Source organism: Euwallacea similis, chromosome 31 (assembly GCF_039881205.1).
Source record: "Euwallacea similis isolate ESF13 chromosome 31, ESF131.1, whole genome shotgun sequence".
Taxonomy (NCBI): domain Eukaryota; kingdom Metazoa; phylum Arthropoda; class Insecta; order Coleoptera; family Curculionidae; genus Euwallacea; species Euwallacea similis.
The window spans coordinates 489,902-778,259 of record NC_089639.1 but is presented as its reverse complement, the minus strand read 5'-3'; the positions used below and the strand labels follow the sequence as shown (position 1 = coordinate 778,259).

Here is a 288,358-nt window from a genome sequence, read left to right as displayed (position 1 = left end):
CATTTTAATAGTGCAACATGTCTTGGTACCGCATATTCGGCCAACATTACCACACTTTCGAAACACTTTCATAATTTTTGGGCGCCCGACGTGTTTTACCGGAAGCTTGCAAAAAAATCTTGATTTCTTCAGCCGTATCGGTCTAGTTTGAATCGAATACGAGCAATTAAGATTACTAACATGTATTTAACAAGACACCATGCTTAAGTGGTGCTAATTACAATTATTGATCCATTCTCAGGAGTGTCATTCTTCGAATTGGGGCAGATTAGTGTTTGGATAAGTCTTAGTTTTAAAAAATGCGCGAACAGAGAAAAACATACGTTTCTGGAAATTTTTCCCAACATTATTAGTAAAAAATAAAAGATTTGTCATTGAAAGAACGGCCAGTGGCACACTAGAAGATAGTTTAGAGTCTTGCAACTCTCTCTTGCAAGTCTTGCAAATTCGCACAATTAACGGACGAATTTTCATTGAACAATACTAAAACATTTTTTTGGGTTATTTTGTTGGCTCTAAGTAAAAAGGTGTACATATATGGAACCATCCTTTTATGTAATAACATTATGTCCGTATTCGAGGGCTCCAATAGCTAGAAACATCCGTTAAGTTTTCATCAGTCAATGATGAGTAATCGGTGAAAGAAGCTGTGGGATTCAAACTGAAATTGATTGATCTTGATCTTGAAATCTTGAATTTGATATTAAAACGATTTATCAAATTTATACAATGTCACTTCTTGTTTCACTATGTGGTTTTATCTAAGCTGACATTCGATTGTCGCATAATTCATGCTTGGGTGGAAAGTTGCTTAGATGTTTGTTTTTGTAATATACAAGTAATTAAATGTCGTAATCCGTTTAAAATTACAGTATTTTATTGTAAATTATTGATTGATTCACCAATATACTACTGGTACTGAAGTTTGAGATGCTGCCAGTACACAGTATCAGTCAGTTTCAATGCTTTGGATTGCCTATAACTCTGAAGAATGCATTTTTTTTTGAATCATTTAAAAATTGGGGTAGTTTAATAGTAAATCATTTAACAATGGGACAATTGAAAACTCGAGATACTGCACATCAAATAGTGACGATTTGAGAAAATATGCTTTATTAGAAAGTTGATAGTTTGGAATATAAATACAAGGTGTCTCTGAACATAGTACTATAATTTCAACACGTATTGTAGGTCCCAAAATATGACGAAAACTTTATATAAACATATATCAAAACATGCTTCGTTTTCGATACGTAAGGTGTGAAAAGTTGATTCCTGAGAATAGTTTTTTTATTAATATTTTCGAACAGTTTCACAATAAATTAATGAAATGTTTTATTATAAATTTTTATGTTCTTTTTGAGTTACTATGAAAAAATTACTACATTTTTCCAGGAGCAGGTAATACAGGGAGGTAGTGCCTAAAAAGTACCTAAACTTTTTTGTATTTAACTTATTGGTGATGTTATAAGAAAAATATTAAACTTCAAAATTTTTACATGAAAAAAATACTCTTGTAGAAAGTCGAAATCTCTAACAGTTTTCAAGAAACTTGAGATTTAACAAATCAGTGAATACTGTGTTTATACATCAGTAAAATAAACATGAGATTTAAAACTTAGTTGACCTTAAAATGAAAAAAAAAAGACTTTTTCGTATATGACAGCGTTTATCACTAAAGTCTAGTAATTTTTCGTTGTTATTAGAACAGTATTTAATTGTAATTATTGTTGAAAAAAAATAATTAATTTGATGTTTATTTAATAAAACATAGTATCCACCGATTTATTAAATTTCAATTTCCTCGAAAAAAACTCTTGAAGATTTTGACTTTCAATAAGAGTACAATTTTCTGTAAAAACTTTCAAATTTAATATTCTTCCTATAAAATGGTCAATAAAGTTAAGTATAAAAAAGTTTAGGTACAATACTTTTTAAATGCTACACCCAATGTATTACCCACCCCTGGAAAAAGTGTGGCAATTTTTTATAAAGGAAGAGCACAAAAGTTATAATAAAGTATAAAATGTCATTAATTTATCTTGAAATATGTTGAAAATATGAATAAAAAAAAACATCCTCAAGAAATAATCGTTCACACCGTGATTACTGAAAATGAGGCGCCTTTCCATATATATAGAAATGAAACAGGAATACATAGTTACTAGAAAAATGATTGCTCTTTCTGATTTTAAATCAAATTTCATGTTAGACATACAGGGTAAAAAGTTATTAATTGCATATTCTATAAAATTCACTGTACGTGGCGCCCTTTATTAGCAACGTAGAAATTGTAAAACGTGTCTTATTCGTCACATAAAAAACATAATTTTACAAATTTTCAAGTGCCTCACCTAGATATTTTCAGAATAATGGCAAAAAATTGAATTCAAATTTTAACTTCCAGCACTCTGTATACGTACAAGAATTTAATTTTAAGTATCTCACCCAGGTTACAAGTTTCCTATTTAGAAATGTAATGAAACAAGTATTCGGTCCATAGTAAAGCGTCGAGAACACGAATATGCTATTATAATTTTTCTTAACACTCAAGTTTGGCTGCCACCGCGCCATATTAATTTTTCTTAAATGGTAATATGCACTTTCATCCACCGTTCGATAAAGTTCAACGAGTTTTGTTCAAAACTGTAATATGTCATTTCACTGGTCTCGATTGGATTACAACTTTATGTTGTAATATAAATTTGAATTAAACAAGTCTGAAGTCCCTAGTAAAACTCCGAATCAGGCTAAATTAATATTGAAACTAACTGAATGTTAAACAATTGTGGAAAGTACACAAAGGAGAAATTTCAACTATATTACATTGTCCTTTTGTTAATTAAGTATTATTTTACCTCAATGAGTTTCCGTGCTTTAAGTACCTCTATTATATAACCTGAACTAACCTTTTTTTCAGAGGTTGGGGGGAAATGCATTTACGCACACAAAATCATTGTTGGTACGATCTTATTCGGTCTGGTAGTGCGGGACTCCTTGCGTTAGGCAACTGCCGAGTACCCACTAAAACCCCCTCTCCTCTCTTCACCCCGGTGTCCCCCAGGGACCGCCACTGGGCATTTCTTCAGGGGGGGGCATCTTTTCGGGGGAACCTGAACTAACCTGTAAGGTAGTACAAGGCTAGTTTGAATGAAAAAAAATCCAATATTGCAAATTTTAGTTCATGCTTGCATTGGTAGGACTTTCAAACTTCAAACGAAACGAATTTGCGGAATAATCCTTGTGGAAATGTCGTTATCATTCATGTTAGTAATAAGTACGCCTATTTTCCAACACAGCAAGCGAGAACATACGCACTATCAAATTGTCATTTTACAACTCATTTATTCCAATTCTATAAGGCGAAAAATTATTATCAAATGAATAGTAACATATCTAATAGGAAAGCCCGCCATGGACGCTAAGCGATAATATAATGTACATACTAATATTTTAGGTGTGCACTGTGCAGTGATATACAGAGCGTTTCCAAAAATGTGGGCAATATTTTGGAAATGAAAATTTTTTGACAAAAGATTATACTTATGCTTATAAATTGTTTTCCGAAAACTTACCCTTAAGGATTTGATTCTCTTCAAAATTTGATAGTGAAAATTGTATTTTCTAAATACTTTTCTTCCAGTGGATGAAATTTAATGAATTTATTCAAAGTAATAAATTTATTTTTAACAATTTTAACACAAAAATGTTGTTAATTTTAATATTTAGGCAACAGGGTAAAAAATACACGTAAAATTACGTTACTTTTGTGAAATATACCCTTTAACAAAATAACGTTTTTTCTGGAAAACGGTTCGGTTTAAGAATATCAACCAAGAGCACGTTTTTTTCTTAGGAACGCTGGAAATCTAATAAACTACATAATGGTTAAAAAAATCTAAGTCCTTAAAAATTTAGGGATAAAGAAGTAGAGAGTAGCCTTCCCTCTTCCCTGAAGATGCAGAGAGAAGTGTTAGGATTCTATCTTATTAACCTTAGCATGATACACGAATGACCCAAAATTCATTAAACTTCATCAACTGGAAGAAAGACTACTTAGAAAATATCATTTTCGCTATCAAATTCTAAAAAGCTATATTTCAGGAAAGTTAAGTGTTTTGACAAGAATTTTTCATTTCCGGCATATTGCCAATATTTTTGGAAAGACCCTATATAACATAAAATTATATAATATTACACTTGCAACTGACTTAAAACATAAATTTTAATACATTTTAAATGCATTGTAGCAAAACATGGCTAAAGATGATATACAAGGTGTTAAAAATTCGATGTATTAGCATTGCAATCTCGGCATCTGTAAGTGATGGAGAGTTAATAAAATGGAGACAAAGTTGCGCATTTTGTTGCTGAATACTTTATTAAAAAGAAATGTAAAATTATTCGATTACTTCCGGAAATATTCGGAAAAAAACAAAAAAACAAAATTTCTTTTTTATTTTTTCATTTTACTGTTGATTATTTTAAAAAATCAAGAGCGTTTCCTCAAAACATTTTCTTACCCTCTTGAAGAAACTGCTGAAACTTGCCGATTATTTAAAAAACCGAGAACATTTTCTTAAGGCACTTTTGACGCCCTTCACGAAACGAATTTTCTTTTTCAGTTACCACGTTTCGTTTTTGAAATACCGCCATCAACTTAATTTTTTTAAACGCGTACCCGGATTTTTTATTTCATCAATCAATAGATTTTGACTTGCCAAAAGTAATGATGTATCATATCTACCAGAAAATTAAATGCTTTTGGAAATATTTGAAGCTTTTTAAAAATGTAATAATGGACATTGGCGTTGAATCATAACAAAGCATAGGTACTTGTCTTTGGTAGTACACAACATTGTTGCTTGTATATGACGTGACTTAGATTCCCGTTTCAAAATGTACTTTTCAAACCAAAAAAAATCGTGATATTCATAATATTTATTACTTGTGTCAATTAAATAATAGAAATGTATTGGAAATATACCTTCAACAATATTTTGAACTTAACAATGTTCTCAAAATTAGATAGACGGTTAAAAGAGAATGGTACATTCTAGAAAAAATGAATCAAATATGGAAGTAGAATTCGAAAGCAAGACAGAAAACGAGTATTAAATGAGATTTAAAAAAATAGTATAAATAAATAATTAAAATTGCATAACAATATAATATTCTTAACAAAATAAATTTTAAACAAACAAAAATTTTAGGTAAATAATAACTATGTACCTATTCGATAAATAACACAACATTTGAATAAACCAATGATATATCATGTAAAAGCATGGAGGATATTAAAAAGTAATGACTACAAACCTTTTAAAATCCATGTATCACGGAAATTGCTTCTTGGTCATTCGGAAAGAAGATTAAATTACTGTTTGTGGTTAAGAAGGCAAATTGATAGAGACAGAGATTTTTTCAAAAACATTTTGTGGTCTGATGAATGTAAATTAACTAATTGAGGCCTTTGCAATCGAAAAAATAAGTATGTTTGGAGGGATGAAAATTCCAAGGTCATTAGGAAAAGAAGGAAACAAGTCCGATTTAGTGTTAATGTATGGACTAGAATTTATGGTGATAATGTTATTGGTTTCTTTCTGTTTGAAGAGAATTTAAATGGTAATAGATATTTGGAATGTTTAAACACGGAGTCTATCCAGAGGAATATTGCTTAAATATTCCTCAGAATAAATTCCTAGATTGCTTAAATATTCCTATGGATAGACTACGTCAAATCTGGTTCCAGCAATATGTGGCACATCCCATAATACAAAGGCCGTTCGAAGTTGCTTGAATCAAGAATTTCCCTAAGATGGATTGGAAATGGTGGTTTCATAGCTTGGCCAGTGAGACCGCCCGACCTTTCCGTGTTAGACTTTTATTTGTGGGAAACGCTGAAAATACCATCTACAAAACGAAAGTAAACACTTTAGAAAAAGAAAGAACAGTAAATAAAATAACTAAATAAATCGACAAGTGCATTCAAAGTTAACGGTAATCTTTTTGAACATTTAGATAATTAAAGTAATTTTTGTCAGTTTTTAAATAGCGTTACAAATAAAGTTTAAGTTGTTACAGTAAAATCCAGGTCCGTGTTTAAAAAGAGTTCACTTGGATGTCTAAAAACGTTGCAATTTAAAAAAAAACATATTCCTAAACCTTAATTTTCTGGCAAGTGTGATGCTTTGGAAGATAAAAATTTATTAATTGATGAAATAAAAAATTCAGATCCGTATTCAAAAAATAAAGTTGATGATGGTATTTAAAAATCGAAACGTGGTAGCTGAAAAATAAAATTAGTTTCTTGAAACGCGTCAAAAGTGCCTCAATCAAATGTTCTCGGTTTTTTTAAATAATCAGCAATGTATAAAGCAAAAAAAAACACAGCAAAGTTGTGAAAAAATTAGTTTTTTCGTTTTTTTTTCAGATATTGTTTTGTAGTAATTGGATAATTTTACGTTTCTTTTGAACAAAGTATTCTTCAGTAAAACACACAACTTTGCCTCCATTTAACTAATTCTTTATCACATATAGATACCAAGATCGCAATGCTAATACATTGAATTTTTAACACCCTATATAGTCCAAATATAAGTACACCTTTCGCGTTAAAGTTAACGCACCATTAAAATATTGCTCGATTTGAGTTCGATTAGTTTCCTCGCAACCCAGTGATTCGATTTTAATTTTGTTTTTATTGAAAAATTTATGTTTGTATACATGGATATACAGGGTGTATAGGAGACTGTTTGGTACTCCATTTTTGACTCATTGTTTAAAAGACTACCGATACACCTGCAGGTGCCGAACTGCGTAAAACTGTGTAAATGTATCTTAATGTTTTCTCAGCATTTCTTAAAATAATTTATTTTAACAAATAACAAAGGTGATATACTGATGCCCTACAAAATCTTAGCGATTTGCAATCGTATGGTGCATGGTTAAAAAATAAAATGACGTCAAATGGGCCGCTCGATTCGCTGTCGTTGTGAACGTAAGCGTAATCAAATGTGATCACATAAGCTGTAATAATTTTAAATATATTTTATTACGGAATAACAAAGAAGAAATTTGTGGCGCGATCACTATGTGAGGCTAGTGACGTTGATCCGGGAAGAATTGAGCTACTGGCTTATTTTTGTTCCACTCTACGCTAGAAACGCATGACGGCACAAAATTGATTTAAAACTGCTGCAACTCATCAAGAATGATAGTGATATTGAGGCTCATCTTTATTGATATGATAAAGGTGACGGGATGTAACCTGTGTCATGTGAATTGGTAGAGCATGATAATAAATTTTGTATGTAATTTTATAATGTAGATAAAAAGTTAGAAAAAAACGAAATGCACATAAAAGAAAAGGTTACATTCTGATTGACATAGACACCTCCCGGCGCTTCTAAAATCTGCTATACATATATACAAAATGTCTGTTTTTTAATCTTAGCTATAACGATTTCAGTAACCATAAGAGATACGAGATCGGTTAAATTAGACTAATGTTTAGCAATTTTAAGTTTAAAAATATGCCATACTAAAAAAGTCCCGATTACTTACAGAGTTATTCGACAAAAAATTAAATTTTGTAAAAACATTTTAATTTTCTCCTCAGCTTATTTGACGAAATAATTAAAAATTATTAACATCTTATTATTGCACATTTTCTTCTTCTGCAAAATGGCGATACCGATTGTAAAATCCGACATTTCGATTTTTGACAACCTTTATTAATTTTATTTTTTCTAATAGCCACCATCTTAGATTTTCAAATTGCTTACTTCACCTTTTTTTTATTACATCGATGTATGCACGTTAAAGGTCAGTATTACACTGTGATGGATATATAAAAATATCTTGGTTTTTGGAAAAAATGTTTTTGAAATAATATCAATAATTTTTTTCGATAAAGATATTTTTGAGAGCTCGACTAAATTCCGTTCAATGTCACCTACAGTTGCAAAATTACTAAAAAATTATTAATGAAATGCCTTTTTCAAGTGAAAACCGATATGCTAGAAATTTATTACGTTTTGTATCGAAGCATATCGCATCGAAATGTACACATTATTTTAAAAACACATCTAGAGCGATATCTAGAAAGACAATAACTAGCTCAAAATTACTTTCTATCCTTTCATAAAAATTTAGCAGAGTTTGACGCATTTACTAATTTCTAATACGTTGGCCGGCACATTTCCTAGATATTTCTCCATTAGACTATTTTTATGGGGAATTATGAGAGACCTCATTTATAAATGTGTACTTACTGACAATAATGAACTGCCAAGGAAAATCGTCACAACTTTAAGGACAAAAATAAGAAAAAGGGACGTTTTAAGATTAATGCAGAATTTAAGAAGACGCATAGAGGTGTTCTTGTAGGGGGAGGGTGGGTACCTTTTATATTTTTTTTATTCATTTGTTCCTTATTTTTTTATTTTCAAAACACTCTTTGCAAAAACAAAGTTTCAGTTTTTTTAATATTTTTTAAAGTCAGAGGAATTATTCAAATTTTAATTATATTATTCCACTATTTTTAACTCCAAACTACACAACTTTAACCCAATTTAATCAGCCTCACATGTTTTATGCTTACCAAGGTGCTTATTGTTAATTTCTAGAAACGGATACCATACTGCTATATACCGTACGGCTCTAAATTTTCCGTCTAAACATCTAACGCGATAGGGCAAAATCATCAATTTTTTAAAATTGTAGCATGAGTCAACAAATATTTCAAATTAAAAGTGTTTTAAAATTACATTTAATGGTGACTGTGATTTAAAATCGATCGATTAGTTTTTGAGAAAAAGAGTTATAAATAGAAAAAAAATGAAAAAGATGCAATACAAATTCAGCTTCACAGCACATAAATAATTTTATTATTTATTTATTTATTTTTTATTTACAAACATGTTTTTTTACTGTTTATGTACTATGAAACTGAATTTAAAACATATTTTTTACATTTATTTTTTTTTATTTATAGCTCTTTTTTCAAAAACTACTAGATTGATTTTAAAACGCGTTACGCCATTCAATGTAATTTTAAAATACCTTTAATTTGAGGTGTCACTCGACCCATACTTCAATTTTAAAAAATCGTACATTTTGCCCTATCGATGAAGTAAACAACATTTAGTGAAGTGAATAAATATGAAAAGATAATATTTTTTGTCCTATTTACTGCTGTTTTTTAATAAAAAATAATAATACTTTGTTAAAAAATTAACGGGGGGGGGGTTAAATTTAGAGCCACACGGTATATACAGGGTATCAATTTGAATAATTTTCATCACTACTACTTCGAAACGTGACAAATTTTTAAAAAATCGTTGGAACACGTCGATTTCGTTATCGAGAAAGAATAATTTTTACGTACAATTTTATAGAATGCCCTACGTCTTTTTTAACCCTCTACTTTGTCTCTCATATTATGTGGTAGATGTGGTAGAGGGCTAAGTGATAGATAATTTTAAAAAGCTTTTCATTCTATGCATTTTGGTACCTTATTTGTTAGATTTAACCATTGCGTTATAAAGTATAGCGTCCTTGATCATTCTAAATTAATTTTTGTTTCATTCAAACATGTCTTATGATTAGGAAATTATTGTAGTAAACTTCTGCATAGTCATTTTAAATTATAAAACAAATATTTTTCTTATTATTGGTCTTTAAAAAAAAACATTTTCAAAATTGGAATTCCTATTTTTAACACTTTTACTTTATTAAATGTTCGAAAAGTTTTCTATTATTTTCCTAACAATAATAAAGCATAGTTGTAAACTATTCCTTGACATTTTCAAATACCGCTTCTGTAATAGCCCTGCTTGCCTCTATGATTCTTCTTTTCAAGCTCTCAATATTATGAAGCTGGGTTTTGAAAACAGCCGATTTTATATGTTCCTACAAAAAAAATAATCTAACGGCCATAAGCCTGGTGATCTTGCAGGCCATTCTATAGGTTCCTTTCTACCAATCTATTTGTCGGGAAATCAGTCATCCAACCATTCTCGCACTAGGCGAAAATAATGCAGTGTAGATGTATCTTGCTGAAAATGTGTGTGATCTTCTTACAAGATGTTTCCACCAACTTAATCTTCAAAATGAGTTGTTATTAAAGGATCTATTACGTTTTCAAGGAAAATTAAGTACAGCTCTCCAGTTAAATTTTTCTCTATAAAGAAAGGTATTATAACGGCATTTCCGAGAATACCAGTTCAAACATAAATTACTTCTGGCCACTGAGTAGCACTCTTTCTAGAAATATGAGGATTTTCGTCACTCCCGTATCAGCAGTTCTGTTTATTGACAGGACCATCAAGAAAAAATGTGTACTCCTTACTGAAGTAAATGTTTATTAAAAAAAATTGGTTATTATAAATTAAGTTGGACATGGTTTTGCAAAACTCGATTTTTCAATTAAAATTGTCGTCGTAAAGCTCCTGTAGAATTTGCATTTTGTGGAGATAAAATTTCTTTAATTTTAGTGCCTTTCTTACAGTTCCATGTGGCATTCCAATTTGACCTCTGACCGTACGTAATGAGTTCCTGGCTCCTGCAAAACAGGTTCTCAGAATCTCTATTTGAGCAGATTCATTTAAAGCACGTCGAATAACCTTTGTTTCTTTGCAATTGAATCCGTGTCAGTATTTTTTTAAAAATTGAGTCCAAAACGTAAATGTGACTAACATTAAAATTAGGATTTCTAGCATTAAAACATTCCGTTGTTCTTTTAGCACATCTTCTTTGCTTCCCATAAATAAAAATAATTTCAGTTTTTTGATGAATTACGTATTCCATTTTTAAAATTACTTACAATAACACAGGAATTATCGTAATAAATTTTAACTAATTTGAATACCTAGTAACATCGACCAGTACCGCAGGTAAGTAAATAATATTTTCCATGCAAAATAATATTAAAATTGATTGAAACTGTGTTCCATTACAAACAAAAATTTACAAAAAAAAGTTCATATTCTTCATATTCTCGATGTTTTTTTTTTGGAGGAAAAAGGGAAATTTTTAGATTGATAAGCATGTGCTTCGGTGATTAAGGTATTTTTTCTTTTGGTGGTCATTTCAATAAACAATAAGTCAATAGGTTAATAAATTGATTTATTACAACAATTTCTTGATTATAAGATATATTTGAATAAAAAAACTTTAGTTTCAACCCTATCAAAACAAAAAATTTACAAAGTGAACTACTAAACTGGCCTTTAAACGAACATTCACAATTTTAAATATTTGTTTAATCAATTTTATTAATGTATATATATATATATATATATATATGTTCATAATTTTCGTAAATGATATCTTCCACGTGAAATTTAACACAACAGTAAAATTTCGTTTATTACTTGCAACAGAAGAAGGAACTGTAACTTTTGTTGAAAGGTTCCTTTTCGAAGTTAAAAATATTTTATGACATAATAAAGAACTCGACAGTTCTCAATAATGATCAGATGTTGAATATATTTGTATAATACAAAATGTAATTTCTAAGTACGTTTGTTTTCAAAAAAAACTAATAGTTTCGTGTTAAAAAAGTATGCTGCATTGGCATTCAAAGTTTTAACATTATTGAGAACTAATAAGTTCTTTTTTGTATGTTAATGTATTACTTTTTTACAATATTTTTTTATCTGTGGGTGACACATCATTAGAAAAGCAATGTTCTTCTTTACTATGATATACAAATCCAATATGGCGTCTGTAAGAAAAATCAAGATTGACGGTCAGTGTGAAAAATGTTAAATTTACATAAAAAATCTGGCAACGTCATCACAAAAAATATCAGGGTCCTAAACTTCATCAGATGGATTTGTGTTATTAACAATTTAAGTGCAATATTTTTTCGTAATTTAATCACCATTCCAACAATCAACCTTTCGACATAGGTTTAAATGTTGTGAAAAAAAAATTGTAAATATGGAAAAAATGTGCGAGAAACGCATCGATATCATATTGTTTGGTGAAAGTTTCATGGCCAAAATCGATAAAAACATCAACTTTGATAATTTCCGACATCTATTCTGCAGAAAATATTAATGTACCAATAATTACATACCTTCGAATTCTACTTACTTAATGCATAAAAAATGCATGTTTTCTAAAAATTCAATAAAACATATGACAAACTGTAGAAAAAAATGTTTTTTCGTCATTATCACTTTGTTTGAAGGGTATTTTTAAATAATATTTTGGTCTCTGTTCCGTCCTCGGTGACACACTCTGTACATTTTGAGATAAAGAAATCCTCGACGAAGAGTTTTTGCTGTCCAGTAATAAAAGGTGCCTACATAATAACGCTCTTTAAAAAACCATTGATGTTGATCTATTGATATCCGTGGCAACTGAAGTCTGCAATTTGACATAATAATAGTGTGCAAAATGCAATTTGGTTTGGTCTTGATCTTAACGGTTACACTACTCGGTTCGACGGATCTAATGTCTTTATGTCTATCTTAAATCTCAGAGGTATGGGCTGATGTGTTGCCGCAACAAAGCTGTTTTTTCAAACCGGAATATATAAGCATTACTCTGCTATAAGTAAAAGACATTTTACGCATTAAAATTTGCAAGAAAAGTCGAACAAAAAGTCAACGTTTTTAACATGCTTACAAGTTAAAATGGTACATAATCGTTAAATCACACAGTGGGCCAAATTAAAGGGCCTTGCTTGCAGCAAAATTTCTAAAGTGCCTGATTAACCAAATATTTACTAATTCTTATACTGCTGTTCGATGTAAATTATATAAAGTAGAGACATAAGCTATATGACATTTAAAAGCGTTCTTGTAAATAAGTTATAAGTGGTAGTAAGTGTAAAATCCTCGAAAGAGCTTAAATGTCGTATTTGTAGGCAGTTAATTTGACTCTTTGCACGAATCAAAGTGTAGTTTGCGTCATGAGAAAATTGGAAATGTGGATTGCTCGTTTAATAATATCAAACCTTGAACTATTAACATGATTCTTTGAAATTGGTTGTGTGGGTCTAATGACATGCAAAACTTAGGTAAAGAAAATGTGATATTGAAAGCTTTAATGTACATACAAACAGTAATGGCCATAAATACAGGGTGATTCCAAAGTTGGAATTATCCTTTCACCAGTGAATAGGGCTTCAAAAGATAAGATTTTTTTCCTTTGACTCTTTTTCGAAATATCAACATCTACGGAGATACAGGGCGTCAAAATTTTGTTTAAAAAATTAACATTCATCAATAATTGTCAAACCACTTGAGATAATTAAACAAAATTTTATAGGTGTTAGTGATAGTCAAATTGTATTGGAACTATCACTTCGATGATTTTTACCAGAAAACAAGTTTGAACAATTTTTTAGTTTTGGCTAAATTTCTAAATAACAACTGAATTTACTTTTAAAAAGTATGAAAATCGAAATTAAAATTTAATTTAACTTAAATAATGTTTTCAAAATAAACTTCATTTTATTCTACGCATAATTGAACACGATGCATCCATTGATCGGTCACCGTTCGAGGTAGAGAAATTGGCTTTCCTCTAATAGTCGTTGCAGCCTCTTCTATCCGCCGAATTAACTTCTCCATAGTTTCTACAAGGGTTCTAAAAACTAGTGCCTAAAAAGAGCTTTTCTTTTTAGAATTGAACAAAGAATTCAATAATACTTTGCATTTTTAGAAAAATCAGTGACAACCCCTTTTTTTTCAAAAATATTAAATAACTTTTTTATACGCGCGCCACTAGTAAAACCAAAAATAATTTTATTTATTAAAAAATTTCTCTCCCACGTAGCTATTGACACCTACAAAATTTTGTTTAATTATCTCAAGTGGTTTGATAATTAATAAATTATATTTTAAAAAAATAAAACTTTGACATCCTGTATCTCCGTTGATGTTGATATTTTGGAAAAACACCAAAAAACCAAAGAAAAAAAATCTTATTTTCTAAAACCTTATTCACTGGTAAAAGGATAACTCCAACTTTGGAATTACCCAGTATAGCAACTTTTTATTTTTATATATATATTTTTTTATAACAACCAATTAATCTTTTTACATCACTTTACTATTTCCAGACTATTTCTTCATATTTATTAGAATAGATATTAATAACAAAGCTGAACTTTTTCATTGGTTAAATTCCATGAAATGGAATTTAAATAATTTTTTTTCAATCGTTGACTGGTTAAAAAGACAGCAACTTCTACTCGTTCAACATTATATTTTACTTTAGTCGTAAAATTTGGTATAACTAGTGTTGCAAACGATTTAGTTGCATCGTACAATAGTTGTTAAAACAATTTCAGAAGATTTAAGGAAGATTGTAATTGAGCGATTCAATAATGGTAAAAAATATATCGAAATTAGTCGAAATTTGGGCAAAAAAAATCGATTATTTCTCAAATTATTGCACAATATAAAAGTATCACTCACTAGCTCCTGGGAGACCTAAAGTTACCTCAGAAAAAACCGATCGCTTAATTGTTAGAACTGTAAAACAGAATTAATTTCTGTTATCACTTAAAATACTTGGCCAAAAAATTGAAATAGGGGCAAAAGATGTTAGTACAGGAACTGTGCGAAAAAGATTAGTGGATGTAGGACTATTTAGTAGGAGGTCAGCTCAAAAACCACTTTTATTCAAGAAGAATGTAATGGCCCGATTGCATTTTGCTAAACAGTACATTGAGTGGACTCCTGAGCAATGGAGAAGAGTGCTTTTTACTGATGAAATGAAGTTCTACATGTTCAGAAGTGACAGTATAAATCAAGTTAGACATCCTGTGGGAAAAAGACTAAACAAAAAGTACATTGCACCAATAGTTAAACATGGCGGCGAATCGGTAATTCTGTGAGGATGTTTCTCTGGTTATGGAATGGGTCCCCTTCAGAGAATTGTGGGAAAGATGAATAAATTTATATAGTATAGAGACATTTTAAGAGAACATCTACTACTATATATGGATGAAAAAATGTCCCTGGAATCGTATTTTCAGCAAGACAATGTTCTCAAGCATTCGTTGAAGTTTGTCAAGAAATGGTTAGAAGATGAAAAAATTGCTGTTTTGCCTTGGCCATCTCAAAGCCCAGATCTAAATCCTATAGAGAACATTTGGGAGTTTGTTGACTCGAAGATTCGTGGCAAAAATTATACAAAAGTAGATTATTTATTCCTTGCATTAGAAAACGCTTGGGGACAAATTAGTGAAAACTATATTAATAAATTAATTCTGTTAATGCCCAAGAGATGTGAGGCTATAATTAAACAAAAGGGTTATTATACCAAATATTAACTAAATATGGATTTACTTTTTTTATTTAGAATTGGTTTTACTTCGTACAATTCGTGTTATAGAAAATCTACAAAAATGTAAAAGTTGCTATCTTTTTGACCAGCTAAAAATCAAATAAATTTTTTAATTAATTTTTTTATTATGTGTTCTTTCAGTATTTTAAACAAAATGTTAAAGAATTATTGAAAAAAATACATAATGAGTTCTCGAAATGGTATTTCCAGTTTTATTTCAGTTTTTTAAAAGTTGCTATATTTATGGCCAATACTGTATATCTGTACACTCTCTAATTATTATCTCTTATATCCATGCAGGATACGGGTCAAAAATCTATCCATGATAACAAGTAATGTAACATCTAACATTAGATAATTGTCCACTGCGCAACGGGTATCGATGTTGCAAACATTGAAATAAATTGTTCATCAGCCCAAAAAGGTCAAGATATTTTTTTAAGTAATTTTTAGTCTTATAATTTCAAAATGGATTTTACTACGTCTTGCGCTGTTTTGTAGCCTATTTAAATATATTGTTGCTGAAATATTGAGCTATAACAGTCTTTTGCAGTTGTGTTATACAGGGTGAGAAAGAAACACGCGCAAAAAAAAACTCTAGTTATTAAGTTCGGCAACACTTTTTTTTGGTTTTTTCTCACATGAAAATTATAGAGAGGTCAACATCTCGAGATGTTTTTGTCTGTTTTTTGAATGGCGGTCAATAGATGAAAAAATAGATGTTAATCTGACAATATCAGTTTTTCCAATTTCCAACATTTATGAAGCCATGAGAGCTAATCTGTATTTGAAATCCCGAGGCCTTTATTTATCTATTATTATTTGTTATAGGATAGTAGCAAGTTTCATGATTAGTAATATTATACAGGGAATAAAATTATTATAAAATGTTAAAATTCTAATTTTGACAATTGACGTGACAATTTCTGTCATTAAAATCTGTTAATCAACTGGTTTGATTTTGTAACCAGTTAATACATTATCATCACATTAATTATCTTCATAGAATACTCAGTTAACAAATAGACCAGCGAAGCAAGAGTTGCTCTACAGCAATCAATCCTACAGATACAGGAGACACCTTAAATATGTTCATGTTTATTCCATTTTAGTCATTTATTTGTCGAACTATCTATATGTTGTGGCTTATTTTAATTTTCCTAAAATGTTACATCTCATGACATAATTACAAAAACATTTAACCGGGAATATCTAAATACTTCAAATATTAGGCATTCCATAAAGAAATGTTTAGTATCAAACTCTAATCACTTTGAGAGGGAAATGTAGTGGTGTTAAAGTTGATTCCCCTCCACACCCGTACGGACGGAATAAGGGTTGACTTTTTAATTTCAAATGGCAATCCCCATTTTTTTACAAATTAGGATAATACGACTAAAAATAAGAAACATTTGCATGAAATATTTTTTCGATTCATGCTAGAAAACACTGTAATTAACAAAATTCAATTTTTCTTTCACTTATGATTTACCGAAAGGTTTGACGATATCTGTTTTAGAATTAATGAAAACGTTAATTTTTGTATAGTTTTTATTTAAAGCAAATATTCAAAATGGAGTCCTCCAATTGCAATGCACTTATTTATCCGTGTTTTAAAGGACTGTTCACATCTACAAAGTGTGTTTTCTGAAATATTGGCACAAGTGTTTATAAATTCGCAGAAGCATATCCTCACGTGCCGTTGTTATTTCTCTATACACCTGATGTTCGAGATATCCTCACAAAAAGAAATCTGATGAAGTAAAATTTGGAGATCTAGTAGGCCAATTCATAGAATTTAATCTGCCGATACATCGATCCTTTAAAATTACGATTAAGGACTTCCTGTGTTACCCCAGAGTAGTGAGCCGGAAAACCGTCATTTTGAAACCATATGTTCTGACGCACTTCACACAAGTTAAAGTCCTAAAGTAATATGGGCAGCTTGTTTTCCAAAATATTTCGGTACATTTCCATTCAAGTTGTCTTCAATTATGTGGGGACCTATAAGTTTACTACCAACGATTCCAAACCATAATTTAACGATCCAAGGATGCTGATTCTCAACTTATCGAAGCCAATGCGGATTTTCTACACTTCAGTAATGCATGTTGTGTCTATTAACTGTACTATGATTTACAAACGATGACTCGTCAGAGAATAACACTTGCTCATTCACAAAAGTCTAAACGATTTTAAAAATCTTCTTTATGGACCTCTTGATGTAAAAAAATATGATAAGGATGAAACTTGTGGATCCTTAGCAATGTCCACACACTCATATAGGAAATTCCTGATCATCCTGATATTTCTCTTGTGCACACTGGGGATTAAAAGCCACAGCACTTAGTACTGTAATTTGATTATTTTCTCCACACACAGTAGCTAGGCGAGTTCTTTTCTTTTGATTTACAATCCCTTCATTAATAAATTTTTTAATCGCATGATAGAAGACCAAGATCGTGATTTTTCAGGAAAACGCTGAGCGTAGAGATTGACCGCATTAACTAAATGCCTACCAGCTTCTCCATACACCAAAACCATTTCAATTTTCTCTTCTACGGTCAAATACTCCATCGTGAAGCCATCCATTAACAACAGAATATTTAAAAGTCGGTGTTTTATTTGTTTACGTTATTGTTTATTTATCACATTTTATTACCATAGATTTTTTTTTAATGGAGGTTGCCCTTTAAGATATAAATTCAATTTCTTTAATTACAGTGTTTTCTAGCATGAATCGAAAACATGTTTCAGATAGATTTTTTTCATTTTTAGCAGTATTATCTGAGTCTGTTAAAAAAATGGGGGTGTATAGCATGGTTTTTAAAAAGTTAGAGTTTTTCTGGTATATGCCCTGCAGTCATAAATAAAACTCCATTCTTAGATTTTGATTTTCAGCTTCAAGTGTATGAAGAAATTTTGGTTTAATTAAAAGGTTTTTTAACATTTTTTTTAACATTTCCAAGTATGATTTTTATAAATGTTTAAATTCCTGCTAGCATCCCTCAGATTTAAATGCGGATTAACATTAAAGTAATCTAAAATTACTTGGTTTGCTTGCGATTACGTTGTTGGCTCGGTAGTTTTATAACTATCCCACAATGATCAAAATATCTGTTAATACTTGCAACGGTTACATGGCTAATATTGCACTGTAGGTGTCATCGATTGAATTCTTTTGCTGCTTTACGAAAAGTACGCGTCCTATCACCAACTAATCTTATGATTTCAATTTTTTTTACTGAGAATACGGCATTTTTTCAACTTTTTACTTCTATCAGACGATGTGGCGAACTGCAAACCAACAATTAATACCTGACAGCTGACAGCCATAACTTTTTGTTTTCACAGCACACTTAACTCATAATTACGGCATTATTACGTATTACAGATTATAAGAAAAAAGAAAGTAAAATTATGAATTCAAATTATTTGTTTAATATTTAAAACAATTTGTCATAATTGAAAGAACAAAATTGAAGGGATTCTCCAACAACTTATATTCTAGAACAAAGAAAATCTCTCAAATAAATTTTATTCTTAAAATAATTTTTGTGCCAATTTTGAAACTTGTTTACATAAAAAATATGTTTTATCAATTTTCTTGAATAATTCGTATAGGAGAAAAATGAATGTATAGGTGGGTTTGAGATAATTCTAATTGAAAATTTACCTTCATCTTTACCCTAAAAAAGCCCTAATAGTACTTTTTGAAATTTGATCTCATAAAAATGCACATACTTGGCCACGAGTATGAGTGAAGAGTCATCGTACCCACTAGACAAATGCACATTTTGAATATCTAATTTAAAAAAAAAAACATTAAAATTGGTAAAAAAATAGAGATTTTACAAAGGTGGTAAGGCCTTAAAGCGGACACACTGTAGATTCAACATAACCCAATCTTCTAACAGTTAAAAACTTTCTATCGTTCTACCAAACACATATACATATACTTATATATTTATAGATTTTTTTTTGTTATTATGCCACTACTCTTCAATATCTACAGAGTTGTTCCTTATGTATCGACAATACAAGTGAAACAATGCTGAAATGTCTTCTTTTAATAAATTTCCCTCCGACTCTGATTCTGAGGAAACTACACTCCTTGACAAAATTAAAGGATCAGTTCAATATTTTCGATTATTTTTGCCTCGTGATATTATCGTTTATAGATTGTCAGATTAAATTTAAAATGTATAAACACCAACTTTTTCTATTTAAGACCAAAGAATCCTACAAAAAGCAAAAAAAGCCAAAAATCGCAGAACTACATTTTCGCAACAAAAACGCATAATAAATTTCAAAATTAATAGCTGGTGTTTCCTCTCATAACATTAATGACAATTTCCATTCTTCGGCGTATTCCCGCTATTAAATATCTAATTTCTTCTCGAATGGTTTCTCACTCTTCAAGCAAACAGTTTCTCAATTACTCCAGTATTTGTGGTTGCGTACTCTTACTCATTTTCCAAGCATGGCCCACATATGTTCTCTTAGATTCATGTTAGGTCTTGTTACATACCAGCTCATAGTTTCAATTTCAACTTCATAAAGATATTCTTAAACAACTCCAGCGACATGGGGTCGTGCATTATCGTGCATTAATAAAGACCAAGGACCTGCAAATGGCGCAAAAGGCATCACAAAAGGTGCAAGGCTATCTGTGATATACCTAGCAGCAGTCAAAGAACCACGATCGATCACCGCTACTTCCCTAGGGGCATTTAGATTGATGCCACCCCAAACCATCACGGAATTTCACACCAAAATTTATTTTTGATGAAAAATTGCAGAATGTAACCCGTTCGCCTGGCCACTTCCATACCTTTTTACGTCCATCGGGAGCTTTTAAGCAAAATCTGGATTCATCTGAGAATAATACGCGCGCCTAATCGGCATTAGTTCAATTTAGATGTTCTCAAGTAAATCTTAATCTCGGTGTTCTTAACACGCGATTAAGATTTACACAGAAAACATCGTTCTTAACACAGTGTTCTCTGCTCACCAGAGAGAACACCGTCTTAAGAACGATGTTCTCTGGTGAGCAGCGGTCCAGTAGCTGAGGGGTGAGATATCAATCCATACTCATTAAGCTTTCCTTTTACTATTCGCTCAAAAAACTCGAACTTTTTTAAGTTTTGTAAAAGAACATTCAAATTTAGTTAATTCAGTTAGAATCAGTAGCGTGTTAATCCCAAAGAGCATGTAACCGCAAAAACGGTCCTCTCTTGCAAAAGTTGCCCACGGGCGGCCTTGTGCTCTCCTGCGAGAATAACTACCAGTTTGTTGGTAGCGATTCGCCACTCTTGACACCACTGATTGCGAACGTTGTAGTCTATTTGAATTTTTTTTTTTGGTTAAACCCCTTTTTCATCAGAGTTATCGCTCTAATTGCTTCTTCATCAATTAACTGTCTTCTCTGCGCCATGGTACAGTTACAAAATTTTTGTGAGAACTGCCACAATACCCTGATATTGAAAGAAGTAAATTTCATATTTTTTTTAAAAAGGATTCATTATCATTTGAAAGGCAAATAAACAACAATATGTACTGATGTAAAAATATTCTTTTTTATTTCATTTTAAAAAACGAAAACTATGTTCAACAGTAATTTTTAATATTCTTGATTACTATTACAAACAACAAAATAACTTTTTTCGGTTTCCCATATTAGAGGAAAAAAATTGGAAATATCAAAGTGATCCTTCAAGTCTATATTAATTATTAATTTTTTAAAAATCGTAAAATACTCGTAATAATAAGTTCAACCCGTCAAAAAATAAAATATAAGGTGTGACATTCGAAGAAAGTGAATTATCATTTATGGAGAGTTAAATAAGAGTTGGTCCATGAATTAGATCTGCAAAATTATTTAAAATGCAGAATTTAGATATTCCTTTAATTATTTGCAAATTCCTCGAAAAAAATATAGATGAAATCTTATCACCAAAGTACTTAAATTGTAAATGTTATTCAAAATATTGAAAATCTCGGGTAGCCATTAGATACAGATGTTTTTGCTCCTGTATCAATAACGAGCAATGACAGTGTCAATATCTAACATATTGTACATACTTACATGGAATATGCTGAATTTCTGAGTGTTTGACTGAACGAGTGAGGTTAGACATTTTACATATGTCTGTTTGACATATGTAATAAATTTTGACATATTTTTCTACTTCATTCATTTAATAAATTCGTCCACTTCCATTTATGGTTATGCAGTAGCAAAATAATTATTTTTTGTGATCCCATCCGATTTTTTATAAGGTTAAATAACATGTAACAGCAAAATTTACCAACCAAATACAGTATGGAGTAGTATTTTAAAAATAAAAATGATGCAGACTTGAACATTTTTTTTTAAATTTCAACTGTTGGCAGTACTCGAATTACTAGCTAATCGCTTCCAATAAATTTAACAAATTTGTATTTAAAACACCCGGAATGAACAATTGAATTTGCACGTTAAACAAAAAATACTGTTTTTAAATTAACCGATTTTTCAGTATTTTAAAATTTAGAATTATTACCTTTTTGGATCTTTATGTACAGGGTGTCCATTTAATAGTCCTTCAAAATCTTATGAGTTTACTTGTAATTTCATAAAAAAATAAATTTTGAAGATGTATGTAATGCTAATGAAGGTGAATTTTAAAATTAGTGAGAACCCTACAAGATATCCCAAAAAAGGGCAGCGTCATAAAGTATAATTTTTTTAAATGAGACCACGTGCATTTCTTCAACGTGATAGAATCCTCTCTTAAGCCTGTATTAGTTCCTAAATTTTTATTACCCCGGTATACATTGACTCGAAGCTATGACGTTTTAAAAGAAATTTTAGACATTTGTACCTCATAAAAAATTAATACCAAAGTTAGCTTAAGTTAGATTTTGATGATTTTAGGATGGATTCTCAGGTAAGATCCCTTTAGCAGGCATGAATACTCATTTAGCCAAAAATACCTACAAGGTATTCACAATAGCAACTTTAATTTTCATCTTTTCAACTTTAATTTTCTTGATTTTTTCAAACCGGATGGTGTTTTTTATAACGTAGGACGAAAGAAAATTCAGTTCTATTTGTTTTAGTATAAAATAATGTCACATTTATCTTAAATGTTAATGGAATTATTAATGATTTCAGAAAAACCTGTATTCGTGGCTAAGTGCCTGAGAGTGTACCATGCGTTGCCATGGTTTCAATGTTGTTTATTTTGATAGCTCATTGACCTCTTGACTAATTTCTCTCACGCTGATGTTTGGATTTTCTACTACTGATAAAGCGATGCCCAGTTCATTTTCTTCTAGTAAGACCCTCTTCTTTCACCTTTTCGTTTCATAATTAGCATTTCTTACCCATTCAAAATGCTCCTCTGTAAGGAAATCCTTGTGCGTAAACCCGAGATGTTATGAAACAATTTTCACCAATTACATAAATCATACTGAAAAGTTTTTATTTAGTATACTTCATTTTGATGGCCAGTTTTAAAATAAACAGATTTCAAAGACACAGAAAACTGGAAAAGAGCTGTCAAAATCGAACACAAGCATCGACACATGGCAATGTATGCTAAACATTCAGGGATATGGCCACTAATTATTGTCCTGAAACAGTAAATCCATTAACGTTTAAGACAAATATGAAATTATTTTATACCAAAATGAAGAAAAATAAATTGTTTTCCGTCGTAAAAAATAAACCGTCGAAAAAGTTAAGAAAATTGAAGTAGAAAAGGTGAAAATGAAAGTTGTTATTGTCAACACCCTGTATGTATTTTTGGCTAAATGAATATTCGTGCCTGCTAAAGGAATTTTACATGAGAATCCATCCTAAAATTATCAAAACCTAATTTAAGCCAATTGCGATATTAATTTTTTATAAATATAAATTTCTTTTAAAACGTCGTAGCTTCAAGTCAATACATTCCAGGGTAAAGAAAATTTAGGAACTAACATAGCCTCAAGAGAGGATTCTATCGCACGGAAAAAAATACAGGCGGTCCCATTTTAAAAAAATTACACTTTATGACGCCTCATTTTTTTAGGATACCCTATAAGGTTATCACTAATTTTATAATTCACCTTTATTAGCCTCATATACATCCCTGTAATTATTTTTTATGAAATCAGAAATAACCTCTTAAGGGTCTGAAGGGCTGTTAAATGGACATAATGCACTGTTCAAAAGTAGGCACCAAAACATCCAAATATAATAATTAATATTTACCTAAGAACTGGAGGATTAAACATTCAATGACGTCGAGGAAATCACATACTCCCAACAGAAATTCAATCAATACAATAAAGGTTTACTGGTACAGTTAGAAAATCGTGCACCAAGCTGCGAAGCATCATGAAAAATTACCTGTTAAAAGACGATTTTCTTTCTACTGAAATAACACTCTAATGTTACTAGCAGTAACAATATCCAAGAATATCGAAACAAATCGATTTCCGATGGCGCCTCAAAGGTTGAAATGTTAAGGGGCCAACATAGAAGTTGAAAGTAATGTGGTAAGATCTAAATATAAACGAATGATTTAGAGTGAGACACGGTTTAAGAACTTCATAGGCATTTATTTAAATGCCTCACCGAATACAATGATGTTAACGAATTTTATAAATTGAGTTAGTTGTAAGGAATACATTGACATTTTGAAAAATTGGAAAAAAGGCACAACAAAAATTTTAATTTAATTTTGTTACGGAAAACTAAAAAAAATTAAGCCTGTTAAAATTGCTTTTAATCGTAGGTATAAGCTGATACCGCAATAATAAATCCGAAAACATTGTATTTATACAAGACTACCAGTTCGCTTAAAATTATGAAAGAGCCTTTAAACACCTCGATTAGGCAATCGTAGATAAACTGAGACTTATTCAAGCATTTTCGAATAGGTACTGTGTTTAAGAAGGAAATACAAAAGATATATTACTGACCTAAACGTTATCAGTTTTGTAAATCCCACAATTCAACAGCTGCCATGGGCAAAGGGACGAAAATACAAAAGAAGCTTTAAATTACGTTAAGCTGTGTAACATCGCAAACCACAAATAACAACCTTTGAACGGGTACCAATTTGCGAGTACCAATTTTCGAACAATCAGACAAATGGCGCACCGGGAAATAAAAAAAATGGAGTAGGCGAAGATCGCTGCAGGCACCAACTAGCGAATGGTATCGAGCGGTCGAATATGCAACCATGTGCAACCCATTTTTTTGAACCCTCCACCGTAATTGTTATACATTTTACTATTCGGGCCGAAGTATGGCCCCCCGATTGCCCAGATTTAGTATATAAGCGCATGGTACACCTCTCCAAAGCATCACTTCTTGCAGTTTGGTCGGTTAATCAACACACACAAACACATCCGCCATGAAAGTTTTGGTGAGTGCAAAACTAATTTATTTTTGTGTTTTTTTAGTGATTTGTGAACAGTGACTTAAGGTGCTTATAATGAGGGCGATGAGTGCTTTGCACCCCTCACACCGCCCGTTCGTCAAAGTCTTGTGTTAACCATATTATATTCTCTATGTAGATGTAGTTTATTGGGGTTGTTATGATATTGTTAACACTGAGAGTGACTTTGACGGGCTTGCCTTACCTTTAGATTGGTTTCAAAGTTTTTAAAGGGCTGCAGGACCTTTATGGTTTATAGTTTGCCAACAAAATATGCAATTAAATAGTATAAGCACCTTATACTTTCACTTTTAAGTTTCTAAAATTCCCTACGGCCATTAGTTTTTAAAAGCTGCCGGATCCTAAGTTTTGGAGAGCACTAGGGATAAGTATTAACGGATTGGAGGAAAATGTTTTTGAAGTTATAGGGAATTCCCAAAATTACCTCTTCTTGCATATTAAAGAGGGTAATTCGGATTATCAAAAGATAAATTTGCTTAAAATGTATTTATTAAGATAAATTAATGTAAAGTCAATTTCCTAAATATTTTATTTCTAATTGAATCAGATCGTTGCAAGAGCTAAAAGTTTCCTCCTATGTCTTACGCAATAATTTTAAGCAATTTTACATGTAATTGTTGCCCCAGTCTGTAGATACCGGGATATGTTGCAAACGGTACATTTTGCTAATAAGCTTTTAAAATAAAAAGCCAAATCAAGGTTTCATATTCAGATCCATCAAATCACCGAATCCTAACAGACTTTCTATTTATTAATAATGCCTCAAAGAGAGTTTCAGTTGGAGTCGCTCTATAGTTCTAATATAGACACTTCAATGGATACAGAGATATAACGGGATCTGCCCATGTCGTTATCAAAAAATGCACCTGAGATGTTTTAGAACGCCCTGTATCGAGGGCTTGTAAACTGGAAATGTACTGATCCGCAACAAAATGTAACTAATTTAACAATTCCTAACAAGTTTCTGGTTTTATAACTAAATTCTGAATTGAATACGTTTTGAATTTTCAAACTGCTTGATCTTCGTAGATTTGTGAAGTGTCAGTTTTGACTCGAAATTCATGAATTCAAAAATTTTAGTAAAATTTTTCATCCAGTTCAGTCCGAGCCTACAAGTCATTCAAAGTGACCGACATTAGTTGAAATTTCAGAGAAGCTTAGTACCAAACAATACTCATAATAACTTTATTATTCGTTTCATTTAAGACTTATGGCACCACTCTGTAGTATGCGATGCATCTTCACACAGAGGATCACAGTGGCCTAACCCTCATTGCTTCAGGTCAAAGTTACAGTTATACATTGTTAACATCGGATCTAAAAAGTTATAAAATTAAAGCATAGACATGAAAATGTTCGCATTTTCGCAGGCCACTGAGGTTCAAGTAAATCAACATGGCAATGTTAAGTTTGTTGTTACTGATAATGAGATTCATGAATATATTTCCAAGCAATAAACTCAATAAGAGCAATTGCTAAGTAGGCAAATTTGTAATTAAATTCCGAAGGCAACAAAAACTATTGCATTTGGATTAATATTTCATTAACTTGTTGATCAATGCCTATGTCATATTGTTGTGTTTAATGCCAACCGCTAATAAATTAATCATTAAGTTAGATCTAATCTAGCTGTAGGCAGGTAATGAGTATACAGACAGATTACAGCAGCTTTTCGTAAGCTTAAGTAAGGTCATATTTAGGAGGTAATTTAGCTTCAAATCCTTGTCATAATTAGCAACTCATTAACAGCGTTTTTAATTTTCAGGCCGTAACTGTCCTAGCCGCTGTAGCTACCCTTAGCTCAGCTTACCCCTACCCAGGCGGTCACCATGGTGGCATTCTGATTGGCGGTTATGGTAAGTGCCATGTAAGGTCCATTCGGGAAGTTACATAAAGTGTCATTCAATAGCCATCATCATGTCCAAATCGCATAAAAAGAGAAAACAGCCTGCAATCAGCGAATCGACACTAAAAAATGCACTTCCATGTAATTTTGAAAGCAAATTATTTAAAACTGAAAATACGTAACAGTGCTTCATTGTAGCTTTTCTACCATTATTATTGTTCAATTTCTTATGAAAACTCGTCGTTTTACCCATATTTTAGCCATATGCGAGATGTTATACGTGAAGTGTCGCAATCTCCATTTCTGTTCTAGTTGCTCCTTTAATAGCAGCGTGTGTTTCTCAGCAATTTTGTCAAAGCTGGTTTAATTAAACGAATATACACTAATGAGTCACGATACTATCCATCGGTTGGTGCTTCTTGCTTAACATCTGTCGGGTATATTGCAAATAGTCATTAGTCCGCATACAGGAAATGCCCAGTACTGCATCCTTAAAAGTCCTCTAGGTATTTGATTTTACCTGCTAAAGAGGATGCAATCAAATACTGCATAGTTAATACTGATCGTGTGCAATAAAATATTAGAAATTTTAATATTACTGATTACTGGTGCATTCATTAACAAACACGATCGTATCTCCTGATAAATCAAAATCGGTAGAAAGTTGGCGTGTTCAGACGGTCCGTGAGGCAAATCGGCTATAAATTTAATACAGTGCTAGGTCAAACCACTTGTGGGAAAATCGAAGCAACTCTGAATAAATCTCCTTTTTTTCATTAGAAGGAGGTTGTGATGATGGCCATGGAGGTGGTCTCGGTGGAGCCGGAGGTTGCGGTGGAGGACTCGGTGGTGGATTAGGCGGAGGCATTGGCTTCGCTGTTGGTGGAAATGGCGGTGGTTACTACGGAAGCGAAGCTGCCGGTCCCACCTACGTTCAAGTAAGATATTACCCTTTAGGGTGTTTACGAGATTTTAAATCCAATTTGTTAGGGTCCCGCTGCTGGAGGTAAGACCCTTCTTGGACCCGCTGAAGGACCCAACAACATTCAAGGAGCTTCCCAAGGACCAACCAACCTTGCTGGACCCCAACAAGGACCAGCCGCCATCGTAGGACCCAGCCAAGGTATCAACATCTTTACTTATTCCGCATTGACATTTTTTGCAACACAATCATCACTAAAAACCTGTTCTTCCATTGAGAGCATTCAATTAGCTGCCCCTTTTGGAACACTTCTATGATAGCCCATTACACGGACTTACATGGTCTTTCAGGAATTTTTCAACTTTCAATTTCACTCTCCTTTATTTTCTATACTCGACATTATCGATATTCATCGAATTCTGTCTGATACATGGTGCTTCATTGAAAATTTTAGGAACTGCCAGCGTAATTGGACCCACCAATGGAGGAGCCCATATTGTTGGAGCCGCTCAAGCACCCATCACTTATTCTGAAGGAATCGCTGTATCCACCGGAGGATTGGGAGGAGGATTAGGAGGTAAATACCTGTTGAATATTGTTATAGTTGCATGTTTTAATACTCCATTGGCCTGAGTCCAACTCTGTGGCATGTTTCACATGTAAGACTGACCTAATCTATTTCAGGTGGACTCGGCGGTGGACACGGAGGTGCTGGACTCGGTGGTGGATACGGAGGTCATGGAGGATACTCCATTGGAGGTGGATACGGAGGTAAAAAGTACTAGGTTCGTTCATTTCATCATATGTTTTTATTATTCGGTGTGGGAACAGAGATTACAGATAAATACTGCTGCTTCCACATACCACCAAACGTGAATTAAACGTTGCTACATTGATTAAGATTTAAAATTTAATGTAACTGATAGAACTCCATACCAAAAGTAAAAACTCCATCATTCACCCATTACTAACATAGCCTTAAGCACTTATACTAATAACATGTTCATTCTTTTCTGAAGTCCATTCAGATTAAATCTTACAATGCTTTACAATGCTTCACAATGCTTCACAATCTCTCTCAGTGATTAGAGGATTGCATTTAACAAATTTTAGGTTCATCAGCTGGCCACATTAGCTACGATGGAGGAGTACTTAAAGGACCCGTTACCGTACCAGTAGTCATCAAAGGATCATCCGGTAAAATCGTAGCTGACGGGCTTTACGGACTCCCCGATGGACATTATTAAACCGACCATAGGCAAACCAATTCTTTCAGTATTACGACTTTACTATACCGTTGTTAGCCTTTTCGTAGCCTTATTACCTACCTAAGATCGTCACAACACACATTTTATTTCATCATCATTTCTTCAGTTTCATTTCATGTTTCGTGTTCACAAAGACAGGTTTGTAGGCCCTCGCTGTTTTAGAGCTTGGGCAGTTCAAACTGAGTACTTTTTGAGCATTACCTGTGATTTTTTCATTATATACGAGCTTGGTGTTAATTCATCGTGTTATTTAATATTGTATAGTTTTTATGTTTTTTATTATTTTACTTGTACAAATGTATATGCGTTAATAAATGACTCTTTTTAAAAAAGGACAAGTTTTTCCTTTGTTCCAATCAATTATTGTAAAGGGTGTTCAAATAAAAAAGTCTCTAGAGCGCTTTTTAGAACTCGTTTTTTCATGTGTTTTAGATGCAAAACTTAAGGAGGTGAAAGTAGAACCAAAAACAGTAAAAGAAGTTCCTACGAACATTGGTCCTACAGAGCACCGTTACTGAGATATAACCCTCAAAATGATAAGAACTCTTTGAAGGGTCCTAAAGAAATCCTCCAAAGGGGTCCTATCATTTGGATATTTGTTAAAATAACTTTCTTTCTGATTAAGATAATAGAATGAAAATTGTAGCTAATAATCATACCATAAGGATCTCTTTTTTTTTCATCAAAATCGATTATAGATAAGGATAGTTTTTTAATTAACCTTAACAGATTTTTTTATTCCTTTGAATTATCAAACAACTAATATTATTTTTTAATGAAGAAAAAATGTCTGCATTTTTTCGAATTTTGTATAGTTTAGTCAGAAATAATTATTTTTTAAATAACGTATGGCTCAGAACAATAACGTTTTTTAAACATTTTCATGCAGTAAACCTCTTTTATGGGAGGGCAAGCACTTTGGATCCCAGCTGAAGATCATCATAAAATGAAATTTTAGACGCCTACTAAGAAAAATTTCTTTAGAATATTTTGTCGCTTAGATATGAATACCATGAACAGACATTCCTACTCGCCGATGCTAAAGATATGTTTTAGGTTAATTCAGGTTAGCTCAATTAATAACTAATGACTGATCTCTCAGTTATTAGCTATTTGTTGAGTTATTTACTACTGAGCATTCTCATGTTCAGTAATAAATATACAGGACTCTGTAAATGTATCGTTTCGATAATAGGCAATAGATGTTGCTGCACAAATCGTCCCATTGAAGATTTTAACCCTGGCAGGGATTCCCAGAGAAGATCGCCCACAAAAAATGCTGAAAATAATTTTTAATTCTCTTATTCTACTGCTAGAGAAAGATACGCAAATTCATGTCCAATATTAAATAAAGCAATTATCTCCAAGAATTTTTTAATACTAACAATTGTAGTCTCTTAAGGAATCTTCAATATTCTCGCTATTTAAAACATTTCTGTGTTCAAATAAAATGATGGAGAAAGGTACAATGTTCGAATACAAGAATTTTAATTGGTTTCCAGTACTTTGACCCTTTTTGATGAACAACATCGCACTCGAAAGAGAATACTTTCAACGTGGTATACATTGGCAACTTAATGGTAACCATCAGTGGAAGGTGTTTCAATCAGCTGTCTCTACTACAATTATTAGATCATTTTTAAGTTCAATCTAAAAAAGGCTTCACCTACCAGTTAGCTTTTAACTGATAGCTAACAGTTTCTTGAAATATCATAAGAGAAAAATATAATAAATTTGAATATTAGTCAATTAAGTAAACAATATGAAGAACCTATCTAACTCTTGACAACTACTTTAAATGCCATGATAATCAGCTTATTTGAGTTTTTATAGTCTACATACAAAAATTAAATGTTTTTTAATTGCTTAACTTTTTGACATTAAAAATGGCCTCAAAGATCTTTAAAAGTTATAAGCCATCCCATATAAAAAAATCCATGAGCATATACCATCCGGATTTATCGAATGTTATGTATTTCGACGAAATTTGAGGTATACTAAATCAATTATTTTTTTTATATACAAGGGCATTCAATGAAAACTTAACCCAGCTTATTCTTGAAAAATAAGTACTTTTCGGAAAATTCCTAAAATACATAACAAGAGTTTTTGAGGGAGACGAATTTTTATACAAAATTCAACCCTCAAATTTCACCCTTATACGAGCCACAGCAGCCCTTTTAAACATTTTAAATGGAATGAGGGATTATGTGACACGTCAAATTAAAGATATGTTTTGTCCTGTAAACAAATGTAGTTTTATTTTGATGCCCTGAGAAATGTACAAGAATAAAATTAATTTCAAATAAGAATGATAATATTCATTTTAGTTTCAAACTAATCATAAAAAAATCATAATTAAACGAATAAAATCACGTTTTTTTTTTGTATTTGTTTAATGATAACAAAAGCAAGAAAAACCAATTGGTTGATAGCCCTTGAAGAATAAAGATTTTATAGTTATTGTCGTTGGTAGCAGAATGGAATTTACCTGTTAAAAGCAAGAACCAAAAATCAATTTTATTTCTTTTTAAAACACAATATATTTACTGCAGTTTTTCATTTGTGACCACCAAATTGTTAGTAGCTTCTTCTTAAAAGTGTTTTGAAAATAGTCTATTGTATCAAAGAAAGAGTAGAAATTGTTGCATTGTGGTATCGAAATTATAATTATAGTTTTGCTAGAACCACAGCATGAATTTTCAATGCAGTTCATCTGAAAAGAAATGTAAGCCATCAGTATGTTAAGCAACTGACGGATAAGTTTGTTCTAACGGATTTACTTCTAAACAATTGCTCAAAGCAGTGTTTCGAGCTTATGATGTATCTGTTTCCAGTATTCAGCAAACTTTGAAAAAACACAAGTTTCATCCCTTTAAGACGACTCTAGTGCAGGAAATAAATGAATATAATTTGGATAGTCAAATTCAATACCGTAAGTGTTTTTCCGAGTGATTCCGTCAGAATCAAAATTTCCTTTACATTTGTTTTTTTGGACAAATGTACATTTATGCTGAATGGTGCAGTAAATAGTCGCAATTGTCGGTATTGAAGTGATACTAATCCCCATTTAATCAGAGAATTTCATACATAGATTCCTTAAAAAGCGAAAGTTTAGGCCAGAATTGTAGGCAATAATCTTGTTAGACCATTTTTTATTCAAGGTAATCTCGATAGAAACATTTTTTGGAATAGTTAAAAGACATGATTCATCCTATGATAACGAAAATTTAAGAAAATGAATCAACTTTTCAACACGATGGTATACTCCCTGACTATGCTGTTGCTTTGTGACGATTTTTAGATGAACATTTTCCTGGACGTTGGATTAGTATGCGAGGTCTAGTCGAGTGACCACCCAGATCACCTGATCTAACTCTTTTAGACTTTTTCCTGTAGGTCATATAAAATCGCGATTGTATGCTATGCAACCTCAGTCATTAGAAATATTGCGCCAGAGAATTGCAGAAGAATGCCAATTAATAACACATGAAGTCTTCACTAATTTCAGAATAACATTTCACGATAGATTTTATTATTGTTTGCAAAGTTAATGGGGGATATTTTGAACTTCTCATTAAGTAAAACGAGATTTTGTTTAACATCAGCATTTTTATTTCAAATGGATTTTTATGGTGGATTTCTCAGAGAATCAAAATAAAATCTGTAGTTGTTTACAGGATAAAAATACCTACAATGTGGTATGTCGCATGACCTCTCGTACCATATAAAATTGTTAAGGGGGTTGTTGTGACGCGCATAAAGGTGAAATTTGGAGGTTGAATTTTGTATAAAAATTCATCCCCTTCAAAAACAGTTTTGACGTACTTGGACAATTTTTTGAGAAGTCCTTGTTTTTCGAGATTAAGCGAGAAGTGAAGTTTTCCTTAGATGACCCTGTAGAACTGAGTTATCAAAATTAAACATGTCGACTTCAATGGTCATTTTTCATGCGTCATAAATCCCAACAACGCTACAGTGAGCTTGGGTTGAAGAAATCAAAGAATATCGACTGTTCAGTGTTCTATATTATAATAGCAAAGTGAATAGGAAGGTCAGCTATATAGGGTATTTCTCCATTTTGCATAATAATTGAGACTTAGTCTTGAAAATTATCAGTCGGTGTTAGTACATTCTAATCCACCGCCTTTTGCAGTGCACATTGAAAATGATACGACTATTATTGGTAAGAACGTTTTATTACTTAGTTACATAATATTTGGCCCTACTTGGTACAAATCTTGGCGTATGAACATTTGAAATTGATAGAAGACTGTATTGGTTTAGGTGTCTATTTAAATTATGTCCCGTATGGTATTCCTATTTGCTCTTAAAGTAACACGCATTTACATACATATCTCCCACCCATTTTATTTACTTTTCTCCGCTTGACCTTAACTATTAAAGTTATATAGATAAACAAAATCTCTGCTATAGTGTAACGTATTTTATTAATGCATTAAACTATAGTAGGGGTCTTTTAAGAATAATAATATGGTCATAATAAAACCACTAGCAGTGCGCTAAAGTAGTCATAACCGTGCCAGATTAGAGAGGAAAATCCTTAAGATAAGATTAAGAAGATTTAAATCACTCATAGGCGACATTCTCCATTTTGGCCTGCACTGTAGCGGTCCCTGCAAATCGATGGCCTAACCTTGGGCCCTCACAGGAGGACGTAATTCACATTAGGCCTACTTCTGAACATCGTAAGTTTCGCACCATCGCATTATATCAACTATTGTACATTAGAAAAAATATATGCTCAATCAGGTCCTCCTGACAGCCTCATTCCCGCGAAAGGCGATACTTATCACTCAACTTACTCAGCTCTAGGGCAGTTGTATCCCCCCGGGGCAGTTGAACACAAGCCAGCGCCGTCCCTCTTTGAGCCCTCAGGCAAACACTTCGCGTACCCAGCTGAAGAGCACCACAAAAAGATTCAGTTCGATGAGGCGACAATACGGAAACACTATAACGCTATGCTTGACAAAAACGTAAAGAAGAAGACTCACTTTATCCAGAAAGCTGTGGAAAAAACTATAGATGTGACTGCAAAGTTAGCCAAAACGGCTGTAGATTTCATCAATAAGGTGGCCATAGAGACTGCGGCGAAGTTGGCCAAAACGGGGGCTAAGAACATTATCCATAAGAAAGCAGAGGAGAAGTTTAAACTTAATGATCATCACTACTGAACCATACACTGAAAACCATTTCTTTGTACAAGCATAAATTTGCTTAATTTTATTAAAGTTTATTAGTTTAGAGCAATCACCTGTAACGTGATGCGAATTAGAGTTTGGTTTCAATTGCATATTTTTGTGAAGATAATCTTCTAGTTATTCTTTTCATTAATGATTTTGCGCATAGACTTCATCAGAGACTGCTCAAATAAGCTCCTAACAACCTTCACGAATCAGCGATTACAGAAAATAAATTGGAATGTGCAATCATTGTGTAAATTTGTTCATAAAAAAAACTTTTTCAAAGGTTTTCATAAATAATAATAATTTTTTTTTTTAATTTCTACTTTATGTCTAGTCATTGTGCTTTTTTAATTTCTTTGTTCAGAGACCCAGAATAAAGTATTTTTTACCCGTATGAGACAGTTTATTATTTAACTTAGTTAGTCATTGTTGCGAACTATTATTCTGTTGAGAACTTTCACCTCACCTGTTAAATGACATTTACCTATTGAAAACTCACACGATGAAATAAAATGAAAAATGTTAGTCTTATTCCGTTCGTTAAGGAATATCAGGCCTGACGAAAGCCATTTTGAAAATTTTTCCTGATTCGGAATCATCACTAGTTCCCGAGTTATATATGGCAACTTCATAAATTCTTGTAAATGCCATATTGTTTTTTTTTCATTTTCGGAAAGGGTTTAAGAAACCCTTTTCAGCGATAGAGATGATTCTTAATTCAGTTATTATCAGAATTTTAAGGTGTAAAATGGAACTCTTTAACTGCAAATGTTTTCAAACCCTTTCTGAAAATTTAAAAAAAAACAATAAAAATTGATGAATTTACCACACATAACTTGTAAACAAACGGCGGTAGATTATTTCTTGATAGGTCATTACATTCTACGGAAAGACATAATCTAATAATGTTTTGTTTTCAAAATCATTTCCCACTTGGTTTAATTTAAAAATATGTGTGTGTTCTCATTTTTCAAAGAATTTTTCGATGTTTCTGTGGAACGGTAAAAATTGTTTTTTAACCAAATATAAGTGTTTTTACAAAATTCTCTAAAATCTTAGCCATTTAAATGGCTCTAAATTTCTTACAGATTTCAAGATGCTAAGACATACATCACGAATTTAAAGCACACTGTAAAATTATAATTCTATGATTTGAAGGTAGATTTCACAATTTTGTTAAAAATATGCAAACATATTTAATATAAACAAAACAAGTATGTAAATAAAACAAGTACGAGAGATTATTCGACATCACACACAAAACGACACACAAAAAATCACACGTCGAGCCAGCGCTGCAATAAATCCTTTTTTCCTCAGTTTTTACTTGCATCGGTCGCTTGCCCTAACAGTATAATTTATAACATTAATGGCACATATAAAATTTAGGAAAATATTGACTAAAAAAAAAATAAAAATGAGAAACAGCGATTTATATTAACCAGTCATCTCTTTTCTATCGTATCAACTGACCCAATTTTTTACAACACAATCCACTTACTTGTTAAATCTTTTCAAATGACGCATCACACAGTTCCGTTTCTATTCAAATTTTCTTTAAAAAAAACTCGTCCGTCTACAATCTTGAATGATAACAATATCAAATTAATGTCAGAAAATAGAAAATTTGACTTTGTTGATGCATGCCAAATTTGAGGAAAAAAGGTTGAATTCGGATTTATAGTCTCGACGTTGGATTTAAATTTAGCATTGATTTTGGCACTGAAAGGTAAAATACCAATAAATTTAATCACTTCATTTATACAGAATATTTGATAGAGAGATAAAAAATTTTCAATGGGAGATATGTAAAGTCAATGAGGTTATTTTGAATCTATGTATACGAGATATGTTCATAAAAAAACGGAAATTATAAATTTTTGGAAAAAAATTTATTTACTTGACTACATTAATTTTATTCAAAATAGTCCTCGTTAGTTAAGATACACCTATGCCAGCGCGTCTTCCAATCCCTGAGACACTTCTGAAACTAAAACTTTGGAATAATGTTTAACTGTCAGCGACGCGCATTTAATCTCGTTTATGCTTGCAAAACGACGACATTTTAAAGTTTTTTTTATTTTTGGGCACAAAAAAAAGTCGCAAGGAACCATATCTGGCGAATATGGAGCTTGCGGTATCATTACAGTATTGTTTTTGGCCAAAAATTCACGAATAAGCAATGAAGTGTGAGCGGAGACATTATTGTGGTGCAAAAGTCATGAAATCCGGGCATTTTTTTCGAATTGCTTCACGCAAACGACGTTGAACTTGTAGGTGATATTCTTTGTTGATCGCTTGACTGTAGTAAAAAATCATGGTGTACTATGCCCTTAAAATGGAAAAACCGCTGTGAGTATTACCTTCACATTCGATCGCACTTGTCGAGCTTTTTTTGAGCTTGACAATCCAGAATGCCTCCATTGGAATGATCGAGTCAATTAGTCCCAACGCCATGACCATAAACCCATGCTTCGTCACCTGTTGTGATACGTTTCAATAGTTCTGGATCGTTGTCAATTTAGCGACTCTTGAGAAACTTCAATTCGTCGCTGTTTTTGTGCGAACTTCAGCAATTTTGGAACAAACTTTGCAGTCCCATGTTTCATACCCTAAACATGTGAAACAATTTCATGGCATGAGTTAACTGATACGCTAACATCTTCAGTGACCTCCCTCATTGTAATTCGACAATCTTTCATAACCATTTCTTCCACCTCTTCTACGTTTTTATCCGGTTTTGAGGTGCCAGGTCGTCCAGTGCGCTCGTCATCTTCATCTTCACGGCCTTCTTGAAAACTCTTGTACCACTTGAAAACCTTTGTTTTACTCATAGTGGACTCATCAAACGCTACGTTTAATAATTCTAAAACCTGGCTGCACTTTATTCTATTTTTGTAACAAAACTTAATGCCAGTTCTTTGATACATTTTTTAAAGATCGCCGCTCGCGTCGAACACAATGTAATCTTCTTGACAGTTGTCAACAGACTAAACGTCGAATATACGAAGCATCGCACCTCACCCCTCACGTCGCCGTAAAATGAGGAACAAAATATTTTGTTTTCCAGCGGCGAGGTGCTTGAAACTCGCTCTGTGATTGGTTCTTTTTTCCTCCCGTTCCCCCCATTCGGCAACACTGCACGTTGCGTTGTCAGCAGTACTCCGTATGTTCGGTCCGATGGAAGGACCAAATGGACGTTCAGGGTAGAAAAGCGGAATGTGTGGTGCTGTTTCAGGAACCAGATCAAACTTAACATAAACAAAGCATAATTGATAATTTTTTCTGGTTAGCTGAGCTTGAAATAAAGGTGTGTGATCTCAGTCTAGACTAAACCGAAACGTAAATAAAACTAATCTTAAAAAAGAGTGACTCTGACTACGTATATTTAAAGGATATTGATTACGAGACTACAGTGACTACAAAAAGTATTCATACACACATTGACTAATGAATAGTAAATATTTTATTTTCCTTGAAATAAGTATTTGAAAATGTGTTTTATAAAGTTATCCGTTCTAATTATTGTTATAGTAAAATTTCATATCAAGACCATATTTGAAATTTTACTAAGTTTATTTATAATAACATTTTTTTTTAATGAATACCAAAAATACTCGTCAAAAAAGTATTCGTACACTAAGATAAAATACAAATACTTGCCATTTTTCACTAGCTTGAAATGTTGGATTTCTGCATTAACCCTGCAGCGGTAGCACCCTATAGCTTGACGTAAATAGTGGCGCTGGGTCTGGTAAACCCAGGATAATTTTTATATACGGGGTGGCCATTTAGTGTGAGGAAGTCCAATATCTCAGCAAATGTGTAATTTAGAAGAAAAAGTTTCATAAAATAGTTTTAAGTACGTAAAAGGTCCGTATTTTAAAATTATTTCCAAGTCTACAGGGTCCGCGTAAACGAGGAGCAATAAAAAAATCAATTTTTTCAAATGGACTCCCCATAATTTTTTGCCATTTTATGATTTCTCGTTAAATTTTAAGGTCAGTTTATATAAGGTACTCTATCTTTAAAATTTACCATTTCCGAATTATTCAGGAAAATTTGAAAATTTTGACAGCTGCAAGGTCCCACGAAAATTGATGCTGTGCCCTAACCGTTGAGAATTTCGAAATCGATCTTCTGGAGCTCCAAAAGGACTTAATATTCAACATTAACAACTGAAGAAGTCATAGATTTTTGAATACTGAACACTGTGAATTTTGTACAGAATATTCTCAACAGAAAGTTGTTGACGTCACCGATGCGACTATCAAAACATCTAGAAGCCAAAAGAGGACAATTTTCGGGAACTCAAAAACGGCTGAGTTTAGGGATAGGATAATGTTAACAAAATTTGTAGATTTTTTAATTCTGAACAGGATGCCGTTGAGAAAATTTGGGCATTCCATTTAAAATAAGCAAGTTATTGACGTTTTAAATAATGCAATTTCGGAGGAATATTTCGATGATTGTGGAAGAACTTTTCTCAAATTAAAATACGCAAAACATAGCTTATTGAGTCTTTTTGGGGCTCCAGAAGATAGATTTCGAAATTCTCAACGGTTAGGACACAACATCTATTTTCGTAGGACCTTGCAGCTGCCAAAATTTTCAAAATTTCCTGGATAGTTTGGAAACGGTAAATTTTAAAGATAAAGTACCTTATATAAACTGACCTTAAAATTTAACGAGAAATCATAAAATGGCAAAAAATTAGGGGAATTCCATTTTTTTTAAAATAAATTTTTATTACCCCTCGTTTATAGCGGTCCCTGTAGGCTTCAAAATCATTTTAAAATACGGACCTTTTACGTACTCAAAACTTTTGCATTCTAAATTACATATTTGCTGAGATATTGTACTTCCTCACACTTTGTATGTATAAATTAATAAAAACACTTTTATTTTTCAGTAGTACAAGATTTTTATAAATGTCTTTAATAAAAATATAGAGATTTAGGTTTGTCTTATTTTTTAACGAAGTTTAACTAAATCTTATAATTCTTAACATCATCATGCTTAAATTAGTAAATAAAAAAAATGTTTAAAAAAAAGTATTTATTTTGGCAAATTAATAATAAATTAAAACTTATGCCTTATTTGACGACTCAGTGACACATCTTTCACAGATGAATTTACCGTGAAATAAACATAGGAATTTTCTACACTTTTTACAACGATACCTCGTTTTATTGTCCATTATATCATGATGCCTTAAGAGTATACATGAGCACTTCAACCTGTAGGTTCTCACGGTCAAACCAGAACAACCCTTAAATTGAGCAATTTATGAATTTTTGACTTTTAGCTATCTATTATATTATAGATCCAAAAGTAAATAGGACGTGGTTAATTGAATGGATATCCAACAAATAATTGAAAAGAAAAGTAAGCTCCCATTTTTTTTCAGATCTCACTTTTTGTTTTACCTGGATTTGTAAAAAAAAATTAAACCTCAATGAACTTTACAATTAATAGCACAACTAGTGGCGCCTGGTCTATTTGACCCAAATAGACTAATTTTCGGTTACTAAGAAATAAAATTAATTGACGACAGGATCACGTACTAATTCACCTAAAGCTAGGAAGATACTATGACCCGCAGAGTCTTCTGCAATATTGTTGCAACAGGAGAGCAATTGATGACGTAGCGCCACCACCGTACCAAGGTTAATAGTCTGTTGCTAGTGAGTTCTACATGCTAAATAATTTAGCTTTAGTACCAACTGTAAATATGTCGCGAAAAGTGTCTGAATTAAGTCTTGATATGCGTAATCTGATTGTTGACCTCCATAAAGAAGGAAAACCGTTACGTCAACTTACTAAAAGTGTAAAGAAAACTCATAGCACCGTTCAGTACGTTATAAACAACTTTACGTATACAGGAAATGTCTTATCAAGTGTCCGTACAGGAAAACCAAGAAAGATAAAGAATCGGCATCGCAATTTTATTATCCATAAAGTAAAAGAAAACCTTTCAATTAGTGCTGCTAAACTCGCATCGGATCTTGAAAAGGCTCCAAAGTATCTGCCCAAATTGTTAGAAATGTTTTGAAAAAAGTTGGATTCCATGGTAGAGTAGCCAGAAAAAAAACCTTGGATTAACAAAATCAATCGCAAGGAGAGAGTTCAATTTGCAAAAGAGCACCTGAATAAGTGAATGGATTTCTGGTGCAGAGTATTTTTTTCCGATGAATCAAAATTTAATATTTTTGAATCAGACGGACGGCTGTACGAGTGGAGAAAATCAGGAGAAGCTCTAAAAAAACAGCATCTAAAACCCACTGTGAAACATGGTGATGGGAGTCAAATGGTTTGGGGTTGAATGTCTCTAGAAGGTGTTGGAAACCTTCATTTTATTGACGGAACCATGGACAGGTTTATGTACCGAAATATTATAAATGAAAATCTGGAGCAGAGTGCCATTAAATTGAGAATTCACGACGCTTATTGGTTCCAACAAGACAACGACCCCAAGCATTTCCCTAGACTTATCCAAGAATGGCTACTATACAGGGTGTTTCCTAATGTTAGGCAAAAATTTAGGGAGCTATTCTCTAAATAATTTTAAGCATTTTTTAACCTTCGATGATTTTTGGAAAAATGCTTTGTTTCCTAGATACAAGGTGATAAATATTTTTCATGAAATTTATTAAAAGCTACAATAATTGTTCAAAATGACTGCCGCCAGCTTGGATACATGCTTCTAATCATGTCCTCATTGACAGATGAACTCTTTCAAAAATACCAGGACTATTTTTTATTGAATTACACCCATCAATTATGTGATTTCTCAAATCTTCCAAGTTTCCCATTGGATTAGTGTAAACTAATGATTTTAAATGACCCTATAGAAAATAGTTCAGAGAGTTCGAGTCTGGGGATCTAGCTGGCCATAAGTGAGGTCCACCATGACCAATCCAGCGATATCCATATGTTTCCATTAAAAATTCGCGAGCAATTTTACTAAAATGCCCTAACAAAAAATTTAGTTAATAAACTAAATATACAGGATGTCCCATTTAACTTGACAAACTGAAATATCTGAACAAATGCCCATCGAATTAAAAAAGGTTCAAATGAAATTTATTAGTCTCAAAAGGAGACATTCGATGACACCAAACACCATCCCCCACCCACATCCCCGTGAGTGGGGGCGGGGGTAACTTTGGAATCATAAATGGAAAACTATATTTTTTATAGCAGATTCGGATTCTGTGACTCAAAATACACGAAATTTGTCTAAAAATTTTTTTCGATTCGCGATTGATGGCGCAGTAATCGGATAATTAATTTTTCACGAAAAAAAGATACACGTAAAATTAAATGTAAATATTGACATTATTTATTTATGTTTACATCTTTTTTTTTTATTTGTTATATTATTCGTTTTAAGCGTAATAAAGGAAAATTATTAAGCTATTCGAAATGGAATATTTAAGTCTAAGTGAAAAAATTGAAATGGTCTTCATTTATGGCGAAAGTGGAAGAAATTTCGACATCGCGGTTAATCTTTATGCTGAACGTTTTCCAAATAAAGTACGATCACGGTCCTTTTTTGTTCGCGCAATTAAAAAAATTTTCACTGACGGGAGAGTAGAGCAGAAAAAAGAACGGAACCATATACTATTTCTGGACAATATAATCAAATAGCAGTGTTAGCTGCCGTGGCTCTTAATTCACATTATAGCACACGCAAAATATCTCTTCAGTCAGGGATTTCTCGCATGAGTGTTTGGAGAATGTTGAAGCTACATAAATTCCACCCCTATCATATATCTTTACATCAAAAATTATATGGTGATGATTTCCAACATCGATTGACATTTTCTTAATGAGCAGTTCAACAAATAGAAATCAATCCGAATTTCTTTGCATGTGTGCTGTTCTCAAATGAGTCGACATTTACGAATCACGGTGCAGTTAATCATCATAATATGCGTGTAAGAAAAATATTTCCTTTTCAGGAAAATAAAACAGCACAAGTTTACATAGAATCTCTTTGTTCGCCAAAGGTCGGGAGTATATAAAAATATATAAAATTTATGGCCTTGTTTCTAGGGAACAAAACATTTTTCCTAAAATCATCAAAAGACAAAAAATTCTTAAAATTACTCAGAGAATAGCCCTCTAAATGTATGCCTAATATTTAGGAAACGCCCTGTATACCATCCCTCATATATTAAAAACGCCTCCACAGTCCCTAGAACTCAATCCTATTGAACACTTGTGCTCATACTTAAAGAAACAAATTAGAAAACATGAATTAAGGTTCTGTGTTTGTGTTTGATGCAACTGGCAAAATAATACACTCAGGAAATACTCACAAAACGTTGATGTTGTATTGTTTAGTCAAATATCCAAATTACGTTTAGAAAAGAAACTTAATACTAACGTGACAATTCAAATTGGTGAGCGATAAAGCGGTCTATTTTGGGAGTGCCAGATTGTCAGAACATTAATGTCCCTTTTGTCAAAATTCTCAGTCCTTAAATATTAAAAGTGAGGGTTGAGGCTTATTGGCGTACCCTCCCTAGGAGACAATTAGCTGTGTCTAAGCTGCCTATCGTTTTAAGGCGTAGCACGTAAATTGTAAGGTTAAGCTTTTGTGAGAACTTTAGCTCTAAAATAATTATATCCCAATAAAAATTCTGACAGAGAATATGACTGGGAATTTCCAATATAAAATGCCCCTTATCCAAAGATAATGAGTGGAAATACCCAATCCTTGCTGAGAACACCGTTACAATTACTGATTAACATAGGCGTATCATACAGTAACTTATGTAAAAAAATAATAATATGGAGAGTATAGAATACGTGGAATAGGTCCCGTATACGGCTACATAACTTATGACATAACGAGTAAAGAAGCTATGCAAAGAGTTCTTCTGCAAGAAAGATTCTTAGTTCCTTAGGAAGTTACTGAAAATTTGGTCTCTTTAATGCCATGACGGTTGCAGAGTGTTATCGATTCTAAATGGTATCCAACAAAGCATTAATAGATGTATTCTTATTTGTTGCTACAGCAGTAGTCGCTTTTCCTATAATAGTAGATGTACGTATAGTGTGCCGGGTTGGAATAACTATACGCGAGTCAAAAATATAACACTTTATTAACTTCTCGATAATTCAAGAGAGGAAGCAAGAAGCAAAGACCCTTTGGTGTAAGTGTAAGTGTCTGAGAAGACGTGTTGGGAACGTTTCTACTGGTTCTACCCTCTGTGTGTGAACCTCCCATATTTATATGTGATACACATATGGACTTCGTTAAAGTACATTGATAAGGGTAGTTTGAACTTTAAACAATACTGAGACCTTCGGCGTTAGTTAATTACAATTTGACGGTTTAGCTATGTCAGACAAAGAAATTGTGTTTCTAAATAAATGTACATTCTACTTATGTAGTAACATTGCCCTTAGGTTCCCATGTAAGAGGAAAACGCATAGGCGTAACCGGAGGTACATTACATACGAATACTTTTTTGGCTTTAGATTTTGGCTTTCCAACAAATTTTTATGTAATGCTAAAATGCCTATTGTTTTTCCTGTGTCACATTTCAACATTCTAGTAAGGAAACGTTCTGGCAACCTTAATAAAGTATTCAATTAAATTAACTTTATCATTAAGATTTGTTATATCAATTTTACTGATAAAACTCAAATTGTACGAATACTTTTTGTAGCCACTGTAAATCTATATAGGTTTATGCACAAACAAATCAATAGAACAAAAAGGAACGGTCATCGATGGATTCATCGAGCAGTAGCAACAGTCCTAGCACACCGTATTTCTCAAGGGATAATTATATCCTTGCTTTGAAGAAAAGTAAACCTGACTAACAGATATAAAATAAATCTTATACAGTGCTAAATATTTGTTAGTCAGATTTTCTTTTTTTTTCAGTTAGTTTTAATTCCAGTTTATTAATACTATTATTGTGATACTGTTACACCTACATATGTAGAAATAATGCATTCTACTTTAAAATATCATAATTAGTTTTTTAAAGTGGGAATACTCTTAGTTAGAGTTTACTTAAGATGACCTGCCTTTAGGTTATATGACTCACAAAAAATAAGGATACATTAATTGGTGAAGTGTTTCGAAAGCCTGAGATTTGAGACCAACAACACAAATCGCGTCCCAACAGATATGCTCTGGACGAAAGTTGGAATGCGGATCCTGGTAAATGTGGGATTACAGGTAATTATACTTGATTAGTTATTAATAGTATATAATACCGTTATAAGGCTGCCTTACTTTTTTCTATTTATATTTCACTTCCCTTATAAGGGCTGATGATGCAGTAAGGCGAAACATGCTCCGCAACACATTAATTATTTACACTATAATTAATTATTACTAGAGACTGGACTTGAAGGCTTTAAAAAAATATAAATATTGAATCTCTTCGAGATAATAAATGGATATATTTAAATTTATATATACGTACAGTCTGATTTTTGAAGCAGATCAGCGCGCCATAGATTTTAGAAAAGCACGATTGCTGTTATTGAAAAAAGTACAAAAGTACATATACATGTTAGGGAATAGTGGTAAAATAACTCTTTTTTTTTAATATTTAATTTCCATAAGATTATTAGGGGGTAAAACAAGGCTTGCGGTCGACACGGCGTCTCAAGAGCAAGTGTGTCCATTCTTTTCTTAAAAACCCCTTTTTCACCCAAACTCCAAAAGTGCCCGACAACGTCTGTTATCTGACTCCTTAACAGTTCACAAATTTAGCAATCCAAAAATGAAAGTGTCGCTTCAGCTCATAAATTAGATAAGTTCGACATGCCTGCAATTATAAGCTACACAAAACAGAACACTATTATTAATATTTAATCCTAAGAAAAAGGGGCTCTTGTCCTTGTCGCCGGGTACGGTGTCGAAATATGAAGGGAACGCTCACATGCAACTATCAATCATTAAAACTATCAACTGAACTACATTCAAAGTCGGAATCACTAGAATCATTTAATTCGATCACAATTGGCTCGAGATCCCTTGTATCCAAAACTTTTTCTTTTTCCCACCATTCATGTTTAATATTTTCAGAATATTTAATGCTATTTTTTCACATATCTGCAGGCACATGATTTAAAACTTCGTCCGATATTTCTGCAGCTTTAGTACTTCCTAAATCAAAAAATATAATTATTATTTAAATTTCGCCACTAACCAAAATGTAAACAAAGCGCAACTCTTTGACCCACATTTTCTCATGAGTCGCACGAATCGACCAGAATATCTTTCGATAGGCCTATAAGCCACAATGGTAAATTTTTGATAACCTTCGATACGTTGCTCCTCTACGAATTATGAAGCGCTGATCTGTTTCATTAATCAGACTATAGTGGGATAGTTGGAATTACTATACGCGATTTTGAAAATACAGCACTTTATTAACTTCTCAATAACACAAGAACAGAAAAATAAGGCGCAAAAGACCTTTTTGGTGCAAGCGTCTTCGAAGACGTGTCGAGAGTGTTCCACTCGTTCTACCTAACCCTGTCAAGTCCTCCTCTTTTTATATATATGTGGGTTTCTTCAAATACATTGATAAGGGTAGTTTTAACATTAAACAACACCATTTCGGGAAGTCACGCGTCGAGGGAAACCAATAGAAATTCTTACCGTGTGAGCCTCATCTGACAACATCACCACTACATCTTTATCCTTTAAAATTTTTAACATGTTCCTTGACCTCCACGTTCCCCCGACTTGACCCCTGTGATTTCTTTCTTTGGGGCTACTTGAAGTTTAAAGTGTATGTCAACAAACCAAGAACCATCCAAGAATTAAAAGAAGCCATCAGAAAGAAAATCACGACGATTCCGATCGATGTAGTGCAAAGAGTAATGAGAAATTTCATCGACCGCGTGGAAGAAAGCATTGCAACCGAGGGTCGCCATTTAAATGAGATTATTTTTAAAACGTAATGTGTTTTCGATTTTGTCCTTTTGGCAATAAAATTTCCTGAGTTTCTCTACACACTGAGTTCATGTTCAATCCTGTACGATCAAAATTATAATTTTGACAGGATTTTAAAATCCGTCTGTTTTGGTTTAACCACTCTGTATTCGAGCGCCCAAGCACAGATAAGGTCATCATTGATTCTGATAGATTTTGTTGACATTAACGGTAGTGTTTTTTCCTCGATCATCATCATGATTTCCGTGCCGGCATCCACGTATAAAATAGTACCTGATGTCAGAACATTTTTCCTGAAGACTCCAACACTTTTATCGTTTTCTCATGCTTATCTCAAAAGAAATCTGCAACCAACCCCTGTATCATTTTCAGATAATATTGCTTAATGGTCTTAACATAAGTAAGGAATGCTCACTATACGTACTTAAGCATCATAAATTAAAGTAATAAAATCCATTCACTTCTATGTTCAAAAAATATTCTTTAAACGTATCTCTTAATGCAGCAACTTCCATTGTGACACGGTTGTTTCTTCGAAATGGCTCAATGTCATTAAGTACGGCATCAATTTTTGCTGTGTCACTCGCAATATCATTTAATATATTTTCTTTACCAATTATTATGGAGGATACAAATGGTTTTAATAATCATATCAGCTGTATCATGATTTGTTTCAATAGGTTTATACAATATTCTCCACTTCTTAGTCAACATTTCAAAAGTGCATTCAAACGTTTTGCGTGCTCGAGGCAATTTGGTATTGAACAGCTCATTTGCATTGTTGAGATTGCTTCTGACGTAAAACTTCAGTAATTTTTTAGATAAAAGGTAAGCTTTATCGCCTGTAAATACAAAAGGTGCTTTAATATTTGAATCCGGACGGGTATCTTCATCGGAGATATTCAATATTTACGTTCCCATTAACTTGTATAGCTGTGAATGACGAAATATACTACAGTCTCACTCTGTTTTCCATATGCACCAACTTCAGTGCAAATAAATTTGCAATTAGCCTTACTTGCTTGTAACATAATTGAAAAATCATTTCTTGTGGACGAAATAGACAACAAACTACCCAACAATAAGTAACAATGACTTGTGATACATCATATGTAAGTATGCAATCAGTAGAATTTAATTATCTTTAATATACAAGGATAGTTCTTTAAATACCCAATCTACCACTTAAAGAAAAAAAAATGAAAAATATATTATTTCTCAACATGGTCTCTTTTGAGATTGACACACCTTTTCCAGCGGTGTTCGATGGCTTCTATACCATACTTCTATTAAACTTCGAAAGCTGCAAAATAGGTACTAACCGCGAGTTCCACCTTTTCATTATTGTTAAATCTCTTTCCACCGAGTCATTTTTTCAAGTTTCGAAATAGAAAATAATCTGAGAGGGGTAAATCTGGTGAATAGGGTGGGTGAGGAAAAAATTTGTTTATTGATTTTGGCTCTCGTGATGACAGGAATGTGGACCGGTGCATTGCCTTAATAAAACAAAACTTTTCACCAAATGCGGCAGCTTTTTCGTAAGTTCTTCGCTCAAACGCTGCAATAAATTTGTATAATATTCTCCGTTTATTATTTTACTCTTAGAAAGGTAGTGAATAAAAATTATCTCACGTGCATCCCAACAATTGATGTCATTATCTTTCCTACAAATGAAACGGTTTTCGCTTTCTTGAACCCATTGTTTTGACTGCTCTTTTGTCTCAGGTATGAAATGATGGATCCATGTTTCATTCATGGTTATGAATCGACACAAAAACTCAGCTTTATTGCTGCGAAACTTTGCCAAACACTCCTTTAAAACATCCTCAGGGCGTTGTTTTTGTTCAAATGTGAGTAATTGCGGCACTCATCTTGCACACAGCTTTCTCATATCTGATTGGTCAAAATGCGATGTACAGTACTTTTTAAAATGTCTATCATGTCTACTAACTCACGCAATTTTAGCCGACAGTCTTCGAGTATAGTTTTGTGGATTTTTACCACAATTTTTGGAGTGGTCACCTCATTGGATCAACCACTGTAGAGTTCGTCTTGGCAGCTCGTACAACCATATTTAAACTCCGTCACCCAATATTTTACAGTTGTTAACGAAGAACCAGATTCCTCCAGAATAGAATCTAATTCCGCTTTGATATTTGATAGGCTAAGACCTTTTAAATTAAAGTATTGAATCATGTATCGGTGACTAATTTTTTCCGTGTTCGCAAAATCTCTAAAAATGTTCACTAAAAACGGCCCCAAAACGAACACAAACCAACGCAGCACCCTCAAACTTTAAACATAAGCTTTTTAAGGTTATGTTTCTGTAATATAGGAAAATGTTTAACAAAAAACCGCCATCTGCAGGTTAGGCAGGGTATTTCTGGGATTATCCTCGTATGTACGTAGATAAAATTAACAAAAAAAACTGTGTTTTTCTTTGCTACCTGAGTGTTACTACTAATTTTTTTCCGCATTGATGGGCAGCTTATGCAAATTTACTATATTGACGTCCTTCGTTTCTTGGTTCATTAAGCTGCAAGATATATCAAATTGTAACATATACTCCGTCCGATAACTTGTCATGACTTGTTGAACGCGCCTTGCGGCAAAATTATACACGTATCGTGGGGGATAACTATACTACGTGACAAAGAAAGGTAAACACCCATTAAAAACCATTTTATTTTGATAATTTTTTGCATGTTGACTTATCTTAAAAAAAGAAAGAAATGATCAAAATTTCAAGTTTATCTGTTCATTTTTTTTTTAGTTTCCATGGGTCGTTCCTTAAAAAAATAAAATTTTGTTTAAACATTTTTGTTCACATTTGCATCGCAACTTTTGTGAAGTGTGTTGCAATCAGTCATAATTTTTACTCATTATGCCTAGAGTGCGTAGAATTGAACAGATCCGTCAGTTTAGTGACTTTGAGAGGGGGCGGATTGTTGGGTTGCGCGAAGCAGGTCTGTCGGTCAGAGAAGTGTCTAGAAGAACTAACAGATCCTTAGGAACCATAGTGCGGTGTTACCAGGCGCGGGCACAGAGCCAGAGGCACTGGGCGACTCAGAGGAACCACAGAGCGCGAAGATCGTCGATTGCGACTTTTGGCTCTTAGAGACCGATTTAACAGCAGTCGAGCTATTGCAAATCAGTGGTTTGAAGAACATGGGAACAGGGTTGGTATGCGTACAGTATATCGCCGAATACGAAGTTTTGCCTTTTGTCCTATCGTCCGCATTGGGTGCTGTCTCTCACTCGCGAACATCGATCTAACCGCTTACAATGGTGTAGAGAGAGGATTCAGTGGGACCAAGAATGGACTCAGGTGATCTTTAGTGATGAATCCCGCTTCTGTCTGGGGATGAACGACGGTCGGGCAAGGGTGAGAAGGCGACGGGGTGAAAGGCGAGATCCACAATTTGACAAAGAGCATCATGTCCACCGTACTGTAGGCGTTATGGTATGGGGTGCTATCGCATATGGTAGCAGGTCACCTCTAGTTTTCATTAGAGGCAACATGACTGCCCAACGCTATATCCAAGAATTGTTGGAGCCACATGTGATTCCATATTTTCGAACTATCCCGAACGCTATTTTCCAGCAAGACAATGCTATGTTGTTGCTAGGCAAACAATAACATTCATGGATCAACATCAAATCAACCGTTTACCCTGGCCACCTCGATCGCCGGATCTGTCTCCTATTGAACATGTTTGGGACATGATTGGCCGCAGACTGTTGAATTTACAGCACCCTCCACAGACTTTAGCAGCCCTTACTCATGAAGTTCAGATTGCCTGGAATGAGATACCTCAAGAAGACATTGACAATCTTATTAGATCCGAGCCCAGGCGTATCAATGAGTGTATAAGGAACCGTGGATGCTCAACACACTATTGAAAAAAAAATGAAGTTCTTCCTCTGATCTTGCTGAAAATGTAATCATTGAATAAGTGTGTGGTACTGAACACGTACAAAAAAAATTATCAAAATAAAATTATCTTTAATGGGTGTTTACCTTTCTTTGTCACGCAGTATATATACAGTCAGTCAAAGTGAAACTCGTACACCTAAAAATTTTTATTAAAACAAAAGTGTTCAAATTAGGTGGTTTCAATTAAAAAAATGGAATGTATGTGATGAACAATTTATAAATAAACATAACAATTCAAAAAATTTAGAAAATAAAAAAAAATTACAATGTTATTTGGCAAAATTCTCACTATATGCTTTTATTGGTAGTTAAAGTTAAACTCGCACACTAACAAAATGAACATAAATTTCAATGAACGCCCATCTATTTAATATTTTGTGGGAAAGCCTTTGTTTCTTCTTACTTCCTTTAATCTATTCGGCATCGATTTGACTAATTTTTTGCAAAATTCAGGTGTTATTTTGGTCCATTCTTCCTTGAGTGCCGTTTTTAAATGTTCTTCATTAGAAATCTTATGAGTTCTTATGCCAACTTTTAGTTGACTCCGTAAGTTTTCTATGACATTCAAGTCAGGACTCTGAGGAGGTGTTTCTATAACTTTAGGACAATTATATAAAAGCCAGGTCCGAATTTTGTGAGCTTTATGTTTCGGATCATTATCTTGGTAGAAATGATATGTCCTGTTAATCTATAACTTTTCGGCACTTTGCTTAATATTTGTGAATACATAATTTGGTCCATTCATCATAAAATCCATCATGAAATCCAACATCGATGAAATGTAAATAGCCAGGTCCATTTGTTGACATGCAGCCCCAAACCGTGATTGATTCGCCTCCATACTTAATTTTTTTGTTGTAAGGCTTCGTTTGGTTTTAGCCACACCCTGTTTTGCCCATCAGACCCGAAGATATTAAATTTGCTTTCACCGGTGAAAAGCACATTTTTCCAAAAGGAAAAATCTTTATTTTCATAGTCTTTAACAAATGCTAATCGTACGGTACGATTTTTTTTACTAACCCATGGTTTTTTTCTGGGCATTCATTCTACCATGCATATTATGTTTAATTAAAAGATTTCGCACTGTTTAGGGGTTCACACTCTTGTATAAATACTTTTGTATCAATTTCTTTAACTTCGGAGCAGATATTTTAGGGTTTTCAGTAACTTTACGTAAAATCCACCTCTCATCATAGTCATTAAACATTTTTTGGGACTTTTGCGGGCTTTATTTTGTATTCTGTGTTCGTATAAAAAACGATCGACGATACTTTGAACAATTGAGTGAGATCTATTCACAATTTTTTTGTATTTGGCGATATGATTTTCTCGCATGCAAGTGATGAATTATCAATTCCCTTTCAGCGACACTTACTTGCCCGCGTTAGCGACCCATTTTTGTATAATTTAGATTCTAAATAGATAAAGCGGACTTAGAAAAGATTATTAAGTTTATTAAAATACTCACAAACTTAAATTTTTATTCTGGGACCTGCCAGAAGAACACAATAAACACTGTACGAGTTTAACTTTGACTCTCAAGGAAAGCCAATTCGAAAAATTTTGTAAAATAACATCATAAATGTTTGCTTTTTATAAAATTTCTTAAATTATTGTATTTATTGATATATTCTTTATCAAATACAATCGATTTTTTTATTGTTCGTTTTGAACATAGTCTTGCAGTTATAGAATAAAAATTTATAGATGTACGAGTTTCACTTTCACTGATTGTATGATTTGATTCTACGCAGTATCTGCAGTACGTTTACATATTTTTAAAACTTTACCCTGCTCCGATTTGTTTTTGGTGCTACGTTAAACATAAAAGTAATCAAAGAACACATACAACATGTTATTCTTTACGAATTTAAAAAAAGGAAATAACGCAGGCGAAACGGCTAGAAATATTCAGAGAGAAATAATGTTTTAACTGATCAAATGACTCGACGATGGTTTGAAAAATTTAGAAACGGAGATTTCAGTTTAAAAGGTGATCGTACGGGGAGACCTTTTGAATTTGATGTAGAGGCTTTAAAAACCCTTATTGAAAATAATCCTACATTAACCGTGCGAGAGATAGGGCACGAATTAGGCGTTATTTATATGACTATGTACATCGTCATCCAAAACATTCGGGAAAAGTCTTACGATTTGGAAAGTGTGTACCGCATGACCTGACGGTGGCACAACAAAAGAACCAAATCACTATGTATATGCCGTTCGTTGCATTCTCGTTATCTCTGAGATCCATTTTTAGACCAAATCCTTACAGGAGACGAAAAATGGGTGCAGTATAAAAATATTAAGTGTCGCCGCTAGTGGCTCAGTCCTGAAGATAAAGCTCTGCCTCAATCAAGAGCTGATCTTCATCTCATGAATGTATGTATGGTGGGATATTCGAGGAGTAATTTATTTTGAACTGTTGGAAAGGAATCAAACAATCACAGCAGAGGTGTATTGTGCGCAGTTGAATTACTTAATGCAAGTTCTTCGGAAAAAACGTCCGGCATTGGTCAATCGACGAGGTGTAATTTTCCACCAAGACAACGTTCGCCCACATACAGCACACATGCATGACTACTGAAAAATTGAAAGAGCATGGCCGGGAAATTATGATTCATCCTGCATTTTCTCCCGATATTGCACCGTCGGATTACCATCAATTCCGCAGTTTACAAAACTACCTAGATGGAAAAAATGTAATTCTCGAAAAGAAGTCCAAAATGCCGTAGCAACATTTTTTGATTCTAAGCCAGCTGAATTTTATGAGAGAGGAATAAGAAAATTACGAGAAAGATGGTTTGAAATCGTTAACAATGAGGACAAATATATACAAGATTAAACTTTGAATATTTTGTAAATAATATTTTAATAAACCATTGAAAATTTTCGGACGAAATTTATGTTAAAACCTGATAATTAGACGTAGACTGGGTAATTCTTAAATATTCATATCGTTCAGAATATTCTTTAAGTTGCTGATATAAATAAATTCACCAAATCTATTATACTGTTAATTTACTTGATGCACATTCCACATTCGACCTCCCCTACCAGTAATCATCATATCAAGGTATCTGACGAGTCACTATCACTATTTGAATCAAACATTTTTATTACCTCTCCGTTCGTCCGAAACTAGGCAAATGAGCAACGATAAACTACGATTCAAGCTTCTTCACTATGTGAATCAATAGCGATGTTCAATTCTCATCAAGGTGCGATACTTCACTATGCTTTTACCCTTAATGAAATTGATAATAATTATTTTCTTACAACGACCCAGAAAGTACGCACATTCTGCATAATTTTTCTGCCCAAAATTAGACAATCTTTTGCCGGTCAAGACCGGAAAGTAAATCAAACGGATTGGCAAACCTTTTTGCAATCCTTTAGGGCGTGATATTTCATTAGGATTAATCGAATGAAGTACCTTCGCAACGCGATATGCACGAGCAACTGTCAAAACATAAATAAGTATAAATCTCGCAATACAGGGTGTCCCATAACTATAGGGACACAGAGCAGGTGGAGATAGTACATGTAAAAATGAGACATTTGGTATCAACTTGTCTGTATCAAATATTGATAGTTAACAAAATACAAAGTATTTTAATCGGCCGGGTATTTTTAACAAAATAAGACAGCATTTGAATAAGGCTCAGTAAAAATGTATTGAATTTAATGGAGGTCACTTTCAACACCTTTTGAAATAAATAATTTGCTTGATATTTAGTTATTCGGTTTGTTTATCACTATTTTGTTATTTTTAGTTAAAATGTAAAATTTAAATAAAAGTGTAAGTTTTTTTGCATAATTTATTTACTAAAATAAATTTTTTTATGTAAAAATATTTAAGCTTCCATAATTTTCAATAAAAAATTGCAAACAAATTATGGTAACATTTATGCAACATGTTGCGTGTAGGTGACGCCCTCTTAACGCTACATCAAAACAGATGATTACATCTTGTGTATAGTATAAAAATATCAAGTCCACAAAAGTTCAATAATTTATCTTAAATGGTTCTCAAATAATTTATTATTTTCGAAAAAAACATTTTTTTGCCCACCTTATATTTTCTTAACTAGAAACATTTGATACAGACAAGTTGATGCTAAATGTCTCATTTTTACATGCACTATCTCCACCCGCTCTGTGTCCCTATAGTTATAGGACACGCTGTATAAATATGACAAATGTATAACAGCGGCATTTATTACGTATTTACCAATATCCTCGCTCGATTAGAACGTTTTTTTTAGATTTTTCTATCTACGAAATTATCCTGTAAAACTTTCAAAAATGTCTTTGGAAACATGTTTATGTTATTGTTACGTAAAATTAAAAATAAAATTTTTAAAAAGTGAATACAGTATCGACTAAAGTAGATTGTAAAACATTTTATACGTCACGTGACAGCAGATATGTTTAACAGAGCTCTCGGCTCTCCCTACAAAACACTATCCAGAATGTAAAACAAACTATGTACTGTAAATTGTATCGGTGTAAATTTTGCATAACAAAGATGTAGCATAATGTGTAAAGAACAAGTAAATATCAGGGCCAATGAGAAAAAAATAAAATTTCGCTTGCAGTGATCACTGATCATCATCAATAAATTCCTTAATGCTTACTATGGTCAGAAAACAGCACCTGTGAAAATAAAACAAACTGAACATAAAACCATTACGTTTATTGTCAAATTGAAAAGCAAAATGTTTAACAAAAAAACTAGCCAAAACCTAGTTTCTTAAAAATCTAAACAATAATACAGTGTATTAGGGTTATTTCTTAAAACTTGTATCGTGCAGCCTTTAAACGTTGGTAAGTTCTACATATCAAATTGTTAAGATCTTCAATTAGCCCATCATTTCATTTTTTTAGTTGTATTTGCCTAACAATTATCTGGACTTAGTAAGTGATCGATTGAGGCATAAAAATGGAAGGGTGTATATTCATGAGAAAAACTGAAGAAATGATGGGCATTCGAAGACCATTTTCGGAGTGTTACAAAATGAATTAGCCAAAAATGTTGATTGGACATTATTACATTTACCACCAAGGAAACGCTTAGGACAGTAAAGATATACACCATTCTACAACCACTTAAGATAAATAAGCGCAATAATAATATAACATAATATGGTAACTGACTAAAATTAGTATCTTTTTACCAAAAACCCCCAAAAATTAAAACGATAATAGGAAATAATATTACCATAATATTACCAAGTAATAAAACCAACCTAAATATCAACACTTTAGTGTTTGTTGATAAAATGTGATCTTCGCCTGAGGATCAAATTCCAAATTGATTTCGCACTATTCGCAAGTGTAGTTCATTGAAGTAACCGAAAATGGACCAGCTTGTTTAAGCTGCGCATGCGAACGAAAGTTTGGATCAGCTCGGAATTTCATCCCCAAACTAACCTTCGCTAATTAATACTTCCAGAACAGGGACATTGAACAAATTATGTTTGAAAAAGAATCCTTAGAACGTGTAAGAAAGTATCATTAATTTGGGAATTTTATTATGTACAGAAAGACAACGTCGAGATTTTTTGTGCTCCATGTAAGAATGATGATAAACTGGCAATACAGCGTGGCGCATAAAACTTGACAGATAAAACTTACTGTCAACCAGCACACTAAGGGCCCAATTATTAACTTTAACTTGAAGCTATTTTCCATAGAAACCGATATTCTGACCAACAGCTAGGCTTTATTTTAACGATTCTATAAAAATCGGCCTGCAGTTAAATTTGACATCAAATTAATAATTTGGCCATAAGGACGGGTTTTTCAATGTCCAAGTGGGGAGGACAGCCGTCAGTTAACAACTAGTTGGCAGACAGTGTTTTGAAACGGAGATTAAACCTTATCTAACATCTGTGATTTCGGGTCTTGTAGCGCAAGTTAATTAACATCTAGTTTCGACAGGACATTGAAGAACCGGCCGTAGGAAGTAAGAATTGATCATAATGTTACAGGTTTTTATCCCTGTTATGATGATAAGTGAAATACAATGTGTCATGTGACAGTCAACTAGGTTCGATTTTAATATTTAAATACAGAACACCAACTTTCCTTTGAAAATCTACACACAAAACTAGACTCTACGACAAGTAGGTAATTGGTAAATATAATGAATAACAATGGGTTTGATCAGTGTTTGTGCGCCACTGTTTACATCATCTACTTAAATTACTTTTCAGTCCCTGTAAAAGTTGCATAACGATGAAATAAGCTCCTGGGGCTCAAAACAAGCTTAACGTGATAATACTGCAACCAAAAATATACAAAAAAAACTAGAGAGTATGAGTTGAATGACTAGATAGAAATGTTGAAGTTCTAGGCCTTAATTCATGAAATAAGTAGTGAAAATAAAACATGGATGGGGGTCAAGAACCATCACCTCTATCTATCTACGTTTTGCTAAAGCCATATAACAATGACTACAAACTAAATAGTGTTATATACATTACATGACGTACAAAACTACATGACAAAGTTTGTGAGACAAAATAGTTGTTATCCACACGGTCGTGGTGGTTGTGCCAGACTTATGGCATATGAAGCACTAAGGTCGATCTGCACTAGTTCTTCACTTACATTGACATATTCTTGGAATACCCTACTGGAAATTTTAGACGCAGATAGACTTTAGAAATTTGTGAAAGGCATTTTCAGGACGGGACGTATGCATTCAATCAAATTTGATTACGATTAATTTGCGTTTATAGCTTTGTCAAATACTTTTGAACGCTCTTAATGAGTAGGCCAGTCTTACTTGAAAGCAATTACACGTTACGTATAACATAAAGCAAAAAACTACCCAAAACTCTTTGTTAGTAGTAGGTGTGTATGAATTATTACATCATAATAATATTATAATCTCTATAAACTAGTTCGCTGTTATATTACAGTAATTAGAAATATTAATATATTCAATATAACCCTGTGCATTTACATAGTTTAATGGAGAGCGATTAGATATCGTTGAAATGTACTATTTAGCAACTAATAGTTTGTCTCTCGTATTTAGAACTTTAAACAAAGATCATTATAATATTTGTCTTAATTAAGGCTGGTTCTCTAAATCGATTATAAAAGTTGGCTTGGCTGAAGCTCAGTAGTGAATTTTTCAGATGTAGAAATTACTCTAAGTTATACTAAAATAAAGTAGGTACTTAGGTGCAGGTAATGCTGCAGAAAAGGGATATCGAGAACTAAAGCACGGTACCTCGTAACTCTCAAATTCATTGAAAATGAAATTTTACTATTTTTAAATTATTTGTGCTTGTCTAATTCTGTTAGCAAACATGGTACGTCAACAAACAAACTTGTTAACGTTTTAAAAGCAAATAAATAGGATCTTGCAATTCAACCTAGTTGTAGGTACCATAAGTACCTATTTATGTTAAGACAATGATCATCGAATTCAACGTACTTTCTTACTTCACGGAAATTTGCTTCTCTGTAATATTTGTACTTTGCGACCTACGACCACGTACCACATTTTAGCCCTTAATATGCTGAAAGCAAAGTCAATTCATACCTAGTTGCTAAATAACAATGAGTTACTATCGTCTATTAAATAGTAACAAGCAGGGCGTAACGTTTGATTTATGGAACAAAATAATTTCAAAAACGTTTGAATTTTTCTAATTTATGAACTCAAAATCGAGAACTTCAGAGGCGATTTGTTTTGGGAATATTAACATGTACTAAAATCGATTTGAAGTCTGTTTCTGACATTTTTGAACGATTAATCTATTGTAGCTTAGAAATTGCGATTTTCAGTATATTAAGTATCTACAGAGTAGCGCGTTTAACAGTGCGTATTGTTTTATTTTAAAATCCAAGCCAGTTTTGAACTTTTATATGCAGGATGAGATTTCTTTGACGATCAATATAACAATCTTGGTAACTGGCAGAGTTTAAAAATCAATTAAACGGACAAACATTTGCAATGTTTTGTCATATTTCAGAAATGACATAAACTCACAAGTAAATTATTTCTTATTCGGAAAGCCGTTTTTTAAATCTTTAAAATGATACAAATAACTTCAAACTTATTTTTAAAATGTCTTAGCTACAAAAATTCATTGTGCTTATTGCAACATTAAACATAGCGCACCATCTAAGCCTTTATATTAAGTCATTATTATATCACCTCACCCATTGAAATGTTTCAGAATCAGGATTCAGGATTCAACTTCAGGGAACGTTGAGAGTATACTTATGAAAAAAAAAGATTTTGATTGGTTTGCCAGATACATGTTTTTATCGAAAAAGTTATTTAGATCATTTTAAAATCATTTTTTCGCAAAAATTTGAACTTATTATTAACTTGAAACATTTCAGTGGTTTATGTCAAATCATAGTAAATTCCCATGAACAATCGCGTTTCATTTTCACATGAAAACCTTAAAAATAAAAATTGCCATAGCCTTGGCATTTTGAAGAATACCTATTAGGTTATTAGTATCGTTTCAAACCTTGGACAAATCCCTTTAAAGATAAGAAATAAAGCGTTATTGAAATGTCCTCGATAATGTGCCTAGAGAAACTATTACAGCTATTAAAATTTTGCTGTTATGTAGAATCACAGTATTATTGGCATTTTTCAAAATTACCACAAATCTAAAAATGTTCCGCATTTCAGTAGGCATTAAAAACATAACGATGACGTTTCCACCTATAAATATTCCCCAAAATTTGAGGACAACAAATAACTTGCTTAAATTAAATGGATCGCTCCTTATTTTATTGAAGTTTTGGATTTGCCTCGCATTTTTTTGGATATTTCATATAACATATCCGGTGCCAATATTCTGTTGTTGTCGAGCTATTCACGTTTGAAGTATATCATTATTTGAATTTTCGAGGGCAGTAATTTCCAAACGGTTAGAAGCAAATTTTGAGTATGATCAGAAGTTCAAATGGTTTTTTGATGACATAAACAAGTTAAATAAATTAGACGTTTAAAAGAATTTGCTTTTTTTATTTAAAAAACCGCGATATATCTGTAAGTACCACTATGGTTGCTTGTCTGTCTAGATATGAATTACCTTTACTAGCATCTTCCAGGACAATTTTCGTTCAATTGTAAATTAAAGAACTTCCCCAGCCATGCATTTAAAAGAATTAAAAAACATAGTTTATATACAAATTAACAGGACATAGGTATTAAATCTCAATCACAGTAAAATATGCCTAATCAACAAATGATAAGATATTTACAGATTTGATCAATTGCTGTTCTCAATACACGGTGGTACTGTTTATAATGTTTAAGTATGATTTAACCCTTGGGCAAATCAGAACCTTGAAATTACAATGATTTGACCACCCAGGGAGATAATGCATAATGAAAGGAACTATACTGGTCATGTTCAACTATATGGTGCAAGTACGAACATCAATAGATATTAACACCACAGCAAAATTCTAAGTTACATTTGAGGAAGTTCTATATGAGTAAAGGTTTACACCCAAGTTGTCTTTGTGCAAATGTGTGAAGCTCATCAACACTGTTTGCTCGAAAAACTAACTTTGATGTAAACTTAGCAACGATTAAACTTTATAGCAGTGAAAAATCTGATAAATACTTTTGTATTAATATTATGCATAATTATTATATACCCCAAAACCTATTCTAGAAAATCCAAAAATATTTTAGTTATTTTACACATCTATTATTTCTAACATCTATAATGTTGTAAAGGTACAAGTACCAAGTATTGATTTCTTTTTTATATCGGGTCCAATTCTGAAGCAATTTCAGCATTGCTTAACCTCCGTTTTACCTTTATATCATTCTTTGATTACTACACATGGACATTTGACAGTCTTATAATTTGTTAACAGGATGGGCATTTTTCTTGGAGCTGTATTGGGATGTTTAACTTTTGAGCAGTAAATGATAAAAGTCGCGGCTACAAACCATAAAGAACACCCACCCTTACTAAAAAGTGCCTAATAGTAGTACCTAGCCAAAGAAACAAAGATTAGTAAAACCCTTCAAAATTCGACCGCAATTAAGACATAATATGAAGACCTTCTAAATATATACATTAAAAACGATCTAATATTTATTAAATATCACAACTATATATAAATACATATGGGTGTGTATATATATGTATATATGTATATAAATATATATTACACATACATATATTTCGTGTTACTCTATTGACGTAAGAAACTCCCTGCTGAATAACATTAAAAGACGTCTATGTGCAGCTTTTCTATATAAAGTTCTTTGTCTTATATAAAAGAAATATTATGATGTCGCCAAAATAACGAGTCTGATATTCATACAAACCAAAGCTACCCCTAATTACATGTAGAAGCTGCATTTTACATAATAAAAACCATACAGTTATTTATGTCGCCCTCTCTTGAAGAGTTATTGAAATCTAAGTCATTCACTGAATTTTCGGATACGTTTGTTATGGTACATGATGCCTGAAGTCTTGTGGTTTTACTTTTAACATGTAATTAATTATCTCAAGAGACTGATTAAACCTAAAACACCTCGATGAATGTTGATTATAAGAGGGACATGATTTTTAAATCATCTATTTATTAAGATTTTTTAATTTTTTTCTCTTCTCGTATCCACGAATTATTTATCAGATATAAGCTGTAATCGTAATTAAGCATAAGTTTAAAAATAAAATGACGAGGCTTCAAACTTCCGTGATTGTGTTGATTTACTGGTACACATAATGAACACGGGTTATGAACTTATAGGGTATATAGAAAATAAAAAATTGACACGATTTAATATCACACATCAACATAAGCTAAAGTGACTATCAAGAAAAACTAAAATAATCTCAAACACTTCATTCCTCATATATTTTTTTTAATTTTAATATTCCGGTAGATAACGATTGTAGTTCGAAAACATTGAGTTTTTTATTTACTTGTATAACCTCTGTAACATGTATCCATTAAAGCTGTATATACTGTAATTTATGTTATAGCAACGTGAAGCAAGTCATTATCTACGATGCTAAATAGTTAATTAAGTTGAAGCCGTTAAGCATTGAACAAATTTATTAAAGTACGGAAAGGAATACTGTTTCGCACGGAGCACAACATCCGTCAATTTTTTTTAGATTGAAAGAACATTTACCGAATTTTATAGAAAAGAAATTAGTTTAAACAAATTAGTGTAAAAAAGTATTTTTACTTAAAAAAACATATATAGAATTTTTCTTGTCTTAATAGCATCCGATGTTTTTTTATAAAATATAAAAATCAACTTTAGCACACCAGGTGAGAGAAAGTAACTTTATTGCACACAGATACTATTGTCAACTTACGATAATTATCGTATATGTGTGATATTTCAGACTCTGGTATACTGTAAAATTGAATTTTCATTATTGTAGGTTTTCATTATTTATACCATAATATTGAATTATACAAATTGATTACGATTATTCTGTTACTGTTTTATTTAACGTCGTTTCAGTTAGATATCGTGAAACTATCTAAAAACTAACAATAATACTTATGCATTCACAATTCGTGCCAGGAATTATTTAAAAGAATCGGTTCCCTGCAAATTGGATATCAGACGTTTCGATTCGATTAAGTGATGATGCCAATTGAAGCGGTGTGCTCGAGTGTATTTTTTTAATTTTATAGATAACGCAAAACAAATAAAACAGTGAATAGTCCAAAAAAGTGTACCAAACCTGAATTATGTTTTTGTTTTATTAACCTCCAGTATTATTATCTGTTTGTGTTCTATGAATGATTCTGCGAAAGTCTTACGTAACATGTTCTATACCTATCTTCAATAATTTTTAAATGATAGAGTATAAAATTTCCAATTTTTTATCCTTTAGGGGACTATAACAGGCAAGTTATTGGAGATCGAGAGAAGTGATTTGCATTTTCCACCTTTGTTTCACAGAATCTATTAAATGACATAATATAGCAATTTGTAAAAATCACATTTTTTCATATTATGACAGACCTTTCAAAATTAAGATCAGAGAAAATATATATTTTTAAAAATTTTAAAATAAGTTGGAACATGCTTGAAATTGAAACGTCAACATCTAATTTACAGGAAACCGAATACCCTCCTGAAAGAATTACATTTAGATACTCGTTATTATGTATCAAAAACGAGAGGTAAAATACTAGTAAAACACATTGAAAAGTATAATTGTGTGTTTTTAAATCTTAAGTGAGGAAAATGAGTCTTTAAATCCAAGCAGGTTACTTACCTTCGTGAGTAATGATTAATTTTAATTGGCTAATGAAAATGTCTAATCGTACTTCATTTTTATAAATAATGGACAATTATAAAGGAGTCATTATACATGACTGATTATGAGATAAGAGATCTGGATGGATAATGGATTTATAAATTAAAACGTTATAAAATTATAAAAAAGGCCACGTAGTCAACAGCAATATGACAGAAGTTACACAAAACAGGATTTCCTAATACGTGTCACGCATATAAAATGACATAAATTTCAGCAAATTCAAGTTTCGCTCTGTATTTGTAGAACTGTAGCAACTATTGTTTTGTTACTGGTAAAATTTCTGAAGGGAGTTATAAAATGTAATCCAGTTAGTCACCGGTTTGGACTGCAAGAACTTTATTTGCAAAAATATGAAAAAATTGTTTACGAATGATTTTATTATAGGGCGTCTCTGAAATGACTGTACAACGTTAGACCCAAAAGTGTCTTTATTTTAACACCTGGAAATATTAAAAATTGGGAGTGGTTCTTAAATAAGCTTGTACTTTTGTTACTTCTTATACGACTAACTTTAATTTTTTCTTTGTCACTAGCTCATTTTATTTTGAAACTTTTTTGTCTTCTATAAAAATTTCGCCAGCATATAGTTTCTCTGTAAAAAAATTATTTATGACTCCTTGCAATATACCATTGTTGTTTAGTCGGAACGAAAACATGGAAAAAGTTTTAATTCTATATAACTACCAACTTTTCTACTTTGGGCATAGTATAGGGCTTTTGTAATATTGTTTTCATAACAATAGTCAATTGGAAGGTATCGTAAATATTTTTTTTTTTTAGGGAAACTGTATAAGTGACGAATATTTTACAAGAGATCCAAAAGTTTTAAAATAAAGTCAGTTAATGGCAGAGAAAAAATTTAAACCACTCATTCAAGAGGTAACAAAAATACAAACTTTTATTTAAGAATCATGCGCAATTTTTAATATTTTTATGCATTAAAAACAGGGTTCGCTTCGATCAAAACACGATAATTTATGTAGTAACTTTTAGTTCAAAAATTAATGAAGATCGATACAAACATTTAACATTATTTCCGAAAAACCATGTTAATTTGAGAACTTTAAGTGCCTTCTAGCAGATATAGGCATGTTTGCATAGAACGCTTTATTTTTAAGAAGTCTTTGGTCAAGCGTAGTTTAATTATTTCAGGGACACTCTGTATTGTAGACACAAAGTGATTCTTCATCGCCCTAGTGCAATAAAGTAGGTGAATTTATAATCCTATTAGAATGAAGCAGGTAAAGTACGTTTTCTGTAGAACTGACAAAATTATTATTGAATTTTAACTTACGGACGTAAATGTCTTTTAACAGTCTTGACATCAAAATAAAATTAATAGCTAATTAACATGAAGTCTGACATAATACGTTGTATATAATGTGTGCGTAATGAGCCTTTATTCCACTCATTCAATTATTCTCTCCAACTCGCTCGGTCATAAATTGATTCGTTTCATACAACCATACTACATAAATAACTACTATGTACCCAAAAATTGTAAGATAAAAGGATCAGGAATGACCATGAAAATCCGCATTCTAGTTATAACCTCTTCCTACATGACCTCATTCACTTCATTCTTTTTGCAATCTTCCCATGAAGCTTTAACTTGTTTGGTATTTCTACTACATTTACCCCAACATAATTCAGATCTTCAAAAGAATTTAGTTGTAGCTTTAGTTTTATATCTGACGTTTCCAATGACGTCTTGTGTGGTTAACGTTCATAGCGACGCAACATTTAACTTTCTGTTAAAAATTACTCATATTTTGACGACATTTCCTATAGGATCCCTCCGGTACTCAATCCGCCCGCTGCGTGATTTAAATTCAATCATGCTCAGACAATTATTATTTGTAGCACAGGCGAAGGGATGGCCCCGTTAAGTTAAAACACCATTAAACGTTAAAAATAAACAATAGAGTACAGACAATTATTATAGGTTAATTTGAAACAGGCACATCAAATTGTATTGTATTAAATGCTACAGTAAAAATTCTATTTAATTCTTTCTACGATAATTTGTTTTTATACCACTTACATATATTATTATGTACGTATATAAAGGGAAATTACTCTTCAGACGAAAACGGCTTTAGAAACATTATCGAACTATCTGCTCGATAATAAACGCATTTTATCAACTTTTGTACTTTCATCATATTTGTCTTTTAATATCCACCTATACAATTATAATTGTTACTAAAGTCGTGTTTATCTGAATCCCACATCTCAAAGGTTTTCATACAGTTAACCCACTACCACAGCGCTATAACTAAATAAAAGCGTAATTCATTGTTATCAATAACTTATATAGTGCAAGTTCCTAACTTGGAACAAATTCAATAAACGAAACACCGACTATTTAAAAAAAAGCTTGGACAGGTCGATTAGCATTTTAGACTGCCGTCTTTTTTAAAAAGTAAACACGTACAAGTTGTGCAAAATGTGAGATAGGATGTCATAGATATTTTTATATTATTTTTTAGTGACATCTTTTTTTTTGTTTTTAACTATTTATCAAATTAGACATAGGCGCTAAATTTCGAATGTATACTATCTGCTAGCTGCAATTTTTTTAAAATGAAATAAAGGAAATTGAAAAAAGATTATTTTACGTCAAATTTGAGTCCATTTTTTTCTATAATAAATGCACAAAATATTGTTCAAATGTCCAGTTTTATCGGTTGGCAAAGTTTAATTATTTCAATTTAAGTTATTATTTTTGATGGAAAAATAGGTATACACCTAATGTAGATATAAATTTCATCCAAATGTGAAATTCACCGTTTGACGTTTTATAGATGTTTTAATTTTTACAAAATGTCTCCAATGGAAATATCTGGTTTCAACAAGATGATTGGAGGTCTGACAAACTGGGGTTGACACCCCATTTTACCAAACCTGTTCTTGAATATGTGGATGAAATATTTCCAGATACATGGATTGGTAAAAGGGAATCCGTTAAATTGCTACGCTGGTCTTCAGACATCAATCCGTGGATTTCTTTCCGAAGGGCTTCCTAAAAAGCGAATACGACATGTAGATTAAATTCTCAGGAAGTAATTACAAGGGTTCACAATGAGATTCAGTTGCGCTGTTGGCAAATAATGGCACCTATCTATTACTTGATGTATTTTAAAAATTGGCAAAAACGAAAAAAAATTATCACTTACATAAATTGATAACGTCAGATATCTGAAACCTAGGACAACTCGTATAAATCTTTTTTTCAAAAAAAGACGGAAATCTAAATTACTAATCAACGTGTCCCAATCTTTAAAAAAAAACTCAGTGTTATCTTTACCGAATTTATTCAGGTAAGAAATTCGCTCTGTATATTGATACCGCTTATCTAAGGAACCAAGCACCAAAACAGCAAAATTGACTTAGTAGTATCTCTAGTGCCTGTCTAGTACCTTAGTAAAATTGAAGCAAACGATCTCGTCCATTTTCTACATTCTATGATAGTATATCAAGATACAAGTTTGTGACAGTGAGCCACATGAATCGTGTATTTAATACTATTTTTTCTATTCAATACAAATACAAATTTATATTAATGGTAAGACAAACTCAAATATTAACGAATTTAGCTCAAACCTTGGGAAAGGTTAGTGCATCTCACAAACGCCGATGGCATCTATTTAAAGTAAACGTCAAACGTGGCAAATTGTTTATTTCCCTGGCACAGTTTTTCCAGATTAGTAATAATATTATCCTATAGTAGTATTACTATGTTATAAAATTGCCATATTAAAAGGTTTAAGGTGTAAATGTATAATGTTTACTTTGGCAGTCGGTATATATTGCCAACATCAAAGTGTAAAACGGTATCAAAAGATTCATTTCAAAACTGTTTTAATGTCATAACAGTGCGGTAAAGCTGTCATTTTGACTGCGAAATAGAAAAAATATATATAAGGAACCGAATACTGTGGCAACGTCTAACAGATAACGAACCAAATGCCTTCCCGTAAAGAACTTCACAGAATGAAACACCAAATTTATTTTTCTAAAAATAAGCAAAAATTATTTGATTCATTTTAGATAAGCGATATCCATAATATATTTCTTGTAAAGACATGTCTAATGTTAGGTATTTCTAATGAAAAAATGTTAAATTGAAAATGGTCTTGAGAGAAATTACAATATTTGGATACTCAGCCACACTTTAATACAATGAAATTATTTTATTTGCGGTCAGATCTCTCACACCATTGAAGTAAGGACATCCAAGCAATCATACTTTTATTAAATAAACCCATCCAAGCCGCAATAATATTTTGGATTTAAGTTTGTAAAACATGAAGCCATTTTTAATTTCTGATATGACATATGGAACTTACGTCACTAAAAACAAATAAGTCGTCACACCCTACATAGTCTTATCCCTTTATTGTATGTACGGTCCAATTAATTTTTAAGTTTCTAATTTTTTTAGAAGTTTTAACGCAAGATTCAACAATATATGTATAGCTTTTACAATGAAAAACCTAATAACCTAATATTTCTTCTAACTCGCAATCTTTAAAATTAAGCAGATACAAATCGACCTACACCCTGTACTAGACTTGATATTTACAAATTAACCCCTTGGTCTAGACGTTCCTTCATTAAATATCCCGAGTGTAGTTCAAAAATTACTAATTCATGCAAGGTAAACATCATAAGACATAATACTTGTTTCGCCAACAATGCGTAATCCAAGAAAATATCCTCGCACCGTAAGAAAATTACACAATTGAAGTCGGTAAACAAGTAACATGTTCTGAATGATCTATCATTTTATGAAAACAGTCACATTTTACCTGTTCACCATCATCTAAATAATGTATTAACTAATAATTAAATATAACATATTTTAGTTGAATAAAATAATTGAAGACCCATAATCACAATTAGTGTAAACTATTAATATAACATACAAATGAAATGTAATCTCCTATGTAATGGTATGCAGGGTGTCTTTGATTAGTTTCACATGTTTATCTCTTATTAGACATGGAACTCAAATATTGGTATCACTTGAAGATAGTATAGAAGATGATGGGCCGCACTGATAACATGAATAAATTAAATGGGAATGTGGTTCATATAAAACACATTTAAAGTTTTATGTTTAACACTTAATGTTTTAGATTTTGAAGAGATATATTTTTATGACGTATATAAAAACGTTTATAAAAGTGGTTTTAAATTGACGGGCGACCTTGAAATTACTTACTGTGCTCTATTACTTTCAATATACCTATTATATTTTATTTTATTACATTACTTTCAAATTTATCAAAATCAAAGAAAATCCCTTAATATGTTTACGGAATATAAACAAAACGCCAAAACGGCAGAAGAAACTACTATCACGAATAGTTTTCCACCTTTATATACCCGTTTTCATTTAATATGTAAAATTCGTTTACTTGATTTTAAAAGTCGAGTTAAAAATGGACTAACTCTTCAAAGTAAAATAATAGGCAAACACAATGATGCAATAAAGTATTGCATAAACTGAGTAAAATTGTAGTCTAATTTTTGTAAAAACGCTGGGGTTTGTATATTTTTTCTACGAATTTTATTACCAAGTTCAAGAAATGGAACCCCTGTGTAAACGTGACTCCTATGTAAAATTTAAGAATATTTGTTTGTCAATCAATCACTAGCAAAACACGTTTAGAGTAGGTATAGCATTATAAAATGTTTGAAGGATAACTTAGGTATATTTCAATTGACTTTCAATTTTCTGTGCTCGTACAGGGCATCGGGATAACTATAGGACCACGAACACGCATTAAACTGAAAAATTTAAAGCAAATTTACATTTTCACTACATTTCAGATATCGAAATGTTTACACAATGCACGAACACAGGACTACAGATATAGACCAGCTATCGTGGCTTAATTCGTGATTAACATTGGAAAAACTGACCTTTTCAGACTAACGGTAATTTGTTCAGTTACATGATTCTCACCAACAAACGCCTAAATACGTCTCGAGGTAATGACCTCTTCTATATATTTTCACAATAGAATGAATAAAAACAAATTTTTCGCCATACGCTAAATAGAACTAATCAGAAATTTTATTCTTTTGCAAAAGCTTCTTTCACATCTTATATAAAATATCTGAAAAACACTAATCATAAAGCTTAATATTTTATCAAAAACTTAATTATAACAATAAACTGTGACAAAAGTTGTTGCCCGGCGATCAGAATTTTGATTTAATTTTGATTTTATATTTCACGAAAGAAATATCTTAAAAAATATTATATAAGTTGATGGTTTCAATTCACATTTGATTGAATTACTCGAGTGCTTTATTTCGTACAGAGATTTGAAAAAACGAGGAGGAATTTGTCAACAGATACAAAAGTAATGCCAATCAAGGATCATATGGGAAACTAAGAAATCAGCGGAATCCACAAAAATGTTTCTGGATTATGGTTTATACAGGGTGTTACAAATTTCGTGGGCACTTGCGAAGATCTGCACAAGGTGGGCTCCTAGTTTGATTAATCCAGTTAAGTTACATTAGCAGTTATAATTTTATGCACTTTCATAATTTAGTTCTCCTTATTTAATGCTTAGGTTCTTCAAAATATTCAAGCAATAGACAAATAAAACGTTGATGTTCCATTTTTAGTCTAACAAAAAGTATTTCAATTGACTATAGTTACCTAGAGTAGTTTCAAAACTTGTCAATTAAAAAAATATGACAAGTATGTATAAGTAATTTAATAATTAATATATTTGAGATGGCGGCGACGCTAAGATATATCTCAGATACGAACCGCTACTCTTAATGCATAGTTAGCTAAATGGTGTTGTACAAGCCGTTATTGAAAATAGTGATAACATGAATCTCACTAACTCTGATCCCAGATTTCGGAAACCAAATATCACTGTTTAAAAGGACATAAGTAAGCAAATATAGACTTATTCATTTTTTTATTCTTCTGTGCTGTTTTATTTCATTATTTGTTTTCTCTTGAGTACTGACTTTACTATACTTTTTTTCCCCATACGAATAGGAAAATCATTAAATGGGCCCATCATCTACATGACGACAGTCATGTAAGAGTCCTACCCAAAAATTCTGAAGACTTAAAAAAGACAACATTATTGAATTGGGTTATAGCCACAGTAGATTTATATATAATGGTTTCACGAGTGCAGAATTGCCAATTCTAATCCAAGCCTAACGTATTCTAACTTGGTATATTTTGACATTTTTATCTAACTTTTAAAGATTAATTAATAAAATGTCAAATGACATATGTCAAAATATTTGAGATTTCAAGAGACGTGTGACTTCGTCCTGAAAAGTTAAAAATAAGAAGGCTAAAACCATTTCCGTAAAATTCGATTAAAAAATTGCCAGATATTATTTTGAAAAAAATATGAAAATCGGAATATGGTGCTAAAATACACTGGCAGTGTTAAATTTTCATGTTGTTATTGGTTTTAGTTAAAATTGACCATTCTGCACTTATGAATCATATTATTTGCAAAAGATGATTGTTCGCGGCGATGTACCACACTGAAAAGCTGTGTTTTTATTAATTCTCCAGAAGTTCTAATAGGACACTTTCGTAAATTATTCTGTTTAGTAGAATTTCTATCTTCATATGCGTCCTCGTAATATATTCTACTGCTTACACCTCCTCATAGGAAGAAACGAGGCTTATAGCATTTCGACATAAATAGCCATGTGCTTGCAGGTTTGCAAGAGACCCTAGTTCAGGCTATATCTATCTTTGTACATTTCCATTTAGCATGGTAAAGTGGCTTAATAAGAGTTTTGCTCACCTCATTTCTCTTCCTACAAATATGTTCTTCTCTTTGTCTTTCGCCCTTTCACTCTTGTCTTCGCACTGAAAAGCAAAAATCTCAAGTCTTTTCCCATATTTGACAACTTTTCTTATATTTGACAACCGGTACATGATAATTCAATGACACGCTGCAAACCAACTTGGCCGAGATGCGTTACAAGACTTTACAATATTCATGTTTAATAATACTCACTTTTCTCGGCCTAAAATCTAAATCTCTAATCCTAAAATCTCAGCAATTGCAACTTTGCAACAAGCTAGGACAAATCGAATTTCATTGATATGAAAGGCAGTAATGATAATGTTATTTAAGCTAAAAATGTTTCTCTAAGACACGCGTTTGTTCCTACTTAAATAAATTAAAGCAATAACGAGACAGATATCAAAGGTATGTACAATCTAAATAGCTCTGCTCGCTATCTCTATTTTACAATTACAATGGTTATCACATCGTAGACACGAAAATTAAAAATCTTACTAGTAAAACGGCTAAAATTAAAATAACTTCCGCAATACCCTTAACAACTACTATCACTAATAATGCGGGTACTTCAACCTGGCCCCAGCTTATCTAGGCCGGTTGGGAGATTAGAATGCAATTAAAAAGCGGAGAAATAACTGAAATTCAACGGCTAATTACCATAATAAACACCTATTAATCATATATCACTAAAAAAACTTAATATACCAAAGCCTCTTGTACGCGTAATAATTATATAACTAAAGTAAATTAATTTTATATACTAATTAAATTTTATACACTATCCATTGAAGTGACTAACTAAATATAATTAAAAAACTAATCCTACACATGAGGCCAATTTCGAAATTGGCGAATTATTTGCCATATTACAGAGTTCACATGGTGCGGATGGTGAACTGAATTTAATAATTCTTTTTATAGATTTGTTTCAATCACAATTTTCTTTCTTCAATTTCAATGTATTATACCTTGTGGTAATAGACTTAAAAAAAGGCTGAAACTATATTCTTCCTCGACATGGATACTTAAACCTTATAATCTATGGACTTGTCCAGAACTTAATTATCTAATTTGCTTTAGAATATGCGCTTGTAATCTGAGATAAATCTCAGATATTCTCTCTCAATTACTAGATGTTAAACATCAGTTTCGGCAACTATATACTCCAATGGTGCAGATTAATAGATGCTCCTTACGATTCTAACCGTTTGTGGTATTATCAGGTACCTGAAAGAAAGACAGAATGTAAAATAAATAGGTATAGAGAATAGATAGATATATTAGAGCTGCAAGACGTCTTGTTTTGACTTGCATGTATTGAGCATACAGCGTATTTTACTAAGACTAGCAGAGTAAAATATTGATCTATTATGGAAAGCCTATGACTAGATTTTCAAGATGGCGGGATTTTTGATTTTTTGAATTTCTCTAAGCATTCCAAGAATTTTTCACCTAACAAGCTCTATTTTTCTTTATTTGTAGTATTAATTTAATTAATTTACGAACTATGAATTTTTAAAATGAGATACTTTTGTTACTTTTAAAAGCTGTAATTTGAAAACGGTTCAGCTTAGAGTAAAATGGGTTTTCACATTCCTGTCTGAATTTTTTAATACGATTTTGAATATTTTATTTGACATCTGTTAAGACTTTTCACATTTTAAGGATGTTTTAAAAAGTTACAATAACTCATACAATTTAAAACTTACTGCCTTTCAAAACGCCAAAGCATCATATTTTAAAAACAACTAAAGATTGGAACAAAGTACGTATTCGAAATATTCTTACAATCTCTAAACAAATTCAAAGTTGAAATAATATATCGAGCATTCCATTTAAAATAAGAAAGTTGTCACATACATGTAGCACATCGGTGGCAATGCCAATAGCACGATCGTATGTAAGTACATGAAATGCATGTCGGTTAATTCTGCGATAGAGTAAACAGCCATAGCAAACGAAAACTTGTGCAATGACAACAGTCAAATAATTAATGTTTATATTCTAATAAAAAAATACAAGTTTTTACAAAATAAAAAAGGTGAAAAAAAAACGTTTGTTTGTTTGTATTTAATAAATAAGTAATAAATAATTGCAAATAAATATTTCAAAAAAGAATAATATTCCACATTTTAGAAATCGTTACTTTGCGGGCTCATGTTTACTAAGACTTTTTTGTTTATTTTAGTCTATACTATTACGCCTTTGAATGTTTTCACTATTTTTTGCCTGAAACAACTAATTTTTTTAAGTAAAATATAATATTGAACTTCAACAGTAAGATGAGCATGGGCACTACTTTGAATATATTTAAAGAAAAGAAAGTAGGGTACTGATTTTTTCCGAAATAAAAATTACATTTGTGGTCTGCATTCATTTTTTACTAAAAAAGATATCTAATCTTTTTGGGAAACACACCGTTTTAGAATAAAAAAATAAAATAGTCTTAATTCTATAAATTCCTTAAAATATAACAACATAATAAAGTTACAGATTGGTATAGGGCTATGTAATACTGAAACAGTGCTAGTCATAGTTATAATGTAATGATTTATCTCTGTTCTGTATGAACCTACACATAGGTCGTTACAGATCAGAGAGTGTCTCATTAAAAATTCTCGAAGTTCGCACTGCTGAAAAAAAGGAAATAAATTTTGCCAAGGAAATGGAAGAGATTATTTATAACCCTGTATTTTACAAATCTCCCTACATGGACTATTGAAACTTTTTATGCATAAATAATTACATTGGTTTTCTATTAAAGCTAATTTGTGTATCCAGAATTTATACAGAATGTGACTATCCCTAGTAGTATATGGGTGATAAACTTTTTAATGTTTAAATAAAGGAGGTTTTCTTTTCAAGGAATTAAAATACTGAAAAAGTCAGAATAGATTTTTTTAAAACACATTTCTAGAATTAATTAAGGGATGTTAAGTTATTATGCTTAATGCAACCTTTTGAATTGTTTAAACGGGTTTTTTACATGCAAAATTATTAATTTACACTACGATTTAAAATTAAGCCATATTGTGCACTTACTGATAATACTAAGGTAAATTTTCATTTTTCTTTTTCATTCGAACGTTGCCTACAAACTGGGTTGCAAAAATTCGTTAACAGATTTTACTGGTTTACCGTATAAAACCGAAAGACTTGCTTCAAACTTACCACTATTCGGTGAACCATAAATTCGTCTGATAACCCTTGGCTGGACTTAGGGGCGCAAAACCATAACTGGCTGCAACCTGCGGATGTGAAGGAAACTGCAGATGAGCCGGCAATGGGTGACTTGGATGACTGGCCAGCACAGGACGCGCCGATGAGTGGTGGGCAGGGGGAGGTGGAAGAGCTCGCCTGAGAAGCCTAATTATCAGTAACTGTGGCAAATTTTCATACAGCTAACAATAGCTGTTTTACTCACCTTAATGGTATGAATCTATAACTATTCACATCCGGTGTTAGCGATACACAGAATTTTTTTTAAAACTGAACACAGGGTTTTAAATGTTAAATTCCATCCTAATTTAAACTCTATTCTATCGGTGCTCTAGCAATTGAAGTTAGTTTAAAATTTTACATTTCAACAAATGTACCACTTTGGTAAAAAGGAAACTCGTAAATTTACACAAATGTGTATATTTTATTATAAATTTGTATATTTGTATATACAGAGTGGAACAATAGTATAAGAAAGTACCCAGTCTTTTTTGTTTGGCAGTACTTGAAAATTGGAACAAAAGCACGACTCACTGAACTAACCTATCGCAACTTTCAAACTACATTAACTATATTAATAAAAACTGATGAAATAGAAAATACAGCTCTCTTTAAGATCCATATTGTGTACAAAAGTAATTATTTTACACTGCGTGCCCGTCTCTGGAGATCAACCATGGATTAAATTAGGGTAAATTTGCGCGTGTGGAATTAAAGGATATGTCGTTTTAAAATTAAAAAAATTATGATGCCTTTCGAAGGTATTCAAAGAAGAACTGAAATTTGCCGAGATAATTTAAAACGATTGACACTTCAACTGCAATCATCATTGCAACTTTTACTTCTCTACAACATGACGGTATTATATTTAGAACATGATCTAATTTTCTGTTTTAATTTTAGTTTGTTTTTACTTATAGACTCCACCTTTGATTTTAACATTTTTGAATTTAAGTTTTGTTCTTACTACGGTTAAATATCACATGTTAAGGTTTAGTCCTGCAATTTGGTTGAAATATCAAAACTTATTTTTGCAAAGAACACCTTAGAAACAACAAAATAAGAAACAAGTAAACAAAGGAAATCATTAAGAGATGCTCGAAATGTTCACCTTCTACTTTCAAGCACAGCTCTATGCAACTTCTTAAATTCTATACCGATCTTAAAACGCTCCTTATTATTTTGGTCCTTGTATTTGTGATGATCTTTCCTCGCAGCTTATTAATATCAGAGACTACATATACATAAGTGATGCCTTTCGTAATTCCCCATAAATAATAATCTAACGGAGAAAGATATGGTGAACATACCGACCAACGTATGTCTCCATTCTTTGAAATTGCTTTACTCGAAAATATTTCAGATTTAGATGATATGAATTTTAAATGGGCGATATTTATCTTGTTTCAAAACTTTTCAAACTGCCTGATGAGATACATTAATTTCTTTTGCTACAAACCTTGCTGAAATAAAGGGGTTATTTTTAAGCTAATGAAGAATTACATAGATTTATTAACATTTTTTTTTCGGAAATTTGTCTCTGTAAAATTTCCACTTTATTCCCATTTAATCTATGAATATGTCTTTAAATTTAGAAAATGCAACAAACTCAGTTAAATTTTTATGAAAGATTAAAAAATAATTTTGAACTGGTTGTTTTATTTCTGAATATTGCTGTATACATGTTTCCGAAGTTATTTGCGCATTTCGATGAGAAGCGTAATAAATTTCTCGCATATATCATATTTCTTGCTTGAAAAGGGCATGTTAGTCAAAATAGCGCCAATAAAAAAAAGCAAAGTTAATCATGATTGCCGAAAAGTGAAACGTTAAATTTCAAATATAATATTTCCACGTTGTAGAAGAGGAACAGTTGTAACGATGAAGTGTCAAACTATTTCGAATTACCCAACCAAACAAGTTGAGAAAAAAGAAAAAACATTTCTCCAAGATATCGGTTTGTTCGAATTCCTCCGAAAATCATCGGAATTTTCCAAATTTTGAATCGACATGTTTTTTAACTCCGAATTACGCAAATTTGCCTAAGTTTAACTCGCGTCGTATTTTTTATGTTTACCAACATCCTTATGATTGAACTCCAGAAACAGACACCCTGTATTTATAAAAACTGTTATAGTAAAAAATAAGGTTATGCTTAAGGGCTATATTCAACACAGAAGTCATTACTTTAGATATGATGGTTCATACAGGTTCTGCTACTTAGGAAAATTGAAAATATTTTTATGTTTTTTCAATGGAACACCCTATCTGTCCTAATTTCTTCACTTTCTTCAAATTTTGCTAACGTATCTTTATATCTATTTCATTAAATTTTGTCAGTGTGTATGTTGATTTTTATAAATTTTCTACTAAAAAATAAACGAAAATCTATTTATAGCTTACATTTGTAGTTGAATGAAATCAAAACGAAAAACTTCAAATGTCGCCATAATTTTATATTCATCCGTTAGTTAAAAATATATACAGAGTAGCCATAATCTATCTCTCAGTATGGGTAAGTTTTTCGTTTGAAGAAATAGAAAATCAGTTAAATAGGTAAAATTGGGCAGAATTTCATATGTAATACGATGCCGGTTTTAAATATGACAAATTACGTCATATTTCTGAAATACTTGAAAAAAACTGAAAATGGCATAAATCATTAAACTCAAATATCTCAAAATTTATTAAAGTTAGATTAATAAAATAAGTTTCTTTTTACAGATGTTTTTGCATAGAATTCAATGGTGTTAAACAAATTTTGAGAATGACCTTAATTTTCCAGATATAAAGTAAACTTATAATTTTTTGAAAGCTAATCATAGTTGATGATAGATACATTAAATAGCTCTTCTTTTCTTGATTTCATTGATATTTTTCATTATATCATCATCTTTTTGCATGCATTCAAAATAAGCCAAATTTAATATTTTTACCAAGATGGCCATGGAAAACAAAATAATTTAAGTTATACTAAAACAAAAAATTAACAATAAGATAAAATATCAACCAAATTAGTTTGTAGGATTTTAGTTTTTTTTAACAAATAATTTAATTAAAATATTTAAACATTTTAAACACATTTTTGTTTATTAGTAACAACTAACAAAAATTAAAATGACAACACAAAAACGATAATCAAAACAAAAAATCTTAGTAAAAATATTAAATTTAGTTTATTTTGATAATTTTGAATTCGAACAAAAAGGTAATGATATGATAATACAATGAAGTATATCAATGAAATCAAGAAAAAAGCTATTTAATGCGTTCAGAGTCAACTATGATTACCATCTAAAAAACATAAGTTTACGTCATATCTGGAAAATCAAGATCATTCTGGAAATTTGCTTAACACCATTGAATTCTATGCAAAAACATTTGTAAAAAGAAACTTTTTTAATTGATCTAACTTTAACAGATTTTGAGATATTTGAGTTTAAAGATTTAGGCAATTTTCAGTTTTTTTCAAATATTTCAGAAATATGACGTAATTTGGTAATATTTAAAACCGGCATCACATACATTACATATGAAATTTTACCTATTTAACTAATTTTCTATTTCTTCAAATAAAAAAGTTACTCATACTGAGAGACAGATTATGGCCACCTTGTATAGGCTTCTCAATTCTTAATCAAACAAATAAGTGCACTGTAGATAGATAATTAGATAAAATTATGTTAACGTTTAAAAGTTCTTGTTTTGGCCATTTTAAATAATTACAAAATTATACTTTAATAGATTTCGTGTATTTTTGAGTAAAATATTAATAAAAGTTAAAATACAGGAATTAGGCTAAAAAGATACTGGATTCATGATGGGACAATGAGTTCTAATTAAAAAATCCAAAGAGAAAACATTTGCAATTCTATCAAGCTGAAAGGTTTGTAGAAGGTATTCTGTATAAGATAATAGGCTTCTGCGTCAAATACGACTATTAAATAGTTTGTTAATATAATTAATGTAATTTAAAAGTTATGGCACCAAACATAAACTTATTATACAGGGTGTTTCCTAAATGTTAGGCAAAAATTTAGGAGGCTATTCTCTAAATAAGTTTATGAATTTTTTGTCCTTTGACGGTTTTAACAAAAATGCTTTGTTCTCTAAATGCAAGGCCATAAATTTTATATACATATATTTAGTTTATTGACTAAATTTTTTATTAGGGCATTTTAGTAGAATTGTTTGTGAATTTTTAATGGAAACATGGACTGGATTGGTCGTGGTGGACTTCATCTATGGCCAGCTAGATCTCCAGACTCGAACCCTCTGGACTATTTTCTATGGGGTCATTTAAAATTAATAGTTTACACTAATCCAGTGGGAAGCCTGAAAGATTTGAGAAATCACATAATTGATGGGTGCAATTCAATAAAAAAAACAGTCCTGGTATTTTTGAGTCAGTCATTTTGAACAATTATTGTAGCTTTTAATAAATTTCATGAAAAACATTTATCACCTTGTATCTAGGAAACAAAGCATTTTTCCTAAAATCATCAAAAGACAAAAAATTCTTACAATTATTCAGAGAATAGCCCCTTAAATTTTTGCCTAACATTTAGGAAACATCCTGTAGATAGTTCAGTCCACCTCAAATTTTTTATTTGGTTTGATTTGGGCCAATTGAATTTGTAAAAACATTATATACGACGGCACTGCATGTTATTAAAAGTTAATTCCGGTTCCGAATAAAAAGCACAAGTTAATCTTCGGAATAAATAATGGACAGTAACAATGCCCGAATTTGACAAATGAGAGAATGTCAAATTTTATTAGACATGTACTAAGTTTCTAATCTCACACATTTACCTATCGAATACCTAATAAAATTTGACATTAGCTAAATTTATGTTCTCAGTTATTTATCAAATTCCGCCATCGTCAATGTACATTTTTTATACAGGGGAAAACATGTGATTTCCATTACGAATTTACATTTTTAATTATTTTTAATAACATATATAGTGTCTCATTAGCATGAAATAATCTGATATGTAAAATACGAATATAATAATGTGATGTTAACTTAAATTTTAAAAACATTTTTAGAGGCTTCTCACAAAAATATTCTGAAATATATATGGTGTCTCGAGAAAATGTAGCCTTCTCAAATTATGTTTTTTTTTAATGGGGTATCATCATTATTATTACTGTCTTGTGATCTATAGGTACTTCTGTGCAATTCCTATGACGCATGTTCTCTACCTATCGAGCGATTGCACGTACTAATCAGATCTTAATTATTATTACTAACAGAGATTTAAAATATCAAAACGACATAATGGAACTAACATTTTTGGTAATGTCAAATGTCATATATATACATTTACAATTAGCCGCGATCAGGACCAACTTTTGTTTTTTAAATAGTAAGGTATATTTTTTAATTTAAAATCGAAATCTACTCGAAAATAGCTTTTCAACAAAATATTACACTTACCATTCTAATAACTCCATTTACCCATAAAACTATATTTTATGCTGTTTAAGCTTTTTGTTTGCACTCGGTACATGCATTAAATTTCACAAAATTTATGATTCCTTTATTTTGAGAGTATCCGTGACAAAAACATTGGTTACGTCCTGACAGTTTAATTTTTGTGACATACAAATATATTTGAATTATTTTTTGGCAAAAGCTTCAAATAGATTCGGCGTAGTTTTAAATATGCAATTTTTGAAATTGTATCCTAACAGAACCATAAAAAACAAGCTTTTGTATTTTCCCATATTTGTACCTTTAAAGTAATATAATTTGATTTGATAAAATAACAACCTTTTCTTTTTGAGATTTTCATTTAAAAAATCGTTCAACAAAATAAAATTTGGGCTTAAATAGTGTGCAGGAGAGGCACGAATATACGGAGTGTCCCAAATAAAGTGAATTCCATGGGGATTATGGAAACGATAAGAGGTACAGAATGACTCATATTAAAAAAATGACGCATATTTTTGCGCGTTCAGAAAATGTTCTAAAATTAAATATATGTAGTGGGGTTGTCAAAATATGGAGAAAAGTTTAAAAACTTTGCTTTTCGAAAATTATAAATTATGAGTAAACCGTTTGAGCAAATTCTACGAAATTTGGCAGTTATCTATTATCATACCTGCCAATTGAATGGTGTTCTCAAAATGTTTCCAGTCCTTCTATATTTCGAGCAATTACATCAAACTTTGTTATTTCTTATGACCACTATATTGGATTTTTGTGGCGTCGAATAGGCAATAAAAAAGGCTTTTTAACCATATATAACAAAGGTGCACTTAGACCTACCAAAGTAGAACAAATAAACAAGAGCATCACTTCACGTTAGTAAGCTTAGAAACAAGTGCTATTTCCCATGATGTTAGATGTCCTTTTATCGTTCCTCAATCTTTTATATTGCCCCACTAACCATTTCTTCCTGAAAAATCGAAGGATAAAGAAGATCATATCAACTTTTTTGGTAGAGATCACCTTTTATAAGTTGGCCCTTTAAAACCCGTATATATTTAAACATGTACAGTATTTTTTTTTAATCAGTAAAAACTTGTTAACCTACCCTTCAATATTTTTAATGAGACTAATATTTTAATAATATGCAATTGTCATCTATCTCTAAGCGTTTAGACGTAATCAGACCATTTCATGCTAATGGGACATCCTGTATAGTCCTCGTAATAGTTTAATACCGCTGTCAACAAATCAATTATACGAAGGTAAATATATAAACGACTTTTTAAGAGTTTTTAGGAGTAATTACAATATATATGCTAGCTACGCCGATGTAAGAAGAGTTATAGAATCGTACCTTTCAGTAGTAAAAGCTGAGGGAGTAAATTACAAAACTCTTCGTATCCTACACATGTTAATAATTTTCCTAATTCGAAAATAAAAACAATTTTTAATTTTAAGAATTCAAAAATGTGCGGTTTCACCAGCTTTTACACTAACCTGAGGAATAAAATAAATGTTAGCGCCAGGAAAATAAATTGAAAATAACAAGTAGAGCCGCCACCACTATCATAAATATATTTAATATTTCACCCCAAATAAATGAAATGCAAAAAAGTGAATTTTGGAATCCACTCCCTTAATCTGTAGGTATTTACAAGTTAATATTTCAGACATGTACAGCAAAACAATACTTATCCACTCCACCTTAAAGCAAAACACAATACAAATATTTCATGTCTGAAGATGCAGGTTAAAAAAGAAGTGCACATTTGAAGAGGAAAAGGAAATTAAGGCAGAAATTATGCACGAAATCTACAATAACTGCAACGAGGCATTTATTATGACTTCAAAAAAATTATGCAAAACAAAAGCTATACTTTAATAAATTACGAAACACAAAATTTACAGCACACTCTGCATAACATTATACTCTAACCGAGCCTTAGAATATGATCCCAATAATTAGACTAAGAAACCTATGAATATGGACTTTGTAGGAGTAAAAACTAATTTATTTACAAAAACAGAAAGATATTCTTTCTTCATGCTTATAATCGCTTTAAACAGTATGTCACAAATAAGACTGCATTCTACAGGAATTTTTTACTTATATCTGGCTATGTGAAACCAAATGCCAAAATAAATTTTACATTTCAATGACTTATTTTTTTTCACCTACAAAATACCCGGTGCGTCCTTGTGCTGGACATACTGTATATTCAAAAGACGAACTGTTAAATTGATAATAAGAAACGCAAATATCAAACAGAGCCCCTATTACCAAAATAGCATTACAAATAAATGTAAATAAATAGACATGAAATAAACTTGAACTCATCTGAGAAGGATCAAGTGAAACAAGGAAATTATAGCAAACTTGGCAACACAGCTGTCTGAAGATCGAGCTTTGTCCTTATAAATAGAAAAGTATAAACCATTCTATAATTATCATATTACTGTTACGAGCTAAAGAGCTATTTTATGAGAAAAGCACATTGTCCAAAAGATGGCAATAAAAAAACATGTTCATTTGCAAATCAATTATTAACGAAGCGAATATTTTTATTTCGGCCTCTATAAATGTAGACCAGAAGATTATTTTTCTAGACATTTAGTGAAACGACGAAATTATTATTACATAGTAAATGCGAAACTTGGCCTACGCTTGCCATGCTCGAAATGGAAGCTTCTTGTTCAAATGGATTTTAAACTTCGCGTCTCAAGAATAAATCGAAAAATCGGCTTGAAGTTACTGCAAACCGCGTTTAAATGTATCTTTACGTTTTCAACTTATGTATCTTTAATTTGGGAAGTAAATTAGGATTTTATGATTGATTTGGCCAGAAATTTGAAAGTAATTAATTGTCTATAACGTTAATTATGTCATTGGAACCAGCATTTAATTTGTTATTATTTATTATGATGTAAGAAGGATCAATTAAACTTTATTCTTTTGCAAGGCGAACTCCCATCATCCTCACCCTCAAGGAAGCCGGCTATTGCAAGCAGGCTTCGAGTGGCGTATGTAGGTGTTGCTTCCAAATGACCGGAGGTACCAGTGGAATCTACGGAAGTACACGATGACCGTTCCGTAACGGATGTGAGGTGCGTTCGGTTTCTGAATGCCGTAGCGACTACACGGAGTTCACTGGTACCACATTTAAACGCGCAAAAGTGGTTACAAATCGCGGACTCCGGGGAATACCGCAAGGTGCAATCAGAAACTTCCAGAACCGGCCGGCCGTCAAAAGATGTAAATGGAGATGAGTTAAAAGCATTAGTTTGATTGAAAGGTGCGAAAGTAAATGCATGTTGCAGACGGCTGCTGAAAAGGAAAGCAAAACTGGTATCAAAAAACACACAAAAAACAAAGTCAATACATGTGATTTATTGCCATGTAAAGACTTCACAAGCAACTACAAATCATTCGCACGAGAAAAAAGGCGCCAATATGCAAAGCAGGATGGACGCGTAAATGGTTAGCACACACATGCGCAATGAAATCAAATAATTACAATCATAAACAAACGTGGCCGTACTTACCCTCCTGGTGCTACCTGATGAGTAGCAGGCAAATAAGCTGCGGGTTGGGTTGTAGTTACGTAAACTGGTCTTCTATACAATTCAGCCTGATGATGGTATAGAGGTTGTCCGGCCGCCAGAGGATGTTGAGGCGAAAGCCGTGGGGCGGCTGCCAATGGTTGCGGCGATAGATGTGCCGTACTATGTCTACATAATGGGACACCCGGTTAAGTCTAACATTTAGGTACTATTACGACGTCCTAGGCCGATAGGAGTTTTGAAAATCATTAAAGATAGAAACTCTATTAAGTTGAGACAAAGATTATTTTTTTCTCAAATCAAAGTATCGATATCAAACTTTTTATGGGTATCTGACATTGACATACGTACAGTAAAACTTTTTTCCGCATTCGCATCCAAAGAATTTACCACACGCAAATATTTAATCGAAATTACAGAAGACCACAAACTTGATCCGCATGCAAATATTGTATTGCATACGTGTGGAACAGTCTTTACCGCACTCGATTGCTGACCGAACTTCACATAGCGTGGTTTGGTCAACTGCAATCAATGTGTTTTAAAGTACCACTTTCCGCACTTATTAAGTGAATAATTATTAAACATTGCACATCGCTTCAGATTTAACCGGATTTTACTACTACAAAATAACGAAATCGCAAACTTCATTGTAAATTGCACAGATTAAGCAAACAGATTAGTGCCCACACACGCCACAATGTATAGATGTCGGACGAATTGGGGAAATATCCAAATATGCATAAGCAGTAACCATCTTGCAGAGTTATTTTCACTTATACTATATTTATTTATGCTGTCATATACAGTGTGTCCCGCTTTTCATAAATCCACCTTAATATCTCAATTATTAATAATGCGATTTTCTTCAATTTTGGGTGGTAATTGTATGTTGAAAAAACGAATTATTTGACATAGTAAAAATTTTCATTCACCATTGGCGTGCGGTGTTAGGGGGTAAAAGGGGGTCGATTTTTCCGCAAAAGTATATTAGGGCTTATTTTAGATAATTTTTCCAATCATTTTTAATTTTTCATCTCCAAAAACCTCTTAATCCATATTTTTAAAATCTCAAATACTGATTGTGGCAGAAAGAACAAATACCTTATACCCTTAAATAAAAAATAATTCAATTAATCCTTAAATACTTAGACTAATTCCAAAGTGCGAAAGAGATATTATTAAACAGAGAGATCATTTAAATTTCATATCTAGTAAGCTGGGGAATTTGTTGAAGAAAAGAACGTACGTCGATTATCGTTTGTGTATATTTACCTACATCATTTGCTAACTTTTCATGTCGAAATGCTTCTCCCGAAGACATTTAGCCAATCATTTATTATTTTGATTATTTACCATTGGGCTTTTGCATTTTTTCGTTTTCCTTTGTCTGTTATTTTATTAATTTTATCCGTTTTATAAAAAATTGGTCTTTTTTAAGATCATAGTATTGTTTGTTTAAATTAGGTTTCCTGTGCCTACCGCAAAATGATGTTCCCGTTCGAAAAGAAAACATTTATGATTGAAGCCTATTTTCGTAATGGACATCAAATTAATGGAGAATGGTTTTTTTTTAAAGTTCATCCTGTTTTCGAGGATTTCGTGAAAAATTTCCTGTAGTTGTAACAGATGAACTGAAATTCACAAATACACTGAAGTATGTTATAAATTTATTTCGTAAAACCGGCAGCATTCAGAGAAAGTCAGATAGCAAAAGACAAAAAAAACGAACTCCAGACACTGTAGAAAATGTAAGGCAGATAATGCATGAAAACCCGAATACTAATTTGAGGAGATTGTCACAGCAGATCGACTTTTTTATGGTACCTGTTACAGAATTCTCAAAAAGGACCTAAATTTGTTTCCCTAGAAAGTGCAAATGTTCCAAGAATTTCAGCCTTTAGATTATGAAAAGAGGATAACTTATTGCACCTGGTTCAATGAGACAATGAATAACAATCCTCTAGATCTGCCATTGTTTGGTAATGAAGCCTGGTTTCATTTGTTGGGATATGTGAATTCTCAAAATATGCGAATGTGGAGTGCAAATAATTCTCACGTATTTCCGGAATCTCCATTACATCCGCAAATATTAGAGTTTGGGTTACTGCCTCTCGAAGACGTTTAATTGGACCAATTTTCTTCGACGAGAGTGTTACAGTAGAACGTTATCAAAACATGTGGGACAAGTTCATTAATCATCTACACCCTGACGAATTACAACAGGGTTATTTTCAATATGATGGAGCAACAGCTCATACAGCTTGTACAACTTTATTATCCAAGAGAATATTAGGTCAATCGTTTGATAAGGTTACATACAGAGCACATCTACCCACCTCTGTTTCCAGACCTTACGCCACTGGATTACTTCTTGTTCCCAACTTTAAAAAATAACATTTTTAGACAACCAACAGACACAATCGAAGACCTCAAGGAACTGATTAGAGCACTATGCAAATATCACCTCAAAAGTTCTCGATAATGTCTTCGAGAATAAGAAGCGTCGGGTAAATTTGTGCATTGAAGTGACCGGACAACATTTTCATCAATTATTATAAATTTTTCAAACAATTAGACTTGTGTTGTTGAAAAACAGCCTTAATGTTTAATTGAAATCTCCAAAATTAAAAGTAAATAAAGCAACATAACTTCACTCGGCTCCTTTATCAAAAATTAATTTTAACGTTATTTTGCGACATGTGATCAAGCTACGACCTACTTTTTATCTTCTATTTCTCTTGTGTAAAATTCCACAGCTGGCTAGTTATGAAATTTAAATGATCACTCTGTATATTATGTCCATGTATGATATACGTGTATTATATCCAATACACAGGGTGGGTCACGAGTAACGCCTCGGAATTTCATGACTAAGCAAGAGATTTTTCCCTGCTTCTTTTTTGGACTGTATACAAACGAACCAAGGCTACGTTTTAAAAATTTTTTGAAAGTATACAGAGTGTACCAAACACATGTAATTGATTAAAGTTGCCTTCTTTAATAGGACCCCCTTTTTTTTTGTATTTTTTTAATTCAACCATTAAAATAAAGCTGAGTATGATTAAGATTTATTGTATCTAGCTCTATATATCTATAATTCAGTTTTTGTCAAAATGCAAGACAATTTTCAACATCCCATCTCTCATCCTATATTTAAGTTTTTAAAACGAAATTTTAATATGAAGTCAACAATGGGCCAAATTTTACATCGCAATTTTCAAAAAGTCATCGAAGTGTACAGTGTTCTAAAAATAGAACCAAATTCGTACAATTTTTAACTGTTCAGAACTCCTTTAATTTAAATGGGGCATTTGGTATATTGTGTTACTGTTAGATACCAAATTTAATTATCTATTATCATTAAGGTTCTTTATAACTAGTTCTACTCATTTTCGCAAAAAATATACATTTTTAAAAAAATACCGAAATACTCTGTTTCAACATTATCCCATGTAAAATTGTCAAAATACGATTTAAAAATGTTTACATAATAAATCTACTTTTGTAGAATGTCGACATATGCAGTACTTTTCGAAAAAAAAAGACAATAAAAAAACATACCGACGCACATTACTACGTTCCATTAATAACATATTGAACTTAAAACAAAGTTCACTTTGAAATTTTTAATTATATGTTAAAATTAAAGTTTTCATTTCACTCAACATAGTAAACATTAAATCAGTGACATTCCGCACAAATGAAACAGAACTAATGTTTTATCCTACTGGTCACGTAAAATTGTACAATACATACAGATATGTTAAAATTTATATTTCTCTGGAATCATTGCAAATGAAGATCGACTTTCAATAGGAGTACCTTTTTAATCTAAAAGTCTCAAGATATGTCATTTTTAGTATTAAATTGACATTAATAGGACATACAATTAAGTTTGGGTATTTATGCATTACCTCCTGTATTACCCGATCCGAAAAATGTTTATTTTACCCAATATAGGTTACCACTAAGATCAAAGTGATATTTACAAGTGCTGAAGATAAATCATTCTTTGTACGATGGTAAAAAAATAATCTTTACCCTCCATATCTTTTGCAAGTGTTAAATAACTACCATTTTACATCATAAAGAGAGAAAACCATCATAAAAAAACCCGTAACATTTATCTTTAATTATTTTACTTTCACAAAATATTTAGACATCAATAGTAGCAAATAGTTAATAAACTTGGTCAACGACAATGATATCTACAATCTGAATATAAAAATTAACAAAGTTATAAAATTTCGTCTCCGTGCTAAAACGATATGTTTGCACGTTTGTCATTTTACACCCTCATCTGACTTTAACGTAAATTTTGCGAACGTAAATGCTAAGTTTTACGCTTTGGTAGAAAAATAATTATTTAATCGTTATGTACGCTTTAACCGTCATTGCATGTACTTACGAGTAAAACAATAAATTTTGCTTAAATGTATTAGTATATTGAATTTATGTCTTAAGTGAGCGTAAGGAAATATTTACCTACCTATATTTTTATAACTTAAACAACCTGACCTGGTGAAACCTTAACCAGAATTAAATATTACGCATGAACATGTACTTACTACAGGATGCTAATGTGATATTGTTACAAATTTTGACGGTAGAATTCTCTCAAAAAATATTCAAAAAATCTAAATACCAAAGTGTTTGGAAACGTTTCATTTTCATTCATCGTATTATAGAAAGGATGTTAAAGTTTAAAATTTGTTTCAATTTTTTTAAATTAAATTATTAAAATACATTTTAAAACAAAATATTGTGCTAAGTAATTAAGTAACTAATAACTGTTGTAACTTTTCACAACTACAATGGATATACTCATTGAGCTATTTTTAAGACGTAGTTGATAAACTGTAAAATAGTTGAAAACGATTATGCCAAATTGACTTTCAAAAGCAATATTTTTTATACACAAGTGTCTTTAATACATAAAGCCCAATAGGGTTTTAAACGTATACAAAGTGTCGAATGTGGCAACCTTACAATTTGTATTAGAAATTCTACGAATTAACTTCTTCAATATAAACAAACCCGAGTGTACCAAATTTTATTGATAAATATTTGTTTTTACTAAATTACGAAAAAATTAAAATAAATTTTAAACTTTGACATCCTGTATTATAGAAATAGAACATTTATGAATATTTTGTCATTTAGATAATTTTCATCATTTATTCAGAGAAGCCTGTCCTGAAATTTGCAACCTGATTACTTTAACACTATTTATACTATAATAAAGTCTCCGTAAAATTAAATAATAATTTGAATGCTTTCTATCCCGCAATTGGATGCAAAATACCGTGCATCAAAATAAACCCAATACCATTTGAATGAACGGCTATTACTAAGAAATCGATCAATATTATATTATCATGTTAATATCAATATAATATTATTAAATAAAGTATGAACTTACCGATAACTCTGGGAAATTGCCTGTGAGGGTACCCAGCTCTTTCCCGGAGGAGCCAGAAGGTGTGCGTCCCTACCACCAGAATGTGCTGCCGGTGGTTGTACGTAGTCGCCGTGCGGCGGCTGAGGGGCGTATTCGCGCAGGTTCACTACGGGTACTGCCGAATGACGTCTCGAGTGACTGCTACAAATGGAGATAATAAATAATAATTTTATTAAGGTTGACAATGTTGAGTGATACACACGTAAGATTGTTGTTTATTCACAAAGTTAACAGAATAAAAAATGTATAGCATTTTTCAGAGTGATCCTATGCAACGTGTTCGCGAATATGCAAGTAACTTCAAAATTCATATTCGAATAATAAAATAATATATGTTTTCATGACAGCTAGCCTACATATAGGTAGAAATAGTTGCCGTCAAGTTTCTCCAAAATACTTTATCATCTCTATTTCAACTTTTAAATCCTTTGTTTTTGCTGAATTACCGCATTTTCTCATAATTTAATGGTGCCGTTTGAGCCTGTTTCGATATAATTTAACCTTTGTTAAGATCAACGATTTAAGAATGATAATGTTGCTCATATAACATCCATTGATGTTAATACATATAACGCCAACAAACAATATTTTTTAAAGTGATTGTTTTTTATCTAAAATCAAAGGATACGTAATTCTGGATTGAAAAAGCCAAATACTATAGTAGTAAATTACCAAGTAATATTTTAGAATTTGGTTAATAAAGGTTTGATTGTAGTTATAGAATAACAAATAAAGCCTTTAGACATATAAAAATTACTTTTTGATAATTCTATGAATCATGAAATAGCAGTTTCAGAAAGCTATTTTAACTGGAAAAAAGTTTACACAGCTACAATTTAACAGTGCCACAGAGTGGACTTTATCTATCTCGTCGAATGTCAATCTACTGACTAACTAGAACTTTTTTCTATGAATAAAGCTACACATTTTGTTACCGTACAAGGTTGGGAAGAAGTGTATGCAGAATTCTTGTTCTGAAATTTAAGGAAAAAATTCTAAAATATTAAAAAACAGTGAAAATATGTAATTATTTCAACGTCAAATAACTTTTAAACTATTTATTGTAGAATAAAGCTCAAGAACTGTCCTTGATACATATTTTACATAGAATACCAACGGAGATAACAACATTTTAGTTCTGAAATATAATATAATACATTATGTATAAAGATACACATAATTTTAACGGATAAAAAGGTAATTCAAAGACTCTACAACCAAGTATGATATCCATTTAAAAAAAGTTAAGTATGTTATCTCTTTGTGTGAGCGAAATATGATATACATATCTAAATTTTTAGAATCTTGACAGTTTTTACAAAAAATATATAGGAACACTTTTTTTATACAGAAAATGCTTTACTAAATATTTAACGTGGAAATAGTAGAAGATTTTTACTTTTTTCGGTTATTTCAGTAACATTAAAATTTACTTTTGGTAGAATCTGCCACTTTTGGAAAGTGACAGATTCTACAAAAAATTCTCCCCTGGACCTTTTTAATCGTTTATATCATTATACCATAAGATATTTAAATTACACTTTAAATTAAATATGTTAAGAGTAATGGGCTTAGCTAATAATTGAAACCTAGGGAGGAGAGTGACATCGCACGTGTTATCGGATTATTTGCCATAGACAATTTGCGGCGAAATACTCAAACACAAAATTTCTCTTGGTTTTTTCTTAATTAGCATTGTCATTAATTATAATATTTATGTATGTACTTAGTAAATGTATTATAGAGAAGGTACAAAAGTGGATAGAAAGGAGCCATGTTTCGTTGTTACAGGTGCATAAATGCATCAATCAATAACTGTTTTCAAAAACTGTTTTTATCTGTACCAAACCATATGTAAAAAAATGCATGATTTGGGGTATTAATATGTTTATTAATATGAAATATGTTTCAACTCGTGTTTCAAAGAAGAATTAGCACAATGACTTTGTTAAGGACTTTAGGTTATTTTTTCTTGGCGTAGTTTGCTTAGTTAATTTATTTTGTACTTTCATCCCTTAAGTTACGCCCATGTGTATCGATACGTATTTGAAGGATTTCATCTGGGCGCCAGACCATCGTACCCATCAGGCCATATCGAAGGGCTCTTTATGGCTGGGAAATACGCTGCTCGTCAAAGGGAGCTTTCTAAATTGGACCATTGTCGCGATCTGCAGTTCGGCGGATCTGCAATATTTCAATGAAAGCGGCTTGTATAGGTATTTGCCAGATGGCGGCGATTTGTGACCTTAGGCGCAACCATTGCCCGTAAGGGCTTCTGGTATTGGTACGCCTCGGGTTTAGTACTTAAGGGATGATCGCAGTAATTTTGCCCTCTTTGACCGGTGCTCGCTCCAGACATGTGATCGTAAACGTAGTTCGTAATCTTCCCAACTAAGCAAACTCCCACTTCATACTTAGACCAATACTTTATCATTATTTATATAAGTGAAAATTAATACAGTCCACTTTCGTAAACCAAATTGTTGTTTTCATGGTTTCGTTTATCGAAGGAACCTCAACAGATTTATAAAATTTTCCGCAATTTTTTGAAGCAGTGTATCAAAAAATAATTATTGCAAGGTATTAATTCATCAATTATTGAGGTTTATTACAGCCCTGCTTTTGTAACCTACCATTCATCTGTCATATAACATTACATAAGAGGTGCATTAAAAACAAACATTACATGTTTCAACAGCATTTTATAGATTTGGTAAGTTATGAGAAATATCCATTATTATTCCTTACGTTTCGTCCGCAGAATATAATTAATTATTTTAGTTTAGTTATTCTAGATAAGTATTATTTATATAGATATTGCCTAAATATGCGACATAATTAGTAGATAATTTATATTAAGATAAGAAAAAATATCCCAAAATATTGACTTTTTCATTTCTATAGAGCTCCTACACATTAGAGTTAAACTGAAGCTTGGAGTTGGTACTACCCCAAGCTTCAGCACCATTGTTAGGGAACACGCTGTAGAAGTCAGAATTGTCAGACGTCATATTTTATGTTAACTTTCTGTCAAATATAAACATTCTAATAAAATAATCGATATATTTATATTTCTATTCTAATATTTTAATTTATAAATGCTATTTTATGTAAATTGTATAAGTTTTCCTATTTTTTAAAAATTACCCATTTCCTAACTGAGTATACAGGGTTTTAGTGAAATAATTTTCGTAAATTTAACCAGTGAAGAGAACATTATTTTGAACAAAAAATTTCCTTAGAAGAGGGGTCGTAAATACAACCATTTCTCCGGAAAATCAAAAAACATTTTGTGAGAATTGGCAACGTTACGTCGAATTTATTTCATTTTCACACCTACCTAAGTAACCGCATGAAATGGGTTTGTTTTTTTACACGTTTTTTTTTTGGGTCTGGTAGGTCTTACAATACATAATTAACAAAATGCACTAAATTCATGAAATTTAAAAATGATGTAATTCTTATTTTATTATTTTGAAAAGCTATTTACCTTGAAATTATTGTTATCTTTAATTAGCATAACATGTTACGTTACACATTTTACACCACTCACATCATACTCAAAAACAAAAATTTATTATTGTTTTTGCTATATTAAATGTTCGAAATGTTCACCATTTGAATCCATGCATCCTCTACTCCGGGTACTCCTTGTTGAACTCTTTTGAACAAGGTTTTTCTTCGGCTTTAGAACCAATTTCCGCTGTTGACCTCGTCCTTTATATATAGGAATAACGCTACCTATATCCAGAAACCTTTGAGAAACTTGCACAAATGTTTGTCTAGTTGGAAGTTTTCTTTCTGGATAACGATCACCGTAAATGCACCTAGCTTCTTCAGAATTTTGTAACGCCTCTCTCTAGATCAAAAGCATGTCATGATACTCGCGTACAGAATACATTGTCACGTAGGTACTGTTAATAAGTCGAAATAAAATCACTTAAAATTCGCCCAAATTAACTTTGCGGATGATCTGTTGCGTGTACCGACAGAAGATGCATTCGGCGAAACCGAAATCACACTAAAATATTAAAAGTATGGAAGGACATACACTCCATGACAAATTTGAAAAATAAGGGTGGTTTTTGTCTTGTCCTTTCTCGATGATCCCTAATGGACTCCACACGTTCATGGCGCCAGGCATCTTTGCCCATTTTTTGCCATAAAAAACAACCCTAACAAAAACAAACTTCTCTTCCTCGGTCATGTTCAGTGCGGTGTTGCCGCTTACGTTTTTTTTACCACTTAAGTTATTAATTAAGTTTTCAATTGCTTTTAGCAATGTTATTGTTGAATAATTTTAAGTTTTTTTGTTATATGTCAGACTACCAACATGTGTCAAGTACGTTTTTCTACATTTTATTCAAATTTTAAACCTTATCATAGCTTTTCGGTTACCAACTTTGACTTTTTTCTTAAACTATTAGGTTTTCGACTCCTGTTGTAAGGAACTTTTTTGTTCAAAATGATATTCTTAATCACTGATTAAATTTACGAAAGTTATTTCATTAACATTCTATATAAATAACTATTTCCCTATTTAAATGTTATGGAGATAACATTACCATCATGAAGTACAGAGTAAGTTACCTCGATACGTTAAAAAACACAGTAGATTCTACTAGTATCAATACACAAAATTGATATTTTCAAATTATTAATTAATGCGGTATGATTCAAAAGTAAGGGGTGCTAATAGGTGAGCCCCACTTGGAACATCCATATTTCAACAACGAAAACAAAACTTACCTTGATGTGGTATTGTGAGCAACAGGCGGCGCCCAACTAACCCGCTTCTCAACATTGCTAGAATAATTCGGCATCTCGTGACCCATACTCGACCCAGACGAATAATGAGAATATGTTTGAGAAGAGGTCGACGGCTGTTCTTTGCATGCTGAAGTACACTGTCCATAATATTCGTTAACCCCTAAGTAAATAACGTAAGTATTATCTGTCAAAACCGCAAATATGTTCATTATTATTACTCCAGACCACAAACATGACTCACCTGGTTCCTGTTTGGTCGCCACATTTAGCATACATTCAGACTGAGCTTTAGCTAACAGACGTTTTTTCTGTGAAGCATACGGGGTGGTACTGCTGCTCGAACAACTGAAAGGTTCGTTCTTGATAACAGGTTGATTGTTGAAGTTCGAGGTCTGTGATTGTGAGGCTTGATTAATTGAATTCTGCATATGGACCTGGAAAAGGTGGCAATTAGAATGACACAACAAATTACAGTAGAAATACTATACTTACCTTCGAGGAACTTCTGTCTTCGTTATCGCTATCCTGAACACTGACACAACTAATCACGTTCTTACGACTAGGTGCTTGGCTAGAATGACGTGAGTGGTGTTGCTGAGATCCCATGGTGTTTGTTTGAGCCTATCGATAGCCAAAAATATGCAGATAAAACCAGTTCAAGTGGAAATATAAGAATTATACGAGTGGGAACAAGTGGGAAAAGGACCTCATAAGGTTTAATACGCCTTCAACAAAAATTAACGAAGTGGATTTCGCGGTTGACGGCTGATATGGGCGGAGTTAGTCCAGCCGACGTCTCCACTTTGATTCTTCGTTTAGTATGGATTTTGCTGCCTTCGAGACAATGGAAATTTTAAAAAATAATAGAGCAAAAAAACAATGTAAATAAATTTAAAAAAAACAATTAATCCATAACTAAAACTTATATTAGTAAAAATTCTGAAATGGTAATTTGGAATTTGGTTAAAGTTAACTTTCCTTGTAATAGTGTCCAGATAGCAAGTGAATTCGATATCTTGCTCCAAATAGTTAGAAGTGTTTAAAAAAAAATTTTTAATGATACAAATTGCAAACCATCAAAGAATTTTTTTTTTATCACTACATCAAGCGGATGGAGTTTTATGAGAATGTGTTGGAAAGGGTAAACGTAAATAATAGATTCATTAGTAATATTTTATTTACTGATGAATTTTCATTTTCATTGCATGGCCGCCGTAATTGTTTCATAGCTATACGTTACTCAATGGAAAACAAGTACCTTAGCATATCGCAATGCACTCGATATATGAGCTGACATTTTATGAAACTCTGTTGGAGGACCGTTTTTTATTGATGGAAACCTAAATGCTAGCAAATATTTGGATTTTTTGGGAAAACAAATAATTTCTACTGTTTGGCAACGACGAGAGATATTGATTCCAATGTTGTCTGGTATCAATAGGAAGCCTGTCCTGTTCATAATGCAATTGTGGTAAGGGAGTTTTTTTAGAAACCACTTTTCCCAATCACATTATTAGTACGAATGGCTCCATCAAATGGCCTCCTAGTTTTTGAGATCTGTTACCGAATGATTTCTTTCGTTGGGGATATGTTAGCAAATTTATCGGCATTCGCACGAACGTGCCAGAAATCTGAATAATCTTCTTGCGAAAAGTGCGAATACGATTAGGATATTCCCATCGAAACATTCGGAAATATACGACATAAGAAAATGGTTTGTTTGAGAATCTACTAAAATGATTCGAATTTTGTGTTTTAGAATTTTACTCGGTTAGTTTATTAAACAGCGATAAGAAATTAAAACGTGCATAAATGGGCGTATTTACGTATTATTTTGATGGAATTAACTAATACGTTTAACATTTTTCAAAAAAACAGACCTCGGAATGTTAGTCCTGCGAATTCAGTTTTCGACCCACCAAAAGATCATAAACAAATATCCAAACATTAGCGAATTCAGATCACCACATTAATTAATGACATAAGTAAGATGCTATAATGAGGAAATGTGCAAAAATTTATAAATAAGTAAAAACTCGAAATTAAATTAATCCATCACTACAACTTATTATTAATAAAAATTCTAAAACGGTGGGAGATCCGGCAAACACTGGAACGACTCCGCCCACGTAAGCTGCTAATCGCGCACTTCGTTGGTCTTTATCGCAGGCATACTAAATCTTATGAGGTCCTTCCCCTACTTGCAGAATTCCTGTTTCTACTTGAACTGGTTTTACCTGTATATTAGGATACAACTTAACTTATATAAAACTTATGTAAAGTTTATACCCCCTTTGCTGAGTTGGGTGTAGGCAGTCGTGTGGAACCACTCTTCAGTTCTTTTCCAACAATAGGAAGGGAATAAAGAGCGATTATCCTACATGACATTATAACAAGCACAAGAGAGAGAGTCCGTTTTAAGTACCTACATTATTGCTTCGATTCTAGTTACATAGAATAGATACCCGTATATTACTAAACTTTGAATGGTGTTTAAAAAAGCTAAAATCCCAGTTTCAGAATATTTACTTTCTACAAAATGAAATATTGTAAAGCCCCATATGGTTATATATATTTATAGATAAATGAATTAATCTCAATTTAATTTTAGCAACATCGAAGATAATTTCCTAAATGAGGACCCAAAAAATATTTCTTAAATTACAAAACCGTTGGTATTTGTTGTATGTCGTAAACCCTTTCATAAGAAATCCAACTTACCGACTTTTTTCCGGGCAGGCCCTCATCCTCGCTGTCAGAAATCGTAATAACGCTGACAGCTGGAGATGGAGTGTCGTTAATTGTGATCGTATGTTGGTTTTTGCTACTGTTGCTGTGGTGGTGACTGCTGTGATGGTGATGAGTATTGTACGTTTGAGTATGGTGATCCTGAGAAGTTACCTGTAGCAATTACAGCCGAATGTTGCACAAAAAATAAAACATAATAACAAATATTTACTTGATGATGACTAGAATGCTGCCAATTCGACCCGCTCGAACCATGGTTCCTTCTGCTACTTCCGTAAGATTGTTCCGATGGCGGCGTGCCTTCTTTGACGCGCTTTTTCACAGGTGACAACTGAGTTTGCTCCTTCTTATCATGCTGAGATCTGTGGTGAGGAGGAACCTATTTCAAAGACACACAATCTAAGAATCAACACCACTCTCATCACTAATTTATTAAACATACCATTAAATGATGGTGGCTATGATGCGGAGCCATTTGTTGACTATGATGGTTTCTTGAACTTCTTTTACTGGTGCTCCAGGATCCGCTGTGTTCCACTATAGCGGGATTATATACTTCGGTGGCAACATCCACAGGAAACATTGGCCTCTGTTCCTAGACGGTAATTAGTAAGTAGTCACTCTTACGATGTTTTTAATAAACTTGTAAATTTTAACAAACCTGAACCTCGAATTTTACACGTCAAATTTTCAAACTCCTTTAGATCTTGTTCTCTACAGGACGTTTGTAAATTGTATTGCCAAAAAAGAAATAGGTGATAGATCATCGAAAAATAAGTTCTATTTGATCATTAAATTAAAGTTCAAAAATCTGTAATTTTCGGAATACAGGGTGTAATGTGGGTAAATAAAACAAATTTTAATACCCTGCATCTCAGAAGATTGGAAATCGGAAAAAATATCTAAGCAAATTTGTAAAAATGAAAATAATAAAAATGATTAATAAACTCTCATTTAAAGTCAATTAAATAGGATCTTAAACCCCAAGCAATTGTAATCTGCAAATTCCCAAAAAATAAAAAAAGTGATGCCACTTACTACTCCCACTTCATCAAGTATATAAAAATAAATAAGACACCCTTCTAACTTCTCTACATAAGGTAGAAAATCCTATGTTCAGCTTTAAAAAACTTCTGTATAAACAAGCCAGTACCTGAAGTATTGCCGAAGAATCAACTAAAAGTGGCCGCCCCCACTCTGCTTCAGAAAGAAGAGGTTGCTGAATGGCAGCATGCTGAGGTGGTAATTGCTGCCAAGACGGTACAATAGCCATTTGCTGTCGATTGGTAGGCCAAGATGTTTGAACAGCATTCTGGTAAAAAATTATATTGTCTTAATCTTTGTGTGCACGCCTGGGCACTCTTGTACACATTTCGTCATATTTTCGCTCATATTGTGAATAAATAGGAAAATATCGATTTGAACATTCGAATCCCATTCATTAGCTCATTTAACAGTTGAGCACATGCGGATTTTTTTATGTATAAGTGGGTAATTGTCTGAAAATTAAGAGTCTAATTGGACACACCCGTGCACCCATGTACCTACTAAATAAAAAACGATATTATGGGTTATAAAAAATTATTAACGGTATAAATTATTTATTTAAGTAATAATAGTTAATCAAATGATGATTAATTAATTTGCTAATTTTTCATTAACGATTTATTTATATTTTAAAATAAAAATAAATTCTAAAAAGCCAACTACATTTACAACATATTTTTTGTAATAAAATAGTAAGTTAATTGATATATTTTTAATTCATAATTAAGTATTGATCTATATTTAAAAGTAAAAAACAATTTTATACACATGTAACACATATAATTATGGATTGGGAATTTTCGTCATAATTTTGAACATAATTTTCTTGATTTTCATCGTTTTTTTTTATTGTTTCCTTCAGGCACAAACAGTCTACTACTTTTTTCTGGCTATTTTATCTTTTTCTGGTTCACGTATTGCAGGCACAGTTTGTCCAACAATACATTCTATCGCTACTTTCGTTATATAATTGTGCATTACTTGAGTCATCTGCGAAGGGTTTTCAAAATGGGGCTTTGATTATTCCTCAGCTGACATAAGAAAATGCCAATTGATCCTTTTTAGTATAATTTTATTATATTCATGATAGATGATATAGCCAGCAAGAGAACCAATATCCAAAATATTAAAAAATAATGCCAGGGGACATCTTGTTGTATGCTTTCGTATTGTATACCGGTTGACCATTTGATTCATCGTGTCAACGCCAGTTGTATATTTATTATATGTGCTCATATCAAGTTTTTTTATGGCATAATTTGCACTTGCATTATAATGTACTGTTAACAGTAAAATAATTACGTTGTTTTTTGGAACGTATGAACAGTGTTACGTTCTCGTGAAAAGCAAAGAGTCGAATATACTTCTCTAGACTTTGCCAAAGCCATTTGTTTTGGAATGTATAGCTTATTTTTTTTCAAAGGTCCAACAAGAGTTAGTTTCCAGGATGAAAAATGTTTTGCTATTGGTAATGTGGTGAAGAAATTATCCATTGTAATATTTCTAGCACTTCCTTTGAGTGGTGCTGCCAGTTTTTTACCACTTTTTTCACGAATGTTATCAATTTTACCCATGTAAAGAATACCCTGTAAAGGATCTGCATTTTCAGCATCACAAATCCACGAAATTTGTAAGGCCTCAAAAAGCAAAAAGTTGCTCATTGGTGGTCAAGTTTTCTGTTGGCTTAAACATGTTACCTAAATTTGAATTGAACATTGTCTAAATATCACATATTTTTTATTTTTCAGCAGCTTTATCATTTTCCGATTGTTTTTAACGTGTATCAATGTTGTCAATTCGAACAAATCCCTTTATAGCTCGTAAGGCATTTTTTTACTTCATTTCTCAACTGGAGATGATTGTGCCCGCTATTGTAGAGTTTCATTTATATCTGTATTTTTACCCTCAGTTGCTAGTTTACTACCGACTGGTCATTCCTCCATACATGGAATCAAAAACAGCATAGAATCAAAGTAAATATACTTTTTTCTTTTCTTGGCTGCTTGACCAGACACTGTGTTTTTGCTTTACTAGCTCTCTTGCAAAGCAATCGTTTAAAGTTTTCCATTTTTTGGATGTCTTTGCCTGATTCATTTAAGTTATTTATTTTGCAGATATCGTGCCACAGGTGACAACTTTTACTCCTTGCAATTTGAATACTTGTTAGGAGCTACTAGTATTTACGAAATTGTTAGACAAATTTGCAAAATAATATACTTGTATACAACCTTGGGAGCTGCAATAAATGAACCAGACCAACTATAAAAATATCGTTAAAGAGTTTTACGGATGAACAAATTTCCCCTACTGCGTGGAAGCTGTCAATGGAAAACATAAAATTGACGAAACTAAGTAACACGGGATCTGAATTTTAGAATTACATTTTTTTTCTCTATCATTTTTATGGGAATTGTTAATGCAAACTACTGCTTCACTGCTATAGATGTTGAAGCGTATAGTGCTACTAGTGATTCAGATGTGTTCAAAAATCCAAATATTGAACAAAAACTTCATAATAACACCTTGAATTTACCGAGCTCAGAACAACTTCCATTAGATGACACTAGAGAGGCTATTTCTTTTGTTCTTGTTAAGCATTTGCATTGTTAGAACAAATTTTGCGGCCTTATCTTATGCGCAACCTTACTGTGAGGCAAAAGATATTTAACTATAGATTAACCCGCGTACGTCGCTTAGTAGAATACATATTTGAAATTCTAGCCGACAAATGAAGAATCTTTCATCGACCCATAGACGTGTATGTTAATTTTACGGACAACATTATTAGAGCCTGTTGCATACTAAACAATTTTGTCAAAAGAAAAGATGGTATAAGTATTGAAGACGAATCCTACATATGTCCTTTACCCAGCATAGATCCAGTTGGAACCCGTGGAAATTCTTCCGGTGTTGTCATACACGAATATTTTGCAAATTATTTTACATCACCACAAGATTCAATAACCTGGCAGTACAATAAGGGGTAAATAACCTACACGAATCTTTGTGACAATTTTTCTTTTTTGTTAATTTTATGTATATCATCTTGAATCTTTGACATGCCTTTCAGAACTTTTGACGGTATTTTGTCATTACAGAAAATTTTAAAAATACATAATTTAATTAAACATAAAAACAATTTTCCTAGACTCGTCTCGGTTCTTTTTTAATCTAAATTTTGATTTTGTAGAAATTAAGAAAGTATACATGATATACTTTTGTAAAATGATAATTATTAAAAATGAATTACAAATAATTTTAAATATAAATACTAATAACTTGCCTTTTTGTTGCTGTTCTACTGGAGATAATTCACCCTAATTTGAAAACAGAATATCACAAACTTCACCCCAGTTTTTCTTTAAGATTTCTATCGTCATATATCTTTAATTTTTATTATAAAGTGCAGGTCTGTTTTTACTGGTAGTATTAATTGTTTAGTCGGTAATATCCAAAATTAAATTCGAATGTTCCGACATTATTATTCTCCTATAATTAAAATTCAAATCTAAACTCACTGTAGCTGTCAAAGCACCAAAAAATGTTAATGCTACGATTAAAAAAGCAGCTAAGGCGTGCAGATCTATGGTCGTATGAATATTTAATTTTATCTTACGACAATCGAGTCACATAAAAATTAGAGCGAGATGCAAATTTTTAATTACTGCGATTTTTTTTATCGCATGTGTGCGTATCTACTGGTATGTTTAAAAATATGTGTGTCATTTTTGTGACTAAACAATCGTACGACAGAAAACCGGATGTCGACGCTAAAATTTACTATGCAGCACTGCAGCAGTAGTGTATGTCGAAGATTAGGTAGGTCATAAGTTTTAGTATCGTGGAATTAGAATTAGTAATAACATAATGCCAAGCAAACTGCCAGAACCATCTAGAAATTAACCCTGCGAATGAAATTACTACTACCGCTACTACTAAATGGCCAAATGTTGGGGAATCCCGTTTTAGACTGGGGTATACCCTGAGAACAGAGAAGGAAAGGGAAGAGTAGAAGATAGGCAATTTAGATATAGAAAGGTACAGGCGCTATCTAGTAGCAGTAAATTCAATAGTTGAAATTAACCTTTTTATATTTAATCGATAAAATAACATTTATTAAATATAATCATGTTTTCAATGTTATTCCGACATATATAATTATCCTTTTGCCTCACCCTTTATACAAATACTACAAAAGAATGTTATTTACGACTTAACATCTATCTGGATATTTCAAAATTTTAGCATTGACCCAGCGTTACCTGCTCCCAACTCCAGGACCTTTATAAAACCCAGTAATGCTTTGAAATACTTATAAATAATCGGTACTTTCTATATATGTGTATTTAATTTAAAAAATTATTCCAGAAAACCCCACTTAAAAGCAGAGTCCGGATTTGAATCAAACTAACAGTGGGTACACGGGCACCCGGGTGTGCACTAGTGTGGCAGATTTTGGGTGTTTACGCAAGGGTTACATAACAGTAGCACATTCTTTAATATGAGTTCATTGATGGACAATCCTTTATTTATCTTAAAACCGCTAGAAAGTTTATTTAAAAGACTATTAGTCATATATGTACACCTGTGTGCAAAATAATAGCACCGACCAAATTCTTAATTGAGATTATCATATAACAAGTGAATTTGTTAAGGAAACAAAAAAATTATGTTTTAAAATAATATTCCATAATAAAATAAATTAATAAAACCCAATAACAAAATAAATAATAGATTTTTTAAAATAACTTATATTCTAAAATGTTCTTGAAAATCTGTGTGCAAGAAAATAGCATCAAAACATGCCTTCTTAGATATTTAATTTGAAGGGTCTAATCATTTTTCTTTTATTAATAATTGATTGTGGAACCATTATTCTTTATTACTAAACTACATCTCTTGGGCATGGAATCCACTAAATGTTGGCACCTTTCCAAAGAGATGGCTGCCCATGGATTTTTTACCACTTGCCACAAATCATTTGTAGCCGCCAGTTTGGCATTGAAAACTATGTTTTTATGTCCGTCTACAAGTTTTCGATGGGATTCAGGTCAGGGGATTGAGCTGGTCAATCCATAACCTGAACACTATTGGCTTGGAACCACTGTTTGCCAAACCTACTGGTGTGTTTTGGGTCGTTATCCTGTTGCAAGACCCATCTCAGCGAAATTTCTTCTTCAGCATAAGGCAGAATCACTTTTTTAAGAATATTCATATAAATTGATGCGTTCATTTTTTCTTTTATCCAAAAAATTGGCACAGTGTCATAGTATGAGAAACATCCTCAAACATTAATTTTTGCACCACTGTGCTTTACTGTTTTAATTGTGTATTTTGGGTCATAGGCAACATTAGGAGGTCTTCGTACGTATTGCCTGCGACCCGACGAACCGAATAGTACTACTTTTGACTCATCGGTCCATAAAATATTCCTCTAAGAAAAAGCTGGCCAATCTACCCTTTCTTCTGCTTAAGCTTTCCGCCTTTCAAGATTTTTTTTAAAGAGGAGAGCTTTACGAGGACTTCTTCCATTCAAGTTGTTTTTTTATTAAAAGTCGTCTTATGGTCGATGTGTCAACTGGCAATTGGAAATCTTGCTATAACAGGTTGAGGTAACAAATGGATCTTGTACGGTGGCTCTAATTTTCTTAATAACACTTTTGCTTAATTTTGCTTTTCGTCCTCGTGTTTGCGGTCTAGCCATCTATTTTTTTGCATTGGAAATCATTTTATTTGAACGAGAGATTTTGTAATAAATTTATACGTTTTTCCTTGAGCCCAAAAGGTTTTTAATGATGTTCCGTTTCTCCTCCGAAGTGTTTCTTTCGATCTATCTTTGTGAAAATTTAGCTACCGTTCAATTCAAATTTTTTACGAATTATCATTACTTAACTTAATAGATTTTTATTTAAAAAATCTGTTTAAAAACTTAATACACATTTTTTTTTCGAAGCAGATTTTGTACGAGCGCTCTTTCATTGATGCTTTACAATTCCAGTCAAACATCAACACTATAACAAAGTTTGTTACCATTCAACTAATATGATCCTATGTCAAATATTCTCCCATAGATAGAGTTAGTAAAATCGAAATTAATATAGATAACTTTAAAAACATTGAAATGCTATTGTTGGTGCTATTATTTTGTACACAGGTGTATATAGCAAAAACTTACAGTTAGTAACATTTGCCTTCCTGTTGGCTCCACGACACTAACAGGGACATATTGTTGTTGACCTGGTTGACTCAGTATTGGAGGCTGAATTTGCAACGGAGGTTGTTGGACTACAGTCACATGTTTAGCAGGAGAGCCACCCATTCCCTGATAGCCTGAAAGCAAAATAAATATTAATAAAGTTACGCCAATATACATATAAGAAAGATAACTAGCAATTTATAGAAACTCTAGGTCTATTAATTAAATGTTATCAAAAAATTTTTAAGAATAAATATTACAACTGTTATAAATTGCAATATTCCATTTAGCCATCTCAAACTGTTTGGAAGGAATTCACAAATTGCTTTACTAGAACCAAAGAATATCGAATTTTAGAATAGCGGGTAAAAAAAAACAGAAAAAAATTTTTGTTGACAAAAATAACAGTGTAAATTTAATTATTCAATTTAACAAAATCTGACACTTTAACAATTTGTATCTCAAAACCTAACCGTACGAAGATACATATTTTTAGTATCTTTTTTCTTTAAAATATTCTAGAGAAGTGTACAGAAATTTAAAAAGCATTACTGCCTTGCCGGAAATGATGGCGTTATCATATAGAAAAAAACTTGATTTATAGGAAATAATCCTTACTGGCTCAAAGAAGGCAAAATAAAATTTGATTACAAAAACTCACCTGCAGGACAAAGAATACTGGAAACCAACTGATGTTGAAATGGGTCCGCTCGGGCACTGGTTGCATATTGTCTACCGACAGTTCTTCCATTGTAAATTTGGTACTAGTAAAAGAAATAGATTTAAATTTAAAAAAAAAGAAAATTATGCGTCCATATGTTCACACACATACTAGGCAATTGATATTATAACTAGAGTTTAATAATCTTCTATGTGAATATACTTTTTCGTAGAATATTTCTAATGAATATCACAGTGTAGTCAATTAAAAAGGATCTCTAGCAGGCCTTAGAAAAGCAACTCTATGTCTGGATTAAGTTCGGATTTCAATGTGCCCCATTTCGACAAATTATAACAAATGTACCTATAGACTAATTGTTGGAATGTAACTGCATTTCCAAGACCGGTGTAACGATTGGGTTGCAATTTCCTGAAAACATCATGAAACCGTTCTGGAATTGAATCACGCACCCAAGAAATCCCTACATAAATCAAATCATATGCGAAAGGATTATCCAAATTTGTAATAATATAAGTATAGGGTGTTCCATTTGAAAAAGGCAAATTTGGAATAGCATGGCATGTTGCTGTATATTCATATTTTTTTAAAATCATTTAAAATAAACTCTACAACTCTTGTATTTAACATTTTTTAGAATGTCTACTAGGTATCTAAATTTGGGGATGGGACATTTTATCTGGAACACTCTATATAGCTCAATGAGAAAATTCCATGCACATACTGATAGATCAATAAATCATAACAAACTTATTCGTATCTTAACTGAATTCCACAATAAGCGAAGTCACATAATTTTATTTATTACCTTTTCTATTGCTCCTATGAAACGTAACAGTACCACTCTACGACTAACTGAATCAACTAATTACCAAATTATCATATCCAGAACGATCCCTAACCAACCGCTGCACTTGATTGGTCAGTTGATTGTTAATCGTGAAAGTAACATTGCCATTGGAGCTGGGCACGAAATTCACAAGTGAAGGTGCCTGTTGTGCTTGTTGATGATGAGCGGCTGTGGATGAGGAACTATAGTCGTTTCGTCTACAGACTTCCATCATTTGAACACTGGCCTTCACGTTGTTGCAATGAGCGTAGTCAATCAAATGAGCTAATCTCACGAACGGATGGTTGAGGGCCTCACCGGGCGTAGTCCGTCTTTCCTGTAGTATCGAAAGTAAAGTTGCAGAGGATCGAAGAATGACATAAAGATAAAAATTGACACGGCAAGGTTATCAAGAAATTTAGCTCCGTCCGAGTAAGGACTCGAATTTCGATTACTCACCTAACAAGTGCAGAAACAAACGATGCAAAACAGAGGTCGTGCAAACAACTTTTCATGTTTCAAGTACATTTTTTTCTCCAAATGTCAATTTACATTGAATTAACAGCAAAAACAATAAATTTAAAAAAAATTGAGTTATATTCTTCTACTGCACTTCTTTTAAAATGTGATAGTTTCATTATGCAGGTAGTAAAAATAAAAGGGGTATAAATAAGTTTCTGCCATTTGATATCAAAAATTAGGAATTTATTGTGAAAGAACGGTGCATTATGTTTTATTAAAAGTATTGTTTATCGCTAGCCAGTACTTTTTCCTATCTTTATGGCAACATTCGAATACCACGTCGGAAGAGCTCTTCATCTTTTGAGGTTATCAATGAATCAACCCAATCTTTGGTATCTTTATATGATGTAAAGCGCTGCTCACACAGAGCATGTGCCATCGACTGGAATAAGTGATAGTCGGGTGGGGTAGGACTTCTCAATTAATTTCAAATTTTCAAATAGATTTTGACCGGCACCACAACGTGCAGACGAGTATTATCATGTAGGAGAATAATTTTGTCGTATCTGGAGTAGTAATGGGCGCGTTTTTCCTTGAGTGCTCGGCTCAATCTCATTAATTGTGTTCGATAAAGTTTCAGTAATGATTGTGTTCGGTTTGAGCAACTCATAATATATGATACGAAGCTGATCTCATCGAATACACAACATGAGTTTTTTTCCATGAATATTTGGTTTGGCTGTCGATGTTGAAGCATGGCCAGGTGGTCCCCATGATTTTCTTTGAGTTATCGTAATGGATCCATTTTTCATCGCCAGTGATTACTCGATACAAAAAAACCTTTTTTTATGCCTGCCAAGCAGTATTTCATTCATGCAAAATCGGTGTTCAATGTCTTTCGGCTTCAATTCATAAAGACCCCAATTTCCTTGTTTTTAAATAATTTCCAACACTTTTAAACGATGCGAAATTGTTTGTTGAGTCACTTCTAATGTAAATGCAAGTTCTTTTTGCGTTTGGGATGAATCTTCTTCTAATAATATTGGGTTTTGGGAAATCGCATGTGACAATTTATAATAAACAACTACCAGAAAAACTTCACATAATTTCTGAACAAACACTTTTTTGTGGCCAAAAATTCGGCGATGAACGGAATTTTTGTCAAAATGAAACTCATACATATTATATTATTCATTTGACACATTACATATTATTGATATTATTCTTTCATTGCAGTATTAACTGAAGGTATATATTATGCGCATTCAACAAGGAATAATTAAAAACATTTGTTCGTTTTTATTTTTATACAAGGCGATTCACAACTTATCTATAAAATGTAGGAATAGGTTTGTCATGAAAAACTAAGTCGATTTTGTAAGAAAAATTTTCGGGAAAAATTGTTAAAGTTTAACCATTGTATAATTGGACGACTGTAATGTTCCCGTTTTTCTGCAGAATCCCTTTTAGGTTCATCAACCTTACTTATAATTTACAGTTGGGTCTCCCATGTGTCAATGCTTGGGAACTGAAGACATGGGTGATCCGACTTAAGGGTACTTTTGTTTCACCCGAAATAAAATAAGCGAACTTACATGTATAAGCAATTTTGGCATCATAAATTGTTACCCTTAAGTCGGATCGCCCATGTCTTCAGCTCCTAACCATTGACACGTGGGAGACCCAACTATAAATTATATGTAAGGCTGATTAACCTAAAAGGGATTCTGCAGGAAAACGTAAATATTACAGTCGTCCAGTTATACAATGGTTAAACTTTAACAATTTTTTCCGCGGAAATTATAAGGATTTTCCAAAAAAATTTCTTACAAAATCGACATAGTTTTTCATGATACATCTACCCCTAAAATTTTATAGATAAGTTGTGAATTACCCTGTATATGTATGTACCCCATATTTTTTTGAAATGAGGCGTCAAGGTGGTCAAACGAGTGTTAGTAAACGAAAATTGGTGATCCACCATTTTCAAAAAGGAAAGTCTTATAAATAAATAACTACAATTGTTAATAGAAGTTTTGCTAGAGTTCAAAGCATAATTAACCGGTTTAAAAAAGAAGAGTGTTAAACAAAGTAACGAAAAACCCGAGAAAAATTTTTAATTCTTCGATGAACTCTGGATTTTACGAAAAATTAAGGAAGATCTGAAAATTTCAACCCCTAAACTTACTGATGAAATTGAAAACTATTTAAAAAATAAAGTAAACCCTCAAATGGTTAGAAATTTATTTAAAAAACAGTTTTCATGGAAGACTAGCTTGTAGAAAACCATGCATTAACAAAGCGAATAAAATTAAACTTGTCGGTTTTGCAGAAAATTATGGAGGAAAGGATTTTAATGATCGGAAGAACGTTATTTTCACAGACAAGTACAAGTTTAACATATCTGGTTCGAATGGACAATATTGGGTATGGCGAAAACCCAATGAATCACTTAAAGAAAAAATCTACGCGCCACTGTTAAACACAGTGGTAGTTCTATGTATGTACGCAACAGGTCTGGGAAATTTGCACTTCATAGAGGGAATTATGAATCAAGACATGTATTTGAACATTTTAAAACTAGATTTGAAACAAAATGCCGTTTCGTTGGGTTTGGAAAGTAGATTTATATTTTATCAAGATAACGACCCAAAGCATAAAGTCCACAAAGTTCGATCATGTTTGCTCTACAACTACTCAAAAGTGATAGACACTTCTCCACAAATTCCGGACTTAAATGTAATTGAAAATTTATGGGCTTTTTTAAAGAAGGCAATCAGCAAACACAATATTTCTAATAAAGGACAACTGAAACAAACACTTTAAAGAGAATGGGACAATATTGAATCGAATTTTTGTGAAAAATTAGTTTCGTCTATGCTTATTAGGCTAAAAGACTATTAAAAAATAAAGGTTTGCCTACTGCTTATTAAGTTTTTTTCAATAATTCTTATCCATATTTTTTTTATGTATGTACGAGTTTCATTTTGATTATGTGAATAAATTAATTTAAGTTATTGATTCGTTAACTAATAATTAATAGAATATATTTGTTATATTTGAGAATATTTTTAACTTAAATTATGCAATCAAACAGTTTTCAGTTGTTATAGTTAGAATTCTTAAATTATTTGAATTAAATGATAAATATCAAGGTGTATGAGTTTCACTTTGACTATATGTATCTATATGTACGTACATATGTACCTACATAAGTTAATTTTCTACGAAATTAAGCAAAAAATGATTGCAAACTGATTATTCAAGAGATAACATTTATAAGTGGAACGAAAATCAATTAGATGAGCAACAAAGCAACAATGATAACAATATGGAACGCTATGGGGATGAAGTTGAAAATCATACAAAAAAAATCGTAGTAACTTCCTCAGAAGCAGTAGACACATTTAATAACGTTATTCGTTGAGGGAAAAGAAACATATTTGATATTGACGACTTGTTAGTTTTAATAAAGTGCAGAGGTGCAGAGGCATTGCAGAAGAGTTTAGTCGCGAAGAAAGTACGAAAAACCTATTACACAATACTTTAGTTAAGAATAAAACGCAAATAAAATGATAAATAATCCCGAATAAAGTACTTTTGATTATATGAACAATATGATTTTATGAACGCCCCTGATTTGCATTGGTTCACATAGTGGAGCGCCTTCTGTACTTCTATACTGGTATACTACTAAGAAAATTTGCCAACAGCAAGCTTAATAGAGTTGATACCGAATCTTTTGTTGCTATGCCATCTGTATGTAAATAGTATTTTACGTTCACAGATGAGAAAGGAAAATTAAACTTTTATAATAGTAGAAACATTTCTTTTCTTTCGAATTCAGAAAGGTTACGGCTATTTTACTGCATGATTAGCAGTTCGGAGCAAACATGAAGCTAAATGGTGAAAGTGAAAACAACATTGTTATAACGTTGCCGTGCCTTCTGGAAATCAAAATAAATATTGCTACCTGGTCCATGGTCAACATTCTTTTAAGGAGATCAATAAACTCCTTGCGGTCCACCTTTTCGGCTAATAACTGGCCTCCTTCTAAATCCGTTGGAACATTTACTTGGCCTAAAAAAAACCATATACAATTCAGTTAATATTAGACAGAAGACAGACTCAAAAATTACTATTTTTAATTAATTCTTAGTACGATCTGAACAAATAAAAAAACTGATAATTAAGCACAGTCACTCACCAATATCATCCAAACAATTGAATATATATTTCCGAGCTTCCTTGGATTTAATTCCAGTTTCCGCTTCATGTTCTTCCGGTGTCTTCAATCTCCAGAAAGGATAGGTGCTATCCAAGTCCCTGTAGAAAAACTTAGTTGTTTTTGAGGCATTATTAAGCATATGCTCGGTGGGTAGTCCTGCACAAAGATTATTTGTTTACTACGATGACAGACTTAACAATTAAAAAGCATACCTTGTGTTTGACTAATATAACGTATCTGGTCATATTCTGACGAACCGGGATATAGAGGCCACCCCAAAAACAACTCGGCTACCACACAACCAAGTGACCACATATCTATTGCCTCGCAAAAAGGTAGTCCTAAGATAATCTCAGGGGCTCTATAAAAAAGAACAAAAAATATAATGTGATGGTTCTCTGTTAGTGTAAGAATTCTTCTCTTTAGACTCTACAAACTAAAGAGTCATCATATACAAGAACGCATAAGACTCAATACATGCATGTGCAATCATTAACGTGTAGGAAATTACGTATCGCAAATTTTTTAACCAGACTCAAAACTAAAAATCTACAGTCTACAGTCTTAGTCAACGTTGTACATATATAAAAATGTTGATTGATGAAGATATATGTTTAATATCAAAGGTTTGTGCCTATGTTATAAAAACTGAAAGCTCACCACAAGAAATTATAACCTAGGTTCAACACCAACTATTATGCGAATATTATATATTTATGTAACGTAAAAATTATTAATTAGAAGTTAATAATATTACACTAAAATTATCTATAGCCCATGACACTGAAAACATCCAAGTACATCCACATGTACAGGCTTCTATTTGGAATTTTAGTAACGTAGGTAGTTGCTTTTTAGCTAGAAAGAGTCATACATACTACTGTAGAGAAAATTCATATGCACGTACATTCCTTAAAACACATATTCGCTGACGATTATGTCTATGTCCTATATGGATATGTTTTTGAGTGTACAATCGAAAATGATCTATTTTGTTGTAATATTTTAATTGTGGCTATAAATCATCTATGTACGTAACTAATTCTGCATGCAAGCCTCTAGCGCCATACACATGGACAAAGAAGAATTGATTGCACGTAAATTCATTAATGTACAAGCAATAACTTAACATTTTTTATACAGACTCAAAACCCAAAATCCGCAGTCAGGCGAACGTTATCACAGATATTTCAATAGACTCTCGAAATTTGTTAGGTTATAGTGGCCATTTTGTTATAGCAACATGTTTCAAATTTGTTGTAAATTGTTTAGTAAATATGGATAGTTATAACGTTGAATAACGTGTGGAAATCATAAAATGTTATTTTTAAAATCAGTGTTCTATTCAACAAATTTCGCTAAAAAAATCATCTTTAGCAATGGCTCATTTTTGGATGAACAGATCTGTGAACAAATAAAACTGTCCAATTTGGAACGATATCAATCTACACAAGATACACGAGCACCAAATACATCCTGAAACGGTCATAGGTTGGTACGACTTTTGGTCTGACGGAATCATCGGTCCATATTTATTTCAAAACGAAACTAGCATTGCCACAATTATCAATGGCAAGCACTAGAGATCGATGATATTAAACTTCTTGTGGCCTAAACTGAATGATATGGATACCCACGACATGTGGTTCCAATAGAGTAACGTTACGTGCAACGCATCATAGGCCAAGATGGATGTTCTGCGATTTAAGGGCATAATTATCTTGCGGAGCAACGACGTGAACTGGACACCGAGATCATGCGATTTAACACCTTTAGACTTCTTCCTTTGGGAGTATTTTAAATCGCAGGTCTACGCGAATAAATCGCACACAATTAGTACTCTTGAAATAAATATTAGAAATACCATTCAGCAAATTCAACCAGATTTAGGTGACAAAGTCATCAAAAATTCGGTTTCCCGAATATGTGCCACAAAGCAAAGTCGTGGCGGACAATTGGACGACCTTATATTCTATACTTAATATAATAAAATGTTCTTTAAAATAAAACATATACTGACTAGATACCTTAAACACAACTTGTTTTATCTACATTTAAAAATCGAGTGTCCTATTGAAAGACCCTAAAATGACGCCTTTTCGAAGAAATTATAGAGTATTGGCAAAATGATAATAGATAAAAATCTCCCACATTCTCAAGTTGAAATTTCAAAGGATATTTAATAGTAGGAGTCATTGTTTTATGGTTAACTTAATTCATTTGTAATATACAATACAGGATGTTTTTGAAAAATATTCCATTTGTAAATGGCGTCCTATTTGAACTATTATACGTAAATAGTAGTTGAATTAAAAAGTTAGTTTAACGATATTTTAAAGATTTTGAATCGTAACTATGTCGTGTGCTTAAATTTTTTTCTATCGGTAGCGACTATAAAATTGTCACATAGTTAATTATTTAATGGTTCGTCCCGTACGTTCCGATGTAAAGTACAATACATTAAAGTTTAATGCTGTACTTCCATTTGCGGGCGTAAAATGGTTTGATTTTTCATACCATTCAACTATGGTATGAAAAATCAATGTTTTGCCTATAACTTCAGACACTATAATACCTACCATTTTAATTAAAGAAAGTATTTTTGTGAATGCTCATAAGTAAATAATTATTAAACTTTATTGAAAAGTTACTCGGATCGACTTGATCACAAGTGAATTTTGGGATGTACTTTATATTGAAAATGTATCGGGCTGACTAAGCTGGTGTTACTAACAGTTACTAGAAAAAGTAAGTTACTATTAAAAAAACTTATAAAGGGAGATCATTAAAAAAAACCTCAAGTATACGTCCAAATATCAGAAGCATGTTTTGGATAAATTGATTAGACATCATTTATCAGATTTTAATAGAACATAGCAAATGGCTCAATCAACGCTCTACGTTTACGGTTCAGAACCTACTACTAATTTTTTTTCAATGGTCACCCATCACATTTCGCAAGTTTCATTACGACATTACCTGTAGTATCTAGATTGTAGATAAGTATTGCAAACAGCCTTACTGACGTGACTTGCCGATCCAAAATCAATGACTTTCACCCGATAGGGTTGTCGCACCGGATCTACTAACATTATGTTTTCCGGCTTAAGATCAGCATGTATCAATCCAAGTTGCTGAAAATGAAACAAATTAGGACAAATCGAAACGACCCTCTAATATAGGTTATTTTCGATAGGCGATCACTATTGCTTTTCGTAAACCGCTGGAATTACAACGTTGGTTAAATAACTAAACAGTTGGCATTTGTTAAGTTCATTTGGAAATCCTTTACAATGTTGTCACATGGTAAGTGATTTTCGGAATATTTAAAAACATGTGAAAATTGACAAAAATGTTAATTTGTTCATAAACAATTTGGAGTAGACAAAAAGTTTAACAGCTTTTTACTCTCTACAAAAGGACTTATACCAGTACCTACTCGTTTAATCACTGAATTATTGCTATCAACTTAGTTTTTTAATTGGAATTATTTCACTGCAGGCAAAAAACGTTATCACTTTTTGATTTTGTTTTGTGAAAATGTTAACATGCAACTTGATTTAAGTATGTAAAAAACGAAGTAAGAAAACATTTAAATAAATATAAGTAAACTTGTACGAATAATAAGTAAAATAACTAAATGCCAGGGTTGTCCATGATAAAGCAAGTGACTTAAAAAAACATTGACAATTAATATTCCGGGTTGAAACGTGATGAAAGTTTCGAGTCAGTATTTTAGAAAAGAAAAGTTAATAATATATTAACAATACTATAACAATGAATCAGTGATTAAATGTCATACAGGAACATGTAATATGTCAATTTGTAGGGAGCAAAATGTCGTGAAATTTGTGATGATCTAAACATTTTTTATCATAAATAGTTTACAAAACAGAACAGACTAAAAATGTTTTGTAATTTCCACATTTTCCAAATATCACAGAAATCACTCAAGATGTCTATTCAATACAAGGTAAAGGTTTCCTAAATGAGCTGGACAAATGACAACTTTTGTTCTATTTTAAAAAACATTGTAACTCCAGCCACTGCAGAAATGACAATAGTGAATGCACCTAAAACAAGACAAAAATAAATAAACTTTAAGTAAAAGTAATTAAACTATATTAATTGCAATAGGGGTGTTCGATGATGAGAGAAAGATATTTGAGATAATTGTATACCTCATTTTCATTACAAATGTCCTATAAATATATATCTAAAAATGGCTCAATGCAGAAATACAGAATGTTAAAATTTTTTTTAACTAAATTAATTTCTGAAAACTGAAAATTTAGTCTATATTTTCTCAAAAAAGCAATGTGGTCCTACGTCGTCAAAATCGCGTAGAATATGCAATCGTGACCTTCTTTCCTTAATCTTTTTAATTGAATATGTAGTCCTGCAAACTGCAAAGAAGTCCTACTTTGTCTTTTTTTTAACAATATTCTCAAAACGAGGCCCCTTTATTCTAACTTGTTTTCTGTCTATCCTCTTGAGTAGTTATCTAAAGAATGAATAAAATTGCATCGCCGAATTAATTTATATGACAAAAATAACAAATATCATTTCTAGAGGACTTTTGATAATGGAATTTAGATTTTTGTAATTTTAATAATGGAAAAACCCCTCTAAGTCGTCCTGTCAGCACAAAATTATGTTAAAATTGGAATCTCACTGCTGAAAATTGTACAAAGACATTTTTAGCATATCTTCTCTACACGTGTAAAAGGGAGATGGATTGACAGAGACGAAGGAAGGAAGAATAAAGATTTCATGGCAGGACATTCTATTTGTAGACACGATATACATTTTTTAACTATACAATTAAGAGTTAATAATTGAGCTCTTTTATACTGGATTTGACGTGGGTGATTTTCTTTTGAAAAAATTTTGCACCAATTCAAAAATCTACATGTACCCAAAATAGAAAGAATCAGTACATCATCCCTATAAATAATTAATTAAAATTGACATTTTGAAAACTGTACTAATATATCTCAAACAAAATCGCTATATTCAGCTGACGAATTTTTTAATTGATTAAGTCCATATAATAAGTGTTCGATTACGAGCTTATTTTATGACTTAACGCACAATAAAGGGAAACAAATATGGCCATTACGCGATTTGCCGAACAGATAAATAATCACGCTGATGCTTTAAAATTACAAATAAATACTGACATATATTCTTAAATATTCGCTATAGGCAATACCTAAATAGTACCTTATTATTAAAGAAACGCAATCCACAATATAATATCATTTAATTAAGACGATGCGTTGCTATTCTTATTTTTACATAACTGTTATTGTATGTATTATCTTAATCGCTATTACCGCGATAACATTCTGAAAGGTTAATAGAGATAACCCCTCGTGACAAATGATGAAAATTATTTTTGTCGCAACATTTTTGCAAAAACAATTATTATTATAGGCTCTTTATGAAGCTGTTTGTCGGCTATAAAAAAATTCATTATAGTTCTAACACACTAAAATAGGTGAATATTGTTACGACTGACGGGCGATCGCCATCAATTTAAATGCGTCTTTGCAAGAAAATGTAAAAAAATGTTGGAATCATAGCAACTTTAGCTATATATATGAGAAGACGATTCTTAAGAATGACTGAGTTTAAGACTAGTACATCTATAAGGTCCTTCAAACCCTAAAATCGCAGCAATATATAATCCTAGGAGGCTTGTTACTTTAACATAGCCATTAAGTCATCATGAGCATTGTATTAGATGGGTGAAGACTGAATATTAACTCTTGTGGGACATAACTTCTTTTAACAAGTGATTGAGATATTTCAGAAGTATTTCAATTCTGATTCAAAAGTTAAATTATTAGCAAATTAACATGAAATAAGGCATAAAATGCTGTATACAAAGAGGTTTTTTCATAAATTATCACATAAATAATAATCATATAATACGTAAGTACGTAAAATAAGCTTTTATGAGACGAATCAGTATAGACAAACGAGCTTCCAAACTAATCCATAAATCGATGAGTCGAATAAAACCTTATGCAAATATTACACACCACATTATATCTGAATTCTTGTTAATTTACTAATAATTTTCCTAAAGCAAATAATTAACTTGGCTCCAAAATCCTTAGTCACCTATTGAAAGAAGTATATACAGGGTTGTCCACTAAGCGCCCGTCGGACGATTACAGCCCTATTTATAGTTTTTTTTGAAAATTCTTTTCACAGTTATATGTACAACCTTATAAGGTACATTTTAAAAATATTTTCATTTATACGGGGTCCGTCAAAAAAACATACAACAAAAACTTTTGTTTTTTTTAAATGGAACACCTTAATTATTATTGCTTTTTTGGATTCTGCGTTCAATTTTAACACAAGTGTATTAACACGTTGACATTCTTAGAATTAATAGTTTTCAAGATATGCGTTATTGAATGTTGAAAGTGGCAGTTACTGATGTTTGCAAAATTGCAAATTGTTAACAAACGGAAAGGTATTTTGGAACTCTTTTTTGTCACAATACAATAGAAGATCCGTATTTTAGTATGGTATCAAGCCTTACTTAACACTTTCTACAGGGTGTCCACAAAAATAAAGCCAACTTGAACATCAAAAAATGGTCAAAACTTAAAAAATTTAAATGGGACTACTATTATTTTGATGTATTATAAAACTACGTCGAAAAAGAACCCATGTTCACATTTAATTACATACACTAAAGTTGCATAGTTTTAGGGTAATTTTGTTTTACAAGTTTATGCATGGACTGTACATTCCTAATTCTAATTTATAACGTGAATATGATGGACATATCTATGGAAACGAACAAATGGAGATAATAATTTGTTTTTTTTTTTTTTTTGGTATTAAGAAAGTAGCTGAATTAAGTTTCTCTTATTCTCTGCTGCATGTTTAGTACTGTATTTGAAGTCGTTCTGTAGACCAAAGTAACTGAATTGCAATGGATGCCTAATTAGCAATTGTTTCTCGTTGTCATGTCAGTGTTATTATTTATTTGTGTGTCCTGACATTCAATAATATTTTGTTCATATTCTTTCTTTAAAAATAAGTTTTTTGTATTAAAAATGAATTATACAACTCAAGAATTAACCGATATGATTTATATCCTTGGAGAATGCTTTAAGAATTGTCTTCTGGCATCCAGAGTATATGTATTATCTCCATTTGTCCGTTTCCATAGACACGTCCATCATATTCACTTTTTATAAATTAAAATTAGGAATGTACAGTCCATGCATTAACTTGTAAAACAAAATTACCCTAAAACTATGCAACTTTAGTGTATGTAATTAAATGTGAACATGGGTTCTTTTTCGACGTAGTTTTATAATACATCAAAATAATAGTAGTCCCATTTAAATTTTTTAAGTTTTGACCATTTTTTGATGTTCAAGTTGGCTTTATTTTTGTGGACACCCTGTAGAAAGTGTTAAGTAAGGCTTGATACCATACTAAAATACGGATCTTCTATTGTATTGTGACAAAAAAGAGTTCCAAAATACCTTTCCGTTTGTTAACAATTTGCAATTTTGCAAACATCAGTAACTGCCACTTTCAACATTCAATAACGCATATCTTGAAAACTATAAATTCTAAGAATGTCAACATGTTAATAAACTTGTATTAAAATTGAACGCAGAATCCAAAAATGCAATAATAATTAGGGTGTTCCATTTAAAAAAACAACATTTTTTGTTGTATCTTTTTTTGACGGACCCTGTATAAATGAAAATATTTTTAAAATGTACCTTATAAGGTTGTACATATAACTGTGAAAAGAATTTTCAAAAAAAACTATAAATAGGGCCCTAATCGTCCGACGCGCGTTAGTGGACAATCCTGTATATACATGATATCAGTCAGTCAATATTCAGTTTTACATATATGTAATCTGCTTTAATCTATTAAAATAATAGTCTTATTAGACTTAGTAGGACTATAGCTAATTTTTTCACAATTTTTTTAATTTTTAAAAACGACGTTTCTATGCTTTATGTAAAAATGGTAATTTAAATTTATCTAAAACAACTACTTACCTTAAGTTTCAGCAACGCTGTCAACACCTGTTGTAAAATTGGCCGAATGTACTTGAGGGGCAAAGGACTAAACTTGTTCTGTTTAAGGAAATCGTACAGATTTTGTTCCAACATTTCAAACACAAGGCAGGTGTGGGTTTTATGTTGAAAACACTCGTATGCGCGTACGAAATTGAACTCGTCCGCATTTTCTTGACTCAGCCGGGATAGAATGCTCACTTCAATTTGGCCCTAAATGAAAAATAAGGTTGGGGTTTATTTCTATACAAAAAAATATCAAATACAATTATTATCAATTTATCGAATGAGAAAACGGGAAAAATGATTGTTCTCCACAACACATCGTCTCTGTAGACGTTTCGCGTTATTGGACCAGACTTGAGAGTAAGAAAAACACTTTTCTCGAGTGTTAAAAAGATGAAAAATGAGAGCAATATGCAAGGAAAAGAGATTATTTTGGGCAGCTAGAAGATATTAATATAATATATTTCAATTCTTGTTTCAATACACAATTGTCACAAAACTTTATAAGCATACCATTGTAACATCTACATATATTTACAATCACAAGTTCCCTGTAAATTTCCCAATCATGTATAGAATTGAATAAAGAATGTGAAGTAGTATACTAGTATACGACTACCGTTGTCTATTTTTCACATTTCTAATAAATCTAAATACAACGATCCTACTTTTAAGGTTACGTGCAATATTATCAATACTGTCTGTTCCTGACGCCACCATTAATACTGTTTCATTTGTAGCATTACCTTTTAAGCACTCTATACCATTTTTAGCATAAACACTAAACAATTTGACGAATAATTAGGTAATAGAAAGACAATTTAAACTGGTAAAAGCTAATCTCCCGTAATTCCCAATTTATTGCGTGTCGCACTGCTTGAAATCACACATATTGCTTCGCGACATCGCACTGCTCCAAGAGAACTTTTCTATTTGTTCTTCAAGAAATATAACGATGTTTTCGGAAGCAAAATTTTGTCGGGAAGCAGAATCGGTGATCGGATTTGTCATTTACTCTGAAATGTAAGATACGACGTCATCTTGAATACATTTAAATGTCAAGGTATCAATATTTTTCGACCATTGGATAGACCCTTTACAGCAATTTTCAAAAAATATATAATTATTAGATTGTTATACCAACGGGTCTTTACATATAGAGTGTAGACGTCAATAAATGTCCAAAATCCGCTTAATTATCTCACTCGAATCATAACATTTTTTTCTGCTATATAAAAAATTTAAAGGTATCTTGTACAAGGTGATTCATTAATAATGGGATAACCGAAAGCTGGAGATATTGTAAGTCACATGGTGACGATCATTTGCCGGCTTCTGTGGCGAAGAAGATGCTATTTCACATTATGAGATATACCTAGAGTACTATAGTTTGGTTTATTTCGGCTTTAATTTCTCGTATTATAAAATTTAAACTTAGTGTTTGTTAAATAGACTTTTCTCCAGAATGAACCGAAATATCAAAATGAAACAATAATACATAATAGAAAAACGATCGTCCCTTCAGACTTTTAATTTAATTTCATGTTAGGCATATAGGATAAAAAGTTATTAACTGAAATTCCGTTAAATTGGCCGTAGGTAACGCCCTTTATTAGCAATGGGGAAATTGCAGAACCTATCTTTTATTTGTCACGTAAAAAACATAATTTTACAAATTTTCAAGTATTTAACCTGGGTATTTTCAGAACAATGACAAAAAAATGAATTAAAATTTTAACTTCCATGACCCTGTATAGTGATAGTTTCGGGTAAGGTATATTTTCTCCAGTAGTGACCATTTGACGTGTAGTACCTCCAACTTTCGATAGTCCCATTGTTAATGAATTACTTTGTAAAGGATGTTCCATAAACTGAATGAAACCAATTTTTACCCATTCACCTGTAATATAAATTGAGATCGAGTCCTCATTAACATATGTATCAGTTACAACTTTTTTACGTCGACTGTTATTGACTTAAAACGTTAAGAAACATGCCACAATGCAGTGAGCACAGGATCCCAAGCCACATCGATACCGGATTCGTGCTACTTGGCAATCATCAGGAAGCTATAGACAAATAGAGGGACCAAAAAAAATTTTCCCGGAAAATCGAAACAGTGAACGGACTACCTGTCAGCTGGTAAACATACAATTTTTTTCAATTCAACTTTTTAGTTTCACAAAATTAAAGTCTGTCCAATGAAAAGGTGCAATTTGTTTGTCAGAACCACACTCAAAGTAATTTTAGTTTTAAAAAATTAATGAAAGTTTTGTTTTATTTTTTATTTAATTATGTATAACTTACAGTACAAGAATACTCATAATACTAAGTTACTTATAAGTAAGGACACAATAGGAATATAACAAATTTAAAAAACTGAATTTATTAATAAAGTCGGATCCGCTTATAGCGAGCATGCTGGTACCAAAAAAATATGTCCTCTATATGCGAACGCTCGCTATATGCAATTTTTATCAGAGTCGGTTACAACGAATGTGCTCGTTGTAAACTGTAAAGTTGAATACAATATGTAGTATTATACTGAGTGTAAGATTTAAGTTTATTATTAAAATTGTCAGTCACCGGATTCATTCACAATCTATTAGTTTAAATTAATAAAAATGGTAAATGTAATTTTTAATTCGTGAACAAAATTTGAAGTGTAGATCTAAAGTAGTTTTAGAGCAATTAATTAAAAATACGTTTTTAGGCCGCTATCTTTAAAAAGCGGTAGTTTCTTTAAAAAACATTTCCGGGTACAAGTTGATAGGAACTTTTTTTCATAATTTTGTACGTAGAATCACCCTTTTCATTGTGTCGAAATTGTTCCTGGACACCCTGTATATTATGATTAAGTTATAACACCAGCGAATAATTTGTATGCACCCCCTACGTGGATGGAGAACAAATAGACGAGTTATGACAAGTTTCTTGGTATCAAGTGCGCGTTATAAACGAAGTTAAAGTTGAAAAATGTAGCGACTCCTCATTATAATCGTAGTAAAAAATATTGTTAAAAACTGACCAAAAATTGATCGTTGTATTCAAAGCGATGTAACAATTTCGCAAAAAAAAATTGCTCGTTGTATCCAAGCTCGTTGAATCCAAACCCAAATTTTATTAAGTTTAATTCACGATTTGCGGTAATACTGAAAAATACTCGTTAAAACAGAACGCTCGTTATAAATTGTACTCGTTATAAGCAGACTCAACTGTAATTTGAAAAAATAAACGTCCTTATAAACTTTCATATTCCGAACTGCTGCTGTCATCTTTGGAATTGATAACGAGTCGTTTTACTGTTCTTTCAATTATGACATCCAAGTCCCACATTTTCTTTTCCACTTTTTCTTACACATGGTGTACGCATCTCTGCCATTTTTCAGTTATTTGACTCACTGCTTCTTGTAAAATTTCTCTAACATCACGTATTTTAAATGTAACACTTTTTTCTGAAATTAATTTTTTTATGCCAACCTAAATAAATTCAATGGAATTAAATTCGCAATGAGATGGTAGAAGTCGAAACGGTCATATTGCGAGATTTTGCCATTTCATCAATAATATATTTGGTAAAATGTTCTTTAATAGTCGATAAGAATTCAACTTTTAACATCGTTTCTTCAAAAGCAATTTCTTTGGAGCGTAACCATTCTTGAATATCTGCTTTCTTCATTGCAGAGGAAGGAGTTTTCTCAACTCGTCTCGAGTGATATGGTGCATTATCCATCACAGAGTTCGGTTCCAAACGAGGCAGCACATTTGAAAACCAGTTTTCGAATGATAGTCCATCCATTTCTTCATGGTAATCGCCAGTTTTCTTTGACTGAAACACCCAAAGGCTATCAGACACAAAATCTTCTTCACTATCAGTGTGACAAACAATGAGTCTTTGTTTCTTTACCTGGCGGATTTTATAAACTAATTGACAGTCCGCTTAAAAAGTTCTGTCTAGATGAACCAATCATTTTGTCCACCCACACTTTTGTGTGCATGTGTGTGTATGTCCAGCATTTACTCAGATTTCATTCAAGTAATAAATCTTATTATTTCACGTCTGTAACATCTAATTTGCTTCAAGAAATCTCTGTGCCAAAGAACTATTTCATCTTTGACCATCAGCAAACTATTTCTACTACGCTTTTTTAATTTGAAATGTAATGTCTTCAATAACAAATGGAATAACGATCTTTTAAAAGTTAACAGATCATCATCATCATAGACTTCTTCCAGAACCTTATTGATGGTAAGCATTTCATTACGGAAGAAAAATTGGTGCACTTTCCTTCGTACTGTACTACTATCAAAATCACAAACTGACTCAATAATGGATAGTTTCTTTAGCGTTTTCCATTGAAAATGTGAAATCCTTTGTATTAATTGCAAATTTTGTAAGCATTACGCTTGGAAACCCCAGATATTTCAGCCACTCCATACATCAATTTTGTCTATAGTCAGTTCGAGATATTCACGCAAGCTGTTCTTATTCATATTCAATATGACATTCTTCATTTCCACAATTAAATGTGATTTTTTTGACTTGTTCTTTAATGAAGAATCAATCTGAAAATCTGGCATTTTTGAGGGAAATTCCTCATCTGCAGTATCTGTTGAAGTTGAGGACATTTTCGGAGTCACTTTTTCAGAGACAGAGACAGTCAGTGCCAGAGACATTTTTGATCAATTCCAAATGCTATCCTATAAACAATTTGTAACCAATGAAACAACGCGCTACTATGGGTCACATGATGTTTACATTTGCTACATCTTTCCAGTGGATAGGATATAAGTCACATGAAGAAGATACGTGAAAGTGAAAATTTAAAAAGTGAATATATGTACATGTGACTGCGGGCAGAAAGATTCATCATAGGTTTGACCTTTCGTGAATATTTTACTATAAATTATATCTTTAGATTTTTTAAATGGCAAATAGAAAAACTGTTCAATTTGTTGCAAATACTTAATAGTTATACCTTCTTGAAAACATCTCAACAAAGTCTATCCCAGGGCTAAAAAACATTGGCATTGATATGTTGCCATTTAGAGAAATTCAAGATGACATCGAAACTTTGACATTTGACAGCTGGCAGTAAATCCAATCACAAATTCCCAAGAACATTTTAGTATATAAAAAATTTGTAAATCCTTTAAACAACAAATAGAAAAGTTGCGATTCGAATGTTGCTGCACATACGCAACAGAAAAACATTTTCGAAAACATCTCATCAAGGTCTATCCAACAGCAGAAAAAGGTTAGTATGTTACCGTTTAAAAAAATTCAAGATGGTGTCATATTTCTGAATATCAGATTATAAGCTGTCAAGTTTGACAACTGTTCAATCACAGATTCGGCTTCCCGACAAATATCTTACTTAAAAAAGTATCTCTCGATTTTATAAATCGCACATAAGAAAGTTTAGATTCGAGTAAGATACTTAATTAAATGTCTGTTTTTGCAATATACGAAATATTATTTTTTACTTTGCGGCGAGACATTATTGCCCACAAAAGTACCTTTAAATTATCTATCACAATTCTGAAACTCTGAATATGAACTCTTTTGCACTACATGCCAATATATCTTCTTCGAAGACATCGAAATTCACAGATCAATGACTAAATGCTTGTTTTGTGAGTCTTTAAAATTAAACACAGAAATTGAAACATCATTGCTGCACAGATTATAATAAGAATATAAGAATTTATTGGCGTTAGTTTTTATTGATTGAATTGATTATCCACTCACCTGTCGGGCATATGAAGGATGATTTTTCAATATTTTGATGGCCACAATCTCATTGGTGCCCTTCTTCCAACATTTGACCACTTGGCCAAAGGTGCCTCTGCCAAGAAACTCGAGCACCTCATACTGGTTTGTCATGGAATAGAGCACTTCATGTTGGACTAGCTGATAGTCACCATCCGCGCCGCTTCCGGAACCTGTTAATGAAATAAACTCAAAACATCCCATTTTATTTTTATTTTCCGATGATATTTCTATCTGTTCTAGTTAATAATCAATGTTTTAAATGACAAAATTATATAGAGTGTCAAGAAACGTCATATCATAAATTGTAGGGGTTATGGAGAAGGTTAAAATAATACTAGTACATGATATAAAAAAAACATTCCTAGCTGTCTTCGTTACCAAATTATTCGCTCTTAAAGTAAGAAGTTAAAGCTCGCAATTTAAAAAAGTATTTTTTGCTTGAACTTTCAAATAATTATCATGGTAACAATAAAAAGTTAGGCGGTTTAAATGGCTCAATTATTTTCATATATAAACATAACATTTTTATAATAACCTAATATTTAATTTCATTTCACATTGTTAGTATGTGTGGTACATGTTGATAATGAAATGCGATGTTTTCAAAAACGGTACAAGATATCGATTAAAGCACGATTTTTTGTGGGAAAGTTATAAAAACATAACACTATGAAAAAGATACTGATTTTGTCAACTCACTAAAAAAATGAATTACTTTAAATGGGAAAATTTGACTTCCCCTGTATAAGAAAGACATAATGAAACATTTGTTTATGTACGAAAATAAGCATGACTATGAGTTATTTCAACCGCCCAACTTTTATGGTTACCATGATAATTGTTTGAAAATTACAGCAAAAACAGTTTTTAATTTCTTCCTTTGAAAGCGCATAACTTGGTAACGAAGGCTGCTACGAATTTTTTTGTGTAAAGGACCAGCATGATTTTAGTCTTCTCTATAACCCCTAGAATTTATGATATGATTTTTCCGAACACCTTGTATACTGGAATCAAGAGAATTAACATTAAAGTTGAAAAGTTTTGTGGGTAAAAAATCTTGGGACAAAAAATTAAAATCTTCCAACTAGCACGTGAAATTGTTTTTCGTAAGGCTTATTACTTTCATTGACCTAATTAAACCTCCAAAAAGCTTCGAACATGCATTGCGAGAAAGAAATATTAAAAAAATATGTTTGTAATTTTTTTAATGTTTTGATTTTTTTAATTATTTTATCTTTGAAATGTCGATCCATCAACAATTATTCAAGTTGACAAATGTTGTTGTCAAATACCAAAGCTGAAGTCCTGAAATCCAGGTGGAAGGTAATATGTATTTTCTTTGCTCGACCTAGTATTTTTTGACTGTTTATGGTCTACACTATAACTGAATTTACTTACCGTTTTAGAACATACGTACATAACTTTCTGGAGTTTTAAAACGGTCGGTAAATAAAATTTATGGTTAACTATGAATATTTAAAACTTGAAACAGTAATAAAATAAACTTGAACATCTCTCAATCAAATTACATGTGAAAAATTACCTATATGCAAAAGATACTGTTTAAACAGTTTTTTTTCTTTAAATATAATTCTGCGACTAGTCAACAAAAAATATACAGGGTGAGTTTTTTAAGTGTGTCACGTAAATATCTCTGAAGTTATGAGTTTTAGAAAAAAAAGTTTCAAATAAAAAAGGTATTATATGAAAGGGGGAAATTTTTGGCATCATCACTGTTTCGATCCAAGGTCATCTTCAGGTTCTAATCAAGGTCAACTTTGTTTTTTCAAATGGAAACCCCACATTTTTTGACAGATTCTGATTTGTTGTTCAAAATAAACATGTTTTTACTTGAAACATTTTTTTATTCATTTGATAGTTTTCGCACAAATTGACATTTTTAAAGAATTTTGTTCGAACGAAAATGCTTGTATCGATACATCCAAGGGAAGAAATTTTAAAAAAAACATAATTTTTAAAAGACATTGTCTACGCTGAAGTGCCAACAACTGCTGAAAACATGAAAGAAAGAATAAGAGTAGCATGCCGTAACATTCCACCAGAAACATATTGGAATATCCAACTGTCATTCAAAATGAGGATCGCTAAATGCATTGAAGTAGAAGGACATCATTTTGAACACTTATTTGATTGAATTGTTTAAAAATGATGGTTTTTTTTATTTCTTCTCTTGAATGTATCGATACAAGCATTTTCGTTAGAACAAAATTCTTTAAAAAGGTCAATTTGTGCCAAAACTATCAAATGAATAAAAAAATGTTTCAAGTAAAAACATGTTTATTTTGAACAACAAATCAGAATCTGTCAAAAAAATGTGGGGTTTCCATTTGAAAAAACAAAGTTGACCTTGATTAGAGCCTGAAGGTGACCTTGAATCGAAACAGTGATGATGCCAAAAGTTTTTCCCTTTCATATAATCCCTTTTTTATTTGAAACTTTTTTTCTAAAACTTATAACTTCAGAGATATTTACGTGACACACTTAAAAAACTCACCCTGTATACATCACAAACAAGAGGTAAGAACAAACTAGAGGCTTCGCAAAACTTCAAAATTCACAAATAAATTGTTATATTGAAACGCATTATCAAAATTCATTATCTAAATATAGTTAAAACTGATATAGTTAAGTAGAAGATAATTTTATGAAGTAATTTTCAAAACTCGTTCATTATCTCGGAAAAAATATCGCTTCCATCGCATCAATACATCTCCAGTTTTTAAAAGGTGATTTCAAGTAAATCTCACAGGATACAACATACTGCCAGGAAATTCAATAAAATATTCAATGTTTTTACATTATTTGAATGAAAAATAAATGAAGCCAGGAATAAAAAATAAAAACTATAAATTGGGGCACGTAAAGTTTGGTCTACACTTAACACTTTGTCGTTAGTCTTGCATGATCATGTCAGATGTGTCAAACAACATAATGCATGTAGACAGAAAGTCTGATGTTTTATATTAATTGCAATGATTAACTATAACTATAACTGAATGTGATTTGACAAACAAGAAGGCAGGCAAGACTTGACCTGAATAAAGACTAAACAAAAGTTTTAATCTTATAGTTACGTGATAACCTAACTTATAGTGCAAATATAAGATTAGGTAGTTTTCTAAAATTATGCAAAACTGAAGACAAACCATTATGAGTAAATCAGACTTAGTACACATACCACAAAATTTATTTCGAAAGGTGTAAATAATTAACCAAAAAAAGTTACAGACGAAAGTATTTACACTTAAATAAATAAGTCTCTAATTTTATTTTGCTTCAAATATAATACTTTTTGGACTTTCCAAGGCTCTAACATCCAAACGGTTTAAGTAAAAGTGAAACTGTTACAAGTTAAGAAAGTGTTATATTTCAACTTCATCAGTGTTTTCGAAATAAAGTATATAATCAAAAATTCATATAATTTCGAGAGAAATAAAAAATTAAAACACTAGACATCATCTGCCGGTATAACTAGATTTGCCACCATTTTGAAAATAATTAACATGAAATGGACCCATCCACTTTCACAATAATGCAAAATTTCTATTTTTTATTAGTTATACAGGGTGAACGTTTTTCAAACTCAAACGTAAGTATCGCAGGTATTCGAATATATACCAAGCCGATTAAATTCGGGTAAAGTTGCGCAACTTAATGGTTGTTTAGAATGTGCTTTAGCCCCGCCGCGCACAAGCAACTTTTCGCTGACAACTATTTTGTTGCCGAAATAGAACATGCGGGTTTAAATAGAATCCCGCGCATGGGTGATTTTTTAGTTGAAGCAACTAAAAAATTAAAACATGTTTCATTTCGCCGGTGAATAAATAGTTGTCCACAGTTGACGAGAAACATACAACACACTGGTTCAAACCTGTCGCTGCGCACAGGCGATTTTTTCTAGCTGTTTTACTGTAACATTAACTATTTTCTAGGAGCTTGTACTATGGCTATGTACATCATCATTTTTTACCCATTTGCCCAGCATAGCCAGATGTCAGTATCTATTATTCTCAAAAACATGTAGCGCTATATAATAAAACTTTCATCGGGTACCCTCTCAATTTGTTAAAAAAATGATGAAATTATCCTTTGAAAAGTTTTCAGCTTAAAATTGGATGAACATAAAATCGCTTTTGTTTTGGTTTCTTTTTCGTGCGATCAGAGTACAAACACTTGTTACCTCAAAAAAAATCATGGCATCCATCAAAACTATTCAATTGCCCGTACACGGTCGCAAAATCTTACCAGCAACTTGTTAATTGCATCAATATTTAGTCACCAGCAAATCAAGTTGCTCTTGCGCGGCAGGACTTAGGACTGATAAAATTCCAAATACTACCAGAGATATCCGCGAAAAACCAAATGAGTTAAATTTCGATTTTCTTAAATATTATTAGGTGTACAACTTTGCTTCCGCCGTTTTTGAATAGATGTATGTAGCGGTAAGTAATGATCGAAATAAATAACCCCATGTGGGCATGCAGGAGCCTTGGGCACCTGTTAACATAACCTCATAAAAATATTAGTCTATTTGTGTCTTCATCATAAAGTTATTCGCAATTGAAAATGTCAGTGTACGAGCCAAATTCTCGTCATTTGCGGGAGGTTTTACTTTTCTGCTTCAATATGAAGAAATCTGCTGCTGAGGCTCATCGAATGCTCTCAGATACTTATGGGGAAGCCACTATTAGTGAAAGGACATGTCGTGAGTGGTTTCAGCGCTTCAAGAACGGTGATTTTCACGTCGAAGACCAACATAGCGGTGGAAGAAAGAAGGTTTTCCAAGATGCGAACTTGGAAGCATTACTTGACGAAGACTCGTGTCAAAGTCAACAAGAATTGGCACAATCATTGGGAGTGACTCAACAAACAATCTCAAAACGCCTCAAAGACATGGGAATGATTCAGAAGCAAGGATATTGGGTGCCGTACGAGTTGAAACCAAGAGATATTGACAGGCGTCTGTTCGCTTGTGAACAGTTGCTTGCAAGGCAAAGACGGAAGGGATTTCTGCATCGTATTGTGACTGGGGACGAGAAATGGGTTCATTACGATAATCCCAAACGCAAAAAGACTTGGGGATATCCCGGCCATGCTTCCACGTCGACGGCCAAACCGTCTATTCATGGTTCCAAAATCATGCTCTGTATTTGGTGGGATCAACTCGGCGTAATATATTATGAGCTGTTACAACCAACTGAAACAATCACAGGTGCTCTTTATCGAACCCAATTAATGCGTTTGAGCCGAGCATTGAAAAAGAAACGGCTGCAATACAACGAGAGACATGATAAAGTGATTTTGCAGCACGATAATGCTCGACCCCATGTTGCGCAAGTGGTCAAGAAATACTTGGAAACATTGAAATGGGAAGTCCTACCCCACCCGCCATATTCTCCTGACCTAGCTCCTTCTGATTATCACTTGTTTCGATCCATGGCACATGGGCTAGCTGACCAACACTTCCGGTCTTATGAAGAAGTAAGAAATTGGATAGAATCGTGGATCGCTTCAAAAGATGTCCAATTTTTTCAACACGGGATTCGTATGCTGCCCGAAAGATGGGAGAAAGTAGTGGCCAGCGATGGACAATACTTTGGATCCTAAAGGTATAATTAGTTTTTTACAATAAAATCGCGAAATTCGGAAAAAAAACGGCGGAAGCAAAGTTGTACACCTAATATAAGAACTACTGATTGTCCCAAGATAAACAAACTAAAATATTGTTGAGACACTTTTTTACAGTAAATCTAAATACGTCGTAAAATTTTTTATAACACGCAAAATTCAAATGTTGCAACGAAAATATATTTTCCTTATTGCCGCCATAGATATTTTTGTTGTTTAAAAAATGACTATAATAGGTTACAGGAGTTAGATGAAAGTCAATTATCATTCGTTATCATAGGATCATTCATATATATTTATACAGGATGATAGAAACACCAGATACGATAATAGAATCCGGAAATAATGAACAAATGAATATTAGGCGCTAGAGAGTAAAAAAATAAAGCAATTCAGCTAAACTTCCTTTATACGAAAATTGCTTGTTTTCATTTAATAAGGCGTTAAAGTTTTTTTTAAATTCTCTAAATTGGGAATAAATTTCGCAGACTTGAAATTGCTCCTAAGAATTTTTCTGGGTACCATGAATTCATTTAAAATATCTGTTTCAAGCTAAATAATAGGTGGTGTAATCTTCGCTTTGCCAGTATATAAATCAACGTAACTTTTTAATCAATGCCAATAATTGCAATATTTTTACAAATTCTGATACTCTTAACTATTTTAGATCAAGAGGGATTCTATAAAAAAACTTGCATCTTTAACGGTTTTTGGGATATTTTTAATTAAACAATTCTGCAGATTTTGAATCTTTTGTTAATATTACTTTTTTGATGCTCCCTGCCGATTAGGTAAAATATGAAAACACAAAAATTTTTATTTAGTTGAGTAAAAAATTATTTAAACATGTTTATCAATTAAATAAACCAGAAACGTCAAAATTTACCAAAGTGTGATTTGAATCTCAATTTATACTCCTATTTCTTAAATTTTCTAAAAACTGAATTTTTAAAACAAACATCCGCGTTTCCTACTAAAAAATTTTAAATAATTAGCAAAAATATAAACAATGGATGCGTGGGTGAATTAACGCAACTAACAATAAGCCTTAAGGGAACGTTATTTTTGCGGATCTTAATAATACTATAAAAACGAGATGTTTTACAGTTCTAAAGTGTTAATTTGTATCTTTATACATCTATGAAACTATGTTTATGTTTTTTTAAGTATGTTATAAATTTGTCTCTAACCTTTCTGCCCAGTCTTTACTTAATTTACCATAATCCTACCATTTAAAAGGTCAATTTTTTGCCCATTTATGGGTAAGAGTCTATAATGACTTTAGCTATAAATTTGTCTGTTAGAAGAATTTTAATATTATTTTAAGCACAGAATTTTTGCATTTGTTCGATAGGGATTATATGTGTATTTTTTAATTTTATAAGATTAATCTAAGTTTAGTTTTAACTATCTCTAAACTCTTATTGGTGATTCTGTGGTAAAATTTGAGCTGTTTCTTTTATAGCTAAAGTGGAGTCAAGCTTAGAAACATATTTGGAAGTAATAGAGTAACTTAAGCCGTTAAAAAGAATAAGAATCTCAGACTCAAAGAGATTTTTTTGAGACAGATTGTTCTTGCAACTACACTGTTATTATTCCTATTCAATGTTCGTCCAAGCTATTAGTAAAGGGTGAACGTTTTTTTCAGTTAGTTTTAACTAAAAATATTATGCAATTTCACGCTTACTTGTGTGTGAAGTCTATTCCCAAATAGAATAAAAGAAATAAAGCAGATTATTGTATAATAATATGGGATAACATTTGTTTTACAACATCGTCATAAAACTTAAACTGTATCTGCGCCACTGACCTGGATTCGAGCCACTGTACTTTTCAAGCTCAAGAAGGAAATTGCAACTCGACCATTATTTTTAGTTTGGCCCAGAGATAGTCGGATACGATTTACTACTTTGAAGCGGTATAAACGCGCAAACGAATATTCACGATTGTTTGAACAATTGAATTGTTTTCCACATTCAATACAAAACAGCATTTATCAGTGAAATATGACGATATAAGCATAGGAACATGATAAATCGTTTATGTGTTATATTAAAGACGTACCTTAAACACGTATAGTATTTAATCATCAAAGCATTAATTTTGAGCCACCATATACAAGGTAAATCCGCTTTTTCCACATGGAGCAAATTCGAGGATCTTTGAATAAAAAGTTCCTTATTTTCATTCTACAATTTGTGTGAAAGTAACTTTTTAATTTCTGCAAATTGGAAATAAATCTCCCAGTGTTTGATCTACAGTATTAAAACTTCAACATTTTTATAAATTCTAATGCCCCCAACTATATACATAGTTTACGTCAAAAAAGAACTCGTATCTCGATTTTTGAGATATTTTCAATTAAGTGATTCTGGACATTTTCAATCTTCTGTTAATATTACTTTCTTAATTCTCCCCGCACGCTACGTAAAATGTGAAAACAATGCAATTTTTTGTTTAGTTGAGTAAAAAATTATAGTTTATTATTAATCGAATCAATTAAGTTTATAATATATTAAAAATCCAAAAATGTTTGTAGCACATTGCAGAAATTAATTCTGAGTTAACAATCCCCTGGCAATCCCCAAACTGTATCGAAACAGCTTTTCTTTACATAGAAGTCTAAAAATTAATGAGTTGGTGACCCCCAACCGCTTCACAGATGCGTATTATTCTAGACTTTGATTCCTCTAGTATTCAGACGAAGATTTCCTTTTCTCAGTCCACAATGAAAATTTTTGGTCTTACATTATCCGGTTTTGAACCAAATCAACCAATATTTTCCAGTTCCTCGCGAAGTCCTTTCAAAATTCGATGATCTAGTTACTTATTAATGGGATAAATTTAAAGATATCTTTCAGTAAGACGATGACTTCAGAAATTTGTTTACATATAAAAACAAACTACATATATTTCTCTTCTCAATATTAGTGAATTAGTCGAAGCATTGAAGAAAATATAACAGAATTTATTTGTCACGATAATGAAACAAAATATTTGTTAATATATTTATGACTACTTTTCGATTTTGAAAACGTCAGTAAAAATGTCAAAAATGACGCTCGTGTGGCATTTTATTATTTTGATGGCCTATCGCGTAATACAAGCATTTAATGAACAACAGAATGAATGGATGAAAATGTCTTGAAAACGGTTAGAAATACGAGTTTTTTTGGAAACACCTTTTTAATGTAAATAAAAGGGTTCGAAATATCTATATACTTAAAAATATTGAAGTAATCGACCCAGATCCAAAAGTTAAGACGACTTTTATCACATGATAAACACCGGTGGCGCCGCCTATCAGCTAGCTTGAAACAGATATTATAAATACATTTTCGTATCCAAAGACTGCTCTAGAAACAATTTCAAGTCTGAAAACTGTAAAATGTGTTCCTGTAAAATGAATATATACAGGGTGTCCGATTTAAAACTGTAATTGAAGATTACTCAATAACGGTACGTTGTATGAAAGTTTCAAATAAAAGTTGTCCGGTAAAGAGGGAGACATGTCATGAAGATAGTGACTTTTAGCCAAAACGTCATTTTAAGGTCATTTCAAGACCAACTTTTCTTTTCAAATGGCACCCTCTATTTTTTACAGATCCTTATAGACTTTAAAAAAATGAATATCTTTTATTTGAACAATTTTTTTATTAGACGTACTGCTGCTGAATTATCGTTGATTTTTTGTCCAATTTTTGAGATATTCGAAAATATTACACTTTTTTTTTTCTAGAAAAGTTTTGCAATGCATATTCTGTTTAAAACTCATAAAAATCCTTCTATCTAATAAAAAAATATTTCTATAAAAAAAGATAAATAAAAAAAATAATTCTAAAAAAAATTAATTTAAAATCTTAATTTGAAAAACTTATGAAAGAAAATGTTCAAAAGAATTTCCTTTCTGCTCCAAACACGTTTCAACTCTTATTCGAAAAGAATTTTCTTTTCAAAGAAATATATATATATTTTTTTTTAGATTAGATTGGATTGTTATGAGTTTTAAACAGAATATGCATTGCAAAACTTTCCTAGAAAAAAAATGCAATAATTTCGACTATCTCAAAAATTGGACAAAAACCAAAGATAACTCAGCAGCAAAACATCTAATAAAAAAATTGTTCAAATAAAAGATAATCATTTTTTGAAAGTCTACAAGAATCTATAAAAAAAATACGGGGTTGACGTTTGAAAAAAAAGTTGCCCTTGAAATAACCTTAAAATAACGTTTTGGCTAAAAGTCAGTATCTTCATGAAATGTCCCCCTCTTTACCAGACAACTTTTATTTGAAACTTTTTCATACAACGTAGTTTTTGAGTAATCTTCAATCACAGCTTTAAATCGGACACCCTGTATATGTAGACTAGACGCAAATTAATTTATTATATTATGGTAGATATGAAATAAATTTTCCCATTAGATCACTTATTTTTCGAAGGAACTCAGCTCAAACAGTTTAGTCCGTTTGAATCGTCTATATGTGAATTTAGACATCAAGAATGTGGACGCCTCTTCGTTGATGTGTGATTTTAACCAGTTTCTATGAGAATATGCGTGGTTTTTTAATGCTATCTGCAACCATTTCGATACCAAGATCTAAATAGAGGTCGGTTGCTTGAAAGTATTTGGAGACATTCGCAATGCCACGCAGTTTTTTATTTTGAAAAATTTGAATCTTATCGAGGTGGCTCTTTTTGGCTGTAGAATGAATATAAGCAATTTTTATATGAGGCAAGTTTAGTTGAATCGCTCTATTTTTTTACCGTCTAGCAACCTATACTTATTTGTACCATTGTTTCTGAGGTACCTTACATATTCATATGTATTAAACATGAGAATGTCCAGCATGTGTATGTACCTATCGGTAACAGATGCAGACTTGATTAAATGGAAAAGCATTTACGTATTCAGAAGAGTAGTTCACAATGCAAACAGATTTACAAAATTATTTTTGGTTTTTCAGTTATTTCGAAAAAATCGAAAATTTTCAATTTCTTTTTTATTTTTTTTTTGTGAAGCTATGGTCAGATATAGATGAAAGTTAAAAGTATGTTTCCATGACAGGGTTTCATGAGTTTACTAGTGAATTAACTTTCCATATCTTCAATAGATAGAAATATTAAAATTCAAATTCATACATACATATATTATTTCATATCGCGTATTGATTGTTCCTCATTATACAACCTATGAATTGTACCTTTGCAAAAAGCAGGCTGTAAAGTTTTTTTGTATATTTTGAAGAGATATAATATCTTAGATGATGCAATCGAATGTTAGCGCGGAGACACAAATGATTCTAATACGGAATAACTCATCAGGATAATCGAGTATTCCTTTGTTTTAAAGACTAGTGAGATGTGTCACTAGTTTAGCTGGTATTTAGTGAGTGAAAGTAAATGTGGTATAACTGTCATTTAAAGAGTCATGGTGAGTGTCGCCAAAACTTTTTTCCTTTTTTATGGTGAAAGTGGAAGCTGTGGTGCTCGTGTTATTGGTGCGTTCCTCCCTCAAGATTTAATAAAACAATATCTCTGCTCATACGTTTTCACATTAAACCGTCACGTTAAATCACAATTTAACATCAGAAAGTACGATGTAAGGACTAGGGCCTTGCAAAAAAGCTCTGAGTGAACAGAGACGCTGTTGGATAATTCCATGCGTAGGATGAGGCAGTGAGAGTATAAGAACCTAGAACGATTTGTGGTTTAAATTAAATGAAGAAGTTCTGATTGTTGCTTTTTGGGGTTTAGCTGAAGCCGCTTTATTTTTGGACTAACTATTAAGGTAAGGTTTGAAGTATGTAGTATTTTGTCTTTACTATTAATTTTGGTGTTTTTTAATTCTAATTTTCTCTTTTAAAGGTGTACAGGTTTGGTAAATATAAAATTGCTCACATTCTCACGGAATTTTATAATATGTGCTGTATTTTGTATGTTTTTTTTCCGTTTTGTAGTTTTATTTTTGTGTGATGTCGAAAATAAATTTGTCGTCAATTACGTTCAAACATTTAAATTTCCAGACTGCTGTTTCCCCAATGTTTAACAAATATTTAATATATTAGGACTTCGACTCCTTATTTTCTTTAACCTAGAAACCTCAATTATTGCCTTATCAAAGTAATAGATTTTATTTTTTTGTTTACTTTTCAAGGTTAGTTTAATTAGTTAATTTTTAAGTATTTTTTATGTAATTTAAAAATACAGAATTACGAAGCACTCATTTTGATAAATCACATTCGTTTTGAATTTTAATTATGGGGAAAGCACTAAAAAATCTGAATAGCTAAATCTAATTGTCAGTAATTACTTCCGCCCATATTCTCGAAATTAAAATTTTTGTCAAATAAGAATTTTTTGATACAATTAGGATGAGTTTTATTGACTTCTTGGATACCTGAACATTTATACACATTTGGACACCAAAAGTTCCAAATTCCGGTAAAAAATAAATACAACAGCCCAAAATCATATCATTTTTAAATCAAATTAAAAAAATAGATTAAAAATTTACAAAGTAGTATTATTGTAGGTAAGATGTAGAATCTAAAAATGTAAAAAAAATGCTGGGTGTCCCATTGATAGATCAATACTTATACACATTTCCAATCAAATAGGAAGTAATACAACATTCAATCCATCCAGAAAAATTACTAATATTACTTTGTATAAGTGGTCAATATTTTAAGTTTTTACATGAAATAGCAAGGAAAAGACACTTTGTGTTGTGGTCCGGTATATTAAAGGCAAGTCACAGATCCACAAGAAAATTCACTTTGAAATTGAACCAAATTTTAGTGGTCTGGTCATTTGAATGTAATGTATATTATTGTCAATGCAAAAGACCGTGACCACCGTTTTCACCCCATTTTTTTGGATAGTTCTATGCATATACAGGGTTATTCACGCTATACGGCACAGAATATTGTAGCCAAAACACTAGGCTTTCAGAAAGTTTTACTTTTGGGCTATATGAGGATCTATTATGGTTATTTTTTGAAATTTTTTTCATATTATACAGCGTATCTCAAAAGCCTTAAACGTATTAAAGTTATGTTTTTTTAAATAGAACCCCTTGTATATTATTGCATTTTTGGATTCTCTGATCAAAATAAGTGTCTGTTTCAGTAAAGTTTATAATACCTCAAATTTAAGATGTTTTAAATAATTTGAATTTTGTTAAGATTTAACCTAATTTTCATGTTTTAAATACTTAAGAATTTTAAATACTTTTAAATAATATTTTTAACTACTTAAGAAGTATTTAAGTTATATAAGCGTGATTTACAATGAAGTGTAAAAAGAGATCATATTTTATATCCCAATCATAATCAATTTGCCATCTTGTACAGAATGTCCAAATATTAAAACTAATCAAATAAGAACTTTAAGTAACTATAACTTGATTACTTTGAATATGACGCCATATTTTTGAACTTACCAGGAAATGTAATTTTTAGTTACCTATCCAATGGCATTAGGGTATTCATAGCTAAGTCTTCGCGTATTTACAGAATATACTAAAAAACTGTTCTTTGTACCATTTGATGTTTTTTGATTAAATGTTCCAATGTATCTAGTTTTATGTATCTGTATTATGGATTTTTAAAAATATCAGATAATTCATTTAATCTCTGTTTAGTCTGCAAAGTCTGCTTTTGCTAGAATGGTATTATTTTTTGTAATTGTGGACGTTTAGATCGTTATTATTTGATATTGCTGCGGTATTGTATAGTCAAAATGAAGATTAACCCAAAAGAAGAGAATAATGACATGATTTTTATTCTTAGAGAATGTCATAAGAATTGTTCATTAGCTTCTCGAGATTATGCTCAAAAGTCTCCCAGAAGAAAACATCTTAAGCCAGGCATTTTTGAAAGATTATTATACCAGTTTCAGGAAACAAGAAGTGTCAATTATAAAAAAAAACCGTTACAAGAAAATCTGTCACAGAAAAAAAGAAAATGTTTTTACGGTAATTGGTTCAGTTATCGAATATCTCAATATTAGTCAAAATCGGATATCCGAAATTAGTAACATTAGTGAAGTAAGTGTTTAAAGAATTCTTAAAAAACATAGTTTTTATCCTCATAAAATCCAGTTTTGTTAAGAACTTTATGGAAATGATTTTGACAACAGAACTGAATTTTACATGTGAGTGTTAAATAAAATGGCAAAAAATGAAAACTTTTTTGATAATGTTATTTAGTGATGAATTTTCTTTTCATAATAATGGTCTTATGAATAGACACAACTTTCATTACTATTCTGATTCGAATCCGCATGAATACACAGTCATGATAAATCAAAATAGGTGGTTCATTAATGTGTAAGATGGAATACTAGGCCCATATTTAATTGGATCGTATTTTTTTGAAGGACCTTTAAAATGGTATGATGCTTCTACATTTCCTTTTCCACCAACTTCCAGCATTATTAGAAGTCCTTTTAACTATTAGAACCACCATGTGGCTTTAATTGGACGGAGCTTCGCCTCATCACCATCGCAAGTTTTGGCAATTTTTAAATACCAACTTTCAAAACAAGTGGATTGGAAGAAATGGATTTCAAAATTGACCCCCTAGATCTTCGAACTTAACTTCGTTAGATTTCTTTATGTGGGAATACACAAAAGGAATTATCTACAATACGCCTCCGACGACTCCACACGATATGAAAATACGCATAAGACACGCGTTTGAAACTGTTAGCACGCAAACGTTGTCGAGAGTTAGCAGTGCTTTTAAAAAAAAGTTTATAAAGGTTTGGAAATGGAAGGTCAACATTTCGAACATATGTTATAAATATTTTACTTTTGTTTTATGTTATAGCTGATATTTAATTTAGAACTTTTAATTAAAAAACACCAAATGGTGCAAAGAACATTTTTTTAACATATGCTGTAAAAACGCGAAGACTTAGCTATAAACACCCTAATGCCATTCGATAAGTAACTAAAAATTACATTTTCTGGTAAGTTCAAAAATATGGCGTTGTATTCAAAGTAGTCAAGTTATAGTTACTTAAAGTTTTTATTTGATTAGTTTTAATATTTGGACACTTTGTACAAGACGGCAAATTTATTATGATTGGGATATAAAATATGATCTTTTGTTACTCTTCATTGTAAATCACGCTTACATAACTTAAATGCTTCATAAAAATTTAAAACATGAAAATTAGGTTAAATTTTGATAAAATGCCAATTATTTAAAACGCCTTAAGTTTCAGGTATTATAAACCTTATTAAAACAGACACTTTTTAATCGGAGGACACAAAATGTAATGATATACAAGGGATTCCATTAAAAAAACATAACTTTAATACTTTTAGGAATTCTAGAACATCCTGTATAATATGAAAATAATTTTAAAAAGTAACCATAGTAAACCCCCATATAGCCCAGAAGTAAAACTTTTTGAAAACGTCGTATTTTGGCCACAATATTCCGCGCCATTTAGCATGAATAACTCTGTATAGCGTCTTATAAGAATCATGTTTAATCTGCACATTAGATCAAGTCTAAGTATAAATTAAGTAGCTCAGTGGAATGACCAGATTTTCACTTTTTGATAAACATTTTAAAAAGTGTTGTACTGCGTACAAATGAGTAAACTTGTGAGCAGATAATGAGGCATGCAAAACAAAAAACATTTTTACTCTTAAAAAAAGTACTATTCAATGGGTGAGCAATATAGGCGCCAGGTTACCCAGCCACATACTTTTAAGTCTGCCAAAATGTGTTTGTAACTGCCGACCTCCTTTCTCTCTTGGCAAAAATAAAGCATCACACTAAACAAAATTTCGCAGAAGAATTACTGAATATACTAACAACAAAAGTAGTTTCCCGAGCCAATTTTATCTATACTGTAATCTAAGGAAGTAACAAGAAAACATTATGTCAAATCATAATTAGGTATCTTTAATAGCTTAAACTGTTTCCTAAATATGGTTCTATCCTTATAAAATTAGTAGCAAACAAGGTTGCAATACTTCCAAAAGAATTACGGGCTGCAATAAATTCTTCATCTGCTGTGAGCAATTTAAAAATGTGACAATAGTTTGATTCAAATTTATCATTGATATGACAGCAACATTTTTTTATATTACTGATTAAAATAAGTGCAGACCTCGCATCAGTCAAACATCCAATCCTTCCACTTCACAACAATATTTTCCTGTGAATCACAAGTGACCTTTAAAATCACACATAAAATAAGAATATTTATCGACCCAACATTAATATAATAAAAATAACTAGGAAAATAACGTGAGAACTTTGATACCGACACAACATTTGTAGAAATTTGAGCATCGTGTGATGGACCCATACTTCCCAACAGAATCTATAAATGGTCACTTCAAAGTTATATTCATGTCTGTAGGGTTAACCAAACCAAAAAAACATGCTGTTAAAAACTAGAACAAATATGTATAAACAAAACACTCCCCAGGAATTTTAGTGAGAACAAAAACTAACTTTGAAGAATAAGGTAATTCGAAAAAATAAAAAGTAAATTAATGTAAAAATAATGTCGTTTAAACAGCTCAATTACTAGAAGAACGTTTGGCAAAATTTAAAAATAACTTTGGTTTTACAACTGTTTCTTAGAAGACAATGTCTAGATTCAAATTCAAAGCGAAACTACAGGGTACCTTGTAAGGGATTATTGAGAAAGTCTTAGAAAAATTATTTAAAAAATTCTATCTGCTTCATTTTTGAATTATTCTTTAAAAACAGAATCGGAAATTTGGCTACATACATATTGAAAATAGTTGGTATGATGCTGATACATAGATAAAAGCACTGTTAATTATGGCGTATGAAAAGTTTATTGTTTGACTGGACTAGTATTTTGATAAATGCTATTGTAGTAAATTAATAGACAGAAATATGGGCAGAAACATAAAAAAGAAATTATTTGATTGGCGAAAAAGTTTGAATAAATTTAAATTATACATGGATGCTAAGATAATAATAACAAGAATGAAGAATCAAAATACAGTGATACCTCGGTATACGTCTACTTCTAAATACGTCTTATTTGGGCAAAACAAATTTTGCTCAATATACGACTTTGTTTTGAAATAACCGTCTCTGCTAAAATTCGTTTCATCAGTCCACAAAATACGTGTAGTGAAATGGTCGTCTATCGCAATTTTTGGAGCAACCATTTGCCATAATTTACTCGTAAAACGAAGTTTCTTGGTAACAGCGCATGAACTTTTGTATAATGGAAAGGACGGTTCCTTTCTCTAACGATAAATGTATGCGTTGAAAAGGATGATACCCTAAGTTGCTGCGAAATGCTTCGAGTGCCTCCTGTAGGATCATCTTCAAACACGTTAAGAATTTAATCCTCCATATCAGAAGTTAAAACATGACGAGGACGACTAAAGTCTGAACTTGCGATTGACTTCATATTTCCCGTTTCTCTAGATCTTTATTCCAATCTCCGAAATACGTTTGCGCCCGGTAATCTTCTGCGTGGGTATCTTTTCGCGTACATCATCGCCGCTTGGTGCGAATTATTAGGACATTCACCCAAAACCAATAGCATTTCTATATAGTCGCTACTGGAATACATTATGAAGCAAATTTTTATTTCAAAAATAAAATGTCAATTGAACAGATAGAAAATAATACCCCACTCGCGATACCGTTTTAATTGTTAATGAACATTTGCACAACATCATTGCCAAATGCAGGTTTACAGCATATTAACGGAAAAATTCTAATTTTCAAATTAAAAAAATTAGTCTAAACAGAATATTTAAAGTAATTTTTATTACAAATAACAATTGAATACACATAACGTTCTATTAAAAATGATATGACGTAAAATTTTTAAAAATAGAGAAGATGGGTTCTCAAATTTACCTCTTCTTATGTTGGTGGTTTGTTGAGAAGGAATTTTTTTAATTATACTTAAAAGACTCCCACAATGGTCTCTTATAACGTACATAGAGTTTGTCCGCCATTAAAAAATTACCCTGTTTAATGCATTTGAAACGGTCAAGTTAACACACTCTAAATTTACTGATTGTAAAATTAATTGGTTCAGCCTATTAATTTCGCGGAAGGGCTACAACTGTCACTCCGTAATGTGCCAGTAAAAATTATAACTTTCCGTAATAAATAATATGTTTTTTCCACTACCAGCAATAAAGGACATTATTGGGTGAGTGAAATAACTGTGAAGTACATTTCCTTAAGTTTTTTCTAAAATATTTGAATAAGTTAATAATAATTCATATATGCGTCATTATTTACCTATAACTAGCTAATCGGTCAGAATATCATCAGCCCATTGCTGTTCTGGTAGTCATGGAAATGAATTCAAAATTAAACGTTACCGTTGATCTGATGATTCAGGGAGCGTCGTCTTTTTACGTTTCGGATTTAATTTCTACTCAATTTAGGTAGGTGAGTTTATTGTAATTTTGTAAAATCTAACAGTAGAAAAAATCATATAATCACTACGATTGTGAAATATTTATGACTCTCACGATTTAAATCTGTCAGCGTTACGAGCTTCGGTATATAATATAACTTCACAACCTTGGTGTATAATATACCATTAAATTAATTAAATAAATACGAAACATGAAAATGAAAATTAATAAACGTGTAAAACATTTTCGATCGTTAAAATATGACTACAAGACATCAGTACAAAAACTGTGTAATAGAAAATAAGAGAAATTTATAAACTGTGGTCTCATAAATACTAGAACCAAGTTAAATATGTATACGGAACGTCTTATACGAAGGTTTGTAGTCTTCAATATACAGGGTGTCAGTTTCTTTTACTTCCAAAAATGTTCCAATTGCTGCGACATTTTTAAAAATATTTTCTTCAAATCTTTACATAAATATATTCGTTTCCATTACAGAAAATTATAACTTTATACAGGGTGTTTCCTAAATGTTAGGCAAAAATTTAGGAGGCTATTCTCTAAGTAATTTTAAGAATTTTTTGTCCTTCGATGATTTTTGGAAAAATGCTTTGTTTTCTAGATACAAAGTGATAAATGTTTTCAAGAAATGTTAAAAGCTTCAATAATTGTTCTAAATGACTGTCGCTAACTTGGATGCATTCGTCTAATCTTCTCCTCATTGACAAATGAACTCTTTCAAAAACACCAGAACTGTTTTTTATCGAATTGCACCCATCAATTATGCGATTTCCCAAATCTTCCAGGTATCCCACTGGATTAGTGTAAACTAATTATTTTAAATGACCCCATAAGAAATAGTCCAGAAGGTTCGGTCTGGGGATCTAGCTGGCCATAAATGAGGTCCACCACGACCAATCCAGCGATGTCCATATGTTTCCATTAAAAATTCACGGGCAATCCTATTAAAATGCGCTGGTGCTCCATCGTGCGTAAATCACATTGCATTTCTGGTTGCCAGTAGTACATCTTCAAGAAATTCAGGAAGAGATTGTTCCAAAAAGTTACAGTAAATTGCACCTGTAAGTCTTTCTGGTAGAAATATTGGTCCAACTAGCCAATCACCTACAATTCCAACCCAAACGTTTAACAAAAATTGGTGTTGAAAATGAACTTCTAATACTTCGTATGAATTTTCTTCGGTCCATGCATAATTGAAAATGTCTCATTGCATTTCTCGAGAAATTTGCTTCATGGCAAAAAAAATCAACGACAGTAGTTGTAGAATTTGCACCAATGTGTGCAAAAGCCATTAACAAAATGCAGTCATCAAGGGAAAATCTGTAGGAAGAACAGCCTGCACACCTTGTATGTGGTATGGGTACAACAAATTTTCCCTCAAAATTTTCCACACAATCTTATTACTAACATCCAAAGCCCTTCCAATTTTTCTAGTAGAAGTACCTGAATTTTCCTTTATTATGTTTAATACATTTTCTTCCAATTCTGCTGTTGTCACTGTCACTGGTCTTCCTGCACCTCTACTTCTTTTTAATATACCTGTTTCACGAAGACGTGGATGAATTCTTTCGAATATTTTTCGATTGGAAACATTATGATTCAGAAATCGTTCAATGTAAAATTGACTGGCCCGCAACGAATTTCCATCGGCAAGTACATACATGAAATGCATGTCAGTGATTTAAATGTTCGTATAGGTATTTATGATTTAAAAAAAAGATGAAAAGTGACAAATTTGGAAACTTATTTAAATTAAATGACGTTCAACGTGTTTACTAGTGTTGTTTTCAAGATTCACACTATCTTACTACGCTTATTTTAACCATTTTAATAAAAAAGAAAAAATTTAGTCAATAAACATTTATGGCCTTGTATCTAGAAAACAAATCATTTTTCCTAAAATCGTCAAAGGGCAAAAAATTCTTAAAATTACTCAGAGAATAGTCCCCTAAATTTTTACCTAACATTTAGGAAACACCCTGTATACAGGGTATTTCAAATTCGACCCTAACCATTGGGATCTCGGAAACTAAAGGAGATATGAAGAAGTTTAAATGGGGGCAAAGTTGTGCAATCTAGCCCTTGAACGAATACCATTTTCAAAATTTTAATTTTCCGAGTACTTCCGAAGATATCCGAGAAAAACTAAAAATTGGAGAATCCATTTATATTTTTTTAGCGTTATTTGACAAGAAAGATTAAATCCGTAAGCACATTTTCAGTGCCACTTTTTCTCAGCTACACGATGACACATTTAGATTTGCCATCCGGCGTTTCCTCTTTCGGCTACCATTATCAACTTTATTTTTTCTTATTGGCGCCATATTGGATTTTTCAACAATAAAATAGTGCATTTCATTCCGGTTTCATTGATATACAACTTTTTATAATTTACTTTTTAAAAGCCGAAATATCGAAATAAAAACAAATATTACATAGTTGGCCTTGACTCCATCGAAAGACTTTCTTTTGTTTGGACTATATGACAGAACTCCTCAAACGAGTTTAGAGCTTGCGCAGTTTTCCAATGAAAATGAGCTTCAGAAATGAAGAGAAACGAGATATGTTAAGACTTTATTACAAATTTGATAGGAACAGTACGAAAACAGCTCAAATGTATTTTAAGTTATATCCGGAAAGACAACAGCCGCATAAAACATTATTTAAAACTTTGAATGAATATTTAGCTGAGTTTCCTATCCTAGGATCTATACTAGGATTCTATACTTCATCCTAGGATCCCAATCCTAGGATGAAGTATAGAAGCAAAATGGAAGAAAATTTTCAAAAGCACCAAACTCAGCTAAATATTCATTCAAAGTTTTAAATAATGTTTTATGCGGCTGTTGTCTTTCCTTTTTACTTAAAATACATTTGAGCTGTTTTCGTACTGTTCCTATCAAATTTGTAATAAAGTCTTAACATATCTCGTTTCTCTTCATTTCTGAAGCTCATTTTCATTGGAAAACTGCGCAAGATCTAAACTCGTTTGAGGAGTTCTGTCATATAGTCCAAACAAAAGAAAGTCTTTCGATGGAGTCAAGGCCAACTATGTAATATTTGTTTTTATTTCGATATTTCGGCTTTTAAAAAGTAAATTATAAAAAGTTGTATATCAATGAAACCGGAATGAAATGCACTATTTTTCTGTTGAAAAATCCAATATGGCGCCAATAAGAAAAAATAAAGTTGATAATGGTAGCCTAAAGAGGAAACGTCGGATGGCAAATCTGAATGTGTCATCGTGTAGCTGAGAAAAAGTGGCACTGAAAATGTGCTTACGGATTTAATCTTTCTTGTCAAATAACGCTAAAAAAATATAAATGGATTCTCCAATTTTTAGTTTTTCTCGGATATCTTCGGAAGTACTCGGAAAATTAAAATTTTGAAAATGGTATTCGTTCAAGGGCTAGATTGCACAACTTTGCCCCCATTTAAACTTCTTCGTATCTCCTTTAGTTTCCGAGATCCCAATGGTGAGGGTCGAATTTGATATACCCTGTATACAAAGTATGTATTATAATGCATGTGTCATATACATAACAAATTATAATTTGACGAAACTCGAAAACATTTTAAAATAACGAGTGTAATATAACTCCTTATACAATACTGAAACAGTAGTTTTTATTAAAAACTAACGTAATTTCAGTAAAATTTTCCAAAATACCATTCACTGTTGTAACAATGTGGATAAGGTTATTTTTGCTAAATTTTCACAAAAAAATGTTTTGGTTTTTTATTATATTTATAAAAGTAATATAGAAGATTTTAGATAAATTACAAAGCTGCAGTCAAACATGATACTTGTTAAATTTGGATTTTGTTTTCTATTTCTTTTCAAGTTTAATTTCATTTATCGAATGACCTTTCTATATCTCAATTAAAAATTTTAAAGTTCAAATACATATATTATTTCGTGCCGCGTATCGATTGTTCTTTATTGTACGGCCTATACAATTGCGTAAGGCCCTACGTTTGCAAAAAGCAGGTTGCAAGGTTTTGTGTATGTTCCGAAAGGATATAATCTCTTAAATGATTCAGTCGAGTATTATCCCGTCGGCACACAGTTATCGTCACTGACAAAAAAAAGTTGGTCTAACAAGAACTGTGAGATGTATTCCACGTTTACAGAATTAAGAAAAATAGTTGGCACCCTGTAAAATAAAAACAAGCAACTTTTGTATAAGGCAAGTTTAGCTGAATCGCTCTATTTTTTACCCTCTAGCATTCATTTGCACATAAGACATTTTAACATGCTACTGGGAAATGTCGGATTTAAATGCTGTGGATAGCAAGTTCAAATTCAAAACCTTCTAGCTTTGTAAATTCCAAATGCAAACTCTTTTAAATTTCGAGTTACCATATAGCACCACACAGCAATAGGAATCGAGCTTGCAACATTTGTATAAACCAAATAAGTGTTTGTTACTTTTCTAAACGTGGCGCGATTTGAAAACAGAGGCCTGTTGAATGATTCATGAGGTTCACTTTTATTTGGTTGGCGGCATAAACCGAGGTATGAACTTCGCTGAATAAAGAAACACAATTGTAGCACCAACTGTTTGATTTTTCATTGTGAAATGTGGCAAAATGGGTTTTACGACAACGTTCTTCTAATAATACTGTTAAGTAACATACAGGGTGATCCTTATAAGAACGAACAGCATGAGAATCTTAAAAACTGTAAGAAGTACAAACTTTTTTAATTAAAAAAAAATATATATATATATATACATTATATGTATTATAATACAATAATAAACGATCAAAGATTTCAAATTGCACCAGATTCAAAATAAAAGAAATTTTTGATAGGGAAACAGACTGAATACAGCTTAATAAGATTTCAAAAAACTAAACTCCCAATATTTATCACATCCAACTTAAATGCAAACGTTAGGGAAAATTAAATAAAGTTCTATCCGGGATGAAGTAGTATTATTAGATGTAGTTTCGGTATTATAGAAAATCCGTGGTATTCATTAAATAAATCCTAAATATTTTGTAATTATGCTAATAGCATCTTAGATATTTATACAAACATAAATCAGAATCCTTATAATATAGAAGATGGCACAATGAATAAATAGGGAAATTATAAAAGTACAATTACAGATATCCTCTTAACAGCACACATCAATAAGCGCATGAAAATGTAACTAAAAACCAAACAGAAAAATCTTTAACTGTCATATCTTACTGGAGTAAGAATAAAAAAAGGAGATGGGAATCGAATTTTACAAAATTCAGAGTCATGTTTAAAAAAATTAAGTTTATGATAGGTGCTATTTTAATCTGATAATACCGCGTTGAAAACGGTAAAAAAGATAATGGTATGATGTCAAATATTTAAAAATATCTCTTCATATCTCAGTAGAACACAAAAACATTTTATCAAAATTTGATTTTTTTTGTTAAATAACGCCAGACGTAGTTGAGATTTTCTATTAGGCTCTAAAATACGCAATTTTTTTCACATTTAATCAACATCGAGTCTCTTACTATTTTCAAAATCCCCATGCTGTTCATTCTTACTTGGACACCCTGTATTAATCATAAAGATGTAGTGTTAAAATAGGAAAACAAAAAACTACTATCAGCGCTAACAGCTGTTACATACCAAAAATATACCTTCTTTTTCAAAAGTAAGTAAGCTGTATCTAAAAGTTCTGGGGTCCCGAGTGGCCCAAAACAAATTAATACGTTATTTTCCTCCTATTACTAGAAATAGGAACATATTTTTGTTACCGGATATAAATATTTGTTGGTATTGAAAATGTTCATTACGGCCACTCAAGGACTAACTACAGCTGATTTCCAAACGGTTAAACAGGTCAAACAAGAATGAAAAAGTGGTCACCGTACATTTTTTCTTACCTTGCGGCTGGGGGTTCGCGGCTGCGGCAGGAGGGGCGGCCGCACCCCCCTGCTGCGCCCCCGTAGCCGCCGCCGACTGCGTTTTTGTTCCGTGTTGGGTCGCCGTCGTGCCGCCGACTGCAGTAGATGTAACTTCCGAAACGTCGTCCGAAGAACGGGGGACACTACTAGCCCCCGATGCGGCATTACCCTCGGCCGACCAAGTCTTGCGCTACATAAAATCATAAAATACTAAGTACCTATATAATTCAATTTTTTCATAATTATTAAATAAAAAAATTATTGTGTCACCAACTAACTTTTTAATGGCACATTGTTTAATACTTTCGCAGAACTTTTAACATGTCCCTGTAAGTGTTAATGTGTAGCATTAAAATTAGTACTTTTTGTCAGGACGTGTCAAAAGCAGTTTATTTTTACCTTTACTGTTAAAAGTATATAATACTAGTGTATACTAGTATATACTAGTGTACTAGTAAATGATTAAATAAAACGCATTAAAATAGTAAGAAATATTGAGAGTTGTATTTAATTAGCTACGCTAGAAATTTGACATCGCTAAAATCTGACAACATTTTAGTTATCGACAAATACCTACATTCAATTGACATATTTTCACAGCTAATTAGCTAGTGTATGTTTGCACAAATATATGTTACTCTAACTTATTAAAAATCCTGAACTACTGTGGAATGTGAATCTTTTTTCCTCAAGTAAATTATGAATATGCATGTATCAAATGTCAAATTTTATTAAAAATGTGTCATGTTTTTAACCTTTATCATTCAAACACTCACAATTTGATACTTGTTGACTTTTTAACCACACTGAATCCGTTCCACAAATCCTGTCACTATCACTGTACGTTATTTACATAGGAAAAAAACATCTGATTTCCATGGTGATCCAAGAAGTTGAAATATCATACCAGATGACAGAGGAAACATGTAGTACCTTGTCATTTTTTTATATTTATATAAACAAAATTGTGAAAATTTCCGAAAGTATATAACATACGACTGAGCATTTATTAAGCCCAAATAACATTTATTGTCTCTTCTGATTTAACTAAGCAAAGTCGTAAGTTTTTCAATTTATATGCATCATTGGATATTTCTGCAACCTGTTATATCTGTCTTAAAATTACTTTTTTAAATGTATAAATCAAGTTGACATTAATATTGATAACAAATGAAAAGAATTTTAATAAAACATATGGATGTAGAAAGTAAGGACTGAAAAATATTTGGTTTTTTTTTACTTGAAAAACTTATCAGAAAAAGCTCCTCCCAAACACTCAAAAATTCCACATATTCATGTTAAAGATTTAAGATACATTTGAATACTCTATCCATGGAATTATAACATTTTGCCACCTGAATAAATTTTATTTGTTCATTATAGGTCCACCCTGACTCAATTTTGACAATTTTAAGGGTTATTTGTATATTTTTGAGTTATTTTAAGAGTTATACACTGATTTGCCCATTGCTCATCCATATTATTAGGTGCACAATGAGCACTAAAAAATTAAATCTTTAACAATGAATTTGATTTTAATTTCATTTAGTTATATGAATGTGTAAAATTAAAAATGAAATAAGAACTTAGTATAGTCGATTTTTCGGTAATCTTATGTACTTCTAGAGTTTTACTTTCTTGGTTATTGGTCAATTCGAAAGAAGTTATTCATTTCTAAGTCATTGTTTTTTTTTTTAATTTTCATAGTCTTCTGTGGTGCCAATAATCAATTCAGTTTAAATTAACATTAAAAATTTGGGTTCCTACTGGGTCTCAGGTTAATTTAAACACATTGTAAACTAAATTTACATATAAGAGTCTCGAAAAGAGATGTACAAGGTGGGTATTTTTGGTGATGATATATTAGGATCTTAAAAATTACAAGAGTTAGAAAAAATATTAACTATAAAATGTTTTAGACAACGTTGTTATAAGACCATCGCTAATTGATAGTTAAAACTACCATTAACATCTCACAGAAAAAAAACCGCAGCTTTATAGAAGTATTCCATATTCTTTTATTTTGCCCAAAGAGTGTTTCACCTAAGAAATCGCTATAAATTTCATCAAAAATTATAAAAATTCAAAAGAATGAGTCAAGTAAGAAAGGCGAACTCTTTTTCCTTCCTCCAACCAACATTCTAGAGGTTAGGAAGATTATGACAGATGTGAATGTTACATATGGGTTAAATTGTAACAAAGTTGAGAAATCAGCCAATCAGCAAAATTAATTTTTGAAAATTAGGGAATTAAAAATGTTTTTAGTTCAAATCAGAAATATTGTGATACAATACGTAAGGTGTCTTATTAAAAAAAAATTGAAGCTATGTAAAATTTTAACATTTCCAAGTATCATTATTTTATTTTGCCTTTTTTAAATAAAAAATCTAAGTGCGGTGCCGATATATGAAAAAACATCTTATGTCAAACCACATTCAATGTGTAACCTGGAATATTGAAACATTTCATTTATTAGGCATCCCATAAAGAAATGTTTAGTTTCAAGTTTCAATCACTCTGAGGAGGAAACGTATTGGTACTAAAGTTGATTCCCCTCCACCACCGGTGTGGGAGTTAATTTTTTAATTTCAAATGACAACCCTCCTTTTCTTTACAGATTCGGATAATACGGCTAAAAATAAGAAAAATTTGTCTGAAATATTTATTTTGATTAATTCTAGAAAATACTGTAATTAACGAAATTCAATTTCTCTTTCAGTTATAATTTATCAAAAGGTTTGATATCTGCTTTAGAATTAATGAAAACTTGGATTTTTGTACAGCTTTTATTTAAAGTATTATAAATGTTTGAAATTATGTCTGAATTTCAATGCATTTATTTATCCATGTTTTAAAGGACTCTTCACATCTACGAAGTATGTTTTCTCAAATATTGACACGAGCGTTTATAACTCACAGAATCATATCCTCACGGCTCAGTGATATTTCTTTATAACCCTGATCTTTGAGATATCCCCTCAAAAAGAATTCTGTCGAAATAAAATCTAACAGGCCAATTCACCGGACCAGATTTGCCAATCCATCGACCGAATATTACGATTAAGAACTTCCCGTGCCACCGTAGAATAGTGAGCTGGATAACCGTCATGTTGAAACCACGTGTTCTGACGCACTTTTAAGTTTAAGTCCTAGAATAATATGAGCAGTTTATTTTCCAAAATATTCCGGTACATTTGACTATCTAAATTGCTTTCAATTATGTAAGGGCCGACAAGTTTACTGCTAATGATTACACACCATACGTTGACAGTCCAAGGACGCTAGTGCTCAACTTGTCGAAGCCAATGCGGATTTTCAACACTCCAGTAATGTATGTTATGCCTATTAACTGTACCATGATTTGTAAACGATGACTCGTCAGAGAATAATACACTACAGAAAAAATCAGGATTTCGTTCTACTGTCCAGATGCCCACTCACAAAAGTCTAAACAATTTTAAAAATTTACCTTATGGGTCTTGTGGTGAAAAGAGATGATATGGATAAAACATGTGCATCTTCAGCATTTTCCACACACTCATATGAGAAACTCCTGATAATCCTAATATTTCTCTTGTGGTCATTTGGGGATTAAAAGCCACAACACCTAGGAATGCTATTTGATTACTTTCTCCACACGTAGTAGCTGGGCGAGTTCTTTTCTTCAGATTTACTCCCTTCATTAATAAATTCTTTAATCACGCTAGAAAGAAGCCCGGGATCATGGTCTTTCAGAAAAACCCTGAACGTAGAGAATGACAGCATTATCTAAATACCTATCAGTTTTTCTATACAGCACAGCATTTTGATTTTCTCTTCTAGGGCAAATACTCCATCGTGAAGCAGTATTAACAACAATGTTTAAAAATAGATGTTTTATTTGTTTACATGAATGTTTATTTGTCATATTTTTTTACTATGGTATTATTTTTTGTCCCATAAAATTTTTTTAAACATGGAGGTTGCCATTTTAGATACGAATTGAATTTCATTAAGTAGTGTTTTCTAGCATGAACAAAAAAAAGTTTCCGACACATTTTTAAAATTTTTAGCTGTACTATCCAAATCTGTAAAAAAATTACTATTTGAAATTAAAAAGTTAACCCCCACCCCACCCACACGGGGGGTATAGGAGAATCAACTTTAGTACCAATACATTTCCCACTCAGTGATTAAAGCTTGACACTAAATATTTCTTTATGAAATGCCTAGTATTCAATATATTTCAATAATATAATGAATTGAATAAATGTTACACACTGTACATCAATACAGGCTTTATCATTGCTATTATATCTTCAGACAAAATGTCAGAAAATGTTATAATTAGGTACTCAATCTAATAGCCTGGCTTTGTACCGTCCAATAATAAGGCCCTGTTCCGCTAACTACCTCGATTATATTTCTAATAATTTCCATAGAAATGATGAAATAATCTCATTACTTGTATCACCAAAACCAACCACATGTTACTCCAGATCTCACTAGACATCCCAGAATCAAATAAAATCTGAACTCGAACTGAACTAACCAAACCAACCTCTTACCTTTTGCCCACAGCGCTGATATGTATCTAACAGCTTAATGGTTGAAGCTCGAACAAATGGTTGCCCATTTGGACTATCATTTATAACTTCAGCAACGTCTTCTTGAGCGGCGCCCGATGAGCTGCCACTGTTCAGCAAAGAACTGAAACCGGAATTGTCCACGAATGTGATATCTGACACCACTGACTCGTTGTAATTATCGTGAGATTTTCGTTTTTTTGGGGCACCGAGAAAAATCCCTGTCGGTGGGTTGTTAAATGATGGAATATCGGAATTATTGTTGCCTGTGACCATATGCTGGGATTGGATAAACATGTCATGCAGTCCCTGCAAATAAAAAAAGGCAAGTGAATAAGTATCTAAATTCTAACCTAAATACTTCAATTTAGGTAAGTACTGGTCATGGTTATGTCAGATTAGCTTTAATCAAATATTCAAATATCTGACCGATGACTGGACAAAATTACCAGAAAAACTTTCAATAGCTATAACCAATGTTATAACTGAAAGAGAGAAAAAATGAAAAGAGAAAATGCATTTATTATAAATGTTTACAAAATGACTGACAGGTTTTCCATGGAAATGAATTTAGATAAGCCCAACTGCAAGAGATGTGCCCATAATTGTCACTGTAAAAAAATTGAATATATTGATAATTATTGACTTTTATGTTTTACTTACATTTTTTGAATTCATCACTTTAACCTCTCTATTTAAATTAAAGCAACACATTTACATTAGACCCAAAATTAGACCAAACATTCAACATTATTAGCAAACTTGTTGCTTATCCAAAGCCTGCCTACATATTAAATGGATTTTGATTTATTTGGAAAATTGACATCTTACTCTCTTGTATTAGGACAACAATTTTAATTATTTTAAAATGAATTTAGAATTAAACAAAAACCCTTTTGGTAACTGCTCAACATTGGAGACATTATGTATAATAACAGATTATGTCAATATTTATCCAGTCACTTTAGGCTGCCACCTGTTAACATGATGAAATGAACTTAATAATAGAGTCAGTGTCAATGCCATCAAATATTTTTGAAAGTATGTTGCCTATTTACACCACAATTTTCACGTCGAAAAAAAAATTATAAACGTCGAGAAAGAGAGAAGAAAATTCAATAGCAAAAAATCAGGAACATGCTGAAAAATCCACCAAGGACGATTAAAATAAAGTTTAAAGCAAGAGTAATTCTATAAAAGAAATATGTTTAAAGAGTCAGGCATAAAATTGACTAAATTATCCTCAGAATTATCATCCTTCTAACATAAACCATACTATATTCTGCCATTAAAGGACAGTTAATTGACACATGCTGAAGGCAAATACCACAAACTGTTATGCATAGCATAAATGATTATTGTATAAGTTTTACATTATATTTCTTTACAACTGTAAAAACTATGAGGATTTTTTGCATTGATCTACCTCTTTTTGGAACCTTGAAGGCATTCAACTGTGTTTCACACATAATTCTTCTGGATAAATTGTATGAATACAAGACCATGGGCTTGCTCATGACTTAAAATCTTATTCATAAGACAAAAATATTGAAATTACTCAGTGTTCAGGGGGCCCTTACCAAGTGATGGCTAGCGCCCTACATGGATGACTTTTCAGTTCACTATTATTTACACTATATGTTAACAACCTCCACTTAAAAAAAATAACTGAAAAGATAAACTCATGTATAACTCTGTCATTAAATGAAATAAATAACCACTATATTTAGTTTTGGCCGTCTCTAGTAATCAAATTGTAATTTCCCATAATTAATTACTATTAAGTAGTTCAATTGCTTTTTAAGAGTAATTCAAATATGCCAGTGGTCCAATTACAGTACTTGTTGGTAGTTCTATTACAATATAAATTTAAGAGAAATTGGTAATTGTAATTCAACTACTTTTTTAGAGTAGTTGTGACAGCTCTAGTCTGAAGCTCATTTAACTGAAGCTAGACAAGCAATCCTGTTCCACATTATGTACATTTAATTCCAGTCCACAAAATATGTATGAATTTCCTGCTAAGTAGAACAGGGAAATTTCCATTCTTCCAATTTCCATCTGACTAAATTTTAGGTATCAATATCACTATAGGTAAAATGGTATGATTACTCTGATCATTTCCCCAAGTAACTGTTGGTAATATCAAGTTACTTAGCTTTATGTTAAATCAGAAAGAATTTATTTGCAAATGAGTAAACCCGAGTAACCTTCTCAAAAAGTCTTTAAATTCCAACCAAGAATAAAAATAACTGTAAGTACTTACTATCAATTTATCACAGTAAATGACCTCAAAAATGCTTGTGAAGCTACCCAATTATGGAGAAGAAAGTTGATCTGTGACAAATTTTCTCAGCTTTTAATAATAATTTCAAATATTACAGATGGTTTTGGTAAGGAGTTAGTTACAAGTTACAACTGAGGTTACACCAGATAGGATATCAATTTAAATTCATAGAAATTGGGAAAAATATGCCCTTATATAGCCTTAAGAACGAATATGGGAAAAATACTAATACGAGGCCACTTCCCACGTATTTGTCGCATAAACAGACGGGAGTCAACCAGAAAATGTCGCCTCCCCTCGTCCATATTGAAGCTAATTTCTCCCTTTCGGGTACGAATAGGTCTTCATGGATACTGGTTTATAAATCCTCACCTTTCAATCCTTAAGACTTCTTCGAAAAAGTCCACTACCATGCTGAAATACACACAAAGACAGGTCCTAAAGTCCAGCCATCTTTGCCTCGCCACTACGTAACCCGTATGTTTACAGTGCAGATTTTGCGATACGCAAACTTTTCTAGGATTGTTATCTTGGAAATAACTTCAGTATGATCATTTTTACTTAATTCTAAACACCTCCGAACACTTAATTAAGACTTTTTAACCATTTTTACACGTTTTTTATTTCGTTCCACACCACACCGCTGCTGAGGTAAGGATATACGTATACGCTATCAATGTTGTTCTCGAAATGGCTAGAGATGTGCCACCGACCATACCAATTGTGACAAATTGATAACAATTGTGCAGTTTTCTTGCGCATCCGCCATTATAACATATAAACGTTTACAAAAAGGGAGAATATACTTTTTTCAATTAGAAATTCTTCCAATCGACATTCCTCCACCGCAAATTTTTCTTTTTCTAACCACCGTCTTATTCTAGGGATAGGTAAATGTATGTTAAAACTTATTTATCTATTACATATCTATAGTCGTGAATCATGTAATTTACGTCAAAATTGTAGAATTATTTTAGGGAAATAACACATCAAACGTCAGTTATGTCACTTTCTAATTTTCTCAAGTCAGTTTTTTATAAAGACAATAAATCAGAAATTTTAAAAATTTTGATAATTAGCTTTCTTCATTCTAAAATGAAAGAACCGAAATTTTATCTCCACAAACAAAACTCCCAACGGAATATATCCCATCGGAAAAAATTTTAATAGATTGAAGGCAAATCATCTGTCATATTACCATCCAGCTGATGGCGCTTACGATTATGATTATGGTTCTCTTTCCACTAGATAACGTGTACCCAAGACTGCCGCTTCATCCCGATCGTGTAATAAGTTTTATTGCAAACTTGTTCTTTACAAAATTCTCTTTAAGTTCCTTTTATGTTAAAAATCTCTACCATACTACAGTACCACATCTCTAAGCAATTACGGCTTAGACCTTATTTTGGAAGTTCTCAAAGGTCCGCTGGAACCAATACAGCCTCAAGAAATATAAATTCCAATGGAAAAACATACAAATATTGATAAATAACAGCATAACAATACCCCTGTTGGATCTCCTGCGTTGCCCTCTGGAAATTTTCCTTGCTACCGGATAAAAATCCTAATAAGCTCAGCCTAGCTCAGCGACAAAGATATAAAAAGAACATTACACTGGAGATCGGAAGAGATTTGGTGTTGAAGTGATCGAAGAAATTAAGTAACATATGCAAGTGTATTCGCGACGATGTGCAAGACGTTAACCATTCAAATTCCCCACGAGAACCGCGACCGTCAAAGTACAACTGAGAAACTTCAGTCTATCAGATTCGACAGGGAAACCTCAACTGCCAGTGTCCGAGCAAGAAACTCCGATGGCGCCGAGATCCCCCTGACCTACCCGAGCTTTTAGCTACGGAGTTTATCAAAATTTTTGAAATCTTGCGTCCTTCACTACTTACATACTAGGCCGTACCCTCAACGCGACCTAAATCCATAACCTCTCACAATTTTTTGCTTAACTAAATAAACTCCCGAGTTTGTTTTACTACTTAATAAACAAAATAATTAACAAAAGGTGCTAAGCAGTGCAGATTAACACCGTTACTTAATTCAAAATAAGTACGATATACCTCATCTCTATATTTTTTTATATTCTATATTTATTTATTTCGACAGGAGGGACAAGTGACAGTTCCACACTGTTCTAACACATAGTGTAAATATTGTCAACATTTTTTCTGTAACAAGATCGTTTGATTTCTACTTAATTTTTTCGTTTATTTTTCCGTTCCGTAGATTTTTTTCTACTATAATACATCTCGACCTATTTTTTTCTGAAGTGTGACAGAGACCCCCCACTACCCAAAAGCTGTAGAGCAGAGCATCAAGTAAGTTTTTTTTTGTTTTAAACCCCATTTTCTTGACATTCGAGAGAGATGGAGGTGATTTCCAGTTCCTTAGAGTTCAGGGGTGCAATTATTAACCTTACCGAACTAGTGACCCAGTTAAGTCAACGTCAACGTGTTTTTTATTTCATTAATTATAGTCAGAATCAAAAAATGACTGATTCCGAAATGTAAAATGCGGAATGTTTGAAGCCGTGTCCCTAGAAAGAATAATAAGATTGGTAATACTACCACACTACAATATGATGATCTGTTTAATAAATGGCATTCTTTCACCTAGGTGTATTGTTTGCTGATTCTAGCGAAGAGTGAAGCCAAATACAAAAATGTTGTCCGAAGACAAATGGTCTGTACTTTCATACAAACTTAACCTAAACGCAACAAAACAAGTCACCCTTTCGTTTTAAATTATTATCTGGAAACAAAACAATCATTATTGCTGTGGATTTGGGTGGGAGAGAGACGAAGGGTAGATTCCACAAACCTTTAAAATGAAATAATAGTAAAAAAACCGTGATTATGTACCTATTTTTCTGGTATTTAATCAATTGTGCAAATGTCTGCTTCATAAACTAGAAAATAATGAGGAGCTCCAGCTCTGAATTACTTTTAGATGAACAAGAAGAGCTTAGGAAACGAAAGATAAAGGCAAGTTGATACACAACATTTGAATTTCTAAAATTTATCTTTTCAAGACATCAATTTACAAAACTTAGTTTGCATCTACTTGAAGATTATACTCTGTACTGTTATTTTAGGAATTGGCTATTTCAAAAAAGACTCAAAATCGACAGCAAGGAGTGAGGAGTTGTCGGGAACAAGCATTGTTTTATGCAACAAGCTTTCTGGCTATATTGTCAATAGCTGCTGGTTCATCACTTCTCTTCTTGGTACCACTTTATGTGGATCCAGCTATCTCAACATTAGCTAGTAACTTTGTGACAGAACCTGTCAGGTGTGTCACGAGTAGAGTAGAACAGCTTACAGGTGATAATTTGAATTTATTTACACACAAGAAGAAAAGTTAAAGACATTGAAAATCAGCAACCATATTTTAATAATAATGAACTTTTTGCAAAGAATGATCTGCATGTGTCCTTTATAGCTTGAAAGGTCTCATGGTCTTGAATTAATAACCGTAAAAGGTTAATGTTGATGAGGTCAATAGGATATTCCCTACAAGGCGATTTAGAAAATCTCTGCAAAGTAGTTAAATTTTATTAGTTTTTTCATTTTTGAATTTCAATTTTAGAAAAACTTACAGGCTATTTGGTAAAATTTGTATTTTTATAAATTTATATTCAATTATACAGGGTGTCCCAAAATTAGGTGTCAATAATTTACAGGGGTATTAAACTTTTCAAAATAGGACCACTGAATCAAATAGTGGTAGGTCAAAAATGTATACTAATGGTGCTAGTGCCTTTCGAAAGTACTCCTTTGGAAATTGATTATTTATCTCATATCAGTCATGCAAAGAAATGTTTAAGTGCTATTATTTCGAAAACGGTGAGAGATAGCGACTTGCAATAAAAGGACCTTATCTGTGTAAAAAAGTTCAAATAACTTTTACTTGGGGTTAAAGTTGTCGATAGATGCCGTACAAAAAAGTTAAACAAAAATACCCTATCCTCCTCCCCCTAAACGCACGTTACTGACGTATTTGTTAACAAATGAATATCACCATCAAATTTAGCATAAAATTTTGTGTAGATATGTTAAATTACGTTCAATTATCTTTAACAGTTCCACAGATATTCTAAATAATCAATTTCCAAAGGAGTACCTTCAAAGGGCACTAGCACCGTTAGTATACATTTTTGACCTATCACTATTTGATTCAGTCTTCCTGTTTTGAAAAATTTAACACCCCTGTAAATTATTGACACATAATTTCGGGACACCTTGTATACTTTTTTAAAGCAAATGTAAACTTTATATTAAAAAGTTCTTATAAATCATAAAAACATAATTATTGTTATAAGGTGATTATACCTATTGAATAGTCAGTACAGGTTATCAACAATTTAACCATATATTTAGATAAGAAAGGGGAGTTTTGTGTTTTACAACAGTAGTTGACAATCTAAAAATTTATTAGATATTTCCAGCAATATTCAGCAGAATATAATAGTGTTTGCAAGTCTTTGTAAAAGGTGAAATTTTAAAATTAAAATGTGCAAGGCTACGGGACCACCTTTTAGTTCTTTAATTGGATGTAATTTTTTTTTAAACATGCTTAATGATGTAAATAAACTCAAGGTAAAATCTATTCCCTGCTAAAAGACGTAAAGTTTAGTTTTAGTTTAATACAAAAGCAAAAAAACAAATAAAATTGCAAAAAACTTAGGAATTTAATTTATTTCTTTTTTCTTCATATTTTTTAAGGAATATTCTGTCAACTTTAATAAACTTTTTATGGTTACACATATAAAACAATAAAAGACGTGTGGAGATTGTCTATCACAAAATGTTAATGACTGACTGTTTAAATTTGGATGCTGCTTGTCAATATCACTAACTTTTCCCTTGTATGTATATGCAATTATTTTTACAAGGCTTAGCAAATTGTTCCTGGAGTTCATGCAGAGAAGGTTGTACCAGTGATGCCTATCATTGCACTCATATCTATGTTAGCTACAATGGAACAGGCCAAGAATTAAATACTACAGAGGAGGCAATTCTTTTAGTAAACATAAAAGGTTGTGGGTACCCTCCAAAGATTAGATGTACTAATTTTACTGAAACCTTTGGAAACGAAGGTACTGAATTCAACTGTTTCCCTTCAAGGCAAAATGGTAGCCTGGTACTTACACATTACCTCAAGGATGAGCAGGTATATTTGAGCTGTAATTGGAATTTCTTACCTTATAAGTAATTAAATTTTTATCTTCCTGTTAGATTGCCATTATTATCCACTACTTCGCCATTCCATTTGTGGTGACCTTGGCAACATCAGTAGCCCTATGCGTCATGCATTGTGACTGCACATGTGCACCTGTGCGACGCAGAAGCATGAGGTCACGAAGACCAGCTCGATTACCCCTAAAACCAGATTATAGTGATGGATCCTTATGTGCAGGACTACAACCGGCACTATCGTAATAACATATAAATGAACCGCAAAATCAATTGTGTTGCGATTGAACCACTGAAAATGGATGTTTTGAGAATACCTTAGCTAAAATTTAATTAAATTCTTTTAAAACGGCAAGAAGTATGAAGTTCACAGTTTGTGCACTCAGTCCTACCCTCTATCTCGTGTGAAAATGTGCCACTTTAACTGTTTCAAATAAAAATATATTTTGAAACTGTTTAGTTTGAACACTACAAGTTTTCATGGTATGGAAGAAAAAGTATATAACGTCAAAGTTTGAGACGTATGTAGGTATTTTGTATTGATTGAGAGTTATGAAAATGAATTCAGTCATCCGTTTGAAAATGGCAATGAAGTTATACAACAGTAGGTAATAATTAATTAACTAATTTTGCCAAATCATATTTATTTTAGTAGATGTGCACACTAGATTTTCTGATTACAAATGAACGTGCTTTTAAAATTTAACGCAATTTTACTAGATTAGAAAGAAGAGAATTATTCTCTTTGTTGACACACATACCTACTATACAATTTGTACCAACTTATAAGATCCTGTTAATTCATATAGATTAATTTAAAAAATGAAGGATATGCTGAAATAGGTACCTATGTTTAGGTTCCAGATTGTTAAATAAAGGATTCGTATACAAAATTTTGAATTTCATTTATGCTTTTTTACAAGGATATATAGTTTTAAACAAACATGGAACATGACTAATCTATATTACATCCAGTAGGCATTTTCTAAAAGAATAATTTCGAAATGTTAAGTATCAAACAAGAAGTGAGTAGCATCCAACTGATATATTGGTTTGATACGTTTATTACAATGAGTAAAAGTATGCGTAGTAATAAAAGGCATTTTACTACAAAGTTACGTGCGGTTTTTTCATCTAACTCCTTTTAGGGAGCTGCAATTGCGAAATTATTTTTAAAATGTTTTCGTTATATTCCTCGTGACTATTCTCATATTAAACTTTACATTTAGGTATAGGTTTTGAGATACAGCTGACAACCTCTCTTAGTTGGACAACCGGTATATAATGAACTACTTTTTTTTGTAATGCTTCTTTTGCTTTAAAGTCGGAAGAAATAATTTCAAGGAAGTTCAGTAAAATCCTGAATGTCAGTCCTAAATCATTTAAAATTTTTAACCATTTACGCCCGAAAATACTTCCATTATTTTAGAAATTTTATTAAATGAAGAGCAAATTTTTATAAAATTTAAATTTTGCTGCACAAAAATGACAAATACGTACTGGGAGCAATCTTTATTAGATTTATATAAGCACCTCTACAATTACAAACAAAATTGATTAATGGCATTTAGTGATATATAAACAATATATAGTTCTATAACAATACTGGCCTTAATAAATTTTTTATTTATTAATTTCTACTTACAGGGTATAACACTGGAAACTGCACCAACCAATGGTGGGAAAATTACATACAACTAGGCGAAATCTGAATAATTGACAGTATATTAAAGTCAATAATTGTACCTGGTGATCATTAAAAAAAACTCGCAGTAGGTGAATTGTAAACGCAGGGAATTGATTAAGTAATTTACTATTTACCATTAAACTTGTGAGTAATAGATACATTGATCCCTGATGCTGAATTGATAATTGACATACCTCTGATATTTTAACTCCTACTTGAGATGGTTGTTGAATGTTAGAAAAATATAGATTTTGTACTATTTCCTAGCTAATAAAAAATCTTAGCCGTTTAGTAACACGCAATAATACAAACACCCAATAGATCGTCACAATTTTCATAATTATTTCGAATAGAGCAACTAAAAATACAATTTTTTTTGTCATTATGGTTTTATGTATTTCGTTTTGTAGTCCAAATCAAATTAAAATACAAAACTCTTGCACATCTTTTAACTAATCTATCATTTGCTTTTGAAAATTAACGTCGAACTTTGACCCTTATGACACGTTGTCACTGGGTAATCTTGTGGGATTCGTTTTAAAAAATCACAGGGTTATGCATTTTTTCATAAAGTAATGAGTTAAGTTTTGTGATGTAAAAGTTTAATCAGGATGGTCCACTTTTTTTAAAGCAGGACTTTAACAATCGATAGAAAAACTTATTTTAAAAAGAAAAATTCATATCAACATAGACCCATAAACGCTGTATTTTAAAGATAGCGGGCGTTGATAACTTAAAAAAAATTAAATTATTTTTTATAATACTCTAACTTCTAAAGATATTTATGCTAAATTTAGTGTACAGCATCACATTGTATGCTGCCACATTCAATAATATCACGAGAAACCAGTGCCGGAGTTGTGGGGTTTTACTATCATAAAATTCAATAAATTACTAATACGGTCCTGTCTAAAATCAAATTTCAGTTTTTTTCCCTAAATGAGTAATTCATTTTCTACAAAAAAGTCTCTTGACATTTTTTCGTATCTGGCTCAGTTGCGTAACAAATTCTCTCGACCTAACCCCGTTGAATTTTTTTATTTGTGAATTAAAAAAAAAACAAGTATATATGCAACTCCTGTGGAAACAAGGGAAGAACTTAATGGCTGCATTAGAAATGCGTGCACTGAATTTAGAAATCACAATTTAATTGGTGTTCTCTGATCCATTAGACGTCGGTGCGAATTATGTGTGCAACAAAATGGTTCATATTTTGAACACCTACTTTAAATTAAGTGAATTTTTGTAGCTGTTTTCCACTTTTAATTATGCAATATGTATCATTAACAATAATAAATAATAAAATTTGATTTTAGACAGGACCGTATTAATAATTTATTGAATTTTATGGCAGTAAAACTCCACAACTCCATCATTGGGTGCCCGTGGGCCGTGATATTATTATTGAATATGGCAGCATACAATGTGTTTTTTTAAATAATTTTCAACGCCTGGTATCTTTAAAACGAAGCACTTTGGGCCTATGTTGATATGAAATTTTCTTCTTAAAATAAGCTTTTCTATTGACGATTAAAGTCCTGCTACAAAAAAGTGGACCGCCCTGTATTTGTGTTTCTATGCTAAACGTGATCGTTAAATTGTGGATTATTAAGAGTTAGTCAAAAAAATCAACTTAAAAGCCTCATTAACAAACCAATAGAACTACGAAAACTTTAAAGAATTATAGCTAGCCAAAAACGCAACTTTCATTTAAATCAAGAAATTTGTCATCACTTCTCTAATTTGTTTTTGAAATTATTGTTGAATTTTTACAGTCTTCGTTTGCTGTCATTGTCAATTGGATATAGCCGTATGAAGCAAGAGTTATGAGCGATTTTAAAAACGCAAAAAATGTCACATTTCAATCAATATTGAGAAAACTGTTAGACATCGGAATATAGGGGATGCGAAATAGTTATCAAATTCCGAGATAACTTCAATAATGCAGTAATTATAGTATTAGTATAGTATAGATCGTTCCACTAAAATAAAAAAGTGAAGTATCGATTTTTCAGATTTGCCTTAGTGGGACACGCTGTATTTCTGATATAAAGAATGATGCAGTACCTAATATTAATATTATATAAATTAGTGACTAGTATGGCACATAAGTGTACTGTTAACGATATTTTTGGTTAAGTTGTATTAAGTGCATACCGTCTATGAACGGTTCAATAATGAATAACGCAATAATTTGATTTAGTTCGAAATTGCCGCAGGAATGCATAATGGTACGACTTAACTTAATAGCATCCCAGAAATTTTATGCAAATATTAATTTAATATTTCAATAAAAATAAATGGAATGATTCCCTGCAATATTGCAACTTAAATTCTACTGAACAAAAGTGCTCTGGGCTTCATCGCAAATTGCATTAATTTTTTTCCTGTTATTTTTGTCACTTTTATTTTCATACTTTGCTTTCAGGTCCAGACGCATTTTCATGTCCTCTGAAGGAACCTTGAATGTTAGCTAAAAAGAGTGCTTGTAAATGACCGAAATGCTTCTGATACCAATCAGGAGCTCGCCCCATGGTCTCGATTCTAGAAAGATGAATGAGACGGGATTTTCCTGAGCCACACGGCTCTACAAGATATCTGGATGCTAATACTAGTCCCCTGATAGTATTGGGAATAGAATGAGCATCTGGGTGTTCTACTGAGGTTTCCACAAGTAAGCAAGCATCCCTTCCAAGATCCGTACGCCACGTCCGCACCACACAGTACTCTTCTGAGGGTCGTGGGGCTATACTTCCACGTACAAACTGATATACCTCACTTCGCGGCTCCAACTGAATAACAATTTTTGAGGAACGTAGTTCCAGATCCCAAATATGCCTTTCCCGTAGAATTCTGTGAAGGACTTCGAATGGTGGAGCTTCGATTTCAGCGGTAACTTTCCAAAGTCTCAGAGGAATGCCATCGGCGACTTTTTTATAGGCAATTTCAACTTTCTGTTGATGACTATTGACAGAAATCCAACCGCGTTGTTTGTCTTTAGTTTCCCTGAGCAAATTTGCTTGGCAATCGTTTAAATAGTCACGCCAACCCTTCCCGCCGTGTTCAAAACCTAAATCGTCCAGTAATTTCGCTTTAGCTTCTTCTATTTCACTGGTTTTACATTGTTTCAATATATCAGTGGGTACCTAAAAATTCCATGTTGTCAGAAAATGTCAAAATAGGAAAAAGTATATGAGAAAGAAACATTGCTGCTTTGTTGAATTTGAATTATTTCTAAAAAACTTAAAATAATTTAAATATACAAGGTGAATGAAGTGTTGTGATTTTATTTTAAAGAGATAATTAACTGTCGTAAAAGAACCCGATTAAATCAAAAACACCATAATAAAAGCTGTGATATTACAAAGATATATTTTTTAAAGCAATACGTTCATTAACAAATGGCAATAACCTATTTTTATGCAAATGATCATTATTCAACTTAAAATAGTTGTTCGAAATTTTCGTTAAGTGTGTTACTGAACATAATGTCTCACTCTTCGTACCCAGTAATTGGCATAACTTGCAAAACCGACCCTATCTTCAAATTGTGTTGGTGTATAGCATGTTCTTCAAAAGATCTCATAAATAAAAATCGAAGGGGGTCAGATCGAGTTATCAAGGAAGCCTAAGGAAGCCTTGTAATAGAACTACGACGACCAATTCGATTTTTCAGTTTAACAAATTGCAAAACACTAACTGGTAAATATGAAAACGTACTAGAAGTAACCAGATATCTGATGAATATTCGTGAATACATGGAACTAAAAATGTAAAAAAGTTTATTTTAAAGAAATGGTTTAAAAATCGAATCTTTCTTATTGTGCAACTATTAATGTTATGGTTTTGAATTAGTCGATTTCTTTCGACATCATTTGTCATTCGTCAAAAATAAAATCACGAGACAAACACCCTGTTTACCTACACATTACTATTTTGGAAACCTGCTAATTAACTTAATAAAATTAATACAGATTAATCTTACCTTAAATAAAACGTCATAGTTTTTTAGGAAATACAATAAACACTCGTAGCCAGCTTTATTTTCTGCCAATTCTTTAGGATGGGGAGAACCGGAGTTTTGTTTTAATGCTTGAGCGTGATGGAATAAAGTTGGTTCAAAGCACATAGCCAAATTGCTTTCGTTCATTTGATTGATATCGGAATGTTTTGATATGGCCAGCATAAAATGAAGGAGTGCTTGAAGAAGTTCAAGGTGTTCGTCCGGCAACAGTAATGATGCCCACAGTATAGACTCTTTTCTTAAGGAAGGCGGTACATCTATAATGAGATAAAAACAAGGAACATTAATAATGATACTTCAAAATACATTAGAAATAGGGTGGAATAATTTGATGTGACCATGTGACCTTCAAACGGATTAAATGATAGGCTACTCATACATCTTAGAATTAAAAAAGCCTTAATGGAAGCTTTTTTAAATTCCTTGATGTGGTAAATTGCGATAATAACTCGTAACACATTAAGTTTTGCATTGAATGTAACAAAAATTATCATTTCCATTCATGGTATTGTACAATTTTTGAAAAAAAAAAAAAACATTAGAAGGCAGCAATCCGTTTGAAGGTCCTTTAATATAGGCTATAAATAGGGGATATTGAAATTTGAAATGCTTTTCATATTTAAATACTAAAACAGATTGTTGCTTTTAAGTTATTAACAAGAAAAAAAGGAAGCTTACACTGAAATATTAGGATAAAAGTTTCAGAAAGTCGGTTGGTTAACAATACTTCAGGCAATTCCCTGAAGTATTGTTTTACCATGTCAGCAACGTCATAAGATTGCTGATCGGAGTAGTCCACGTATAAGTTGGTTTCAACCAGGTTTCGCAGGGCCTGTATTCTTGATTTAACACCAGGCCTTCGAAAAATGCCAACTTGATCTACAGCAGTCAACTGCAACCAGCGAAGCGCTTCTTCAATATTCCGAGGCAGTACCTGACCAGATCTCTGTAAAGCGATTGTGACAGGTACACCAAACACGTTTTTATCTGCAACGAAAATAGAGCTGCTGCTCTGAACACTGGATAACAGTTTTCAGTGTATGTAGGTACCGTTTCCAACATTGGACAACTTTGCAGAACGGGTTATACAGAGTATCCGGAAATAACGTTGAAATATCTTAGGAGGTGATTCTAGAAGTTAAAATAATAAAAAAAAGTCCTTATAATCATACCCTAAAAATTGTTCCTTAAAGGGGCTAGAACCCTTTAAAGGAGGACCTCTGAAGATGGTTTTTTCGCAACATTTTCAAAACGGTTTGTGCTAAAATTATGAAATTCGGTATACTTTAATAAATTGAAATGAGAAAACTTTCATTGTATTAATAATTGTTGATTTTAGTCAGGGGCGTCACATACAGGGGGTCCCCTACGTAAATTTCAACTTAACTTTTTTGTTTGTGACAATTCTTTATTTTTGAAATCAAATTAATGATTTGCAAATATTTTTCAGTAAAAAAGATCCTCTTATTTCATCTCGTTAGAATAGACCGTTTTCCAGAAAAATGGATTTTTATAAATCGATGCGCGATTACAGACATCGAAATGCATCTTAATAAACATAATAGGGATCTTTGTAATAGAAATATTTTTTTATTAACCAGCAATTATAAGACAAATATTAGTAATGATTACTCACAATAAATGTTGAAAACGTCAAAGACAAAAGTTAAGAGTGACATCCACCCACCATGTTCATTAAGATGCATTTCGATGTCCCTGTAATCGCGCATCGATTTATAAAAATCCATTTTTCTGGAAAACGGTCTATTCTAACGAGATGAAATAAGAGGATCTTTTTTACTAAAGAATATTTGCGAATTAGTAATTTGATTTCAAAAATAAAGAATTGTCACAAACAAAAACGTTAAGGTGAAATTTACGTAGGAGACCCCCTGTATGTGACGCCCCTCATTAAAATCTACAATTATTAATACAAAGAAAGTTTTCTCATTTCAATTTATTAAAGTAAACCGAATTTCATAATTTTAGCACAAACCGTTTCGAAAATATTGCGAAAAAACCATCTTCAGAGGTCCCTCTTTAAAGGGTTCTAGCTCCTTTAAGAAACAATTTTTAGGGTATGTTTATAAGAACTTTTTTTATTATTTTAACTTCTAGAATCACCTCCTAAAATATTGCAACGTTATTTAAGGACACCCTGTATAGGATATTTGGTTCACTGACATATCTAATGTGGAGTGGTAAGTGACGTACATAAAAGTTGCTACGTTCTATTCCATAAAAACTTAGTTGAGAAAATCTAGACAATACCATAATAGATCAAATGGTTTTTATAAATTTTTTTAAAATTCTTACTTGTTTTTCATTAGTTAATAAAAAATAAGGAAATTGATCCGGTGAAAGCGGAAATGAAAATTAGACATTCATAGGTCTAATTTGCAGATCCTAAAATATCTATGCAATCTTAGCTGTTTTTAAACCTACCCCAATTGCTTGGCTACTGATTTTGTATCACCCGGTACGATTAAATATGTTCAATTGATCTTACGTTATTACCCCCTTTTAGATATATGTCAGTAAACAATGCGCCCTGTATATGTATCTAAAAAACGATTGTAGCAGTTCAGGAAGGGTCGTGTCTGAAGTGCGAAAGCAATAGTTCACCGAGCGGTTAACCAGATTGGCAAACGGTACGCACCCTACGTGTACTTACCTTTATATACGGGAGCCTTGAACTTGCGTATAAGTTTGGTAAGATCTAATGTCCATCCAGTCCTGTGGGAGGGACAGAATTTCTCCATATAGGCTGTTAATTTTAGTAGGGCTAATTTACGCAAAACTTGTAATTGGGCGGCAGTTAAAGTATGTAAAGGTGCTTCTCTCTCTTCGACACAACAATTCTCGTGAGGGTCATCGTTGTTTTTGTTAGTATTATTTTCTGAAAGCTTTTCCAATACGTTATTTTGGACTGAATTTGAAGTTTGAATTCCATTTTGATCAGATTTATCGACTCTATCAGTTTTTAAGTTAGTGCAGTGTTGAACACTTGGGGTAACAATTAATTCGGGATCTGACACGTGACCCAAATCTAGCGTTCTCAGATTGCACAGAGGAGAAATTAAATCCACCGTTACTTCTCTTTCGCTGAAGCAAATGCCATCTCTACGTCTTCTCGATTTGCTTGATCCTAAACGTTTCAGTTTTCCTCTATTAGACGGAGGGCTTTTTTCAAATACCTCATCTTTAAATTGATTTTTAATGTTATTGTCGCCGTCAAAAATCTCACAACTTCCTTCTGAATTCGCTGTAAAGATACTCAATTCTTACATGAACACATTTCCTAATTTGCCTTACAACCTGTAGTTCGCATACAAGTTCTAGACCATCGTCGAACATCGCTCTGATACGTCCAATTATCACTAAGAGCGCAAAATTCCTCATCTGAATCATCATTGTGATGAGCAATGCGATGTTGATGCAAATGCGCACAACTATTAAGTATTTTCAATCGACGGAAAAGAGAATGTAAAGCATCCTTTTCGAGAAATGGATGATCTTGTGCGACTTGGTAAATTTCGATAGGAAACTGCATATCTACGATGTACAAGTTAGAATTTTAATGTTTTTATTTTTTTAAACTATATCAAATGTTTCGAAACTGATGTCAAAAATGATAGGACATATAACACACGACAAAATAATATTATATTAAAGTACTTCATGTAATTCTTTTTACGGTACGAAACATTGGCCTTTAAAATGAATACTATTTATACTTATTAAATCATTTTTATGATACTCGTGAAATTATGGTGATAAAAGTAACGCCTAGATAACCATCTTTTTTTTGTCAATTTTATTTAAATATTTACAAGGTCGTTCAATTGTGAGGCTCTCTATTGAATTCTCTGGATTCGTAAAAGATACAAAGTTAATTAAATTATGGCAAAGTTGCGGAATTAGACACTTAACAAACTGACTTTTTGAGAATAAAAAAATTTCGAGTAGTTACGAATATATCAGAAAAAAAAATGAAAACTTGAAAAACCGTTGTTATTTTTCCGAGCCTCTTTTAATAAATTATCTTAAAAATAGGGCACTTTGCTATTTGCAGTTTTCCTCACCTACAAAGAGACAGAATTTCGGTATGGTAAGAGATATTAAGTATATTAAAACAAGGCGAAGTTTTTTTTGTAGTAAATTAATAGGAGAATTCAACTACGAAAACAAAATGCTAAATTTAGTAACATTGTTAAATTTGTATTTATTAGAAATCTTAATTTGTAGCATATCTGCACAAGGTGATTCATTATATTTTATAAAATGGATATTTCCATTATCCTGCAAAATGCTCCTGCAAAAATCAATAAATTATAAAAGTTTTATATTTTACTCCAAATTGTAAGAACCTACTGTTAAATTGAATAGATGAGCAGCGCAACTCTGTCAAAATGACACCACTTTTGTGTTTTATATGAATTACATATATTTTTGCAGAAAAGGAAACATTTCTTTTTCTCGATTTCAAATATTACATAATTACTTATGTATTTATCTCTAGCCGTTTATCAAATATTTAAACTCAAACATTAGCCAAAAATTGTAGGCTATTACTACCTGTTGCCTAACCAGACATTCATAATTGAACAGAAAGTCGTGGAATAGTTCAAAAAAATTGATTTACGCATTCACGTTGTACAATCTATGAAAATAGAGAATTATATCTTCAATAATTATTAGTTACTGATTATTTACCTAATGTCTTAAACATCTGAAAAACATAGAGATAAATGTATAAATGATTAAATTTTTCAAATTAGGGAAAATGGATTTTTTCATTTGTGTAAAAACAAAAAAGTAATCCATTTAAAAAAGTGGAATCATTTTGAGAGATTTACGATTATAACTTGTTCAATTGAACAATAGATTCTAACAATTTAGAAAAAAATATGAAATTTCGCCAATTTATTTATTACAATTAAAAATTTTCGTAGTGTTCACCCTATACGATAAAAAAACATTTCAAATTAAATATATCTAAAAAATTTATTTATCAAAAAAGATAAATATCTATGAGTTATTATTATTACCAAAATTTCTCAGGTATTAAGAAAACGATTTAACTTTTATGAATAAAATTAATTTTTCAAATTTAGAAGCATACAAGGATCGATAAGGAAGTCAGATCGGTAAAAAAATTACATGAAGCAGTACGCCCAATAATTTTTGGTATACCCTGAATACAATATGAATCAGTGTATACTAGTAATACTTTGGCATTCGATGGATAACAGTATTTAAAGTCAAGTATGTGTAAAAGTATGTCAAAAAATTCTTCGTTTTCAAGATTGTGTCCAAAGTGATATTTTTTTTGAGGTCAAGACCTCTTTTACCATCTGGTACTTGTTTGTGGTAGGTACACCACTGACTATATTATTTTTAAGGAATCAAATTTCCTGCTCATATTGACGCGTTTGAAACAGTTTTCGAGCTCTTTGAGAAAATTAGAGGCGATATATGATTGTTTCATATCGGTTTCTAAGTCTAAGATTTCAAAATATTGGCTAATCAGGATAAGAATTAAAAATTTTCCACCTTTTTTTATGTAAAGTGTGTCGAAGGTAAGTTGCAATAAAACTTTGAATATATTACTTCAAAAACTGTAGGAATATGATTTAATGCATAAAATAAACTGTGTGAGAAAATTTTTAAAAAACGATACTGTATCTCAAAAACTAAGGGCTTTCCGATATTTTTTTGTGTGATATACTTGAAAACTAAATTTCTCCATTGAATGCCAGAGTCCTGCTAGCATAAGCTGAGCCACCCTGTATAGCTACTGGAAAAATTGTCAAGAGACAAACGATGCAATAAAATGATCACATACACACATTGAATCAGGTCCTATTTTGTAAATAATGAAATTAATTTTGAATATTCCGTTAATATTTATTTAGGCACAAATGGAAATTGGTAGCATAAGGTTTTTGTTTCTGTCAAAATACAATGGGGGATATAGTAGCTTGTAACTACTGGTCAGTAGCAGTTCTTCAATTTAATATCTGTTAAATTAATGTCAAACTGACAGTCACCCCAAAATATTTAATATTTGGTTTACGTAGCGCTGATAGAAAAAATTTAAGGTATTACGATGGTAACACTGCAAAGAAACAACTGTTTCTGAAATCTATACTTTTTTTAAAACCTAAATTTCTTTCAAGTGATATATTTTAAAATAAACATAATTTTTACAGAACAGGTTTTATATGGAAGGTTCAGAAGTGAAATGTTAAAAACGAAACAAGTAAAATGAAATAATTATATAACAACACACAAGAAAATCAAAATGTTGGTTTATACTGCTTGACTTGACCCCCCTTCCCCATGTAGTTGTTAATTTTAATTTTTCCATTATTACCATATTAATTATATTAACCAAAATTGTTAGTCTTAATAAAAAGCTAAAAAAAGGAAAAAAATATTAATATTACCTTCGTACATTTGTGCGTATTGTGGAAAGCCGGTTGCTCGCAGCCATTTACACGCATCGCTAGCTTCAATTTCTGAAAAAAAGATATGTCAGGTACTGCTTTTTCTCACTTTCTTTATTTATTAATTAAATATTTATATATCATATTAAAATAAGCAGATGTGAATTCGACGGGTGTTATAATCCTTAATACCCACACCTATATAAGGCGTTTTAGGGTGTGATAGATAATGGTGAAATAAAAGAACTTGGAAAATATAAAACGTTAACATACAAAATGTTAATGTTTCACGTTTTTTTTTTTCATTTTAAGTTGAACTTCAAATTTGGAACGCAAATCTCTCATAAAAGTCAAATCAACCGTCTTCTAAACCCAATTCAAAAAATCTATAGTTTGATTTTTTTAAGGCGTCAGGCCCTATTTAATGCCTTAAATTTTTTTATGATACTCCACTGATATTCACTAATAACTTTGAATTTCCCATTCAATTTAGAAACTTTTGTTTCTTGATTTTTTTATATCCACCACCTATTTTCTAGCAATTTATAAATATATCCGGAGAAACGCTTTATTTTTTATCATAATTTCAGAGTTGGTAGAAAATTTATAGAGCCCTATTTTTTTTCGATTAGCATCCGTAACTCTAACCCTGGAAGTACGAAAAACATAATAATTAAATATTTAGTAACAAATGTGGCGACAAAGTTCAAAATGTTTTTGCAGTTCTACGTACTGGGGCATTCCGAATATATACTGAAAAATTGTGATACAAATGGGGCGTTATTTTCAATACTTTCTCAAATTGCTAGAAAATAAACAATAAATGCAAGTGATAAAATAGTTTCTAAGGGGAATTTAAGAAGATTGATTAGTAACTATCAGTTGTGTACCACAGAAAAGTTTGGGGTAACCTGATCTCTCAAAAAAGAAATTACCTTGTAAATTCTTGAATATGGGTGAAGATATGGATTTTTATGAAAAATGAACAACTTGTACTAAATATCTAAAAAATGATAAAACCCACAAATTAAAAAATATCTAAAACTGTGAAACCTGTGTATTTGTTGATATACATTTTTCAAATAATTTGTTTATTTATGGAGTCGCTTTACTTTGCGAACTTTTATCATCTTTTGAAATGTTGCAGGCTAAAACTAAAACACCCTATAGGTGCTCTGTAATACATTGGTCTTACTATATCCTTACATGCGTGGCTTCGTACAGATTCATTGTTACATCTTACATTATAAAATTTACCTTCTGTAAGTTAAATAAGTTGATTAACACCGTCCTGTTGGAATGTTCATTGTTACACATATTAAAAATTTAGTTTTAAATAAATATTCAGTGAGATGAGAATGGCAAATGAAATGCCCTATTCACTTTGACTTCTTGTAGATATACATCTATTTATTATATAAACTATCATTTTATATTTTTAATTTTTATTGTCAGTTCATATTGATTGTGGAACTAATTTCAGTGTGTAATTAATTTCAAACCTGCAATTTGCGTGGTCCGCATTAATTTCCAAAGTTGTTCGGCTTTCCTAATAGGCCAGTTGTCGTTAACTTTAACACTGAGACTACGAAAAAATTTGAATTCCCTGACCCGGACGGACATATTTATTAACCAACGTATTGAACTACTCACCGGTTAAATGTCTATCGGACTGTGATCGGGAAGGCCTGTTCACCTGAAAATACAGCAAATCAATTATGCATGGGCGGTCATCCATATGAATGATTTTGGTTTCAAAGGCGGAGGCTGTATTAAGAATATGATTCTTTGCAGCATATTGATCAAAATAATGCATTTTACTAATATAAAAATCCATATGATTTAAACATATATTTCTACTGAAGCAACAGTTGAGGGTAAGTAAAGAGCTGGAACTATGAAAAGTATTTTAAAAAATTTACACTGTCTTAATTACCATTATGAACTTTAAAATTACTATGACTACATCCCAACCTATTCTCTTCTAAGACCTTATAACACATTTTAATATAGATACCGCCAATTGCATCGAACTGTTTTATATTTCTGAAATAAAATTTAGCTATTCCTATTATCAGGTTTTTTTTCACTTTAATATTTTCCACGCTGAATTTTTCAAAATATTTCAAATTGCTCAGAAATCGCCAAAGCATTCAAAAATATTGCTGAAACGGAGAACTTTTAAGGTCGTAGTTAATCACCTTCAGTTATCCCTCCTGATCCCTTAAAAAGTCTAAAACACTATTATTTACTTATTGCTCTTTTCATGAGCTGCGAAATAAGGATTTAGAACCTATCTACCTATATAGAAACCGCCACTAGCCATAAGATTTTTTTGTTCAAAATGCCATTTCACAAACACCTTATATAGTTTCCAAACATATTTTGTGTAGCATGTCTTATACCAATATTTAACAGGATCCTACAACAAATATAAAATACAAATCATCGAGTCCAGACATTTTTATTCCACCTCTTTAAGCTCACTATATAAATAAATGATTTAAATCACTTTGAATTATTGTAAGTACGTAATTGTTCATATAAAATAACGAATTAAGATAATGAAATACTAATACCATTGATATAATCGTAGTGCATGCAAAATTAACTTAAAAAAAATGTATTGTTATACTTATATAATACGTATTAACATATTTATGCACAATAAAAAAAAAATTAAACCTTATCTCACCTGTCGCTGAGGTGACATTGTCTCTAAAAAGGGAGCAGAATTCGATTTTGCACTATTTAAAGCATTGCTTAGTGATACGACAGTATCTTGCTCCCATAGGGATTCTTCTGAACATTCTACATCTGAACTGGAAGACGATTCCCATGTTAGATTTGTCGAACTAACAGACGGTGAAGTTTGAGTAGCCATATCAATTCCGTTGATAATGCATGTCTACAAAGATAGTCATATGGAATTTTTTAAAAATCTCAGAGTGAGTTTTTTAAAATTTTTAGTAAAAGGATAGTAGTAGTTGCAAGGACGGTTAAATGGGCAAATATTTGCAATATCAGGGGAGCAACTTAAATATTTTTTTAAAGTTTATGACTTAATTGATATATTAGAAAAGTAAATATGGTCAATTTCTTTAAGTTGGTCTAGCTCAATTATTATTGGTGTTTAGAGAAACTGTGTGAATACAATAAATGTAAGAAATGTTACCTTTGTTGTATGTATAAAACGCATTTTTCAAATATTTTTTTACCTGCGTTTTTAGATATGACAAACTTACTTTTTTGCGAAGCATTTCTGTGAAAAATGGTGGACCTATAACATTTTTTTTTAAATTTAATACTAAATTTTAACATAATGTGCCACGAAATTAGTCAGATTAATTTATTTTAGTTTGCAACAATCATCCAAATGATTCATGTAAGCAAAAATTACATTTTTTTTTGCTTTTCTAAATGTTGATTTTTTTTAATTTGGTCGAATTATCTTTTATAATAAAAATAGAGTTTTGTTGATAACGGTTAATGAAATATTTAGTGAAGTACTTCATGTTAGCTATAAAAAATATTTTGTAAAAAAACTCTTTTTATTGCATAAAGAAAATTGCAAAGAAACTACAAAATATTAAAGCTTTTAGCTTATATGAAGCATTTCAATGATCGTCGTCAACCAAAATAATTGAATCCATGGTACACCATCTAAAATTTGGCATTAAATCCAAAAAAATATCTATAGGTCCACTATTTTAAAATTTAGCTACGTGATTATTGGCATCATTATCAAGTTTAGAAAAGAACAATTTAAAAAAATCATAATCAATTATTTTTCACATAAAAAAGATGTTATGTCACGTTTTAAAAGTAACATCGGCCAGAAAAATCTGATAAGCGAATCTTAATCAGGGAAAAATTTACTAGAACTTTTGTATGTACACTGCTTCCCTAGAGCCAATAATATCTCGGCCAGGTCGACTTAAAGAAATCGACATGTTTTTAGTTCCGATAACTTCTCTAAAATGTCCAGTCAACAATTACTTTTTTAAAAAGCTAAAAGTAGTTTTAAACTGGTCCCTTACAACTACATTTTTTTCCAATTAACAGATTTTGTAACTCTGCTAGTCCCTTTACTAAACATGAAAAAAATTCCACCCTATATAAAATATTGGTAATTTCGCTCATCTTCTAGCGATCACAGACTCGAGGAATCACGCAAAATCATTAGAACGAGTCATTATTATATTATTAGATGAGACACTTTATGCTGATTTCAGAAATACATGGTTTCATGATGTTATATCTATTCGCTTTCATTGAAATGGATGAGGAAATTGTGTTTCAAAAGGGTCTTACAAATCATCTTAATTATATTATTGCCAATTTAAGATTACTTATTCCATTCATATCTTATCCATGGGACACAAATAATTCGTTTAAATGAAAAAAAGACAACATAACACACTCTATTTTTAAATCAGTATGGAATATTTCATATTAATATACCTCTGTTGCATAACAAAAATCGGAAGTTTCCAAATTTTCTTTTTTTATACCAAATAATTTTTTTCAAAGTTTTAATTCTTAGAGCAAATAAATAAATTAGGCATCTCGATATATTACGCGAAATATATTTAAAAAAGTGACTTACCGAATGAGTCTCCATATCGTCAGAGAATATGTCAAAATCCATAATACTTTTTTCATCTTCACCAAAGCATGTGTGGTGGCTTCTCGAATCGCTATCATCACTTGATTCGTCCCGACGGAAGTGATTAAGACATTTTTCTTCTTTCATTTTCCTCTGAAAGAACTGAGAACCCAGTGGTACGCTAGCAACCGTCAAATCATTTAACTTATGGTTCGCTAATAATTCGGCTAAATCAGATCTAATATTTTTATCGAGTTGTAACAAAATTTGCAGATTATGCTGAATATCTTCTGGATCGGAATTGCTTTCTATATCGATTGCTAGGCCTCCCCGAGATATTTCATTAATTTTTGGTTGTCGAGTTGACGAAGTGAGGCTGTTGTATGATGAGGCGAGAGGATTTTCAAAAACGCCATTGACATCACCCTGCAAAACGTTAGTTAATTAAATAATTAAGGGGAACAAATTGCTATACTGATAGATAAAGCAGGACTTGGCAACGGAGAGAATCATATTGAGTAAATAATTAAGAACATTTTTCTGCAATGCAAATTGCAATCGTAGAGGTTATTCGCGTTTTCCAAATATAACCTGAACTAATCTTTAATGATGTGCTATCTAAGAAAAAAAGAGCATACTAAGTCTCGGCTGTACGCACATGGTAGGTGTTATACAATATATGTTTTTATTCGTTTTGACGTAGTCCCCAAATCCCTATCTAATTTAAAAGAGTCGGAAACCTTTTATGGTCGGAGTAACATGAGAGAGTATTAAAGGCCGAGGGCAAATATTAAAAGAATTGTTTCTCCAAGAAGTTTGCAGCGATGATTACCATCAAAAACGTATTGCTATTAGCCAGTCTAAGCTTTGTACATGTAAGTTTCTATTATATTAAGACGAATTTTTAGGTTACGTTTCAAATTAAATAATAAATAATTGTTGATCATCTAAGCAGGTGTACCATAAGACAGGAAGCTTCCGGTTAATATAGAAATTGGAAGAAAAGTTTGTTGGCTAAAAAAAAATTTTATCGTCAATTATATCTATATTGTTCCACAAAGCAAGCCACCATACTTTAACCACATATTCTGTATAGAAAAATAATAACTTTAGAAGTGACCATAATTCAAAAATGCTTAAGGTGCTATCAGCACCTTCTATTTTCATAAACAAATAATCGTGTTGTATACGTTTAAGGCGAACTGTTCATTTTTTCTTTTACCTACCCTATATTAAGTTAAATACTAAAGTTTGTTGGCTTAAACATGTTACTTTTTTTAATTTCTTTGTACACGGTATGGCCTAAATTGAGCCTACACGTAGGAGCGTAACGTAAGATGGTGTGGGTACATTAAGACTTATATTAGATAGAAAAAATGGTTAAATATACATCGAAAACGATTTTGAGTACTTTCACTGTTGAGATAACTTTGAAAAAACAACAATTGCGTTTTAGAAAAAGTACTGTGTGTTCCCGAATTCGAAATATTTTTCGAATTGATATAACGTTGGTACAAGCATTTTCGGGGTAAATTTTCGCGAACTATTACCTATTCATTCAATTTGTAATTACGATATTTCGGTTTTGAGGTGTCAAGATTAACTTTTTTCCAACCGCGAGATACTTAACAGAACTCTATCCTGACGAACCACAGTCAAACGCAAGATTATCCAAGAATCTTGTAGTGTTGTGTAGTAAATCTAAGAAATTATGGAAACTGTAAAGAACTACGGTACAAGCAGTATTAAATTAACAAATTTAAAAAAATTAATATTGATATCTAAAAATTGAAATAACATAACTGAAAGTTAAATGCACGGGTGAATAGCCCCCAAAAAGTTATTATATCTCAATAAACTTAAAAAGAATTAAAAAAATATTTGGAATTAGGAAAATTACAATACTTTTTAGAAAACGCTTGGTCTTTTTTTTTAATAACTTAACATCAAATAAACTTCGTTCACAAATAGTTTTTAAAACAGCATTCAACTGACAATTAAATTCTCTTCAATTTTTCTCATTTAACCATTTTTCGCTCTTGTGGTTTATAAGAGTGCAATATACGTACATACATGTATAGGCTCAATTTCAGTCACACTGTAGTGAAGGGTGCTTTTATTTCCATGACAAGTGATAACTTTCTTAATTTAAGTAGAATTTTACTAAAAATTCCCAAAATATTTCGTATAGCATACAATGCACTGATTTCTAACCGTTTACTACTTTAACTTTTTAAAAATCCGTTTCATGGGATATTTTTGCAGTATATCTATAAAAAATTTTGACATCTGCCAAATTAAAATCTTTCGATTCGTGTTAAAAAATTAATACAAAAATGTAAAAACCGTTTCGTTCTTGCTTAATTCTTTTCGGTATTACCATTTTTTAAAGTTCAAAAAATATCATATTTTAAATCTCCATAGCTAGTGACTATTTCGAAAAAAGTTGAAATTCGTTATAAAGTATGCTATATGAAATATTTGTAGAATTTTCAGGAAAATCCCGAAGTTCAATAATATATGGGGTATTCTATTTAAAATAAAAAAGTTGTCTACTGAAATGGAAACATCCTTTACATACGTGCATACATATATATATATATATACAAAAAAACAAACAAAAAATAACTTTTGTAAGCCAAGAAACCTTTTACTTGTTAATATTTCACTTTTTGGTCTTGTAGAGTTTTACATAATACATAATTTGTTCTAATATTATAGAAAATATTATTTAATTAAGTAGCACCTCAATACAATATACACGGTGCCCGCGTCTGAAACTCAATCATGGGATCTCGGTAACCATAAAAAATAGAAGGTTAAGTAGGAGCAAAGATATACAATTTGGAGAAAAAACTGAAATATGGGAAAAACGTTTTTATAGCTTTTTTTATCACATGTTACGGTTCAGTCTTACAGTTTTGTGAAAATATCAAAAATTCTATTTTTACAAATAGTGCCTTGCAAATAACAAAATAAAAACAAGTAAATAGAGGTAATTATAAGAGCTGCTCAAAAGCTTCACCATGCACTTCCAAGCCCAGTTCTACACGTCTTCTTAAATTGTGCGTTAATCTAAAAACGTTCCTTTTTTCCTATTTTGGTCCTTGAAGTTGTAATAATCTTCATTCGAAGCTCATTAATATCTATGAGTACAGATTTATAAATGAGTTTTTCATTGTTCCCAGTAAATGATAATCTAATGGGGAAAATCTGGTGAGCGCGTCAGCCATGTGATGCAGCACCATCTTGTTAGAACTAAATATTATTCAAATGTTTGACACAAATATTATCGATGTAATCCATAAGGTATGTCTTTCAAAAGAGCAAATACCCATCTATAGTCAAACAGTTTTCATAAATGCGTGGACCAATGATCGTATCGCCAAATAAACCAACCCACTGATTCAGCCCGAGATGTGCTTGTGGTCGATGTCCTTAGTGTTCTTGTGAATTTTCAATGGGCCAGACACGTTGAGGATTCTCTGAATTGGCAAACTTACACTCATCCATGAATATTAAGTTGGAAAAAATTGAGATTTTACTGCAACAGTACCATAACGTTCCTATAAAACTGTACCCTCTATTTCAGTATTTTCTGAATGTAAGACTTGAGTGATATAAATTTAAAACGGGCGATACTTATGTTTTTTCAAAACTCTTCAAACTATCTGATAAGATACGTTAAAATTTTTTGCTTTAACCTTTGCTGAAGTAAAAAGGTTGTTTTGAAGCAAATAGAAAATTAAATTCATTGTCAGTTATAATTGTCCTGGAGGTTTGTTCCTGAAAAATTTCCACTTTAGTCTCGTTTGGTATAAGGACTCGTCTTTTGGGCCAAGAAAATGCATCAAACTCTGTTTAATATCTATAAAGGATTGAAAAAATAATTTTGAACTGATTGTTGCCTTTTTAGATATCGCTGTAGGCATATTTTTGAAGTAACTTGAAAATTTTCATGAGATGCGCTTCAATGCGAAGCATAATACATTCTATAGCACATCTCGTATTTATTCACTTGCAAAAGCATTTTGTTAATATATTTATAACAATTTTATAACTGCAAGTGACGTTGAATGAAATTTAATCGAAGTATTAAAAATGTCTTTATTAAACCAAAGTTTGAGTCCTAGTTCCAAGATACTCTTCGCCAAAATAGGGCGTTTTATATTTGCACCAAAATGTACCTTAACATGTGACGCATCAATGTAATCAGAAAAAAAGCTAAATTGAAAAATTTGAAAATTCAAGATGGCAACCATAAGAAAAAAAAGTTGATGATGGTTGCAGAAAATCGAAACGTTGGGTTCAAATATGACATCTCCACGCTATAGATGAGAAGCAGTTGCGACAAAAAATAAAAATATTTTTATAATTCTATTTTTTGTTAATATTTTGAAACGGCAATCAAATTTTGAGACTATTGGTGTCAAATTCCTGAAGTCCGAACAGCACAATTTTGCCTCAATTTAACCAACCTTGTATCTTTTATTATAGTTATCGAGATCATTGGTGGAACTTCAGAAATGGACACCCTGTATATCACTGTGCACTGACAAATTAACAATTATTGTAGTGTGAAGATCCTCGCAAAAGAATGATTAGTGATCTCCGAAGTTACCATCAAAGCTGCGATGAAATAATATGCAATCCGAGGAATTACTTTAAAAGATCGTCGTATATTAGACAAGATGAAGATATGGGTCCATTTTGGGCGAATAGGGGAAAGAAAGATCCTGCTTATGCTCACGCAAGACTTTTGGTGGACGAACCAAAATGGATATTATTCCCAAAAAATCTTGACAATGAATCATTTTTTAACTCTAGGGGTAAAAAACCAGCACACTGGAATGCCCTTACCTATTATTCAAATCTTGGAGATATATTCGGAAGTAGAAGGGATAGACGCGACTTCGAGAATGATATGGAATTGAACCCAATCTTTTTTGCTGCGCGTGGCAAAAAACTCAATAATGAACGCTTTATAAATTGAAAATTGAAAGAGTTGAAAAAGTGGCCCCAAAATATAATTCTCTCTTAAGTCAATTAGCTAACCTCTTAAATAGTATAAATAAAGCGTAGAAAATTCTGATATAATGAACTCCAATGTTTATTTTATGGAAAAAATCCTTATCAATATTAAAATTTATAATTACTGGTACCTATAATACCTTCAATATTGAGTGTAACCTTGTAACTATAATTTTGCAAATTAAATGTATTTTCATAGATTTTCATTGGCTGTAGTGGTCATAAGTGTTGCAATCATTAGTGAATCTTTACTGTACTATGGACATACCAAACGTTTCTGCAGAGAAATTTTCCCCCAAATTTTACATAATTGTCGAGAAAAAATTTGAAATTTTTATAGTGTATTATTTCACAATGTATCAATTTTTGACATGTGTGAGATAGTTATTTACAACTTCCCGTTTAAACAGATCTAACGTCAACTTCCAGATTCCAGATATTTTTACATACGTAATCGAGACGAGTATAAATTTTCTCTTGTAATGATGTATTAACAGTTGATATTAGAATCCAAAATTGCGGCAAAAACGTTTTCTTGAAATTGTCAAAATAGTGTAATATTTTTTATTCTTCATGCTTAGCAAGGCATATTATTACCTAAGTCTATTGAAGCTTGTTTCACAAACGCGACGAGTACGACAATATGCTGCTTTAAAAATACGAACAATAAAAAATATGGTGGCATTCTGACAATTTTAAAAAACAGTTTTTATCTATCTTGCAAATATTAATATCAACTTATGACATATCATTGTAAAGGACATTTTATGCTTTTCTTGAAGATGTGAAAATATCTGGAAACTTACGCTTAAAATAGTGAACTTAGGTTGACTTCCTGTTAAACCAGAAATTGTAAATAACTCTCACATATATTAAAAATTACCAAATTGTGAATATATTTGAAAAATTCAAATTTTCATTTCAAAGAATGTACACAAATTTTGAAAGGAACCTATTTTGTAGAATCATCCGGTATAGTATATTAATTATCTCTTAATAGATATCAGAACAGTTTAAAAAATAATCTAGATATAAAAAATGTACGTATATACTACCTTTTCTTAAAAAATATATATTATTGAATATGTATTAGGTGTATACCTATGACTCCGCGTTTTTATTTCTAGTTCTATTTTCTTTGAAAAAATATTTTTTTATTTAAGGAATTTTATTTCATTTTTTACTCCGTATTACCAGCTTTCTATTTATATATGATAATTGCTATATGACCTTTTAAAACTTTTCAATTAAGGTTTAAATATGTCCAATTTTGTGCCGAATAAACATCATTTGCGGGAAGCTTTGCTCTTCCTTTTCCATCTTAAGAAAAACGCCACTGCCGCTCACCAAATGCTCGTTGAGGCTTATGGCAATGGTGCTGCGTCTATAAGAACTTGCCAACAATGGTTTCAGCGCTTCAAATCAGGTGATTTCGACCTCAACGACAAGGAGCATGGTAAGCCATCGAAAAAATTTGAAGACGAAGAACTGCAGGCTTTGTTGGACGAAGACGCCGCGCAAACGCAAGAACAGCTCGCATCTTCCCTTAACGTCACGCAGAAAACGCTTTCGGTTCGTCTTCACGCTATGGGAAAAATTCAGAAGGAAGGAAAATGGATGCCTTATGAATTGACGGAAAGGAACAAAGAGCAACGAAAAACGACGTGTGAGATCTTGCTTGAACGTTTTCAAAGAAAGTCTTTTCTACATCGTATCGTGACCGGAGATGAAAAATGGCTTTACTTCGACAATCCAAAGAGGAAAAAATCATGGGTAAGCCCGGGTGAGCCAACAACTTCAACCGCAAAGCCAAATATCCACGGGAAGAAGGTATTGCTCTGCATTTGGTGGGACCAGCGCAGCGTACTCTATTACGAGCTTCTCCAACCTGGCGAAACAGTCACTGCCAATCGTTACGTCCAACAACTAGTGCAGTTGCGTAATCAACTCGCAGTAAAGAGGCCAGAATGGGCAGATCGACACGACAAAGTCATACTGCTTCATGACAACGCAAGGCCTCGTGTCGCTCAACCAGTCAAGAACACCTTGAAGGATTTCAAATGGGAAGTCTTACCGCACCCGCCATACTCGCCAGATATCGCCCCGTCGGATTATCACCTTTTCCGTTCAATGGCTCACGGTTTGCCAGAGCAACGCTTCCAGAATCGCCAAGAAGTCCAAGAATGGCTTGATGAATGGATCGCTTCAAAACTGACGAATTTTTTTTACGATGGAATCTATAAACTGCCTAATCTCTGGGAAAATGTTGTCATTAACGATGGAAATTATTTTTAATAAACATTGGTAATAAATTTATACAGTTTCAAGCAGTTGAAAATGCGTAAAAAAACGCGGAGTCATAGGTATACACCTAATAGGTATTTCAAATACAGATTACCTTAACAGTATATATAAATGCGAGAGTATTGTATCTTTTAGAATTAGAAAAATTCATGGTGACAATGAAGTGCCAAAAAACATCTAAATAATTAATTTCAATAAGTCTTGACAATGTGGGGCTGCTAGTACTTTGTTTAGCCTTAGATCAAAGTAAAGTCTTTCTTCTTAATGTCTTAGTTTATTATTTTTAATTCCTTGAATCCCTTTAAAGATGCTCTCAATTTAACGAGAGCTTTGCTGAACTAACGCGGTTTGGTAGGTATACGGAGTGTAACATAAGTAGGGGTGTTTTTCCCGTATGGTTGTAAACGAGATGATATTAGTTATTCCGTCAATTCACAATGTTGGTTAACACTATTTATTAATTATTACTTATTATAACATTAGATCTAACATATGATATGTTCGAATCACTATAATGTAAGTACTTATAGCATTAGTGAGTGTAAATAAGATGTTGTGAGTGTCCGATCGCGATGTGTACCGTCCGAAAGTTCTTGGAGAAGAGGACGAAAAAACGACTTGTCCCATCCCTTCAACCCTGTCGATGAAAGGATCGGGAGGGAGGTTTATTGGACTCGACACTGGAAATTTTGGTCGTGAATCAAAAAAGGCGGACCTCTTGTAATTAGACGCACATCTGTCCTCAATTCACCTTCGTAACAATAGCGTGAATAGGACAACAATCGGTATCTTCAAAGAAACTATATGACGGTACGAAACTGGACGTGATATACTGTCTTGAACATCTTACGCTATCGTGGGAATATCAACCCCTACCAATAAACATTGCCGAAACAGAGATCACTGGACTGCAAACAAATTAAAGCATGTAACAAGGGGTTTTCCTTTTAACACGACATAGACCTCAAAAAACTAAGCCATATTTTTATATAACATTTTTTAGAAATCTAAAAAAAACGAAATATGCTCAGATGAGTTTTAATAAATTTTTGTATAAAATTTAAATCCATTCCTGCATAAAATAGTAAATTCGATGTAGAGGAAATGAAATATCCCACAAAAAATTATCAGTCATTGTAAAAACATAAAAAACATTTAATGTTTACTGTTTTTATGCAATTTACCCATGCCGCTTAAAAATCAGTTATGAAGTTTAGCTCTAGGTATTATTTTGATAAACTATCACTACTGATACTGTTAGTGCCTAAAGCCGCAATTAGTATGCTGCTAATTTAAATGCAGTGAGGTTATTTAAATTAATATATTAGAGGAAAACCATCTCCTTTAACAGAGTCTTGGATAAGGCGAACGACAATTTGTGCAAATGAAACCAATGAAGACAATTTCGAACACCTTTGGTAGCCAGTTCCGGTGTGAGTAGTAGTTAAAGATATGGTACTTATTAAAACTTTCATAGGCGCATATTTCGAAAAAAGTTTATAAAAATATTGCTTAGTTTTTTGAGGTTTATGTCGCATTAAAAGGAAAACCCCTACTTATGTTATACCCTGTATTGTAGTTTAATCTTTGTCTATACCATTTGTGTCACTTGACGTTTGTATGCAAACGTGGAGCATATCCAAAATGAATTAAGCTCTGAGGAATCGAACAAAGACATAGACATGATACCGTAACGTATATCTCACAGAGAGGCATTCAGATGTTTCGAAATATGTATATACGAAATGGACTTTGGAAAATTCTGAAACAGAACATCACGTTTTGATTCTATCTGAAATGAAAAAACGGGCCCTCAAAGCAGAATAAAAAAACCTTAAACAGTATAAAATAATTATATTTTTTATGTCTTTAGACCTTAGATTTAAATGAATTATGTATTCTAAGAAGTAATTAATCAAAATACATACACACCTATGTATATGCATTAAGTTCAGATTTTCATTTCAATAAATTTGCAGTTATACTCTCTCCCCGGAAGAAATCAGATTTTCATTGCAGCAATTTTGAGAATATTTTTCGTTAGTCCGAACAATTCAAAAATCCGAATTAGTCTGCAAATTCGGATTAAAGATAATAAATATTAGGTCCTAAATCTATTGATACATTTTATTCAAGTTACTTATAACACTGCCAGATAAACCATAGCTTAAGATTACCAAGAGCCTTGCCACAAAACTCCGACCTAATTGAATTGATAAGTTAAAGATCTTTCTCTTATTTTTACAATACCAATTTTGTATAAGTGCAGGACCAAAACTAAACAGGTCTTTATCTTGTTCCAGTTGTAGTGATGAATTAATCTTGCTATGCTAATTACTTCATATTATGTCTTTCATAATAGTTTGTTTTTGCTCTATTTTTGTATATTCAATTCAATATTATTACTAATATCACTAAAGTAACTTTTTTGTTATTATTTGATTGCTTTCACACCGATCAGAAGAGTAAATATTTAGGGACACTGATTTTGAACTAAATTTATTTGTTTTTTAACAATACAGCAACCCTGATTTTATACGCCTTTTGAAACTAAGCAAAATAAACAAAATCAATCATTTTATTTAATGTTAATAAGTAAAGACATTAAATGCATATAAATTGTTCGTTGTTTTTTTAGTTTAGCCTTAACTGATTAACACAATTTGAAATATTTACACCATACAAAATATTGAAGTGGTACTGCTTCTCTGTATACAACTACCCATGTATAGCTTCACCAGCGAAAAGAAACGATGTCTATCAGTGTAATAAGGCAAGGGGCGTGAACTAATACAAGCTACTCAAGATCACAACAATCACGCAAACTAAAAACAATGCAATTTTGACACATTTGCGCATCTGTAACTAATACATTTTGGTGCTAGTTGTTCCCAATTTAAATTTAGTGGTTGTAGAAAATTAGGGAACACTTAAACTTTGTATCAAAATACGTCCATCTCGAAGTGAAAACAAATCACTTTATGAAATTTTAAATATCTTTAAGTTATTACGTGTACCCACCTATATCAAGCAAGTTTTCAAATGGTCACCCTGTTGAAGTAGGTAGGTGTAAAATATAAAAAATATATTATGTTGTGACGTTTTGTCAATAAACTTACCTCTGCTCCGGCTATGTATTGAAGAAATTCTTGATAATTCTCGGGATAATTCATTTTATTATCGCAAACTATTCCTCCATACCATTATCTCTTAGGATCTGTAATATGGTGCAATGTTAGAAAAAAAACAACAGAATTGAAACTAGTTTGTAAAAGAAAATTATTTAATTGTTTTAATCAGAATCGGAAAATATAATTTTTTACTACATCAGACTAAGCACGAGATGTGTAGTGCCATGTGGTAAAAGAGACCTGTAATTGAAACCTGGATCAAGATTTTTTCCCTGTCTTCCCTTTTTCTTCTACATTTACACCCCTGATACAGATTTATTAATCTAACCCGTTCATTAACAGAATACCGAATGTCCCAAAACCCTCGTATCTATAATTTTTCCGATAATTACTTTTTTAAACTAAATTTACAAGGAATAATTAAAATATACAACTATGTATACAGGATGGTTCCAAAGTTAAAGAAATTCTTTCTTTAGTAAATAAGACTGAAAAATTAGCACTTTATATCTAGGCAATTTTCCTAAATAAGCGGATTAAGTAAAAAAAGGAGCATTCGTTTTTTCAAATTAAAATTTATTGATTTCTGCAAAACTACTTAAAATATTCGAACGAAATTAATTATGCATGTAGGTGTTGATGCCAATTACAGGGGACACATAATTTTCAATAAAAAACAATATTTTTGCTTATAACAGTTAACTACTAACCACTAACTTCTAATTAGGTCCACAAGCTAAGTTTAAGTCTAAGCACGGTTTAATTGACACTTCTACAAGAAAATCCTCAATTTAAGCCATAGCCATCCTTAGACTTAACCTCTTCAGACCTCAGATATTATGGGCAATACATTTTATTCGAATGTTTTAACATCGCAGTACAACATGTATTCCTTAAGATGCTTTAATCGCTATAGTTTTTACGCATGCTCACTCATAGTTTTGGGGTTAGATTTATCACACGTTTTGTTTAGATTTAGCTGGTGGGCGGATGCGCAATGCCTTGGAAATCAAAAATAAAGAAGTGATTAGGTTTTATGTAAATAGTATTGACTTAATATGGGACAACACAGAGCACCTGTTGATTTTGTCAAAAAAATTAAAATTTTATAGAGGATGTTTCGGGAAAAAAGGGCCATAGGTTGAAGGTGGATAGACTATTCGAAATGTAGTTAAATGCAGCTAGAATAAAAGCCCTAGCATGACTTTTATTTGAGATATAGGCATTTTAGTAAATTATGTAGAAAACCCGACTTTTTTTAAATTTAAACCTGCTATTTCTCCATTTCCTACCAATCGAAATATAAACACCACTACATTTTTAAAATTCCTAAAAGATAGGATAGTTTTGGTTAGCAAATGAGTCTTTTCGAACCTAAAAAAGCCGTCTAAAGAATAGAAAAATCTGAAACTTCAAATTTCTTGATATTATTCAATGGTAAGTCGCGCAATGAGTTCCCAAATACCTCTTTGGGAATTTCAAAAAAGTTATCCTATTTAATATATACTTTTAAACGGCATACCTATTTCTGTGTTTTGCGTTCGTTGTTTTTAAGCATTTGACGCTGTATTTTCGACTAAAAGATTTTTCAATCTTAAAAAATAAAAATTCTTTTTGATGCATCTTGATGAAAGTGTACCAATTACCGAGATTTTTTAATGTTTTGGACACAAAAGATTGGAGTACTGATTATTTCTAACAATATTTCTCTCCACTGTTATTTTTTGCTGCGTTCACAGTTAAAAGTTTTAGAATATTTCAATAGAAGTTAGGGTTAAAAAAAGTTCATCCCATGCTGAATATGCTGCATTGTGAATGTTACAAAAATGAAATAATCAAATGATTTTGTTTCAAGGAAAGTAGACATAGATATAATATGTTGAAGGAAAACTTAACCCAGTGAGGTTGAAGAACTTTATGGCTAGAACTGCCATAGGAATTCCATTGGATTTTTGTCTTCTTGAAGGAAAAAGAATATGTCTGGTATCACATCTCTAACAATTAAATGCCTGAAAAAGTAGATATAGGCAACCAAATGGTTTTGAAGTTTACTAATATGTTGTCGACAGGGATTTCTATTTACACAGACAAATAATGTACATCAATTCTTCTATATATACCTTTGCCAAAAGTTCATCATATAAGGTTTACCTATGTTGTGAGTCTGTAAAGTACCAAGGTATCATAAATGATACTTTGCTTTTTGATTTATTTTCAATTTTATGTTGTTTTTGATGCCTCGATTAAAATAATACCACATATGCTTTCAAAAAATATGTCCTAACTTGGGTCCGAATAGGTTCAGCTTGGCTTGTGGAGAATATGGGGGTAGGTTTTCAATATGAACACAAATTTATAATGTTCGAGTGGCACCTCCAAAAAGCATCACACAATAATACAAAAAAGATCAGATGGGTCCAGGTTTATTCAGTCTGTTATAAGAGTACTTACCTACCTCTACCCAACTACCTCCTTGGTGAAAATGAATACCTTATCAAGTACACATTTTTGGCAAACAATTAAAAATTCACTGGGGCACGTCACCTACAACGATCTACTACATACATACATAAATTCAATACTTAATGTATAAACTACTATGTGTGACATGACATGTCATATGCGGTATACATAATATAATTAATATATAGCACCATTAATTAGTTCAGTATGTAATATACAAGACCTACGTTCTACTTTGTGTACTGAGTTGGTACTGAGTACTGAGTTTACAACTCCCACTTCCAACATATTCCATATTACGTCATAACAACACAACTCTCAATCATTTCACAACAGTCACAAGTCACACCCAACCAGTGGTGCCAGATGGTTAGCGTAGACAGATAATTTTTTATATTCAGTACCACTAAAAAATCAGTAAAAATCAATATATGATAAGTTTTTGCAACTTATAAATGTTAAGAGAAAATTTTCAGATACAGTACGTGTCCTTTAATACCAGAAAAATGTTAAATGTCCTCTATTTGGAAACAAATTATTGAAATACAAAAGAAAAGAAAATGGCATGTGTTAACATTATTTAACCTCATAAATAGAACAAGGAAAGAACATACCAATTTGAGGTACCACACGCCTGATTTTACAGGAAAAAGGTTAATAGCGGATGACAGTGGAATTGTCAAACATATAATGCTACCATTTAATTAGTTTTAAATAGATTTTCAGGTTATGTTCCGTTTGGCTTTTGGTAATTTTTCTTTGTATGAGACAGCTACCTGAAATCATTATATTGAGGCATTTACGGTGTTTGTGTTTTTTTTTTGTTTATGGTTTCCTAGAAATTATATCGAGCATTTTGAATGTAACGTTTTATTTCGCTTAACACCGAGGTAAAATTTATCAAGAACGCGCCCCAGCACCAACACACGAATCAGTGTAGAAACGGAACAAACGGAGCTGTCTTTTCTCTTTCTCTATCCCTTTTTATCATATGACAGTATGAGTCATTGGTGTGACTGAACAATAAGTAGAAAGCTCTGTACTCTAAGCTTGGAGGTGCATTTGGCTTATGAGACGTATCTATTATGAATAAATAAATAAAAACATAGAATAAAATAACAGCATAAATAATAAATGCTTAAAATATATACAGCGTGGGGCAAATTGGGCCTACATATATGGATACTTAGAACACTATTAGAGTTAAAAAAATGGTTAAACTGTAAATGAGTGATTCTATCAATCGATTATCTATAAACAAATTCTACATTAAATCGAAAATGTTTTTGTAGCCTATATATATTGGGTCACTTGGAGAAGATTCCCTACAGCTTAAAAATGGCTATTATGCTTATTAAACACATTGGTATCACAAATTTTCTAGTCGTGATTCTCGCCTATTCTTTTGAAAAATTTAAATATTCTCTAATTCTATGATTACGGACTTGATTATTTTTCTTATAGTACTTGAGAATTGAAGGCCATAGTTCTTCAAAGTTTCCATGATTTTTTATGTTTTTTTTTGCAAATGTATAATTATTTGTTAATTATTACGTTTATGGGTAACAGCAATTATTCTATCAAGTCCGTCAAAGATCGTCGAGATCATGATTAATTTAGAAAAAACGATATCATTGTTTGACAAAACCTTAATATTTGAATAGAGTTCGGAAAAGACACTGGAAAGGAAATTAAAGTTCTTTCCTGGTGCGTTAAGAAACAATATGGCGACCATAAGAAAATAAAAAGTTTTTAAAATTTTGAAAAATGTTCTGAATTCGGGAATTCAAGATACTTTTTTGAAAATGCAAAATTTTAGTTTTTTGAAACAGAATTGAATTATTGTTCTCAAGACACTATACATAACGGGTGATCATTAAAAAAACTTCATAGTAGGCGGTGGACCATACACGTAAGGTGTTGATTAATCAATTTGCTATTTACCATCAAACATCTGATTAACAGATGAATTGATCCCAGACATGCCTCAAATATTAGTGATCACCCTTTATATATATTTGGAAAAAGATAAAAAGAAGAGATCATTGCTACCATCTACCTATAAGCTAACACAGGAGCCCGATTCTATAGGAACATGCGAGAGTGAGAATGAAAATTTGTGTCCAATGAAATTGGCGAATGAAACTTTTTGACCAATCAACGTCGACAAAAATTTCACTCTCACTCTTGCATGTTCTTATAGAATCAGGGCCCGGAGCTACCTAATACCTAACCTAAACTTCAATTCGATTAATTTGAAGGAGTAATTAGTAGTTTGGTTTGGACTGTTTGGAGAGAAAGTGAAATTTTTGGATTACATTTCTTATGATTTGGCATTTCGGCAAAACACAATGCCAGTTTCGCGTTGCGTTGCGTTTTGTACTGTAATTCGTTGCCGAGATGAAATAGGAATAGGAAAGAGTTTGCGTGCAATTCCGTAGTATAAATATGGCGTCCCAAGAAGAACATAACAAATTTGAATGTACGGCTGAAGTAAACAAAGATCAAGAAAGATACTACTTAAATGTGTACAAGGTGAAATCTTTAAATTTATGTAATTCTAGTTTTAGTAATGCATTGCATGTTTTATGATTAATGATATATGTGATGCAGTAATGCAATTCCTTCTCACATTGGCGGCCATATTCCAAATTGCATGGAGAGTAATATCAAAGTAATAACTAGTGGACGTCACTGTTTGTTTTTATTTATTGGTATATGTTTTTTAGATTGTGCAGTAAAAAGCATTTAATACTAGACTAATTGTTGTGTCGGCTTTTTATATAATTATTTTGAACCTTATTAAACTGCAGCCACAGCAAAAAATTACTAAACACACTTGAAATTTGCTGCTATTGTCCTCCTGCAAAATGAGGCTCAAATATTCAAAAAATCAAGTTTTAAAAATAGAGCATCCTCATTTTATCCTAATAATATGATTGCAGTTAAAAACTGAATACACTAGTTACTTACCTGAAATTTACTTTTCCAAACTTCATATATGCCTGTAAGTTTAGTAAAGGAAATGTATTAGGTATTTCTGTTTTAAGTAACTGCCAGAGCAATTATCTTTATGGAAAAAAAAACACTGCTAAAGCACTAAATTTTGAATCCAGTACACATTATAGAAATATGATTTTTAACTTACAACATTAGTTGCTAGAAACATTTTAAAAGCAATAAAATAGATTTTCCTTTCTAACAAAATTTTAAATGCAAATTTGGCAAAATAATTGAGATAGATATATAGATATGCATATAAATCTTTGTTGGTGTCTTAACAAAAATTTATTTTACAAAAGTCATCAGAAATAAAATACATAAAAATAAAATATAAATGAATAATATTATATAATACTTGTTCACTAATATATAATATATACAATTACACTTTCGCAGTGAAAATAACAGTTCAAAGTTATGGCCTTAACCTCATAATTGACATTTCTCATTAGACATTTTTTAACTCTCACAATTATTGCTCTGAGAGGTAGTATTCCCACCACATATGTGATAACTTGTAAAAGGGACATCCAAAGCAATTAGTTGTTTTCTACTTATTATCCTCAAATATTTAACTAACATCTTCCACAGCTCAAGTAGTATAAATCTTAACTTGTCTGGTATATCTCATAATTTTAACAAACATGACATGGAAATCTGAAAATATATAAACATGGGAATGTTAATATGTTGCTATTGGAAAACTGCTCCTAGATGTTGTCATCTCCATATTATAATCCTAACATTACTCTCAACACAGAATATTGCAGTCTAAAATTTTTTTAGTTTTGGAACTATATTTCCAAAGTAACAAAACTGTAACTGTTGAGTGAAAAGAATAGGGAGTAGTATGTTATTTTTAAAACATCAAAGTCAATAAGTTAACTAAGATTCCTTATAACAAGAATACATTTAGGGTATAGGCAAATTCTTAGGTATTTTATATCTTTGTTGTTAACTGATGAACTTATCTTGCAATTATTGATAATCATATTCTTGATTTTTTCTTAATTTAAAGGCAAACTGTTTCATAGAAACCAAACAATTGTCTCAGGCTGCACATTTAACATTGAAATGAAATAGCATGATATATTTTGGTTTAACAATGCATAAACACTAATTTAAACTAACCTAGTCTGAAATCTAAGAATTAAATAATTTCCAACATTCATTTTTGTTTGAAAAGAATGGTTGATATTGACTGCCATGATCTCTGTACCAGACAAATCACTGCAAGAAATATAAGTAACATAATTTGATATCCTTGTTAACTTTTTTTCCACAAAACTGGCATATCCAAGAATTTTTTTGATTAAATACATATATTCAACAATACCAAAAATAACCCAATCAAAACTTTAGTATCACTAAAATTTGAATAACTACATCTAAAAGCTAATTTACATCACCCAGGAGAACATAAATGTGTGGTTATTTAAATATTTATATTTATATAGTAATGTATAATTAAATATTTGTGTTATGTGTACTGAAACTCTGGATTTTATTAACTTTTTACTAGATTTCTAGTGCAATTAGCTATGCTAGTTGATAAAAATTAAAGGTTAACACCAAAATAATCTTCCAAATTTTAAATCTAGTAGGAAGAAAAGTATCTAGTATTATACCTAATGCATATTAATGTTAATTTTATGTTAAATTTTAATTTGAATTACATCAGATTCTTAGAGTTTGACCAATCATCTTTCAGAAATGCTTGTAAATAGTATACAGGGTGTTCCAGAAGCGGTGTTTAGTTTAGAACTTTTTTTTTTTTTAGAAGAGGTGTTAAAATCAAAGAAATAAAGCAATTCAGAACTGCATTCCCTCTTATTGTCCGATCACATATTTCGAATCCATTCAATAAAGCAATTTACCTATAGTTTCAGCTGGGTTAATTGTTGTTGGCGTTATTGACTGAAATTGGTAAAAAAATTCGCAGATGTGATATGTCACAACTCATTCGGCATGAAATTCAAAAGGAAAAAAGAAGGCAGTAAAAAAAGTTATTTTAACAACCCCAACCAAATCAAAAAGATTGTTCTATTATAATGTTGAATCATAGTGAAGATTTATGACATTCCATGTCATTAACCTCTTGTAATACAAACTCTCCTTCTCATTGGCGAAATATGGAATAACAAACAACAAACAATCGAATTTGATTAAACAAATAATAGGCAACCACAACAGCAAATAACAAGCAAATAATAGAATTAAAAATCCAAGTTATGGCAGGTTTAACTCAAACACTCTTATGTTTTTAACCCTTAGTATTCTAGACCTAAGCTAAATTGTATCAATGTTTCTGGGACTATTTAAAGTAGGTATACATACCACTTTTTTTGTGTTAAGACATTGATAAGAAGTTTATCACAGTGTGTGATATTTATGTGTAAACACAATTAGGAAATTGTTAGATCTTCTCTTTAACAAGGAACTGATTATCTATTTTTAAAATTATTACCATTGTAGATAGGTACCTACATTTTCATTAGATAGTGGATTTAAGGAGTTTTATTTTTTGTTTTAGAAACATGAATCTATTCTGAATGATAAGTCAGAGACATTTGAAAAAAAAGTTGAATCATTGATAGAAGTGTGGAAGAGCATTTCTGAACTAAATTTTTCCCAGTTTGATATTAAATATGTAATACAGATCATAGATTGGGCAAAATTACACGCACTGAATATAGTTTTGACAGGAGAATGGAGATCAACTAAAGGTAAATGTAAGCTCATGATAACAAACTGACAAGTAGAGTAGAACCTCATACAAACAAGGAACATAGAAATAAGGTAATGTGGGAAATATTTGGAAAACCAAATACCCAGATAATCAAAACATCTTATTCCTTTATTTGTTGATTGTTATATAGGGTCTCTGAATGGGCCAAATTTTTAAAAATTGTAATTAAAAAGTTGAAAAAAAGCATTCCATAATCTTTAAATTTCTTAATTTTTAAGCTGTTCTGGACAATAATAATGTTTCCATTACTCATATAAACCGTTCAATAGAAAATTAATGTTTGATTTAAAAAAAAAACATAACTGAGCATAAGTTTCCAAAAAATATATATTTCACAGAATGCTCCACAGCTTTTTTGTGTTAACAAACATAATGAAACCTTTAATTTAATACAGAAACAAAAAAGAATATAATTTCATTCTATCACTTTATAAAAAACATAGAAACTTTATTTTTTTACATTTTTGTAAACCTTTTTTGAATCATCTTGTAAGGAATATTATTTTGACTTTTATGGTTACCAATCAAAGAAAATAAGATTACCTTTCATACTATAAAAGATACACAGAGATTATATTTTTAACGTTTTTCCTTGAGTGTATTTGTATTCTTTATATTTGTATTTGCATTTTTGTTGCTTTATATTACTTATTAAATATGTTTTAGAATGTTTCCGAGATAGCCTTCTGCAATGCATAGAAAATGCTCAACAAAGTTTGGCCAATGTGAATGATGCCTTTTCCACACGTTGCCAAAAGCTAGCCGATGTAGTAAAGAAGCCTTGGGAAGATCCAGTATTATGCAACCTCATTCAACAGCGAGACGCAGAAATTGGGTCTCAAGGTGAATAAAAAATATATATGTTCGAGGCCTAAGCTAGCCCTGCATAATTCTTGATTATGTTTCAGAAATTGAATTTTTCTGTGTAGAAACAGCTTATTTGATATCTGTTCGTTTAAAAAAGCTATGTGAAAACCATTGTGAAGATCTCGCCTTAAATCTGGTTACAAACTTTTTGAGGTGTAAGAAACAAGCAGCAGAGCAGAATTTTAATTTGAATGCAACAGAAACTCAACTTTGGTTTATATTTGATATATATATTGCCCTTCTGTTCAAATTCCAAGACAAAGCTAAAATTTTGGAACAGGTATAAATCTTTTTTTTTTTAATTATAATTATGTATGGAAATAGTAAATTATTATCAAAACTAAATGAAGCTAGGGAAAATTACAAACGTTGTAAGGTATCCTATTAGTTATAACATTAATGCTTCCTGGAATGTGCAGAGTGTTTCAAAAAATCAGACAACTTCCAACTGTCTTATTTTAAATAGAACACTTTGAATAATTGGTAATTTTTTGGATTTTCTTTTGGGTTGGAGATGTTTGACAAGAAACAGGACAAATACATTACTTCGTTTATCATATGGTAAACAGTGTAGTACAAAATGCCTATGATGTAGAAAAAGTTTCTAAATTGGGCAGCAAATTTGAAGTTCAGATAATTAGTGGCCAATGACACGTTTGAACTTAAATATTTCCGAAGAGTCATAGAACCCAAAAATGCCAAATTATAGATGATGTTTTATTTGAAATAAAGCGGTTGGTAACCAACCAACCCACAATATACAAGGTATTCCAGAAAAAGAAAGCACCCAGCTATTTGTAGAGTTTTCCAAAGGAGATGACCCAAAATGACTTTGTTCCCATTAGTGACGCTTTTACCGGCACATTAATAAATAATTTTTATAAGTAAAATAGTACACAAGTGTTGCTCTTAAAATAAAAATTGTTTTCTAATTCTTTTCTCAATTTGAAAAAAAAAATCGCTTGAAATTCTTTTGTGCGATTCATTTTTTTTTAGTAACGAAATAAATACAAAACTATATATAATTGGGTAAAATATGTTTCATACGATTATTTTTATTAATTGAATGAGAAAAAAGTAATTTTGGAACACCTATTTTAGGTTTTTTTTCTATATCTCCATAAGGGATGGTATAAGAAAAAGTCGTAATAAAATTTTCTTCATAATATAACTTAGTATATATGCAGTTGGAAGTACCAGTTTTCTTTCTCTAAAAGACATTGTATAATGTATATTGTATACAAAAATCGTGACCTAAAAATTCGTTAAAAAAAGTTCGAATTTTGAATTGGTTAGGGTAAAAATATATAATAATTTCATACTCACAAATTGTACACTTTTAAAGAGAAAGTCATATTTGGAGCTGATTTCGAAGCAAAGCGGTATAGGTGTTTTATGCTCAATTTTTTTGATACATTCGATGGCGAAAATTACATTTTGATATCTATGACCGTTCCGAAACTACAGAACGCTTTTCAACTGAGCAGTAAGTTTTTCTCTGTTCAAAATTTTAACATTCTATTAAAATCTTTGCAAAGCATTTTTTACATGGAAATTCTCGAAACTTTTGATTTTAATGAAAACTTTCAGATTTAAAATTTGTTTGGAGTTGAATAAAAGACCAAATATTAGGAATAAAATATAATTTTTATTGAAAATCAGGGAGATAAATGTCTTTAAAAAAATCAACTTTTAATTTTTTCCATGACTACTTGAAAAGACTTTATTTTAGTGCAGATTGCTAGAAAAACTAAAATATAATAGTTTATAGATACGGGTGAGGAATAAAGATAGCCTTATATTTCAAATCAGAAACCAAAAGTGAAGAAATTAGGCCCATGTATATAATTTGTGGGTAGGTACAACAATTTCAAATAAGAAAGTTGATCTCAGTTCTGATGAAATCGAAAGAAAATTAGGCACCTATACTTGGTATCAATATGTGGGTACTAAATTGCTATTGTCGCTATAAAGTTACAAAATTCCAACTTTTTTAAATTGATGTTACTTAGTATATTACGTTTTAATTATTTGAAAATAATACATTTATGTGTGCTATTTTATTTAGTTATATGTTTTTCAGTTTGAGGGTTTAAAACTAGAGGAAGGAGTGCAGCTGATTAAAAGATTTGCAAAAAAGCGAGTTAAAATATCGAAAATATGGCGTAATTGTCACAAAATTGCAATCTTTGGCTGTAGGTTTTTTTTGTCAAAAGCTCTTATAAAGTATAACATAGAGCTGAAAGACCTACTGACAGACTTGTTAAAGACGTATTTATCGCTATCCAACACAGAAAATCTTCTACAGGAATTTGTCTTGTCTGTCAGAAATTTGACTAATCTCGCAGATGCAGAGGGATTGTGTATCATGTGTGACAATATTCACAGAGAGGTAAGTTAAATTCATTTAGAAGCTAGGTAAACTGATATTTTTGTTTTTCCTTAGGCGGCGGTCAAGTTGAGACACTTTGTTATCGAAATGTATATTCGGGCTTTGACAACTGACATGAATGAACTAGAACGATTGAAACATGCCAACGAAGACGAAAAAGTAAAGTCGACTACCTCTAGATTGGCACGAACATTTTCGAATTTAGCAGATCTTTTAAATGACCACGTGAAAGTGGCTCGGGAATGTATTTTAACAGCTTTCAGTTTGGAACCCACAAAAGAGCGTTTACATTATATCGAGGAACTTGCAAAACGGAGCGGATTTCCTGTTTTAGATACCGGTAAGTTAAGTGAAAGATTTTTGAAAGATGCCTCCTAATATTTACTAAATTGTCGATTTAGACAGATTATTACTAACTTTTTTCATTTGGATTGTTGCAGGACAAGAGTGGAAGTGTCGATTGCATCCTCCCATTTCATCTTCAGATGAACTTGCGTGGGTTTGTCCTGAATGTGGAGAGTGGATGTGCAAGCCTGAATTAACCGCTTCCCTTCATACGAATACACCCTTACAGGAAGCTCTCCAGGAATCGGATTTGGGCATTTCGGAAGCTTTATGCGACGATTTAATAGTCTGTTTATCGAATCCACGTTACCAGATATTAAGTTGGCTCCTTTCCTGGGAAGACTTGTATAGGTTGTGCATCCTTTACTTAAACGATCCAGAAAAGATGAAAAATTTCGTTACCGAACTGAAGTTTATCGACGTGGATTATTCCATGTTTAAACACATAAAGAGGGAACCTGTTGACGAATATACTGGAATCGAGAAAGGTTACGAACAATATCTTGATATAGATTTCGTGTCGGAAGCAGAGACTTCGATTAGTGGTGATTCGACCTGCCATTATAAATCTATGTGCTTTGGAAGTGACGGGATGGGAGAGGCAAATTCTGCGTTAGCTCAGTCGAAGTCAGATCCCGATACTCTTAAAAGTCTTCGAATGTTTAGACCGAGTCTCAAAAGAAAAAAGGAAGACTCCGATTCTTTTGTTCTCGATAAAACGGTAGCCTATCCCCCTCGGGAATATTTGTTGAATGCACCCCAAAACGGAGGAAACATTTATCCATTTTCGCTCGTTGGGACTTCGGATAAATACCACTCAACAAAAATAACAGGCGAGAAAAGAAGCGATTCTTTTCTTACAGGTAGCGACGTTACATTGTGTGTAAGCGGAGACTTATTGGGACAGTCCGCCAACTCTGTATTTAACTCTGCAAACCTAAGTAGCGTAACTTCAACTAGCTTTGTCTCTAATATAATAAAAAGTAGTCTCACCTTTGGGGTGCCTAAATTTGCCACGCATAACCCTCCTCAAGTGACTGTTCCTTCGAACGTTAGCCTAGGTGGAGCGGCCGCAGATCAACGAAAGATGAGTAGCCAGAATGCGCTGAAGCCGCCGAGTGGGTTTCCGTTAACGGCGCAAAGGCTGCACAATCCAAAGAAGTCTCGAGATAAATTACTACCAAGTGCTAGACCCTCAACTCAAGATCGATCTAGAATGACTTCACCCAGAAAAGTTTCTGATTTGGACGCTTTGCTAAGAGAGGTTGTGCAGGACATGGACATGGATTCGACATTAACCCAGTCAAAAAACGGAGTAGCTGCCACCTTGCCTCGACTTGGTGGGCAAGTGGCGGAAGACCAGAAGCAGTTAGTCCAAGTACCTCTACCGATCCCAGCGAGATCACTGCTGGAAACGTTCTTGCCGAATGGTATCAGCGACGACTGCAAAACGAAGCTTCAAAAAGACAGCAGCTGTCATTCCAGCGCGAAAAGCTCCACCCAGGTTCAAGCTTTGTCTCCGAGCAGGAAGAGAAAGTCAGACGAAGGGGTTCTTATACCTCCTGGGGTCCCACCGTTGGGTCTATTGAACCTGAAAGTCAAATTAGCCAAGCTAGATTTAAAGGAATACAAAGAGAATCTTCAAAGGCACCGCACCAAAACGGAGCCAGAGAGTATTTCGAGAGCGCCGTTTCGATTAAAGGAACTCACAATTCCATTAGAACCCCTAGACCAAGCAATCCTGGTGTCAAAATTAGTTTGCAAAATACCAAGGATATTAATCGTAAGATCCAAATTGCCGATTTTCAACCCAAAATCTCCGGAAATTCTCGATCGATCATCCAGGGAAATAGGAACGGAGTGTTTAGCGTCTCCGAAAAATATCTCCAAGGAGACCAATATGAAGCAAATACTAGTAGAAACGACGAGACCACCGACTATTATTCCGCTGTGTCATCCTGTAACTCGAGCCCTGCCGATTGTGGCCTCATCTCTCACATCACGACTGATCGATCCACGAGTCACTTGTTTGCTTCCTCACCCTCAAACTGTCTTATTAAAGGAGACTTCAATTCGCAGAGAAATCGTAGTCTTACGAACCTTTTTCAAAACGACACCATACCGGAATGCAAGATTGGAGGACAAAACAGCCTTGGTATTGGTACCGTCGCAAAAGTCTACAACAATTACTGTTCCGGATTATCAACTAATATCCCCGAAAACCTCAAAACCCGGAATCCTCAAAAAGCCGCTTCCCGTCCCTTTCCGTTTGGACAGTGTAATTATGGTACCCCAAGAGAAAGTGAAGCAAGTTCTTTCTCTGGCATCGCTCACTCAGGACGCATGCAAAGTAACATTCAGACCGGAGGATCTACTATCAATATGCAACCCGGACAAGTTAACGGTCAATTCGAAGAGTCTTGGGATTCCTCAGGAGCATCAAAGAAACACTCAGAAGTCGTTTTCTTTCAGAAACGCGATGGTGGATTATGACAGAGACAACGGGCTTGCTAGTATCGAGAAGACTGATCTTTGTTCGACTGAGATAACCAGTTCTGATAATAATCTCTCTGATTTCTACGAAGTCGTAGAAATTGAGCAGGATTGGGAAGAACGTGTGTGTTCTAACGTGTCAAAGATTTCGGCAGAGAACCACAGCAATACTGAGACAGAAGTTGACAAGGTGGAAAGGGTGACATATAGAAATGGCAACAATTCTGATACAATAAAGAAAAATGTAAATATGTTGGACTGTGATAGTAATAATAGTTCCCGCGAGCGGCTCGTTGTTAACCTCCCTACTGAATCCAGAGTATGTGATAACGACGAACTTATGGCGCAGATAGACGAGTGGCTTGAGAGCGAACCTCAGACACTTGGATCTACGGAACATGAGAGTCTGCAAATGACCGTAAACCGTGCTAGTATTAGTTCTGTTATTGATAAAGAATTCAAGACAAACTTTCCTCAGGTTAGTCAATGTAAAAATAATTTCAGTGTCGATAAATGTCTCAATCGAGATGTGATAACAGCATCTAGACCAGATATTGCTGTAACAAGAGCAGATCTAACTTGGTCAAAGTCATTTAATATTTCGTGCCCTTCCTCAAAAAAGGGTCATAACGAAGGAGTTTTTTTACCTATGAAAACAAAATTCTTGAATAAACAGTTGCGAGTAAATATTGAAAATCTGAACTTTGTAGAATATATGCATAATTATAGTAAAAAACTGAAAGGTAAAATGTTTCGATTTACTCGAAAAGATGACATGGGCAGAATGGGGCATCTCAAGTTAGATAGGTTCGCTCCTTTTCTCGATCATCTTCAATCCCAGGGGTATCAGGAGGTGGATAAGGAAAATAGAAATGAACAGGCATCTGTGGATTTTGCCACAAAATCCATCGGACAAGCCACTAGTAAATTTGATTATAGTCCGCACAAGTGTAGATTTTTTGAAAAACTTTCTTATGATCACATGAGTATAAAAAGGTATTACAGCAATTCGCGCAAACGAAAACACGATGATGTTCCATGCTTTAAGTTAGACCAGGAAAAATATATTCATAAGTCTAGAGGTCGTCGTTTAACCCTCGCGTTAAAACGATTGCACGAAATATTCGCTCTGCCTAACGTAAAGGTAATTGTATCAGATCGACTTAAAACTAGTGATGAAGCATCCGACGAAGATGCCTTTAAAAAGGTATCTCCCCTGGCAGATTGTAATATTCGCTGTAAAGTGGATAAATTTTTCACCGACAGTCGCAGCAAACGAAGCAAATTAAACGATTCTCGTGAAAATAATCTGAATAATTATCGAATACATGTGAGAATTTATGAAGACAAGTTTTACAGCGTGGTAGCCAAGGAGGCCGGTCCCATGGATCGGAGCCATGGTGTTGGTCCATTGAAAATTCAGATTCCTGGATTGAACGACTACTCCGAGATCCTCCCAAACAATGTAAATCATGTAGTAAACGTTGTCCAACATACCGTTTCCCGATCGCCAAGTGTAACCGGTCAAAATACGCAGACTAGTACACAAATCACTCCTCACATTCAGAGAATAGGTCAACCCAAAACGCCAGACAGAAAATCTGATAATTTTGAGAACAATGCCGAAGTATCCCCCGCGAGTTCTTCCACGGACGCCGTACCTATTACAACTAACGCACAACAATCCACGTTGATAAATATCCTAAGTTCGAGTAAGCCAGGACAAAAATCATCCGCACCCAGAGGCCCATTTGTTAATATACTATCCCAGCAGATTATACGACCAACACATGGATCAGTAGAAAGACCAGTAAGTGCCATTTGTTCCTACTCTAATTCAAAAAAATATGTGTGTACCTATTTGTTCAATGTAATCATCTTTAATTCATTATTTTAGGCAACAGCGGTTATAAAAGTAGAACCCCAGGATCGTGCTGAAGCCCAAGCAACTAAAAGTGTTAATACAAATTTACGAATTGTTACCACCACTACTCAGGCGGGTGTCGCGAGCACATCTTCCTCGCCAGCCCAAGGCGGTACAATCTTGCAGTTTATTTGTAAAAGCTCGTCATTGCCGAAATTTCAGCAAGCGTTCGGTAAAAGTAATGTTTACCAGAGAGGTAACGAAACAGTTACGGAATCTGCTTCGACGAACGAAACATCATCTGCTATTATTGGGGCCGATATAAAAAAGGTCACCACTTCTAAAGCATTGCCAGCCAACGTGCAACCGATTAGTGGAAATGTAATTTTTAGAGGACAAGTACCGGTGGGACAAACTGTAAGTTTGATACCTCCAGGTAGCAATACAAGACAATTGTTTCGGATAACTGGCTCGTCGCACGAGCAAATTAGTCTTGTCAAGGAGACTGTTATTCAGAATAAAATGAGCGCTCTCTTAGCAGCAGCCTTGCAAGGGAAACCGAAGATAACTGAACACAATGGAGAAGTAGTCGAAGAATATTCTGCCACTAGGATTACGTTGTGCAGACCAGGTAGTGTACCGCCTACAACCGCGAGGATTATCAAACCTGTCCAGGTGCAGATTCCTACCAATGCAGTGCGTGCCCCTCAACCCAATGTTAGTTCCACCACGCTAGAGCAGCTAAGAGAGTTCGACATGGTTTATAAACAAGTGAAAGAGCGTAGTAGTAACTCCACTCAAGTAGAATCCACAGTGCAAGATACAAATCAAGAATCTCAGCAACAGCAGCGGATTAGTTTCACGTATGTTAATCAAGTTCAGAAGTATACCCAACTGGCGCCTGTAGTAGTCGTCAGTAGTTACAATTCCATGCCACAGAATGTCACGTCTACTAATGTCTCGTCTCAGGACAATCCTTCAATAAATCAGACGAGTGGGATAACTTTACCCAAGGTAACCGTTAAGCCACCGAAACAAAAAAGTATTCGTAGTTCCGTAGCGAAAACTTCTCCGACAACAGTTGCCGCAGCAATTTGTAAACCACAACAGAAACCCCAGGAAGATGAACATACTACTCAGAGAATATTTGACATTTTAGCTGAGTATGCAGAACAACTGAGGAATTCTCCAGATCTAAATAATAAACCAGCCCCACGCAGAAGGTCTAATCCACCAAGTAATCCAAATTCAAATGCCGCAACTTCGTCCCCTTCGGGTAAGAAGAAAAAAAAGAAAAATAACAATTCGTCCGTTGTTAGCCTAGTTGAAACGGACAACGAGGACCTGACTATGGGAAGTGAAGATAGTTCTACCGGAAACGTGGTCCATTTGTCTATGACCGATGAGGAACAATCACAGTCCGCTAGTACCACGCCACCTGAACCAAATTTAGAGCTTACTGTGCCAGTTGCCGCGACTTCTAGACCTTTGTTGGTTACCGACTCATCAAGTCAACCTAGAAACGTCATTATAGCGGACACGGGCGTCAATGAGGCTTTAAAAATGCCAAATACAGCCGTCCTGATGCCTGGCAATTACATAATGCCAGTGTCCGTAGTTAAAGGAGGTCAGCAAATTGCTGTGGTGTCAGGTGGTAGTAAAATTTTTACTACCGTGCCCACCAGATCGGGACAAAACATGTTACTTTTTCAAAGTTTCGTAAATCAGAAGAAAAAGAGCACTGTTTCTGCAGTGAAGTATTCGACTTTACAACCATTCACTAGTATTTCGTCACAAACCGTCTCTACCGTGAACTCTCAGTCGCCATCGGTAGTTGTACCCTCGAATTCTGTAACTGCTGTAGCCCTAGGCCAAACCATAACCCTTAAAAAGTTGGAAGATACTGACAAAGTGAGCAATAGTGAACTTCTTCTCGCGATAGCTTCACCGACGGATTCCCTCAATGTGCAAAACAAGTCTTCCGACGCCTCCCAACCTGATAGCAGTACCAATGTAACCACTGATTTAGCGCCGTGTTCTAATGCTGAAACCATAGAAACTGAAGTAGTAGCCGATCACTCCGTCGATTTTGCTATTACCGAGACTCAGGAATCTATCCAGAAAACCATCGGAGTTGCAACATCGGTAATAGCTGCGAGAGTTAAAAAAGGCGGCCATGTCTCTCCTACAACAGGTGTGAATAAATAGTTCGTGGTTTGGATTCGACCTGTCGGTTCAATCTGATATTTGGATTACGCGTCACAATATGACATGTCATAGTGTCTCGTGTTTCTAACCGAACAGGTTTTGTCGAAAACCCAACAAGTAATTAATGATTTCAACAAGTTTATAAAATACGTGATAGAGTGAGTGATTCATGATTTTTATGTACTCTTTACTGCGATTTAAATGATAAATTTCCTACCACGTATTTTTATATTATTTGGATGCGCTTAACAATTTCTATTTAATAAGTTATCCATAAATGAATTTTGCAGGGAATTCGTCTAAACCCGAAGATCGTTCAGGGTCAGTTTTGGTCACTACAACAACGTCAAATGGACCAATGCTATCGAACTCCGAGGTCGCTAAATATGGGAAAGCAGAAGAAACATCTATGAGCAATTCAACAAAAGATTTCAGTCATAACCTGGGAAAGGTATTGGTACTCAGTATGTAGAGTTAATGTTTTGAATCATTTTTGTTTGTTTAGGCCACTCAAGCTACACCAACGAGAGTGTTTAAAACGAATGCAATTTACTATGCTATAAGAACCAAAAAGAGCTCGAATAAAAAAGCGGAGACTGAAATTCAAAAACAAGCTGCAATTGAAAGAGAACTTCGTTTACAAAAATCCCTCTCGGAAGAGTGCGAAGATTTAGGTGTAGATGAACCCAGTACTAGTGATTTATTTCCGGAGGCTGATTTGCTTTTTGATTCGAACCATTCTCCGTCTTACGAGCAAAAAATTCAGACCACGGAAACAAAAACCAAAGATCACGGCATGCACTTGTTCAGCGATGATGAGAATTCAGAATCACTGCGTAACGATCTCTTCGAATATATGGGATATCAAGCTCCGGTTGAATCCGGAGTGGACCGCCGCAATGGCAACGGTAATGTCGAAATGGCATCGTCATGCGATGATTCTACCCTGCTCCCTAATTGTGCAACCATATCTGAAGTAACACTTAGTTCTCCGATATCTTCAATCCATGGTGATAGTACTCATGCGTCCTCCAAGTACAAGTATAAATATTCCAACAAGAAAAAAAGCTCTCTGAATAAACAAACAGATGGTTGGCAAGAAGAGGAGGTCACAAGTTCTGAAGATACTCTCGAGGTATTGAAGGAAAGTGAAATATCAGCCGCCACTCAGGAGAAAACTGTTGTAATTATGGAGTCTACGTTGAACCTGGAAGACTCAGCGTCTCCACGTTGTCCTGTTCACGAAAATTCGTTAACATTAGATGCCATCCGAAGTCCACGGAAGATTGTAAGAAAGGGGTGTTCATGTGTTAACGGTTCTCGGAGCGTTAACGTATGCAATCCTAGGAAGAGAGTTAACTCGCAGAGCCCTGTTCCGAATAAGAAGCTTTCGCTAAGTAAAAAGAGATAGTGCGGGAAAATGGTATAATATTCGGTCCTCAATGAACTAGGAAAGGAGATTTTAAAATTCGCGCCCTGGTTAAAGTCACTCCCTAAGATTAACAAAATTTATACTTCATAGGCTAAGTAACCCATTTTCGTGTGTAAATTAGGGTCACGTAGCGTAAAAATTTAAGTTAATACTCTATGTCTATAGTTAAACTATTGTAAATATATATTTGCTCATCGGTTTGCCATTGTTTGTTGTCGTATAAAATATATCACCTGCGAATAAATATCATGAGAAATTTCGATGTTTGTTCTCATATTATGTCAATCCATAAAGGCTTTACTGTCTCTTCTCCGTAGAATCCTAATATTTACATTGGCGATCCATATGAAAGAAAAATCTAATTTTCTTATTATAATTCACTGGAATAACAAAAATTGCTGCGCTGTAGTACAAATTAAGAAACGTGCAGTGTCTGAAGAATAGAGAAAAACTTGTAAAAATTCATGTGTTGAACTATTCGTGAAGTATCGATATTTTCATTGTAAATCTCTTTCGTGTAATTGTAAAGATAGTTATATTTAATATAATTTCAAAGTTAGAAAAATTGAGTGTATATAAATGACATTCAAAGGTAGTTCAAATATTAGACCCATCCGGAAATTTAAGAAAAATAACTATGTAGAACAAATTTAACACGCCAACTTCATTTTATTTTGTTTTATTTATTTATTTTTTTTTTTGAAGAGAGGTCTAAAAAATGTACTATCGTGTAAAACTATGTACATACACAACGGATAAGTTACGTCGGCGGGAGTTACGGGAGGAACTCTTAAATCAGAATAAGGAGCTGTATTAACACTTACATTTGTAAACTTTCCTTTCCGCAATATTTCCAATTACAGGTTTATACCTCAATAATATGGTATTGATAATAGATCAGTGTTTGAAAATTAGAAAAATTGAACATACCATGAAAGAAAAGAAAAAGAAACCCTAATCCTTATTTCGGTTGCAGTGTTCCATCCCAAGTATTCTTCGAACTTGCGTGGGCAGGTACTCGCAGGGTTAGGTAGGTACCTGAGGTTTGGAAAAGATTTATCTACATTCGTGATTGTTAAAAAATAATATTCCAATGATGCATTTTTAGGCGAATGAAATATTACGCTAGAATAGTTTGGGTGCGAGTAATTAACCAAAATTTCACATGGTCGAAATAGATACCTAGGTTGCTTTGGACACCTTCAAGGAAGTATTTTTTATTGAACTTTTCTTCTTTTCTATTTAAATCGGTACGCGATGCTAATGAGCACAATTTTCTCGTTGTTTGTACGTTGTGCGCTGCTTCTTCGTTAAAGTATTAATAGATATGCCGATTTGCGATTATATTTGTATAAGACGAACTATGTATGTTTTTTTTATTACAATATTTTTCCGAAATAAACGTTTTTATAAAACTGTCGCAAATTTATTATTTATTATACAGGGTGTCCGTAAATAATGTCGAAATATTTTGGGAGATCATTCTAGAGATTAAAATATAAAAAAATATATATAGACATACCCCAATTGATTATTTCTTAATTAAATGGGGAACTCTGAAGATGTTTTTCGCAATATTTTCGAAATGGTTTGCGCTAAAATTATGAAACTCGCTATACTTTCATTGTTTGAAATAGGAAAACCTTTTTGCGATAATAATTGTAGATTTTAATCAGGGGTGTCACATACAGGGAGTCTCCTATGTAAATGTTGCCCCAAGTATTTTAAATGTGACATTTCTTAATTTTTGAAATCAAATTACTGAATCACAAATATTTTTAAGTAAAAAAAGGTCCTCTTATTTCATCTCGTTAGGATAGGACTTTTTCCAGAAAAATAAGTTTTGATAAACCAATACCTGATTACATTGACATCGAAATGCATCTTAATAGACATAGTAAGCATCCTTACAATAGATTTTTTTATTGGCCAGCAATAACAAGGTTAATATTATTAAGGATTTATCGCTTATTCATAACAAATGTTGAAAATGGCCTTCGTTCATCTCAATGCGTCCTCAAATTTGTTTCGAGAATATTGTGAAGAAACATCTTCAGAGTTCCCCGTTTAAGGGGTTCTAGCCCCTACAAGGAGCAATTTTTGGAATATGTTTATAAGAACTTTCTTTATTATTTTAATCCCTAAAATCACTTCCCGAAATATTTCAACGTTATTTCGAGACACCCTGTATTTTAGCCAATGAAAATAATGCCACTGTTCGAGATGATCATTTTAAACTTTAACAATCAACTAGAAAAGTCAATTTCTAATCAATCCACTTAAAGGTTAATCTCAAATTAAATAAAATGAGTAAATTACGATAAACAAAGATAACGCAAATTCTTATTATGTCTCAGAGTATAAGTTCATTTTTGTTGACGAACAATCTCACTTCATTGTAGTTGTGTTAATTAATATAAGGAACTTTAAATCTTTGGGCTGCTGAAGATTGGCTTTAATAACTAAAACGCCAATTTTATTGAGCCAATTACAGTGATGGGCGAGTCAGTGTAGTGCTTTTTGGAGCTCCGAGCTATGCCGAGTTTTGTTATTACCGACTTTGAAAACAATTACTATACAAAGTAAAGGTTGATTGTCGATTTGGTGAGTCTTGTTAGATCATTGAATTTGTTCTGCAATTTAGGTAGTTAAGCTCTTATTGTTGCTGCATGCTGTTGTCTAACAGTGCACGAAAATTTTGTTTTCTGATAGGCTTCGTGAGGAATTCCATTGCAATTTGTTGTGTTCTGACTAGACAAATATGTATGTACATATGTATATTGCTAACTACCTATTATGTACGTAGGTACGAGTTCACATTTGTATCACTGAAGGCAGTTACACGCAGTAAGACATATCTCGACTAAGTGCTTATTAGAGTTAGGGTTTGGGTAACATGTTACATAAGCACAAGTCAGGATTTTTTGTGACACCATTCTAACTTTCGCCACACTTGAACACAACTACAACTTACGATTTAGTTACGAGATTAAAAAATAAGGAAGTTAATTTGAAAATTTTAGCACCAAACATCACTTATTAACACTTATTTATCTGAGGTTTTCCCCACATTTGCACCAGCTCTGTACAGGAAGGCTAAGGAATATTAATATAAACCACTATAAGGTGATAACGGATAAAAAAATAAAGCGAATCAGCTAAACATGCCTTATACAAACTTCCAGTTAATTTCATTGTACAGGATTTTTGAGCAATTTTTCAAATTTATTATTCTAATGTTTTCTGCAAAGTTTGCAGATCGGAATATAATATAGCCCATCTCAGGAGGGTTTGGTACAAGTTCATCTAAAATACCTGTCACTTAGCTAGTTGATATTTTGGCACCATCTATGTTTCGCTTGGATAGGTGCAAAAGATTTCCCATCAGTGCTGATGACGTCAATATTTTTTCGAATTCTGATTCTCTGAACGCTTTTGGACCAAAAAAGTATACTGCACACAATTTTGAGATTTTTTCAAATTAAGTTTATCGTACATTTACAATCTTGTGAGGCTATTGTTTTAACACTCTAACCAGCTGTTCAAAATCTCCCTTGTAAGGAACTTTAAGCTTGTAAATGAAAAAAAAACCAAATACATCCTGTAGAATGAAAGGAAACGACTTTTTTATGCTGCATATTAGTTCATTTTACATACGATATTTCGATACGACCTCTTTATACAGAGTGTCTCAGTAGGTATATCAAGTTTTGATTTTTTAATTAATTTTAAACTATTCTATGATAAACTATGCTAATGACTTTAAATCCATTTTGTAGTCTAATCTTTTTCTGTATAAATCTCGCTTTTGCCGTAAATCCAGGATTTTACAAGACCGTACAAGAGAAATTTAGATAGAGAATTTTAAGAAACAATTTATTAGCATGTTTCTATTACTTTAGTGACCGATTCTCAATTCTTCAAATCATCTTTCAAGCCTTGAATATAGAGAATTCGTCTATTCAAAATTTCTCCAAATTGAATTAAAGACAGAGACATATCTCATTCCTTAGATTTCTAAAGAAGTTTCAAAATATGGAAGGTGCAACTGATTTTCACCCATTTTTAACCTTTTTTAATCTCATTTTATTCGAAAATCTGTAAATCATCTATCGCATCTTGAATTCCGATAATTTATTATTCAAAAATTCCAATTCAACGAAACACCATTCTTACCTCCAAATGTGAATCGCTTCTTAATAATTCAAGTTATATAAACTAAACAAAAACATTAAGTAAGTTACTTCAATATTCGAACATGCTTCACATGTGCGTGTATGGATTTCATATACGGCTATTTGAAGTAACTTGTGTACAGAGTGCAACACATAAAAAAGAGCTGTATGGGGAACATAGAAATAGTAAGAGATATGGAGTTAATTAAAAGAAAAAAGGTGCATGTTTTAGAGCGTACCAAATGCTGTTTCAAAATTCGAAAAAAATAATTGACGCTATCACTATCTTTTTTTGACTTCTGCATCGTGAAACTATCAGATTTAATATCCGACGTTTTGTTTTCCTGCAACCATTATCAACTTTATTTTTTTCAATACGGTCCTGGACTTTCTAAATTGAACTCTAAATGTCTTTTTTACTTTGAATTCAAGAACATATCATACTTAACAATTTTTTTAGGTTTTTCTATCAACACAAAACCTATATATTTTTATTTACAAGAGGAAACTAGCAAATATTTCTATTTATTTTTAGCTGATAGAATGTTGATAACCATCCGACACGTAATTCTGTTTATGTTTTTCCTCGTTTCACTGATACGTTCTGCATCCATTAATTGCAGTAAAGAAAAGAGATGTAAAACAACGCGTATACATGGATTCAGAACCTCTGATTGTTATAATATGGATTTTCGAACATTTCCAAAATGTTTACCTTCAAATATTGATGTGAGTGAGTACATAGAGGTAGTTATTATGGTTTTTTAATCTAAGTACTCAAAGAGTCTCTGAATATAATGCCACAAATTCAATAACGTATTGTAGATCTCAAAATATGACGAAAACTGCATATAAACATATATTGAAAGGGGCTTCGTATTCGATGTACAAGGTGTAAAAGGTTGGTTCTTGAGGATGCTTTTTTAAAATATTTTCCAAACATTTGGAAATAAATCAAAGAAATTTTATACGTTATTATAACTTTTTGTACTCTTTTTGAGTTTCTATGAAGAAATTGCCACATTTTCCCAAGGGCGAGTAATACAGAGGAGTAGTGCTTAAAAAATACCTAACTCTTTTTGCACTTAACTTTATTAAAAATATTTACATAAAAAAAGGTACTCTTATACTCTTGTTGAAAGTCGAAATCTTCAATAATTTTTGAGGAAATTGAGGTTTAACAAATTGGTTGAGACTATGTTTTATTAAATAAATATCTGATTTAAAACCCACATGGCCTTGAAATGAAACAAAAAATGTTTTTTTAACATTTCTGGATATAATATCATTTTTTAATAATACCTTGTGGTAAAAATGATAATGATGAATGAAAATAAAATAAAACAAATAAAAAAAGGGCTTTAAGTCTGATGTTTATTTCAATGATGTAATAAACGTAGTATTCACCGACTTGTTGAATTTCAATTTTCTCGAAAACTCTTGGAAATTTTGATTTTCAACAAGAGTACCTTTTTATGTAAAAATCTTCAAATTTAATTTCTTTCCTATAAAATCGCAAATAAAGTTAATTATAAAAACGTTCATGTATCTTTTAAATCCTACCCTCTGCATTACCCACCCCTGAAAAAATGTGGCAATTTATAGAGGCTCAGAAAGAGAATAAAAAATTGTAAAAGTATGAAATCTCATTAATTCGTTTTGAAACGTTTTGAAAATTTTAACAGAAAACCATCTTCAGGAATCAACCTTTAACACCTTGTATATAAAAAATGAAGCGCCTCTCGATATATGTTTATATGAATCTTTCGATATATCTTAGGTCTTAGAATACGTGATTGAATTTATGGCACTATATTCAGAAACACTTTGTGTAACTCCATATCCCGAATTGAAAGGCGATAACTGAATTATACATATATTCTACGTCGAAAAATAATACATATTTTAGAATATGTATACTAGTTTATTATAAAATATATTACAAAAATGTTTTGTTACCCACATAAGAGTTCTGATCATTTTTTTTTCCATATTTCTTTAATTTTTTGAAATATGAAGTTGAAATTTTGAACATGAACAAAATCTTTCACTTTGCAGATTGGTACTTAAAATTTAGCAAGCAGCATTTATTGGGGGGGGGAAAAAAGAGTAGGCAGTCTTTTATTGCCTCAAACTTTCTATGAAGTAGAACCTATGCTATTGCCGAATTTCCAAGCTTCGAAACGTTTTCTAACTATTTGAGGAAATATAGAGGCAATACATTTGATTTTTCAATTCCCTTGATAACCCGAACTGACTTAACTAAATACAACATGTATAATGCAGCAGATTTTTTAATATTAGCAAATTACGGAAAAATTTGCGTTTTTTGTGATATTTTTTTAAATGGCTTGAAAAGTGTTGAAGATATGAAAGAAAACAATGCCAGTGGCAAATTGTTTCAAAATTAAACAAAAAATTTAAATTCGAGAAAACTCATAAAAATAATGGTCAGTTGTGATAGACTGTAAAAAAGTTAGGGCGTGGGGTGGGTGAGGTAAAAGGAGACCTGACTCTCGAAAAAATACGCCCTATAGATTTTACCAATTATTTATAAAACTTAATAATATTGATTCTAAAGAGTAATGCATGTTCAAAATTTGAATTATTATATGTATTACAGGAATATACAGGGTGTTTCTGAATAGATAGTAAAAATTTTAATGGAACAATCCTGAGCCAAATTTAAGACGAAAAATTCATATAGACATGTCTAAAAATGCTTCGTCTTCGATCTACAGGGTGTTAAAAAACACTTTTTTCGTTTTTTTTTAAATTAGTTGTTTATTTTTTATCGAAACTTGCTGAAAATTTCTATATATCATATGCCAAGTCTTTTATACAAACTAAAATTTTCAGAATTTGATTTCGTATATGGGATGATGCGGATTGATGGTCCTTGAGTTCTCATTTATCACATTTTTTTTTCTGTTAATATATTTATTCTTTTAGACAAATTTCTGAAATCTGCATTGAGTTTTCTCACTTTTCAGTCTCTTGCAAAATTTCGTTTAAATTTATGATTTAGATAATATTCGCGATAATAGCCAAAGGTGTTCGCATCAATCAATTTAAATAATAAAGTAATACTTAGTGAAGTTGGCCATGATTTTTAACTGCATTTGTTTGCTGTCAGGTTTAACAACTATTGGCTCAAAGCTTCCTACTATTTTTTTTTTTTAAGATTACCTACTGTAGATCGAAGACGAAACATTTTTGTACATGTCTTTATATGAGCTTTTCGTCTTAAATTTAGCTCAGGATTCACCTGTTAAAATTTTCACCATCTATTTAGAAACACCCTATATATTAGTGTGTCCCAAATTCACGTTTCTATATCGGCACCTTGGAAACTTTTAAAGCTACAAGAAATGTTAAATTGGAGAAGTTTTAAAGGAGTTTGTATTATAACGCTCCAGGAGATATCCGCTACAACGCTAGAACGTTGTTAAGACACTTTTTTTAATAGAAAATCTAAATATGCTGCAAACTTTTTTCTAACATTCAAGATGAAAATGTTAAAAAAAATAATATATTTTTTCCGTTTTTTTCAAATTGTTGTTTTGATAATTGCAGCAATATATCTTTGCATTTAAGACAACTATCCATACGCGTTAGTAACAGACCACGCAAAACAAACTAGTTTTATTTTTCGATGTAGAATAAATAGGGCAGGTTTGCCTGTGACGGCCTCCTTAACTTTAACACTTCATCATATCGATATGTTTTTAGTCAGTGAGGTCATACTTGTGCCCATCCGTTCGTTTCATGAAGCAGCTTTACCTTATGCAGTAATTTTTTAATAATTTTTATTTATTTATAGGCAGGATCCATCATAAGAACATATGTACCAATGATGGCCCATATCAAAAAATTTAAATAAAAATTCGTTTTAATACATCTAAAAAATATTTGTTCATATACGATCAAGACATAGTTATACCTGCTAAGTGCTTCTTCCCAGTCACCCATTTAAATTTGTTGACTCCCAATAAACATTAATTTCCAGGTAATAGAATTGTCGCAAAACAGAATAAGAAAAGTTGGCAAAGAAGAGTTGAGCCTCTACACGCATCTCACGCATTTATACTTAAGTGACAATCTGATAGTGAATCTTGAAGATGACACGTTTACTGAATTGTCCTCTTTGGAAACTCTCGATTTATCTACGAATGCGATTTCAAAAGTTCCAGCTTCTATTTTTGAATTATCATCTCTGAAGACGCTATACCTGAGTAATAATATGAATATTAATATAGCTGAGTCGATCGAAGAAGCTATGCCAATTCATCAGTCCAGTCTAACGAAGCTTGATATTAGTTTTATAACAGAGGAAGATTCGCCGACTGATTTTCCCGATTTCACGGAACTTCCATTGGTGGCCAATTTGGATATAACAGGTTGGAATGCATTAAAAATTTATACATTCATGACCTTACTTCTTATACCTGTTCATATATTACTTCCTTTTTCAGTATACCTATGTTCAGGATGGCGTCTTTTCGATGGATTAATGTTTATAAAATTTCAAAAAAACTTATAATTTCCTTCAGTTCAAATATAAAAGTTCGTTTTTTAAATGGGGCACCCTGTATATTAATCATCCGTTCATCTAATGACATATTTTATAGTTTTGATAGTTTCTAAAAAAATAGTAGAGACTGCCTATACCAAATCAAACTTGCAATGTGTTTTTTGGCATACATCGCTCCTTATTCGAAAAAAACACATATCTGATTAATTTTTCATAAAGTATTTGAGGTAAACGTGCATAGCTGTAAAAGTTTTGCATCACTTTGATTTTTGGATATTTTATTAGGTTGTTTCACATGAAATGTCCGATTTTACTCGTGACTTTTAAGAGACTATAACTTTTTCAAAAATTATTATATTTAATCGAAATATGCACCATTACAATCTGCACATTTTTGCCATTTAGCGACAAGTTTTGCAATTCCATTTTCATAAAAAACATTGCTTCTACTTTGAATAAACTCCTTAAAGGCACTTTCTATAGTGGCTTGATCAAGGTACCGTTTTCCGGCGAGGAAGTTGTCTAGGTGTTTAAAAAAGTGATAATCCGTCGGTGACAAGTCCGGCGAATATGGTGGATGTGGTAGTGTTTCGTATTCCATTTCTTTGAGCTTTTTCACGGTTCTTTGCGAAACATGTGGTCGCGCGTTGTCATAAAGAAGGATTGGCCCCTTTCTATTGACTAATGACGGTTGCTTAACAGACAACTTTCGATGCATTTCGGTAAGTTCGGCACAGTATTTCTCTGCAGTAATGGTTTCACACGGCTTTAAGAAGTTGTAATGGATTACGCCCCCCATTGACCACCATACAGTAACCATCGTCTTTTTTGGGTGCAAACTCGGTTTAGGCATGTGTTTTGGATTCTCATCGGCATCTAATCATTGTGCAGAGCGTCGTCTGTTGTCATACAGCATCCATTTTTCGTCGCACGTTACAATGCGATCCAAAAACAGGTCTCTGTCGTTTCGGATCAGCAGAGAATTTCAAATTTCCTGGCGCGTATTTTTCTGCCGTTCATTAAGCTCGTGCGGGACCCACTTATCCATCTTCTTTACTTTCCCAATCAGCTTTAGGTGCCGAGAAATTGTTGCGATGCTAACGTTTAGCTCTTCTGAAAGTTCTCGGACTGTTTGGCGGGGATTTGCCTCAACCAGCACCTGCGAAATTTTATCATTCAGGGCACTCTTTGGTTTACCACGGTCTTCAATTTCCAGGCTCTCCTCTCCAGATTCGAATTTGGCATACCAGCGACGAATGGTGCGTTCATTTGCAGAACCCTCCCCAAACGCACAGTTAATATTTCGGGAAGCTTCTACGGCATTATGCCCACTTTTCCACTCATACAAGTACAAGACGCAAAAATCTCTTGAATACATGTTAGACATGATCGGTCCAAATATGTGTCAGAACTGTACACAATCCCACAAAAAATATCAGATAAGAAACAGCACACTCTCAGGTTTGAAACGATATATTTGTCGCATAACTAGAAAAAAGTCTTGATGCAAAAAAAGACGGAAGAAAAGTTAAGACTTAAAATCGGACATTTCATGTGAAACAACCTAATATTATATAGTGAAAAAAATGTTTGAAATATTTATTTATGGATTTCGATTGAAAATCATTTAGTTCATACCATAATTACTTTCCTATTAAATTTTAAACAATAAAAACAATTCTTAAAGAAAAAAGGAAAATTTTCATTCAAAATTTGTAAACTAAAAAAATAAATTAATAACGTATATTTTCACCCCTGGCATTAATACAAAGCTAAAGACGCCGCTACATGCTTTGAATGTGGTTATTTATAAAATTTTGAGGAATATGCTGCTATTCTTCTGCAGCAGCAACAATGAGCTTCTAAATGGTTCTGGGAAGACTTCTTCGAGAGTTAATAGCTTTGAAAAGCATATCCCAAATATAATCTATAGAGTTCATTTCAGGCGTTAAAGCAGGCCAATCTATTTGTTGAATCTCTCACTTTCAAGGTAATCTTTTATTGCCATAGTACAATGAGCATGAGCATTGTCGCCCATGAAAACAAATCTGCCATCAACAGCCCTTCACTATAGTCTGACACATTCATTCAGAATATCTCTAATGTATTTACCATTCGTCATTGCCCCTTGAGGATCAACCAAGTCGGGCCTTCGAACGTTATACCAGTCCAAAATGTGATTCCCGCAAAAGGAGGCATGGGACGAATATGGGCAACCCGAGCAGCTTTTGTTAGCTTTTTCCAAAGTGGAATTTGGCGGCTATCGTTTATCAAACAAGTTCTAGTCTCATCAGAAAAATGAACAAAATGCCAAAATATTTTGGATAAATGTATGTACTGTTCAGCCAACTGCAATCGACGAAGTTTGAGTTGCTATTGCAGCTGAGAAACTGTGTTATTGGTGACGACATCACAAACCGAAGTAAATAATTCGTCCTCTTAGCATTGAATAAGACGTAGCAACTCCAAGTGCATGTCTAACTTCCCTTCGAAGCTCTTATTTTGCCATAGTAGGATTTCACCGTATTGCTAAGTGTATATGTATAGCGATTCTGATTTTGGTTAGTAACATACCTGCGACCACTTCTGGGTCTATCTTGCACAGAGTTAGTCTCTAAATAGCAGTTCCATATGCGAAAGATGTCGCTTTGAAAAATGCCTGTTTCCTCAACTGCACACCTCTGCGAATGCCCTTCTTCCACTGAAGCTACTATTCTTGCACGATCAATTCGTGGTATCACTTGGGGAATCTTGGCTTTGCTTTGAAGCCTAAAATGGCATTAGCCCAAACCAACGAAACAAATCTCGAATTCTTTATTTGAGAAAAAAAATGTAAATATTTTGTTATCGATATAAAAAGAGTACCGTTGTTGATGATAAACGATAAATATGAAAGTAACAAAAAATTCTCGTGGAAAATTATTTTAAAACAGAAAAATCAGGTAAGGCAATACGTTTAAAGCTATGTGTTTATCAAGCCTTATATGATTGAAATCAATTAAAAATAATCTGCGGAATTAACCACTTCATAAACAGGGAGTCTCATTAAATAAACATAACTTTGTATCAGAACTGGAAAAAAACTATCGATAGAAAAATTTCTAGTGTTTTACTGAATTGTAATGATCTATATTTGCCGAGATACAGCGACATATCCAAATTAAAGATGCTTGAAGAACGCCATATACGAGGATAGTCCCAGAAATACCCTACCTGACCTACAGATGGCGATTTTTTGTTAAACATTTTCCTATATTACAGAAACATAACCTTAAAAAGCTTATGTTTAAAGTTTGAGGGTGCTGCGTTGGTTTGTGTTCGTTTTGGGCCGTTTTTAGTGAACATTTTTAGAGATTTTGCGAATACGGAAAAAATTAGTCACCGATACGTGACTCAATACTTTCATCTGAAAGGTCTTAGCTTATCAAACATCAAAGCAGAGTTAGATTCTACTCTGGGGGAATCTGGTTCTTCGTTAACAACTGTAAAATATTGGGTGGTAGAGTTTAAATGCGGTCAAGACGCACTCCGCAGTGGTCGACCCAATGAGGTGACTACTCCAGAAATTGTAGTGAAAATCAACAAAACCGTATTGGAAGATCGACGGCTAAAATTGCACGAGTTAGCAAACATGATAGACATTTTAAAAAGTACTGTACATCGTATTTTGACCAATCAGATATGAGAAAGCTGTGTGCAAGACGGGTGCCTCGATTACTCACATTTGAATAAAAGCAGTGTCGTGAGAGTGTTTCAAGGGAGTGTTTGGCAAAGTTTCCCAACAATAAAGCCGAGTTTTTGCGTCGATTCATAACCATGGATGAAACACAGGTCCATCATTTTACACCTGAGACGAAAGAGCAGTCAAAACAGTGAACTTAAAAAGCAGAATCTGTTCCAAAGAAAGTGAAAACCGTTTCATCTGCAGAAAAGGTGATGGCGTCAGTTTTTTGTGATGTACGTGAGATCATTTTTATTGACTATCTCTCTAAGAGAAAAACTATAAACGGATAGAATATTATGCAAACTTATTTTAGCGGTTAAACGAAGAACTTACGAAAAATCTATCGCATTTGGCGAAAAAGAAATCTTATTTCATCAAAACAACAAACCAATCTACACTTTTATCATCGCGATGGCCAAACTCGATCAATTTGGTTTCAAATTTGTTCTTTACCTACCCTATTCGCCAGATTTAACCCTCTCAGATTATTTTCTATTTCGAAACTTGAAAAAATGGCTCGGTGGAAAGAGATTTGCCAATAATGAAGAGGTAAAGTTGAAGGTTGATGCCTATTTTGAAACATTCGAAACTTCTTAATATAAACAGGATATAGAAGTTATAGAACATCGCTGGAAAAAGTGTGTCGATCGCAAAGGAGACTATGTTGAGAAATAATGTAATATTTTTCATGTTTTTTGTTTTCTTTAAGGTGGAATTGGTATTTCTGGGACTATCTTTTTACATACATACATTGTATATCCAAGATGAATAAACTTAATTGTGGAACAATCAGACCGTACAGTTTCACGTCGAAATGAAACCTGAAAATATGAAAACAACATTTTGTCTATCTATTAATTGAGCAGTTAGGCTTTATAATTTCATCTAACAGACGCCACCGTGTATATTCTGACGCATTTCATTCTAATTAATTATTTTTTCCTAGTTTCCAGTCTAGTTTTTTAACTGTTCATCTCATTATTCATTTACATATGCAGAGTGTTGATTTAATAGTCGCTTGGACTCTTATGAGTTTATTTGTGATTTCATAAAAAATCAGTTATAGAGATGTATATGAGGCTACTGAAAATGAATTTTAAAATTAATGATAACCCTACAGGGTGTCCCAAAAAAGTGGCGCCATAAAGTGTAATTCTTTTTAATGGGGCCCTATGACGTTATAAAAGAAATTTTAGACATCTACAGTGCTTTAAAAAAATTAATATCGCAGTTAGCTTAAGTTAAATTTTAATAATTTTAGGATGGATTCTCACGTAAAATCATCTTAGCAAGCACGAATACTCATTTGACCTAAAATACATGCAGGGTGTACACAATAACAACTTTAACTTACATATTCTCAACTTCAATTTTTTTCATTTTTTTATCAAATAGTATGTTTTTCTAAATGTATTGTGAAGTATTGTAAATAGTTTTTTTATGTCTGGCGAAAATTTTACAGGAAACATAAAAGTTTCAACATAAAATAAACTAGCGGTAAAAAAAAAATTAAAGTCATTCGTACAGGAGGTAACAAAAAATACAATCTTTTCTTTACGAATCACGCGTCATTTTTAATATTTCTACGCGTTAAAAACAATTTTATTTACGTCAAAACACATTAATTTAAGTGGTAACTCTTAGTTCCAAAATTAGTGAAGATCGATAAAAGTGTTTAACAATTATTTCGAAAAAACCATATTAATTTGAGAACTTTGGCGCTTTGTAGAGGCAAAACAAGGTAACGCTGGATATAGGCAAATTGGTCTCGAACGCGTTATTTTTGGTTAAATTATTTTCGGTCAACCGTTTTATAAGCATTTCATGGACACCCTGTATATGTTTTTTACCGCTGATAATAATAGTACAACTCTGTTGATTATCAGAATCACTTTAGATATAAACTTACTGGCTATAATACATTCAAAACTAAGTTAAATATCTTAAAAATCGTAGATAATTTGAGCTAAAAATGTTAAACTTTAACATTTTGTTTTTATCACTTGCGTCATTCTGAATCATTTGGTATACGAAACTGTTTCTCTTCGACTTAGAGTATGTGCTTACACTTTCGCCATTGCAATTTGGGACTCTTTGCACTGCATATCTAATTCGTAATTATTTTAGGAGACCAATTTAGTGTTATAACGCCAGAGCATTTTGCAAAACTATGCAATTTGCAAATTTTGTCTAACCATAACGTAACAACTGAATTCAAAGACGTTTGTGATTGCTGGAAAATCAATAACTGGCTAACTTCTAGAAATGTTCAATTCACGCCCTTCTACTGTCCTTTAAAAGAACAAGGTAAGCTATTTTGTTAACTAATGAGGGATAAATTGTTATTATACAGGGTGTTCCAGCTCCCAGCGCAAGTTTAGATGGGTTACACAAAGGCCTTAATTTGTTTGTTTACAAGTTACAGGTTGATACACTTTCCAAAAAATAATCTTTTTTTTTTATTTAGTTTTATCAAACATGTCCCAAAGTTGGATAGAGATGTAGCATACAGTATGAAAATAGAAATACTGTTTTTTTTTTAACATCTTATTCCTATGTAACAAAGAAATGAAAAAACTAAGACCAATACTTATAGTTGCACTAAAAAAAGAATATGTTTAGAATCAACCAACAAAACTGGCCAAATTATTATACTTTTATCAAAAACATTAACTTGAAGTAAAAATCTCGTAAATAAAGAGGGATATCTGAATTAAACGAGAATACCTTTTTTGAGTAAAAATAGACGCTCTTTAATTATAATGAGCAGAATTTGACCTTAGTTGCATTCATAAAAAATATGATCAAATATACCAAAGCGGTGGGTTGTAACTTGTAACATCTAAGAGATACGTAAAAATCAGATAAAAATTCTTCCTTGGCATCTTACAAAACCTAAGTATATCAGTTTTGAAGTTGATGCTATAAAAACATAAAAAGTTATTTAGGAATTTTAGAGTAAAATTTAACCTTTCACTTCTGCTGTAATTTTGAAACACGTAACATTGGTATAAGATATATTAGGTCCAATCGTCATATTTTGGTGTCCCCCATCTCGGGTTTCGCCATGTCCCATTTCCAACGAATCACCCTGTATAAGAAGATCGCAAAACCTGGAACACCCTTTATACAGAATGTTTTTGAGCGTCCTATAAAAAAGTGTGGAGAATGAGACATTATATCTTTTTCAAATAATTTCACGTATGTAGACCGAGCTGCCATTTCTTCAACATTAAAATAATTAGTGAAACATTAGAGATCACTTCAGATGGCGTGTGAAATGTGTTCGGTATTCCAAATTGGTATGATTTCTTCTTGAATGAAACGAGGAAACATACTAATTAGAGGTCTGAAACACCTACCAATTACTAGCGAAAATCGCCTCAGATAAATTTAAAGATTTTCTAAATTGCATCAAAATTCTAATCATATTCCTTAATGATTTTTGCAATTTGACATTATTTAGACTTTCAAGAGTATTGAATCGGGGCGCAGGAAACTTCAAACAATTCAGAAGTTACAACTTTCGATAGTAACGGTGTGCAAAAAGGGCTAAACTTAACATCAATATCTCGGAAACAGTTGAGAAACAAAATATGGTGTGCTACATAAAATATGCTCAGAATTTCGAGGGGATTTCAAAAATGTCAAATTTTTTCAGACGTTTTATTTGTCGCATATGGAAGTTTTTGAGTCGTTCTCACTTATTGTCAACTAATTTCAGAGTTTGGAAAATACTGAAAAGTTCATGATAATACAGGGAGTTTCAGGAAGAAATGTACAAACTTCAATGTTATTCTACATTTAATTTTAAGCAAAAAAGTTTTTATGAACATGTCCGGAAAGGTTTCGTTTAAGATATACAGGGCGATAAAAGCTAATTTCGAAAATAATAAAAAATAATAATATTAATATTTAAATGTCAACTATCATAATACATATGACAACTTGATAATCTTACTGCTCTTTATTTCACAACTTCCTTGCTATTTCCCGCGATGGAGCAAAATAATATAAATAATAAATTGCTTTATTTCTTGAAAACGACACATTTTACGATAAATATTCAAGAGACCTTTGTTTTAATAAAATGGTTGGGAATTTAAAAAATTAGGAAATCGTGTTCAAAAAAACAGTGGCGTCCCATTTTTTTGTCTATTTAATTGTAACAATTGGTAGTACGTACGCCACTGCTTATAGATTTTATTTAGTTTAATTTTTTTAATTTTTTTTAATGACGAATCCTTCTCTGCCAAATTTCGTTAAAATGCCAACAACCGTTTTTGAAATACTTAACAAAATTATTTTCAAAATTAACTTTTATCACCCTGTATATCCTAAACGAAGCTTTTCTGGACATATAGGAACTTTTTTGCTTAGAATTAAATGAAGAATAACACATTGAAGTTTATACATCTCCTCCTGAAACACCCTGTATACTGAATGACAAAGAAATGTAAACACCTAGTGTTTGTATTTTTATTTCAATAACATTTTGCATGCTAATGTATATTGGGTCTAATAACAATTGATAACATTTTCAGCCTTATCTGCACAATGATCTGCCTTTAATTTTTTTTTGTACTATTCCGTGTTGTAAAGAAGTTGTCTTTACATTCGTAGCTTGACCCTTGATCGTTAAAAATCTTGTTGCTAAGCGTTCTTTAAAAGCGACTGCTATGCCTCGAGTACGTAGACTTAGGTACATTCCTCAGCTTAGTGACTTTGTGAGAGGGCGGATTCTAATGTTACGAGAAGCAGATTTTTCCGTTAAAGAAATTGGCAGAAGAACCAACAGATCCGCACGTACCATTTTGAGATGTTATTAGACATGGACGACAAGGAAGAAAGTTGTCAATATAGAACTAGAGGCACTGGACGTCGTAGAGGAACAACCGAGCGTCAAGATCGTCATCTTAGACTTTTGGCTCTTAGAAACCAATTTAGTTGCCCATCAATGGTTTGAAGAACACGGAAGGGTGGTTGGGATGCGTGCAGTATGTCGTCGTATACAGAGTTTTGGGCTGTTTTCTTTTCGTCTCCATTGGATGTTACCTCTTACTCTCAAGCATCGACGTGACCGCCTGCAGTGGTACTGAAATAGACGACAATGGGATCAGAAATTGAACGGTGTTGCTTTTAGTGATGAATTTCGTTTTTACTTGGGGGTGCATGATGGTCGTGCAAGGGTAAGAAGGCGACGTGGCGAAAGGCTTGATCCATAGTTTGACATAGAGAAACATGTTCATCATACCGTGTGGGTAACGTTATGGGCTACCATTGCATATGGAAGTAGGTTACCTCTAGTCTTCATTAGAGGTAACATGGTAGCCATTCGCTTTATTCAGGAAATAGTGGAACCATATGTTACAACTATTCAAAACGGTATTTTCCAACAAGACAACGCCAGATCGCATGTGGCTAGAATGACGCGAGACTTCATAAACAAACACCACGTTACCATTTTACCATGGTCATCAAGATCACCTGACTTATCTCCTATCGAACATGTGTGGGATATGGTAGGTCGCAGGTTGTTGAATTAAGAGCATCCCCCTCAGACATTGGCGGCACTTAGGCATGAGGTATAGGTAGCCTGGGATGAGATACCGCAAGATACTATAAATTACCCCATAATAACAATGCCCAGGCGTCTGAATGAGTATATACCAAACAGAAGGTCTTCGACACATTATTGAATAGTTTCATATGGTGGTCAACCGATTTGCCTCAAAATGTTATTAATTGTTGTTGGACTCAAAACACATTAGCATGCAAAATATTATTGAAATAAAAATATAAACACTGGGTGTTTACCTTTCTTTGTCATTCAGTATATTTTTAACACATGCCTTCAGGATCAAGTTTCATTTACATGAAATCTTCTGCTTAGGAGTCAACGGAAACTAATCATCAATACTGTGATGCACATTTTTCCTGACAAATGTTTTTCAGAGAATTCTTACCGTCCTTGTAAAAGTACATTTAGAATAGGTAACTGCATTTGACGAACTATTTGCAAAAGATATAAACCACGATCTGCTATAGGTAGGTAAAAACCAAATTTAAGAAACTTGTCGATTTTAGTTCTCCAGAACTTTAAATAGGACTCTTTAGCAAATCATTCTAAAGAATTTCAATCCATCATATTTTTTTCACAGAGTGCAAAGGAAATCAAATAAACCAGGACCACCTGCAATTATTTGAAATTTGCAAAGAAAAAGTTAATACATTCAAAGAATCCAAGCTACTGGGAAAAGTGGGATTATGGCTTGGTATTGTCGTAACAGCTAGTGTGATATGCGGAATATGGATTGGATGTTATATAAAAAGGAGGAAAAATAATCGTACGACAAGATACAAGGAGGTTTTAAAATTAGACCACAGAACGAATTAAATCAACTATAAAGTGCGATTTTTTAACACGATGGATTTTATGTGTTAAATTTTAAAATTCATGTTAAGAACTTTTACACTGCAGCAATAAACCTGAAACTTATACAGTGTGATAACTTGAAAACTTAAAATGGCTATATCTGGGGAAAAAAAAATTCTTCGAATTAATTTCTATAATCGGTCGAGGTGAAATCAAAATGATGTATTACCAATCCGTTCTCATTTACCTCCTTATCCTCCAGCCGCCCTCACAAAATAACATTAAATGGCAATCCTCTAGTTGTGATACCTTATCTTAAAGCTATCAAAAAATGCTTTTCAATGGCGGCCTACAAAGCTACATTTGATCAAATACGAAACTTTAATTGAAATGTATTAACATTTAATTTATTCATTATTAATTTAATAAATACTGCATTTTAATTAGATTTTTTTTCATTAACCAAAAACTATCAAAAATAGAAACTAATAATAACTTATACAAATACAAATAATAAATAATACCTAAAACAAATACAAATAAAAAATAATAAATAATAACTAATGTAGGTTTTTCTATCATTGTCTAGGGTTTGATATAATTTACTATATTTACGGATACGCTATTTAGATTTCCACTCCGCGGATAATAGGTTCAGATGACCCACTCGAAAGAAAGAGGACCCTTTAGGTTCGGGGCGCTCTTAAATACTAAATCTAAGGGTAATAAAACAGTGTCGTACCCTGGCTAGAGAGTAATTATTGATTTATGACACCACCTGCGACGTTACAGTAGTATTGATAACACTTGGTCGGTACTTTCTCATAAATGCCGACAAAAAGTGGCAATACTTTCCCACCAGTACCGACAAAGGGTGGTTAGACGTCAATCACCAAATATCAAAATCACATGAAGATAACGATTGCAAAATCCTCTTAATTCACGAAAATACTGCTAATCAGGTTGCGACATACATAAGCGTCCTATAGGGGCACATCAACCCCCTCACAGCTCTTTGCATCTTAGATCTAACAGGATTAGCTTAATTAACAATGTTAACACTATCACTATGTACAACTTAGCGATTTCTTGATCGTGCCTCGACTTTGTTGTAAAAATAGAGAAGTTTCTGCATATATACAAAAGGGTTAAAGCGATCTGACTTATGAATCTCACACTAAGAACTAATACAAGATATTATTCTATTCTACAATTTAATCAATTATGGACAATTAGTCTTCATCACTATCTTCATTAATAACTACCGGAGTTTTATTTTTTTCAAAAATTGAAGATAAAATTCCGGCTGGTCTTAAAATACAAAATAGGTATCGTCCATAAGATAAATGGAAACCATTCTACAGTACGATTTCCATTAGGACAATCACGGCAATAACGCCTCATACTTTCATAGTATGTCCCATCTGGAACATAATCAATGTAAATACGATACATTTTTTTGTTTATGTGTCCTGATTTAACTTCTGCTTTTAGTATGTTAGGTGCTCCTTTTACATAGTTTAATGATAAATTATCATTAACCATCAACTCGGCCAAATAAGAGTCAGCTATAGTAAATTGATATGAGCCAGTAAAAAACACTTTCAGCTGGTCTACACTTAAGCGAGGAAAATCAAGGTCATTTGCATTGAGCTGTTTTTTTTATATTGCACTATAATGTCATTCAATTCACCGTCTGAACCTAATCTTTTATTATATTTATTATGCAGAAAACCAACAATTTTGCATAATCTTTTCATTTTTTTCTCTTTCTCTTTCCATTTTTTCTCAATCTTTCCATTTAGGCAAAAGTGCATTGTGAACTTAATGATGTAGAAGTCTATATTGTTGGCAAATAATACCATGCACAGCTTCAGTTACCCATTTGACTTTAATGATTTTACGTGACATATTAGCTTCCTCCGTTGTTAGTTGAGTTCGGTTACCTTTCATTGCTGGTATAAACACTTTGAAACCCTTTCGAATTAAATTCTCTATGACACCTCAAAATCCACAATCAGCAATAAATATATCATTTGGTAACAGAATGGAACTTACGTCTGCTGGATCTTCTGAAACCACTTTCATTATTGAAGCATCGTTTTCAGTGCCATAGAATAGTCCAGCGAAGTCAACTATTAAACCGTTTGTTGTACATATAGTAAAGGGCTTACATAAATGAGTTTTTTTGTCCGGAATACGGTTTTCTTTGATAATTAGTTTTTAATTTTTTGATGTCGAATATATGTACCATCAATAGTTAACATTAGCCGATTTTCGCCTAAATTGAACAGTTTTTTGCGGTTTCGGTAGTGTTAGCTATGCTGTGATTTTGTTTATTTTGCACCAAATAGTTCCCTATTTAATACTATACCACCGGACCAGAGTCATACAATAACAAAACAAACACTAAAGGATAATAATAATTTTAACACGTATTTTAAATATCACATTTTTGAAAAAACTAAGACTTCGGTGGTTATTAATGAAAATAGCGATGAAGACTAATTGTCCATAGTTGATTAAATTGTAAAATAGAATAATATTTTGTATTAGTTTCTATTTTATACTCGTAACATTAATGGATACAAATAATTGGTGACGCGCTCTCCGTTTTTTATTTATTTGCATGTGTTGCGACACTTTAAAATTTGAAATTTTTACAGGAGATAGTATTTGGACCTTATTATGACATATTTTAAATTTGTGATGATTGAATTTGAATGTGTGATTGTCACTCAAAAACCTAAATGAAAAAATAACTCTTAAAAGATTTTTAAAGTTTTTAAAAATAGTGCGACCCTCTAAATGTTATAAAAAAATACATAAATATTCTTTAGAGTCTCAGTTTCAAAGTCGTTTTTGATTAATTTTAAAATTTTTGTATCTTTTTTAGTTCCTGAGATATTTAAGTTTAAAATAATAAAGGTATTTACGCGACCTTCCTGACATATTTCAAGGCCACTTTAAAAAATCTATCCAAAGTAAAAAAATTGTTGTTTTTACAACCGAATACATCCATTTTACGCGAAAAATTTAAATTCCTATCTATAGGGTAATTCGCCATGTTTATCTTGCTGTACTCTTTGATACTTAACGGTAATTTAACGACTAGAATTCAGATTTGATGTCTATGTCATTTGACGGTATCAATTATGGGGCGCCACTTAACTCATATATCGCATATTTAACTTCACATAACTTTTTGACCGCTTACTTTACCAATTCGATTCTCTCATATTTTTAACTCAAAAAAGATACAGTAGAAATCGTTTATAACGAACTTCAAGGGACTGACGATTTTGTTCCTTAAAATTTATGGTCATTACAACCGATACATCGACTATAACGAACAGTATACACTATAATTGACATATTTATTGTAGCTATCACAAAAGATTTGTAAATTAAGCATCTTGATTTATTAAAAAAATCACTATTAATAGATAAGATGTATGTACATAATGAATCCATTATTGTTTTTTTGTCAGTAGCAATCATGTCAACGGCAAATCTCTTCCATAATTCATTATTTCATCATTTTTCCTCAACAGTGAACAATTGATGCCTCATATTGTTACAAGGACAAAAGATAAGATATAATTTACTTTGCTAAGTTGCCTACAACGATAATTCCTACATTGTTTACAGTTTTTTAAACATTAAAAACATTCGTGAGAGCCGACAAAATAAACCAATTATCGATCACTACAAAGCATAGTTCGTTATAACCGGTAGCAAGGCACTCACCGCCCCAAGAAATGTGTTCATTATAGCCGGTTTGTTGAGTATAGTTGATAATTCGTGATAGCCGATATCAACGTTAAGTTGCTATAATATTTCACGGGACCACAGACTTAATTCATTATAACCGGTTTCGTCATAAACGATTTCTACTGTACTTTTTAAAAGTTGGTAGGAGTCACCGTTTTAGAAACAAGTACATTCAAAAAATTCAGTGCCACTATGTCTATTTCAATTGATTCACATTTCATACTTAAAATGTCAATTTTTTTGTTTCAAGATGGCCTTGATCGAAACAAAGCAATAAATGCAGCTGTCAAATGTCGCTTCAGTGAAGTTTTACTTCAAACTGTATCAATTGATTGTGATTAGTGTTGCGAAAATATTCGAATATTTTAAGGAAAAACGCCAAGACACAATTTTTTTTGTATACTGAAATATGACATATGATGTGCACACATGCACAAGGCAATTTTAATGAACGTAGTGCTAAACGACGATATTTGCAATTGTATCCAAACAGGAGGTAGTCCAATTTCAAACTCTTCAGGAACCTTTATGATAGATTAGGAGAAACTGGATCATTTCGTCCACAGAGGGGCACCGTAGATCGCCCGATAGCAATCAGTGTAGAAAAGAAGGTTGAAATTTTAGTGTGCGTTGATGAAAACCAAGAAGTGAGTTCTAGACAAGTGGCTTTCAGTACGTGAATGTCCAAATCATCCGCTTTAAAAGTATTATAATGTGAGGAATAGTTTTACCCCTAATTCACCTCTGTCTAGAACCTTCTTGAGATAAATTTTGCAGCTCAACTATGATTCGCAGGTTTTTTTCTCAATCAGCATAACGTTGATGCTGTTTGCAAATTAAAATTTTATTTACGGATGAACCCACGTTTATGCGACGGGGTGTCTTAAATTTTAGAAATAGACACGTTTGAGACGTCGAAAATCCCCATGCAGCAACCAATTGTCATTTTTAATACGAATTCAAAATCAACGTCTGATGCGGAATTATCAATAATTATTCTTTCAGGCCATTTAAATTGCCACTAAATTTGATTTTTCTTAAAACCCAAGTGAAGAATTCTTTCGATGATTTGTCGCTAAGTTTATGAAAAAAATGTCTACTTTATGCATGATGGTGCTCCACCACATTTTTTTACAGCAGTTAGAAGTCATTTGAATACAGTTTTTAGATCAGTGACTATGCCGTAGAAGTAAAACTCGCAAGTTTTTAAATTGCAAGCATGGGTTTGTGAAACCTCATTTGAAGTCTTTTCATTCTCTATTCAAAACTGCTATGGTTTTAAACTTAATTGCAAATAATAAAAACAAATAAATTCTTGTAATAGATGAAATTCTCTACAATAAACTAAAAACTTAATACCATTTGGTTATTGGTAATGTAATAAAATAAAACAAATAAATCTCAACCTATTATGAGATATTCAAAATGTATGCCTCTAACCTCTTCAACTCTAATGTTAAAATTTAACAAATAACTCGAAAAAAATAAAATGACATTTAATTAAGTAGGTTTTTTTATATTTGTCTACTGTCTGTAGACCTTTTTCCATAGTATCAAGAAAACAGATTTTGTTAGTTTTGTTGAAAATGTCGAGTTGTCAGTGTTCTGCAATTAAGAAACATGGTTTATTTAATAGAAATACATAAAATAACAATTTTACAGATAATTGATTTTTTCTATTATTTTTTGCAATAAAGTTTAAAACCATAGCAGTTCTGAAATGAGGTATTACAAACTCCTACTTGCAATTTAAAAATTTGGGAGTTACAAGTGTCATGCAAAGGAGGTTGAATTTAGGGATGAAATTGTTACGTTGTAGTATGTAATTTCGGAATCTAAAACAGACGTGTTTCGATATTTCTTTCACACATGTCGAAATATGCAGATATTGAATTCACTCAACTTGGCTGTTCCACGAAATTCGACATTTTCAAAAATTATTCTTATCTCACAGCGTGGGACCATTTTTAACTTTATAATTTAATATTCAATCGCACAGATATTTGTCCCTATTTTCCTAAATACTGTGCGCCGGAGTCGTGTTTTAAATTAAATTAAGATCATTGTGGCATTAGACCAAGTTCTGGCTCTTGGTCTACGAGGGTTTAGTCATTTGAATCCATCTAGCTTTATTAATGAGGGCAATTAAACAATAATTATATATTTTAGATTTAGTATTTTTCATTTCTTTTTCAATTCCAAATTCATAACGGTGAATAGGTTAACATAAAAAATGACGATGTACCTACTTACATTTAAATTTTTATTAAGGTATACGTATAGTGTGTGTTTTAAGAAGATTTACACTTTCAGTCTGAAATCTATACTACATTTGTGAAGTGGGTAGATAAAGGCACATACTGTCATGAGATAGAGATATACATATAATAAAATTATTAAATAGGAACGCTGACTAGACACTCTCGCTGGATTGACGGGAAATCGGTGCAAACACTTGAAACCATCGGGATTGTCTAGTTCTAAATACCCTCGATAACCCCACCTTGGTATGAATGAACCATTCCCTCTTAGTAGGTACGAACGGCAAATAAATTTATCGTCTAAATAACTAAAAATTATAGAGGACATTAATGTTAATTCAACTTATATTATGGATTTTGATTTTCTAGATGAATGTGGTGAAATGATAAAGTTAATGAAAGTGAATAATAATATTCTAAAAGGCATTTTAATCCATTAAAATAATAAATTAATATTTTGCATCCTCATTCAGTGACCTGAATTTAGATAGTGATATTTGACATCAAATATGGTTTTGAAAACCACATATAGGTACCTACTTATAGATCCGTGAACAGAGCATAACAACGTCCAATCAAAATTGCTACAAACGTGATTCGCTGCCAAACTGATCTCCGCTCCACATCACTGTTATATACAAATATGAACTACTTTTACAACTACCCCGACTTGATAACTAGTATTAGGCATGTGCGACGAATGGGTTTTGTAAACCACATTCGCTCACATTAACAACAATTATCAGTTGTCAGTCTAGTTCCAGTTGGTTGAAATTACTACGTCAGATAATTCAGTCGCAACGACCTCTAACGACAAACGAGCGCATGAAACAGCCTGCACAGCCTTTTTAACCATTAAAACGACTAGAATAGGAAACTAAATATATGGCGACGCGACGAAGCGATTTTTTACATTAATCTGTGTCGAACGGCACTTTAGTGTCCCAAAACTCACACACTACAACCCTGTGTAACTTCATCTGTCGACTGCTGACTCCATCTACACTGGTGATTCGTCATTCCGGTATTGTCATTTCGTAAATTTTGTTCAAGTTCCAAAAGCTGGCCCATAAAATTCAGATTCGGGGAAATAATAGGTCGTACTTCTTTGACTTTCTTGTAGGCTTCCCACATTGACATGTGTTTGTATTTCATTATGTAAGCGATGGCGATCGTCGCGCTTCTGGACACGCCCGCTTGACAATGTACGAGGACTCTGCAGCCACTTTTCCTAGCTTGTTCTAAAAATTAAAAAAATAGATAAAGTCGTTTTATTATCAAATGGGCACAGGGAAACTACCGTTTTGGAAATTATTGTTTCAAATTTGTTTGCAAGGTACACAAACGATACAGACTCTTCTCTCTCTAAATGCGGTTATTATATGAGATGAGAAAGTTACGCAGCAAGTAAAGGTTTTATCGCGAATAAAATGGAAAATAAGAGAAGCCTTTAGATTTTGAATATTGCGATTCAAATGATTACGCCAAAAATGAGTAATCAATTATTCAAAATGAGCAATAAATTATTGAGAATGAGTTATAAGTTATTCAGAACAGTACCTATTTGTAACCAGAACTAATTCATAGTGAATTTTTACCAACTTAATACTTTTAAAACAATTGTACCTACTCACCGATAAATTCGAAAGCTTCCTCAAAGTATTGTTTCAGATTTTGATGACCAGAGTCCGTTGCTGGAATCTGCTTATACGTAATGCCGCACTCTTCGTGGTACCCAGGTAACTGTGAGGTTACATTCAAGACACAAGTAGCGCCTAATCCTCGCAAACAAGTGAGATCGGATGCATCCTATAAATATTCACAAAATAAACATTTTCTCTATCAAAGTTAGCCTATTTGCAATTCACAATATTTTCAATAATATGTTAGTGTTAAAGTGGCTTGAAACGAAACTAAACAAAGTGTATAAGATTAAACTTGTAGAATATATGTATAATATTTTGGGAATTTTACAAATATATAAAATATACATGTATATATACCTTGCTGTTGCCGAGATACAAAAATGGCAATACTTTCGATGCAGGATATGAATCTACATCAGTTAAGCTGGGACAGGAAGCCGACGGTAATATTCCTCTAGAAGCGAGATTTTGTGAAAGTGTATGTTCACAGAGTTCCTTGTGTTTTCTGTGGAATTCTCGATGACCACCTTAAAATAAATAAATACAGTTGCAATGTAGAAAATCCAAACCTTTGTACTCATAGTATACAGGGTGTCCTAGAATATGTAACCAATTTCTAAGATTGATAGAGAATGTATGAAAATAATATGACAAGTTCCTATAAAAGTTTTTTCTAAAGATCGCCTCTGGAAATCAGTTTTTCTTGAATAAGTTTTAAAGTACGTAGTGTAATTAAATAATTTTTAATATGATTGACGTTAGATGGATTTCCTTAAAATTATACCATTTAGACACATCTGACTTGTTTAGTTTGTTAGGAACGGACTAGATTTAACGTAATAATAATTTTTCTACACCCTGTATCAACAAAGTCATCAAAATAATTGTTTTACATAGCTTCTATTTTATACTAAAAAAAGGTATTCTTACTCATTATCACAAAAATGAACCGTTTTCCAGAAGAAACAATTTTTACCGAATATAAATTATGTGCTAGTGTCAGTTTCTAATTTACAGTGTCTTAAATTTTGCAATAATTTTTATTAGACAATAAGGAAAACTTATTAGCAATAATTGTTTTTCATCGTGAGGACATAAGAAACAATTTTGGAGCATTGTGGAAAGTTTAATAATCTTTAATTCTTAGAGCCAGGGAATGCATACGATCAGAAGTTCATATTGAACAAACATACAAAATTATTTAATGAAAACTATATTCGGTAAAAATGATTTTTTTTCTGATACATTCCTGACAAACTAAACAAGTCAAATGTGTTTAAACGGTACCTCATCTAATGTCCATCATACTAAAAAATTATTCAATTACAGTAAGTACTTTAAAACTTATTCATGAAAAACTGATTTCCAGAGATGTCCTTTAGAAGCTTGTATCTCTAGAAGGAGGGTCTGAAGAAAAAACTTATGTGAACTTGTCATATTATTTTGATGTATTTTCTATGAATTTAAGAGATTGTCCACACATTCTGGGATGCCCTGTATATTTTCATTACAGTTAATAAATCTACTAACATACTGATAGGATATAATTTCAGTTTTAGAGAATTTGCTCCTCAATTAATAACTGTACCTTGGAAACCCCATGACCAAAATATATTCCTCTTATTAGTCTTCTTTAGACTCCAGGTATCAGAAGTGATACATACGGTTCAATTGATTTATACAAAGCATGTTGCAATGAAGTGTTTACAATATGTTATTTCTTGAAAATATGTGCAAATTTTAGTGTGTTTCTTCAGAATTTTTCAATATTCATAATTAAAATCACCACAATATTTAAAAACAAAACATGGTTGAATGTCAAAAAAAATTATAAAATCTCAATAAATAATAGTTTCATAGTCCCTGCCTCCATAAGCCAATGCAAGTCTTCGGAGTACTACTGTGCATATTATTTTTTCCTGATCGGCTACTGATTAAGTTTTATTAAAATCCATTAAGCAAACTTTAAGTACAGACCGCTGTCAAAATTTGCGGGTATTGATCCTATTAAAGTTACATTACTAAAAGGAGAATTTTGCACAAAGCAGAGACTAACAAAGTCAATCCATGTTGATGAGCATGTGCGGATTACCGAGAATTCATATTTGTTGTTCATGAGAGATCATTTCTTACACTATTTCTAGCAATTATTATTTTTTGCTGCGTTCACAATTAACACATGCAGAAGATCCTGAATATGGTTCAACATGAATGCAATAAAAATCAACAAACCAAACTAGTCCAACTAAAGAGATGAGACAATATGTTCAGGAAAAACCTAGGCAGTGAGTTTCAAGAACTTAGTGACTGAAACCGCAGAAGGTATTTCGTTAGATTTTTGTCTCCACGAACGAAAAAGAACAAAAAAATAAATGTAGGCGCCAGAATGGTTTTGAAGCTTACTCGTACATCGCCCATAGAAACTTCTCTTTACATAAACATAAATTTTACATCAATTCTTTTAATTGATTTCCAGATAGATTTCCTGGGTGAGTACAATAATGGTCGAACGAATTCCAAAAAATGTAGCTTTGTTGAAAGATAATGAGTTGGAGAAATTAGAAAGGGGCTCATCTCCCAAATTAGTAAGGAAAAAGGGATTAATTGCTTTTGTTAAATGGTTTAACTCAAGACTTTTATATTTGTGCTGAAATATTATTTTTTATTAATGATTCTTTCAGATTGGTTGGGCGCACATCAATTTTTGCGGACCACACAAGAAAAGAAAGCGGTACTGGATGAAAAGAAGGCGTGACAAGTACGCTCGTTTTGATTTTTTGAAAGCGAAAATATCTAGGAATCAAAGACTGTAACTCGATATTTTTGAATACCCCTTTTTTAAAAGATTTTCCGCATTTTTATTTCTAATTTTGAGGTGCTAATAAAAAGATGTTATAGACTATCTAGATTTCAAATTAAAGCTGGTCAAATCGATGTGGTGTTTTTTGGAACAAGTAGGCTATTTCTTAATCAAGCAGTCCAAATAAAGACGGACTACCTCGTAAATAACAAAAAGTTCAACTATTATCAGACAGAAGACTTTCCAAGTAAGGTAATAATCGTATGCCAAGTTTTATGCAGCATGAGCAATAATCAAGGTCGATATGTAGATGCAGAGAGTGTGGAAAATTTACCTTTGCCAAATATTCACTATGTAAAGTATGCTTACGTTGAACAGTTGAAAGAAATTGTTTCATCTTATTTCATCAGTAAATTGCAATATTTAAATATCAATTGTGTAAAGTTCCAAAAGTGCCATCAATAAAACGTTATTTGTTTGCAAAAAAAACTGTATGTTTTAAATTGTTTTCAATTCTATGTTCTTTTGGTATCTTAATTAATACAATGAAAAGGTGTTCTGGAAGAATATATCCTATTTAGAACTTGGGTCCTAAGAGGATAATATTAATAACTAAGAGGATGTACCTTATAAGACCTTATAACACCCGGATTGGAAACACATAAATACAGTAATGGTATTTATGGAGGTCCTTTTTCTTATTCCATACAATGTGATTCTCGTGTAAACAAAGTATGAATCATCCTTATTCATCAGCTAAATAATGAGTTTCCTTGAATACGAATTAGGGGTGATTTTGATACTGAATGACTTAACCCTTATCATCACCAAGTGACTAATAACTCTGACGAATCTCGTTAGGAGTATACATAATGTATAACAGGGATAAAGGTAATATATCTGAATATATCATTTTAAAGGGGGAGAATCACAAATTCGTGGTCCTCTTGTTTTACTTCTATTAACCCCACGGAATTCCACACCCAGGTAAATTCTTATTTTATATGTAAGGCGTATGCATGAATGAGTGGTGAATGACTCATTCACCCATAATATAAAAAAAGAAAGACATCCATAATGTGCTAGGGGTGTTTATTGAAGTAGAACATCATAGTCCACCAACATATACAAACATATACATAAACACACGCTCAACTGAATTGCAACTTTTACCCAGAATTCTCATGACATCAAAATATTTGGTTGTAAAAATACCTATTCAACCACCGGGTAGCACAACTTACTTTTAGGTATCGGAAAGAGCCTAAGTACTGGATAGGTGTTCCTTTTTATTTTCATCGCACCTATACGTTTTCTTGTACCACACTAATTATAATAATTTCTCACGCACACATACCACGAATACCCGGAAAATAGAAAAACTTATTTGGTCCGCTTGCAAAACAGTTTGCACAATAAATAAATGTGAAACACGCTGGCTCGAACAGGGTCACTACGAACTCGAACAGTGGTAGGGCGAATGATTCATTCAGAATGTCCGCTAATGTTTATGTTCTGCGTCATCGTGTACGTTGCTTCTCCACGTCTGGTGAGAAGGCTGAAGGACGCCGACAGCGATCCGCATCGAATGAACATAGAACACACGAACACACTGAACATTCACTTTTGCCAATTCACGAAAAAAAATCCTATTTTAGCATAAAATGAACCATTTAAAATAATTACCTATCCCTTGTATAGGTACATGAATAATCTCTTATCAGATTTTTGACGTAGTTCATACTTGGCAATATTTGAGGATACTCGTAAATCTGTGTATATATACTTCATTGAATATTATTGGCAATGAAACCACTTTAAAAAACGTTGAAAATTTTCGTTTGCTTTATTAAACAGTCGAAAGGGCCTATTTCTGAAAACCAATACCTTTAGACCAGTTTATTAATTCTGTATTAGTCCCCATCAATCTTTAGTGTAGGTATGTGTATGAAGGTGCACTGCTGTACACTACATTGGAACGATAAACAGACCTTGTATTCACAAATTAATCGTATTACGTTGGTGTTTATTATCTTTAATCCGTCTTCTTTTTGAACATATCGAGAAGATATGCAAAGCAGACCAAAGTCAAACTTCCAAAGGTAACAAGACCCATTTGATACGTGCTGATTAATTCAGGAATGAACAGAGGCATACCGCACAGAAACTTGCCAAGTGAAAGCTCTAATAAAAATTAATTCTTCAAAATAATATAACGTATTTTAGAATCAATTTACACTAATGGGTTTTATGTAATATTTAAGCGTAAGTTTTCTCTAAAAATCCCTAAAATTAACACTTTAATTCTGTAATTTACGGAGTTATACCAAGCAGAAATGAAGACATTTTTAATATATACATAAACATATGAATATTTAGCAAAGAAAATTGTTAAAAACAGTATAACTTGTTTTAGAACGAACTTACGTCAATGGATTGTATGTCGTATTAGAATGCACATTTTCTCCACTAATCGCTAAAATTCTCACTTTAATTCAGTCATATTCAGAAGCGTATGACGCAGAAACCTGGACATGAAAACTATAGTAATTAACCAAATAAATGGTAGAAGTAAAAATGTACAATTGTGTCTGAACATATGGACGGGGACTAATGTTTTCCAAAAGTTGGAAGATAATCGTTGAGCAATCTTGAGCAATTTAATCCATTGTCTTTTTTGGGTCAAGTCTAAAATTCTTCCTAGTAACCTAGTACAGACAGCGAATAGATATGTAAATAGAGGCGTTGAATTGTTCCAGTTCTTACATGTACATACATGTGCATATACTCTCCACTTTTTATGAATTTAATTTTTTTGAATAAAATAAGAAAAATAATTTTCTTCTCGAAATTTTTCTTACCTGACCTCAATAACATTTTATATGTCTGTATGCCCTATGTGTAGATGATGTGTAGTGTAGATTCCATAAAACAAGTCGAAAATGGAGGATTATCTTTGAAAAAGTTAAGTTATACTTCGTTGGAATGTTATATGGTAAGAAAAAAGGTCAAGATCATCAAAAAGTAACAATAAATTAGTTTTGTAACTTTTACTTGAAACATTTTTTGATAAAAAAATTATGTAAAAAGTTGTGGCAATTATTGCATATACAATGTACAACATTTAACCTAGAATATCAAAATATCCTGAATACTAGGTATCCTATAAAGAAATATTTAGTATCAAATTTTACTCTGAGGGAGAAATGTATCGGTACTAAAGTTGATTCTCTTCTATTTCCCGTATAGGCAGGGTACAAATGAACTTTTTAATTTCAAATAAGAACCTCCATTTTTTACGGGTTTGAATAATACAGCTTAAAATAACAAAAATTTGTTCGAAACATTTTTTTTCAATTCATTCTAGAAAACTCTGTAATTAACGAAATTCAATTCATATCTTAAATGGCAACCTCCACTTTTAAAAAAATTCTATGATAATGAAATATGATAAATAAACAATTATGTACACAAAAAAAACATCTACTTTTAAACATTCAGTTGTCAGTACTGCTTCACGATGTAGTATTTGACCGTATAAGAGAAAATCGAAATGGTTATGGTGTATAGAGAAGCTGGTAGGCATTTAGATAATGCTGTCAATCTCTATGCTCAACGTTTTCTTGAAAAACTGCAATCCCGGACTTCTTTCCATCATGTGATAAAAAAATTTATTAATGAAGAGACTGTAAATCAGAAGAAAAGAAGTTGCCCAATTATTGTGTTTGGAGAACACAATCAAATTGCAGTCCTAGGTGCTGTGGTTTTTAATCTCCAAGTGGGGGAAATATCAGGATTATCAAAAATTTCATATGACACACATGAGTGTGTGGAGAATACTGAGGAAGCACAAGTTTCATCCCTATTTTATCTCTTTACACTAAGGGAGCTCCATGAGGCAAATTTTCAAAATCGTTTAGATTTTTGTGAGTGGGCATCTGGACAGATACAACAAAATCTCAATTTTTCCCGTTGTGTATTACTCTCTAACGAGTTATCGTTTGCAAATCATAGTACAGTTAATAGACATAACATGCATTACTGGAGTGTTGAAAATCCGTATTGGCTTCGACAAGTTGAACATCAGCGTCCTTGGACTGTCAATGTATAGTGTGTAATTATTGGCAGTAACCTTATTGGTCCCCACCTAATTGAAGGCAACTTGAATAATAAAATGTACCGGAATATTTTGGAAAATGAATTGCCCAAATTTCTCCAGAACTTAAACTTAGAAGTGTGTCAGAACATGTAGTTTCAACGTGACGGTTGTCCGGCTCGCTATTCCGCAGTGGCACGGAAAGTTCTAAATCGTAATTTTAACGGTCAATGGATCTCGACGGGTCTGGTCCGATGAATTGACCTGCTATATCTCTAAACCTTACTTCACCGAATTTCTTTTTATACGAATGTTTCAAAGATCGGGTCTAAAAAAAATACCAACGACCTGTAAAGATATGATTTTGCGAATTATACAGGGTGATTCATTGGGAATGGGACATGGCGAAACCCGAGATATGGGACACCAAAATATGACGATTGGACGCAATATGCCTTATATCAATATTGCGCGTTTCAGAGTTACAGGGTGTTAAAAGTTAAAATTTTATTTTAAAATTCCTTAATAACTTTTTGTGTTTTCATAGCATCAACACCAAAATCGGTGTATTTAGGTTTTGTAAGATGCCAAATAAGGATTTTGATCTAATTTTTACGAAATTTCTAGAGGGCGCTAGTTACAACCCACCGCTTCGGTATATTTGGTAATATTTTTTTATGAGTGCAACTAAGGTCAAATTTTATTCAATATATTGAAAGAGCGTCTATTTTTACGCAAAAAAGGTATTCTTGTTCAATCCCGATATCTCTCTTCGTTTACGAGATTTTTACCTATAAGCTAATTCGTGTCGTTCCATTTCAACTCGGTTTTATTAATTTTCAAATAAATATTTTGCCGCATTAAACAAATGAAAAGCCATTAACAAATTAAAAATAAGTTTTATTTAAGCAGCTGTTCAAACTGACTACCTTCCACCTCAATGCACTTTACTAACCTTTTTCTCAAAGATCTTTTTATTCTAAATTGCATATCGACGTTATTCTTGATTTCATCAGCTGCTTGTTGAATTTTTTGCCATAATTCTTCGCGAGTACTAATTGTCCCTTTGTATACAATTGCTTTCATACTTGACCATATTGAGAAGTCCAATGGGTTGAGGTCTGGACTTCTTGCAGGCCACGGAAATTCACTTCCACGACCGATCTATCGATGTGGAAAAACATTGTTCAAATGTTGACGCACTTGGAGAGAAAAATGTGGAGCCGCTCCCTCTTGCATGAACCACATATTTTGACGTAAATATAATGGAACATCATCGAGAAGTTCGTTAAGTTATCTTTGCAAAAAATTTAAATACCGAAGGCCATTTAAATTGGCTGGAAGTTCGAAAGGACCAATAAAAAAGTCACCTATTACACCACACCAAATGTTTATCTTAAATTCGTGTTGGAAATGTGTTTCTCGTACAGCATTTGGATTCTCAGAATCCCATAAATGGTTATTTTTCCAATTGAAAATTCCACGGCGTGTGAAAGTTGCCTCGTCAGTAAATAAAATTTTGTTCAAAAAATTTGGATCTTCGTTTTGTTTCCCTTGCAAAAATCAAGCAAATCTTAAGCGAGCAGAACGGTCTTCAGCGAGCAAATTTTGAACAGGTGTTAAATGATATGGATGGAATTTTTCTTTATGTAAAATTCTCCAGACAGACGATTGACTCATTCCCATCATTGTACTTAACCGGCGTGTACTTAATGTTTTATTTTCAGCAATTCGTACTAAAATTTCCTCTTCCTATTCAACCGGGATAGTCCTTCAACCATCATTGTTTTGGCTTTGAGGGCGAAAAGAGCCTGTTTCTCCCAAACGATTGTACAGGTTTCTGAATAATTTGTGATTGGGTTGTTGTCGGTTGGGATATAATTCAAAATAACTACGTGCTGCAGCACGACCGTTAAAATGCATTTGAGCAAAAACACAAATCATATCGCGCATCTCACTAAAGGAAAAGTCATTATGCCTTGGCATTTTTACTTTTAAATTACTATTTTTTACTTAAAAAGAGCAAATGACAAGAAAAGAGTCTAATTACTTTGACAAGCTAAAGTAACAATGGCTAAGTAATGCGTTGCCATGCAAGTGAATCACAGCCACCTCCGTTTTTGAGGATTTGAAATGGCACGACACGAATTAGCTTGTAGGTAAAAATCTCGTAAACGAAGAGAGATATCGGGATTGAACAAGAATACCTTTTTTGCGTAAAAATAGACGCTCTTTCAATATATTAAATAAGATTTGGCCTTAGTTGCACTCATAAAAAAATATTACCAAATATACCGAAGCGGTGGGTTGTAACTAGCGCCCTCTAGAAATTTCGTAAAAATTAGATCAAAATCCTTATTTGGCATCTTACAAAACCTAAATACACCGATTTTGGTGTTGATGCTATGAAAACACAAAAAGTTATTAAGGAATTTTAAAATAAAATTTTAACTTTTAACACCCTGTAACTCTGAAACGCGCAACATTGATATAAGGCATGTTGCGTCCAATCGTCATATTTTGGTGTCCTCTATCTTGGGTTTCGTCATGTCCCATTCCCAATGAATCACCCTGTAAACGTTTGTGCCTATATTTCAGAAGACACATTTCGTAAATGTGAACAGTCGTTTAAAACACGGATACATAAATGCATTGAAGTTCAGGGAGATCATATTGAAGTTTTACTTTACATAAAAGGTATATAAAAATTCATATTTACATTCATTCTAAAACAGATATCATTAAACCTTTCGATAAATCATAAGTGAAAGAGAAATTTAATTTCGTTAATTACAGTGGTTTCTAGCATGAATCGAAACAAATACTTCAGACAAATGTTTCTTATTTTTAGCCGTATTATTCGAATCTGTAAAAAAATTAGGGTTGTCATTTACAATTAAAATGTTAATCCTCACCACGCCCCCACGAGGGGTGGAGGGGAATCAACTTTAGTACCAATACGTTTCCCCCTCAGAGTGATTAAAGTTTCAAACTAAACATTTCTTTATAGGATGCCTAGTATTCGAAATATATATTTCGGTATTTCAGATTAAATGTTACACCTTGTATATGACGGCATGGCTAACTCTGTATGCAGGGTTAGCCATGCGACTCGTTTATTAGAAAAATTTTGACTTTCCACTACCGTAACGCAATGAAATTTAATTTCAGACTAGCATCGGCCATTTTGAATTCAAATAAAATATTTTTAAAATAGGAACAGTTTCGGTTATACCGGAAGTAGCTACCAACTATGTTATTTTTAATGGAAGCCCCTATTTTAGATATTTTCAGATTTCTTGTTAAATTTTAATGTTAGCTTATGAAAAATGCCTTTTGTTTAAAATTTACGATTTCCGAGTTATATTGGAAGATTTGAAAATTTTGACAGCTGCAAGATCCCGCGTAAATCGATATTGTGCGCTGGTCGCTGCTAATTTTGGAATCGGTGTTCTGGGGTTCAAAAAGGACCTAATAAACTACATTTTGACGTATTTCAATTTGACAAAAAGCCTACAATACCCGAAAAGTACTGTCGAAATTGCCTACCCACAAATTTCAATAACTTACTTACTTCAAATGGGACATCCTGTCAAGAATCGCTCCAGTGAACTTAATATTTAACATAAAATTGAATTCTAGACAAAAAATGCTTTAAAGTATAAAATGTACCATTTGAAATAATCAAGCTATTTCAAGTGGTACATCCATGGAGATTTTAATTTGAAAAATTTGAAAAAGGAAATCATTTTGGACATTTTTTGCGATTTTTCATTAATTTTGTTAATTGCGTTATTACAATTTTATACTCGTAAATGAGACATGATTTTTAAAACCTATTTTTCTAGAAAATGGTAAGTTTAAGCGAATTTGAGAAAGAGTACCTTTTTATTGTAAAAAGGTTGCTTTCACAAATTCGATCTTTTCGTTTCAAAATTTTATATTACAAAACAGTTCTATAAAAAATATGCACGTATATGCCCCCTAAAATGTTAAGCCACTGGTTATTTAAATATTTTCTTTCTACCTATCAAATTTCAACACTTTCTAACTTCCCGGTTATCGATTAGAGTCAAAAAACCTTTTCACCGGTACCATTTTTAAATTGTCATAACCTTCTTAAGAAACGATTTAGAGAAAAAACTATTTAAAATTTTATTTTACATTAATGTATGGAATACGCTCCTGAAGTAGCGGTCCGTACTTTTCAATCACTCTGTATAAAATATTACATTTGGAAATGTTCCTTAGAGTACTTATAGGGAAAAGGAAGGATGATTGTCTTCATTGACTTGGAAAGCGAAGAGGATACTGAATGGTCCAGTTGTGCTTGAATTTGTAGGAGTTTTTCAGTTAATTTTGCCGTGTGTGTGTGTTCCTATAGTAATTAGTTGACTCACCGTCAAAAATGTGTCGCCAATTCCTAATTCTAGTTGGCTGTATTCAAGTAGGTTTTTAATGCTATGAAGTAGACGTTTCGGTGTTTGAGTTTATATAATTTGTATAATAGACCACTGTGTCAGACGCTGATAAATGCCTTATTAATACAGATAAATAAACTTTCTAATCCTTTACGTTTGGATGTGTTATTTGTATGTTGTTTGTCACAACAAAGAGAGGATAAATAATCGAATGTTTTGGTTTCAAACCCAATTGATATATTGGTATATGTTTTCCGATGCTTGAAGCCTGTTTTTTACTATACCTATGTTCAAAAATTCTATTTACCATCAATCTTCCTTTTTTTTTCAATTCAGACAAAAACTGTTTTGTGGGCTCCCTAAGAAATAAAAAATTACATTCAGAAATTGGAGGTAAAATATTAAATTTTGCGGTTTCAATTTAGCGACAACGAAATAAAAAAAATCACGAATTCTGAGAGAAAAAATTATTATTTTAGCTTTAGGTAAAAAAATTGACACTTCCCTAAGTCGAAATATAAATTCTAATTTGGAAACCTCACAAAACTAACAAAATGTTGCGATCGTTTGATGTTAAACAGGTTTAAAATGAAATAGTGGACAATGAAATTTTAAGATATTAATAATGTTGGATTTCTGATACAAGTGTTCACGTCCAAAATTCAATAGTCTTTATGTTCTCAAATTTATTGTCTGTAAGAGTCAAGTTTGTTCAATTTATGACTCCTTTTCTTAAAACAGAAGAAAGAAGAAAGTATGGGTTTTTGGGTTTTTTGTTACTTGAAGTTAGTATTTTCACCCATATAAAGACCAGATGACCAGGACAATAAATCAAGAGAATGGTTGCAGTGTTTGACCCTTTTAATACTGATGGGTGGTAAAAGTGTGAGTCTTTAGGAGTTAGTTCGTTACAGATCTTTTGACCGTTAACACGTGTCTTCTGACTGTAATAAAGAAATTAGAGTTCTAACAGAAACGATCTGTCTTAGATTCTTTTATTTCTATACCCCATAATCTCACAAATAAGGTTTCAAAAAGTAAAAAAATCTCAAATTAGACCGACACTCAGTTTTAGATTTGAAGGCCTTCATAGTATACAGATTTTTGTCAGTTGACAGTTTAGTATATTGCTTAATTGGCATAAAGGTATACGTGTGCGCGCTTAGTCACTGATTTTAAATTCACCGATAATAAAACAAAAATGTAAAAAAGCAAATAACAAACTAATAAGCACTTCATAACATTTTTTGAACACCAGACGACCTGATAATGACAATTTGTTCGTGTTGTTTTTTGCACTGACAACATTAGGAACAGTGTTCGAAGATTTATGATTTGTTTCAGTTTTTATTTATAACAAACTACAAACCATGTGCATATCTATCCTAAAACTGCAGCGCTTAAAAACTCAAATTCATGGATGTGTGCGTATACTTGGATAGTTTCCAACAGACTTGACACTTTTTTTGTTTACTATTGACAGTGACTCACTCCTCATAAATGTGTGGCTTAATATAGTTAGGAACTTGGGAAGCTCAATCGCGATGTTGTTTTAAACACGGCTCGTCAATTTTCTAGATTTTCAAGACGAAACTGAAACGGTGGGATTAATATTAAAATTGAAACTAAAGGGTGATTCAAAAATCGATTAGGCGTAGCAAAAAATTTTTTTAAACACATTAAACAAGAGCGTATAACAACGAATACTTTATAAATCTTAATTTAAGATGCGATGAGATATTCTTTCTACAAACATACCTTATGCATCTCACGCTATTTGAAGTTGAACAAATTCTGAACAAAGTTTCATTTAAAAAGGTATGTGATATCTTTATATTACTTTGAAAGATAGTGATGCAAGTATTAACGTACCGTTTTAGTCTTTTTAATTAAATTTGTTAAGATAGGCTAGAATTTACTATAAGCATTAAGTTTTTGTAATATTAGGTCAAATATGAATAAAATCCAGTCAAAGCCCACTAAATTTTTTCAAAAGACTATGCTCAGCCAGTCCACATTATAAGACTGTAGGTCAAGATTTACTTATTCGCCGTATTTATATTATGGCAATTGGTTCTTGAGTTATTATCCTTTGTATAATGAGAAATAAAATTCCTCAAAACATTTTCAATGACTTTTCGACACTGATTAACGTCTTCATTAGTATCACTATTTAAAAATAAACACAAGAATTGCCAACCTCATGAACCTGTACTGATGAAGACGCCATCAACGGATCGTCACGTCTAAATATGTTGAAAAAGTTTTAAGGACTATTGCTTTTCAATATACAAAGGATCACAATGTAAAAATTAATCCTCATAATATGAAGGTCCAAGAAGCCCGCACCGTTCATGGCAAGTATACAATGTGTCAATTTGAAAACTTCCCAGTCATATTATCTTGAAACAGGATAAATTTTTTAAAAAATCACCGGAACACGTTGATTTTGTTTTCGAGAGGAAACAATTTTTAAGTAGAATTCACTGCACCCCTTTCAACCCTCTACCCCTCAGAACTACCCTCTCAAATATCTTAAACAGTAAAGGGAGTTAAGTGATACATCATTTTAAAAGGTTTTTTAATCTCTACCTCATTTGTTGTATTTGACTGTTGCCTTATCAGGATAGATGTCTTTGATTATTCTAAATTCATTTTTTCTATTAGTGTTTTGATAACGTTGAAACTAAGACTTTTTTATTCAAACATGTGTTACGATTAGGAAATTGTTATAACAAATCAATTTACTAAATTATTGACTTATTGTTTGTTGAGATGACCATCAAAAGAAAATAGTCATTAATCACCGAAGCAAATATTTATCAATCTAATAAATTTCCTCAGTCCTTGAAAAGAAACATCTACGTAGAATATGAATTTTTTTCTTGTTTATTTTTGTTTGCAATGGGATGAAGTTTTGATATTATCTTGCATGAAAATTATTATTTACTTACCTGCAGTTCTGATCGATATTACTATACATATATTCAAATCAGTTAAAATTTATTGCGATAAATCGCGTGTTATTGTGAGTAATTTTAAAATTGGTATACACAAGTCAGCAAAGAACTGAAATTATTTATGGGCAGCAAGAAAGATGCGCAAAAAGAACAGCGAAGGTTTTTAATTTTAGAAATCCTAATTAAACTGTGAATCACTGATACGTTTTAAATTTAATTAAAAAAATTACCGAAACGGGTTCTATTGCAAACAAAAAAAAGACTGTTTGGCGTGTTTTAAATGAAGTTACTCAAATAGAGATTCTGGGGGCCTTCGTTGCAAAACCCAGCAATTCATTGTGTACGGTCTCAGAATAAACTGGAATGTCACATGAAATTGTACAAAAAGTATTGAAATTAAATAAATTTCATTTCTACAAAATGCAAATTCTACAAGAACTTTATGAGGACAATTTTGATAGAAGAATCGAATTTTGCTAAGCCATGACCAATTTAATTAATAATAGTCAATTTTTTTTAAGAAACATTTGCTTCAGTGATGAGTGTACCTTTTTTATTAATAGTCGGGTCAATAAACAGAACTGTCGATATTGAGGTAATGAAAATCCCACGTTTTTAGAGAGGATATTACACAGTGGCCAGGAAAAATTTATGTTTGGGCTGGTATTCTGGGAAATGTCGTTATAGAACCTTTGCTTATTAAGGAAAATTTAACTGGGGAGCTGTACTGAAACTTACTTGAAAACGTAATTGATTCTTTAATAACAACTCATTTGGAAGATCGAGTTGGTGGAAACATCTTGTAAGAAGACCACACACTTTTTCAGCAAGATGCAGCTCCACCGCATTATTTTCGCCTAAAGAGAGAATAGTTAGATGACCGATTTCCAGACAAATAAATTGGTAGAAGGGGACTGATAGAATAACCTGCAATATCACCAGATGAACGCCGTGAGATCATTTTTTATGGGGGCATATAAAATTGGTTGTTTACAAAACCCAGTTTGATAATATTGACGATTTAAAAATAAAAATCACAGAAGCAAACACGGCTATTCCAGAAGCGGCATTTAAAAATATCAAGGAATAGTTTCAAAATAGGCTTTATTATTGTTTGGAAAATAATAGAGAACACTTCGAACATCTAAAAATGTTAAAAATAGGAATTCCAATTTTAAATGTGTTTTTTTAAAGGCCAGTAATAAGAAAAATTATTTGTTTTATAATTCAAAACTACTATGCAGAAGTTTATTATAACAATTTTCTAATCATAAGACATGTTTAAATAAAAAAGCTTAGTTTCAACGTTATCAAAATATTAATAGGAAAAATGAATTTAGAATTGATCAAAGGTGCCTAACTTGATAACGCAACAGTTAAATGTAACAAGTGAGGTACCAAAATGTAGAGAATGAAAAGGCCTCTAAAATAATGTATCACTTTTCCTCTTAACAATTTCAAATATTTGAGAGGGTGGTTCTGGAGATAAAGGGCTAAAAAAGGCACAGTGAATTCTACATAAAAATTGTTACCTCTCGATAATAAAATCAACGTGTTCCGGGGATTTAAAAAAAAATCTATCTTGTTTCGAGATAATATGAGTAAGAAGTTTTCAAATTGACACCCTATATATATTTTTTTAAAGTAAGTAGTAAAAAAATGAAAAAAACTTTATATGAAACTTGTTTAGAAATTAGCGAACCTAAAAATTCTGAAAAAATGTATGTATCTAGAAAAAACTATTTCGTAGGCGTCGCGACGCAGAGCATCGGTTACTAAATTTAAATGTATAGACCATTTGTTTTATGGAGCGTGGAGCTTGAGTGGTCCTGTACAAAGGCACCTATAAACAACTTTTTGTAGTTGTCTTATATTTTATAATCGTATATATTTTCTGGACTTACTCCTTTTTCCTAAATTGGTTATCACTAAGAGAAGATCCAGTAAATAGTTTTTTTTCGAAAAATTTAGTCTCCTAAAGAACCAGAAATAGCTAATTACCCACTTATCATCGACCTATATGAATTGAAAAAAAACTACTTATCACCATCGGTACTCATACAGTATAAAAAAATGGTCCAAAAATATTTTGAAAGTCACTTTGAAGCGTGGGTTTGTTACGCCTTGAAGTTTTATTTTCGTGGAGTTGAAACTTGTTCGCTTCTCCAAGCACACTTAGGTAATAATACCTACGTAATTGGTAGTTAAATCAATTATTCAAACCATAGATTGCATCAATAATTAATCTAGCTTAATATTTCCCAATACACATGCAATTATAAAATACAAATATTGGAAAACTTCAGTTATAAACTTCTTAATTCGTAAACTTACCAACTAAAAGCGATGGCTCCTTGTGATCTTCCACAAGAGACACAAGCACTAACAACAAAGGATGGCCTAGTGTAATCCTATCTTTTTCACTTGTGGAATCGTCGTAAATCACCACCTCCCTGAAGGACCGTTTTTTGAGTACCTCCTTGCCTTCCCATGTGGTGGCTAGGTCGGCCAAAGTTGCCTTTCCTTGTTGCAACCTTTTCCTGTTAAATCTATCCGAACAGTTCACATTTATTGCTCCATTAATATGATTCATGTTGTAGCTCATAAATGGCCTGCAATCCAACAAGATGAAGTTCTTCGCTAGCCTGGGATCTTCCAATTTCGTTTTTAGAACTTCGGGTTTCATCGTCTTCACCTTGCTCAAGACTTGAATGCGTTGTACCGTGGCAGATTCTGCACAAGGGCTGGTGGGTAAACTGATACTATTTTGAGGCTCCAGTTTGGACCTTTTGGTAGGGTGCAAAGGACTGGCCGTAGGTCCGGGTTCGCTGATACTTCGATTCAATGGCAGTTTTAAACCGCTTCGCGGTCGAGTAGCGTCTAAGCAGACCGACATTTAGGCGGTGACGTCGGCCTTTTACGTCACGGGCTAATTCGGGAAGAGCTGAAAAATATAGGAAAATACGGTCAGCATCACGTATATTATTCTGCGAATATGAAAAGCGATTTAATTTTGACTTTTTTTTTCAAGTACTCAAAACAATTCTCATCAACCACCAAAATCCATTAACTCACTAATCAACAACATACTTAGATACCTATAGCGAATTTGTTTGAAATATGACGGGACTTTATACCAGTACTGCACTGATTTAATAATTTAATCCCCTGTTAAATAAATATAGTTAAATATGTTTATACGCACTCTTATATGTATACAAAATATCGACTGCATTGAAATATTAAATAATAAACATTAGAGAAAGATGGGTACCTATGTAGTAATTGAACAGTAGTAATGGAAGGTGGGAACAAATGAAGTAATATTATTTAACATGAAAATTCTACAAAATTTATTATCTAATAAATATGCTAGAACTAATGTGAAAGGGGGCCAATTTTTTATTGTATTTTCAACCTTTCAACTTCAAGTCTTGATGAGGAGTAACAATTACTCCCGAAATTTTTAATGGAAAGAGGTGTTGAGTGATACCTCATTTTAAATGTAGTTCTACCCTGATGATGAACCTCCAATTTTGAAGTCACTGCCATTATCCCCATTGATATGACAGCTTGTTAAAATCTGTGAAGACACAAGCTTTTACTTCATAATTAATTTTTCACAATAAGAGCTGAAGACTTCAAAATAAGGGTAGGAAGACCTTTAAAAGTCAGATATTTACTGAATCGTTTTAATAAAGGTGAGTTTTGCCCCTTCAATTTAAAGCTTTTTCACACTTTTTCATTTTAAACATGGAAAATCGAGGTGCAAACATTTCGTGGAGCTACCCTGTATATTGGAAAAACTTTTAAGTCTGAACACTGATTCTCATTGAGTTTATTTTGAGTGATTTAAACATTTTTTATGTTTGCGAATAGGGCCTAAACCTGACAATATTTCACCCTTTACTAAGGACTCAGACGAAAACTCTTGTTAGCCTTTTGATGGTCGTATAGAATGCATGTAACATAGTACATATTTATATACAGGGTGATTCAGGTTTTATCTTGATAACTTCAGGAATCGATAGAACAGGTTAAAATAATGGCCATTCATGATAAAAACTTATTTCCTAAATCGCATCGTTTCGGATATAGAGGGCGTTGAAGTAGGAATTTTTTTTTCCTTTTTTCCTCATAACTTTTGAACCACTGATCCGATTGAAGTGAAATTTGGAACATAAACATTTCTCATGGCCTCACATAAACTTCGTACGTTTGGACCACCCCCTTCTCTTAGAAGTGTATGTTATGTGTTATCCCCCTCTTACTTTCTTTCAAAAATTCAACAAAAAATAATAATTTCAATAAAACAACGGTGCACTATTGTTGCCTGATTGCTTTTGAAACTTTTTTGATATGTCGCTTCCTTTCTGAAATAAATATTCAATAAAATTTGTGACAGCGTAGCTCCTTAGTCGCGTAAATTTCTTTTAACGTTATAGCAAGTCACGGAAAACAAAACTCACTGTGATTTCTGTGAACTGACGTTTGTGAAAAACACTGTCAACAGTATTATTTGAAGAGTATCTTTAGTCCCAAGAATTTTTACAAATGCAGAATACGCCGACATACATTATGTTTATGGTTTTTGTGACGGCAATTTCAACGCGGCAGTTCAAAAATATCGAACACGCTTTCCAAATAGAAGAATTCCAAATGCACAAGTTTTTGTAGATGTATATCGTCGATTTTCGGAATTTGGTTTATGCCACTACAATGAACAGAATCGTAATGTATAGCGAAGACACAATCAGCGAATTCTTCATCTTTTTGATGTAAATAGAACTTTAAGCACACGCCGAGCCGTTCGGCAACTCCATTTATCTCAATCAAAAGTACTAAGAACACTCAAACAAAATCACCAGAGGGCTTTTTATTTTCAACCAGTTCAAGGTCTGCTGGCAGGAGATTCTGAAAAACGTCTAAATTTTTGTAGATGGGTTTTGCATTCATTAGAAATTAATCCACAATTTTTGGATAAAATTCTACGGACAGATGAATTTAATTTTACAAGAGCTGGAATTGTGAATTACCATAACCTACATGTTTGGAGCCAAATTAATCCTCGATGTATCAGACCATCTTCTTTTCAACAACAGTTTAATGTAAATGTCTGGATAGGTGTTGTAGGTAATAACTTCTGTGGGCCATATTTTTTGCCTCCCCGTTTAAATGGGAATTTATTTTACGAGTTTTTGGAGAACTTTCTCCCAGGTGTGCTCGAAGATGTCCCCTTAAATTTACGTTAACGCAGTTAGATGCAATTGGATGGAGCTCCTGCCCATTTTGGAAGGCAAGTACGACAGTGGTTGGATGAGAATTATCCTCGTCGATGGATTGGACGACTACCCAACAACCACCCGAGTATGTGGTTTCTTTGCGAAGGACCGGTATCTTCGCCACCGCGCTCGCCAGATCTGAATCCTCTGGATTATTTTGTTTTGGGCCATCTAAAAGCGGTCGTTTATGATACACCAGTAAATACCCGTTAGGAATTAATCCAAAGGATAAAGCAAGCTTGTATTCAATTAAAAAACAATCCTGTTGAAATATCGGCTGCGGTTAATATGCTAGTTCGTCGATGCCAAAATTGTATTGAGGTTGGAGGAACGCACTTTGAGCAATCATTGTAATTTTTTTTATTAGTTAAGAAGTTCAGTAATGTGGTTTTGTAAATGCGGTAATAAGTATTTGTTGATAAATTAATTTTAATTTTTTCTTAGCGTTTCAAATTCTCTTGAAATAATTGACAGTCTTTTTCACAAACGTCAGTTCACAGAAATCACAGTGAGTTTTGTTTTCCACGACTTGCTATAACGTTAAAAGAAATTTACGCGACTAAGGAGCTACGCTGTCACAAATTTTATTGAATATTTATTTCAGAAAGGAAGCGACATATCAAAAAAGTTTCAAAAGCAATCAGGCGACAATAGTGCACCGTTGTTTTATTGAAATTATTATTTTTTGTTGAATTTTTGAAAGAAAGTAAGAGGGGGATAACACATAACATACACTTCTAAGAGAAGTGCATGGTCCAAACTTACGAAGTTTATGTGAGGCCATGAGAAATGTTTATGTTCCAAATTTCACTTCAATCGGATCAGTGGTTCAAAAGTTATGAGGAAAAAACGAAAAAAAAATTCCTACTTCAACGCCTTCTATATCCGAAACGATGCGATTTAGGAAATAAGTTTTTATCATGAATGGCCATTATTTTAACCTGTTCTATCGATTCCTGAAGTTATCAAGATAAAACCTGAATCACCCTGTATAAACAATATTGTATAACAATATGAAAATTTCTCGTCTCAATCGCTGAAGAATGGTAGTTTTTTAGCATGTGCCATATCATCATTTCAAAATGTTGATTTGAGGTAGATGATTGCTGTTCAATCATTGTACCTAATTCTATTACACTTTCTTAAAACATTATTATCTATGTTGGTGATTACATGGCGACTTTCGTCCTAGGCTCTAGTAAAGCGTGAACTTATTCTTAGTTTTAAATGATAATAATATTGATTTTCAGCTAAAACGAAATCTCTCGTTAACGTTTTGGTGACAAATCTGCCACTTTCTTAAGAATTTAAAAAATAATCGTTATACAAACAAAAATTAACGGAACAGAACAAAAAGAACTAAGACATGTAAAATACTTTGAAATTTCCTGTATGTATCATTCCTCAGCAAACTAATGATTTGTTTTTTTTTCTGTATTCATGAGCAAATTATCTCCAACGATGTCCCTACTCCTTCCATTTAAATATTTAATGTGTTAACCTTTACCCTTTCAAATAAAGTTTTTGCAAAATTTGCTAGTGGAATAAAAAATTAATTCCTTGGCCTATTTTCTGAGCTAGGACTAAATCCAGATACTGTAAAACAGGAAGACTTGCTTGATTTCAGTCAAATATTTTTAAACAAAACTAGATGTTCCAAATTATTGCATTCAAATTCAGGGAAGCAAAGATTTTTGTCTTTAAAAATAAATAATACAAGTATAACTATCTGTTATTTACAATTATAATATGATAAACTTTAACCCAAGCTCTACAAAGTGGCATTAAAACGTTTTCTCCTGTTAACAAATGTGTGTTTGAAAAAAGAATTAAAATTATCAAAAAACGTCGAAATTGGAGTGTCATTAGCGTCTCAGGTTCAATATTGTTTATACTTTATATCAATAATTTAATTGAAATTAAATCTAATTAAAAAATATGAAAAATTACGAATTACGCTGACAACACTAACATTGTAATAGCAAACAAAAATAGAAATAAAATTAAACAAGACGTAGAAAAAGTCATGGAACATGGTTTACAAAAAATAAGATAGTATGAAATGAAAAAAAGAGAGAGAAGAAAAAAAAACAACATTGTACTCTTCAAATGTTAAAAAATTCTCCATTCAATGAGCCAATTAATGTAAAATTACATACAGCAAAAGTTGCAATATAAGATAATGTAAAATTTTTAAAAGTGATAATCAATAGTTATCTGTCTTGGGGATGTGACGTACAGTAAATAGTAAGTAGGCTAAACTCAATACGTTGCACAATGAGAATAATTTATATGTACATACATATATTTAGTTTGATGTTATGAAAATTATTTACTATAGAAATTTTGAAGATGTCATTAGATATGAGATTGTTATGTATAGAAGTAATAAGGATGCACTAAAAATGTTTATTTGTTAGAAGATAGAGTTAGAATTTGTGTTAAACCTAGAATTTAGAGAATTTTGCAAAGGAAAATTTGTGAAAAATGAGATTTTCTCATACACTGCATAAATACTCAGGAGTGCATACTTATTTTCTTTAAAATTAGAAATATGTCTAAAAAGCAAGCATCTCAAAGTCTACATCTGACCAGAAAATTTAAATTAAATTTTAAATTATTAATATTTAATGTATAGACTAACTCTATCAGAAAAGAATTTATTATTAATACAAAAAATTATTTAACTCAATGCTATTAAATATAAATCAATGTACCAGATTAAAACTGTTAAAAAATAACTTACTTACAATGTTAGTTTAGAATCATATCTTTTGGAGAAGTACGACCAACTTATTTGTAGATAACAAAAATAGGGTATGCTTTGAGAGGTTATTTTGTTATGTTTATACTGTTGGAATAAAGATAGTTATTATTATTATAAGTCAGTCAAGAACTATATCAGATCTAATACCAGATCTTTAGTGTGGAATGTGAAACATAGCAAACTATTAGTAACTATCGAGTGTTCTGTGTAAGACCAGTGCTTTGTTTCATACCATTACTGAAATGGAACTATCTACAGATTAAAATAATATTTTTTTATTAGTAACAAAATTAGAAGCTAAAATCATTTAAATTCAAGGAAAGACTAGATAAATTCTATTGAACATCTAGATAACATTTATTTATCAAAATAAATTTACAAAATTATTAGGGGATATCAGGGATATAATCTAGGTAGGTATCCACTTGTCATGATCATAGATTTTCTAAAAGGAAGCAAGTGGAGATAGTTTAGAAATATTTTTAAATACTTACAAAAAAATCATAGGTGGTTGATAACTGTGATAATGAAAGTTTACTCCCAAAAACAAGGACGTTCATTTCCAATTTCCAATTCCTTGTAAATATACGTATATCATTGTGTATATTTTATATTTTTCAAATATTTACGTTACCAAAAATCTTAAGTTTACAAGGAGACCACTATAGAAAACGGTGATATAATAAGTTATCCAAATAAAAAGCACAATGGGTTAAGTCCGACGAAAAAGAAAAACGTAATATTTAACATTTCTTAAAGCTTAACCCACAAGTTAATTTTTGTTCACAAGCCACTGTGTCGTACCTGGTGATCAATCGGTACGTCAAAAACACTTGAAGCTCAATACGCACACGGTACGTACACACAAACATTGAAGTACACGAAATATGAGTCATCTATCGCACATGACACATAAATGGATGACAAGGTTGCCAGCTGTGGTGATTTATTGCAGAAACTAGCGCTTTATCGTTTGTTATCTGGCCGTTCAATTTGTGTGATTATTAGGTAGCCCCAAAATCGGCATGATGTCATGTAGATGCAACCGAGACTTTTGTGCTTTCCTTTACTTCTCCAATTTCTTCCTTTTTTTTTACATCCACACTTTGCACTCAGGCTACCATCACACATAACAAAAATACCTAAAAGCGGGACACAACGTATCCTGAATATTCATTCTAATTTCTTCTTTAAGGGATTTCCGCTTTTAATCAATTTTCTGATATACGACAGCTTTACGGTACTAGCCTAACGTACCGAGCTGAACTAGCAGGTAGTAGAGACAACACTGCGAAACGTGCTGCTTAAATGGCTTGACATCTTGACATGTGACATATCTCTGTAGCCTATACGCTCATTTACTAAATTCGTCATTCTTCACATTTTCCTGTGGCTTGTGTCAGGCTTTAGATGTAAACAAACCAAACGTTTCGAGTTGTAGCATTGACGCTGTTTAAAATTGCAGTTTGAGGTTGATTTAAGAGGTTTTAATGTATGAAATTGAATAATCCTGTTCTATGCGACCTAAACTCTTGTATAATTATAAAACTTTCCATAAATGACCTAGAAATGATTAAAAAGTACTTATGTTTCGTTTTTTGGCATTCACGATTGTTTATACCCGGAAGCCAGGTTCACATTATACAACATTTTCGATGAAAATGTCACGTGATAAAAGCACGTGATTATTTAAAAATCATACATTATAAATCACGTGGTTTCTGAATAGCGCTTTAATTGGAAATCACAACTCAAAAGATGGCAACTTTAATGAGCGTACTGGTAAATACGAAAATCAATGCGTCCCCAAGCAAAGGCATTGTAAACTATGGAAAGGCAGTAAATAGTATTAAAAATTTGCGAGTTTAACGGTTTAACGTTGAATTTAGCATGTCCAATTATTTAAAACGATTAAAAAAGCTCCAGAATATCGGTTCATCAATTGTTGTTTATCGGAAATCAGACACGAAACGAGTCTATGTGAAGGCTCTAGTGAACATTGCTATTACTACTATACAGGATGGCCAAAAATTAGATGCCGTTATTTGAAAGTGTAATTGGGTGACAAAAATAAACAACTCTTTTTATAAACAGCATACTAGAACCCGTTTTATAAACAACATACTAGAACTGCATGAGTATGTAAAAAGTAATCGTAGAAATAATCGCCGAGTATACACTTGAATGATGCGAATACATATTCGGCATCGTTGTGACAATGCATAGCCGATGACATGCCATGATTACTGGTAATATTCGTCAGAACAGGATCGTACCGAGTAGGCATCGTGAATAATCGTCGGGTTTTTCCCATATACACACGGATTACGAGTTCTCGACAAGTCGATACAGGGATATGATAAGCAACTAAGGGATGAAGCAGATGAGTCAAGAGACAGAATTAAACGAACTTTCAGCTATTGTAGTCAACAGTACTTGGCGAACAATTGCATGGTGTTATTTTGGAATTCATGTTGTATGTTGTTCGATCGTTCATGTATGTTTGAAATTTGGAACTCAGCGTAACAATGTTGATATTAGAAAAAATTTAAAGTGGTGAAAATACAATAAAACAAGCATGTGGGCCTGTTTTAAAAGAATTGTGAAAGAAACTGATGGTATTGAAGAAGTACAACCATTTGTGATGTGTGCTATGTATGGGCATATTTTTAAATACAGTAAAGGTTCTAGTCCATTCAATTTGGAGAAACATCGTTGTTTTAAAGACAGGTGGGCTGGAAAATTCACATCTACAGACGCTGATGTGAGTAACAGAAAAATATACAGAGAGGATTAAGTCTCTCATAAATTCGTAAAAATTTTAAGGGAGTATTTTGTCATGAATTTTGGAACGCGTCAAATATTGTTTTTAGTTGTGCATTTTTTCACGTGACAGATATGTATACAGGGTGACGCATGTAGTAGATAAATCTACTTTTTCATTTTTTCTTATGGAAGTCCATGTATATTATGACGTTTTTGAGTTCTTTGAGAAATTATGAATATATTTTATGTATAAATATTTAAAGACATATTTTTGGATTATATTGTTGGATTGTACAAAGGGGGCAATTAGGGTGGTCGTTCAATCATCTGACCTCACCCTTATGGCCTTTTTTAAGAGGTTATCTGAAATATAACGTGTATTTAAATAAGCCTAACAATATAAAGAGTTAAGAAATAAAATTACTCAAGAAGCTCAAAAAATACCTCCTCAAATGATAAAAAAAGTTCTTGAGGAATTTGAATTATGAGTTGCTCACTGTCAAGAAGTTAACGGGGTACAGTTCGAACATTTAATATATCAGATTATAGTAGTATATATTGTTATTTTTTAAGTATTAATAGTTCCATCATTATTTCTATTTTTTGTAGTTTTTTTCAAAAACTGTTGAATTTAGACATAAGTATGTTAAATGAAATATATTCAGAAATTTTCGAAGAACCCAAAAACGTTATAATATACATGGAGCTCCATAAGAAAAAATGAAAAAGTACATTTATCCACTACGTAGATAACCCTGTATACCTGTCCGTTACGTAAAAAATGCCCAACTAAATATAATATTTAACGGTATATTCCAGCATTTTTATAAAACGTATTTTCTTAAATTTTTAACGTTTTTATGCGGAATTTTTGGTCCTCCATGTTATGTCAAACTAGGGATTGTAGAGAAGCCTGAAATAATGCTAGGACTTCATATAAAAAAATCCTAACTGCTTTCGTTACCAAATTGTTCACTCTTAAAGTAAAAAGTTAAAGCTCGCAATTTCAAAAAGTATTTTTGCTTGAACTTTTAAACAATTTTCGTGGTAACAATGAAAATTAGACCGTTAAAATAACTTGTAGTCATACTTATTTTCATATGTAAAAAGATGTTTCATATATCTTCCTTATACAAGGGAAGTCAAAATTTCTCATTTTTTAGTGAGTTCACGAAATCAGTTTTTTTCATACCTTGATCTTTTCATAATTTTCTTACAAAAAGATATACCTTGCTTTAATCGATATCTTATATCGTTTTAGAGAAAATCGCATTTTATTATTAACGCACACTATACATAATAACAATTTGAAATCAAATAAAATAGCAATTAATTATAAAAAATGGTATGTAATACAGCTAAAGTGATCAAGAATGTTCCTATCAACATTTAATGTAATGAATATTAATTATTTTAATAATTTCATGGAGTTTAGTAACGAAGAACATGCAGATATGCATCTAATGTTTAGACTTGCAGTATGTTATGCTGTCAAAGCTGCTGTGTTGCAGTTGCAGATGCTCATATTGAATATTCTTGATAACTTTAGCTGTAATACATACCATTTTTTTTATAATATATTGGTATTTTATTTCATTTCAAATTGTTGGCACGTATGGTGCATGTTAATAATAAAATGCGATTTTCTCAAAAACGGTGCAAGATATCGATTAAAGTGACGTACATCTTTTTTGTAAGAAAATTATGAAAAAAGCTGATTTCTTCAACTCGCGAAAAAATGAATGAGTTTAAACGAGAAATTTTGACTTCCTCTGTATAACGAAGAAATATGAAAATAAGCACGATTATGCCTTATTTAAACCACCCAACTTTCACTGTTGCCATGATAATTGGTTGAAAATTACAGCCAAAAAAAACCTTTTTTAACTTCTTAGTTTGAAAATGAATTCCTTGGTAACGAATAAGAATACGCTGGGAATTTTTTTTATACGAAGTGCTACCATTATTTTAGCCTTCTTTATAATTCCTAGAATTTATTACCTTTCCGGACACTGTATGAGCATATCAGCTTCATGGAATTGAAAAATGTATCTCAGATAGGTTGATTTCATTTTTACACCCATTTAAAACAGCAACATTACTATTTGAGGCGGGGAAGAAGCTTACCATACATTTAGTACTATTACACACGCATATTTTGAAAAAAAAGCTGACAAAACTACAAAATGTAGAAACAAGTACCGAAGTCCAAGTAGTACTTCGTCATTGTTTGGAAAATGTTTCTAACATTAAATTTCCACCACATTACATTCATAAATTAGCTGCATTCTTATGGCCCTAATACAAACAACTACTGTTTCTAGAAGACAATACTCACGAAAAAATGTATACGCTTGTAAAGGATGAGCTAAATTGTATTCTCGCAAATCCTGAAAGCTCTTCTGCTACACTTTCTTCTTTTTCTGACTCCCAAGTGATAAAGTTTCATGCCAATACGTTCAATTGCCATGATGCTGAAGATAACGTGTAGTCTTTTAATAAATATGAAGATATTTACATGGACTACAATAATAATTAGCTGTCACAAGTTAATGTTGTAATGGAGCTCTACAAAGGAAGCCGTGCCACTGACCGATATATGTATATTACGATGGTAGCGAAATCAGGAAAATGATTTCCCTTTGCTTCACCAACTAGCACGAAAAATCTTACAGTGGATCAAAAAAGTATTGGCACGCCCCTGATTTTTGAAATACGACAAAAATTTCAACATATTTTTTCAAAAAACTGGTTTAACTATTTTCAATTATTTATTTTACAAAAAAAAATCAATAAGGTTTTCTTGTTGTAGGACTTCTTCAATAAAAAAAATATATATTAACGGCTTTTATTAGATCAAGAAAGTACTGTCACACTTGCATAGGATGATTGCAAAGGTGATTAACTGCAATTAATATCTCTAAATATAGATAAAATGGATCTAGATAGTTACGATGTATATATGATATTTTATGTGATATGATGATATGATGATAGATGATATTTTATTTAGTTTTTGTTTTATGTTGTTTTGATTATCTGGCCAATATGCCGAAAATTGTTGAGTTATCGAATCAAACTCGTAATCAAATAATTCATTTACATTTATAAGATTTAAGTAATAAAAAATCGTGTCTCAATTATCACTCAGCTTTAATAGTGTCAGAAAAATGGTAAAAAATACCAAGAAACGGGTACGGTTCTAAATAAGCCACGTTCATGTAGGCCAAAGGTACTCACCGTCGAGGAAAACAACAAATCCTTCGAACTGCTCAAAAAAATCTTACAGTTTCTGCTTTCGCCATTTTGCCGAGGACGGTGCTTCAACTTCTGGCAAGACTATTTCTGCTCAAACTGTTAGAAATACGATCCACAGTTTCAATTTTTATGACAAAGCACAAAGAAAGAAATCCTTCATTTCTGAGGTCAACCGCCAAAAAAGACTGAACTTTGTCAAGGAGCATGTCAACAAGCCGTTGGATTTTTGGAAAAATTCCATTTTTTCTGATAAAAGTTAATTCATTATTTTTGGATCGGATGGGCGATTATTTGTGTGGAGGAAACCAAATACGGCATTCAATGTCGAGAATGTTAGAGCCACAGTGAAACATGATGGTGGGAGTGTTCTTGTTAGGGACTGTATGTCTTGGAATACTTTTGGAAATTTGGTTTTAATTAATGGTATTATGGATGTCCTCAACTATGTTAATACGCTGCGGCATAATTTGCAGGTCAGTGCCGAAAAAATGGAGCTACAGGAGCCATTTGTATTTCAGCAAGACAACGACCCTAAACATACATCTTCCAAAACGAAGGAGTTGTTGCTGTACAATGTCCGGCGATAATTAATAATACCACAACAATCTTCGGATATGAATCCGATAGAGAACCTGTGGCATTACCTTGATCTGAAAGTTCGCAAACACAAAATATCATCCACAAATTATTTTAAAAGGGTGCTACATGATGAATGGACTAAAATTCACGTAAGTGTATTCCACAACTTGGTAGAGTCTATGTCCAGGCATCTACAAGATGTACTAGATGCGAACGGACTGATGACGAAATATTAAAAAATATTATTATAATTAGTAAGCACCAAAATTTTTTTTCTTACCTATGCCAATATTTTTTGACCTAGTAAAAACTGTTAATGTATATTTTTTTAAATTGAAGCAGTCCTACAACAAGAAAACCTTATTGATTTTTTTTGTAAAATAAGTAATTGAAAATAGTTAAACTAGTTTTTTGAAAAAATATGCCGAAATTTTTGTCATATTTGAAAAATTAGGGGCGTGCCAATATTTTTTTGATCTACTATATACAGGGTGATTCACAACTTATCTATAAAATTTTTGGGAATAGATTTGTCATGAAAAACGAAGTCGATTTTGCAAGAAACATTTTTTGAAAATCTTAAAAAAAAATTTGAAAAAAATTGTTAAAGTTTAACCATTGTATTGTATAACTGAACGATTATAATGTTCCCGTTTTTCTGCAGAATCTCTTTTAGGTTCATCAACCTTACGGATAATTTACAGTTAGGTCTCCCACGTGTCAATGGTTGGCAGCTGAAGACATGGGTGATCCGACTTAAGGGTGCTTTTGTTTCACCCGAAATAAAAAAAGCGAACTTACATGTATAAGCAATTTTGTCATCATAAATTGTTGTATAAAAGTCGGATCACCCATGTTTTCAGCTTCCAACCATTGACACGTGGGAGACCTAACTATAAATGATACGTAAGGTTGATGAACCTAAAAGGGATTCTGCAGAAAAATGTAAATATTACAATCGTCCAGTTATACAACGGTTAAACTTTAACAATTTTTTCTGCGGAAATTATGAGGATTTTCCAAAAAATTTTCTTACAAAATCGACTTAGTTTTTCATGACACACCTACTCCTAAAATTTTATAGATAAGTTGTGAATCACTCTGTATATTCCTGCTTCTAATGCCTCAAATGAACGAGCATTCATTCCCACAGAGTGCTAGAAGGTAGGAGAAGTAATCTGAAGGGAGAACATATCAATGCCATACTGTTTCTACATTTTGCAGAAAAGGATTAACATACGTTACAAAGCAAATATACAGTAGAAGATAAGTTATTTATTTCTTTACTTATGTTTGATACATTAAGTACGTTTGATATATTAAGTACATAGTATTTAATCTTATTTTATTCAAGACTGTTACTTTCTTTCTACAGGCGTAATTATTGTATGTGTAGTCTCCATACCAAAAAACTTTTTATTATATTCTGTTTTTATGTAATAAAGTGAACTTTCTATTTTTCATTTTTCTAATGTCCCATTCCTTACCCATCTATCGATGTCTCATACAATGTTATACATTCCTTCAGCATAAGTAAAATCTTGGCGATGCCGATGCGAAACGACGCCAAAATACTTTTATACTCGCCAATACCGAAGCGAAATGATGCGAGTACTGAAGCGTGTGATGTCTACGAGTACACATGAGGTAATCGTGTTACTCGTCTGAAGAGGGTTCGTACTCATAATCACGTAATGCTGTACGTACTCGTGCAATGCTTTACTACATACATAGATCGGTAAACGAACCCAAAGGCCAAACCCTCTTTAAGAGTGTGCTTTGAAGACGATTTATTAACGGGTTGAGAAAACATTAAGAAATTTTGAGGATCAACTCAAATTTTTATAGTGAATTCAAAAATGTAAGCGAATTTTGAACATGCCTTTGTGTGTTGAACAGGGCCGGCTTAGAATGTTTTTTATTCAAAATTTGGCAATGTTGCAATTTTTTTTATTTTTATTAACGGCTGCTATAGAGGCTTACTTGAATCAGACTCCTATTTCTATTAAAACTTATGAGAGTGAGAATGAAATTCTTTGGCCGACCGATTGATTGGACATAGGCTCAAAATTCAATTTGTGACCTTTCGTCAATTAAATCTTTTAACCAACCACATATAAGTACAATTGGTGCCCAGGTAGTTATATTTTTAAAAGATGCCCAAATTTCAACTTTCCTGCACTGAGTGAGACATAAGCCAATTTCAGTAAAATCATTTAAAACCCATTTTACTTGAAAATGATGCTTTTTTTCGTCACATAAAAACATTAAAATACATTAAAAAATAATTTTTTTGCATAAACTTGCTGCTTCTTTACCGTACAGACCTATTATTTGTATGTTATTCGTCAAAACAAGCAATGGGCGAATAATCGAGTGTCTTATTAGTAATATAATATGTCCATAATTTTGTATTTGTGTATTGTCCAGTTCATTTTTGAGATAAGTATTATTATTCCTTTTTCGGTGTGTTTTTAATTGTGTTATTTATAATACAATTGTTCAGCTGGTTTGGCATGTACTTGTTAGTTTCTGGAGTTAAACTCCAAAAAAGTGTTTGTGTATGTGGCTTTGGGCAAGAGATGTTGGTAAAAAGTATTTTTTAGTCCAGAGATGTTTGACATATAAGTGCGTTAAAAGAATTACCGTGCAATTTTTTAGCGTTTCCCGTTCAAGCGGAAATTACATCAAAATTTGGATTTTAAATCGGACACCCTGTGCATTGTTATTTTATTCAGTAAGGCTCTTTTTACTAATTTGGACAATAATTTTATCCTCGCTCTCACACATTCTTACAAATGTCATTTATATTGCGTAACCAATTTTAAGGATTAAATGCTCATATTCGGTTCCTTGCACCTCTCGCAGCGTTGCCAGTTTTTATGTCAGGGGAATAGATGTTTAGGCTAGGCACAAAGCCACGCATCACAATTCCACATTCCACGAACACGAAATGAATGACGAAGGAAACTCGAACGAGGAAAAAAGACGATCTGACGTCTCGTACTGTATTAGCTGCGAACCGTGATACGCCCGTCTCTTCTCTTCCAATTTTCCATTTTATTAATATTTCCAATCTGTATACTAGTGTATATCTATAAATAAAAAATTAAATATGTTCAGTTGGTTAACGCGAGACAGCAACAAACAGGAAGTATATAACAATGTGTTAGAAGGACTGAAAGATATTTACAAGCACAAATTATTACCTTTGGAAGAACACTACCATTTTCATGAATTCCATAGCCCCAAACTGGAGGACTCCGATTTTGAGGCCAAACCGATGATTCTACTTGTTGGACAGTATTCAACAGGTAAAACTACTTTTATTAAATATTTACTGGAAAGGGAATTTCCTGGAATACGCATTGGACCCGAACCCACAACTGACAGATTCATAGCAGTGATGCATGATGAGAAAGAAGGAATAATTCCTGGCAATGCCTTAGTGGTCGATCCAAAACGCCAGTTTCGACCACTTTCAAAATTTGGAAATGCATTTTTAAATCGACTTCAATGTTCCTTAGTTAATTCTCCAGTGCTAAAGAATATTTCCATAGTGGATACTCCTGGAATCTTGTCAGGTGAAAAACAAAGAGTTGATAGAGGCTATGACTTTACTGGAGTACTTGAATGGTTTGCTGAAAGAGTAGACAGAATAATCTTGTTATTTGATGCTCATAAGCTAGATATTTCTGATGAATTCAGACGCTCTATTGAGGCTCTCCGAGGACATGATGACAAAATTCGCATTGTTTTAAATAAAGCTGATATGGTAGACCACCAACAACTGATGAGAGTATATGGAGCTCTTATGTGGTCATTAGGGAAAGTGCTACAGACCCCAGAGGTAGCCAGGGTATATATTGGTTCATTTTGGGACCAAACTTTAAGATATGATGTGAACAGAAGACTATTTGAAGATGAAGAACAGGATTTATTTAAGGATTTACAGTCTTTACCTCGAAATGCAGCATTAAGAAAGTTAAATGACCTAATTAAGAGAGCCAGACTTGCCAAAGTTCATGCCTATATTATAGCAGAGCTTAGAAAAGAGATGCCTTCTGTTTTTGGAAAGGATTCTAAGAAAAAAGACCTAATTAAAAACTTGTCCCAAATATATGATAAATTACAAAGGGAACATCAAATATCCCAAGGGGATTTCCCTGAAATTAAGAAAATGCAGGAAGTGTTGATCAACATGGACTTTACCAAATTCAATCCTATTAAGCCCAAATTATTAGAAATTGTGGATAGAATGTTGTCTGATGATATTTCTAAATTGATGGCAATGATTCCACTTGAAAGCACCACTACTAACAATGCAAATAATGGACATGTTTCTGGTGGGGCATTTAATAATGTTGAAGATACAGCGTCACCTTTTGGTTATAAACGTGGAGAAGGAATAGATGCTGGAGCTGGAGAACATGACTGGATTGTGAACAGAGAAAAACATAGATATGATGAGGTGTTTCATCAATTGAACCCTGTAGATGGAAAAGTGTCTGGCATGGGTAAGCTTTTTAATTATAAACTACTTAGTTCCTTAAATATCAACACCTTGCAATTTTGTTGTGGAGAGACTATATTTTATTCAAAATTTATTCTTAATTTACCACTTACTAGTACAATCTGTTGCTAAAGTTAATAATGCTGTGAGTCCAAAATCTATTGAATATAAGAATGTTATTAATACTTATCTTTGGTGTACAATTTACAACTTATCTACAGCTTCAGATGATTCAAATAATCTTGGAATATCCAGTTACAAAGATTTCATAAATATAGGAAATTATAGAAATGACAACAGGTTTAATTTGTCTTAATACCTGGTATATTGCTACATACTTCATTTAAAAAGTTGATAAATCCATAATGAGGATATAAATAAGTCTACCATCATGTTAAAAGTTATTGAAAAATTTAAAGTTACTATTTTAATTTTTACAATTTAATTAATATGATGCAAAGTTGGTCCAAAATGGAAATGTGACAGAATCAAATATGTTTTTCTTTATGGGTGTTATATTGAAACTGCGTTATTTAACCCATAATTGAAAATCTAGATGATCTTTACTTCCAAACAGTTGACCAAAAAATCTGTGAAAATAGTCTGATGTCCTTAAGAAAAAATTTTTTTTTAAATGTTTGCTTGTTTGGAAAAGATTTTGTTATGTATTTAGTTTCATTATAAAAAAGTGTCTTAATAATGTTCCAGTTTCATATTTGTTAAATGAATATTTCTTTTGAGATTAAAAAAAAAACGTAATTCGAATCATTTGGTTTTTTGAAAATAACGTTAGATGTATTCGAAATTTTTGCAACCTTAAAGGAGATTCTAAATCAGTAGTAAGTTACCCAAGTTTGCCCTAATTTAAATGACCATCTATAGCTTTGAATAACCCAGATACCTATGCTTGAGCTGAAAATATGAGCACCCAGTATAAAGAACAACCCTATAAGAAGGTGTCTAAATATAATTTGTATCTTACAATTCCTCTTTAATTGAATGAATTTAACAAGACTTGGCAGATTGTAATATTGGTATTTTTAGTATTATATGGATTGAAAGGAAGTGAACTAAACTAATTAATTTAGTTCTCCACAATAGCGATTATATTAGGTAACGTTCATCAAATTAGCTTTTCAAGCAGATATTGCAGGATACTTAAATTGCTGATATTTATTATGGGGGCTTTAGATATGGAACTATGTCATCAATGTTCATCACTGTGTCATCGTTGTTTAAAACAGATAAATAAGTTCAACATAATGATCAAAGTTCATCTTATCAGTTACACGAAAACTTCAGTTGGCCATTTTTCAATTTTCATTAAAACCTTAATAAATCGTCTTCTAAGTAGAATATAAATGAAATGAAATAATACCTAATACAAATTTATATGTTTGAATGGCTTGTGTGGTCTTAATTATTATAATGAATTATTTAAATTGAATTAAAAAAAAAATCAATTCAAACGTGTATAAGAAAAAGGCTGGCAAACTCTTCTTGTCAGCAAGTATAGTGTCACATCATGGGATGGACTAAGCATCTAGTTCAGCAGCTCTCAAATGAGTTTCCTCTAAAATCTGATTGTAATGTACTTATTACAATATGCCAACTAAAATTGATTACAGAATGAACTCATTCAATGACTCATTACTTAATAATTTCAAGATGTTCAGTTGCATACACACTTATTTTCTCATCTCTCTCTCCCATAGTAACACATTATTCTAGCATCACCTCTTTTCCTTACAAGTTTCTCCAAAGTTTATATTTTCCTGTTGATCACTTTTTTAACCATCAATAATAATGAATTTGATAAAATGAAATTTTTATAAAATAAATAAAGTTTTTGATTTCGCTGATCGGACGACGGCGGTACGGTTTTACTCATGTGATTAGGCAACCAGTCACACAACGAAATTACTTTGTTTTTATAACGTAGTATTTAAGAAAAATGAATTAGTATCTTGAGCGTCAAATTGATTGGAGAAAAAATCTCCATAGCAAACAATTGCTGATATTTCACTAAAACACTTCTCTTTTTTGGTCTGAAAGCTGCCCTATATTAGTGTGCCTGTAACGTCGTTTTGTCGTCAGAGATGCGCCATACACTGGTGCAAACGGCGCATATAAGACGTAAGGAAGAGGTCATAGTGACGTCATTTCTTCATCATGGACCAGTTCTCATTTGCCAGAAAGGGAAAGATAAAACTGTAAAAAACAAACGTTCTCTTCTGAGCGTTGATTTTACCATCACATTGCATAGCATGTTAATGTAGAAGCGTGTTAATTATTGAGTTGGTTTTTGTAATCTAAGAACTCTGATTGCTCAATGAATTTGATGCGTCGATCACTTGGAGCACTCAGTGTGCCGTTCATTTATTATGCTTCCGAGTGCTCCGTAACAACACGCTTTGATCAGTATGGCTTGAAGAGGGAACAGATTGAACGTGTGAAAAATGGCAAAGCGAGCGAGATCGCAAGTAAAGGTCATTAAAATTACTCTACGTTCTATGTTCAAAAGTTACCATAAGGTAATTAAAAATGGCTCTTCATTTCGATAGTTAAGCTAGGTTGATCCTTATGTAAAAAAATATAGTATGTATTATTCCTAGCTCTTACAGAAAGTATTTTTGTCGCACTTAGTTAGGTGTGTTTTCCGCACTTATAAGGAAAATCGCTAGATGTTTATTTCCCACAACAGTTTATAATTTTAAAGTGACACTAATGACATATCAATACCAGATCTGCTAGAAAGCATTTGTGAAACGAATGTCTGCCCTAAGTATTTGATATAAATGATTAATTTACTGATTATTTTCTTACAGAACGTTTTAAAATTTGATGTTACTTTTCAAAATTGAAACAAACTACAAAGGACAAAGTTTATTAATTTCTTATTTTTCATCCATATGTCAAGTTTCAGTTTTTTGTGTTTCTGCATTTTCGATTATACACAGTTATTTATTTGTTAAATTTTAATGTCATTTATAAGTAGAAAAAAGCACATATACAGCATTATATGGTCAAAAAAAAAGGGCATTTGCAATTAGTTGAAACGCCATTTTGAGTCCAATTCATATCGTTCTTCTCTGCGTGTTTGAATTTAAAAATACAACTAATCAATTAACAAAATTTAACCAGAGATCAAAGTATGTGTGATCCGAGATACATTATTTGCTTATCTAAAGCACTTTTTGCGGTGGAGAATATACACGTGAAGAATTCTGTGATGCTCGTTGAAAAACCAACAGTCGGGTATATACCGTGCGGCTCTAAATGGTATGTAAACACCGATAGCGCAAAATGGCCGGTTTTTTTTAAATACATGGGTCAAGACCTCAAATTAAAGGTCTTTCAAAATTACATTCAATGGTGTATTGCGATTCAAAATCTATCGATTAGGTTTTGAGAAAAATCGCTATAAATTTAGTAAAAAATACAATACAAATTCAGTTGAATAGTACGTAAACAATGAAAGAACTTGTTTGTTGCTAGAAAATTAGTTTGTTTTCGATTTTGTGTTCACAGATGGTCTTTGATTATTTTTATATACTTATTCTTTTTTTTTTAACCAAAGACTGTTTGTGAGCATAAAATCGAAAATAAACCAATTCCCTATCAATAAACAAGTTTTTTCATTGTTTATGTACTATTTAACTGAGTTTGTATTGCATTTTTTACCAAATTTATAGCTGTTTTTCTCAAAAACTAATTGACAGATTTTGAATCGCAATACACCATTGAATGAAGTTTTGAAAGATTTTTAATTTAGAGCCTGATTGAGATGGTATACTGCATGTTAATCCATATGTAACGGGCGTGAACGTAATTAAATAAATGTTGAAGTTGATGAAGTGAGAGATTGAACCCTTGACTGCCAAATATGAATTTAATTGAAGATTTTAAACGTCATCGTAACAGAACTAAAATTTAAATTAACTCGAACATAAACCAAACACTTAGAATATATCCAAAAAGCAAAAAACTGAAATTAATTAATCTGGTTACATTACAATCGTTGTATTTTTTCTCTACTCCCTGTTCATTCGACCTCGAACGTCTATGACGAATTTGGTTTACGTTTGGTTAGCGTGTGGTCCACCCGCAATGAGACCTTGCTCAAGTTTATCCGTAAAGAGAAAAATCAACGTATACATGAAAATTAGCGCACTGTTCGTGTAACGATATTTTTACGTTAACATTCACATGCCTGCTTCAATAGAGTATCTACGATTACAATTACGTCTATGGCGTCGTCTATAGCCCTTGAGTGACGCGTAACTGAACGTTGTAGCGTAACACGAACATTTGTTAGTCAGTGGTGATAAGCGAGTGTGAACCGAATTTCGAAGGTGTTTACCACTCGAAGTCAGTCATCGACAGTCAAGTGGAGCACGCATGCGTGGAGTGACAGTCAAGCATGCGTGCTCCACTTGACTGTCGATTTTGAAACGAACCCTTAAACGACTGACCGTAAAATGGTAAAACACTGTTGAGCCAATCATTCAAAATGGTTATTCGGAGTGTTAACAATACGATAATTGTAAAGCAATGTTCGCTTTGGGCATTGCACTACAACTATCTGCTCAAATCACCGGACATTAACGCAGGGCTGAAAAATGTTACTAATTTTCTAACGCTTCGCTGAATAATCCCTACATAATCTTTGTATAATGAATAACTTTTAATTTAAAATTTCTCAAAGTGACTCTTCGTTATATTTTATGCAAAACAAATGTTCATATATTTAACTGGGTGTGTGGGCATTCTATATACGTAGTTAAATATTTACTCATTTTTTTTTTACTCTAATCAATGTGAGGCAAAAAGTTCCACTATCGTTATCATTGTAATTATATCGTGAATTTCGAAAAGTGATTTTTGTTTCTTAATGTACTTAAGCCAGAGATGAAAATGAGCGAGTTTTGCAATTCACGATTCAATTACAGTCAAAATGTTTTAAAATCTTTACTCTTCTTAGTTTTCATTAATGCGCGTTCATTAATATTAGAAAAGGAAAAAGACGACACTAATCACTCCTCTGTTTTACCAATTAATAAGTTGAAATAATATTATCTGATTCCTTGTTTTTTAGCCATTTTGAACGCACCACCTACTCTCATAGGAACTTGGACAAAAAAAAAGAATTTTTGGTCCTTAAAGAGATGTAAGCAGCTTAGTTAACTAAATACAAGACTTTTTTGTTGCGTTTCTATTGCTTCGTGTACGAGTTTATGTACTTTTGAATCCGTAAATTTATATTGTCAGCAACTGAAAATATAATGTCAGAAAATACTCATTCACAGATTTGTATTAATATTTGCATGTCTCTATTACATAGAGCGAAGAATTTTCCAATGTGGCATCATATAAAATTACGGGATCTATAGTTACTAGGGTGTAGTAAAATACTTGAACGCGAATATCATGTGTTTGTCTTGTTTGCATAACGAATTTTGAACTACGTGAATATTTAAATCACCTCGCTTGGGCACTACTTTTGCTCATATTGTAATATTCACATTTATTGGCTTTATTATTGAGAGGACATTTATTATTGATAATAAATTGTCGGCCTGAAGTGTTATCCTGTTAAGTCTATTTTGACCGATGTTACAGGAGAGGTAAAAAGATATTTTCAAAACGAACGATTAAAATAAATCAAAGATATGTATAACATACATTTCCATCCCCATTTATAATATTATGATCAAATTTTAAATGTTTCTTCGATATTTAATCAAGAGAGATTTCTGAAAAAGACGCTTAAATGAGTAAAAAATGCAATTTCAGAGGTCCCAAGGCAACGAAAAAATTAGGACTTTAATCCTAGTTAAAAGATTTTTAAATAGACACAATTGAGTTATCATTGGTTTTAGAGAAACAGTGTACATATAAAAAAAAATGTAATGTTATCCCGAATAAAACACGCCTATCAGATTCCTTCTGATTCCTGTCAATTTTGAGATATGGCATAAATTTCCTTTTTTTTTCAATGAGAAAGGTAGTAGCTTTTATGTTTTTGAAAAAAATTATTTTGAAAATTTTCAAGTTATGTCGATAACTACGTAGCTATTTTTAAAATGGCGAACCCATATTCATGTTTTTTATTTTACACCAAAATATAACCTAGTTAGTGTACCATAGACTCAGTCTTATTTTCATTAAACACGATCATTGAAATGCTTCTTTTAGGCTAAAAATTCCATTTTCTGGATAAAATATTGATTTTACAAATTTTTACATTTTTATAATAATTTATAGTAATTTAAAAATAGAATTTTGTTAATAACAGTCGCTGAAAACTTTAAAAAATCAATATTTTCATACAGTATTGAAATTTTTAGTTTACAGGAAGCGTTTCAATGGTAATCTTAAAATTTGACATTAAATGCAAAAAATTGGCTTTCGGTATGCCATTTTCAACAGTAGTTATGTGGTTATTGGTATCGCATTATAGCTTACAAAAGACCTTTTTAAAGCAGCCATAATAATTATTTTTCTCATTAGAAAAGAGTGAATTTATGTCATGTCTCAAAAATTGCAGGTATCAGTAAAGATCAGATAAGCGTGTCTTATTCATGTGAAATTCCCTTTAACGTTTCAATTTTTAGTAGAACCAATAATAACCAAGCTGGATTGACTTAAATAAATCGACAAAATTTGATTTTTATAAAATATTTAATAATGCATAAACTAAAAAAAAAGTTAAGGTTTCAAATTGATCACTGAAACTAGAATTATTCTTCCATTTAAGCGACTTTGTAGCTCTGCTAGTTCCCGAGATTCTTTCAATAATCATCTAAAAAGATTCACTCTGTATACCTACAACATGAAAACAGTTGGTATTATAACATCTTTATTTTTAGTGGTTTTAAAAACTTAAACCGTTAAGTATTCATTAACGACCGTTTGCATCATAAGTCCAATTGGAATTTTAAATATTTAAATTTGGTGTATTTAGATTTAGGCCAGGGATTTGTCAATGGTTTGAAATATTTATATCTATTACCTAACAACCCTCATAACATATTCTTTCCAATACACAATGCACTAATTCGCTGTTTTTTTAAAATTTTTAAGTAAGTAGGTACTCATATTTAATTCGATCCATACCTACAAGGTGACTTAAGATTTCATTATTTATTAAACTTTTAAAGCAATGCAACCATGTAATAAATGACTTTTTCTAATTCTGGATCGTTATGAATTCTTTGCTGCAAGTATTCCTATCAGCTTGATAAGGAGCTACATTCCTGTTTTGCTAGATCGATATTTTAAAAGTAATATTTTTTTCGCAATAGTAACTTTTGACAACCTTAAAAATACTAGATTTTACTAGAGTTTAAAGTATTAAATACGAATTTTCGTAATGTCATGGAATTAATTTTATCAAAGTTAAAACTGATTGTACAGGGTGACTATTTACATTTTCTTTTAATCTCTGAATAATAAATCCAAACGCTGGGGAATTTTTAACCATACTTAACGTTATAGTGATTACATTCGACATAAATTTATTTTACAGCGGCAAAGGAGGAAATGGTGAAGTCAAAGTTACCAAACTCCGTCTTGAGCAAAGTTTGGAAGTTAGCTGATGTTGATAAGGACGGCATGTTGGATAATGAAGAATTCGCCTTGGCCATGCATCTGATTAATATTAAAATCGAAGGAAATGATTTGCCAAGTGATCTACCTCCTCATTTGGTACCTCCTTCGAAACGTTGAGTCATCAACATAAGTTTATTTAAAGCCTTCAATATTGTTCATCCACAAGTGCTATTTATTTTTGTACATACCATATTTTTGAAAAATTCCAATTAAATTTTAATTAATGCCAAATTGTATACGTTTGTTTTACGAGCGTAATCTGTTTAATAGCATATTGACTAGGTATAGTTCGCCGCACGATTCTAGCGCTACGACATCTGAGGAAAGAGGGAAAATAAAACATAAGTGATAGGCACTCATACTTCGATCAGCACTCCAAATATACTTCGTTTATGTTAGACTGTGACAATTCAGTCGCATGTATTAACTTAAACTCTGGTCGTGTATAATGTATTCACATTCTTTTCGTAGCACTAGACTTGTGCTTTAAACTTTATTAAACTAATCAATCTTATTAAAACAGCTTGTCAGATATAAGAAAATGATAGGAGAGAAACAGATTATAAGAGATTTTTGCTGGTACGTGCTATGGTCGGAGAGAAAGTGCTCTCGGAAGAAAAAAGATTAAGTGAACTGGTCGTGAATTAAAACTCTAGTCTAGACACATGATTTTCTTAAAATTCACCGTACAAACCTAGTATGCTTGAACTATCTTGCAGAGCTACAAGCATAGCACACAAAAGCAAGGGGCCATCTATGGATCATTAAGTGGACGTGTCGAAATACAATAAGCCAAGTCTTTTCCTACATTTGACGAGCTGCACTTACCAGCATTAAATCAGGCGATGTCAAGTCAATGCTATAATTTTGTGTTTTGTTTAGTATAATTTTAGTATCGGTAGGTACTATTTAGCTCTTTTTGCATTCGGCAAAGAAATGCCACTGTAGCGCTGAAATTAATATAAAGCCTATTATTTTATTTAGTTATCTAGCATATATTTCTTATATATATTTTCCCTGAACATGGTGCGATATTCTCAATTTTTATAATGTACGTTTAATATCAATTCTAAATACCTAATGTGATAGTTATTATCCGTATTGAGTAGGTATTATGTATAATTGTATGATATTCTGTAGATAAATGAATTTGAGTATTTGAAAATAATTTTATTTGTATATCTAGGTATTTGTTTTATATTAAACGACATATATAATTAATCTGCAAGTGATTCTTGAATTAATTTAAGGTGCACCACGTATTTAATTGAACTACAAGCTTAAGAAGCACTTGCAGGAAATTTTTATTTGCTATTAGTCTATCAGCAAACATAATGCAATCCACAGTTCATTTTACATAACGCTCAAACGTAAAAAATATTCCTTATTTTAGTTATTTTGTTGTTACTTATCAGGTTCATTTTCCGAAATAAATATATCATTGTTTTCATAAAATATATTATTTGCAAAGAAACGTTGTGCTAGTGGTGTTTTATTTAGAACTTCTTTTAAATACTTGATAATTTTTATAAGTTAGTGAGGTAGTTTAGACCAAACTTTTCTTTCTTGAAAACACAATTCAATGGGTATAGCGGAGGATCCTTGCACAGCTACTGAAATTATGATATACGCTTTTATTATGGGGTCACCTTAAAAAAAAAAGCTTTTTACTATCTTAACTGTTTGTGAGTTTATGTTATTGTTCAGGGATTTTCGTCAAGAGTAGGCGTATTTTGTTTGGAAATGAAGTATAAATGGAGGGGTTTGGCCATTAATACATCACGTCTTTAACATCGATACAGATGAATACCGGAAGACCTAAATCGAATGTACTACATAGTCCGATTCATCAATACCACATTTCACCTCACAAATATTCAGTCAATTGTACATTAAGGAATACTCGTCTGGAGTTCTAACTTAATTCGATGGCTATTTTTAGAACTCAAAAGATAATCATTCGAAGTGTTTAGTTTGAGATTCACGAAGTTGTGCCGCTTAGTCTTTTGAATTTTTGGCACTACTCATAGCAACGTTTGTCAAAAAAATATAGCTCACTATTTTGAATAACGAATGCTGATAAGTATACTAAAAACGTGACAGTTGAAACTAGAAATCGTAATGTGCTATGCACCAATCGTTACTAAATCACTTTCTTCCAAAAAGGTCGTATGCATAGAGCTATTTAAGCTTACAACGTGTTACCCGCCAAACTGCAGCATCTCCAAAACGATAACGTATTCAAACAACGTGTCAAGGCTCTTCTGGCTGACACAATGTTAAAAACATCGAATTTACTGTTCAAGCTATTTAGCGTATGAGTAATTCACTAATGTTGCGACATTGCTGTGTCACTTCGTCATCTTATGAGCAATAATTTATTTCCATAACATGTTATTTTATGGTAAGCAGCAATGAACACTATCTTTTGCAAACCTACTCATCGATATATTATCTGAAATTGTACATTTGATTTGGGGCGCCCGGTATAGTCGAAATGTCGATTCTTTCTGCTATAGAAAAGGGAGAGAGGTAGTTATAATATTAGTCTTACACCTGTAAAGAGGCTAGGTAAATCGTTTATTTAAAAAACGCTATCCCACAGCATTCATATCTATTTATTCATTTGTAAATAACAAATTTTCTTCGAAATATTACGTCTAAAGGCTAACTGAAAGGGATTGAATAAATAATATGGGGATTGGTTCTTGGGTTATGGTTCTTTATGTAATAAGAAAACAGGATTCCTCAAAAATTTTGTAATATACTGAAATATTTCGTCGCTGATAGATGTCTTTATCAGTATACTACAATATTAGGAGCGTAAATCAGTAATATCAAGCACAAAAAAACAAATGTAGAATAATAAAAGTAAAGCTAATTAAAAACAAATGATGCAAATTATAAAATTGAAAAATAAAAAAGAAAAGAATCTTTTTGTTTTCCTTTTTTTATCCCAGTTCGTATATAACGAAAGTTACAAGACCGTATGCACACCAACTATGTGTTCCTGTTTTAATTAAAATTTAAACTCTTGGAGATTTGTGATATGGAGTTTACTTTTACGAAAAAACACACAATTTTCTATATTTTTATATCCTTTGTTAATTAATCCCGGAAAGTGCAGGCTGCGGCTTGCCATGACTTCCACAGATTAAGGCTAAACATGGACTCTACATCACAAAATCTACAATAGGTTAAATTAAAAGCATACCCCGTCAAGAACATATGGGTCGCATACGGTCTCGTAGCATCTATTACGCCAGATGCCTGCCAAAAAAAAAACAGGAAAACGATTACAAACTTACATAAAAAAGGGAAACCAAAAAAATCATTCTTTTTGTACTAACATCATATGGCAAGTTTTATTTTGAGGTATTTACAATTTATGTAATTTATTTTTCTATGCTTGGTATGACTGATTTATGCTACTAACGTTTTGAGGACATGTTTTTTTTAAATGAAAAAGACTAGAACCCAAGATCTAACCCTCATAATATAATTAATGCTCAAGAACGCAGCAACGTTTAAACGTAGCAAGTATAAAATTCAATAAATCTTCTAATACAAAGTAAAAAAATACATGGAAAATAAATCAAAAACAACATTCGCAATAATTATGGAAATTGGTGCTTAGGTTATGACCCTTTGTGTAATGAGTAACGAAAAAACAAAATTTCTCAAAACTTTTTAATATATTCACATGCTCCAAAGTTGATTGGCATATTTATTGGCTTATTACATTAAGTACGTATAAGAGCAATAACCAATTAATTGACATACCTATCTTTAACTAACTTTAGTTTCTCTGCCTCTGCTTCTAGAACAATTACACATGGTTGGCATGCAGATTTATAGCTTCCATTAGACCCAAACATCTGTCCAAAGATAAGGACTTCTAAAAACAATAAGGAAACAAAAACGTTTTTTTCTCTTTACACCAACATGGTGCAAGGATTTTATAGTAAATTTTATTTTTATTTTTTTATAATTAAACCATTTACTTTTTAGCTACTTTTGCCTTTGTTTTATTTTTGAAAACCCCAATCAGCGTCGAAACGTCTAAATATCTTACAAAAATGTTGAGAAATGTTTTATCATTGCACAAGACTACGAGCCATGAACCATTCTCCATAATATCATCCAACAACGCCGCAACGTTTAAACGTAGCAAGTATATAATTGAATAAATCAAATAAAAAGTAAAAAAAATTACATTGGAAATAAACCAAAAACAACATTCATAATAATTATGATGACTGGTTTTTGGGTTGTTGTCCTTTGTGTAATAAGAAATATTTTCCTCAAAACATGTATATATATATATATATAAGACCACAACCTAAGAACTAATCCCCATAATATAACAAAGGTCCAAGAACGCCGCAATATTTCAACGTAGCAAGTATATTCATAATAATTACACACACACATGTGAAAAAAGTTTTTACAAGAATATTTTACTCCAATTCAAAATTAAATTGTTTCAATTACAATAATTGCATAATTAGATCAGAAGAAAAATGTAAAAAGAAATAAATCACATTGGAAGATTCTAAATCGAAAGGTAAAACGAATTTTTAACATGGTAGGATGTTGAGAATTTTTAAGAATGGGAATAACAATAAAGATTTTCCATCTTGAGCCACACCATATTTTGAACTTTTTGCAAATCAACAAATTATACCATCTGATATACGAAATCGCCGTATACGCTGTCGAATAACTACCTCTCACATGTATAATATGTCCCACTACCAAATTGGCTTCAATATATTAGGATCTATAAAATTATAGGAGTTACGAAGCCGATTAAACATGAAAACTGTAGATAATTACATTAACGACGTAATAAAGAAAACAGAGCGTTTTTAACTGTACAAGTTTTTAAGAAATTTAAAGAAACGAAAATGACACATTAAGAAAAACATATCATCTTAGTTTAGATGTGTGATCAGAATGATGAAGTGACATTTTTTCTTAATTACATTTAACATTTAATCTTTTAAAATTAGATAAAATCTTAGTAGTTTTATTATACAACGTTAAAAAAGCATTTTTTTCTCCGTTGAAAAAAAAATTAAATATGACCGTCATAAGAAAAATAAAAGTTGATGATGCTTTCATATTAATTCAGTCAAAAAGGTACGTCAGAAATGTTTTTACAAAATTTGACTTTCTTCTAAAATAAAAGACCCACCATGGTTTGTTTAAACATTTTTTGAAAATTTTCATTTCAAGTCAGTCGTGGGAAAGACGTAACATCAATACGTAGGTAGCGTATATTTGACCAAGGTATGAGCTTTTCGTTCGGATCAGACAGCATAATGAAGAATATATGTAAAACAATCTCTCCTACCCTCATGTTAGTTTCTTGTCTATTAAAGTTCGCCCCCATGGCTCTCAAATTAATACACGAATGAAAAAGTGAATGAATGCCATACTCAATTAGCCCCCGTTTCCCGCTCAGTTAACTCTTGATATCTAGCATACATCATTTTCTTGACGCAATCTTTATAACTCTCGCCTGCCGTGTACCCGGCTGTTTTGTTTCCTAAACCCACCGAATTGCCATACTGCTCCGCCTGCAAATTAAATAGGTTAAACCTAGATTTTCTTAATCGAATCACGTTTCAATACCTGGATAATAGTAGTTCTACCTTGATTCGTCTTTCCAAGGCCCTGCCCTTCGGTCCAACCCATTTTCTGAAGCAACCGGTTCCCAACATTCTCTGCTCCGATAGGTTCAGATACAGACGCTGATGCGGCAGGAATTTCGCTACTTAGCGCTTTTAGATACTTTTCTTTCAGTTTGCTCGGTTGCGGTTCATCCGGATCGCCGTATTTCAATCTTCGCTCCTTAGCTCTGTCTCTATAAACAATCTTTCCGGGATTATTCTCAGCTTTCTTTTTTCTTCTAGCTTCTAAATTTTGCTTGTGCAAAGAAGATATTTTTGCGTGTTTATGTAGCGCTTCCGCCGACCCCAGTTGCCGTTTGCAAAGATTGCATATTAGCCTGGTAAAATCTAGTAGAGAATCCTCGTCCTCGTCGGAAGACTCGCTCTCACCATAGGCTGCCACAAGATGGGGCTTTGGAGTTTCGGGAACCACCTCACTCGCCATGGCCTCGTTTTTGAACGACGCGGTGGGTAATATCGCAGACTTTTTCTCTAGGACCGAAAAGCCAATATCGGCGCTGGCACTATTCGACGAGATATACCCTTCTGACGCACTTCTTGTGGATGTAATCTCTTTCTTTTGATTTAAGGTTTTTGCCCATCGTTCCATATCTTTGGCGATTTTCTTCGCCACTTTCACTTTGTCGTGCTTTTCTGGCACATGCTTTGCAGTACTGGTAACGGAGGATTGTCTAGTCTTTTGTTCCTCACTGCTCACAGTCTCAACGTCTGCAACAATACTAGCGGTTGTAGTTGGGGCTGCGGTTACCGATCCATTAGAACCGTAATTATCATAGGTGGGAGCAAGCAAGTAAGTACATTTATCGTGGTCCCAAAACAAGTATTTTTGAATGACGCTATTCCAATAATAGGTCGAAGTTGGATCGTAGTACAGACCAGTACTGGAATCGTATTGATAGCCAGTCATTTTGTCATACATGTAAGATGTAACATCGGGTACAGGATACCTCTTGCCGTCTGTCCCGGTGGGAATTTGCATGTGTGTGTTGTCGTAATAAGTTTTGGAAGCTTGAATCTGCTGTATAGCGGACTGCGCAACTGCTGCAGCGGCATTGGCAGCGTCCATTTGATTTTCGTTATGTAAGGTAATGGAATTCCCAGCGCTAATTTGTTGTGTGAAATACTGTCTATAATATTCGATGTAATGTGTATATTCATCAGGCGATTTCGCGTACCGTCTAGCTGCGTACTCAGATAAACTGTCCACGTCCGTCATAGCATAAGTTTGTGGAATGGATGCATTGGGGAAAGCCGCGTGATCGGCCTGGGAATAAGCCTTTTTCGTATCTCCCATATTATATTTGCAATAGGAGAGAATAACTGAAAAGAAATTTATATTATTAACTGAAATTATAACAAAAAGCGTTTACTCGAACCTGTTTTACCATCGATAGTAAGTGGAGCTGCCAATCCGCCAAGAGCCCCAAAAATAGCTAGTGCGTCTATTGTGCTTTCCGTTCCTAAGTAACAAATGCCCCGTGAGGTCGACGTTAAAGGATCTCTGCCTACACAAACTGCCGAAATAGATTTTACAAGATCAGGGATGGTTGTGTTCAACACAGACATAACAGAATCTTCAGTGGTGAGGGCATCTAAATTTCTCAGCATGATCGCTATTGGTAAAATACGTTTAATAATAAAATTTTAATAATTATAATCCACGTTAAACATACTTTTAGTGGTATATGAGCATGTTTCGTCACTTCCACTACCGCCTTCTTCCGATTCCATTCTAGAAGCATGACACTTGAAACAATTGTCTCTTCTCTTGAAATTCTGAGCCCCACACTAAAATAAAATGGTTCATTTTCCAATTATCGGTAATAAGAGTTATTGATCCAACTGAAACTCACTTTTATGCAAAACCAATCGGCGGAAGCTTTGTGAGACGGAGCTTTCTCTATTAAATTTACGTCTTTCGGAATGCTGTATTGCATTATCGCTCTGTAGTGGTCTTGAAGCATCAAAATTCCCTGAAATAATAAATATTTACTGTAAAATCCGCAAACTGAAAGAGCCACCCCTCTTCATAGAGACCTTTGCGTTCCCTAGAACTCGTGGACGAAATATTGCAAAACCGCTAGTGAATAACATTTTTTAATATAAAACGTTTGATCCCCAATTATTTGCCAAATACCAAGGATTGGAATACAAAAAGGATAAAAAGGTCTATAATGATTATTAAGAGAATGTGACGCAGTATAGATAAGCACTTCTGTGTAAGTTAAGATACCTGTTTCATCTCCATCCAACGAACTGCTTCATTCAGTGTTGTGAACTCGACAAAGGCAAAACCACGTGATGCACCTAAACAGCACAATAGATACCAATGGCATTATCCGATCTCACATTTTACAATACAGTTATTCACTAAGAATCGCCTATAGATTAGACAAACAACTAATTCTGTTCTTCCCCCTGATTCTTACCTGTATCTTTTTTTCTGATCAACCTTATATCCTTTGGCATAAGTCCACCTTGAATAATGTCTTGTCGAATCTAAGAAAAAAAGTTGTTAAATATAAAAAGAAAAACTGTCAATATTGTTACCTACGTCATTTTCAGTAATGTGTTGTGCTAAGCCCCTGATCATAATGGTATTATTGGGAGGCTGACTTTTGTACCCAATGATTTCTGAGCCACTAGCTCCAATGATTGCGCCTGTCGGACTTCTTTCACTGTTAAAATTATAATACTAGTAACTATCGGAGCTTTCAAAAAGTACTCTAGAACCATTCGGAAAATCCTATACCTATCACTGTCCCTATCATCATCACGATATCTATCCCTGTCACGAACTTTTCTGTCCTCCCTTTCCCACCTACTTTCGCTGCTTCTTGACCTTCGTCTAAATCTATAATAATCTTTGTCTCGATCTCTGTCTCGGGCTCTCTGATGTCGCCTTTCACGATTCTTATCTTTGTAGTCATAAGATGGGCTTCTCGAGTGGCTTCGACTTTCAAAAGGGGAATCCCGACGATATTCTCTATCACTGTCATAATCTGAACCATGTCGTGATCTTTCTTCAGTTTTATCATATTTGTTAACTGTATAAAAATAAAATTAATAGTATCCAATCTCCAGCAGCGAACCCAAAAATCAAGAAAATGCTTATTGCGCAGATCACTGTAAAAATTTTCTGAAGAATTTCAAAAAATATTTTGGAAGTGGCAGTGTGTTGTTGCATCAGAAACTGCGTCTGACAATTTTTCCTAATAATGTTAGCAACTATTATTACGAAAATTTAAAAATTTGCCACTATATGAAAGTTGATGAGAAAATATTTTCAAGATGTGACGTTTCCAGTTATACACTAGTAGATCTTAACTATTAAATTTTAAAGGGAACACCCTGTACATATATTATTGCATTTATTTCGAAATTCTAAGAATATTTCATAAAACGTACTTCATCCTGAATTTCAACTGTTTTTCAAATACGGATGTTTGACATCCGTGGAGCCATGTGGAGTGTTAACAATGGTTCTAAATACAGTAACGACAAGCTTCACCATATTACGTTTAGACTCAAGATTCTTATAGTTTCCAGGCACAACAAAAACTTTTTATAAAACTGTTAGATTTACCCTAAAGTAATTAACATTAGTAGCTTAACCAAAATAATGTCTAACACAAAAGAGTGTACGGAATAGTGTAGTTTTTCTACATTTTTCGCAAAAGTATTGTAACTTTCTGTCAGTTTGCCAGTTTGTATCGTCTTCAGTCTGCAAGGACATGGCAATCAAATACCATTCAAAAAATCATGTGCAGATTTCCTATCAATTCAGAAAATATTGACTACATGAATCAAGTACAAGACGTCAAGTCACGTTATTCACATGACCGGACTTGGCCAACAGATAGAGCCATATTTAAACACTTGGATCTACCAGACACCAGCATATCAATGGAGGGTTAACGGTTTTTGATATAAATAATATTTTACGTCAAAATTGATTTTACAAATTATGTACTTTAGATGAATTTTGGTAAATAGTAAACTTCTGAAATTGTAAACATTTGTAGTATTTTCATAATTAATCGATCCAGTTCCCAGAAGACATTACATAGAGTCCTAAACATATTTACTTTCTTCAGAATAGCTTGGGAGTCTGCTATTGTGTTGTTCAGGAAAAACAGAATTATTTTTAAGATAAACAAGTGTCATGTCATAAGTTTTAAAAGCAAAACGAATCAAATTGAAAATTAATACTCAACCAGTGATTGTGTTTTTTTACAGAATGCCTGTCTCACTATTATAAGATTATGGTGAACAAGGTTGTACCTCTGTAAATTTGTAATTTGGAAGAAGAAATATTTTAGAAACATAAAAATGATTGTAAACCTTTAATACACTTTGGTTATACCCTAGTATAGCATCAGAATCCAAAAACATGTCATGAGATAAATCTTGATAAATTAGGAGAAAAATGTGTCAACTGCTTCATTGTAACTTAAATTGGTTGAAAGTACAAAAAATTACATATTTAAAATCAGTTCAAAATCCAAACAAAATGTCAAAGGAAGAATAGGCCCTGCAGTGCAAAAATGATCAAGATAGGACAGCGGTATTCAGGGGATATTTATTATTCACCTCATTCAAATAGTCCTTATGTTAAAAAAATTACTAGAATTCTGAGGCAAATAAAAAAAATTCAATAATGTATTTGTAGGGTGTTGCATTTAAATTTAAAATAAAGCAATTTATACTAATTTCCGTCCATATAACTATAAATAATGGATCTTGAAAATATTGATATCAGAGATTCTTCTAATTATACAGACTGTGCCAGAAATGAGTATTGTAAATGCAGGGGCAAAAAGGCTTGGCCAGTTATGAAGAAAATCAATATCAACATGGGCCTTTCATTGTTGAGATATTAGATATTTAAAAAGGTTTTATTTAAACTATTGGGCAAAGTTGAAAATACAGTGTTTCACTTTTGTTCAAGTTTTCTAAAAATAAGCACAATTTGAAGAAATTTATAAATTAGGTACATATTTCTGATAAAATTGTCCAAAACGTTCCTTACTTAACCGATTGTGCATCTATTGTGGTTATCTAAATCCCACACATGTAAAACTAATTTAAGATATACTATATAGAATTACAAAATAAAATAAGACCCTACAAACCTTAAAATATTTATTTAAATGGTGAGGGATAAAATTGTGAACTTCATAAATCGCAGCCTATCAACACGTTCTTTCCCAGGAGGGTGAAACATCAACGTCTTAATTCCAATTGAGAAAATTAAGGAAATCATCAAGATAGATGAATTTAGACTAATCAGAGTAATGCCAAACACTTTTAAAACGACGAATTAATGACCAGCTGGTGGCTTCATTGAGAATACTAAAGTATCTAGCATATATCAGGTGGGATTTTTAGTGGGAAAGTACTGGAAGACTACTCTACAAACAGTCATGCTGTATAATTGGGAGTGCGCACTAAATGAAAAAAAATGATTGGGATAAGGTTTTTTAACTACATATAAACAAGCTTTTAATTCTATTGACAGAAATTTATTACTTGCTAGGTTGAGCAAAAGTAGTTTTAGTGCTTTAACTGCCAAATGATTCAGGCAATTCCTTGAGGGAAAAATACAAGTGACGAAATATGATAACTGGTCATCAACTAGAAACTTTGTGCATAGTATACCTCAAGGATAATACTTGAACCTACGCCTTTCACTTTATATGCTAAAGACATTGTATCATAAACAGCTTACTTCCACCTTCACATACATTTCATTAAAATCAAGTTTTCCAAAGCACTCTTAGCAAAATCAATTTTTTTGATACTTTGATCAAACTGAAATACTGAACCCTAACATGTGATACATTGTCGTAATCAGGAAAAAACTGAATTTAAAAATGTAAAAATCCAATATGACACCCATAAGAAAAAGTAAAGTTGATGATGGTTGCAGGAAATCTAAACACCAGATTTCGAATATGATATCATCACTTTGTAGAAGAGAAAAAGTAGTGATTATGATGTGTCATTCGTTTTTAATTATCTCTTCAAATAACCTTAGTAAAGAAATGTTTTTTCAAAATTTTGTTTTTTTACGGATATCTCCGGAATTAATCAGAATATTTCAAATTTTGAAAAGGCATTTTGTTGAGCTCCAAATTGCACAACTTTGTCCTAATATAATCAATCTCGTATCTTTTATGGATACTGATGTCCCAATGATGAGCATCGAATATAAATATCTCCTTATGTAAAGTTTCATTGTTTTTAAAACATTGGTCAAAGAGAGAGGAAAGCAGAATAGGGAGGGCAGAATAAAAAGGGCAAGTAAACGCATCAGACATGGAAGGTTTCATGTTGAATATGAAATTAATTAGTATTAGTATTTTTTAAGTTAGAACTAGCGTTCTATGTTTTAAAATGATTAAAATTTATTTACATTTAATGTTGCACATTTTCTTGTTATTAATAATATTTTCTTTTGTTTTTAGTTTTGTAAAATATAATTTTGCTATGTCATTTATTATTTGACAGAGTATATAATAGCGAAGTTTTTAAGACTATTTGAATTTCATGAGCAAGCACCATACTGGAGAAAATTTCATATAAAATGGAAGAATAAATTGAAACCAAACTATTTTACTACATTAATTTATTTACATAATTGTTTGTAACAATAATTTTTAAATAATTCTTGTTTTGCTTTGCCCATATGTAAATAAAGATTTTTTTTAAAAATATTTCTGAAAGTGGAAAGAATTTAAACTAAAAAAATAAATTTAATTGTATCTACTCAATTACTCATATAAAAATTTAAGATGGCTGATATTTCAAAAACAATAAAACTTCATATAAGGATAAATGTGGTTAAATAGATTCAAAGTGACCCCATTTATCTCTCATTGAAAACTTTCTGTTGCTCTACTAAACACCTTGTATACAAGGGGGCATAATAGATCATCATATAGATATTTCAAGGGGTAATAGTACTTGGTGAAATAAGAAGAAAATGCTAATACATGGCCAAAAACCCACCATTTTCGATATACAGGTTGACAAAATTTGATTTTTATTTTTTGCTATTTTCTTTAGTGTTCTTAAAGATAACTTAATGAAATTTTGTATCTCTATGTTTTTTAAGAGCCTTTACAAAAAAATGTCAAAATTGTTGGTTTCCATATACAGACCCTTATGTTTTCTTGGGTCACATGCTATATTTTACTTCTTAATTTTTTTTTTAATATTCTGTATGAATTGTAATTTCACATTTAGATTCCTTCTTCATTTCTGGAACTTTTTGATCTCTTGCATTATTCTCATACCTTTCACCATTTATGAAAAATTTACATAAATAACTACTGATACATATTAAAGGAGTAACGGAAGCAGGAAAAAATGTGAAGCATTTCTTAACAACAGATCATATGTATTAAATTAGTGAAGTAACAGTAAAAATAAGTGAATCTAAATAAAAACAAAATTATAAGAATTGTTGAAAATTAAAAACAAAAATAAATTAAAATAATAATAAAAATACTTATTTTATTTATCCTTTATATTTAATGTGCATCTATAGCTATTTATGTAAATTTTTGAAAAATATCAAAATATATGAAAATAATGCAAGAGATAAAAAAGTTGAAGAAATGAAAAAATCTAAATGTCAAATCAGAATTCATAGAGAATGTTTCGAAAAAAGTATAAAAGGCAAAAAATAGCATGTAACCCAGAAAAACATATAACCCAGTATATAGAGACCAAAGATTTTGACATTTTCTTGTAAAGGCCCTTAAAAAACATAGGAATATGAAATTTTATTAAGTTATTTTTAGGCACACCAAAGAAAATAGCAAAATATGAAAAAAAATCAAATTTTGTCACCCTGTATGTCAAAAATACACCATTTTCAAACAAACAATACAAAAATGGTGTATTTTTGACCATGGGTATATTAGCATTTTTTTCTTATTTTACTAAGTACTATCATCCTCTGAATCTGCAGGATGATCTGTCACATCCTGTATATTGTATTATGAAAAGTATAGTGTTATCTTGATCTTGGGTATACAAGGGACTCATGGTTACTCAGAATTTTTTTAATTTCGTACCCAGTGTATCTATACTAGTCTCTATTTTATTAATAAAGATATTATTATTATAGTTGAGGGAAGCTAATCCAAACTAACCTCTTTTACCTTTATGTATAAATTAGGTTATTTCACTAACCTAACTTTTATTACTGTTTAAAGTTGGTTTAAAGTCCTTAAAAAATATAAAAAAGATTAGCATGGCTTATAATATTTTTGTTTGAATATTTTCAAAGTAGGTAACAAATTTTGAGCCCTAGTGGTAAAGTGCATCAAAGTCAATACTTATTTCTGGGACAGGCTATAGCATATTTATAAGAGGAAAGTGAACAGAACGAGCAAGCTGTTTTTTTTCAATTTCTTAAATCTTCAAGATAATATTGAGAGTACTTACTTATATGTAACGTTTTCCTACCTTTCTTGCTATAAACATAACCATTGTGCCTTCTATTATGGTACATTGGGGATCTAGACTTTGATCGAGAGCTTCTCCTGTAAGGATCTGGAGAGATGCTCATACTTCGTCGTGGTGGAGAAAACCTTAATCTATCCATCAATTCTCAAGAAGCAAATAATATTCATCCAGAAAATACATTTAACATAATTCTCTAGGGTCTAGTGAAATAAATGGGCAAATGCGAAACATGGCGGTTTCCGTTCGAATTAACTGGGCAAATCTTGGTATTTTCGGTGAACAACGGATAATTTTCCAAATCACCCTTCAATTAATCACCTTTAAATTACACATATTACTTTTAACTGTGAATGACAAAATATTCCCAAAATTGAAAAAATGTTTAAAATTACTGTTTTGTCACGATTTCATGCGTTATACTTCAGGTAGAATCGGTATGATAATCAACTACGTAGTCGGAGTCTAGCCCATGCGCCATGCGCGTAAGCGCCGAAGCGGTCACGGCGTGGGTCTGGGAGTTGTCTTGTCTTGTCTTCGTGTCATTTTGGCGCTGCTCTCAGGCAATTTGCCAGAATGTTTTGGTAGGGGATCTCGATCGTCTTTGCTTTAATTTTATGTACTGTGGCGGTGATTTAGCTCCTCCACTTCTTCACGCTGAGGACCAACGAAACAAACAATAGAGTATTTCATCATCACTAAACTATTAAACATTCACGATTGTACATAGGGATGATTGAAGCAAAACGATTCGTACAAGTGTCAGTTGAATTTGCAATTTTAAAAATGTCATATTCGATATATGCATCTGTCGTAGAATGAACATATGAATTTAAATCCGAAGGTTTATTTTTTACTGGTTAACCTTATTTTACAAAATTATACAGGGTGTCTCTAAAAGGCGCGAAAAAAATGCTACCACAAATTCCTGAGGCTAAACTATGATGATCTAACCCAACTTACCTCAGTCCAAAAGTGGACGATTTCGGAGATACAGAGTGTCAAAAGTTCAATTTGGTTTCAGTTTTTCATAAATAT

The 288,358-nt window shown here is 32.2% G+C and overlaps 12 protein-coding genes across 29 annotated transcripts; 7 read left to right on the top strand and 5 right to left on the bottom strand.

Moving 5' to 3' along the window:
• The first annotated feature begins 24,597 nt into the window (after positions 1–24,597).
• LOC136417979 (acanthoscurrin-1-like) lies at positions 24,598–29,126 on the top strand. Of its 2 annotated transcripts, none has more exons than XM_066403855.1 (7): positions 24,598–24,719; positions 26,518–26,608; positions 27,379–27,536; positions 27,589–27,721; positions 27,975–28,086; positions 28,206–28,291; positions 28,634–29,126. In XM_066403855.1, exons 1-7 carry the CDS (start codon positions 24,708–24,710, stop codon positions 28,765–28,767), a joined length of 726 nt encoding a protein of 241 aa, XP_066259952.1. In that variant the 5' UTR covers positions 24,598–24,707; the 3' UTR covers positions 28,768–29,126. The 2 variants fall into 2 exon arrangements, with proteins under 2 accessions (XP_066259952.1, XP_066259953.1); XM_066403856.1 differs by having other exon boundaries at positions 28,206–28,305; positions 28,634–28,852.
• Positions 29,127–32,818: 3,692 nt separating this feature from the next.
• LOC136417907 (uncharacterized) lies at positions 32,819–34,385 on the top strand. Its single transcript, XM_066403768.1, has 3 exons — positions 32,819–32,974; positions 33,389–33,497; positions 33,562–34,385. Exons 1-3 carry the CDS (start codon positions 32,957–32,959, stop codon positions 33,981–33,983), a joined length of 549 nt encoding a protein of 182 aa, XP_066259865.1. The 5' UTR covers positions 32,819–32,956; the 3' UTR covers positions 33,984–34,385.
• A 1,677-nt stretch (positions 34,386–36,062) lies between these two features.
• On the bottom strand, positions 36,063–36,898 carry LOC136417947 (protein GVQW3-like). 2 transcript variants are annotated; one of them, XR_010752877.1, is made up of 3 exons: positions 36,668–36,898; positions 36,359–36,607; positions 36,063–36,297 (listed from the first exon to the last, which is right to left on the bottom strand). XR_010752877.1 is itself a non-coding variant. In XM_066403793.1 (2 exons), the coding sequence occupies exons 1-2, from the start codon at positions 36,827–36,829 to the stop codon at positions 36,512–36,514; spliced, it is 258 nt and encodes an 85-aa protein (XP_066259890.1). In that variant the 5' UTR covers positions 36,830–36,898; the 3' UTR covers positions 36,063–36,511. The 2 variants fall into 2 exon arrangements, 1 of the variants encoding a protein (XP_066259890.1); XM_066403793.1 differs by having other exon boundaries at positions 36,063–36,607.
• Positions 36,899–54,555: 17,657 nt separating this feature from the next.
• Positions 54,556–154,036, bottom strand: Hipk (Homeodomain interacting protein kinase). Of its 7 annotated transcripts, XM_066403813.1 has the most exons (23): positions 153,709–154,035; positions 151,032–151,358; positions 146,452–146,674; positions 122,487–122,680; positions 116,711–116,941; positions 111,633–111,787; positions 108,866–109,014; positions 108,633–108,809; positions 108,396–108,505; positions 104,007–104,300; positions 103,117–103,219; positions 102,435–102,589; positions 96,366–96,524; positions 95,655–95,807; positions 95,424–95,591; positions 95,186–95,365; positions 92,957–93,085; positions 92,706–92,898; positions 92,444–92,624; positions 87,656–87,835; positions 82,213–82,398; positions 73,179–73,364; positions 54,556–71,234 (listed from the first exon to the last, which is right to left on the bottom strand). In XM_066403813.1, exons 2-22 carry the CDS (start codon positions 151,344–151,346, stop codon positions 73,181–73,183), a joined length of 3,819 nt encoding a protein of 1,272 aa, XP_066259910.1. In that variant the 5' UTR covers positions 151,347–151,358; positions 153,709–154,035; the 3' UTR covers positions 54,556–71,234; positions 73,179–73,180. The 7 variants fall into 7 exon arrangements, with proteins under 7 accessions (XP_066259910.1, XP_066259904.1, XP_066259905.1 ...); XM_066403807.1 differs by lacking the exons at positions 54,556–71,234; positions 73,179–73,364 and adding an exon at positions 80,483–81,994 and having other exon boundaries at positions 153,709–154,036; XM_066403808.1 differs by lacking the exons at positions 54,556–71,234; positions 73,179–73,364 and adding an exon at positions 80,483–81,991 and having other exon boundaries at positions 153,709–154,036.
• Positions 108,016–224,779, top strand: LOC136417976 (toll-like receptor 2). Of its 2 annotated transcripts, none has more exons than XM_066403852.1 (5): positions 108,016–108,020; positions 210,308–210,501; positions 213,782–214,172; positions 220,158–220,337; positions 224,192–224,779. In XM_066403852.1, the coding sequence occupies exons 2-5, from the start codon at positions 210,316–210,318 to the stop codon at positions 224,425–224,427; spliced, it is 993 nt and encodes a 330-aa protein (XP_066259949.1). In that variant the 5' UTR covers positions 108,016–108,020; positions 210,308–210,315; the 3' UTR covers positions 224,428–224,779. The 2 variants fall into 2 exon arrangements, with proteins under 2 accessions (XP_066259949.1, XP_066259947.1); XM_066403850.1 differs by lacking the exon at positions 108,016–108,020 and adding an exon at positions 207,932–208,201.
• On the top strand, positions 155,755–159,436 carry Teh1 (tipE homolog 1). Of its 2 annotated transcripts, none has more exons than XM_066403773.1 (5): positions 155,755–155,905; positions 155,987–156,332; positions 156,443–156,671; positions 158,243–158,520; positions 158,586–159,436. In XM_066403773.1, exons 2-5 carry the CDS (start codon positions 156,267–156,269, stop codon positions 158,787–158,789), a joined length of 777 nt encoding a protein of 258 aa, XP_066259870.1. In that variant the 5' UTR covers positions 155,755–155,905; positions 155,987–156,266; the 3' UTR covers positions 158,790–159,436. The 2 variants fall into 2 exon arrangements, with proteins under 2 accessions (XP_066259870.1, XP_066259869.1); XM_066403772.1 differs by having other exon boundaries at positions 155,965–156,332.
• Positions 160,041–188,604, bottom strand: cv-c (crossveinless c). 5 transcript variants are annotated; one of them, XM_066403820.1, is made up of 11 exons: positions 188,472–188,604; positions 185,770–185,867; positions 175,316–175,741; positions 173,402–173,614; positions 172,360–172,402; positions 170,707–170,778; positions 167,573–167,809; positions 166,929–167,519; positions 164,933–165,241; positions 164,216–164,511; positions 160,041–163,376 (listed from the first exon to the last, which is right to left on the bottom strand). In XM_066403820.1, the coding sequence occupies exons 2-11, from the start codon at positions 185,821–185,823 to the stop codon at positions 162,642–162,644; spliced, it is 2,976 nt and encodes a 991-aa protein (XP_066259917.1). In that variant the 5' UTR covers positions 185,824–185,867; positions 188,472–188,604; the 3' UTR covers positions 160,041–162,641. The 5 variants fall into 5 exon arrangements, with proteins under 5 accessions (XP_066259917.1, XP_066259915.1, XP_066259914.1 ...); XM_066403818.1 differs by having other exon boundaries at positions 188,233–188,601; XM_066403817.1 differs by having other exon boundaries at positions 188,237–188,601.
• On the top strand, positions 175,988–180,791 carry LOC136417910 (uncharacterized). The gene is made up of 2 exons (XM_066403771.1): positions 175,988–176,190; positions 179,892–180,791. The coding sequence occupies exons 1-2, from the start codon at positions 176,140–176,142 to the stop codon at positions 180,306–180,308; spliced, it is 468 nt and encodes a 155-aa protein (XP_066259868.1). The 5' UTR covers positions 175,988–176,139; the 3' UTR covers positions 180,309–180,791.
• LOC136417905 (uncharacterized) lies at positions 190,480–205,857 on the top strand. Its single transcript, XM_066403765.1, has 10 exons — positions 190,480–190,779; positions 193,781–193,973; positions 194,663–194,839; positions 194,905–195,143; positions 196,947–197,255; positions 197,310–197,595; positions 197,696–201,903; positions 201,991–204,151; positions 204,456–204,616; positions 204,671–205,857. The coding sequence occupies exons 1-10, from the start codon at positions 190,693–190,695 to the stop codon at positions 205,574–205,576; spliced, it is 8,727 nt and encodes a 2,908-aa protein (XP_066259862.1). The 5' UTR covers positions 190,480–190,692; the 3' UTR covers positions 205,577–205,857.
• A 5,643-nt stretch (positions 224,780–230,422) lies between the features above and the next one.
• Positions 230,423–255,352, bottom strand: LOC136417900 (dual specificity protein phosphatase 10-like). 2 transcript variants are annotated; one of them, XM_066403762.1, is made up of 5 exons: positions 255,218–255,352; positions 248,699–249,308; positions 232,445–232,614; positions 232,076–232,250; positions 230,423–231,682 (listed from the first exon to the last, which is right to left on the bottom strand). In XM_066403762.1, the coding sequence occupies exons 2-5, from the start codon at positions 249,258–249,260 to the stop codon at positions 231,393–231,395; spliced, it is 1,197 nt and encodes a 398-aa protein (XP_066259859.1). In that variant the 5' UTR covers positions 249,261–249,308; positions 255,218–255,352; the 3' UTR covers positions 230,423–231,392. The 2 variants fall into 2 exon arrangements, with proteins under 2 accessions (XP_066259859.1, XP_066259858.1); XM_066403761.1 differs by having other exon boundaries at positions 254,908–255,264.
• Positions 255,353–263,977: 8,625 nt separating this feature from the next.
• Positions 263,978–274,617, top strand: LOC136417964 (EH domain-containing protein 1-like). Of its 2 annotated transcripts, XM_066403830.1 has the most exons (3): positions 263,978–265,533; positions 270,628–270,699; positions 273,061–274,617. In XM_066403830.1, the coding sequence occupies exons 1-3, from the start codon at positions 264,132–264,134 to the stop codon at positions 273,258–273,260; spliced, it is 1,674 nt and encodes a 557-aa protein (XP_066259927.1). In that variant the 5' UTR covers positions 263,978–264,131; the 3' UTR covers positions 273,261–274,617. The 2 variants fall into 2 exon arrangements, with proteins under 2 accessions (XP_066259927.1, XP_066259928.1); XM_066403831.1 differs by lacking the exon at positions 270,628–270,699.
• Positions 274,618–275,740: 1,123 nt separating this feature from the next.
• On the bottom strand, positions 275,741–287,877 carry LOC136417897 (RNA-binding protein 5-like). Of its 2 annotated transcripts, XM_066403760.1 has the most exons (11): positions 287,324–287,877; positions 281,595–281,889; positions 281,397–281,520; positions 281,272–281,341; positions 281,076–281,149; positions 280,696–280,815; positions 280,516–280,630; positions 280,219–280,455; positions 280,018–280,162; positions 278,784–279,969; positions 275,741–278,728 (listed from the first exon to the last, which is right to left on the bottom strand). In XM_066403760.1, exons 1-11 carry the CDS (start codon positions 287,460–287,462, stop codon positions 278,588–278,590), a joined length of 2,646 nt encoding a protein of 881 aa, XP_066259857.1. In that variant the 5' UTR covers positions 287,463–287,877; the 3' UTR covers positions 275,741–278,587. The 2 variants fall into 2 exon arrangements, with proteins under 2 accessions (XP_066259857.1, XP_066259856.1); XM_066403759.1 differs by having other exon boundaries at positions 278,784–280,162; positions 287,324–287,876.
• Between the last annotated feature and the right edge of the window lie 481 nt (positions 287,878–288,358).

Coding starts and splice junctions, on each gene's coding strand:
- LOC136417979 (XM_066403855.1), top strand. Junction 26,609..27,378: donor CATTCTGATTGGCGGTTATG/GTAAGTGCCATG, acceptor TTTTTTCATTAG/AAGGAGGTTGTGATGATGGC. Junction 28,087..28,205: donor TCCACCGGAGGATTGGGAGG/AGGATTAGGAGG, acceptor ATCTATTTCAGG/TGGACTCGGCGGTGGACACG.
- LOC136417907 (XM_066403768.1), top strand. Junction 33,498..33,561: donor TAGGCCTACTTCTGAACATC/GTAAGTTTCGCA, acceptor ATGCTCAATCAG/GTCCTCCTGACAGCCTCATT.
- LOC136417947 (XM_066403793.1), bottom strand. CDS start 36,829: ATGAGTAAAACAAAGGTTTTCAAGTGGTACAAGAGTTTTCAAGAAGGC. Junction 36,608..36,667: donor GTCGAATTACAATGAGGGAG/GTCACTGAAGAT, acceptor TCACATGTTTAG/GGTATGAAACATGGGACTGC.
- Hipk (XM_066403807.1), bottom strand. CDS start 151,346: ATGTTTATCCAATCCCAGCATATGGTCACAGGCAACAATAATTCCGAT. Junction 111,788..116,710: donor CAGCGTTGCTGAAACTTAAG/GTAAGTAGTTGT, acceptor TTTCATTTTCAG/CAACTTGGATTGATACATGC. Junction 82,399..87,655: donor GCAATTTCCCAGAGTTATCG/GTAAGTTCATAC, acceptor CCCATTATGTAG/ACATAGTACGGCACATCTAT.
- Teh1 (XM_066403773.1), top strand. CDS start 156,267: ATGAGGAGCTCCAGCTCTGAATTACTTTTAGATGAACAAGAAGAGCTT. Junction 156,333..156,442: donor TTAGGAAACGAAAGATAAAG/GCAAGTTGATAC, acceptor CTGTTATTTTAG/GAATTGGCTATTTCAAAAAA. Junction 158,521..158,585: donor ATTACCTCAAGGATGAGCAG/GTATATTTGAGC, acceptor TCTTCCTGTTAG/ATTGCCATTATTATCCACTA.
- LOC136417910 (XM_066403771.1), top strand. CDS start 176,140: ATGATTACCATCAAAAACGTATTGCTATTAGCCAGTCTAAGCTTTGTA. Junction 176,191..179,891: donor CCAGTCTAAGCTTTGTACAT/GTAAGTTTCTAT, acceptor CAATTATTGTAG/TGTGAAGATCCTCGCAAAAG.
- cv-c (XM_066403820.1), bottom strand. CDS start 185,823: ATGAATTATCCCGAGAATTATCAAGAATTTCTTCAATACATAGCCGGA. Junction 175,742..185,769: donor AATACATAGCCGGAGCAGAG/GTAAGTTTATTG, acceptor AACGTTTTGCAG/GGTGATGTCAATGGCGTTTT. Junction 167,520..167,572: donor AACTTGTATGCGAACTACAG/GTTGTAAGGCAA, acceptor GTATCTTTACAG/CGAATTCAGAAGGAAGTTGT.
- LOC136417905 (XM_066403765.1), top strand. CDS start 190,693: ATGGCGTCCCAAGAAGAACATAACAAATTTGAATGTACGGCTGAAGTA. Junction 193,974..194,662: donor AGAATGGAGATCAACTAAAG/GTAAATGTAAGC, acceptor AATATGTTTTAG/AATGTTTCCGAGATAGCCTT. Junction 201,904..201,990: donor ATGGATCAGTAGAAAGACCA/GTAAGTGCCATT, acceptor TCATTATTTTAG/GCAACAGCGGTTATAAAAGT.
- LOC136417976 (XM_066403852.1), top strand. CDS start 210,316: ATGTTGATAACCATCCGACACGTAATTCTGTTTATGTTTTTCCTCGTT. Junction 210,502..213,781: donor GTTTACCTTCAAATATTGAT/GTGAGTGAGTAC, acceptor ATTAATTTCCAG/GTAATAGAATTGTCGCAAAA. Junction 214,173..220,157: donor GGCCAATTTGGATATAACAG/GTTGGAATGCAT, acceptor TAATTATTTTAG/GAGACCAATTTAGTGTTATA.
- LOC136417900 (XM_066403762.1), bottom strand. CDS start 249,260: ATGTCGGTCTGCTTAGACGCTACTCGACCGCGAAGCGGTTTAAAACTG. Junction 232,615..248,698: donor GGAGCCATCGCTTTTAGTTG/GTAAGTTTACGA, acceptor ATTTATTTTAAG/GTGGTCATCGAGAATTCCAC. Junction 231,683..232,075: donor GGAAGCTTTCGAATTTATCG/GTGAGTAGGTAC, acceptor TTTAATTTTTAG/AACAAGCTAGGAAAAGTGGC.
- LOC136417964 (XM_066403830.1), top strand. CDS start 264,132: ATGTTCAGTTGGTTAACGCGAGACAGCAACAAACAGGAAGTATATAAC. Junction 265,534..270,627: donor TGGAAAAGTGTCTGGCATGG/GTAAGCTTTTTA, acceptor CTTGTTTTTTAG/CCATTTTGAACGCACCACCT. Junction 270,700..273,060: donor TTTTTGGTCCTTAAAGAGAT/GTAAGCAGCTTA, acceptor TTTATTTTACAG/CGGCAAAGGAGGAAATGGTG.
- LOC136417897 (XM_066403759.1), bottom strand. CDS start 287,462: ATGGATAGATTAAGGTTTTCTCCACCACGACGAAGTATGAGCATCTCT. Junction 281,342..281,396: donor AACACATTACTGAAAATGAC/GTAGGTAACAAT, acceptor TTTTTTTCTTAG/ATTCGACAAGACATTATTCA. Junction 280,163..280,218: donor TACTATCGATGGTAAAACAG/GTTCGAGTAAAC, acceptor ATTTCTTTTCAG/TTATTCTCTCCTATTGCAAA.